This window comes from Chlorocebus sabaeus, chromosome 26 (genome assembly GCF_047675955.1).
Source record: "Chlorocebus sabaeus isolate Y175 chromosome 26, mChlSab1.0.hap1, whole genome shotgun sequence".
Classification (NCBI taxonomy): Eukaryota; Metazoa; Chordata; class Mammalia; order Primates; family Cercopithecidae; genus Chlorocebus; species Chlorocebus sabaeus.
The window spans coordinates 48,439,888-48,649,130 of record NC_132929.1 but is presented as its reverse complement, the minus strand read 5'-3'; the positions used below and the strand labels follow the sequence as shown (position 1 = coordinate 48,649,130).

At 43.3% G+C, this 209,243-nt stretch overlaps 4 protein-coding genes and 1 pseudogene across 15 annotated transcripts; 3 read left to right on the top strand and 2 right to left on the bottom strand.

Moving 5' to 3' along the window:
* Nucleotides 1-65,676: 65,676 nt before the first annotated feature.
* Nucleotides 65,677-101,737, top strand: ADPGK (ADP dependent glucokinase). 10 transcript variants are annotated; one of them, XM_073012294.1, is made up of 9 exons: nucleotides 65,867-65,971; nucleotides 66,912-67,029; nucleotides 74,922-75,147; nucleotides 78,152-78,214; nucleotides 90,870-91,001; nucleotides 93,530-93,650; nucleotides 97,384-97,580; nucleotides 98,235-98,333; nucleotides 100,174-101,737. In XM_073012294.1, exons 3-9 carry the CDS (start codon nucleotides 75,055-75,057, stop codon nucleotides 100,726-100,728), a joined length of 1,260 nt encoding a protein of 419 aa, XP_072868395.1. In that variant the 5' UTR covers nucleotides 65,867-65,971; nucleotides 66,912-67,029; nucleotides 74,922-75,054; the 3' UTR covers nucleotides 100,729-101,737. The 10 variants fall into 10 exon arrangements, with proteins under 10 accessions (XP_037866071.1, XP_072868393.1, XP_072868392.1 ...); XM_073012295.1 differs by lacking the exon at nucleotides 65,867-65,971 and adding an exon at nucleotides 65,981-66,184; XM_038010143.2 differs by lacking the exon at nucleotides 66,912-67,029 and having other exon boundaries at nucleotides 65,677-65,971; nucleotides 90,870-90,950.
* A 17,811-nt stretch (nucleotides 101,738-119,548) lies between these two features.
* Nucleotides 119,549-178,590, bottom strand: BBS4 (Bardet-Biedl syndrome 4). Of its 3 annotated transcripts, XM_008015985.3 has the most exons (16): nucleotides 178,472-178,580; nucleotides 170,191-170,242; nucleotides 154,682-154,761; nucleotides 149,434-149,497; nucleotides 146,050-146,161; nucleotides 144,599-144,671; nucleotides 134,427-134,480; nucleotides 132,638-132,765; nucleotides 129,125-129,179; nucleotides 127,446-127,514; nucleotides 126,011-126,163; nucleotides 125,740-125,911; nucleotides 122,817-122,886; nucleotides 122,039-122,180; nucleotides 121,046-121,247; nucleotides 119,549-120,528 (listed from the first exon to the last, which is right to left on the bottom strand). In XM_008015985.3, exons 1-16 carry the CDS (start codon nucleotides 178,493-178,495, stop codon nucleotides 120,419-120,421), a joined length of 1,560 nt encoding a protein of 519 aa, XP_008014176.1. In that variant the 5' UTR covers nucleotides 178,496-178,580; the 3' UTR covers nucleotides 119,549-120,418. The 3 variants fall into 3 exon arrangements, with proteins under 3 accessions (XP_008014176.1, XP_008014180.1, XP_072868391.1); XM_008015989.3 differs by lacking the exon at nucleotides 127,446-127,514 and having other exon boundaries at nucleotides 178,472-178,581; XM_073012290.1 differs by lacking the exons at nucleotides 119,549-120,528; nucleotides 121,046-121,247 and adding an exon at nucleotides 121,254-121,744 and having other exon boundaries at nucleotides 178,472-178,590.
* Nucleotides 149,873-151,254, top strand: LOC103245366 (histone-binding protein RBBP4 pseudogene; annotated as a pseudogene).
* A 10,213-nt stretch (nucleotides 178,591-188,803) lies between the features above and the next one.
* Nucleotides 188,804-189,108, top strand: HIGD2B (HIG1 hypoxia inducible domain family member 2B). The gene is given in 2 exon segments (XM_038010295.2): nucleotides 188,804-188,873; nucleotides 188,876-189,108. Coding segments are annotated over 2 exon segments (303 nt in total).
* A 6,331-nt stretch (nucleotides 189,109-195,439) lies between these two features.
* LOC103245370 (golgin subfamily A member 6C) lies at nucleotides 195,440-208,398 on the bottom strand. The gene is made up of 18 exons (XM_008015992.3): nucleotides 207,396-208,398; nucleotides 205,595-205,714; nucleotides 203,585-203,665; nucleotides 202,387-202,425; nucleotides 202,071-202,121; nucleotides 201,889-201,970; nucleotides 201,686-201,792; nucleotides 200,561-200,647; nucleotides 200,346-200,453; nucleotides 200,066-200,153; nucleotides 199,222-199,667; nucleotides 198,879-198,947; nucleotides 197,478-197,553; nucleotides 196,956-197,047; nucleotides 196,615-196,717; nucleotides 196,432-196,532; nucleotides 196,187-196,340; nucleotides 195,440-196,100 (listed from the first exon to the last, which is right to left on the bottom strand). Exons 1-18 carry the CDS (start codon nucleotides 207,477-207,479, stop codon nucleotides 195,886-195,888), a joined length of 2,103 nt encoding a protein of 700 aa, XP_008014183.3. The 5' UTR covers nucleotides 207,480-208,398; the 3' UTR covers nucleotides 195,440-195,885.
* Between the last annotated feature and the right edge of the window lie 845 nt (nucleotides 208,399-209,243).

Here is a 209,243-nt window from a genome sequence, read left to right as displayed (position 1 = left end):
ATAAGGAATTGGGAACATCTCACTCTAACAGACAAGTTGGGTAATGCTCCTACTCTGTCAGCGTCTATACTTTCTGATGGGACCAAACCGCTCTCCTCACCAACACCCACAGCTCACTGGACCGGGACGTCCAAACCATGCTGCCTCAGTTGGCTTCTGACTCCCAGAAATTTGAAACTGAGACCCAGACGTTCAAATTAGTTGGTGGTGCTGTGACTAGGAGGGCGTGTCTCAAAGGTGCGTGTCAATGTTTGAATTATGTGCCTTCTTAGCACAGTGGTTCTCAGACTTCTGCATGTCAAAGGAGCACCTAGGGCATTTGTTAAAAATGGAGTTTCTTTGGCTCCATCCCCAGAGATTCAGGGCTCTAAATTTTTAATAAACGCTTCTAGTGATTTGAATGTAGGTATTTCAGCAAGACAGAAGAGAGAAAGAAAAAAGAGAAGCAGATGACTGATGGAAAACCTTGCTGCCCCAGAATGCTTTTAAAAAAAAGAGAGAGAGAGAGAGAGAAACTAACTACCTCGGTTGAAGGTGGCTTCCAGTTTTCAGTTAAAGTCCCTCGTAAGACCCTTCCATCATTTCTGCCCTTGTGTTCTCTGGATACCTCTGATTCCTAAGAAACTCTAAGTTGGTTTCTGTTTCCTACCACCAAAGAACTCCTAAAAGCACTGGTGTTTATGGAACCAAGGGCAAGTAACCATCTGGTCCAATTAGAGGTGGCCGGTGGGAGCAGAGGCAGGACCGCCTTCTATAAACACAGCTACTTCCTCTGCCTCTCTCACAGGTACAGTGGCAGGTCCTCGAATTTACTACAGTGGACGTTTCGGAGCGTGTAAGGGCCCCTGAGTGTTTGTGTGCCTGTGTGTGCGTGCAGGTGCACAACTCTGGCTGGGTCTGCTGCCTGGGAGGTACCTGGGTATGGTGTTTTCTCAGAAAACAAGATTATAATTGTGAGTGGGTGTGTGTTACTGAATCTGTCTGTGCACATGAGTGGGAGAGAACCAAGCCAAGCTGCATTCTAGGTTATAATTGTCTACATTAGAGACTCATTAACTGTATCGCTGCATCTACCCATAATATGCCAGGATTATATTTCGAAATTAGCTTCTTAAAGAGAGAGAGCAGAGAGCCCCGTGTTATATGGGAGAGGGGAGTTCCAGACCATTTGGAAAAGGAAAGGTGACCAGTGTTGCACTCAGAATGACCTGGGGACTAGGCAGAGACAGACACCAAAGGTCTGCAGGGTCAACCCCAGACAGCCTGAGAAGGCACCAGGTTCCGTTGCCATGGTGTGGGAAGCAAAGTTAGAGCAGAGGGAACATGGCCCCAGAGCCAGGAGACAACAAGGACACAACGTGCCTGGGCCAAAGTCCCCAGGGCATTAAGAACCCAGTCAGTGATCAGAGGAAGCGATTTCCTCCCACCTCAGCCTCCCAAGTAACTGGGACTACAGGCACACACCACCACATGCAGCTACTTTTTTGTATTTTTTTTTTTTTTTTTTTTTGTAGAGGTGGGGTTTCACCAGGTTGCCCAGGCTGGCCTCTAACTCCTAGGTTCAAGCGATCTGCCTGCCTTGGCCTCCCAGAGTGCTAGGATTATAGGTGTGAGCCACCATGCCTGACCTTGTACAGCATCTTAAGGGCACTTCTACATCTATGACAGTCACTACAGCAAAATTCTCATCACAAACCAGAGCGGAGAAGCAAGCTCTCTTTCCCATACAGCACCCCCACCTGTGGCACTTTATCTGTCTCTCTCTGAGATCGTGTATTGCCTCCTGCCTCCCGCTTTATCGTGTGCTGTATGGGAAGGAGAGGTTGCTTCTCCGCTCTGGTTTGTGATGAGAATTTTGCTGTAGTGACTGTCATAGATGTAGAAGTGCCCTTAAGATGCCCTCCTTGCCTTGTGTGTCTGTGCTCGGCCCATTCTCCTTCATCTTTCTTCTGCTCTGCAGGGCTGCATTTCTCAGGTTTCTCTATCATCTGGTTTTTTATTATGTTTGGCCACTGGGGAGCATTGGCAGGAAATTGGGTGCCGGGCTCTTTCTCACTCTGCCTCTGCATTAAGAGGATCTCGGACAGTTGCTGTATGTTTTCCATTCCTACAGATGCTGCCAGACAAGCCCACTGTGGTTCCAGCTCTTGCTGGGTGACCCTGCAGCCTGGGGGAGCCAGTGCTTCCTGCTGCTATTACTTTGAATTGTCTCACTGTCCTCTGTTTAACTTCTCAGCTGGGCTCATTGTTCACATCTATTACCTGGCTATTACCTGTTTAACAAATTCCCTGCATTAAAGTCCCTCTGTTTTAAATATTCAAGAGGTTTCTATTTCCTGGTGAGACCCTAACTGATCCACCTCAGAATAAGAAAGGACTTTGTGGTGGGATGAAGAAGACCGGGGGTCAGGGGAGAGTTCTGGAGGAGAGACACAGGTTAGAGAATCACTGACGTAGAGGTGGAGGATAAAACCAGACAGCAGTGAAGGATAAAGCCGTGGGAGTGGCAAGACTGATCACACAGAGGGTAGGAAGCTCACTAACTCACAAAGCAACCCATCCCGAATTAGTAAAACTACTGTTTAAAATGAATTGGAATCCGCCTCACTGTAAGGTGCACCAACTGTTGCTGCAGATCAAATCTGATTTTTTTCCACATGCCAGTCCTTCGGGTTTTCAGTGAAGCATATCTTGCTCTCTTCCACATCTTTGCTAAGATGACATCTCTGAATCTTCAGGCATTTCCTGGCAAGGCAGGGTTCCTGAGGTCCTTGCTCCCCTGCCCTGGTGACTCGCCTCTGGACATGATCCCATTTAGCAGTGCTCCTTACAAATAAGCTCCTACGGGGAAACACTGGTCTCTAGATGTCATCTCAACTTCCTTGTTTCAGAAGGAAGACACGAAACCTCTACAGAGGCATCCAAGGCTGAATTCCAGCCAGGCACAGTGGCTCACGCCTGTAATCCCAGCACTTTGAGAGGCCGAGGCAGGAGGGTTGCTTGAGTCCAGAAGTTCATGAGCAGCCTGGGCAACATGGCAAAACCCAGTCTCTCCAAGAAAAAAAAAAAAAAAAAAAAAAAGCAAAAATTAACCGGGCATGGTGGCATGTACCTGTGGTCCCAGCTACTCAGGAGGCTGAGGCAGGAGGATCTCCACCCCAGGATGTAGAGGCTGCAGTAAACTGTGATCACGCCCCAGCCTGGGCAACAGAGTGAGACCCCATCTCGAAAACAAACCAACAAACTGAATTCCATTTTGGAGTTGTAATCCCAACTACCGGTTTCCTGTGGATTTGCAGACAGGTCACAGAATGGGAAAAAAGATAGGTCTTCTATTTAAGGTAAACTCGCCCCCTCCTGTCTGTGGTAGTTGGTTGGATAACTCAACATGCATTCTAATCTCCTTTGCCCGCCTCCACACCAGAGACTGGGAAGATGAAATACTTTCTTTCCCAGCTTTCCCTGAAGCTGGGGGTGACAGGCCTATAACATAGTTCTGGCCAATTAAATCTGAATGCAAATCTGTTGGGGCTCCTGAGAAAGTTTTGCCTTCCTAATAAGAGACAAGTATCTCTGCAACCATCCCATCCTGGTCCTTCCTGCCTTTGACATAGTCATAATGTGACTGTGAGGGAAATGCCTGGAGAATCGCAGAAAAGCTGGCCCTGACACAGGGGACCCTGGAGCCAGTGTGGACGGTCCCCACCTCTGGACTTCTTGCATTAGGGAAAAAATCTGAACCAACACACTGAGGAAAAATAGTTTCAACTTCTATTACAAGGAGTTAATATTCCCGATATTTTAACAAAGTTCCTAAAATAGAAAAGACCTCAACTAGATAGAAAAATAGACAAGGCAGATGAACAGACCATTAACGGAAAAGAAATGCAAATCTCTCTTGACCATACGGGATGCTCTTAATAAGAGAAATGTAAATGAAAACTGAGATCTCATACTCACCTATTACTGGTAAAAATTCAAAGCTTTGACAACATAATTCTGTTACTGCAGCTCTGGAGAATAGACACTCTCATACTTTGGGGGCAGGAATGCAAAATTGTTATACAATCACCACGGAAATAATTTGGCAAAATTATCTGTTTTCACTCTTTGTCTCAGCAATCTCACTTCTAGAAATATCTCCCAAATATGACCAAAAAAAAAAAAACCAAAAAAACAAAAAAAAAAACGCAACACATGTGCAAGCTTATTCATTACAGAGTTATTTGTAAATGCAAAAGCCGCCCACACTGACCCACCCAATGATGGGGATTGTTGAATAAACTATGGTACATCAAAATCCAAAATGCTCCAAAATTCAAAACATTTTGAGCATGAACATGACACCACAAGTGGAAAATTCCACACATGACCTCATATGACAGATGCAGTCAAAAGCAGTCAAAACTTAGTTTCATGTGCAAAATTATTACAAATATTATAGAAACTTACTTTTAGTCTCTGTGTTTAAGGTGTATATGAAACAAATGAATTTCATACTCAGATTTGGGTTCCATCCCCAAGATATCTCGTTATATATATGCAAATATTCCAAACCACCGCGCAACCCCCCACCCCCTGCCAAAAAAATCCAAAATCTAAAACACTTCTGGTCCCAAGCATCTTGGAAAAGGGACACTCAGCTTATATATCTATATGATGGAATTATATGCAGCTGTAAAATGGAATGAGAACCATTTCTGTACATGACTAAAGAGGAGTTTCCAACACATGTAAGTACATAAAGTAAGATGGCAAATGTGTGTATAGTATGCTACCACTTACCCAAAAAGGGGTAGGATACAATTATATTTTTCATGGAAGGTTTTTTTATTATTAAAACATGGCTTCTAAAGAGGCAAGAAAGAGACCAGGCGCAGTGGCTCATGCCTGTAATCCCAGCACCCTGGGAGGCCATGGCAGGCAGATTACTTGAGGTCAGGAGTTAGAGACCAGTCTGGCCAACATGATGAAACCCCAACGCTACTAAAAATACAAAAAACAAAACAAAACAAAACAAAAATTAGCCCGGTGTGGTAGCGCATGCCTGAAATCCCAGCTACTTGGGAGGTTGAGGCAGGAGAATCGCTTGAAAGCAGAAGGTGGAGGTGGCAGTGAGCCGAGATCGCGCCACTGCACTCCAGCCTGGGTGACAGAGTAAGTTGTGAGCTCAAAAAAAAAAAAAAAAAAAAAAGAAAGAAAGAAAGAAAGAAAAAAGGGCAGGAAAGAAAGAAAAATAGTGGCAAGGGCAGGGACAGAGCTGGACTTCTTAGACTGCCCCTGGTTTTATAGATTTGACTTTGGAACCATGTAAACATACTCCATAATGATAAAATTTAATGTTAAAAATGATATCTAAAAATCAAAACTAAAATGAAACAAGTAAAACAAAAATGAATCTCTATTTCAGTAAGAAAAATTCTAATATTAAGTCAATCTTGCATTCCTAGGATAAATCTGATTTGATCATGATGTATTATCTTTTTTACCAGTGTGGAATCCTATTTACTGCTGTTTCATCTGGGATTTCCACTTTGTTACCCACTCGAAATTACCCTATAATTTTCCTTTCTCATACTGTCCTGTTTTTTTTTTTTAATCAAGCCTGCACAAGTCTCCTAAAAGTTGTTTAAGGGTATGCTATCGTGTTCTATATGCTGGCAGAATTTACATGGCATTGAAATTATTGTTCTTTCACTGTTTGGTAGAATTTAGCCACATGAGGCCGGGCGTTGTGGCTTACGCCTGTAATCCGAGCACTTGGGAGGCCAAGACAGGTGGATCACTTGAGGTCAAGAGTTGGAGATCAGCCTGGCCAACATGGTGAAACCCTGTCTTTACTAAAAATACAAAAATTAGCTGGGTGTGGTGGCAGGCGCCTGTAGTCCCAGCTACTAAGGAGGCTGAGGCAAGAGAATCGCTTGATCCCGGGAGGTGGAGGTTACAGTGAGTTGAGATGGTGCCACTGCACTGCCAGCCTGGGTGACAGAGAGAGACTCTGTCTCAAAAAACAAAAAAGAATTCAGCAACATGAAACAACCATATGAAACAATGGTTTTCAAGGCACTGGATATCAAGCAATGAAAGACAGGTCTCTCTCAGAGACAGGAAATAAATAAGGTCAGCCATCCTCTTACCCCAGCTTCCTGCTGCAAGGGAATTTCCAGACTCAAAACAGGGATAGGTCTCAGGCAGAGGCTAATAGACACCCCAGCTGGAGGAGATGGAGATGATAGTCCAAGAACATCAAAAGTCTTTTGAACTGAATGAGAATGAAAACATATCAACATACCAAAATTTGTGGCTACAGCTAAAGCAGTACTTAGAGAGAAATTTAAGCAGTAAACACTTATATTAGAAAAGAAAGGTTGACATAGAACTGTAGTTTTGAGAAAAAAAAAAAAGAAATGATTACAGCTTCCACCTTAAGACACTAGAAAAAGAAGAACATATAAAACGCAAAGTAAGCCAAAAGACATGAAAAAATGCTCATCAACACTGGCCATCAGAGAAATGCAAATCAAAACTACAATGCGATACCATCTCATGTCAGTTAGAATGGCAATCATTAAAAAGTCAGGAAACAACAGATGCTGGAGAGGATGTGAAGAAATAGGAATGCTTTTACACTGTTGGTAGGAGTGTAAATTAGTTCAACCATTGTGGAAGACAGTGTGGCGATTCCTCAAGGATCTAGAACTAGAAATACAATTTGACCCAGTGATCCCATTACTGGGTATATACCCAAAGGATTATAAATTATGTTATTTAAGGACACATGCACATATATGTTTATTGCGGCACTATTCACAATAGCAAAGACTTTGAACCCACCCAAATGTCCATCAATGATAGACTGGATTAAAAAATGTGGCACATATACACCATGGAATACTATGGAGTCATAAAAAAGGATGAGTTCATGTCCTTTGTAGGGACATGGATGCAGCTGGAAACCATCATTCTCAGCAAACTGTCACAAGGACAGAAAACCAAACACCGCATGTTCTCACTCATAGGTGAGAATTGAACAATGAGAATACTTGGACACATGGCGGGGAACATCACACACCAGGGCCTGGCGGGGGCCGGAGGCTAGGGGAAGGATAGCATTAGGAGAAATACCTAATGTAAATGACCAGTTGATGGGTGCAGCAAACTAACATGGCACGTGTATACCTGTGTAACAAACCTGCACATTGTGCACCTGTACCCTAGAACTTAAAGTGTAATAATTTTTTTTAAATGCAAAGTAAGCAGAAGAAAGAAAAAAATAAAAATCAGAAGACCAATGGATGAAACGGAAAACAATAGAAAAAAAAATCAATGAAAGCAAAAGCGATTTTTTTAAGATAATAAAACTGATAAACCTCTAGCTGGGCTTCTAAGGAAAAAAAGAAAAAAGATAAAAATTACCAATATCAGGAATGAGAGATATGATATCACTACAGATTCTATAGATAAAGCAAGGATAATAAGAGAGTATTATAACAAACTAATATTATGACACCTTAGATAAAAATGAAAAAATTATTTAAAAGACACTAATTACCAAAACTCCCTCAAGAAGAATAATCTGAATAGCCATACGTCTATTAAAGACATTTAATTTGTTAATTAAAAATTCACACACAGAGGCTGACAACAGCAGCTCATGTCTGTAATCCCAGCACTTTGGGAGGTCGAGGTAAGAAGATTGCTTAAGACCAGGAGTTTGAGACCTGCCTGGGCAACATAGCAAGACCCCTTCTCTACAAAAAATTTAAAAATTAGCCAGTTGTGGTGGCATGTACCTGTAGTCCTAGCTACTCAAGAGGCTGAGGCAGGAGGATCACTTGAGCCCAGGAGTTAGGATTCAACGTCACCGTGAGCTATGATTGCACCACTGCACTCCACCCTAGGTGACAGAGCAATACCTTGTCTCTGAAAAAATCAAATTTAACTAAAAAATTTAAAAGTCACACAAAGAAAACTCCAGCCCAGGTGGTTTCACCAAATATTATAGGAGGAAAATTTCCTTCAAACATTATGCCACAGATTAAGGAGAAAAATTATCAATTCTGCAGAAATTCTTTCAAAACATTGAAGAGCAGGGCGTATTTCCCAACTTATTCCATGAGACTAGCATTACCCTGATACCAAAACCAGACAAAGACATCAGAGGAAAAAAAAAATAGTAGACCAATATTCTTCATGAATATAAACATGTAAGTTCTAAACAAAATTTTAGCAAATCGAATTCAACAATATGTAAGAAAGGATAATACATCATGACCAAGTGGAGTTTATCCAAGGAAAAGAAAAAAAGGCACCAGTCTTTATTGGCAGGTGACATGACCCCCTATGTAGAAAATGTGATGGAATTTACAAAAATAGCTACTACAATTCATAAGTAAGTTAGCGTAGTTGCAGGACACAAGATCAATATATAAAAATCAATTCTACTTCTAAATACCAGCAATGAACAATCAGAAGTTGAAATTTCTAAAGCACCATTTACAATAGCATAAATAAATATGAAATACTTGGGAGAAAGATATGAAAGATCTGAACACTGAAAAATATAAAATATTGCTGAGAAAAACTAATGACAACCTAAATAAATGGAGATATATCATGTTCATGGGTTGAAAGACTCAAGATGTTTGTCCTCCCCAAATTTATGTATAGATTCCAATGAAAATTCCAGCAGGCTTTTTTGGTAGAAATTGACAAGCTAATTCTAAAATTTGTGTTGAAACACAAAAGACCTAGAAAAGCAAAACAACTCTTTGTAAAAGAGCAAAGTTGGAGGACTAACACAGTCCGATCTTAATAATTATTTTAAACCTACAATTATCAATATAATTATTGCTGTAAAGACAAAAAAATAGATCAGTGAAACAAAAAATAGAATTTAGAAATAGATACACAACTGATTTTCAGCAATGGTGCAAAGGAAATTCAATGGAGAAGAGATAATATTTTCAGCAAATGATGTAGGAACAACTGGACCATCCACAGCCAGGAAAATGAACTTCAATCCGACAACTTGCACCTTTTACAAAAATTAACTAAAAATGATCCTAGATTTAAATGTAAACACTAAAATTATAAAAAACTTTAGAAAAAAGTATAGAAGAAAATCTCTGTGACCTTGACTGAGGCAAGGATTTCTTAGGTATGACACCAAAAGTACAATCTGTAAAAGAAAAATTGATAAATTGAACTTCATCAAAATTGAAACATACGTTCTTTGAAAGACACCATTAGAGAATAAAAAACAAGCTACAGACCAAAAGAAAATGGTTATAAACTGTATGCCTGCCAAAGGACATGTATCCAGAATATACAAAGAATTTTCAAAACCGAAATAACCTGTTAAAAATGGTCTAAAGATAGACACTTTACCAAAGAAGATATGTGAATAGCAAATAAGCATGGAAAGATTTTTAACATCATTAATCATTGAGGAAATGCAGATTAAAACTACAACAAAATAGAGCTACACAGCCACAAGAATGGCTAAAATAAAAAAGCCTGACTATATCAAGTGTTAACAAGGAAATAGAGAAACTGAATCTCTCATGCACTGCCTGTGGGAATGTAAAATGGTTCAGTCACTTTGGAAAACGGTTTGTCAGTTTATTAAAAAGGTAAATATATACCTACCGTATGCTCTAGCCTTTCCACTTCTAAACATTTGGCTGGGCGCAGTGGCTCAAGCCTGTAATCCCAGCACTTTGGGAGGCCGAGACGGGCGGATCACGAGGTCAGGAGATCGAGACCATCCTGGCTAACACGGTGAAACCCCATCTCTACTAAAAAATACAAAAAAAAAAAGCTAGCCGGGCGAGGTGGCGGGCGCCTGTAGTCCCAGCTACTCGGGAGGCTGAGGCAGGAGAATGGCGTGAACCCGGGAGGCGGAGCTTGCAGTGAGCTGAGATCCAGCCACTGCACTCTAGCCTGGGCGACAGAGCGAGACTCCCTCTCAAAAAAAAAACAAAAACAAAAACAAAAAACTAAATATTTACACAAGAAAAATGAAAGCATATGTCCATACAAAGACTTGTAGATGGATGTCCACAGTAGATTTATTTGTAATAGCCCAAAACTATTAATAAATGGCTCAAATGTCCATCAACAGGTGAATGAATAAACAAATCCTGGTGTAGCCATACAAATACTATTCAGCAATAGAAAGAATGAACTCTTGATAAATGCAACAGCATAAATGAATCTCAAAATAATTATGCTGAGCCTAAGAAGATAGACAAAAAAGACTACATACTGTATGATTCCACTTATGTAAAACTCAAAAAATGCAAACTAATCTATAGTAACAGAAAGCAGATCAATAGTTGCCTATTGTGGTGGGCAACCTCTAAAACGTCTCCCTGCGATACCCACCCCCTGGCACTCACACCCTCGTGTAACTCCTTCCCCTTGAGAGCGGGCAGGACCTTGCGACCCACTTCTAATGAACAGAATATGGCAAAAATGATGAGATGTTGCTTTTGAGATTAGGTTTCAAAGAGGTGGTGACTTCTGTCTTGCCTATAAAATGAAATCACAGCCCTGGCGGATCCTAGGGTTACAACCTTGGGAGAGACCCTGAGGCAGAGTCACCCAGGTAAGTTGTGCCCCACACTCCTGGCCCACAGAAGATGAGAGATGATGAACATTTGCAGTTTTCAGCTGATACATTTTGGGGTTATTTGTTATACAGCAATAGATAAGTAATACATCTGTAGACTGGGTATTACTATTAATTACTATTACTATTAATAGTAATTAATAATATATAATACTTATATAATAAGTAGATTATATTATATGGATTGCATATAATAAAAATATAAATTATATATCATAAATAGATCCAATTTTATAAATAGATAAGTAATACATCTGTAGATTAATATTATTAATTACTACTACTATTAGGTATTGCTATTAATACTCAGGTGAGATAATTGGGGGGAACACAGGTGTGAGAGGCAGAAGAGAGGGGTTGCAAATGGGCATGAAGGAAGTTTTGGAGATAAAGGATAGAGTCATTACGTTGATGACCATGATGGTTTCATGAGTGTATGCATATGTCAAAACTTACTAATTTCTACACTTTAAATATGTGTAGTTTGTTACATGTAAATGATGTCTCAAAAAAGTTGGTTTTAGAAAGGTGCTGTGAGGTCCAAGAGAGAACTAAGAATTTATCAATGGGCCACGCACGGTGGTTCATACCTGTAATGCCAGCACTTTAGGAGGCTGAAGTGGAAAGATCACTTGAACCCAGGAGTTTGAGACCAGCCTGGGTAACATAGGGAAACTCCAGCTCTACAAAAAATAAAAAATTACCCGTGTGCAGTGTCATGTGCCTATAATCCCCACTACTCAGTAGGCTGAGGTGGAAGAATCACTTGAGTCCGGGAGGCAGAGGTTGCAATGAGCCGAGATCATGCCACCGCACTGCAGCCTAGGTGACAGGGTGAGACCCTGTCTCATATATATATATTTATCAATGGATGCAGCAATGTGGAGGTCATTGATCTAGGGTGACCTCCAGTCTGGATTTGCCCAGGACTGTGGTGGTTCCTGGAACACAAGAGTGTCCATTTTAAAGCCTGGAAATGTCCCAGGCAATCAGGGATGAGCTGGTTATTCTGCTGCTGATGCTGACGGGATGAGAGGGGCATCTGTCGTGGAAGTCAGTGGCAAACTTGACAAAGTTTGGTGGGACTCTGTTTCGGTGGGACTCTGAGGACAAAAACCTTTTGGAATAGTTCAAGACAGAATGGGAGAAGAATTGGGGATGCTGAATATAGACAACTCTTTCGAGAATTTTTGTTGCAGCAGCAAGGAGAGAATTGTGGTAGTAACTGGGCAGGCGGGGTGGATACGGTGTCCAGCAAGTTAAGTTTTAAGACGGGCGTGATTACAGCTTGTGTGTGTGCAAATGGAAATAATCCAGTGGGGAGAAAGTTTTTGATAATGCTGCACCATACAGACAGAGATCACTGCAGGAGAAAAGCCTCCAGCAGCCGACCTAGTTGTCAAAGCAGAGTTCCCACATGTGGTCTGTAGCTCCCTGCCAAGCCACAGGAGCTCCCACAGTGGGTCACAGTGACCCCTCAAGTCGCTTCTTCACTTCTTACAGGCAAGTGACTTCTGCTTCTATAGACACTCATAGTTTTGGCTTAGAAGGGTTACTTACTAGTAACCTAATAAGTGAGTCATGAAAAGTTACTGAAATGTGCTATCCATACACTGAAATTACCTAGGACTCTGGCTGTGTCCTTTGCTAAAAAACCTGGCTGCCACACAACACTTGGCAACATTGCCAAGCTCCTGCTCCAGCACACTTGCAGATGGTTAGAATTTCACAACTTTCCGGAAGGGCTCATGGCTACGGCTTCATCAGTGTTGCCCACTGGCTGTGGTTTTGTTTCGTTACCGATGGCCTTGCTATTTTTGTTATAAAAGCTTCTTTTAGTTTAGCTTTAATGTTACCATTCACCTTTTTGTGGGTTGCTAGGTTTATTTCACAGTCTACAAAAATCCACATTGGCATCGATAATACTTAACCTGCAGTTTTCCTATATTTCATCAAGGCCATCTAAGTTTGGTGTCCAACCCTTAATCACTCATATCCCTATGATGGGCTATTTGCAAATATCAGCTACTTTCATAAGTAAAACGAAACTATTGAGAGTTATTTTTAAGTTTTTAGGAAATTGTTTTATAGTACAAAAATGCTTTAGTATGTTCATATTCTTTTTTTCTTTCTTTCTTTTTTTTTTTTTTTAGATTGCCCAGGCTGGAGTGCAGTGGCACGAGCTTGGCTCAATGCAACCTCCACCTCCCAGGTTCAAGCAATTCTCCTGCCTCAGCCTCCTGAGTAGCTGGGATTGCAGGTGCCTGCCATCACGCCCAGCTAATTTTTTGTAATTTTAGTAGAGACAGGGTTTCACCATGTTGGCCAGGTTGGTCTCGAACTCCTGACCTCAAATGATCCACCCACCTTGGTCTTCCAAAGTGCTGGGATTACAAGTGTGAGCCACCGTGCCCAGCCTAATATGTTCATATTCTAAAGAAACTACTAAGTGAATCATTTATATATTGCTAGCAGCATGACAAATCCAATCTGTTTTATTTTTTTCCATTCGTTATAATCCTTGAGTTTTTTCCTGAGTGGAAATTCGAGGAGAGGGGAGAGCACGAAGTCTTATACCCTGCCTATGAGTGCCACAATCAAAAGGTTCAGGGGCCCCAATTCTACAATTCTAAAAGGAGTTTTAGGGCTTTTCAGGACAGACCTTCGTGCCAGCGCAGGCAGAGTCTATAGCTCTCCAAATCCTGTGAGCAGCAGTTTTCCTAACTCCAGCCTGGCTCCCACAAGTGCCCACAGCCATTCCTTCCTTCTTCTTAAGAGCCAGCCCAGAGTAGGCTGTGGCTGTGCATGACAGGGAATAACATCCCATTTTTCTGGGCTGCATCTTTCATTTTTTTCTTGTCTCTTTTGGCTTCTCTCTTCTCTTTGCTGCAAGATTTAGACTTACTGCTCTAAATATAGCTTCCAACAGGTGTGCAGCCAGGGCGGGGAGGCTGTGGTCCAGCTGTCCCCAGACACGTGGATTCTCTCCAACCGCCTTGCTGGGTCACGGCATTGGGAGGGACAAAAGGAGGCACAGCTTCTCATTCCCAGAGCAAAGCTAAGCCCAAGGGAGTGTGCAAGCTACCTCCCGACTAGGGAGAACTACTCCGGGTCAGCACGGAATCAGGAATTAGGTCCTATGTTCCCATTCGTGGCAGACACTGCCTGATGTCTACTCAATATCCGCGTCCTCCTTTCTTGTTAGTATAAACCCCATTTGGCAGGAAGATGGGAGTAGAGAAAGGGATCAACAGAACTAAGAGTCCCAGCTAAAGACAAAACGAAATTAAACAGGCCAAGCACAGTGGCTCATGCCTGTAATCCCAGCACTTTGGTAGGCTGAAGCGGGCAGATCACTTGAGGTCAAGAGTTCAAGACCAGCGTGGCCCACATGGTGAAACCCTGTCCGGATGTGGTGGCGTGTGCCTGTAATCCCAGCTACTTGGGAGGCTGAGGCAGGAGGATTGCTTGAACCCAGGAGGTGGAGGTTGCAGTGAGCAGAAATTGCACCATTGTACTCCAGCCTGGGCAACAGAACAAGACTCCATCTCAAAAAAAAAAAAAAAAAAAGGCTAAATTTAACATTATATTTTCTAGCCTAGCTCTGGCCAATAAGACATACATACATTAAAGGTTTCTGAGAAAGACTTGCTTTCCTCTCTTCCTGCCCATGTCCTGATAACTGGAGCTGCAGCAGCCATCTTGTGACCATGAGGAAAAGGCCAAGAGAAACAGAGACTGCAGACCCAAATCTTTGAACCGCTAAAACACCACCACTACTTATCTATCTTTCTTGTTGTGTGGGGTAAAAAAATAATAATAATAAATCATTAAAGTTTAAATTCCAACTCTCGACCGAATGCAAGTCCTAATGGATAAACCATCTGATATGGTATGATCTGGCTCTGTGGCCCCACCCAAATCTCATCTTGAATTGTAATCCCCAGGGAGGGACCTGGTGGGAAGTGATTGAATCATGGACACGGTGAGGGAGTTCTTATGAGATCCCATCGTTTACAAGCATGGCATGTCCTCCATGTGCTCTCTCTCCTGCCACCTTGTGAAGAAAGTGCCTGCTTCCCCTTCGCTTTCCACCATGATCGTAAGTTTCCTGAGGCCTCCCCAGCCATGTGGAACTGTGAGTCAATTAAACCTCTTTTCTTTATAAAGTACCAGTCTCAGGTAGTATCTTTATAGCAGTGTGAACATGGACTAATGCACTATCTTTCACCCAGGGCATGGGGCTGGGCAGGTAACTGAGGACACACCTGTTTGATATCATCCTTCCTTCCTCCCCTGCTCCTTTTCCCCCTCCTCCCATATCTCCTCCCTTTCCCCCTTCCCCACTGAGTCTGTACTCTGCACCAAGCTCTGGGCCATGCCCTGAGAGAAAGTAGTGAAGCTTCAGGTAGCCCTGGGGAGAGCCTGCCACCTGCTCTACAGGGCTGATCTTATCCCGAGATAAGCTTGGGTCTCCTAGGTGATTTCTATGGCTTCTCCCTCTGCATATGGTTTCTTTCTCTTCTTAGGGGGGCAGGTGGTAGAGAGGGAAGAGCATAAATCTCTGTGTCACAGCCCTGTGTTTGAATCCCAGCTCTGCCCCCTGTTGGCTCTGAGATCCAGGTAGTTTAAGGGTGAGCTCCTCTGAAAAATGAACTGCCCTCAGGATTAAATGACACAGCAAGAGTTTACCCTTAGTGGGTGCCTACTCTGGGCCAGATGACTTTTAGACATGATTTTTGATCTTCAGAGCCAGTGCTTTTTAAATTTGAATGTGCAAAGAATCACAAGGATCATAGGGAATCTGCAAGGATCTTGTTTAAAGGCAAATTTGATTCAGGAGGCCTAGGGTGAGGCCTGAGATTCTGTACTTCTAACAAGCTCTTAGAATGCAGCTGGTCTACAGACCACTCTCTGAGTATCCAGGCTTATGTATAAATACATGAGGCAGGTCAGAGGTCACAAACTCAAATATCTCCAGGGGGCCAGCAGCAAAACTCACTCTGAGCAAGAGGTGCTGGTGGGACCATGGCAAACTGAAGCAGGGATGGCTTGTCTGAAGGAGGTAGCCCTCTGCAACCTCCAAGAAGGTGGGCTCAGCACTGCCAAATATCTCCCTTATTTTCCCCCAAAGAAACCAACATTCCAGCGTTCCTGATTGTAAACAACATCAACAAATTCAACTTTTAACAGCTTCATTGAGGTATAACTGACATACAACACACTCCAGATATTTGAAGTTTACAAGTTGGTAAGTTTTGATATTTGTAAACACCCACGAATAAACTCAATTTTTTCAAAAAACCACTCCAGTCAGCTGACTAAATATAGTTGCAGATTAGATACAGGCTATAAACCTCCAATTGCATCCTCTGAAATAGGACTAGTACTTCCACTTTAAGATGTGATCATTGAGGACCAGAAAGGTGAGGTGACCATCGTAAGGTCACACAGCCTGCATGGAAGGTGTCAAGGTTCAATCCTGGATCTGACTCCACAGTTCATGCCCTCCTCCTTCATCCTCTGCCACCAAGGAAAGTCTCTCATGTCACCTGTCTCTGGGACTATAACAAATGAAGGATGACTCCCTGCCCCCTTCTCCACTTCTCATGCTCACGAAATGATCTCTAAAGTACAAAGGCTCAGCTCACACATGTAACCCCAGGAGAAATAATAAAATAGGTTCTGCTGAAATCATGAACCCTCCTAGAAAATGGATCCAACTCCAGAAGTCTCTGCTCTGACTCCCAAAGCACAGCTCTGGGGGCTCTCTGCAGCCTAACGACTCCTGTGGGAGAGCCCAGGTCCCCAGAACACACACAGAGGGCAGGAACTGACCAAAGCACTCAGGGAGCAGATTCCAAATCAAGGAGAATATTACTTCAGCTACAAGTAATAGAACGCCTCAACTCAAAGTATCTTAGCATGTAAGGGGGTTATTACCTGATAGATCAAGAAACCCAGAGTTGGGAAGACAGGATTCCAGACAGGCTACTTCAGCAATCAGACTCTCTTCTCAGTGGTTTTCTGAGAGTTGCCCCACTCTGGGTATTGACTGGAAGCAAGGTGGCCACAGAAGTTCGCAGGCATCACAGCTGGATAAAGAAGAAAAACCATCTTTTCTTGAGCTATTTATTAGAAGCGAGGAAACCTTTCTTAAAAGTCCCCTGCAGACTTCCCCTCATGTCTCCTGTAGTCTTTCCATGGTCTGAGCTTCCTCACACCATGGAGATTAGGTTCCAAGGGCAAGCACTGAGAGGGAGAGAGAATAAATATGCAAGTGGGACAGACGTCGCATCTCCTTTCATGACCTAGCCTCAAAGTCATGCAGCGTCTCTTGCGCCACATTCAGTTCATCAAGGCAGTCACAAAGGGCCACCCAGCTTCAAGGAGAGGAGACACAGAATGCACATCTTGATGGAGCAGTGGCAAGTTCTCAAAAAACAGGAAACAGATTGTGGCCACTTTGGGAAAATATAATCTTCCACATAAAGCGATCTCATCCCTGTTTGCACAGCCGCCCTCACACAGCTCACTCCCATATCCAAGTCTTACTGGGCAGGATGGAGACCATCTGCAGAACCCTCCTGCAGGGGTTCCCTTGTCAACACCCACATTTCCCTGGAATGAATGGCTGGTTTCCCTCAGGACTAAAGTTCCAACCACAGCTGATGTTGAGAAATTCTTACGTGTAAATCTCCTGAAACAAGGGGCTAATATTGACCATGGCACTGGAATTTAACACTTCTGTCTTGAACTAGACTCTGTTGTCTACTCTTCTCAGTCTCTGTATTGTACCTGGGAATGAACTTTCTCATCTCAGAGGCCAGAGTCTCCAATTTGCTTCGTTTAGTGCCAAGTTTGTCCAGATACTGTTGATACCAGTCTGTTTCAGAATTTTACACTTATTTTAGCATTTACTTACTTTTACTAATCTCTACTGCTAAACTCTGAGCAGTTAATACTCTACGTAATATCAAGGTACCAAGGTGAGCTTTGTCTTGTAATGATTACAGAGGATTTATGAAAGAAGGCTTTTCCTCTCTAGCTGGCTAACAAGATATATATGTGCGAAGGGGAAGTATAAAACACACTGCTTCTTTTTCAAAGTCCTTATCACAGTTGTAAATAATTATTTGGGATAATTATGTGTTTAAGACAGTCGTGCATAGATTCTAAAATCCCTATCTGTCTCGTTCAAGTCTAGTTTGGCTGGAACATGGAAGGTGTTCAATAGATGTTTGCTGAATATCACAGGATAGAATGAAGCAGTAGAAATTAGGAAGGTAGCAGACCCTGTTGGTCACTTCCCTGTCAGTTATTCCTTCTTTCTTAGCTGTGGCAGGCACTGTAAGCCTGTGTGGGATAACCACACAGGGCTCCATCAGTAGCTAAAGCAAGTGCTGCGTTGATGACATTGTAATATACATTAACTCATATGTTATTTCCTCAATTAATAGAACGAAGGTAGGGGAATAAACAGCACAGCCTCACACCCATTCTCTTCCTCTCTGATGTTTCCTTCTTAAGAAACAAACACATGGCTTCATTACCAACAAGCTCAGGATAAATTAATAGGAGCTGAAATCCGTGAAATTAGATTCACTTTTCTAATTAGCTGGAGAGTTCACAGATACCAGGGCGGTCTTTATCACGGGCTGTCTTCTTGGGATGGGGATAGCCATTTGTGATCTCAGAAAATTAAACCCTCCCCTCTTACATTCTACAAAAAAATATCTGATTGAAGTGTAAATGTGAATTTCCTTTGGCCACCTGGAAGATCATTTTGAAGTTGTGACTCTTGAGCAAATTGCTCATTAATTCCACCCTGTGGTTGGGAGATTGTGTGATACAGCAATTTCCATTTTCAAAGGAATTGTCTTTTACTAATAATGTCCTCAGATTAGTTGGCACCCTTCATGGAGTTCAAAGTGATTTTGAGACTTTTTGTCTTTAATTCCCACATGCCAAAGAGAGAAAACAGGGGGCCAGGAGAGAAAGTAACTGCTTTCCAGATAGCCAAGTGAAGGAGGCTGAGGTCAGAGAGCCAGGGGCCAGGAAAGACAGAACAAAGTTGTCAAGATGACCCAGTGGGTCAGCGGCAGCCCCAGAGAATCCCAACTCTTATTGTATTTCCTCCTCCAGCCAACCAACCACCCCAATTATTTCCTAAGATTCTGAAACTGTCCAACAGACCCATAAGGCTCAAAGCAAGGACTCTGGAGGCCTTGCTCTGCCTCTTTTAAGGATTCACTAAATGACTTAAAATGGCAAAATTTGCCCAGTGAAAGAAGGGGCTCCCTATCCACAACAGCTAGATGCCCAGTTTCCAGGAGTTCTTTCATTCACACTTGCATTCAGTTATATGACGACTTTTTATTGAGCACCTACTATGTGCCAGACACTGTTCTGAGTGCTGAGAATATAGAAGTGAATACATGAACAAAAATCCTTACCCTCCCAGAGGTTATCCCAGTGGGGAAGGCAAACAATGAACAAAAGAAATAAGTAAAATATAAGTTTTGTTAATAGTGATAAATGCTAGAAAGAAAATAAAGCAAGGACAAGGGACTTAGTGTCAATCCCAATAAGGGTACCAGAGAGGTTGAAATTTTAGTTGGGGTAACCAGGGAGCACTACACTGAAAAAGTCCAGGAAGAGAAGAAAGGTCACAATGAATATTATGGAGGGTATCACAGCCTTGGGCCAAACGTGGAACCAGGTGTTTCCTACAGTCTCTTTTGAAATAAATGCATTCCTCTGTCATGCATCTGTGCAAGTATTCTTCAGAGGGTTGTAGGAGTTAAGAAATTAATTAATGTTTGTACAGGGTTGAATAGTGTTCCCCCTCCAAAAAAAATGCATATCAACCCCAGGACCTCAGAAGGTGGTTTGGGAATAAGGTCTTTGCAAATGTAATTTGCTAAAATGACATTATATAGGATTAGGGTGGACCTTCTGGTATCCTTCTAAGAAGGCCATAAAGTGACACAGAGGACAAACATGAGGAAGACAGTCATGTAAAGATGGAGACAGACATTGGAGTGATGCAACTACAAGACATGAAATGCCAAAGGTTGCCAGTAACCACCAGAAGCCAGGGAGATGCATGGACTGTATTCTCCGTCACAACATCCAGAAGGATCCAACCCTGCTGACAGCTTATTCTTGGATTTTCTGGCCTCCTGAACTGTGAGACAATAAACTTCTATTGGTCTAAGCCACCTAGTTGATGGTGATTTGTTACCACAGCTCTAGAAAGCGGATACAGATTTTGGTACCAAGAAGTGCTGCTGCCTAAAACGTACAAGGGCTTTGGAATTGGGTAATGGGTAGAGGCTGGAGGAATGTTAAGCCTAGATTGTTGAAAGAGATTATCAGTACAAATATAGTCATTAAAGTATATTCTGGTGAGGGCTCAGAAGGAAGTGAAGAGCACAGCAGAGAAAGCCCCTATCATCTTAGAGAAAATGTATATTGTCATGAACAGAATATTGGTTGACATATGAACATTAAAGATGTCTTTGGTGATATCTGAGATGGAAATAAGGAGCTTATCATTGGAAACTGGAGGAAAGAGTGGCAAAGAACTTGGCTGAGTTGTGTGCTAGTGTTGGGTGGAAAATAGAAGTTGTAAGTGATGAACTTGGATTTCTAGCTGAGGAGATTTCCAAGCAAAATATGGAAGGTGCAGTCTGGTTTCTCCCTGCTGTTTTTAGTAAAATGCAAGGGGAAAGAGATAAATTGAGAAGGAGCTACTAAGCAAAAAGGAACCAGAACTTGATTTTTGGAATATTCTCAATTCATCCATATTGTAAAAGATGCTAAGGCATACTCTGCAGAGAACACCAAGGGTGTGGCTGAGCAATCTTCTGCTGGAGCCATTATATGTACAAATCATGGATCCAACCAACCATCTCAGCAGGAGCTGGGAATAGAGATGGGGCTACCGAGGAAGGATCTGTAAAGAACTCTGTGTCTAACGAAGTGGATCCTCTTAATATACACAGGAGACCCACAAGGATTTTGAGAATGTCATGCCACCAACAACACTACCAGCTTGCACTAAATGGAACAGAGACAGGAAAAAATGAAAGAAAGCTGCCATTATTCTGGGATTCTATAGGCAGGAAACCAGCCAATAGAGTGATTCAGCTGTGAACATGTATTATCCTTCAAAAAAGGAGAAGATGACTGGCGGAACCCATCAGGGCTGCCTGTGCTTCCCCTATAGAAAGTGTCACCCAAGATATTAGGGCTCCTGTACAGCAATTCTTGTTCCCTACATATAGCCCAGAAGCAGGGGAACATCAGCAAACCACAGAAGCAGAGACTGATGGGGGTCCTTAGGTGTAGTTCCGTGGGTAGAGCTTATGTTAATCCAAAGACTTAGGAATTAAAAAGACAAGTTATTTGACCTTGACACACTTACCATAACGAGATGGGGATAGGATATCCCCAAGAGAAACCCCCATCTAAAAGCAGGGGTAGGCTAGGCACAGTGACTCATGCCTGCAATCCCAGTATTTTGAGAGACTGAGGTGGGAGGATCACTTGAGGCCAGGAGTTCAAGATCAGCCTGGGCAACACAGCAAGATACTGTCTCTACAAAAAATAAAATAAAATAATAAAAAATAAATTATCCAGTCATGGTGGCGTGTGACTATAGTCCCAGTTAGGAGGATCACTTGAGCCCAAGAGTTCAAGGCTTCAGTGAGCTATGATCCAGCCACTGCACTCCAGCCTGGGTGACAGAGCCAGGCCCTGTCTCTAAAGTAATTAATTAATTAATTTAACAAAGGAGAGGGGCAAGTGGGAGGTACATATATTCACTATTCCATAGTGATTTTCAAATCTAGCTGGGCAGATGTCATCAGTTGCCTCAACTCTGAAGGCAAGGCGTTTTCTTTGACTAGGACCTATTTTCTGCTTCCTGGGTGTGATTTCCTGATCTATTGTTCTCTTTGGTTCTTGGCTTCATACTCTAGGTTCCACCATCTGAGACATCTTTCCTTTTCAAAAATGAATAGATCCGATTTACAGCTGGATCTCCGTTTTCTGTCTGTAAAAAGTTGGAAGCCTGGAGATCTTTTTTCATTTTGTTGTTTCTGTCTTTCTATGTTTATTTTTTGAGACAGAGTCTTTCTTTGTCACCCAGGCTGGAGTGTTGGAGTGTAGCGGCGTGATCATAGCTCACTGCAGCCTCGAACTCCTGGACTCAAGCAATCCTTCCACCTCATCCTCCCAAGTAACTGGGACTACAGGTGCATGCAACCACAGCTGGCTAATTTTTTTTAAAAAAAATTTTTTTTAGTAGAGACAGGTTCTTGCTATGTTGCCCAGGCTGCTGGTCTCAAACTCCTGAGCTCAGGCCATCCTCCCACCCCAGCCTACCAAAGTGCTGGGACTACAAGCATGAACCACCACACTCAGCCTCTGTTCTTTTTAATCCAAGTTAGTATTTTTTTTTCCAAGACAATTCTCTTTCTTATTGTGGATTTCCCATGAATCTGGCTGGGAGCAACTCCATTCTTCAAAAGCCACATTTATAATACTTTCCAAGCTACATCTCTTTCTACTTTGGGTTAGTGTCCGGATTGTTTTAGAAGCTATTTTGTCTAGCTAAGAGGATCTACGAGGTACTGGCTTAAATCTTTCTGAGGTCTAAACAGAGTCCTATAGCCACAATATTGATTTGTTCTTTACCCTGGGACCATTTCTTATTTTGAGTATCTTTTGCTGGAGAGACTGTCCTGGACTGTCTATATTGCCTCTAGATTTTGCTTGAAAATGGAACGGCTCCTTCTTGAATTCTTCTCTCCCTTATACTACCTTGTCTTATGCTGCTAAAAGAAGCCAATAGGTCCTTTCAATATTCTCACTGGAAATCTCCTTGGCGAGATCCACAGGTTTATTAGCTACATTTTCTATCCTCCAAATAACACTAATTGTATTATATAACACAGGTTGCCTTTTCTCCAGCCTCCAATAACAGCTTCCTCACTGTTCCCCCATTGTCCACTAACAGTTTCTCTGTCATCCTTCCATCCTCCAGCTGCCACGAAGTCCCAAAGTCTATCCGTGTATTTTATTCTTATTTTATTTATTTACTTACTTATTTTTAGAGACAGAGTCTTGTTCTGTTACCCAGGCTGGACTGCAGTGGCAGGATCACAGCCCACTGCACCCTCAAACTTCTGGGCTCAAGTAATCCTCTTGCTTCAGTCTTCCAAGTATCTGGGACAATAGGGATGAGCCACCAAACTCAGCTAATTTTTTTTTATTTTTTTAGAGTTGAGGTCTTGCTATGTTTCCCAAGCTGGTCTCGAACTCTTAGCCTTAAGTGTTCCTCCTGCCTCAGCCTCCCAAAAGGCTGGGATAGCAGGCTTGAGCCAGTGTGCCCAGCTGCCATGTTTTAAATTTTTGCTACAGTAGCACCTCTACTCCTATTTCGAAGTTCTATTTCAGTTAGCCTCTGCTACATGAAAAAAAAAAAAAAAAAAAAACTATTCCAAAACTTAGTGGCCTAAAATTAGCAATCTAGGCTGTGCTCAACTGAGCAACTTGTCTCTGCAACAGACGGTTTCAGCTGACTCACTCATGCACTTGCAGCCAGCTGGTACCTCAACTGGAGGTGGAGGAACCAAGACGGCCTCACTCACCTGCCTAGGCCCAGCTGGGATGACTGATGGCTGAGAGTGGGCTGGGCCTCACTCTCTTTCCATAGGGCTTCCTATCTTCAAGGATGTTAGCATGGGCTCCTTTACAGGGAGTCCTAGGGCAACATGAGACTGAAAGCAGAGGCTATAAGGCTCCATCATGCCTCAGAACTTGCACGATGTCCATTTTGCTGCATTCTGTTGCCCAGGCAAGCCACAAGACTGGCCTGGAATCAATAAGGAGAGAACTACAGAAGGGCAGCAATTCAGGACCTTCATTTCTCAATATTCCAGAAGCCTCAAAGATTGAACATAGTCTGGGTTCCTCTGGGCCAAAGGAGAGTCTCTAGCCCAGAGTAAGGGCTCAGTCAACATTAGACGAACAAGCCAAATAAACATGTGCAATGTGCTCTCCTCACTGGCTGAAGAGTCACTTGTACCAGGAGGGAGGCGTCCTCTAGCCCCGCCCTTGTGGCATCCTCATCCCCTCAACGTGAGCCCTAGCATGTGGCTCCCTCCTCTACCCGCTCACCCCCGGATGTAGGACCAAGCCCAGATGGATCATCTAGGTAACCACAGGTTCCTGCCCACTCGCTTCTGGGGTGTCATGAGGCTGGACTATCCCGATAGGAAGGGACTCTTCTGCAAGGCCCACCAGCACAGCAGCCTCACTCTTGTGGGGCAAATCACAGAAAGGGGGAGGAGGGGAAGAGTATGCACAGGGGTGTCCCCACTCCTCCTGCTCCCAGAAAGTCCTTACTGGCCCTAGGATCATAAATGAGCAGACCAGGAAGGGCCCTATCCACTGCACAGGAGGAAATAGAGGCACAGAGAGAAGAGCTTCTGGTCAGAGGTCAGTGGCAGAGTCACACCCCAGGATCGGGGACTAATCTCAAAGTTCATCAGTTTTCTCAGGCAGTCACACAGCAGACACCCACCCAGATGGGAAGACCTGCACGGATTGCCCGAGACACTGAGGAGACAGTGCAGGGGAAAGGTAAGGAAATAGAGAGGATTTGTCGCTTCCCCAGGGTAACCCCCAAACAGACCCTTTCCCCACCCAGGGCCTTCTGACAGCAGGGCCTGGCAAGTAGGATCAGGGCTGGGAGTGTCTCTAGGTACTGAGCGTGCCACATTCCTCCTCCTGGCCCATCAATAAGGAATGGGGCCCCAGCCCACCCTCAAGGCTCACCCATCATCCCCAGACTCTTGCCCCAGCTGCCAACTGAGGCAGCTCCAGCACAACCTCCACCAGGCCAGTTCCCTCAACCCTCACCTCTCCTGATCCTCCCACCTCTTCCAGGCTGCAGCCCACCCCCACCAGGCTGCCTGCCTGTGTCAGCCCCCAGGGTGCACAGCCTGCCAGGCCCTGAGCTCATCTGTCACTTACTCTACTTGGTGCTGGGCCCAGGAGACAGCGATGACTCAGGTCCAGCCTGCCCTCGGGTCCTTCCAGACAAGGGCAAATGGCCATTTTCCCTTTGACAAGCAGATTGATGCTTTTCTCTCAGGAGAAGCTCTTAAAGCCTGGGAAATGTTGTCACCTCTGGCTCCAGAGAAGCTCTGAGGCCAACGCAACAATAGCTGAGAGTCTCCCTCCCCAGCCACCACCTCCACCCTGGAATTTTCCAGAAATCCTTGGGTAAAAAGGATTAAGAAGAGAGAGAGGACTAGAGAGAGGTGCACACTCTCAGGCATCCTCATGCACACATAGGCACAAGCCCCACACACGTCCCACTGGGACATGGGCACACACACACCACGAGTGTGCACACACACAGAGACACAGGCACACAAACACCATGAGCATGCGTCACCCATAGACATACACATGCACACAGGCACACATGTACCATGAACATGCATACACAAATGCACATGCCATAAGCATGCACACACACAGTGAACGTGCACACACAGGCATACAAGCACACAAACGAGCATGCATGCACACAGGCACACCCATGATGAGCATGCACACAGACACATGCCATAGCATGCACACACACAGATACACACGCACACAAACACCGTGAGCATGCATGCACACAGCAATGCAAACACCAGACACACAACCACAGATACAAACACACCAGCATACACACAGACACACATGCATACTTAGACACACGAACACCTCCATGAAGTCACACCCAAGTGAACATGCATGCATAAACACACATAGAAGCCCACGAGCACCCACCTCATCACACAGGATCATGTGCAAACACAAACATGACATGGAGGCCCACACATGCTGCAGCCACGACACACAGACACACGCAGGCATTCACATGCAGGCAAGTTCGCATGAGGTCCCCAAAGTCTCATGATCATGATATGAGGTGAGTGCATCACATTGGCTCCAGTCCACTTTGCTCCACCTGGGGCTGGGTGGTGCCCCTGCCTACAGTCTGGGGTTTTGCTGCCGTCCCTACCTGGATGGGCTGCAGCCTACTGACAGGAGGATTAATGGAGATCTGGGGGCATCTTTGAGAGGAGGAGAATGCCCTCTGAGGGAGTCCTCAGCCAAGCTGGGGCAAATTCAGTGGCCCTGGGTGGGCTTCAAGGGTGGGCTTCAAGAGTGTCAGATGTCATTACAAGCCAAGCTAGCCACACTTCCCCAGTTGCAGATCAGGAAACTCCAACACAGGACCCAAACCACGAGGCTGCTCCCTGGAGAGGTGGGGAGGCTTCAGCATCCCTCCACTTGCCTCTGCTGAGAGGGAGGGAACAAAAGCCACCCCAGCCCCTGCCCTGCCCATGCCCTTCCAGCTAGGAATCCCAGACAGACTTGCTGCTCCAGCAGATTTCCAGAGATAGAAGTAGGGGAATCGATGATGCTCAGAGCATTTATAGCCAGTGGGAAAATCGCCCTGGGCCTCCCTGACACCAGAAATAAATGATTCCGCGAACAGAAAACCACTCAGACGCGGACGAATGACCCACTGGAGAGTGCTTTCACCTTGAGAAATTGCAGGCACTGGCGGCAGCCAGGGCTATGAGCTGGGTGGTCTGTGCAGCACAGGGTCAGATCACATTGCATCCAGGCCCCAAGACCCCAACAGCCCAAGCCACAGCCACCAACAGTTCTGCCAGGCAGCCTCTCATCTCTGGGGTACATGTGAGGCAGGAACCTACAGGCCCAGCCCTTCTACAGAGCAGCTGCTTAGAAGGATCCGTCTGTGGACAAAAATGGGGTTCTGTTTTCTTCAACAGAAAACCTGGTTTCTTTTTCTTCTCATGTCATTCCAAGGCTGCTGACAAGCAAATCCCCCCCATCCAAAGTGTTTCTGGGAGTACCGGCAGGTGTCCCACATGTGTTCATGGACATGGCTGGTCAGTTGCTATATGACAGCTGATGTATTTCTCTTCTGCTGGGAACTGTGTCCACCTGACACTGGCGCTTCTGCTGGGTACCGCTGGGTCCCCCTGGCACCACTGTGGGGCCAGGGCCCATTCCTCCAGATGCAAAGCTGCGCCCCCAGCACTTGAAAGCAGAGCAGAACCTCCCTCCTCCCACGCCACTCTATCAAAGGGATCTGGAGCAGGGCTGTTTGTGCCTCACTGCCTCACAGAATTTTAGGAAAATGACTTTTGCAATTCCAACCATGCCACCCATCTGCTCTCCCATACCTTAGCATCCAGACATGAGTCCATGGAAGTCATTGATAGAGACAGAGGCAAGGCTAGACCCAGAACTTTTCTGTCCCCTAATGACCTCTGCTGAGCAAACCTATTGGCCTGGCCGCCTATTCCCCTAGGTGAGGACTCTTCCCAAAGGACCATAATCCACACAAAAGAGGATCCTGTCCCACTGGTTGCCAGAGATATCTAGCCTTACCTGAATTCAAGAGATGGACACTGGTTTGGCTCAACAGAACCCTGTTACACCCAAACATATGTTCAACCTGCAAAAGCAATGACGACACCCTAACAATGATGGGGCAAGAGCCGGGCTTGGGACTGTTTACCACCAATTCCACCTGCAATGGCTCAAAAGGCAAGAATATTGTCCACAGTGGGCAGATGCTTGTGCTCTGCTGAGGGCTAAAATGGGACCATGACCTCCCAAGGTCTTGGTGTTTCCCACTCCCACGATCCTCACCCCACTTGCTGCTTTTCCATAGAAAGTGAAGACTACTGGTGTGGAAGAAGGGAGGGAATACTAACAGCTATGGTCTCAATGTTTGTTTTCCCCCCAAAATTCATATGTTGATATCCTAATCTCCAAGGTGATGGTATTAGGAGGCGGGGCCTTTGGGAAGTGATTAGGTCATGGGAGTAGAGCCCTCGTGAATGAGATTAGTGCCCATATAAAAGATGCCCCGGGCTCGGTGCAGAGGCTCATATCTGTAATCCCAGTACTTTGGGAGGCCAAGGCAGGTGGATTGCTTGAGCCCAGGAGTTCAAGACCAGCTTGAGCAACATGGCAAAACCCTATCTCTACAAACAATAAAAAAAATTAACTGGGCGTGATGTGTGCCTGTAGTCCCAGCTACTCAGGAGGCTGAGGTGAGAGGATCACTTGTGCCCAGGAGGTCACATCTTCTGTGAGCTGTGATCCTACCGCTACACTCCAGCCTGGGTGACAGACCAAGACCCCATCTCAAAAAAAAAAAGGCAAAAAAGCAAAATATAAAAGATGTCCTGGAGAGACCCTTCCTTCTTCCACCAAGTCAGGACACAACAGGAAGTACATCTAGGAGGAAGCAGTCCCTCATCAGACATCGAATCTGCCAGCACCTTGGTCTTGGACTTCCCACCTTCTGGAACTGTGAGAAAAACGTTTCTGTTGTTTATAAACCATCCTGTTTATGATATTCTGTTACAGCCTGAAAAGACTAAGACACTGATCCATGCTAGAAAACAACATTCTTCCTCCCCAAGCTTCCAGCTCCAGCCTTCAGGACACTTGCTGAGTCTTCCCAGCCCCTGCACTGCTTCTCAGAGACAGGCCATGAGGACTAAGGACCCTGCGGTTTTGGGAACTGACCTCCCCAGGGGACTCTGCTTACACTCCAACCTCATTTCCCCTTCAGACTGGTCTGGAGTGATTCTGTTCTGAAAGGCTTAACCCTGTTACCTTTGGTTTCTGCATTTACTGGGAAGTTCCAATACAGAGCCACAGGACATCACCCAAATATCTACACTCTTCTTGAATATGATGCTAACAACATCCTCAGTGGTGTCCTTCTCAGGCTCGAGCAGCCTGACGAGGCTTCCTAGGAGAGAAGAGGCCTCTGGAAGAGTAGAATTGTGTGGCAGCCAGCACAAAGAGAGAGGAAGGCCTCACAGTCAGCGGATCTCCACCTCTGAGGACATGGAGACAGCCCAGGGCTATGATCCCCCAGCCTTGAACCAACTGAGGACCATGATCCCCAAACCCTGAGCACCATGGGGACCAGTCCAGGGATATGATACCCCAACCCTGAGAACCATGGGGCCAGCTCAGGGCTATGACCCTCCAACTGCCCTGAGGAGCAGACTGTGGAGACCAGCTTGAGCTTAACTTGGTTAATCTCTGAGACTAGCACTACAAGGGACATGGAAAGTGCCCTAAATATGAGGAAACAACACCCAGGGTAGGGCCCTCCACTGTAGCCTGTGCTGAGGCAGTAGCCTGCCTTTGGGTCAGCCCAGAAGGGGAACTAGGAAAGGCTTCCAAAAGGCAAAGCCCAAAAGGGGAAACACGAACCAGGAGGGTCATGGAGAACAGGGACAGCAGGTCCCATGTAAACTGCGCAGAAAGACAGGCACTTGGCTGTGGCCTCGAGGAGATTCATGCATGAAGGTGAAGGCAGGAGTCCGGAGCAGCAGCAGACCAAGAGCTCTTCCAGACCTGAAGGGGAGACATCTCTCATCCTGAGGTGGAAGCACCAGACATTCCGTCTACCTGACTCCACATTCAGTCTCTACCTACAGACACAGAGAAACTGCTGGCCACACACGCCTTCCTGGAGTCATGCATTCTAGTAAATCAACCCAGCAGCTTCTGGTTACAACCTGTTCCACCTGTACCTCAACCACAGGGAAGAGATGCCTGATGTTTCTCTCTCTCAATCTCTCTCTCTCTCTTTCTCTCTCTCATTCTGATTGTGTGTGTGTGTGTGTGTGTGTGTGTGTATTTTTAAATCTCACTGCAGTTGGAGATGGTTGTCCTAAGAGGATGATAGAAATCCTCTGAGGAAGAAAACTGCTCCTTTGTTTGGGAAAACACCTTAATGGATCTTTTAATTATGCAAAGAGAGGCCCCAGGGCTCGTTTGGACTGGAGAGGATGAGACAAAGAGGAAGCTAAATCGCACTGCATAATAAACTCGCAGAAATTTTGGAACTATCCCAGGAGGTAGCCTGAAGAAAGGGGCCCCCAACAAGAGGAAAACTCAGGGGCCTAAGGAAAAAGGTGGCCAGTGAGGAGCACAGGCTTCCCCCACCACCCTGTTCCCTGCCGATGGCACCGCTGCGGGCAGCACTGGTTTTCCCACAGCAGGCTGGCATCCTTTACCTAGATGTTGGTGGAAAGGGCACCCTAGGAAGCTGGAAGGCTGAGATGTTTGGATTACAGATTTCAACTATTCACTCTTGGGTCTGCCCATTTTTATGAACAGCAATAAACTGATGTTCCGGCACCCACCTCAACCTTTCTGGGAGGCAGCATGGGGAATGATGAGCTGGAGATGAGGTAACTGGAGATGAGGTCACCACGGAGAAGTTCACAGTCACGGTGCGGGGGGTTCACTTTAGTTCTGTTTTATGGTTTACAAGGCCACTGTCTACCCCATGGCTTCACCAAATCATCAGTGAAATCTACATTACTTGCTAATGATTTGCGGAATCCTGTTTGACTTTTGGGGGATGTGATCAAATGTCAAATCCTGCTCCAGCGTGGATGTGGGAAATAACAGACTCAGTCAGTTACACCTGGGTCCCACTTAAAGCTAAATGTGGTCCATTCAAGGGCTGTCCTTTATCTTAGATTATGCCTTTCCTATTTTTATGAAATGATGGAATGATGTATTTTTCATGTCCTTAGTTGGCAAAATAAAAATTTTCAACCTAGTATTACCTCCCTTTTTAAAAACATTTTTTACTTGTTTTTGAAATCCCAAAGTCTGACATTGTTAGCAGTGGTAGATCCAAACAGGTCTGCAGCAGCCTCAATTCTTGCCTTCTCAGAAGAACAAATTCAACCAAGGGGCCTAAAGGAAGAGAAACCGAGGCAAGTTTAAGAGCAAGAGTAAAAGCTTTAGGTCCAGCATGGAAAGAAGTAAAGTATACTTGGAAGAGGCCAAGCGGGCAACTTGAGAGAGTCAAGTGCTCTGTTTGAGCTTTGACTTGGGGTTTTATACATTGGCATACTTCTGGGGTCCTATGTCTCCCTTCTCTCCTGATTCTCTTCTTGGGGTGGGCTGTCCACGTGCACAGTGGCCTGCCGGCACTTGGGAGGGGCCGCATGTGCAGTGTTTTCACTGGAGTTGTATGCATGCTCACCTGAGGTGTTCTTCTGTTCCTAGAAGGTCATACACCAGTTAAACTCCGCCATGTTGCCTCTTGGTGCACATGCTTGAACCCACTGGCCCAATTCCTGAGATCTTATTGGGAAGCTGCTGATCACCAGTTTCTGTCTATTAGGAGACTGCTTTTCCCTGGAGCTTGCTATGACCAACTATTATTTTAGAGAGACAGTTAACCACCACCTGACCATCACCTGATGGTCGCCTGACATTCTTGGTTTGTGGGGAGCCCTCTCCTGCCCTGCTCGTGTCTGACTAACTCCCTACCGTAACAACTTGAAGCCACACTCCTGAAGGCTCTGCCTTGCCCAAATCTTACCCAGGTGGGAAATGCAGAGACCCCTTCCAATGAGAGAGGCTCTCCCTTTCCTAAAGATTTCTGCAGTGTCTGTGTCAGCACACAGCTGTATTACTCACTATGGCATCAGGAAGGCAAGCACAATCTTTTGATTAAAGAAACCCGACCTTACAGGCAACAAACAAGGTTTTATAGACACTTTATGTCCTTGGGCAAACTTCTTGAGTTTTTCCTCAATAAGCATCAGACTTAGAGGCACATGGATTTTAGTTTGGTGCTCAGTTCCATGATCGTAGAGTTTTTCATGTCTTTGATCATGCTTAAATGCTTCCTAGTCTTTATTATACTTCATGGTGGGGAAAGCCTTTTCATGGCCTCTTTTATTTATTTATTTTTTTCGTCTTTGTCATGAAGTGCAGTGGCCTTTGCTTGCCTCTCATGTTACATATCTCTACCTCCCCAGGCACCCGTAACTCAGCTAGCTCCCTGCATCTCCATCCGGACCTCTTGCATTCAAACTGTCTGGGCAGCCTATTGAGTGCCTGGCTGCCTCCTGCAGGACTCAGAACCAGCTAGCTGAGAACCAGCTAGAGCCAGAGATAGAAGGGACCTAACAGATCCATCTGGTCCGACAGAGCCTTAGTGGGTGACCACTTGCAGCAGGACTCCTGGTGGCACATTTATCCCCATCACATCTTTTGAGAAATCTTCTCACAGCCAAGTTATCTAGTGCCCTTTTCTCTCCTCCACAATCAGCAAGAGCCTGTCTGCAGTGTTGCACGGGATCTTTGCAGCTTTTAGGTGCAGGACAGTTCTCCAAGTGTCCAGGTGGCCTTGGATTGAGCCAGTTCTCCCCCCTTTTTTGCTTAAAATTTTCATATTAACTGTAGAGGCCAGATGCAGTGGTTCAAGCCTGTAATCTCAGCACTTTTGGAGGCTGAGGCAGGCAGATCACTTGAGGCCAGGAGTTCAAGACCAGCCTGGCCAACATGGTGAAACCCTGTCTCTACTAAAAATACAAAAATTAGCTGGACATGGTGGCAGGCACCTGTAATCCCAGCTACTCAGGAGGCTGAGGCAGGAGACTCGCTTGAACTAGGGAGGCAGAGGTTGCAGTGAGCCAAGATTGTGTCACTGCACTCCAGCCTGGATGACAGAGCAAGACTCCGTCTAAAAAAAAAAAAAAAGAATTAAAAAAAGATTAACTGTAGAATGTCCTGGGAATGCAACATTCTGAGATAGGGAGGAAGTGGCTGTAACAGTTCTGGCTCTGTTTTTCTCCCTCGTAGAACAGGATATCCTTTAACACTTTATCCCAGCAAGTCATGTTACCATTGGGTAGAAAACCCAGAGCAGGCTGCTTTCAGGGGTCCCTTAGCTGCGGTGCGAGTAGAGCACACTTAGACAAGACTCCATCCAATTTTGCTTCTTTCCTGAGCCATGGGGATTGGCTCACCATGAATCCTAGGCTTCTGTTGTCCCTTGCTGCCTATCTGTAAGTAATAACCTACTCCATGTAACTTGTTATGTGAGAGTGTCCTGTCTCACTGGACTCAAGTAAGTGATGGAAATTGGCCAAGGTGCAGTAGACAATGTGATTGATACTGGTGCATAGTGTTATCTGCCTTGCCTTAGGTATTTAAGTCCACGGTCCAGCAGGCAGTTTCTCAGCTGCTTGACTCTGCCCAGAGTCTCTTGAGAGGTACAAGATCAAAAAGACCAGTCCAGCCCCAGAGTTAGCCCCCACCCACAAGACAGCTTCCATTGGCCAGATTTGTAGTCCCCTCACCTCCAGCCCAACCCTGAGACACGCTGCTTCCTGGACCATCTCATTCACATGCACTTAGGAGAATAGCCCCAAGCCAGGGTAAGGGTAGTGCAAGACCTGGAAACTCTGTGACCAAGATGCTACAACATCAGGAAGCAATAGTCTGAAAGGGGTCTTCCTGGGAGGAGACAGGCCAATTCTAGAGTTTTATTTAGCTCTGTCAGAAAAGACAAGAGAAGTCCAGGAGACACTGGGCTGGGAGTGGAGGGAGTTTGGAACCAAGGGTTCCGGTTTCTTGTCCCTGCTCAGGCCTCTGGCCTCTGGAATGAGATAAATTTTCAAATATTTACCTCCCTGCAGAACACAGGCTCTGGGTTCTCTCAGAAGTGAAGGCAGGATTGGACCACCATGAATGAAGCCTCCACACCAAGAAGGATGGAGGACTGTGTGGCCTTTCACATTTAACCCAGAACCACTCCCTCCACTTTGGGAACACACGCAACATGCATGGGGCATATGAACATGTTGGGGCTCAGGAAATGATGCCCCAAAGTGAAGACCTCAGAAGCAGCCTCAGAAGCAAAGTTTCTCTGTGACATTCCCCTGCCCTCCTGTCTCTTGCCCCTCATTCTCTCCTGAGGCCAGCCATAGAAACTAGAAGTCCTCTTCCCCCAAGTGGATCATTGAAGAAACCAGAACCCCCTTACCCCAAAGCCAGCCATAAAACCTAAAACTATGACTCTTACCTTCCCCCCACCTTTCGATGTAACAGCTGGCCATAAAGAAATTCTCTGACCTACTTCGTTTGGGAGTCATAAGATCCCTATTCCAGAAAGGGTCCTATCCTATAACTGGGAGAGGGGATGCTGCACAGAGAGACCCAACAAGAATCTGGACAGACAGGCCCTGCTGGGTTTCCCCATTCAGTCTATTAGCATGAGATCATACCCTTTTTGTGCAATCCTATTTCTACATGGCTGTCCCAGCTTCATCAAACCTAAGCATAAAAATAGATCATTTTCCCTGTATTTTGAAGTTTTCATTTCTGAAGTCTCCCATGTCACATAAAACTTTGATTAAACGAATCTGTTGTGCTTTTCTCTTGTTAACCTGTCTTTTGTTACAGAAGTGTCAGCTGTGAGCCTTATGATGGTAAAGGAAAGATTTCACATCTTTTCTGTTCATACATGTGTATAGCCATGTGTGTTGTGGGGGCATATGCTGCTTTATTGCGATGTTGGTGTGTATCTACGAACTTACATAGCATGTATGTGTGTCTCATAATGTGAAAGTGATTGTAGGAACATGGCCGTGCACAAGCATGTGTAGGTGTGTGCAACTCACATGCCACCATGTGATAAATGAAGAATATGGAGAGCTCATAAGGAAAGAAGGAAAAGGAGTTAAAGTTGTGTTTTCCCCTTCTCCTCTTCCATGATTCCTTCTCTGACTTTTAACACATGGTGACTCAGAAAAGCTCTGAAAATCTCAAGGTTGGAATGAACCATCTAATGCTGGAAACATTTCTGCAACCTCCCCAACAAGTCACTGTCTGTCTTCTCTTTAAGCACCCCTGTTGCTGTTTCTGGTGCTCACTGCTGCTCCAGAGAGTAGACCCTATCATCAGTGGCTCTAATCACTGGAAATACCTTCCTTATATTGCTTGAAATCAGCACCCCTGTAAATTTCGCTTACTGATACAGCTCCTCCTTGATGCATTTCATAAACCCAGGGTCTCTTCTCTGTCCCAGACTCATTGATCATGGCCTCTTAAGATATGAACCTCAGGCCGGGCACAGTGGCTCACGCCTGTAATCCCAGCACTTTGGGAGGCCGAGGCGGGTGGATCACAAGGTCAGGAGATCGAGACCACGGTGAAACCCCGTCTCTACTAAAAATACAAAAAATTAGCCGGGCACAGTGGCGGGCGCCTGTAGTTCCAGCTACTCAGGAGGCTGAGGCAGGAGAATGGCGTGAACCCGGGAGGCGGAGCTTGCAGTGAGCCGAGATCGTGCCACTGCACTCCAGCCTGGGAGACAGAGCGAGACTCTGTCTCAAAAAAAAAAAAAAAAAAGATATGAACCTCAGAACTCAATACAGTTCTCAGACTAGACAAATCAGAGTAAGCAGGACCATTGAAAAGTATTTGCCTTGTCCAAAACCAGGTAGAGATAGGGACTGACATCTAGGAAATTCTAAGAACTCCTGAAAATTAACACAAAAAGACAAGCATCTCAATAGAACAATGAGCAAAGGGTAATTACCAGACAATTTATGGAGTAGAGAACCATAAAGTAAAGGCTCAGTAGCATTTGAAAATATGCTCAGGCGAGGAGCAATGACTCACTCCTGTAATCCCTACACTTTGGGAGGCTGGGGTGGGGGAATCACTTAAGCTCAGGAGTTTGAGACCAGCCTGGACAACATAGGGAAAACCCGTTTTTAATAAAAATTTAAAAATGTGCAAACCACATCGGTAATCCAAGAAATGCAAATGAAAACAACAGTGAAATATGACTACACCTGTTACACTGGCAAAAACAGAAGCTGAGTACCAAGTATTGGCAGCAGGGTGTGGGAACAATGGAACTCTACCACTTGTGAGAGTGTTGAATAGTGCACCCAGCTGGGACAACCACCTAGCACTGTCCAGGTACAATAAGGATGGACTAGCCTCTGTTCCAGCAGATCCTCACCTGAGCATATATCTCAATTCCATTCTCATTCAGATTCATAAGGCACATGTATAAGGATGTTCATCACAATTGTTTGTGGTTGCAGGAAATTGAAAGCAATCTGGATGTCCATCACCAGGGGCATGGATAGGTAAAACATGGGGGGATTCAGCATTTAGAAGCAATGAAGTTGGTATACTCATGGCAACATAAGTGGAAATTTAACGACAAAATGCTGGATGAGAAAAATAAGAAATAGAATGTGCTCCTTGACACCACACCATTCACACAAATTCAAAACAACAGCAATACAAACTTTGTAAGCATAGCAAGGCATACAGACAAAAAGAATGTATTCCATATGGGAATGGAATGGAGATAAAAGGAACACACAAACAAACAAAACAGGAAAGGGATAGTGTATGGACTAATGATGGTGGTGTGCCAAGCATCAGAGTTTAAACAGTAAAGAGATAGGGAGAAACAGTATATTTCCATTAATGTGGCCCAAGGTTATCTTAGCATTTTTAGGTAGCCACATAAAGACAACTAAGCATCTTTTCCGGATACTCCTACCACCCCTACCCTATACCCAAACAAATGCTTTTTAGACTTCAATATCAGGCTCCACAGTTAGTTCTATTTCAGTTCATCTTGACAGATTTGGTCCATTTTTCCAGGCTACTGAGCTCTTTATAGATTCTCATTCGGTTATCCATGATCCTGGCTATTCTTCCTACCTTGATGACACGCAGGATTTGGGCCCATGTGACATCCACATTCTCCTTATAACTTCCCTCATTCAACACTTAATAGGGACCCACTCTAGGCCAGACCCTGTACCAGATACAGGCAATACTGAAATGTAAAGAGAGAGTCCCTGTCTTCAAGGAGCTCACAGTCTAGAAGGGAAAGTCATGAAAGCCCCAAGTTACAATGTAGCAGCATCACTGATGCAAAGCAAAGGACCCTGGGAACAGCAGGAGGAGGGGCCTCCAGGTCTCTGGGGAGCTAGGGAAGGAGGCCCCAAGGAGGCAGCACAGAGGCTACAACTTGACAGAGGAGTCAGTCAGTGGGGAGAGCTGGAAAGAGAGCTGGCAGGAGGGGCAGTCCTGCAAGAAAGGAGGGTTCGGTGCTCACCTGTGTTGGCTAGCCCATTCTCCATTCCAACCGCTCCTAGAGTCACTTCTCCATTGTTTCTGGGGAAAGCTGCCCTGCCCCACTCTTATTCTACGTGCTTTGGGAAAAGCTGATTCCAACCCCTGCTCTGGGGACGAGCATATGATTCAGACCTGGAAAACCAGAGCATCGCCTTCCTCTGAACACTGTGATTGTTTAAGGGATGGGCACCTGACCCAAGGCAAGCCGATCAGGTCCAGGCAAAGGTAATCCTGGTACTTGGTTTGAGCAGCAATGGGAGAGGGATACTCTTTCTGCTGGATTTGTTCCTGTGAGGAGGTAGCAGTCTAGAGCTGCTGGCAGCTATCTCACCACAACATGAAAAGAAGCCTGCCAGAGAATGGAGCTAACAAAGCAAAAAGCAGAGCTGAGAGATGGAAACAGCTTTCTGATGACATTGCTTGAGCCCTTGGATCCAGTCATGCCTGAAACTGAGCCAGATCTATCCCTGGATGTTCAGTTGTGTGAACCAATATACTTCCTTTTTGCTTAAGTCAATTTGAGTTGGATTTTCTCTTCCTTGCAATGTTGAGTCTTAACTGGTTCAAAGTGACAGAAAATGAAGTTAGACAAGTCAGCAGGCACCAGATGGGCATTTAGATGATATCCAATTGAAGAGATATTGTGGAAAGTGGAGAATCCAGAGCAAGGAGTATAATTTTGTGATCTGTATGGTTCACATCAGATATCACTACGCTGACCAGGATGAGGGGTAAGACTAGAGGCGGTAAGACCAGTTAAGACACCAATACAGTAATTCAAGCAAGTGAGGATGGCATCCCAGGCCAGGGAGAGGAAGAAAAGGGAAGAAAGGATCTGAGAGAGATTAAAGAAGTGGGATCTATTGGATTCAGGAACAGAGTAGAATGGAAGGAGATGTGAGGGTAAAGGAGAGGGAGGATTCTAAAGTAACCCTTGGGTTTCTGGTTCTGGTGACTAGTCTGCTGTATTTAGAAGGATAACCCCATAGTGCCCTGCCTGGAAACACAGAGCATGGAAGAAGAAGCAGGTTCAGAGGAGAAGAGAGGGAAGGGATGAAGGTAGAAGGGAGAGGGCAATGATGCATTTGGTTTGGGACATGCTGAATTTGAGGTTCCTGTGAAACATCCAATGAAATGTCTGATATTAATGAGTGCACAGGTCTGGAGCCCCAGAGACGAATCCATGACTGTGGATATCGACACGGGGTCAGAGAAGACTTCCAAAAGGGAGCTGCAGTTGAGCTAAGAACCCAAGCATGACTTAAACAGAGCCTGGTGGCCGGGCGCGGTGGCTTATGCCTGTAATCCCAGCACTTTGAGAGGCTGAGGCAGGCGGATTACCTAAGGTCAGGAGTTCGAGACCAGCCTGGTCAACATGGCAAAGCCCCGTCTCTACTAAAAACACACAAAAAATTAGTTGGGTGTGGTGGTGCATGCCTGTAATCCCTGCTACTCAGGAGGCTGAGGTAAGAGAATCACTTGAACCTGGGAGGCAGAGGTTGCAGTGAGCCGAGATCGCACCATTGCCCTCCAGCCTGGGCGACACAGCGAGACTCCATCTCAAAAATAATAATAAAATAAAATAAAGTAAAAAGAGTCTGGTAAGAGGAAGGAGAGAGGGTATTTTAGGTAAAGTCACTAGGTATGCAGAGGCACTGGGTACACAGAGGCCCAAAGGCCCAGGAAGGCTTGGCCTCTACTCTGATAGTCTGGCCATCCTTTTGAAGATAATGAAGAGAATGGAAACTCCTGGAAAATGCAGTACATTCACCTTTGCACATATCTGCTGCTAGTCCCTAGGAGGGTTGGTAGAGAGAGCACAGCTGGTATATAAGAAACCAGCCATGGGAGCTAACAAGCAGAGGTATTTTCTTTCCAACCTTGAGCAGCAAGGTGACAGACATAAGCAAAAAATAGTTGAAGCTGTTGCAAGAATGACATTCCTTTGAAACATCACAAATGAAAAACAAAATCCTCTTAACCTATTAACAGTTCCCAGTGGAATAAAACCTTTTCTCTGAAATTACCTCCAAATTAGGAAAACCATGATTAGGATTACTAAATGAATAGATCAGAATTCCATAGAGAAAATATTTACTCCGGCTAAACCTCCCCAGTTCAATAGCTCTTTCAGTGAATTTTTTCTAAAGTTTTGTATTTCCATTGACTAATCTGCTGTATTTAGAAGGACTTGTAAGCCACTTGCCAAGTAGTTAAAAGGTCTAAAATGTCTTTGCCAGGAAGCTCTTTGGGAACCTTAGCAAGAACATACAGAGAGGCAGTGGATTGTCCGAAATGCATCCCTGCAGCCAACAGGACACCACTTTCCCCAGTGCCAATCCATCTGCCACTGCGGTATGCCTTATGAACCATCCAGAGCAGCCTAGGATTGCCCAGTGCCATGGCCAGTTCCTAAGATGGTGGTTGCCCCTGCAGGTGGGAGCCTTCTTACCCATAGAACTGAGGGTTCCATTTGGAAGAAGCTAATGGATTATAAGAGACAATATGCATTGCACAATGAAGGTGAATTGTGTTGCTTTGAATGTGTTACTGAATCAAGCCTGGGCCACATGGTGCATTGAGGTGTATTTGGACTACCCTAAGATTTTGAGTGGTAGGTCAGCTGAGAGGACCTCTGATGTGGAAGATAAGCAAGGCCCTACCTGGAGTCCTAACCTACGGTTATGAGCGGAATGTTTGTGTCCCCGCAAAATTCATATGTTGAAACCCTACCCCCCAGTGTCATAGTATTTGGAGGTGGGGGCCTTTGAGAGGTAATTAGGATTAGGTGACTTCAAGAGGGTGGAGCTCTCAAGAACGGGACTAGTGCCCTTATAAGAATCCCGAGAGAGCTTGCTTCTCTCTGCTCTCCACCGTATGAGACTACAACTAGAAGTCAGCAGTCTGCAACCAGAAGTGGGCCCACCACAGGAATTCAGCCACCAACCACGCTGGCACCCTGACCTTGGATTCACAGACTCCAGAACCATAAGAAACAAATTTCTGTTGTTTATAAGCCACTCAGTGTATGGTGCTTTGTTACAGCAGCCTGGATGTACTAATTCATCTATTAACACCATCTTCTGCCTCTGTTCCTCACCCCATTTCTCAACAGACTCACACACATTCCCCACCTGCTCTGGTCTCTCCCTCCCTCTCCAAACTCACCTTTTTCTCTGGTCGTGCCCTCTACCTGAAATGTTCTTTTCCTTAAAGAAGGGAATGGCTAGACTGGAGAGCATAGCATGGAGGTACCTTGTGCTTCATGTAACCCTGAACCCAGTCCTGGCAGCTTCCACTGGGAGCCTCTGATCCACCCCTCACCAATGTCGAAGCAAGATTCAGCGTTTCTCTTTGTTCCTTCAAAGAAAACCCACTCCACAATGCATTAGAGTAAGAAACTGATAGTGTTCTGAAGTGTCAACAGGAGAGATGTAGTAAAGGATCACATCGCATAGCACACAGCAAACTCCAACTTTTTTTGTAACTCTCCCTGCAAAGTTTCTCCCCAGCCATGTGCATTCCCCTCCCAACTGGTCCTCCTCCACAAAGCTTCAGCCTCTACTTCCCACCCCTCCCCATACATATCCCTCTCCTTCTGCAGAGCAATTTAACCCTTCCCCACATCGCTTCCAATTTTGTATTCTCCCTTCCATGACCTTCAACAAATAGTCTTGGGGCTTCATTTTCGTTAGAAGGCAATGAGGGGTTATAAATAACAAATATTCTATTTCTACATCACACCTTTTCCATGGTGAACAAGCTCTGGGAGGAGCACAGTACATGGCCTGGGCTGAGGATGAGTGAACAGCTTGAGTGGTCACTCTGGCCACCAGGCCTTCCAGAAGCCACCTAGGCATTTCTGTCCTGGCAGCCCAAGACAGACATGAGGCTGCCCAAAGTTCCTTCTGAAGACCTCAGCAGAGACAGCTCTACCAAAAGTGTTCTCAGGCCCCACATGTACAGAAGTCTCACTAGACCACAAGAGCAGAGTCCCAGACAAAAGCAAGAAAGTAGAATAATCCATTTTTACAGGAAAACACGTTCGTGTTTCAGTCATCTGAGGGCAGTTCTGTAAACGAAAATAAGTCATAAGACATGCTGGCTGGTTAGCAGTTGGCTTCCCACAGACTGTGGAAAAAGGCACTAACCACACCCTTCCCCTCCTCTTCAAGCCTACCCATCCATTTCTGTGTGAGTAAGCTGGGGTTGCCATGCGGATCCGAGTCAGGTAACACACTCCCTCCAATATGTCTGTTTCCACAGGGGTGGGCCTGAGAGCTGCTGGCAGTAGAATTAAGCTGAGCCTTTAGTATCTAGCCTTTAGTGTAGTTTGCACCACACACTGCTATGGGACAAGCACAATTATCATTCTTGCCCCTTTGAGGACAGAAAAATATGTCTTATGGACTGGGGCAGCCCCAGACAGAGCCTCATTTCGGGAAGAGACAACAGTACTCCTAGGAGGGGCTCACTTTAATGCCACCTGAACTGAGGGCTGTGAGTTAGAGCTCCCGGGGCCTGGGGAGAGAGTAGGCAGCAGTAGCTTGGAGTCCAGGCTAGTGGGGAGTAGCTGAGTCTCTGCCCCACCAGCAGAATGCAGATAGCTGTCAAGTGTCATTTTCTCCAGAGCCATCAGGATCATTCTGAGACCTGATGGCTGAAATTTGCCTGAAATTTCACCCTTACTTGACTTCCTCCCCTTCCCTGTCCTGCTCCCCTGCTTCCTTCCCGTTTCTCTGGGGAGCACTTCCATAACAAATTGCTTGCATAAGAATCCTCATCTCAGGGTCTGCAACAGGGAACATTTCAACTACACATCCTAGTCTCACAGGGAGCAGACTTCAGTGAATGTATTAGAACAGATGGGATTGAGTAGGAGAAAACAGGGTGGAAAGGGAGACCCTGGGGACAGACAGCTCTTTTGAGGGGTTTTGCTATAGAGGGGCTAAAAACTGACAGTCATTGGAGAGAAATGAAAGTTGTATTATATTGCTATGTAACACGGAACCTCCAAAATTTAGCAGCTTAAATTTATTTGTTATCTCATAGTTTCTGAGGGTTATGAATGCCTCAGAGCAGTCCTGACTCAGTTTCTCATGAGGTTGCCATCAAGACGCCAGCAAGGGCTGCTCTCTCATCTGAAGGCCTAGCGGGGGCTGGAGGACGTGCTTCCAAATACTCACATGGTGGCCGGCCAGAGTCTTCAATTCCTCTCCACTTGGGCCTCTCCACAGGGCTGCTCATGATCCTGCTCCCCCAGTTTCAGTGATAAGAGAGATAGGTGTTTTGAAATGTGTAGGCAAGAACTGGGAAGGACACACTGTTAATAGTTGCTAAAAGTCCTTAACTCATGGAAGTGGGATTGAGGAGCACAGGGCTTAAGTGAATTGGCAGTAGTTGGTAATGAGTACAGCTACATCTACTGGAAAAATATCAATGAGAAGGAGAGATAAGGGCAGGAAATTGGAATTGGGTCATTAAAAATGTGGGTGACAAAAAAGATACATGGATGATTTTAGAAATATGTACGATTTCCTGGGAGCACGTGGTAAGCTCTGGAACTGCTGCTGACCCCTGGCGGAGTGTGAGTGGGAGTTCCTATCTCTGCTAAGAAATCCCAAGGCCTTCTGGGCAGCTGCCTCATCCTTTCTGTTTCCCCACTGCAGGAAGGCATCAGCTCTATGTGGACTCTCTGGTGCTGACAGCTAAGCCCAGGAGAGGTCCTGGCTGGGTGCAAGGCCACATCACATTCTCAGAGTTGAACCCCGGCTCAGAAGCTTCCTCTCTCGGCACGGCATTCAAGGCCCTTCATCATACACTGATATGGGGCCACTCAGGAAGGAGCAGGAGCTGCAAGGCTGGTGGAAATGGAGGGGCCATAGGGAGCTCCACTTGCATCGGGACAGTAAGAGTACGTGGTATGAAATGAGAGCCACATGGCACAGGCGAAAGTGCTCACACAGAGACTGAAAAATATTGTGGGGCGGGATTCAGCCTCGTAGTTACTGGTACCACTCTTAGACAGAGGCAAGAGGGGTCCCTACCCTGAATCTGGCGACTCCAGTGACTCAAAGCAGTCCTCCACAAAGAAGTGTGGTCGGTGGACCTGTGCCAGTGCACACGTGGCCTGTTACTTGTTCTTGATGAGTTATACACAGAAACTGACAGTAAAGTTATTATCTGTTGAATCTTTAAACTTTGGGGCTTGTAACTTGTATAGATTTTTTTTTTTTTTTTTGAGACAGAGTCTCACTCTATCGCCCAGGCTGGAGGGCAGTGGCATGATCTTGGCTCACTGCAGCAGCCTCCTGGGTTCAAGTGTTTCTCCTGCCTCAGCCTCCCGAATAGCTGGGATTACAGGCACCCACTACCACGCCTGGCTAATTTGTATTTTTAGCAGAGATGGGGTTTCACCATGGTGGCCAGGCTGGTCTCAAACTCCCGACCTCAAATCATCCACCCACCTCAGCCTCCCAAAGTACTGGGATTACAGGCATGAGCCACCCCATGGGTCCTCATATAGATTTTTTTCAATTTCATTTTTCTAGTGAATTATTTCTATTGAATCAAAGGATTGATCTGTATTGGGTTGGGAAATTAAAAAAAAATAATTAGAAACTGAGAAGCCCTACTTGAAAAGGTTGCATATATCACAAACACCCATAAAATGTATTGGTTATGGAGCCCATGGGATCGAGTGCTCAGCGCTGGCATGGCACTGCCGGCAACAGAAACGTCGGTTCCAATGACACCACCGGTCAGGTCCCAGGGAAATGCGGCTCCTCACCTTTTGTCCTGTGTCCTCAAAACAGAAAGCAACTATGTCTGAATGTCACGAAGGTTTCTGGGTTGTGCTTCTGCCAATATTGGAGACAGACACTGCTTCAGAGAACAGGGAGGATTTGAGTGGCGGAAGCACTTAGGTAAGGGAAAAGACAAATTCATTAGCTTGTCAAATCCTTTATCTCTGATAACAAGAATGCAATCATTTCTTGCACAGTGAAATACCATTTCCCAGTAGGGCCACACGTCCATTTTCATGTTTCTCTTTGTGCTCCAGTTCGTGTTCAGGAGGTCTCATGAATTAGTGTGGTATTGACGGTTGCATGGTGGCTGAGGAACATGTTTGCAAAATGAAACTTTATTTTACCTTCAAATCAGTAGAGGTGTGAGTGTAGATGTAATATGTATTAAGCTAATTCTTCATGTTACTGCATAAACTATTACCTTAAAAGATAGCAAAATTGCAGTATGAAAGGAATTTCTATTATGAAATCAAAATATTTTACAGTATTTTCTACAATAATTACAGTTTACCTAACACAATTCCACTAAAGCATTTGAACAGGATATGTAAAATTCATGGTTCATTTCCAAATGTAAACATCACTTTAAGATTTTAAGGAAAATTCCATTTATTACTGAAACTTTCTCCAAATTGAAATTAATTTTTTTAATTATCTAAGAATTATAATTCAAAAAAGGTAGTCTAATTTGGTGTCATCATCAATAAAACACAAATTGTGCAAAAATCTTGATTATAAAAACATAATTAGGTAATTTTGCAATAAGGAAGGTGAGGAAAACAAATTTAATGAAAAGATATATAATAATTTGAATGATTTATAATATGAATTAGGTATATGTTGATTTTATAGCTTACCAAAACATCACCAGCTCATCAACAGAATATCCAAATAGGTGCACAAATAATTAAATTCTGTCATCTTTACTATTTTACCAACTTTTGTTCATATAAAAATCATAGGGCTATACTTCTAAAAAATTTTGATCTTAAGACGGCATATTTTTCAAGACAGAAAGATGGAACTTTTTATCTAATAGTTTATTGGCCTAGTTTATGGTTTTAAATATTTATACATGTGCTATGGGGGCCTTCACTTAGTGTTAAAGGCCTGCTTAGGGTTACCTTCCTAAGCTAGGCCAGGGCTGTCCAACAACTGACCAGATGTTAGGGAACTGACTCTATATTTTAATTCACCTAAGGGAGAGAGAATTTTAGGTAGATGGAGATGTGACAAACACAAACTTCAGAAGAGAGGCATGATTTTTAGAAATAATTATTTGCAATTGATTCCATGTCTCCTTTATTCTTCAGTTAGTAGAGATGTTTGCCCGCCTTTGGCTTAAGAAAGCCATTTTAAATGAGACCTGTAGTGGATGTCGATAAGAGCCACCTCTGTGATCCTTTGTTGATGTCACTTCTTTGATCCTGGAGGGATAGGAACTGAGTCCCGCCAAGAGGGGACATGGGAATATCCGAGCTCTAAATAGTCACTTCTCCAAAGCCTGCTCTGGAATCCATGCTACTGGTTCAGGCTAGGAGGAAGAGGGCTTCTTATCATCCATGACTCTGCCCACCCCACTCCCAGACCACCCGTTCCAGAGGTGAAGACCTCCTGTGAACCGGCAAGAGTTTACCCCAGCCCTCTGGACTGTGAGCCTCAAGGGAAAGTACTGCCATTTATACCATTTCCCTGCTGAGAGGCACAGGCTTTGTTTTCTGTGTGTGTGCGTGTGTGTGCATGCATGCATGCACACCATGAATGCACCTCTGCAATCAATGCTGCAATAACCACCCCTGTATATGGACCCTTAGGTGAATTCTTCTATTTCTGTGGAATAGATTCCCAGGAGTGGGATCACTAGGTCAAAGGATATATGTATTTTTAATTCTAATGGATTTTTCCAGACTGATTTGCAAAAAGGCTGTAATAATTTACATCTCTACCAGCAATGCTGGTATGATGAGCATGCTCCTCACAACCTCACACGCAATAGGTGTAGAAACTCTTTTTAATTTTGCCAGCCGGAAGAGTGTAAATGAGTATCTTGTAACACTTTAATTTGCATTCAACTGAATTCTAATGAATTTGAGAATCTTTCCATCAGTTGGATATTTTTCTTCCTTGAATTACCTACTCATATCATTTTGCCTATTTCTTTATTGGGTTGTCTTTTTGCATCCATTTATAATAGTTTTTTGCATACTGTAGCTATTAGCCTTTGTCTATCATCTGCATTACATTTTTTCCAAGTCTTCTACTTGTCTTTTGACATTGCTTACAGTATCTTTTCCCACAAAAATGCTACATATATGTGTATATATGTATATACATGCAAAAATACCTATCTTTTTCATCTGCTAGGTTTCCAACCTTGGTTGAGAAAGTATTCTAATCCTTAGATTATATGATGCCTCCTTGCCAAAATTTTTATTGAGATATATGTATGAAATAATGCACATCTTTTTATGGATCAGTAAATTCTCACGAGGTGAACACACTCATGTAGCCAGGACCAAAATCAGGAAACAGAATCTTACCAGTACCCTAGACATTCCTTCACTTCATGCCCCCTTGCCAATCACAACCCTCCTCAAAGATTAACCTGTACCCTGACTTCTAACATCATAGGTTAGTGTTTCAATGTTATTTATTTATTTATTTATTTATTTATTTTATTATACTTTAAGTTCTAGGGCACATGTGCACAACATGCAAGTTTGTTACATATGTATACATGTGCCATGTTGGTGTGCTGCACCCATTAACTTGTCATTTACATTAGGTATATCTCCTAATGCTATCCCTCCCCCCACCCCCTCCCCATAATAGGACCCAGTGTGTGATGCTCCCCTTCCTGTGTCCAAGTGATCTCATTGTTCAATTCCCACCTATGAGTGAGAACATGTGGTATTTGGTTTTCTGTTCTTGCGATAGTTTGCTGAGAATGATAGTTTCCAGCTGCATCCATGTCCCTACAAAGGACACAATCTCATCCTTTTTTATGGCTGCATAGTATTCCATGGTGTATATGTGCCACATTTTCTTAATCCAGTCTGTCACTGATGCACATTTGGGTTGATTCCAAGTCTTTGCTATTGTGAATAGTGCTGCAATAAACATACATGTGCATGTGTCTTTATAGCAGCATGATTTATAATCCTTTGGGTATATCCCCAGTAATGGGATGGCTGGGTCAAATGGTATTTCTAACTCTAGATCCTTGAGGAATCACCACACTATTTTCCACAATGGTTGAACTAGTTTACAGTCCCACCAACAGTGTAAAAGTGTTCCTATTTCTCTACATCCTCTCCAGCACCTGTTGTTTCCTGATTTTTTAATGATCGCCATTCTAACTGATGTGAGATGGTATCTCATTGTGGTTTTGATTTGCATTTCTCTGATGGCGAGTGATGATGAGCATTTTTTCACGTGTCTGTTGGCTGTATGAATGTCTTCTTTTGAGAAGTGTCTGTTCATATCCTTTGCCCACTTTTTGATGGGGTTGTTTTTTTCTTGTAAATTTGTTTGAGTTCTTTATAGGTTCTGGATATTAGCCCTTTGTCAGATGAGTAGATTGCAAAAATTTTCTCCCATTCTGTAGGTTGCCTGTTCACTCTGATGGTAGTTTCTTTTGCTGTGCAGAAGCTCTTTAGTTTAATTAGATTCCATTTGTCAATTTTGGCTTTTGTTGCCATTGCTTTTGGTGTTTTAGACATGAAGTCCTTGCCCATGCCTATGTCCTGAATGGTATTGCCTAGGTTGTCTACTAGGGTTTTTATGGTTTTAGTTCGAACATTTAAGTCTCTAATCCATCTTGAATTAATTTTCGTATAAGGAGTAAGGAAAGGATCCAGTTTCAGCTTTCTACTTATGGCTAGCCAATTTTCCCAGCACCATTTATTAAATAGGGAATCCTTTCCCCATTTCTTGGTTTTGTCATTGAATGTTATTTAAATGAAATATCCATGTGTACTCTTTTGTATCTAGCTTCTTTGACTCAACATTATGTTTGTGAGATTAATTCATGTAGTTCATTCATTCTTATTGCTGTGCAGCAGTCCTGTATGTAACACACCACATTGTATCTGTTTTACTGTGATAGACATTTGGGTTGCTTCCAATTTGGGGCTATAACAAATAGTGCTGCTATGAACATTCTTGCACATGTTCTTCAGTGAATTTATGTCTGCATTTCTGTTGAGTATTTACCCAACGGTGTAATTTTTGGGTCATGAAGAATGTGTATGTTCAGCTTTTGTGGATATTGCCGGTCATCCAAAGTGGCTGTACAAATTACATGCTCACCAGTAATGTCAGAGACTTCTAGTTGCTCTACATCCACCCCAATAGTTTATATCATCTGACGTTTGCATTTTAGCTATTCTGGCAGGTATGCGCTACTGTTGCATTGTGGCTTCTCTTGACAGATAGTTAACATTTTGTTTTTTACATTTTTAAGCCATTAATCCCTCTGGAATTTTATCTTTGTATATGGTTAGAGATAGGGGTCCACTTTGATTCTCTTCCAGGCAAACAGCCAGATGTGTTAGACTAAATACTGTGTGTTTTGTCCTGATAAGTTTTGAGGTATAAGTGAGCATTTGCCAGGTGCAGTGGAGTGGGAGAGAACATTCCAGGCTGCAAAAGCTGCATGAGCAAAGGTACGGAGGCATGAAATTCACGATATGTGTGGAGATTGCATGAGTGTGGGGAAAATTAAAAGCATGTGACCATGAGTAGCACAGGACGGCAGGCAGGATTGGACTTTGCCGTTCTCACAGTAGTACACAGGCACAAGGCTGCTGTTGAATGGACACACTAAAGGAAAAAAGGCTCCCTCCTCCTCTAATGTTTGGGGATGTTCTTTGAGATCCTCATTTTGAAAAGGTGTGATTATCAAAACGTCACTCTTAGGAGAGGGAACTTACGTGTTGACTGAGACGTTTATTAAGATCCATGATACACATTGTTTAGTTTACTTCTCACAATGACTTCATGATGTGGGCATTGTTTCCCTTGATTTACAGATAAGGGAATGAGGTACAGAAAAATCAAGTGGCCCTTGGACACATAGCCAGTAAGTGACAGAACTGAGGACGGAACGGCCTGTTCCTCTTCCTGTGTTCCCGCTCTTTCCCCTAGATGCACTGCCAGTAGATGCATGAATTGAACTTCCAGCCACTTCCCAAATAATGCACACGCGATGAAGCAGAGATTTACAATCCTTGCATCAGCCCCTGCCAGCAGACCTCTTAATGTCTGTTTCCTTTTCCACAGTCGCACAGAGAGGTTGATCCCTTGGGAAAGTGAGTGACTGTTGCAGGCAGCAATTGTTCCTTCAGCTGAAAGGCATGCAGAGTCAGACCAGGGTGACTGGTTTCAGCCCATGGGCACGTTTATGGGTCCACAGAGAGAAAGCAACCTCTGTCCTCTATCCCTTTCCCATATGCAGTTCTTGGTTACAGAAAATTCCAGTTGCTCTTCTTTTCCCAACTGGGAGAGATCTCTGTCTCCTAAAATAAACTTCTCGGTAACCTGCGCTCTCCTGAGTAGGTCTCTGATCCTCAAGGAAGGGAGAGGTAAACACTCACTAACATGAACATGCTGGCAGTCAGACACACATCACACACACAGAGGTGGCACACAAGCTACACACTGACACAGAGCGGAGACAAACACACACTTGCAGAGAACCTGCCTCTTGGAACATGAGAGCCCAGGGAATCTGTTGAGATCAAGGGTTTTCGAACTATGCCACTTGAGTTCTTCTGCAAAGGGAAGTCACAGAAAATAATGAAGCAATTTCCTACCAAAGGGAATATTGTAACAGCTAGAGATAATTGTAGAAAAGTACACTGAAATTATGAGGTATAATTTTCCCTCTATCAGACTGGCTAAGATTTAAAAGTTTGATAATACACAATGTAGGCGGGGGTGTAAAGATACAGCATGTAGCAGAAAAAGTAAATGATTGCAATTCTGGGGAAGAGAGCTCAGCAAGGTATATCAAAATGTTAAACACAGCTACCGTTAAACCTAATGATTCCACTCCTAAAAAGTTTACACAAACACACACACACACGATACTGATTAAGGAAGTTCATTATAGCATTTCTTTATATTACTGTAAAATCAGAAACAACTAAAAAAATCTATTAATAGAAGTATAGTCAAATAAGTTAAGGGACAGCCATACCATGGAATACTCTTAATCATTTAAAATGCTGAGGTGAACCTCTATATTCTGACATCAGAAGATATCCAGAATGTATTTTATCCTGTTTGTGTTTTTAAAAATAGATGTTTGCGGCTGGGCGTGGTGGCTCATGCCTGTAATCCCAGCACTTTGGGAGACCAAGGTGGGTGGATCACTTGAGGTCAGGAGTTTGAGATCAGCCTGGTCAATATGGTGAAACCCCATCTCTACTAAAAATACAGAAAATTAGCCGGGCGTGGTGGTGGGCACCTGTAATCTCAGCTACTCGGGAGGCTGAGGCAGGAGAATTGCTTGAACCTGGGAAGCAGGGATGGCAGTGAGCCGAGATCATGCCATTGCACTCTAGCCTGGGCGACAGAGTGAGACTCCATCTCAAATATATATATGTTTGCTAGGTGCAGCGGCTCACACCTGTAATCTCATCACTTTGGGAGGATCACTTGAGCCCAGGAGTTCCAGACCAGCCTGGGCAACATGGTGAAACCCCATCTCTACAAAAATTAGCCCGGTGTGGTGGTGTGCAACTGTAATCCCAACTACTTGGGAGGCTGAGGTGGAAGGATAGCTTGAGCCTGGGAGGTAGAGGTTGCAGTGAGTGGAGATTGGGCCACTACCCTCCAGCCTGGGTGACAGAGCCAGACCCTGTCTCAAAAATTATACGTATATATGTTTGTATATATCTGTAGAGTGTCTATCAGATACATAAGAAACTGTTATAGTAGGTGGTTCTGGAGAATGAGAAGGGGACACGGAGAAAGGGGAAGAGAAGGGAAACGAATGTTTTACTTAACTTTCTGTACTATTTGACATCTTTATGGTAAGCATATATTAACTGTATAACACATTATTTTAACCCTCCGAGATGGTAAAAAAAATATATATATATATATTCGGGTCAAGTGCAGTGGCTTATGCCTGTAATTCCAGCACTTTGGGAGGCCAAGGTGGGCATTATTGTATCTGTCACCCAGGTTGAAGTGCAGTGGCATGATCTCAGCTCACTGCAGCCTTGACCTCCCCAAACTCAGATGATCCTCCCACCTTAGCCTCCCAGGTAGCTGGGAGTACAGGTGCATGGCACCACACCCAGAAATAATTTTTGTATTTTTTGTGGAGATGGCGTTTCGCCATGTGGCCTAGACTGGCCTAGAACTCCTGAGTTCAAGCTATCTGCCCACCTTGGCCTCCCAAAGTGCTGGAATTACAGGCGTCAGCCACTGCGCTTGACCCGAATATATATATATATATTTTTTTTACCATCTCCGAGGGTTTCTATTAGATAGATAGATAGATAGATAGATAGATAGATAGATAAATAAATAGATAGATAGATAGATAGATAGAAGGGTTTGCTGTTACATTTCACTTAGAAAAAGAGTTCCACCACTAAAATGTTTGAAAAATCTTTATGCAACTCAAGCCTGTTATATAAGCGGCCAGAAAAAATTGTGAAAGACTTTTGAAATAGGGAGAAAATGTATCCTATAGAATGCAGGGCTGGTGTGCCCTTCTAGGTTATCTCATTCTATGGTAGTCTCCATTTTTCATTGTCTTTGAATCTGTAAACTGTAGAAAACTGAAAGTAATACAAATTATTATTGTCCACGGCAACGCGAACAAGTTTAGTCAGGTGGAGATGCAAGTGATCTCCACCACCGCCAAACACACACACACACACACACACACACACACACACACAGTGGATGAAGCCAGTTTTGTATCAATTAACAAACTTATTTCATTACATCTGATGCCAATGTGTGTATCTGGCCTTTGTGTTGTCCTTTGAATCAGTTTTTAACTTAATTAATGACTTAAATAAAATCTTTGACACTCTTTATTTTATATATGTATGACAGGCATGATCTCTCCCTTTAAAAATAATCATTTAGTGGTATGTGCCCGTGATCCAAGCTACTGGAGAGGCTGAGGTGGGAGGATCGCTTGAGCCCGGTAGGTGAGGCTGCAGTGAGTGGTGATTGCGCCACTGCACTCCACCCTGGGTGATAAAGTGAGACCCTGTCTGGCGCGGGGGGGGGGAGGCGAGGGGCGGGGGGGAGGAAGGATCATTTAACAAACCAGGAAAACAAACAAACAAGAGACAACAAAGACTGTGAGGAAGAGATTTCCCCAAGGTTAGACGCCTGTTGTAACAAACACAGCACCAATCCCTAACCCTCAAATGTCAGCTTCTGCACTGAATTCCTTGGCTATTGTATATACGCCATCAAGTAACAAGTATTGAAATCACTTTCTATTTGACTTGACTATTTACCCCACACAGATATATTCTTAATTTAGAAGATGCTTTCCCACAAATATATACACATACAGACTTACACATGCACAAACACAAACACCTGCGGGCATCCACAGGCCCCCGCTGACACGCTGCACAAACTCCCACGCAGATCCAGAGCTCCCCTCCCTGCCACTGGGACAGCCGCCCTCCCCGCGCCAAGCCTGCTCTTGGTTCCTCCATCTCAGCGGAGCTTAAGATTGGGGATGAAGCAAGGTCCCTTCCTGCGGACCCTCGCCTGTGCCACGCAGGGTGAAGAGGTGGCTCCCTCACTTATAATAATTGGCCAGGGGTCAGAGTGGCTCTGGGGTGCGACGTTGAAGGATTCAAGGGGATGGAGGCCAAGCCCCATCCTCAAAGACTGCCCATCGTGGAAGAGGCCCGCACAAGGGCGGAACCAAGCCAGCCGGGGAGCCACGCCCCCGAGTCCTGGGGTAGTCCGGGAAGGCTGCCCGGAGGTGGTCACCTCAGCGCTGAGGTTTGAAAGCGTGAGGGAAAGACTGGGAGCCTGGGAGCAGCACAGCCGCGGCTGGGCCGAGGTGTTTGGGTGGAAGAACTGAGCCAGGGCCTCCTAGCACGGATCTGTTAAGTGGATGACGTTTTTGATTTTGCGGAAAAAGAAATCCCGCGGAATTCAAGGACCTCCCAGGCGCCAGACTTGACTCTCGGGTCGGGAGTAGCGCGGCTCGCACCCCGCTCCGCGGTAGCCCATGCGGCCCCGCCCCGCGCCGCGGCCGCTCTCGCGGTGGGCTCGCGGCGCCCCCTGCAGGCTCCGACCCACTCTCCCCGCACTGCCACCACGGGGAGGCGCCGGCGGGAAGAGGCGGGCCGGCTGCGGCTGCGCCCAGCCTGCGGGCCAGGAGGTCCAGTCTTCCGTCCCCACCAGCCCCGGAGGTCGCTCCTGCAGGACGGCCTTGGTTCTGTGCACCCCCGAGGGCGCCGCGTCCACACATCCCCATTACCGTGAGATCCCATCCTCATTGCGCAGATGGGGAAACCGAGGTTCAGAGTCGGAGCCTGATGCATCCACGGCATGAAGAGGAGGAGTCTCTGGGATCCCGAGGCCCATCCTCAACCGTGCTTGTCTCTCTCCGCCTAGGTGTGGCCACAGACTCAATGGCTTGCGGTGCACCCCACGCACCCTCTCCTCTGGTTCTCTCTGGGCCACAGCATCGCCTGGTTTGGCCTTTCAAGAGCTGTATGGACAGGAGTGCGTGTGGGTTGGGGTTACTCATCCACTTTACAGAAGGGAAATCTGACAACCGCAGGGGAGCGCCTTGGGACCTGATAGTTTCACTTGCGTGGTCTGTACTAAGGAGACAATTCAGAAACTCAGCAGATTTTGCTGTGTGAGTGCTTCTCCCTAGTTGTTCATAATAGCGAAACTTGTGAATAGTCAACTCTCTACTGCTTGGTTAAATAAATGGTATTCTACGCAGCTATGAAAAATCATTCTGGGTAAAAAGTTTGGATATATTAAAGATGCCATTCTATTGTTAAGCAAATAAGTAGGTTACAATGCAGCATACATAATAACAAAGTTCCATTTCTGTGAAGATGCATGCGTGGGCACACATTTTTTTAAAACTCTGCAAAGGTATACACCAACAACTTGAATATGAAAATTAAAGGTGATTATAAAATAAGTATTTGTACCTTTCTGTATTTTCTAAATAATATTATACAGTGAATATGTATGTTTTGTATTTGTTTTGTTTTGTTTTGACAAGGCCTCACTCTTGTCACCCAGGCTGATGAAGTGCAGTGGTGTGATCAAGCTCACTGCAGCCTTGACCTCCCTCACTCAAATGATCCTCCCACCTCAGCCTCCTAAGTAGCTGGGACAGCTAATTTTTGTATTTTTGTAGAAATGAGGTTTTGCCATGTTGCCCAGTTTGGTCTCGAACTCCTGAGTTTAAGCAATCCTCCCACTTTGGGATTAGAAAGGTGGAAGGGATTAAAAGTGCTGGGATTACAGGCGTGAGCCACAATGCCCAGCCAGGTTTTTGTTTTTGTTTTCATTTTTTCCTTACACAGAAAAGCTCCAATATTCACTTACATACTGCAGAAGGAAAAGAGGCTGAAAGGATTGGATCAAGGAGGTAGGAAAGGAAATTTCTGGGGCATTTCCTTTCCCCTAATCCCAGAATAGCCAGAGAAATCATGGTCACCAAGAGCTGCTGCTTCTGAATAACATGACAGTGACGGTAAATTTTCCAAAAGGTTGATTGTAACAGAGTTTGCAACATGACCAAACTGGTGGATCACAAAGTGGACAGACATCAGGAGCTCTGGAAGAAAAATTGCTACTCGGTATCTACTCAAGTTGTAATGGAGAGAGAAATGGACTGATATGCCGGGATTTTTGTTGCAGAGAGCTGGCAAATTTGCAGTAAGTAACTAGCTCCATTCAAACTGACTGAAGCACATAGATGGAGCCCTGAAATCCATAGCTCCATTGAAGAGGCAGCAGAATTTATCTACTCCGACTCAAGTTTGCGGAATTTATCTACTCCTATCCAGGTGCTAGGCCGCTTGTGGTAGGGAGTGAAGACATCATGCTGATGGATTTGGTGGTGACAAAGCAGGCTGTCAAGAAGGAGTAGGTCCCCCAGATTCTCCCAGGCAAGGGGACAACACTGGAAACTACATGTTAGGCTTTTCCTTCTGAAACTTGGCAAAGTAGAATTTGCTGAAAAGTAAGTAGTACCGCTTGTTTTTAATTTCGTTTCTCAAGAAAACCCGGCTCTCATCATGACTGTTTACTCTTGTTTCTTTTGGGAAATTAAGTTCTTAATATAACTTTGACTAAAGATATGTAGATTTGTGGTATGAAAAGAAAATCTATTTGTTGGATGATGTTCCCAGTGAAGTACTATCCGTTTGTTATTTTAAAAGTTATTCTCTATTGTTCTAAACAGTAAATAGTGCCAAAACTAAGAAAAACATGTATTATAGTTTCAACATCAGGCTGACTTGCTTACAGATCTGTTCACAATAAACTGTAATGCCTCTTTAAAGAAAGATTTAGAAATACATTATTAAAAGTATTAATTCATTTAAAAAAATGTTAAGCATGAATGGGGACAAGGTGGGGAGAATGATTTGTCTGCTCTTTCTGGGAGGCCGGGGAGAAACATCCACGAGAAACCTGCAGGCCTTGCCACTGCTGCTGAGAGCCAGTGACCCCAAGGGCTGACCACTTGGGATGTTAGCTGCCCCTAGCCCAGGCACTGTGGTCTGGGTCTGTGGTATAAAGAAGGGCTATTGCCATAAAAGGAAATAGACACAACCAGCTTCAGTCTATCCTGCTTCCTGTCTCAGAATTATTATTATTATTATTATTATTATTATTATTATTATTTTGAGATGGAGTTTTGCTCATTGCCTAGGATGGAGTGCAATGGCGCGATTTCGGCTCACTGCAACCTCCACCTCCCAGGTTCAAGCAATTCTCCTGCCTCAACCTCCCAAGTAGCTGGGATTACAGGCACCTGCCACCACGCCCGGCTAATTTTTCTATTTTTAGTAGAGACAGGGTTTCACCATGTTGGCCAGGCTGGTCTCAAACTCCTGACCTCGTGATCCACCCACCTTGGCCTCCCAACAAAATTTTTTTAAAAAGAAATTATGGTATGTCTTTGGAAATCTGAGATTCAAATCTTAGCACCCTATATCCCCACCACCACTACCAGTTTGGAGCAAGTCACTTAATCTTTTCCAGCCCAGTTCCCATTTGTAGAATGGAAAGAATGACATCCATATAATGTGGTTGCTGAAAGATTCATTATTTTATTATTCAACAATTATTTATTGAGTGCCAGGCATTAATCTAGTCACTAAGACAGACAAGGTCCATGTTCTCATGGAATTCATATTCTAACAGGGTAAGGTCACAACAAATAAATAATAAATGAAAAATATCAGATATTGATAAGTTTTAGACAGAAAATAAAATAGGGAGCTGGGAATGGTGGCTCACACCTGTAATCCCAGCTACCCAGGAGGCTGAGGTAGGAGATTGCTTGAGGCCAGGGGTTCAAGACTAGTGTGGACAACATAGTGAAACCCCCTTCTATAAAAACAAATTAAAAAAAAAAAAAACATTAGCCAGTGAAGGTGGCATGCACCTGTAGTCTCAGCTACTCAGGAGTCTGAGGAGGGAGGATTGCTTGAGCCCAAGTGTTTGGAGTTTGAGGCTGCAGTGAGCTATGATCATGCCACTGCACTCCAGCCTGGCTAACAGAGTGAGACCTCATCTCTAAAAATAAACAAATAAATAGGAAGAAGCAATAGAGACCTATAGGCTTATTATATTGATTGGTCAGTATAGCCCTTTTTGAGGAAATTGTATTTGAGCAGAGATATGAATGACATAAAGCAGCCAGGCATGCACAGATCAAGTCACAGAGTATTCCAGATGAAAGTAAGAGCCAGAGCAAAGACTCTTAGGAAGGGTAGGCCGGGCACGATGGCTTACGCCTGTAATCCCAACACTTTGGGAGGCTGAGGCAGGCAGATCACAAGGTCAGGAGTTCAAGACCAGTCTAGTCAACATAGTGAAACCCCGTCTCTACTGAAAATACAAAAAATTAGCCAGTGTGGTGGTACGCATCTGTAATCTCAGCTACTCAGGAGGCTGAGGCAGGAGAATCGCGTGAACCCAGGAGGCGGAGGGTGCAGTGAGACAAGATCGCGCCATTGCACTCCAGCCTGGGCAACAGTGCGAGACTCCATCTCAAAAAAAAAAAAAAGGATATCAGGTAGCTTTTGTTCAATAATAAACCACTTCAAAATTCAGTTACATAAAAATAATAACCATTTATTTATTATTATTTTGTGGGTCAGTAATTTGGGCTGAGCTCAGCTGGGCTGTCTTCTGGTCTCAGATGATCTTACTTTTGTGTCAGTGGTCAGCTACTAATCGGCTAGGTGACTTTGCTTCTTAGAGTTGGCTGGCTATCAGCTGGAGTGATGGGAGCAAGCGGGCCATATATCATTCATCTAGTAGGCTATCCAAGGCTTGTTGATAAGTCTTGTTGATATGTGGCAGTGCAGGGTTGCAAGAGAGAGTGGGAACATGCAAGGCCTCCTCAGGCTTTGACTCAGAACCAGAACAATGTCACTTCTGCCATATTCTATTGGCAAGGCCAGCCCAGATTCAAATGGAGAAAGAGACCACTCCTTGATGGGAGACTGAGAGACATGGTCACAGAGAAAAGAATTATGATATTTGTAACACACCCTAAGCAAGAATGAAAAATTCCAACATGTCCAGAGCAATTGTTGGGGAGTGTTATGGGCTGAAGTCCTAATCCCTAGTACCTTGAATGTTACTGTATAGTATTTGAAGATAGGGTCTTTAAAAAGGTAACTAAGGTTAAATGAGGTCAGTAGGGTGGCCTCTAATCCAATATGACAGGTAAGGGAATGGAAAGACAGACAAGAAAATATTTCCAAATCACATGTCTAATAAAGGACTTGCATCTAGAGTACTTTTTTAATTCGGTAATAAGAAAAAAATCAATCTAATAAAAATAGGCAAAAGATATGAACAGATACTTGACCAATGAAGATATGAAAAGATGCTCAACATCATTAATCATTAGGAAAATAAAAATTAAGACAATAGATATATCTACATATTTATTATAATGACTAAATTTAAAAGACTTACCATACGAAGTCTTGGCAAGCACACAGAAGAACTAGAACTCTAATAGAATGCTGGTAGGTATATAAAATGGTACAACCACTTTGGAAAACAATTTGGTAGTTTGTTAAAAAGTGAAACATACATCTATTACATGATTTGGGTATTCCATTCCTAGATATTTCCCAAGAGAAATTAAAGCCTACAAAAAGACCTGTACACAAATGCTCATAGCAACTTTATTTGTAATAGTCAAAAACTAGACAGAACCCAATGTCTATCAACAAATGATTAGATAAATAACGCTATATCCATACAGTGGAATACTATTCAGCAACAAAAAGCAATAAACTAGCACAATCTATAGAAGAAAAAATAACACATTTAAAAACTTTTATTCTGTGAAAGACTCCATTAAGAGGATGAAAAGACTGGAAGAAAATATTTCCATACCATGTATCTGGCAAAGGACTTTTATCTAGACTATATGATATATATTCTCAAAATTCAATAACAAAAAACAAACCATTCAATTAGAAAATGAGCAAAAGGCTCAAAGAGACGGCCGGTGGTAGTAGCTCATGCCTATAATCCCAGCACTTTGGGAGGCTGAGGCAGGCGGATCACTTGAGGTCAGAAGTTTGAGACCAGACTGGCCAACATGATGAAACCCCATTTCTACTTAAAAATATAAAAATTAGCTGGGTGTGGTGGTGCGCACAGGTAGTCCAAGCTACTTGGAAGGCTGAGGCTGGGGAATCACTTGAACCCAGGAGACAGAGGTTGCAGTGAGCCAAGATCGTGCCACCACACTCCAGCCTGGGCAACAGGGCAAGACTTTGTCTCAAAAAAGAAAAAAAAAAAAAACCTGAAAAGACATTTCACTGAGGAAGATGTATGGATAACAAATAAATACATGAAAAGATGCTCAACACTACTGGTCATTAGGGCGATGCAAACTAAGACCACAAACAGATGTCACTATCCACCCATTAGAAAAAACCTAAATTAGTGACAATATCAAGTGCTGGTGAGGATGTGAAGAAACTGGATCTCTTATATGCTGCCTATGGGGATGCAAAAAAAATACATACGACCCAGCAATTGTATTCCTGGGTGTTTATCTCAGAGATATGAAATATGTGCACTCAATACTCTGTACATGATTGTTATTGCAGCTTTATTTGCAACTGCCCAAAACTGGAAACAATCAAAATGTCCTTCAATGAGTGAATGACTAAGCTAACTGTGACACTTCCATACTACAGAATATTACTCAGTCAAAAAATAAAAATAAATAACAAAAATGAACTATTGACACAGGCAACAGCGTGGATGCATCTCAAGGGTATTATGCTGTCAAAAGATCACATACTGTATGCTTCCATTTATAACATTCTCAGAATGACAAAATCAGAGTGATGCAAAGCAGATTGGTGGATGCCAGGGTCTAGAAATGGTAGAGGATGGGGGTTGGGTGTGACTCTAAAGAGATAGCATGAGGGAGATCTTAGTGGTGATGGAACAGTTCTTGCACCTTGATTGAGTGGTGATTACCCAAATCTCCACATATAATAAAACGGCACAAAACTATACACATACCTTGCAGCAATGCCTGTTTACTGGTTTTGATGCTGCACTATAATTATGTAAGATATATCCATTGAGAGAAACTGGGTGAAGGGTACACAGACCTTACCATTTTGGCAACTTCCTGTGAGTATATAACTGTTTTGAAATTAAAAGTTTTTTAAAGAGCAATTAACAATTGATATTCGCTACAACCTAGATAAATCTCAAAATAATTATGCTGTATGAAAAAAGCCACATCAAAAAGATTATGTACTGTATGATCCCAGTTATATAAAATTCTGCAAAGTATAAACTGAACTATAGTGACAGAAAGCAGATTGCCTAGGTACAGGGAGTGGGGGGATGTACGGGCAGGAAGGAGTAAGAGGGAAGGGTTACAAAGGGCCATGAGGAAACATTTGGGGTGATGGATATGTTTACTATATTACTATATTACCTTGATTGTAGTGATGGTTTTGTCAGAGGCATTCGAACCAGAGAGACTCCATTTTGAGTGAGGGCTAGGAAAATGAGGCTGAGAGTTGCTGGACTGAATTCCCAGAAAGTTAGGCATTCCTAGCCTCTAGATGTTTACTGCTAAGGGCACAAATTATTAATGTTTACTAAAAGGGACCCAGACTTGGGAGTGTCCAGATATCTCAATATCTGGGGAACAAAGGCATTCCTAATTTTGCTTTAAAGATAATGATATTGATTCTTGCCAAATATCATAATTAAGAAAATTAATAGTTTATCACAAACCCTTGTAGCAGAGCGCATCTCTCCATATATACAAGCATTGTATCTAGGGTGGATGCGTTCCTCCTCTTAGTTTCGGGAACGTCCTGCTCTGTCTATGGAGTAGCCATCCTTTCACCACTTTGCTTTCTTAATAAACTAGCTTTCGCTTTGCACTACAGACTCGCTCTGAATCCTTTTTTGCACGAGATCCAAGAACCCTCTCTTGGGGTCTGGATCGGGATCCCTTTCCTGTAACAGTTTCAGGGTGTATACATATGTTAAACTTATTAATTTGCATACTTTAAATATTATGCACTTAATGCATATCAATTTCACTTCAATAAGCATACCAAAGATATTAAGTGCCTAGTAATAAAACTTACTAAAGACGTATAAATTCTCCACAAAAAGTCTAATATGCCATTGGGAGACATTTAGGTAGATCTAAATAAATGAAGGGATCTACCATAGTCCTAGAATGATAAAAATCCTAATTGGGCTTTTTTGGGAGGGAGGGCAACAAGTTGATTCAAAAATGTATATGGAAATTTTATTTTATTTTATTTTATTTTATTTTATTTTATTTTATTTTATTTTTGTATATGGGAATTTTAAAAGGCCAAAGATAGCCAAGACAGAAGAGTAAGGCAAAAGAATTTACATTAACAGATATCAAGACAGTGAGATGCTGATAAACAAATACACCAATGGAACAGATTGAAGAGCCCCAAAACAGATCCACACATACATAGACACGTGGTATTGGACAGAGGTGGGAATGCAGAGTCATTGAGAAATGACCAGTAAAAGGCACTGGGTAAATTGGGTATCTATAAGCATTCTTCTCACAACACACAAAAATCAATTCCAAGGTAGATTAAATACCTAAACATGAAATGTGAAAGCTTATAGCTCTTAGAAGGTTGTACAGGAAAATACCAGCATGATCCTGAGTACAGGAAGATTTTTTAAATAAGTAACAAAAAGCACCAATGATAAGGGGAAAGTAGTAATAAAAAAAAGAACAAAATGTTAACTATATAAAAAACTAAGAACTTTAAGGCTGCGCATGGTAGCTCACAATCATAATCCCAGCACTTTGGGAGGCCAAGGCAGGAGGATCTCTCGAGGCCAGGAGTTCAAAACCACCCTGGGCAACATAGAGAGATCCTATCTCTACAAAAATACATAAATAAGAATAATTTTTCATAGAACTCTACTCACTAAAGACATTATAAAGAGAATGAATAATGACTGGGAGGGAGGCAATATACTTGCAACTAACCAACAAATAGAAACGTCAAAACCACAGTAAGATACCACTACACACCCTACAAAACGACAAAGCTTTAAGAATCTGTTGGAGTGTATGTAGCTGGAGCAACAGAAATTCTCATCTGCTGCCAGTGAGAAGATAAACTGGCATACTACTTTGGAAAGATGTCAAACATTATATAGTAAAGTTCAAGACAGGCATATTATTGACCCAGAAATGTTATTTAGTTTCTACCCTGAAGAAATGGCTATACACATGTAACACAGCATGTACACAGCCACACTGTAATAGTAAAAAACTGGGAAAACTCCAAATGGTCTATTCATAGTACAATAGATAAATTTTAGTATTTTCATTCAGTGGGATATTATATAGATGCTGAGCAGCCAAAAAATAGAAAAGGCTACTGCATAGTGACCTATGCAGAAATGGCTGTCTTCCTTATAGTAAGAGAGTGACAGACCAGCAAGAAAGACTAAGAAGAAAATTAAATATAGCTCTCAGAACCAACCATAGCAACAGCAGGGAGTGTTTTGAATTCCAACATGTAGCAGACACTGTGCTAGACTGTCTTAAGATAACTCTACCTCCCACAACCATTCTGCAAAGTAGGAATTATTTTGCAGATAAGGAAACTGAAGAACAGAAAAGTTAAGTGACTTACCTGAGGACACACAGATAGCAGGTGACAGAGTGAAGATTTGCAACAAGGAATCAAATCCCACCTTCTTTCCGTTGAAGTATGAACTGTTGATTGCTTGCAACAACCATTCACCACCTCTCCCTTCTTCCAGAACCCGATTTTGTTAAGATGTACTGCCTCTTCTGTGCTGTCCTAGGGATGGCAGAGCAAAAGACAGGACAAGCCTGGGTCCCTGAGGACTCTCTCTGGCAATGCTGCCAGGCCATACCAGTTAGGTGTTTTTGCTACCTTTTATTTATTTTTCCTTTATTTTAGCTTTAGGCCCAGTGGTTGTAGAACTGCTAGGGTTCTTGAATCAAAAAGAAAATGTAGTTAGAAGGCAAACTTCCCATTTCCTTCCAAACCATTGCAAGTAATACCAAAACCCAAACCAGATCACTGTAGCAGATGCTACAAGGTCTACAACAGGACTGGTTTATGGAGCCTGCAGAAGAGAATGCAAGCAGGAAGGCCTGTGAGTGTTAAGGGCTCCAGCAAGCAGCCTGGTAGCAGTGTTCCAGGAAGCCTGAGATGGCTAAGAGAGCACTGTAAGGGTGGAGGCCTATGCTTTATCCTGCCCCCTGATTCATTTCCCTATGAAGCTCATAGGTCCTGGCCAGACAGAAGCCCACACAGTCCCGTGCCTCCTGCCTTTCTAGGCTCAGCGCTTCTTCCTGGTCCAAAGCAGTTAATTCCAAAGTGAAAATTCCAGGCCACTATGTTGTCACATCCCCTCAAGCTACAACCTGGTTCCCAGTCTGTGTAGGAAGTTCTAGTACTATCAAGAAACTCTCATGTTCTTCTTACTGCTTTGCTGTTGACGTTCCTCTCATCTGGCTCCTGTGCCTCAACACCCCTGTCTCTCCCCTGCACTGGCCAGAGGCAGTCCATCCTCTGAGCACTTCTAGTCCCCTCCTGACCTCACATGAGTGAGGAGGATGTCTGATTGCCAAGGGCTATGGTTATAGACACAAAGCTTTCTCTTTTCGGGTGCTGGGATCCTTTATTCCATCTCTTTAATTTCTTTGGAGTTTTCTGTAACCTTCAAAATTGTGCTCTGACTCTGGCCTTTGGGTATGGCCTGTGGTGGGCTATGTCCCTGGCATCAACAAAGGCTTTGACACAGTGTGGCCTTCAAAGAGCAGCTTGGATGAAACCGCAGAGGCCTGGAGCTGCAAGGAAAGTGGGTTAGCCCAGCTTTCACAGGGACTGTTTGGGCCCACTTTAGTTTTTGCTACATGTGGGAACAAATGTGCCCCTTCAGGCCTTTCAGATCGTGGGGGTGGGTGTTTTTGTTAAAGCCAAAAACTTCAGCTAATTTGGAAGCTGACAGGATTCTGCTAAGTCTTTGTGTTAATACAGTATCTGCTCCCTGGCCTTCCAGGTCAGGATCTTGGGTGGGACACCTGGAGCCTCCATTTGCCTCTGAATTTTCTAGAACAAAATTGCTTTTTGTCTCTCATTTCAAGGTCCTAGGAGAAAGAACCAATAGCAAAGGCCATGTCTGGAAGCCATTTGGGTGGGGGCAGGGGGTGTCTTGAGGTCTGCCCAGCCCAGCCCTTTCCTCTTTGTTCAACCTAGGCAATGAAGCCACAGCTGCCCACTCAGAGCTGTTTTAATTGTCCCCAGAAACCTAACTTCCAGAAAAACAATTGGCTTGCAAAGGATTCCAGACTCTCTGAACAGACAGATGATCAGAATCTTTTCTGATTTTCATTAAGGAAATATTTCAAGAGGGACTGTGGCACCAAGACAGTGAATGCCTGCCCCTGAGCCCCTGATGAGAAGGAATTAAGGGCCCTGTGACTATGTATGTGACCAGAAGCCACATCAGGCTCCACCAGGCCTGGCAACTGTCCCTGATGGTCTGTTCTTCGCCTCCTGTGGCTCCTGACTCTTCAGTTCTCAGTTGGAATTGAGGTCAGCCCTCTCGTTTCCTTGTCTGGCCCCTTCACCACCCACAATGCAAACCCATACTGAGGGACCAACCAGCAAGAGGCCCAGAGCAGCCCCCATAGCAACCAGAGGAGGCCAAGCTTGCTGCCACAGCCCACAACATGCCAACACCCCATTTAGACTTTTACATGAGAAATAAACATCCACTTGGTTCAACTGCTATTGTTTCGTCTCTGTGACTAAATCAAAAGTCCTCCTAGAGGACTAGGACTAGATCTACTGTCTGTTCTATGGCCTTCCCACAGTTCAGCTTCCTGTGCTCCCCAAAACTTCACCTTGGAAACATATTTAACTGGTTCTGACCTTCAGCCTTGTGTGACTGTGGGTCCACAGCCAATATCAAATAACTGCAGACACCAGACACTTGGTTAAAATTCTCAATAGAGGAAAATGGTCGCTGGACAGTCAGCAGACTCGCTGTTTTCAGGTCAGCTGCTGGCTCAGTCCCCTCTGGGTGCCAGGGAAACCTGACAGCTGAGGGTTGTGATAAGGAGCAGTTTCTCTAGGAACTGACTGACATGTCTCCCTGAGGAGAGAGAAGTGACAGGCAACTCTAGGGAAGATGGCTTTCATGGCTTCACAAATATCTCACTGGCTCTTTGGCTTCTTCTCCAAGGTAGCCCAGATCTCTTCCTGTGTGAATATCTTTGTCGAAAGGGATGGCATGGTCAGGTAGGCCAGGTAGGATCAACTGAGGGAAGGTAGATGACCAGGATGGAGAAAAGCTGATGAGGTGGGGCTGAGGAGAATGAAGACTAATGCCCAAGATCAAAGTTAGGGAAATAAAGTGTCGCTGCCAACTCCAAACGTCAGGGTCACACTGGAAAACTGGACACAAAGCCAACATCAGGAGCCAACAGAGCTGGAAAAGTGGAAACAGGCCAGGGAACAAGACTAGGCCGGGCATGATGGCTGCTGAGAATGAGCTGGTACCAAGCCTAGCTTCATTGTCTCTCAACCTAGCCTCATCCACAGAAAAGTCATATCAACGAAGAGAGAGCTGGGTTTAAGTGATGTCACCAAGGGGGAACAAAAGAAAACAACGTTCCTTAACCCAGGTCCGTAACTCTCGTGTTGTGCACAAGATTGTGTACATTTTCCAGTTTGTTAAAGGGAACAGCGCCCCCAAAAGGGTTATTTTAAGGTTTGATTGTGGACTCTGGTTATCCAGAAGAGGACGATCTCTGCCGATCTCTGCGGGCTCTCCTGTCTCGACGAAGTCCTTTAGTGCCTGAGGGTCTCGGCCACCTTCCAAAGGGGCGGAATCCCCCTGCCTCGCGTACCCCAGGGGTCTCGGTAGCGCTGTTGTTCTGTGAGCCTACTCCTCTCAGAAGCGCCGAGCACCAGGCCTGGAAGAGGACGAGTCTAGTAAATGAGGGGACACGGGGCGGACGGAGGGATTAAAAGATGAGGGTGTGATCTGTGCCAATGGGTACACTGGTTCGAATATTAACGCGAGGTTTGTCCGCTTCTTCACAATCTGTCCGTTTCGTTTTACTGGGAAAGCAAATGTGTTCCCATCCCTCTATCTGGGGATACGGTTAGAGTTCCGGGAAGGGGGTGCAGCGCCCGGACTGGCACAACTGCCGTTGTCGCACCTCCTCCGGGGTCGCAACACCGCAGTGCCGGGACTCGGACTGAGCCGAGGGCTCCCCACCCGCTACGTCGTGGCACCGCCCGTCGCCCCTCCCGTTGGGGAGCCCGTGGCGCGCCCTTTTGACGTAGTACTTGTGTCAACATCAGCGCGCGCCGAGCCCGGAAGAGGCGCGGACTAGGAAAGGCGTCGGTTCGCGCAGCTGCGGCGCCTTGGTCCCCATGGCACTGTGGCGCGGCTCCGCGTACGCGGGCTTCCTGGCGCTGGCCGTGGGCTGCGTCTTCCTGCTGGAGCCAGAGCTGCCAGGCTCGGCGCTGCGCTCTCTGTGGAGCTCGCTGTGTCTGGGGCCCGCGCCGGCGCCCCCAGGACCCGTCTCCCCTGAGGGCCGGTTGGCGGCAGCCTGGGACGCCCTTATCGTGCGGCCAGTCCGGCGCTGGCGCCGCGTGGCAGTGGGGTGAGTGCCAGCGGGGCCTGGGTCTCTGAACCTCCGAGGTCCGCCTTGGAGGTCGGGCGGAGCCGCCCAGAAACAGGGCTTCCCAGAGGTCCCCGGGAGGCGCTGCTGTCCGCGCTGGCCCCTTGGCGAGAAGCGTCGGACGTCTGAGTGGAACCCGGTTCGTCACCGCTGCTCTTTCCACTCGGCTGGCCTCTGCACCTTTCTCTGATCCCGGTAGGACCAGCCCTAACAGCTTCTTGCTAATCCCTCTTTGTCTGACACCTTTCTCCGAGCCTTGTTCCTCGTTCCAACTTTTAGCCCCTTCTCTTCTGGCGACTGTTGTTTTGCAGTCAAAGATACTTGACCTTACCCACTTTGACAACACTCGTCTTCCTCTTTCTTCTGAACTTCTTGAAGACGAGTGATTTCTACCTTTACCCACTTGCTTTCGTAACGCCGTGTAGTCTAGAAACCACACGACTGTACTGCAGCTCCTCTCTGATTTGCCTTTTTGAGTCTTCATTATCTGCTCTCTGCAGCCTTCCATGCATTGAACACGTCCTTCTTCGTGAAACTCTTTTCTTCCCCTGACTTCAGTGACATTGCATATTTAAGGTTCTTCCAAATCACAGTGCCTCCTTTCTTTGTACTTTTCCTTGGGAATGTAATTATTCCCTTTATAGTGTTGATATTGTAAACACTAACTTTAGTCTCTGTCTCAGTTCAATTTGACTTTCTTGCCATGACCTCAGAGTTATGTATAACCACCACATAAAAGCAGGCCCTCTACCATGTAGACTACTACTTTCTGTGGAGTGTTGGGACTGGGAGGGGTAAAGTAGAGCAAACTTGTCCTAAAGATTAAATAACATAATTCATGTAATCTCTCTAGCATGGTGCTTGCTTTAAAAAGCATTCGATATTAGCTATAATTTTTTTTGTTTTATTTTTTTGGACACAGGGTCTCTCTCTGTCGCCTAGGCTGGAGTGCAGTGGCGCAATCACTGCTCACTGCAGCCTCGACCTCCCAAGCTCAAGAGATCCTTCTGCCTCAGCCTCTGGAGTAGCTGGGACAACAGGCAAGCACCACCACGCCCAACCAATTTTTTATTTATTTTATTTTTTTTAGTAGAGTCGAGGTCTTGCTATATTGCCTAGGCTGGTCTCGAACTCCTGAGCTCAAGCGAACCTCCCACCTTGGCCTCCCAAAGTGCTGGGATTAAATTGTCCTTCCTTGCTTTATGTGCGTTCATTCAGCAGATATTCAGCAGCTACATGGTTAGTGTCAGGTCTGTTCTAGGTTCTTAAGATACAGAGATGGGTGAAGCAAGGTCCCCGCCTCACTTATTGGAAAAACACGTATTATTGTTATCAGTGTACTTGGACTGCTAGAACAGAATACCACAAATTAGGTGGATTAAACAACAGAAATCTGTTTTATCACGGATCTGGAGGCTGATAGTCCGAGATCAAGGTACTGGCAGGATTGGTTTTTGATGTTGCCTCCCTTCCTAGCTTGCAGCCAGCTGACTTTTCACTGTTAGGCTGCGCATGCACGCTCATGGTGCCTCTCACTCCTCTTATATGGACACTAGGTCCTTTTGGAACAAGGCTCACCCTTGTGACCTTATTTAACCTTAATTACTTCCTTAAAGGCCCCATGTCCAAATATAGTCACATTGGGAATTAGGGTTTCAGCATATGAATTGGTGGGGGGTGGACAGTTCAGTCTATAACAATTATGGTTAGAAGAGGAACATCCCACGAGGACCAGGCAGACGCCTTAATGCCTTTTACGACCTAATCTTAGAAGCACATAGGAACTCTTCTACCAGAGTCACAGGTGCACCTGGTTTTAAGGGAGGGGACATAGAACAAACCTTGATGGGAGGAGCATCCGTGTCACGTTGTGAAAAGAACATGTGGAATGGGACATCTTATTGCGACCATCTTGGAAAATATATTTTACTACGGTGACTTTCATAGGACAGACACTAAAGAAGAAATGAGATTTCTCCAAGCCAAAGTGGGAACAGGTCCACCTAGGCAAGAGAACCAAATGTGAAAAAGTACATGGTTGGTTTGGGAACAGGTCAGCCTTGTTTTTGAGCAAGAATCTTATGGTAGAGGGTTGTAAAGAGATGATGCTGAGAACGAAGGGTTGGACCAGATTGTGAAGGGCTTTTTATGGGGAAGCCATGAAGGCTTATAAGCAGTTAACTGATGACAAGTTCTTTGTTGAGAATTGGTGGGAATGTGAAGGGTGGATTTTGAGCAGTGGTTCTAACCTGTTTCACTGCTTCTCATCATTTATTTCCCAAAGAGGATTTTTTTTTTTTTTTGAGATGGAGTCTGGCTGTGTCGCCCAGGCTGGAGTGCAGTGGCACAATCTCGGCTCACTACAAGCTCTGCCTCCCGGGTTCATGCCATTCTCCTGCCTCAGCCTCCCGAGTAGCTGGGACTACAGGTGCCCGCCACCATGCCCAGCTGATTTTTTGTATTTTTAGTAGAGACGGGGTTTCACCGTGTTAGCCAGGATGGTCTCGATCTCCTGACCTCGTGGTCTGCCCGCCTGGGCCTCCCAAAGTGCTGGGATTACAGGTGTGAGCCACTGCGCCCGGCCCCAAAGAGGATTTTTAGCCCAAAGATAGGGGGATTTAGGAGGGATGAGGGGAAGCAGGTGCAGTACTTGTATCAGAATCTCATTTTGAGGTTGTAGTTTGACTTCTCTAGAGACACACACGTATTCACACACTCACACAGACACACTCAAAATGCAATTTAATGTGATTCATAAGGAGGAATATCTTGAGACTCTGACACTGGTATAAGAGGCCGTTGTAGGGTTTGTGTAAAGGGAGAAAGGAGCCTGAACCAGACTTGGCAATGATGTAGAAGAGGTGAGATTTGAGAGATAACCTGAATAATAGGTTGGATGTGGTGGAGTAAAGAAAGGCAGTCAAAAACGACAGGTTTTTAGTATTGGATATCTTGTTTAGTTTTTGTTTTCTGTTTGAGACAGCATCTTGCTCTGTCACCCAGACTGGAGTGTGCAGTTTCATGATCAAGCTCACTATGGCCTTCACCTGTCATGCTCAGTGTCCCAAGTAGCTGGAACTACAGGCATGTACCACCATGCGCAGCTAATTTTTGTATTTTTGGTAGGGACAGGATTTGCCAAGTTGCTCAGGCTGGTCTTGAACTACTGAGCTCAGGCCTTGCCTCCCATCTTGGCCTCTGAAAGTGCTGGAATTACAGCTGTAAACCACCTCACCCAGCCCAGTATTAAATGTAACAACTAATATGATTAGGCTTTGTGTCCCCACCCAAATCTCATCTTGAATTGTAATCCCCATAAGCTAATCAAAGGAGAGACCAGGTGGAGGTAATTGAATCACGGGGGCGGTTCCCCCGTTCTGTTCTGATAGTGAGTGAGTTCTCATGAGATCCTTTGGTTTTATAAGGGGCTCTTCCCTGCTATTCGCTCGGCACGTCTCCTTCCTGACACCTGAAGAATAGGGTGCCTTGTTTCCCCTTCCCCTTCTACCATGAGTAAGCTTCCTGAGGCCTCCCCAGCCATGCTGAACTGTGAGTCAATTAAACCCCTGGCCTTTATACATTACTCAGCCCCAGGCAATCATTATACCATTATGAAAATTGACCAGTGCAACAACTTTATGAGGCAGGCAGATAACAGACATTATCACCAAGTCTTCACACATTGATTTATTTGCCCAAGATCTTGCAGCTATCAAGTGCCAGAGGAGCAATTGAAGCCTGGTCTTTCCCATTTCTGGTTCCTGGTTGATGCCATGTTATTGCCATTAAGAGAGATTTAAGAACAACAAGTTTAAAAAGATAAATTGGATTTCAGAGGAGAAATATACATACATTGTTATGGGATTTCAGATGAAGCTTCTCTGTCAGCTACTGAAAATGAGAAGCTGGTTTTTAGGAATATATTGAGAAACAGGATTGCAAATTTTGGAGACACTGGTACTTAGGTTGAAGCCAGAGACTGTATAGGATCACCCAGGAAGAGAAGAAGAGAAGGTAAAAATGGTAAAGGTGGAATTCTGGAAGGCACTTAAGGGGCTGGTGGAAAGGGGTCAAAGAAGTAAAGGATAGGAGTTTTAAGGTGTTTAAGGTGTTTCTAGGAAACTTCCCCTGCTTCTAAATCAGACTCTGGTACCTGTTGTTCATTGGTTTAAAAATGATGAAACCCAGCAGGCATGGTGGCTCACGCCTGTAATCCCAGCACTTTGGGAGGCTGAGGTGGGCAGATCACCTGAGGTCAGGAGTTCGAGACCAGCCTGACCAACATGGAGAAACCCCCATCTCTACTAAAAATACAAAATTAGCCGGGCGTGATGGTGCATGCCTGTGATCCCAGCTACTCGGGAGGCTGAGGCAGGACAATCGCTTGAACCCGGGAGATGGAGGCTGTGGTGAGCCGAGATCGTGTCACTGCACTCCAGCCTGGGCAATAAGAGTGAAACTCCGTCTCAAAAAACAAAACACCCTTATGCTAATTATTGCCTCTGGAACTGGCTTCACCCCTACCCTTGAAACATATCTTGGTCTTCTCCCCTGTATGAATTCTCCATTGTAGCTAGATCATTCTTTATTGTATCCAAACACAAGGTTAATCCCTTTGTGAACAATTTTGCTTGTGTGTACTTCCTACGTGGGCTTCAGTATCAGATAAATCTGGGTTTGAATTTCAGATCCGCCTGTCTGTGGCTTTTGAAATGTTAGTTAATCCACAACTTCACTTTTCTTAGCTAAAAGCAGTGATGACTACTTAGCAATCTTACAGCATTTTGCAAATAGGTTTAATCTATCTGAAAATGCCTGCCTAGCATGGAGTGCTTCTTAAAGATCAGCCGCCTTTCTCTGTCTAGATGCAGGAGCTAGGGTTCAGCCCAGGGACCACTGCCTTTTTTTTTTCCCGTCTCTTTACAGTTCTGTGTCTTAACGATTATGATTAGCTCTTATAACAGCTGATGCACATAATGTAAAACTAGCGAAAACCTTAGAAAAATGTCCGGACGCGGTGGCTCACGCCTGTAATCCCAGCACTTTGGGAGGCCAAGGCAGGTGGATCACGAGGTCAGGAGATCGAGATCATCCTGGCTAACATGGTGAAACCCCGTCTCTACTAAAAATACAAAAAATTAGACGGGCGTGGTGGTGGGCGTCTGTAGTTCCAGCTACTCGGGAAACTGAGGCAGGAGAAAGGTGTGAACTCAGGAGGCAGAGCTTGCAGTGAGCCGAGATCGCGCCACTGCACTTCAGCCTGGGCGATAGAGCGAGACTCCGTCTCAAAAAAAAGAAAACCTTAGAAAACATTTTACAGGTGATGAAACAGAAGGGAGGAGATAGGAAACATCATCTTTACCTTAGAGGCACTTAAGGTCTAGACGGGAGAACTATGCCCTCTTTCCCAGCCCCCCCAGCCCATTTTGACATTCAGCATCTATTGTCTTGACCTATTTTCCAGTTGTTTCGTCTGTGTTTTCTCCAAAATCACACTGTCATCTAATACACATTTTTTACTGATGTGTGAGATTCTGCTTGCATGTCAGATGAGCATAATTTTGTTTTCTGATTCTTTAACTGTGTCTCCCTTTATTTCCCCTTGATAATACAACATCTTAGGTAATAATGCTTTTTACATTTTGGGATGCTATTGAGTTGAGAAAGTGCAGAGAAAGATTCTTATTCTGGTTAAAGTATTATAAAACAGAACAAGAAAGTACATGTAAAGTACTCGTTTGGCATCTAGCATGTAGTAGATGTTCAGTGTTTTTTTGAGAAAGGGTCCTGCTCTCTCGCCCAGGCTGAAGAACAGTGGTACCATCTTGGTTCACTGCAACCTCTGCCTCCCAGGCTCAGGTGATCCTCCTGCCTCAGCTTCCTGAGTAGCTGGGGCTGCAGGTGTGCACCACCACACCTGGGTAATTTTTGTATTTTTTGTAGAGATGGGGTCTTGCTATATTGCTCAGGCTGGTCTGGAACTCCTAGGCTCAGGTGATCTACCTGCCTTGGCCTCCCAAAGTGCTGGGGTTACAAGTGTGAGCCACTGTGCTCAGCCTGGTTTTTTTAATTATAAAAAGTTATCAAGTAAACCATGAACCAGTCTGAGAAACTGGTTATTTTCCCTCAGTATTCCTGATGTGATTAGGTGAGGGATGGAAAATGTTCCATGATAGTGATATTTTGTAACTCAAAATTAGTTCTGTTGGGTTTTGCCTTGTGTCACAAAATATACTGAACAGCTTTCCCCATTCTCATCTTTGAGGAGTCAGACTGTTTAAAATCTCAGCAGTACTAGATATGGAGAGTGGAGTGTTTATAGTTTTTGTTTGTTTGTTTGTTTTTTGAGACAGTCTCACTCTGTCACCCAGGCTGGAGTACCGTGGCACAGTCTCAGCCCACTGCAACCTCCACCTCCCGGGTTCAAGCGATTCTCCTGCGTCAGCCTCCCAAGTAGCTGGGATTACAGGTGCCCACCACCATGCCCAGCTAATTTTTGTATTTTCAGTAGAGACGGGGTTTCACCATCTTGGCCGGGCTGGTCTCGAACTCCTGACCTCATGATCCACCCGCCTCAGCCTCCCAAAGTGCTGGGATTACAGGCTTGAGGGTGTTTATAGTTTTTGAAGTAGTTATTTTCAAAGGCAGATTTCCCTCCATTTCTGAACCTTCACTCTTCAGACTCGGGACCCAAATCCATTTGGATACAATTTTTAGACTGGGCTGTCTGGAGGAAATGGTATCCCTCCTTACTCAAGCCCTCATTGTCTGAAACTTAGGAACCTACTGGCATCTGAAAGCCAGAGATACTTGTATTCCTATTGATTCTACCTACCAATCTAATGCTGCATTCATTAGAAATAAAGGGCACCATGTCTGAGGTAAAACTGAGACAGTTTGCAAGGTGTGTTTGGTTTCTTTACATTGAAGGCTGTGAAAGGAAAGATTTTAAACATATTTTTAAGCAACTGCCACGTGCGTGTCCAGAATAGCCCCTTCTGTGTGTGTCATGGAGAAGTTCTGGCTTATATTTTCAGTGTTTCTTTGCTATAAATCATCCCTCTTTTAAAGAGAAGATCCAAATAATTAGAGTAGCTAGATGTTTTATGCACTGAAAGGCATAGTAACTCTTAGGTTATGCTTCTCCAGTTGACCAGAGTCATTATGTATGTCGAACAAGAAACTGTGAGTATTTAAATGCTATTTGATAGGCAAAACTCCTTTCAAAACATGAATCCCTAGGGGAAGAATTAATAAAAAGGACCCTTATAATGAAGATGCAGTCTGGTTGTGTCTTGGGGGAGGATTTCTCTTCCTTGCCCTTGTAAATCTTCCTTAAGTGATGTAAATAATATCTAGTCTGCATACAAACCTTTTTAAAGTTATGTCATTTTAAAAATTATAAAAGGAACACATGCATGTTAAAAGTAGGAATATACCTGGTAAAATTCCTCTTCATCCCAGTCTCATTCCTCTTCATTTTTGAAAGAGACTAAAAGGGAAATATAACTATGCATTTTACACCAAAATTTCATCCATTGGGACATTTTTATTAGTGAGTTTACCTTGTGGTTTCAGAGCTGGTCAGAATTAACTCTGAAGCCCAGTCACCCGTATCATTAGGGGCCGTCTCAGTTGGCCGGTTGGAAGCTGTCTGTATGGTAATCCAACCTCACTGACCAGAATGACATCCCAATAGGCAGAGGCAGGAATAAAGATTACCATGATAGGGGTAGGGGCAGGAAGACCTCATCTAACTACCTTAATTATATAAACGTTCTCTTTAAAAGAGGGATGACTTAGCAAAGAAACCCTGAAAATATAAGACAGACCTTCTCCATACACACATAGGAGAGGCCATGCCAGACAACCTTAGTACAAGTTGAGCATCCAAAATGCTCTGAAATCCAAAACTTTGGGGCACTGACATGATGCTGCTGATGTATATTAAATATTTATATGTGAAAATTCCACCCACACATAAGGAATACAAACTTTATTTCATGGACAAAAGTATTTAAAACACTGTATAAAGTTACTTTCAGGCTATATGTATGAAGTATATGTGAAATGGATTTGTGTTTGGACGTGAGTCGCATTCCCAGGATATCTCATGTATATGTAAATATTCCAAAATCAGAAACACTTCTGATCTCAAGCTCTTCAGATAAGGGATTCAACCTGTACTTTATAATTTCCACCGAGACAACCAAGAGTGGCAGGTCTTTAACGTTCATGGGTCAGTCCTGTGAACACTGGCCAAAGGGTGAGTTCTTACAGTGCCGCAGGTGTGCCTAAGTCTGTAAACCACCACTAAAGTCTAAGAGGCAGGGTTTCAGCTGGGAGTACTCGGCATTTAGTAATTTATTGTATCTTGCCACCATCCTCATTTGTCTTTGGAGGGAAGATGCCTGATACTTAGCCTTTGACTGAAACACGTATTTTGCTTACTCTGCCAATTGCTGTTCCTAAGTATACATTCACATATTTAATCTTAACCATAGCTCTATGAGTTAAATGCTCATATTATTGCCATTTTGTGGATGAGGAAACCAAGGCACAGAGAAATTAGTGACTTGCCCAAGTCACACAGCCAGCATGAATCCAGTTTGGCTCTGCCAGCGTTTTCTCAGAAATGTTACATTTTTGTTACAGTAGCTTTGTTCTGAAATGCTAAGCACCTGTCTTCTCACTGTGTAACTAGTGTAAATGTTTGCCAAACTATTGAGGAGTCCTGTGTTCTGATCCTAATACATACATCCAGTTAATGTAATTTTTCTCCTGCCATGTGCTACTTCCTCTCCCAGGTTTCAGATCTACTTCCCCTGTTTTTCTGTTGAATAAGGTTCTGAGAAACATTTTCCTTTTGTTAAATGCAAAACGGTTACTTGGTGCTTCTGCTGCTTTCACACAGTTTTTTTCCTCCTTCCAGAGTCAATGCATGTGTTGATGTGGTGCTCTCAGGGGTGAAGCTCTTGCAGGCACTTGGCCTTAGTCCTGGGAATGGGAAAGATCACAGCGTTCTGCATTCAAGGAATGATCTGGAAGAAGCCTTCATTCACTTCATGGGGAAGGGAGCAGCTGCTGAGCGCTTCTTCAGTGATAAGGAAACTTTTCACGACATTGCCCAGGTTGCATCAGAGTTCCCAGGAGCCCAGGTCTGTTTGGTTCAGCAGTAGTAAATTAAGGGTGGGAAAAGATGCCTTCTTCATATGGTTCCTAGAAGCAAGCAAGCAACTTTTCATTCCAGTTTGAAGAGGAGGGGAGCAAAATCACCCCTGGTTGAAAACTGGGTCTAGGTTGATGGTTCTCAGACTTGAGCATGTGTCAGAATCATTTGGAGAGGCTGTTGAAACACAGATTTCTGGGCCTACTACCAGAGTTCTGATTCAATAGATGTGGGATGAGACCCAATAATTTACCTTTCCAATGAGTTTCTTGGTTGATCGTGTAGGTCTGAGAATCTCGTTTTGAGAACCACTGGTCTGCAGGGTAGAACCTGTCAGAGTTAGAACCTTAGTGGTTTCCAAGCTCACCTGGTGAATATATACAAAGCCTGCATGGTCCAGGCACTTCCTGGAGGTTCACGTGGAATAAGAGGCAGTGCTGAGGCTGGAGACCGAACCATGGCTCTTCCTACCTCACCCCAGTATGCCTGCTCCTGCATGTACCCTCATGCCTCCTGAGGCTAAGTTTTGGTTGTTTGGTTATCTCCCGTGTCTTGCCCTCACCCCATTCTTCCTCCTCATTTAAACCTTCTTTTGGCTGGGCACCCAGTCTAGGTTGGTAGTTCTAGCCAGGGACGCTCTTAATGCCATTTTTAATTGGCACCTTTCACAGGCAAACCTTTGTTTGCTTTTTTTGATGACTTAAGATTTTAGGCCGGGCATAGTGGCTCATGCCTGTAATCCCAGCACTTGGGAGGCTGAGGCAGGTGGATTGCTTGAGCCCAGGAGTTTGAGACCAGCCTGGGCAACATGGTGAAACCCTTCTCTACAAAAAATAGAAAAACTTAGCTGGGCATGGTGGCATGTGCCTGTGGGAGGATCATCTGAGCCCAGGAGGTCAAGGCTGCAGTGAACCGTGATCGTGCCACTGGACTCCAGTCTGGGCAACAGGGTGCAACCCTATCTCAAAAAGTTTTAGAAAATAATAAGTTTTTTGTCTTTGAAGCTGCCTATTTGAACATTAGAAATGGACATAGGCATTACCCAGCTGAGTTTCTAAAGGAGACAGCAAGTTAAGATTTCAGTTATTATCATTTTGACAGCTGAGATCAGTAGTGAGATTCTTATCTCTTATGAGAGAATCTTGATAGTTCTAACATGAGGAGTCCACTGCTCAAAAGTCTTTATGATTATGGAATTTAAACCACCAGTTTGATTTCTCTTCTCTCTTGATTCTGCCTTTATTTCGTGATGAAAAATTTTTTTACAGCAACTTTATCTAGCTTTGTGATGGTCCAAGTTATTTCGTAACATTATAAAACCCCCTTTCACTAGGGGAGTGCCTTTTTAAGGCAGGTTGATAAACATTATATGAAAATTCTGAAATCTACTTTGTAGATATCTTACTATTTTCCCAATATTTTTTTTTAGCAAATTCTAGCCATCGTGGTTAAATAAAACATTAAGGCTGACATGTTAAAGGGCCAAATTTCAGCCTACATATCACAGAAAGTTTCAAATTTATCTCTAAAAAGCTATTACTGTCCCACCTGAATTCAGAGGTTAGTCAGCACAAAATTGGCGTAAGAGTGATGTCTACCATCTGAATTGTTTACTCCAAACTTGTCCAGTCTGCAGCCCAGGACGGCTTTGAATGTGGCCTAACACAAATCATAAACTTTCTTAAAATATTATGAGATTTAACCCCCTGCCCCCTCTTCTTTTTAACAGCTCATCAGCTGCTGTTATTGTTAGTGTATTTTATGTGTGACCTAAGACAGTTCTTCCAGTGTGACCCAGGGCAGCCAAAAGATTGGACACCCCTGGTTTAGTCTATGCCTCTGTGTGGGCTGAGGACTAGAAAGCTGGGATTGTAGCATTCCACCCAGGTAACACTATTAGGCTTTTCACCTTTTGTAATAGAACAGCAACCTTAGCTGTTATGTGTCAGATTTCCAAGGCGCATGGATCCATCCTTAGCAACATGGAACACCAACCTTGAATTATTTTTGTTCTCTGGGTCCTCAGCTGAGAGATGTGGTGTTTAAGAGAAAGTACTGTCCTATATTAGGGGCCTATTATCTTTAGAATTTACTCCCAGGAAAACCTTTATATTTCCCAACACATCAGTGTGTTTCTTCATTTCTCAAAATTTAGCAACAAACATTTACTGAACACTTATAAGAAGAAGACAGTCCCTGCCCCAAAGGACCTAGTTGTGTACCCAGATGATAGCAGCCCAAGTGGACAAGAGCCGCATTAGAGGTTTGTTCAGGTTATAGGGGTAGGAAGAGATCTGTAATCCTATCTGGTGAGGGTGGTTGTGAAGGCTGAAATGTCATTGAGGTAAGGGGAACAGAGAAGGCATTACAGAAAAGGTGACACTGCAGCTGATTCTTGGAAAGTGATCAGGGTTTTGCCTAGTATATGAGAAGGGGAGGGTGTCCTAATGGAAGGAAACAGCATGTGCCAAAGGCACAGAGACAGGAAGGCTGACTTGGAGAGCTGTAAGCAGGGTGTGGAAGGGAAGGGCAGGAGATGAAGGTGGTAAGGAAAGCATGGGTTAGATAAAGGCCATATGTGCCTCACTCAAGAGTTAGATTTTAGTTCATTATAGTATCTACTCAATGATTTTCCACAGGATAGTGAAGTTTTTCATTTTAGAAGGACTACAATGTAGAAGATAAGCCCTGTCCACACTTTTTCTCTTTCCTGTGTCTCTTCTGGCTGGCTGTAAGCTCAGAGCTGAATTTGATCAACAGTTAAAAGCAATCAGACTCATTTTCATGGTTGTCCTATTTATTTTCTTCACCTTATTACTCACTTTCTGTTTCTCTGTTGCATTAACTTCATCTGTGTGTCCTTTGATGTAAAATCACCTCAAAATGTCTTTGGGAAAATGGACTATAAATTAATTTTTAAAATAAAAAATGATTAAACTTGGGTGATACAGTTGTATTAAAATACAGTCTAAAAGCCTTGAACTCTCTTACAGCACTATGTAGGAGGAAATGCAGCTTTAATTGGACAGAAATTTGCAGCCAACTCAGATTTAAAGGTAGGTCAAAATTTTAGATTAAAACCTGTGCCTGTCACTAGTGTTTCAATAATTTTAGGAGCAAGAATGAGTATCTATTCCTTGATTCAACTTATGGATCACCTAGTATGTAGCAGACCCTGGGTCTTTTGTTATGAAGCAGTAATAGTAGGAGATCAGTAGTAACTAATACTTTCTGAGTGTTTATTCTGTGCCTAACATTGTCTTTAGTGCTTTGCATAGATTATCTAATCCTTGCAACGACCCTGTAAGGCTAGTCAGTACTGCCATTGTTCTTCCTTTCTACATGAGGAAACTTGAGGCAGACAGAGGTTCACAACTGATAGGTAATGGAATGACGAATTTAACCCAGGCAGTCTGACCCAATAACCCATGTTCTTAGGCACCATATCATGTAATAGGAGCATGTGGGCCTTGAGACTGAGGATTATACAAGTAATGAGAGAAAACACAGGTGGCCATGTTGGTGAGCCTGGATCCAGAGTGCCAAAAAATAAAAGCCACTAGACGAGAGTCAGTAGGGGAGTGTCTTCAAGACTTAAATTGTTTGGTTTAAGTAGAATTAAAAATTGTTGCCATGTTCACAATAACACCTGAGTAAGAAGTTTCTGTTGCTATGAGTAGAACAGGCGTGAAGGGGGAGGCCAGCAAGAAAGTTATCACTGTTGTCCTGTAAACTGATTAAGGTTTGGATTAGAGCAGCCAGAGAGGAGAAACATATATCTAAAACCTACTACAATACATGGGGAACGAAGAAGAGATTTAACAAAGATGATTCTGGAGTAAATAACCTTGATCAGTGCAGAATGGTTGTGGCTGCTAACACTAGAGAACAGATAGTGAACAGTCTTCTAGTTTTGGGGGACCAGCCTAAAAATAGAAATATGGGTCAGAGTGGTGAAACCAGAAGCCAGAGATGAACTCAGAAATATGGATAGGTCATCAGCAGTTTCAGGGAAAAATTCATATGGAGCCACATTGTACACCGGGAGGTAGGGGTAGATGTGCTTTCAATTTAGAGAGGATATTAAAATGTGAACATTCATATTTTAATAGGAATCAAAGTTCTCATGAAATATTAGGATAGAAAATACTTTTCAGAAAGAAAATAAAAAGAAAATACAGACTTTTGCAGTCATGTTTATAAATTGTAATTAACTCCCAAATAGAGAAGATTAGAAATTCCAGGACTGACCTTTGGAAATATTACCAGCTAATGGGTAGAAGAAAAGGAGATTGATCATAAGCCCTTTAGAGAGATCCCAGGCCATTCCCATCAGAATCCCAGGAGTTTTCATGGATTCCTAAGAGGCCACCCTCCTGATACTGACAAATAATTCTGGCCTCTGGGAAGACAATACCCTGGACAGTCATGGGCTGAGTACAAGATTGACCTTTCAGTATTGACCTCCCCTGGGACCAGCATTTGCTCCTGGTCTCTGGAGTAGCTGGTCCTGGGACCAGTCTGATTGGAAGGCATTCTAGTAAAACAAGTCTGGTTTTGGTAGGAGATTGAGGAAAGAAAAGCAATCTGTTACTCAATCCTCACAACAATCTTAGGATTTCAAAGATAGAGGTCTAGAGAGGCTAAGTAAGGTGCCCAGGGCCACTTGGCTAGTAAATGATGCAGCCAGGATTCAAGTGTCAGGCTCTGCCTTTACTTCACCCTGTATGCACTCTCAAAGAGATTCAGTTTAACTTGCTGAAATGCTTCTCAACGTGGACTGAGAGATCATCTGAGAACTACAGAGGTTAAGAACTACGTATTTTCCAGAGGTGGTAATCATAGCTAGCATTTCCTTCTATAGTTTTTTACCATACACCAGGCACTGTTTTAAGTTAGGTGCTTTAAATGTGTATGAACCTATTTAAATCTTCATAGGGCCACCACACCTAGCTTCTCTTCCATTTTTATTTTTTTTTTTAAGATAGGGTCTCACTCTGCCCAGACTGGAGTGCAGTGGTGCGATCTCAGCTCACTGCAATGTCCGTCTCTCAGGTTCAAGTGATTCTCGTGCCTCAGCCTCCCAAGTAGCTGAGAATACAGGTGTGCGCCACCATGCCCAGCTAATTTTTGTATTTTTTAGTAGAGAGGGAGTTTCACTCTGCTGGCCAGGCTGGTCTCCAACTTCTGATCTCAAGTAATCCACCTGCCTCAGCCTTCCATAGTGCTGGGATTCATCCACCACACCTGGCCCTTTCTTCAATTTTTAAAACAGAGTTTGTGTCGAATTGGTATCGTACCTTCCTTAAATGTTTATAGAATTTAAGCCTTCTGGTGAAGCCTTCTAGGCCCAGGGTTTTCTATGTAGGAAGGTTTTAAATAACTGATTTCTTTAATAGATATGGGGAAATCCAGAGTTTCCTTTTTTTTTTTTTTTTTTAAATGAACTTTAGTAGTTTGTATCTTTCAAGGAATTTGTCTGTTTCATCTAAGTTGTTGGATTTATTGGCATAAAGTTAATTATGGTATTCTATTATTCCTTTAAGATCTCTACAATTTGTAATGATGTTTTCCTTCTCATTCCTGATATTGGTCATTTGTATCTTCTTTTTTTTTTTTAAATTATACTTTAAGTTCTAGGGTACATGTGCACAACATGCAGGTTTGTTACATATGTATACATGTGCCATGTTGGTGTGCTGCACCCATTAACTCATCATTTACATTAGGTATCTCTCCTAATGCTATCCTTCCCCCTCCCCCCTCCCCACAATAGGCCCCGGTGTGTGATGTTCCACTTCCTGTGTCCAAGTGATCTCATTGTTCAATTCCCACCTATGAGTGAGAACATGCGGTGTTTGGTTTTCTGTTCTTGGGATAGTTTGCTGAGAATGATGGTTTCCAGCTGCATCCATGTCCCTACAAAGGACACGAACTCATCGTTTTTTATGGCTGCATAGTATTCCGTGGTGTATATGTGCCACATTTTCTTAATCCAGTCTGTCACTGATGGACATCTGGGTTGATTCCAAATCTTTGCTATTGTGGATAGTGCTGCAATAAACATACGTGTGCATGTGTCTTTATAGCAGCATGATTTATAATCCTTTGGGTATATCCCCAGCAATGGGATGGCTGGGTCAAATGGTATTTCTAGTTCTGGATCCTTGAGGAATCACCACACTGTCTTCCACAATGGTTGAACTAGTTTATAGTCCCACCAACAGTGTAAAAGTGTTCCTATTTCTCCACATCCTCTCCAGCACCTGTTGTTTCCTGATTTTTTAATGATTGCCATTCTAACTGGTGTGAGATGGTATCTCATTGTGGTTTTGATTTGCATTTCTCAGATGGCGAGTGATGATGAGCATTTTTTCATGTATCTATTGGCTGTATGAATGTCTTCTTTCGAGAAGTGTCTGTTCATATCCTTTGCCCACTTTTTGATGGGGTTGTTTTTTTCTTGTAAATTTGAGTTCTTTGTAGTTTCTGGATATTAGCCCTTTGTCAGATGAGCAGATTGCAAAAATTTTCTCCCATTCTGTAGGTTGCCTGTTCACTCTGATGGTAGTTTCTTTTGCTGTGCAGAAGCTCTTTAGTTTAATTAGATCCCATTTGTCAATTTTGGCTTTTGTTGCCATTGCTTTTGGTGTTTTAGACATGAAGTCCTTGCCCATGCCTATGTCCTGAATGGTATTGCCTAGGTTGTCTAGTAGGGTTTTTATGGTTTTAGGTCTAACATTTAAGTCTCTAATCCATCTTGAATTAATTTTCGTATAAGGAGTAAGGAAAGGATCCAGTTTCAGCTTTCTACTTATGGCTAGCCAATTTTCCCAGCACCATTTATTAAATAGGGAATCCTTTCCCCATTTCTTGTTTTTGTCAGGTTTGTCAAAGTTCAGATGGCTGTAGATGTGTGGTATTATTTCTGAGGGCTCTGTTCTGTTACTTTGGTCTGTATCTCTGTTTTGGTACCAGTACCATGCTGTTTTGGTTACTGTAGCCTTGTAGTATAGTTTGAAGTCAGGTAGCGTGATGCCTCCAGCTTTGTTCTTTTGGCTTAGGATTGTCTTGGCAATGCAGGGTCTTTTTGGTTCCATGTGAACTTTAAAGCGTTTTTTTCCAATTCTGTGAAGAAACTCATTGGTAGCTTAATGGGGATGGCATTGAATCTATAAATTACCTTGGGCAGTATGGCCATTTTCACAATATTGATTCTTTCTATCCATGAGCATGGCATGTTCTTCCATTTGTTTGTGTCCTCTTTTATTTCACTGAGCAGTGATTTGTAGTTCTCCTTGAAGAGGTCCTTTACATCCCTTGTAAGTTGGATTCCTAGGTATTTTATTCTCTTTGAAGCTATTTTGAATGGGAATTCATTCATGATTTGGCTCTCTGTCTGTTACTGGTGTATAAGAATGCTTGTGATTTCTGCACATTGATTTTGTATCCTGAGACTTTGCTGAAGTTGCTTATCAGCTTAAGGAGATTTTGGGCAGAGACGATGGGGTTTTCTAAATAGACAATCATGTCATCTGCAAACAGGGACAATTTGACTTCTTCTTTTCCTAACTGAATACTCTTTATTTCTTTCTCTTGCCTGATTGCCCTAGCCAGAACTTCGAACACTGTGTTGAATAGGAGTGGTGAGAGAGGGCATTCCTGTCTTGTGCCAGATTTCAAAGGGAATACTTCCAGGTTTTGCCCATTCAGTATGATATTGGCTGTGGGTTTGTCATAAATAGCTCTTATTATTTTGAGATACGTTCCATCAATACCGAATTTATTGAGAGTTTTTAGCATGAAGGGCTGTTGAATTTTGTCAAAGGCCTTTTCTGCATCTATTGAGATAATCATGTGGTTTTTGTCTTTGGTTCTGTTTATATGCTGGATTACGTTGATTGATTTGCCTGTGTTGAACCAACCTTGCATCCCAGGGATGAAGCCCACTTGATCAGGATGGATAAGCTTTTTGATGTGCTGCTGGATTCGGTTTGCCAGTATTTTATTGGGGATTTTTGCATTGATGTTCATCAGGGATATTGGTCTAAAATTCTCTTTTTTTGTTGTGTCTCTGTCAGGCTTTGGTATCAGGATGATGTTGGCCTCATAAAATGACTTAGGAAGGATTCCCTCTTTTTCTATTGATTGGAATAGTTTCAGAAGGAATGGTACCAGCTCCTCCTTGTACCTCTGGTAGAATTTGGCTGTGAATCCGTCTGGTCCTGGACTTTTTTTGGTTGGTAGACTATTAATTATTGCCTCAATTTCAGAGCCTGCTATTGGTCCATTCAGGGATTCAACTTCTTCTTTGTTTAGTCTTGGGAGAGTGTAAGTGTCCAGGAAAGTATCCATTTCTTCTAGGTTTTCTAGTTTATTTGCGTAGAGGTGTTTATAGTATTCTCTGATGGTAGTTTGTATTTCTGTGGGGTCGGTGGTGTGATATCCCCTTTATCGTTTTTTATTACGTCTATTTGATTCTTCTCTCTTTTCTTCTTTAGTAGTCTTGCTAGCGGTCTATCAATTTTGTTGATCTTTTCAAAAAACGAGCTCCTGGATTCATTGATTTTTTTGGAGGGTTTTTTGTGTCTCTATCTCCTTCAGTTCTGCTCTGATCTTAGTTATTTCTTGCCTTCTGCTAGCTTTTGAATGTGTTTGCTCTTGCTTCTCTAGTTCTTTTCATTGTGATGTTAGGGTGTCAATTTTAGATCTTTCCTGCTTTCTCTTGTGGGCATTTAGTGCTATAAGTTTCCCTCTACACACTGCTTTAAATGTGTCCCAGAGATTCTGGTATGTTGTATCTTTGTTCTCATTGGTTTCAAAGAACATCTTTATTTCTGCCTTCATTTCGTTATGTACCCAGCAGTCATTCAGGAGCAGGTTGTTCAGTTTCCATGTAGTTGAGCAAGTTTGACTGAGTTTCTTAGCACTGAGTTCTAGTTTGATTGCACTGTGGTCTGAGAGACAGTTTGTTATAATTTCTGTTCTTTTACATTTGCTGAGGAGTGCTTTACTTCCAACTATGTGGTCAGTTTTGGAATAAGTGCGATGTGGTGCTGAGAAGAATGTATATTCTGTTGATTTGAGGTGGAGAGTTCTGTAGATGTCTATTAGGTCCGCTTGGTGCAGAGTTGAGTTCAGTTCCTGGATATCCTTGTTAACTTTTTGTCTCGTTGATCTGTCTAATGTTGACAGTGGGGTGTTAAAGTCTCCCATTATTATTATATGGGAGTCTAAGTCTCTTTGTAAGTCTCTAAGGACTTGCTTTATGAATCTGGGTGCTCCTGTATTGGGTGCATATATATTTAGGATAGTTAGCTCTTCCTGATGAATTGATCCCTTTACCATTATGTAATGGCCTCCTTTGTCTCTTTTGATCTTTGATGGTTTGAAGTCTGTTTTATCAGAGACTAGGATTGCAACTCCTGCTTTTTTTTGTTTTCCATTTGCTTGGTAGATCTTCCTCCATCCCTTTATTTTGAGCCTGTGTGTCTCTCTGCATGTGAGATGGGTCTCCTGAATATAGCAAACGGATGGGTCATGACTCTGTATCCAATTTGTCAGTCTGTGTCTTTTAATTGGACCATTTAGTCCATTTACATTTAAGGTTAATATTGTTAATGTGTGAACTTGATCTTGTCATTATGATATTAGCTGGTTGTTTTGCTCGTTAGTTGATGCATTTTCTTCCTAGCATCGATGGACTTTACATTTTGGCATGTTTTTGCAATGGCTGGTACCAGTTGTTCCTTTCCATGTTTAGTGCTTCCTTCAGGATCTCTTGAAGGGCAGGCCCGGTGGTGACAAAATCTCTGAGCATTTGCTTGTCTGTAAAGGATTTTATTTCTCCTTCACTTATGAAACTTAATTTGACTGGATGTGAAATTCTGGGTTGAAAATTCTTTTCTTTAAGAATGTTGAATGTTGTCTCCTACTCTCTTCTGGCTTTTAGAGTTTCTGCCGAGAGATCTGCTGTTGGTCTGATGGGCTTCCCTTTGTGGGTAACCCGACCTTTCTCTCTGGCTGCCTTTAACATTTCTTCCTTCATTTCAACTTTGGTGAATCTGACAATTATGTATCTTGGAGTTGCTCCTCTCGAGGATTATCTTTGTGGCGTTCTCTGTATATCCTGAATTTGAATGTTGGCCTGCCTTACTGGGTTGGGGAAGTTCTCCTGGATGATCCCCTGTAGAGTGTTTTCCAAGTTGGTTCCATTTTCCCTGTCACTTTCAGGCACACCAATCAGACATAGATTTGGTCTTTTCACATAATCCCGTATTTCTTGGAGGCTTTGTTCATTTCTTTTTACTCTTTTTTCTCTACACTTCTCTTCTCGCTTCATTTCATTCATTTGATCTTCAATCGCTGATACTCTTTCTTCTAGTTGATCGAGTCGGTTACTGAAGCTTGTGCATTTGTCACGTAGTTCTCGTGTTATGATTTTCATCTCTATCAGTTCTTTTATGGTCTTCTCTGCATTGATTATTCTAGTTATCCATTCATCCATTCTTTTTTCAAGGTTTTTAGTTTCTTTGCACTGGGTACGTAGTTCCTCCTTTAGCTCTGAGAAGTTCAATCGACTGAAGCCTTCTTCTCTCAACTCGTCAAAGTTATTCTCCATCTAGCTTTGTTCCGTTGCTGGCGATGAGCTGCGTTCCTTTGGAGTGGGAGATGTTCTCTGATTTTTTGAATTTCCAGCTTTTCTGCACTACTTTTTCCCCATCTTTGTGGATTTATCTGCCTTTGGTCTTTGATGATGGTGACGTACTGATGTGGTTTTGGTGTGGGTGTCCTTTCTGTTAGTTAGTTTTCCTTCTAACAGTCAGGACCCTCAGCTGCAGGTCTGTTGGAGTTTGCTTGAGGTCCACTCCAGGCCCTGTTTGCCTGGGTATCAGCAGCGGAGGCTGCAGAAGATAGAATATTGCTGAACAGCGAGTGTTGCTGTCTGATTCTTGCTCTGGAAGCTTCGTGTGAGAGGTGTGGCCAGCTGTGTGAGGTGTGAGTTTCTGCACCTAGTGGGGGATGTCTCCCAGTTAGGCTACTCAGGGGTCAGGGACCCACTTGAGCAGGCAGTCTGTCCATTCTCAGATCTCAACCTCCGTGCTGGGAGAACCACTGCTCTCTTCAAAGCTGTCAGACCTGTATCTTCTTTTTTTTCTGATCAGTTTGGCTAGAGGTTTATAAATTTTATTGCTCTTATTAATAAGTAATTAGCTTTTGGTTAATTGATTTTTCTCTATTTTTCTATTTTCCTTGGATTTTGCTTGCTTCAGATTTAACTTGCTCTTCTTTTTCTAGTTTCCTAATGTGAGAAGCTACAGTCATTGATTTGAGACCTTTCCTGTTTTCTCATATAGGGGTTTAGTGATATCAGTACTCCCCTAAGTACTGCTTTAGCTACATCCCAAAGATTTGGATATGTTATTTTTATTTTCATTCAATTCAAAATACTAATATCCCTTTGATTTATTGAGATGTGCCATTTAATAGCCCATTCATGGACTACTTAGAGGTATGTTATTTAGTTTCTAAATATTTGGGAATTTTCCAGATGTCTTTCTGTTATTGATTTCTATTTCAATTTCAGTATGGTCGGAAAATATGCTTTCTATGACCTGAATCCTACTAAGTTTTAGATACGTTTTTATGGCACAGAATATGGTCTATCTTGGTGAGGTTCTGTGTGTACTTGAAAGTTTCAAGAATGTACATAAGCCTTTCTGTTGTTGGGTCGAGTGTTCTGTAAATGTCAATTAGGTGAGGTTGATTGATAGTGTTCAAGTCTTTTATATTCTTACTTTTTTTTTTTTTTTTTTGGTCTATTTGATCTATCAGTTATTAAGAGGGATGTTGACATCTCCAACTGTAATTTTGGATACTTGTCTATTTCCTTTATAGTTCTGTAACATTTTACTTTATGTATTTTGAAACTCTTATTAGGTACATAAATGTTTAGGATTGTTATATCCCTTTCATGAATTAGTTCCTTTATTATTACTAGGGATAAATAAAATCATTTCATAATTTTCTTTGCTCTGAAATCTATTTTGATTGAAATAGCCATTCCAGCTTTCATTTGATTAGTATTGGCATGGTATATCTTTTTCCATCCTTGTGCTTTTAATCTGTTTGCATCTTTTTACTTTAAAGTGTATTTTTTAATAGACAGCATATAGTTGGGACTTGCTTTTTAACCCACTTTGACAGTCTCTGCCTTTTAATCGGAGTGTTTAGACTGTTTACATCTAGTGTGATTATTGATATATCAGGTTAGGTTTAAATCTGACATCTTGCTCTTTGTTTGCTATTTGTCCCATCTCTATCTTTTTCCCTCTTTTTCTGTACTCTTTTGGATTATTTTCTATGATTTCATTTTATCTTCTTTAACTTACTAGGTATAATTCTTTTTTTCTTAGTGGTTGCATTAGAGTTTATACTGTACATCTTTAGCCTATCACAGTCTACTTTCAAGTGATAACAGGCATACCTCAGGATACTGCATGTTTGGTTCTAGACCACTGCAGTAAAACAAATACTGCAATAGAATGAATCGCATGAATTTTGTTTCACGGTGCATTAAAAGTTATGTTTACACTGTACTGTAGTCAAGTAAGTGTGCAGTACCATTATGTCTAAAAAAAAAGTGTACACAATTTTAGAGTACTTCGTTACCCATAAATGTTAACAATTATCTGAGCTTTCAGACAGTCATAATCTTTTTGCTGGCAGTACTTTGCCTTGATATTGATGGCTGCTTGCTGATCAGGGTGGTGGCTGCAGGTTGGGGTGGCTGTGGCAATTTCTTAAAATAAAACAATGACATTTGCCACATCAGTTAACTCTTCCTTTCGCAAAAGATTTCTCTGTAGCATGTGATGCTGTTTGATAGCACTTTACCCACAGTGGAACTTCATTCAAAATTGGAATCAGGCGAGGTACAGTGGCTCACACCTGTAATCCCAGCACTTTGGGAGAATAAGGCAGGAGGATCACTTGAGCCTGGGCAACATAGTGAGACCCCATCTCTAAAAAAAAAGTTTTTTAATTAGCTGGGCATGGTGGCACGTGCTTATCATCTCAGCTACTTGGGAAGCTGAGGCAGGAAGATCTCGTAAGCCTAGGAGTTTGAGGCTACTGTGAGCTATGATTGTGCCACTGCACTCTAGGTTGGGTGATAGAGCAAATTCCTGTCTCTAAAAATGAAAAATTAAAAAACTTTAAAAAATTGGAGGCAGTCCTCTCAAACCTTCCTGCTATTTGCCATTATCAACTAAGTGTATGTAATACTCTAAATCTTTTGTTGTCATTTCAACAATATTCACAGCATCTTTACTAGGAGTAGATTCCATCTCAGAAAACCACTGTCTTTGCTCATCCATAAGAAGCAACTCTATCTGTTCAAGTTTTATCATGAAGAATACAGTAATTCAGTCACATCTTCAGGCCCCACTGCTCATTCTAGTTCTCTTGCTATTTTCACCTCATCTGCAGTTACTTCCTTTACTGAAGTCTTGAATCTCAAAGGTGTCCAAGAGGGTTAGAATCAACTTCTTTGAAACTCCTGTTAATGTTGATATGCTGCCTTCCTCCTATAAATCATAAATGTTCTTAATGGCATTTAGAATGGTAAATTCTTTCCAGAGGTTTTCAGTTTATTTGCCCAGATCCATCAGAGGAGTTATTATCCATGGCAGCTATAGCCTTATGAAATGTATTTCTTAAATAATAGACTTGAAAGTCAAAATTCTAGCCAGGTGCAGTGGCTCATGCCTGTAATCCTAGCACTTTGAGAGGCTAAGGTGGGCAGATCACTTGAGGCCGGGAGTTTGAGACCAGTCTGGCCAACATGGTGAAACCCCATCTCTACTAAAAATACAAAAACTAGCCAGGTGTGGTAGTGCACGCCTGCAGTCCCAGCTACTCAGGAGGCTCAGGCACAAGAATCACTTGAAGGAGATTGCAGTGGACTGAGATCAGGCTACTATACTCCAGCCTGGGTGACAGATCCAGACTCTGTCTCAAGAAAAAAAGTCAAAATGACTTCTTAGTTTATGGGTTGCAGAATGGATGTTGCGTTAGCGGGCATGAAAACATCATCCTTCTCCCTATACATTTCCAGCAGAGCTCTTGGGCGACTAGGTATACTGTCAATGAGCAGTGATACTTTAAACAAATTTTTTTTTTTTTTTTTTTTTTTTTGGTGAGCAGTAGTTCTGAACAGTGGGCTTAAAATGCCTATTAAACTGTAAACAGGTATGCTGTCATTCAGGCTTTATTGTTCCATTTATAGAACACAGGCAGAGTAGATTTAGCATCATACTTAGGGATCCTAGAATTTTTCAGAATGGTCAGTGAGCATTGGCTTCAGTTTAGTCACCAGCTATGTTAGCCCCAACAAGAGAGTCAGTTTGTTCTTTGAAGCTTTGAAGGTAGGCATTGACTTCTGCTCTCCAGCTCTGAAAGTCCTAGATGGCACCTTCTTAAAATTATCTTACGTACTTATCCAGCATTACCCTACAACAGAAGGCTGTTTTGTGTACATCAAACCTGTTGTTTAGTACAGCCATGTTCATCAGTGATCTTAGCTAGATCTTTTGGATAAGTTGCTGCAGCTTCTACATCAGCACTTGCTGCTTCACCTTGCATTTTTATGTTGCGGAGACAGCTTCTTTCCTTAAACCTCATGAACCAACCTCTGCTAGCTTCCAACTTTTCTTTTGCAGCTTCCTCACCTCTCTCAGCCTTCATGGAATTGGAGAGAGTAGGGCATTGCTCTGGATTAGGCTTTGGCTTAAGGGAATGTTGTAGCTTGTTTGATCTGCTATCCAGACCATTCAAACTTTCTCATATCAGCAATAGGGCTGTTTTGCTTTCTTTTTGTTGTTGTTTTTTGGTTTTGTTTTGTTTTGTTTTGCTTTCTTATATTCGTATGTTCACTAAAGTAGCACTTTTAATTTCCTTCAAGGACTTTTTGCATTCCCAACTTGGCTAACAGCATAAAAGGCTTTTCTCAGCTTTCTACATGCCTTCTTTGCTAAGTTTAATCATTTCTAGCTTTTGATTTAAAGTTAGAGATGTGCAATTCTTCCATTCACTTGAACACACAGAGGCCATTGTAGGGTTATTAACTGGCCTAATTTCAATATTGTTATGTCTCAGGAAATTTTAGTGAGGCCCAAGGAGAGGGCGAGACACGGGAACAGCCGGTCCATGGAGCGGTCAGAACACATAAATTATTTATCGATTAAGTTCACTGTCTTATGTGGGAATGATCTGTGGTGTCCCAAAACAGTTATAATAGTAGCATCCTTCAAAGATCACTGATCACCATAACAGACATAATAATGAAAACCTTCAAAATGTGAGAACTACCAGAATGTGACAGAGACACGAAGTGATTACATGCTGTTGGAAAAGTGGTGCCCAGAGGGGACCACAGGGTTGCCACAAACTGTCAATTTGTAAAAACTGCAGTATCTGCAGAGCACAGTAAAGTGAAGCACAATAAAATGAGGTATGCCTGTACTTCTCTCCCTCCAATCTTTATATGATCATTGTGAAATACTTGACTTCTGCATGTTACAAACCTCACACTACATTTGTTAGTACTTTTCTTCAGTTATCTCTTAAAGAGATTTAAATAATAAGAAAAATAATCTTATGTACTTATCTAGCATTACCATTTCTGTTGTTCTTCATTTCTTTGTTTAGATCCGTATTTCTGGCTGGGCACGGTGGCTCATGCCTGTAATTGCAGCACTTTGGAAGGCCAAGATGGGCAGATCACTTGAGGTCAGGAGTTCAAGACCAGCCTGGCACGGTCAGGTTTTTTCACCCAACATGGTGAAACCCCATCTCTACTAAAAATACAAAAAAAAAAAAAAAAAAAATTAGCCAAGCGTGGTGGTGCGTGTCCATAATCCCAGTTACTTGGGAGGCTGAGGCGGGAGAATCACTTAAACGCAAGAGGTGGAGGTTACAGTGAACCGAGATCACACCACTGTACTCCAGCCTGAACGACTCTGTCTCAAAAAAATACAAAAACATATTTCCATCTCGTGTCATTCTCCCTTCTGCCAGAAGGACTTCTTTTAACATTGCTTGTGGTGGGAGTCTGCTAGTGATAAATTCTTTCAGGTTCCGTATACCTGGAAATTCTTTTACAGTAATATACTGAGATGTTTGTAGGGCTTACTAAATTTATTCCTGTTTCTTTTTTTTTTTTTTTTTTTTTTGGAGACAAGAGTGTTGCTTTGTCGCCCATGCTAAAGTGCAGTGGCATGATCTTGGCTCTCTACCTCCCAGGTTCAAGTGATTCTTCTGCCTCAGCCTCCTGAGTAGCTGGGATTACAGGTGTACGCCACCACGCCTAGCTAAATTTTTTGTATTTTTGGTAGAGATAGGGTTTCACCATGTTGGCCAGGCTGGTCTTGAACTCCTGACCTCAAGTGATCTGCCTGTCTCAGCCTCCCAAAGTGCTGGGCTTACAGGCATGAGCCACCGTGCCTGGCCAGTTTATTCCTGTTTTTTAGGGATCGTCCTTTATTGTCTGATGTTCACACAATGTTTTGAAAACCATTGTTTCATACATTTTGTCTTTTTTGTTGTTTCAGGCAGGAGGGTAAATATGGCCTGTGGCCCTCGTTGTCTCATCTTGGAAGTGGAGCACTAGCCAAGAATTAGAGAGAGGAAGTAAAGTGGTTGGGGCAAAACTTTCAGAATTGGCAAGTAAAGGGCATGTGTCAAGGCAGAAAAGGGAGAGGAGTATATTTTTATCCAGAAGCTGGGATTTCTTAGATAACACAAAAGTACCTCTGTACAAAGCAGTCTATATAAGCAGTTAATTATCAAGTTAATGCCTTTTGAAGCTTCTGGGTGGGACATATTAAATCTGAAATGGGCCGAGTGTGTTGGCTCATGCCTGTAATCCTAGCAATTTGGGAGGCTGAGATCTCTTGAGCTCAGGAGTTCGAGACTAGCCTGGGCAACATAGTGAGGCCTTGTCTCTATTAAAAATAAAAATAAAAAGTTAGCCAGGCCCGGTGACTCATGCCTGTAGTCCCAGCTACTCTGGAGGCTGAGGCAGGAGGATCGCTTGAGCCTGGGAGGTCAAGGCTGTGGTGAGCTATGGTTGCACCACTGCACTCCAGCCCGGGCAACAGAGCAAAACTCTGTCTCAAAAAAAAAAAGAAAAGAAAATGTGAAGCAGCGTTGACAGTCTCTGGGGACTTTCCTTTAAATCTCAGTGCAGTCTTCATTGTTCAGTGGTTTTGAGTCTGCTAGCCTGGCCTTGAATGGTGTGGCAAAAACAACGGCTTATTGGAGTTGAGGAACAAGAACAGATAAGAAATGGCTTCTAGAAAGAATAGCCAGAGGGAGGCCCTGGTTGGAGTTGAAGAAAAAGGTTTTGGAAAAGCTGCAGAGCCCCTTCCCCTGAAGTCTCTCAGTTGGGATGCTCTTTAATTCTCATATGGAAAAGGCTGTCCTATTCACGTAACAGTTCAGTAATGGGAGAGAATTTTATTCCACAAATGAGGTCACCCGGTTGAGGATATGGTGATCCAGAAACTGTTTTTATACCGTATAAAAACTCAAACAGTTTTCATCTGGCAGCTTTGTTGCAGACAACATCCCATGTCTCTTTGCCTGCACAAGGTGTGAGTGAGTAAAGAAAGTGGGGGTAGGGTCTTCTTTGGCTGTCATAGTAGCAAAATACCATAAACTTAGGGTCTCAAGCAACAGAAGTTTATTTTCTCACAGTGGAGACTGGAAAGCCCCAGATCAAGGTTCCAGCAAGGTGTGGCTTCTGGTGAGAAGTCTCTTCTTGGCTTGCAGGTGGCCACTTTCTCAGTGTGTTCCCACATGTCCTGTCCTTGGTGCACGCGGTTGCGGGAGAGAGATTGATCTCTCTCTCTTTTCTTATCAGGCCACCAGTTCTATCTGATTAGGACCTCAACTCACCATTATGACCTCATTTCATATTAATTACCTTCCAAAAGCCCTATCTCCAAATAAGCCACATGGGGGTTTGGGCTTCACCATCTAAATTTGGGGAGGTGACACAAACATGCAGTCCTCAGCAGAGGGAATGAGATGCAGCCGCTGCATAGGTGCCTGATGGCTGTGACACAGTTCTTTTGTCAGCCTCTCAGTTCTGGGTACATTATGGTCATACCCTCCAGAGGCCTTAGCCCTGGTGACATGCCTTCTGCTGCACACCTCCAAACCAACAGCTTTCAAAATTGGATTTGGATTCCAATATTTTGTTGAAATGATTAGAATCAGCCTGAATGTACTGTCCTGGGGTACTGTTGAGGTTCTGTGGGGCAAGGAACGGGGCTCCTGATAGACTTCGTGTTGCTTGTCTCCAGGTTCTTCTTTGCGGTCCAGTTGGTCCAAAGCTACATGAGCTTCTTGATGACAATGTTTTTGTTCCACCAGAGTCATTGCAGGAAGTGGATGAGTTCCACCTCATTTTAGAGTATCAAGCAGGTAAGGAAATGAGTAAGTAATGGTGGCAAGACCAGTCAGGGGACTGTGTATTGTCAGATTGGGGTGTGACTGTGCCAGAAATTTATCTTGGTAAATCAGCAGGATCCTGTTTTTGCCATACTGAACGTTTCCTGACCTATTGGTTCTACTGAGCTGATACTGGCCATTGTCTCAAGGGAGACTGATAGAGTATTACAACATGGAAGAAAATTTCCAGGTCTACAAACAGAATTGCTCTGAAGCCAAGATAAATCAGACTGTAGGAAAGCAGGCATCTCAAATAAAAATGAAAATGTGTTAAACACACATATATAAAGTTTTCCTTTATGACTAAGAGAAGAGAAAGGCAGGTAGCATCCATTCAGCTCTGTGCTGGATTCTGCCCTAGGCCTTTCTGACTGACTCTTCCTAGCTGCTTGGGGTTGATTCCAAGCTACTGGCAAGTTTCTCTGGAGCATTTTATTTTTCCTTGGGTGTGTGAGTGGAAGTGTTGTATTTAACATCACTATATTGTTTCCCATCAAATGTTCTAATGTTAATAAATCCACATCCACTGCATCCCATCCCCTCTTCCCTGCAGATTTTATATGTTACATAGATTAGGCATCTGGTTTCTGAGAAAATCTTAAATACTTGGACGTACTTTGATCCTGTGTATTTCCTGCTGTATTTTCCCCTCTGCTCAGAACTCAAGACTCTTGAGTTTCTGATTCAACACATTGTTAATTCATATTTAAGACTCAAGCATCTAAACAGACTAATTGGTACCTTGAAGCAGCACTTAATACTCTTTAGTGAACTACTTCCAAGTCAATTAAGAGAATCTTCTCTACTAGAGTAATTAACTTTAACACAAGATATGAACTATGTTGTTTCTTGAAAATTATGCCTTTCTCCAGGTAGAAAAAGAGTTGTAACATGTTCTGGTTCTCTTTCGGGTCTTTACTAGAATCAGCTGGGAAGTAGGGAAGGATAGGGTCTGAAAATTAGGGAAACACTGTTGACGTAGGCAATTCATACTTAATGCTACACGAGTTTTTGAGTTTCTCAGCTTTAGTTTTCCCAAGTGGGAAGTAAGAGTGATAGTTTTTGCCGCCTGATCATTGTGGTAAGGATTAAGAGATTGGTTGGTGTGTGGAAACACTGTGAGCAGCCTGGATGAAAAGATGACCTGGCTGCGCGCAGTGGCTCACACCTGTAATGCCAGTACTTTGTGAGGCTGAAGCGGGTGGATCACAAGGTCAGGAGTTCAAGATCAGCTTGGCCAAGATGGTAAAACCCCTTCTCTACTAAAAATACAAAAATTAGCCAGGTGTGGTAGCGGGCACCTGTAATCCCAGCTACTCGGTAGGCTGAGGCAGAGAATTGCTTGAGCCTGGGAGGTGGAGGTTGCAGTGAACCGAGATTGCACCACTGCACTCCAGCCTGGGTGACAGAACGAGACTCCATCTAAAAAAAAATAAAAATAAAATAAAAGAATGCCCTGACTGTGGACTGGAAGGGTCTGGAATTGCTAAAGATGAGCCTCTGAGGTATTGCTGCCATGAGTTCCAGATTCATGTCACTTTTTTTTTGGCACCCACAGCATGAACTGGGGAGCTTTGTGATTCCTGGTTTGTCATTTTCCCTGGTGACTACAGAGTGGAGAGTCTTATGTCTTCAGCAAGACTTTGATGATGTATTGGACAGCTGTGCCTTGTATGTAGTTAAGGAGACAGCACAACTCACCTCACAAAGAATGTCTCCATCCTTGGGTTTATAAGTGTCACACTTCAGTTTTTCTTTCCTATGCCTTTTCTGCGTACAAAGCAGTGGACTTCCATTAAACTTTGTGAGGTGACATTTTCCTAGGTCCAAGGAGGGAGCCTAGACTGGTGGCAGCAGTCCTGGGCTCAGCTCTCTCAACAGAAATCCATCCCCAGTTTCTCTCTGACATCAGTAGGGACATTCCAAGGGATGTGTCCACTTTTTTTTTCACATTCTTTCTTACCAAACCTCCCCAGAGAAGCCCATCGTCAGGCTTGGGCTGGGAATCCAGTGAGTCACTATGTAGAGGTTTTGCTTACTTACTAGCTGAGGGCAGGATGATACATTGAGAAGAGATTGCTTGCAGAAATGAATACAACACTTTGTGAGGAAAGAGGGGCGCTAACTACCATTACAGGCAGAATTCGATCCATTTGCTTCTCGGGCCACCCCTCTGCCCTGCGTCCCGTGGAAACAGCAAGCAGCTCTGCATGGTTCTTCTCGTCCTTGCCTTGCAGAAGCCTGTTTGTTTTTGCCTCTGTCACTTCCTGAAGCAGTGTATTTTGAACACGGTGTGGCTCCTTTTTCCTAGATTCAATCAGGTCGTGTTTCCTGGCAGTGTCACTATTTAAGGGTTGAGTTCATGTCTTGCTCTCTGGAGAATATCAATGTAATGTATTTTTCTCATTGTACAGAGTCTTTGTTGATTTGCAAAATGTTGGATTTGGAGTTCATAACCATATTTTTTGTTGTCATGGGCATTTAGGTCATCAGTCTGTTCTCTTATTTGCTTGTTCTTTTAATTCATTCCCATGGCTATATGCCAGACGCAGCGTGACGCAGAAGGAATATGATAGAGGATGACACAGGCCCTGCCCTCAGCTCACAGTTTACTGCCAGAGATAGACACTTGGAAAAAGTAATTACAGGCTGGGCGTGGTGGCTCAGACGCCTGTAATCCCAGCACTTTGGAAGGCCGAGGCAGGCAGATCACCTGAGGTCAGGAGTTTTAAGACCAGTCTGGCCAACATGGTGAAATTCCATCTCTACTAAAAATACAAAAATTAGCCATGTGTGGTGGTGGGTACCTGTAATCCCAGCTACTTGGGAGGCTGAGGCAGGAGAATCACTTGAACCTGGGAGGCAGTGGTTGCAGTGAGCTGAGATCGCACCATTGCACTTCAACCTCGGCAACAGAGCAAAACTCCATCTCAAAAAAAAAGAAAGAAAAAAAGAAAAAGTAATTGCAAAATCATGTGCCTCAGTCCTGTATTAGGGTACAGTGGTGGCTCCAGAAGGGAGGTAATCAAGTCTGCTTAGGGGTGGTAGCGTTAGGAAAGGCTTCATATTAAGGGAGGAACTAGCACTTAAACTTTGTCTTAAACAGTCATTCCTCCAAAGCAACTCACATAGAAGCAACTGGAGCAGCCAGATAGTCTGACCCTTTGGATCAGGTGCCCAGAAAACACTGATGGGCAGCAGAGAAGAGGAGATGCAGTGAGCTTGGCTGTTGGGAAGGAATTCAGCCTGCTTAAGTTCCAACTGAATGAAAGATGCTCAGGGCAGTGCTGTGAGGAAGAATGTGCTTTAAACAATGACAGCCGGTACTGTCTGCAGGGCGTGCGTTCTGTGCACTGTATGCTGGTATTTGGAAGTCATGCTGCTGTTCTGTACTGTCTCTCCTGTGTTTGAGAGCTCAGTGGATGGTAGGGCTCTCCTGGGACTCGGGGAGCTAATTACCCTGAAAAAGGCATATAGCAGCCATACTATGTTTCTGTTTCTTGGTTGGGTTTGGGTTTAGGTTTTTGGTTTGTTTCTTGCAGTGCCATGCTGACCTTAGACCATTGTTGCCAGGGTCTCCTCAGCCAGAAACCAGCCTGCTTGGAGCCAAGGCTCCAAGCCTGTGAGGTGGCTGAAAGTGCCCCCACAGCTAGGAGACCTAAAGCCTCTTCCTTTTCTTCCCATTATGTTGACTGGGTTTTTCCAGGGGAGGAGTGGGGCCAGTTAAAAGCTCCCCATGCCAACCGATTCATCTTCTCTCACGACCTCTCCAACGGGGCCATGAATATGCTGGAGGTGTTTGTGTCTAGCCTGGAGGAGTTTCAGCCAGACCTGGTGGTCCTCTCTGGATTGCACATGATGGAGGGACAAAGCAAGGAGCTCCAGAGGAAGAGACTCTTGGAGGTAATGGCACTGTTACAGAATTTCACAGATCTCAGCTGGTGGTTTTCTTCAGGTTCCAGCCTCTCTTGGCATCTGCTGCCTTGCCTTAGGTCCTGGCCTCGCAGGGACATAATCTTGGCAGCTGGCTGTGGAGCTTGCCTCCTGCTGCAGTGAGGCACCTCACTGTATCCCTACAAACGTGAGCAGCAACTTGAGTAGGACAGGTCAGAACATCTTCTTGCCTGAGCCTCTGCATCCTGTGCTAAACTGACCGTGGTTGCAAGCTGCAGGGTTTGTAGTTTGTGTCCTTTGTGTTATTTGTATCGTCTCACTTCACATCAGCTATGCTGCAACTCCTACAGATTCGTACAGCAGTCGAAGTGAACTGCTCCGTTTAGGTCCCAGGAATAGGCTGGCCACATGCATATACAGGGACACTTCTTTGTCATCTCTGATTCTGTATCCCTGATGGCTCTGCACAGCCTAGTCTTCCCTGGTGGGAAAAGTGTCCCTTGTCCACAGAGGCGGTGGGGGACCCACATTGCTTGTAGCTCTTGTGAGCATGCAAAGAAGGCCATTACCAGGAGGAACCGCCTCTCAGGATCTGATCTATTTTCCCCCTTTCTTTACTTCCTTCTATTTCTAATGGCAGTGCTTATCTTCTTCTCTTTGCAGGTTGTAACCTCCATTTCTGACATCCCCACGGGTATTCCAGTTCACCTAGAGCTGGCCAGTATGACCAACAGGGAGCTCATGAGCAGCATTGTGCATCAGGTAACCACATGGGACCATTGTTTGGCCCTGATCCTCGTAGAGCCTTGCAGAGAAGCTTTTTTGTGCAGTGGGACCATCTGTTTGGGCTCAGGGACTGGCTCACTGACATGTAGGTTTGTGTCACTCAGAATCAAGTCCATGGAGATCCAAATAAGGATCCAGGACTGTTCTGAAACAGTAGTGTCTCCTACTAGGTTAAAGTTACGTAACTGACAGATTTGTCGATATTTCTCCTCTGGAATGGGAAAGTTGAAAGTGAGTGGAGAAAACTGAAAGCCCAGCTCAGCTGTTTTCAGTTGAATTTCAAAAAGCTCAAAGCAAAGAAACTTTGGGGGAACCTCCCTCCTTCCTCAGGCATCTGGGTGTCCGGCGCCTGCCTCTGGGCAGCAGCAGTGATTAGTATAAATCTGAGCAGGTGAGGCTTCAGAACACAAGCTTTGGAGACCTGGGTTAGCATGCCAGCCTTGCACTCCCCAGCTTCATGAACTCAGGCAAGTTATCTCACCTGGCAATCTATTGTTACCTAATCTTCTTAATTGGTTATGTATTCATTTGGTTAAAAAATACTCCAAAACTATGAAAAGATATGCAATGAAGTCTCCCTCCTACTTCCTCCCCTTCCCTACTTGTAACCTTCATCAGTTTATTTCCAGAGTTCTTTTGTACAAGAATAAGAAAATACGGAAATATATCCTGATTTTCCTTTTCCATCCCCTTTTCCCCAAAAAGATAGCATAGCCTACTGAATACACTGTTCTTCACTTTGCTCTTTTTTTCACTAAATATATCTTGGAGATCTTCCTGCATCATTAACATGGAGAGTATCCTCTGTCTTTTCACAGCCACATGGTTAAAATGAATGTGTAGATGTACCTCTGTTTACTTAACCTGAACCTTCTTGATGGACATATTGGTTATTTACTGCCCTTTGCTGTTACACACAGTGCTGCAGTGAACGACTTTATACATGATTTTATTTTGCGTGTGAGCAAGTCCATATGTATGAGAAATTTTCAGAAGAACAGCTGGATTGGAGCATAAGAAAGCATTTGTAATTTTGAGATTGCCAGCTTGCCCTCCATGAGAATTATACCAGTTTACTTCCCACTGGCATTATTTACAAATGCTTGTTCCCTCATATCCTTGCTACCAGAATGTTAAAATTTGCATTTATATCAGTCTGACAGATGAAAAACTGGTATTTCAGTATACAGTCATCCCTCGTCGTCAGCAGTGTGTGGGCCAGGGGGTGGGGAGAGTATTCCAGAACCCTTCCCAGATACCAGAATCTGCAGATGTTTACATCCTGCAGTTGGCCCCATGGAATCTGTGGATTAGACAAGTTGGCCCTCCCTATCTGCAGGTTCCACATCCTCGAATACTCTGTTTTCCATTTGAAGTTGGTTGAACCCACGGATATGGAGGGCTGACTGTTGTTGTTTTTTTGTTTTTTTTTTTTTTTTAATAGACTTCATTTTTTTTTTTACAGTAATAATTAGGTGCACAGCAAAATACAGCAGAATCCAAGAGAGTTCCCATATATTCCCAGTCCCCTCACACACACAGCCTCCCCCACTACCAGCAGCCTGCACCAGAGTGGCACATTTATTATAACTAGTGAGCCTACACAGGCACATCATCAGCACCCAAAGTCCATAGTTTACAGTTGGGCTCACTCTTGGTGTTTCTCAGTATAGCTTTTGTTTGGGTTTTTCTTCTCACCTTTAAAAAAAAATGAGCCATTTCTATTTCATTTTCATTTAGTAACTGGCTATGTCATGGGACATCTTAGGAGCCAGGTTATCTCCATCAGAAAGAGACCTGTCATTGTTTTTGTTAGCAGGTCTTTCCTGCGGTGACTTCTCTTGGGCTGAATGAGCAGGAGCTGTTATTTCTCACCCAGTCGGCATCTGGACCTCACTCTTCTCTCTCTTCGTGGAACGGTGTTCCTGATGTGGGCATGGTCAGTGACATCCTCTTCTGGATCTTGAAAGAACACGGGAGGAGTAAAAGCAGAGCCTCGGATCTCACCAGGATCCATTTCCACACACTGGTCTACCACATCCTGGCAACTGTGGATGGACACTGGGCCAACCAGCTGGCAGCCGTGGCTGCAGGAGCTCGTGTGGCTGGGACACAGGCCTGCGCCACAGAAACCATAGACACTAGCCGAGTGTCTCTGAGGGCACCCCAAGAGTTCATGACTTCCCATTCGGAGGCAGGCTCCAGGATTGTATTAAACCCAAACAAGCCAGTAGTAGAATGGCACAGAGAGGGAATATCCTTCCACTTCACACCAGTGTTGGTGTGTAAAGACCCCATTCGAACTGTAGGCCTTGGAGATGCCATTTCAGCCGAAGGACTCTTCTATTCAGAAGTACACCCTCACTATTAGGAAGATTGTTAGGGGTAATTTTTCTGAGGAAGGAGAACTAGCCAACTTAAGAATTACAGGAAGAAAGTGGTTTGGAAAATAGGATTGAGAGGGTCAGAACTGTTCGTAGATCTAGTTGGAAGACAGCCAAAGAAATAAAAGCAGATTAAACTGTATCAGATACATTCCAGCCTGTTGGCAACTCCATAAAAACATTTCAGGTTTTAATCAGAATTTAGCTAATGAGACTGGATTTTTGTTTATGTTGTGTGTCACAGAGCTAAAAACTCAGTTCCTAAATCCCCAGTTTATGCGGCGCCATCTAGTATTTTAAGCCAAACTTCTTCACCCCTGAGAGCATGTCAGCTGGAGAAAAGCACTCCTTCCTTGCCCACTTGAGAAGTGCACGCCCACTCACCCAACATCCTGGTCTCTAGGAAAGCCTCATGTGAGGTTCCTCTCTCTCTCAGCTCAGTGCCCATGGGCAAGGATCATGATTTCCATTCAGTGTTACAATGACAATATTTAATGAGTATAACCTTCTCAGTCTCCTGCTCTCAAATTTAGGACAGAGCCGCTAAGGACAAAACAGTCCCTCCTGTGCTTTATGATGGCAACAGGGGCTGGGGAGCCTCTGAGGGACTCGTTCATTCTGCAGTTGTCTAGAAGCCTGGGTGGCGTCGTGAGCTGAAGGATCGTGCTTTCCTGTCCTGGCTCCGTAGGTTATAGGCTGGCTGGTGAAAGGTTCACATGGCCCGAGCTGAACTTCATTGCCTAGCTTTGGATGTGCTTTCTGCCATGAAGACTGATTTTTGTTCGTTCTGAGCCTTCGAGGAATTTGCTTTTTACAACTGGAATATGCTCCTGTGTGTATAACAGATCATGTATGTTTTATGTTTTCATTGATCATTAAAGAGTTTGACCTCAGAGCTCCAGGATCATCAATAAATTTGTCATGTTATATATTTATTTTTTTATAAATCAAGACTTCTGTGTGCTCTTAAATATATTAAAAACAATTTACATTTCAGGATTTCTGTCTGTAGTTGATTTTTGTCTCCATCACCACTCTGAAACCAGATAAGATAAAAATCATTCTGGTGTTCATTTATGATGTACATGTTACTTTGCTCTTGAGGTACCTGCAGTCCCTCATGCTGAGCCTGGGCTATAGGCCTGTCCTGTGGGGTTGAAACCGACACAAAGTACTAGTATGAAGTAGCCCAGTTAAAGCTGAATTGGAGCATAGCAGTTTGAGAGCATGGTGAACCTTTTCAGCTTGTTCGGAGGGCAGTATGAACATGGCAGTTGGTGGTGGGCCTGCCTAGTTCATCGGGTTTTCATTTCCCCCGGGCCCACAACAGCTTCTGGAATCTCAAAGCTACCTCAAGCTCTTCATTTGTGACCTCCCTTTCCCTGCTTTGGGTAAGAAAGCTTGATTACTCCTTCAAAGAAAATTTAAGCCTAGAATGCAGCTTGTAACTCACAGCTGCATAGGCTTAAATTAAGGAAATATCTGGCTGCTGTCTCATCCTTCTGTTTACCAGGTAAGTTAAAAATAACCACCAACCTTCTAGCCTATTTTTATTAGAAAGGCTTACATGAGATTTTTATTTTCTCAAGAATTGAAATATTTATATTCTAAACCTAAGAAGACTTTATTAGGAGTTGTGAAGTGTTCTCCACATGATCTTTTCTAAGTTGACTAAGCCCCCGGTCCTGAGTATATATTCTTAACAGGTTCTCCATTTTTTGATTGGTGCTGCCAATAAAGACTAGTTCAGGGAGTATAGACCGCACATACCCTATAGCAGTGTTTTTCAAATAATGGATCTTGAACTAATAGCCACTAAATCCATTTGGTTATCACAAAAAGTATAAAAACACATCATACATTATAAGGGTAAGTATAAGTAAGCATTGTTTTGTAAAGTGTCAGTGACTGTCTGAGTGTATATAGATTTGAACATACATCCCCCTGCAGAATGTCCCATCTTTTTTGTGAAGTAGCTAAGCAATAGAAGTGATGGGTATTTATCACACCGGACAGATTATGCAGAGGTGAGTTGGAAGGGTAGGATAAGCTGAACAAGTAGGGGCTTCAAGTTTCTCAACCCTTTGCTTTGGTGTTTTACAAAGGTATTTTACATATGATTTTATATGAAAAAATGTCTGAAAATCCATTGGCCTAAAAAGGATGCCCAATGAAGAGTGAGTCTTCCTGAAAACTGTTGATACACTCTGGCTTTCATTTGAAACTGATTTAAAATGCAAGGAAAAGAAAAGCTGCAGCATACAAAGCACCACCAAGAAGTAAGAGTACAGCCAAGAATCTGTCATCCTTATCATGCAGGTACAGTTTGCATTGTATTGTCTCCTAACAAGTTTGAGAAAAAATCCAAATTCTACACAAGGTTTTGCGATGGTGAGTACTGAATGATGTTAGACAAGTTACCCTTACTGAGCCTTACTTTGCTCATCTGTAAAATGGGGTTAATGATGGTACCTACCTTCATAGGGCTGTTGATTAAAGGAGACTGCCATGTGGAATATTTAGCACAGTATGGGGTGCATATTTAAGAGTTAAATAATTGTCAGTTATAACTAAGCTGAACAGACAATTTCCTGGGTCTCTTTAGAACTATTTTAAATCACTGAAAAGCTACTTGTAATAATTTAACATTTTGTTTTCTGGTCTTTTAAGGTAAAAATGTTTATATAGTGAAACTGCACAAATTTTAAGTGTGCCATTTGGTAAGTTTGTCTTTTTGTTTTTGTTTTTGAGACAGTCTTACTCTATCACCCAGGCTGGAGTGCAGTGGTGCAATCCCAGCTCATTGCAACCTCCGCCTCCTGGGTTCAAGTGATTCTGCTGCCTCAGCTTCCCAATTAGCGGGGATTACAGGCACCCACCACCACGCCCAGCTAAGTTTTTTGTATTTTTAATAGAGACGGGTTACCCAGGCTGGTCTCGAACTCCTGACCTCAGGTGATCCACCCACCTCGGCCTCCCGAAGTGCTGGGATTACAGGCATGAGCCACCATGCCTGGCCTTTGTTTTTGTTTTTGAGACAGTGTCGCTCTGTTGCCCAGGCTGGAGTGCAGTGGCTCAGTCTCAGCTCACTCTAACTTCCACCTCCCGGGTTCAAGCGATTCTTCTGCCTCAGCCGCCCAAGTAGCTGGGATTACAGGTGCCTGCCACTACACTAGGCTACTTTTTGTATTTTTAGTAGAGATAGGGCTTCACCATGTTGGCCAGGCTGGTCTTGAACTCCTGACCTCAGGTGATCTGACCACCTTGACCTCCCCAAGTGTTGGGATTACAGGTGTGAGCCACCACACCCAGCCAGGTAAGTTTTGACAAATGCATATACTCACCTAACCCAAGTGGCTATCAAGATTCAGAATGGGCCAGGTGCGGTCTCTACTAAAAATACAAAAATTAGCAGGGTGTGGTGGTGGGCGCCTGTAATCCCAGCTACTGGGGAGGCTGAGACAACAGAACTGCTTGAGCCCTTGGGGCGGAGGTTGGAGTGAGCCAAGATCATGCTGCTGCGCTTCTGCCTGGGCAACACAGCAAACTCTGTCTCAAAAAAAGATTCAGATGGACAGCCCCAAGCACATTGCCTGAGTTAGTCTTGATCTACAAGGAGCAGCAAAAATAAAAAGTCCCCATCACCCTAGATAGTTCCTTCACACCACTTCCAAGTCATCCCCACCCCATATCTCAAGCCCCAGAACAACCAGTTACTTTTTTTCCCCATAAATTAGTTTTGCCTGTTTTCAGAATGCAACTTAAAAATGGAGTCATTCAGTATTTAGTCCTTTGTATAAAGCTGCTTGCATTTAGCATAGTATTTTTTAGAGTAATCCATGTTGCATGTAGTTGGTTGCTTTTTATAGCTAGATAGTATTCCACTGTGAGTACACAGCATTGTGTATAATGGCCTTCTGTTTCACACAAGTGCTTTTGCCGTTTTCAGAGTAGAGGTCTTAACGTGTAGTCAGTTAAATTCCTAAGTATTTCATATCAATAGCATTTGACACTTTTGTGATTTTTAAAAAATTTTATTTTCAAAATTGTTCCTTGCTTGTATATAAAAATACAATTGATTTTTGTACATTGACATTGTATCTTGTGACCTTGCCAAATCCACTTAGGTGTAGTCACTGTATTTTCATAATTTATTTTTAGGATTCCTTAGGATCTTCTACATAATCATGTCATCTCTAAAGAGTTTTATTTCTTCCTTTCTAATCTTTATGCCTTTTTATTTCTTGCCTTATTGCACTGGCCAGAACTCTAGTCCAGTATAATGCTGAATAGAAGTGGTAAGAGTAAACATCTTTGCCTTGGTCCTAATCTTAGGGACAAAGTAGTCAATATTTCACTAAATATGATGATATCCATTGCATTTTTTTTCTCATGGATGCCCTTCATCAGGTTGAAGATGTTCCCATCTATTCTCGATTTGCTGAGAATTTTTATGATTTTGTTTTGTTTTGTTTTTTACTTTCTCAGGGGCTGAAAAGGGTATTGAAGTTTTAGGTTCATAGCAAACTTGAGAGGAAATATAGACACTTGCCATATGTCAGCTGCCCCAACACATGCATAGCCTCCTCCCTCCCTATCAACATCTCCCATGAGAGTGGTACATTGGTTACAACTGATGAATGTATACGGACACATCTTTATCACCCAAAGTCCATAATTTACTTTAGGCTTCAGTCTTGTACATTCTGTGGCTTTGGATAGAGTCTCACTCACTTTGTCACCCAGACTGGAGTGCGGTGTTGCGATCTTGACTCACTGCAACCTCCACCTCCTGGGATCAAGCCATTCTCCTGCCTCAGCCCCTTGAGTAACTGGGATTACAGGCATGCGCCACTATGCCGGGCTAATTTTTGTACTTTTAGTAGAAATGGGGTTTTGCCATATTGGCCAGGCTGGTCTCAAACCCCTGACCTCAGGTGATCTGCCCACCTCAGCCTCCCAAAGTGTTGGGATTACAGGAGTGAGACACCACACCTGGCCTGGACAAATATATTAATATAACAATATGCATCCACCACTATGGTATACAGGGTATTTTCACTGCCCTAACAGCCCTCTGTGCTCTGTTAATCCTTCCCTCCCCACTAACCCCTGGCAACCACTGATCTGTTTGCTGTCTCTCTAGTTTTGCCTTTTCCAGAAGGCTGTATTATTGGAATCATTTGGGATGCAGCCATTTCAAATTGATTCCTTTCTATAGTAATATACGCTTCAGTTTCTTACATGTCTTTTCATGGCTCATTTCTTTTTTCTTTTTTTTTTTTTTAATTTAAGTTCTAGGGTACATGTGCACAACATGCAGGTTTGTTACATATGTATACATGTGGCATGTTGGTGTGCTGCACCCATTAACTCATCATTTACATTAGGTATCTCTCCTAATGCTATCCTTCCCCCCTCCCCCCTCCCCCCCTCCCCCCTCCCCACAATAGGCCCCCAGTGTGTGATATTCCCCTTCCTGTGTCCAAGTGATCTCATTGTTAAATTCACACCTATGAGTGAGAACATGTGGTGTTTGGTTTTCTATTCTCGTGATAGTTTGCTGAGAATGATGGTTTCCAGCTGCATCCATGTCCCCACAAAGGACATGAATTCTTCCTTTTTTATGGCTGCATAGTATTCCATGGTATATATGTGCCACATTTTCATAATCTAGTCTGTCACTGATGGACATTTGGGTTGATTCCAAGTCTTTGCTATTGTGGATAGTGCTGCAATAAACATACGTGTGCATGTGTCTTTATAGCAGCATGATTTATAATCCTTTGGGTATATCCCCAGTAATGGGATGGCTGGGTCAAATGGTATTTCTAGTTATAGATCCTTGAGGAATCGCCACACTGTTTTCCACAATGGTTGAACTAGTTTACAGTCCCACCAACAGTGTAAAAGTGTTCCTATTTCTCTACATCCTCTCCAGCACCTGTTGTTTCCTGATTTTTTTTAATGATTGCCATTCTAACTGGTGTGAGATGGTATCTCATTGTGGTTTTGATTTGCATTTCTCTGATGACCAGTGATGATGAGCATTTTTTCATGTGTCTGTTGGCTGTATGTCTTCTTTCGAAGAGTGTCTGTTCATACCCTTTGCCCACTTTTTGATGGGGTTCTTTTATTCTTGTAAATTTGTTTGAATTCTTTGTAGGTTCTGGATATTAGCCCTTCGTCAGATAAGTAGATTGCAAAAATGTTCTCCCATTCTGTAGGTTGCCTGTTCACTCTGATGGTAGTTTCTTTTGCTGTGCAGAAGCTCTTTAGTTTAATTAGATCCCATTTGTCAATTTTGGCTTTTGTTGCCATTACTTTTGGTGTTTTAGACATGAAGTCCTTGCCCATGCCTATGTCCTGAATGGTATTGCCTAGGTTTTCTTCTAGAGTTTTTATGGTTTTAGGTCTAACATTTAAGTCTCTAATCCCTCTTGAATTAATTTTCATATAAGGGAGTAAGGAAAGGATCTAGTTTCAGCTTTCTACTTATGGCTAGCCAATTTTCCCAGCACCATTTATTAAATAGGGAATCCTTTCCCCATTTCTTGTTTTTGTCAGGTTTATCAAAGATCAGATGGCTGTAGATGTGTGGTATTATTTCTGAGGGCTCTGTTCTGTTACTTTGGTCTGTATCTCTGTTTTGGTACCAGTACCATGCTGTTTTGGTTACTGTAGCCTTGTAGTATAGTTTGAAGTCAGGTAGCGTGATGCCTCCAGCTTTGTTCTTTTGGCTTAGGATTGTCTTGGCAATGTGGGGTCTTTTTTGGTTCCATATGAACTTTAAAGCAGTTTTTTCCAATTCTGTGAAGAAACTCATTGGTAGCTTAATGGGGATGGCATTGAATCTATAAATTACCTTGGGCAGTATAGCCATTTTCACAATATTGATTCTTCCTATCCATGAGCATGGTATGTTCTTCTATTTGTTTGTGTCCTCTTTTATTTCACTGAGCAGTGGTTTGTAGTTCTCCTTGAAGAAGTCCTTTACATCCCTTGTAAGTTGGATTCCTAGGTATTTTATTCTCTTTGAAGCTATTTTGAATGGGAGTTCATTCATGATTTGGCTCTCTGTCTGTTACTGGTGTATAAGAATGCTTGTGATTTTTGCACATTGATTTTGTATCCTGAGACTTTGCTGAAGTTGCTTATCAGCTTAAGGAGATTTTGGGCAGAGAGACCATGGGGTTTTCTAAATAGACAATCATGTCATCTGCAAACAGGGACAATTTGACTTCTTCTTTCCCTAACTGAATACCCTTTATTTCTTTCTCTTGCCTGATTGCCCTAGCCAGAACTTCGAACACTGTGTTGAATAGGAGTGGTGAGAGAGGGCATTCCTGTCTTGTGCCAGATTTCAAAGGGAATACTTCCAGGTTTTGCCCATTCCGTATGATATTGGCTGTGGGTTTGTCATAAATAGCTCTTATTATTTTGAGATACGTTCCATCAATACCGAATTTATTGAGAGTTTTTAGCATGAAGGGCTGTTGAATTTTGTCAAAGGCCTTTTCTGCATCTATTGAGATAATCATGTGGTTTTTGTCTTTGGTTCTGTTTATATGCTGGATTACGTTGATTGATTTGCCTGTGTTGAACCAGCCTTGCATCCCAGGGATGAAGCCCACTTGATCATGGTGGATAAGCTTTTTGATGTGCTGCTGGATTCGGTTTGCCAGTATTTTATTGAGGATTTTTGCATCGATGTTCATCAGCGATATTGATCTAAAATTCTCTTTTTTTGTTGTATCTCTGTCAGGCTTTGGTATCAAGATGATTTTGGCCTTGTAAAATGAGTTAGGGAGGATTCCCTCTTTTTCTATTGATTGGAATAGTTTCAGAAGGAATGGTACCAACTCCTCCTTGTACCTCTGGTAGAATTCGGCTGTGAATCCGTCTGGTCCTGGACTTTTTTTGGTTGGTAGACTATTAATTATTGCCTCAATTTCAGAGCCTGCTATTAGTCTATTCAGGGATTCAACTTCTTCCTGGTTTAGTCTTGGGAGAGTGTAAGTGTCCAGGAAAGTATCCATTTCTTCTAGGTTTTCTTTGCGTAGAGGTGTTTATAGTATTCTCTGATGGTAGTTTGTATTTCTGTGGGGTCGGTGGTGATATCCCCTTTATCATTTTTTATTCCGTCTATTTGATTCTTCTTTCTTTTCTTCTTTATTAGTCTTGCTAGTAGTCTATCAATTTTGTTGATCTTTTCCAAAAACCAGCTCCTGGATTCATTGATTTTTTGGAGGGTTTTTTGTGTCTCTGTCTCCTTCAGTTCTGCTCTGATCTTAGTTATTTCTTGCCTTCTGCTAGCTTTTGAATGTGTTTGCTCTTGCTTCTCTAGTTCTTTTCATTGTGATGTTAAAGCATCAATTTTAGATCTTTCCTGCTTTCTCTTGTGGGTATTTATTGCTATAAATTTCCCTCTACACATTGCTTTAAATGTGTCCCAGAGATTCTGGTATGTTGTATCTTTGTTCTCATTGGTTTCAAAGAACATCTTTATTTCTGCCTTCATTTCGTTATGTACCCAGTAGTCATTCAGGAGCAGGTTGTTCAGTTTCCATGTAGTTGAACGATTTTGACTGAGTTTCTTAGTCCTGAGTTCTAGTTTGATTGCACTGTGGTCTGAGAGACAGTTTGTTATAATTTCTGTTCTTTTACATTTGCTGAGGAGTGCTTTACTTCCAACTATGTGGTCAGTTTTGGAATAAGTGGGATGTGGTGCTGAGAAGAATGTATATTCTGTTGATTTGGGGTGGAGAGTTCTGTAGATGTCTCTTAGGTCCACTTGGTGCAGAGTTGAGTTCAATTCCTGGATATCCTTGTTAACTTTTTGTCTTGTTGATCTGTCTAATGTTGACAGTGGGGTGTTAAAATCTCCCATTATTATCGTATGGGAGTCTAAGTCTCTTTGTGAGTCTCTGAGGACTTGCTTTATGAATCTGGGTGCTCCTGTATTGGGTGCATATATATTTAGGATAGTTAGCTCTTCCTGATGAATTGATCCCTTTACCATTATGTAATGGCCTCCTTTGTTTCTGTTGATCTTTGATGGTTTAAAGTCTGTTTTATCAGAGACTAGGATTGCAACTCCTGCTTTTTTTTGTTTTCCATTGCTTGGTAGATCTTCCTCCATCCCTTTATTTTGAGCCTGTGTGTGTGTCTGCATGTGAGATGGGTCTCCTGAATACAGCAAACGGATGGGTCTTAACTCTGTATCCAATTTGCCAGTCTGTGTCTTTTAATTGGACCATTTAGTCCATTTACATTTAAGGTTAATATTGTTAATGTGTGAACTTGATCTTGTCATTATGATATTAGCTGGTTATTTTGCTCATTAGTTGATACAGTTTCTTCCTAGCATCGATGGACTTTACATTTTGGCATGTTTTTGCAATGGCTGGTACCAGTTGTTCCTTTCCACGTTTAGTGCTTCCTTCAGGATCTCTTGTAGGGCAGGCCCGGTGGTGACAAAATCTCTGAGCATTTGCTTGTCTGTAAAGGATTTTATTTCTCCTTCACTTATGAAACTTAGTTTGGCTGGATATGAAATTCTGGGTTGAAAATTCTTTTCTTTAAGAATGTTGAATATTGGCCCCCACTCTCTTCTGGCTTGTAGAGTTTCTGCCAAGAGATCTGCTGTTAGTCTGATGGGCTTCCCTTTGTGGGTAACCCGACTTTTCTCTCTGGCTGCCCTTAACATTTCTTCCTTCATTTCAACTTTGGTGAACCTGACAATTATGTGTCTTGGAGTTGCTCCTCTCGAGGAGTATCTTTGTGGCATTCTCTGTATTTCCTGAATTTGAATGTTGGCCTGCCTTACTAGGTTAGGGAAGTTCTCCTGGATGATATCCTGCAAAGTGTTTTCCAAGTTGGTTCCATTTTCCCTGTCACTTTCAAGCACACCAATCAAACATAGATTTGGTCTTTTCACATAATCCCATATTTCTTGAAGGCTTTGTTCATTTCTTTTTACTCTTTTTTTCTCTACACTTCTCTTCTTGCTTCATTTCATTCATTTGATCTTCAATCGCTGATACTCTTTCTTCTAGTTGATCGAGTTGGTTACTGAAGCTTGTGCATTTGTCACGTAGTTCTCATGTTATGGTTTTCATCTCTATCAGTTATTTTAAGGACTTCTCTACATTGGTTATTCTAGTTAGCCATTCGTCAAATCTTTTTTCAAGGTTTTTAGTTTCTTTGCGCTGGGTACGTAGTTCCTCCTTTAGCTCTGAGAAGTTTGATCGACTGAAGCCTTCTTCTCTCAGCTCGTCAAAGTCATTCTCCGTCCAGCTTTGTTCTGTTGCTGACGATGAGCTGTGTTCCTTTGGAGGGGCAGATGTTCTCTGATTTTTTGAATTTCCTGCTATTCTGCACTGCTTTTTCCCCATCTTTGTGGATTTATCTGCCTTTGGTCTTTGATGATGGTGACGTACTGATGTGGTTTTGGTGTGGGTGTCCTTTCTGTTTGTTAGTTTTCCTTCTAACAGTCAGGACCCTCAGCTGCAGGTCTGTTGGAGTTTGCTTGAGGTCCACTCCAGGCCCTGTTTGCCCGGGTATCAGCAGCGGAGGCTGCAGAAGATAGAATATTGCTGAACAGCAAGTGTTGCTGTCTGATTCTTGCTCTGGAAGCTTCGTGTCAGAGGTGTGCCCAGCCGTGTGAGGTGTGAGGTGTCGGTCTGCACCTAGTGGGGGATGTCTCCCAGTTAGGCTACTCAGGGGTCAGGGACCCACTTGAGCAGGCAGTCTGTCCGTTCTCAGATCTCAACCTCCATACTGGGCGAACCACTGCTCTCTTCAAAGCTGTCAGACAGCAACATTTACATCTGCAGAGGTTTCTGCTGCTTTTTGTTTAGCTATGCCCTGTCCCCAGAGGTGCAGTCTACAGAGGCAGGCAGGCCTCCTTGAGCTGCAGTGGGCTCCACCCAGTTCGAGCTTCCTGGTGGATTTGTTTACCTACTTAAGCCTCAGCAATGGCAGGCGCCCCTCCCCCAGCTTTGCTGCCTCCTTGCAGTTAGATCTCAGACTGCTGTGCTAGCAATGAGGGAGGCTCTGTGGGCGTGGGACCCTTCAGGCCAGGTGTGGGATATAATCTCCTGGTGTGCTGTTTGCTAAGACCCTTCGTAGAGCACAGTATTAGGGTGGGAGTTACCTGATTTTCCAGGTGTTGTGTGTCTCAGTTTCCCTTGCCTAGGAAAAGGAATTCCCTTCCCCCTTGTGCTTCCCAGGTGAGGCGATGCCTCACCCTGCTTCAGCTCTTGCTGGTCGGGCTGCACCCACTGACCAGCACCGACTGTCCGACATGCCCCAGTAAGATGAACCCGGTACCTCAGTTGAAAATGCAGAAATCACCCATCTTCTGTGTCACTCACGCTGGGAGCTGGATGCTGGAGCTGTTCCTATTCGGCCATCTTGGGTGCCCCCCCGTCTTGTTTCTTTTTAGAATTGAGTAGTAGTCTTTTGTCTGGATGTACCACAGTTTATTCATTTATTCACCTATTGAAGGACATTTTGGTTGCCTCCAGGTTTTGGCAACTGTGAATAAAGCTGCTGTCAACATCCATGTGCAGGTTTTTGTGTGTACATACATTTCTAATTCCTTCGGGTAAATAGGAGTGTGACTGCTGAGTTCTAACATTAAAAGTATGTTTAGTTTTGTAAGAAGCTGCCAAACTGTCTTCCAAAGTGGTTTTACTAGTTTGCATTCACAACATCAATGAATGACAGTCCATTGTTCAATATCCTCACCAGCATCTGGTGGTGTCAGTGTTCTGGATTTGGGCATTCTAATAGGTATGTAGTGGTATGTCTTTTTAATTTGCATTTCTCTGATGACATATGGAGCATTTTAAAATCTGTTTATTTGCCATCTGTGTGTATTTTTGCTGAGGTGAGGGGTTTTGGCCCATTTTCTAATCAGGTGGTTGTTTTGCTTTTGAGTCAGTTTTGCTGTTGCCCAGACTAGAGTGTAGTGGTGCAATCTCTGCTCACTGCAACCTCTGCCTCCCAGGTTCCAGCGATTCTTCTGCCTCAGCCTCCCAAGTAGCTGGGATTACAGGCACACACCACCATGCCTGGCTAATTTTTGTATTTTTAGTAGAGATGTGGTTTCACCATGTTGGCCAGGCTGGTCTCCAACTCCTGACCTCAAGTGATCCGCCCGCCTCAGCCTCCCAAAGTGCTGGACTGCAGATGTGAGCCATTGTGTCCAGCCTCAGGTTGTATTCTTAATGTAGAGTTTTTGAAGTTATTTGTATATTTTATGTAACAGTCCTTTATCAGTTAAGTCACATGATGGGTTTTGTGTGTGTGTGTTTTAAGACAGGCTCTTGCTCCATCATCCAGGCTAGAGTGCAGTGACATGATCACAGATCATGACTCAGTGCAGCCTCAAATTCTTAGGCTCATGTGATCATCCTGCCTTAGCCTCTCAAGTAACTAGGACCACAGGATGCACCACCACACCCAGCTAATTTTTCTTTTAAAGTTTTTTTGTAGGGATGGGGTCTCACCATGTTGCCTGGGCTGGTTTTGAACTCCTGGCTTCAAGTGATTCTTCTGCCTCCACCCCTCAAAGTGCTGGGAATACAGGTGTGAGCCACCAGGCCTAGCTATGCTGGCTTTTTAAAAATTTATTTTTTCCTAGCTTGAGCAACAAAGTGAGACCCTCATCTCTTAAACAAAATTAGCTGGGTATGGTGGCACATGCCTGTGGTCCCAGCTACTTGGGAGTCTGAGGCAGGAGGAACACTTGAGCCCAGGAGTTCAAGGGTGCAGTGAGCTGTTTGAACCACTGCACTCCAGCCTGGGCAACAGTGAGACCTTATCTAAAAAAAGAAAAATAAAAAAAAATGCTTATCAGCTGTGGTGGCTCATGCCTGTAATCCCAGCACTTTGGGAGGCCAAGGTGGGTGAATCACTTGAAGCCAGGAATTCGAGACCAGCCTAGCAAACATGCCAAACATGGCAAACCCCCCCCCCCACCCCCGCCTCCCCAGAAAAAATACAGAAATTAACTAGGCCTGGTGGCTCACACCTGTAGTCCCAGCTACTCAGGACGCTGAGGTGGGAGAATCACTTGAACCCAGGAGGCAAAACAAAGGTTGCAGTGAGCTGAGGTTGTGCCACTGCACGCTGGCCTGGGCAACAGAGCAAGATTCTATCTCAAAAAAAAATTTTGCTTTTTTTCTGTATCTACTAAAATCATATGACTTTTTCTCTTTTGTTAATGCATGTGAGTACTTTGGTTTTCAATACTGAACCAAGCTTAGGGTCCTGGGATAACTCCAACTTGGTCATGATTTACATATTTGCCTTTTTATGTATTGCTGGATTGCTTTCCTAATATTTTGTTGAGGATTTTTGTACCTATGTTCATACAGGGTAATAGTCTATAGTTTTGTTGTTCTGTAATGTCTTTGGTCCAGTTTTGACATCATACAAACAAGTTCTTGCTCCTATTTTCTGAAAATTTTTGTAAGATTGAATTTATTTTGCCCCATAAATGTTTGACAGAATTTACCAGTATAATCATCTGAGCCAGGAGTTTGCTTTCAAGGATAACTTTTGAGTTACAAAATCGGTTTCTTTAGTAGGACCTTAAGATTTTACATTGCATCTTGTTTCATGTCTGCAGAATCTGTAATGTTATACCCGCTTTCATTCCTGATACTGGTAATTTGTCTTTTTCTTGATCAATTTAGCTGGGGATTTTTTTCTTTTTTCTTTTTTTTTTTTCTTTCCCAAGAGAGAGGGTCTCGCTCCATCGCCCAGGCTGGAGTGCAATAGCACAATCGTGGCTCATTGCAGCCTCAATCTCCATGGCTCAAGCAATCCTCCCACCTCAGTCTCCCAACTAGCTGGGACCACAGGTATGTGACACTGTGCCCTGCTAATTTATTCTTTATTTTTTAAATTATTTTGTAGAGATGTAGGTCTCACTATGTTACCCGGGCTGGTCTCAAACTCTTGGGCTCAAGCAGTACTCCCCCTCTCAAAGTGCTGGGATTACAGGCATGAGCTACCCACTGCACTCTGCTCTTGGTGGGGATTTATCATACATTTTTTTCCCATAGAATTTGGGGCTTCTCAAATTTTTAATACTTGTTTGTTTGTTCCTTCTACTTACTTTGGGTTTTTCTCTGCTTTTTCTAGCTTAAGGTGGAAACTGATTTTCTCCTGTCTTCTGATAGAAGCATTTACAATTCTAAGTTTTCCTCTAAGCATTGCTTTTAGCTGAATCCTACACATTTTGTTTTCATTATCATTTAGTTCAAAGTATTTTTTCTTTTTTTCCCTTGATTTATGAGCTGCTGTGTGTACGTGTGTTATGTGTGTAAGAGACAAGGCCTCCCTCTGTTGTTCAGGTTGGAGTGCAGTGGTACCATCATAGCTCACTGCAGCCTCAAACTCCTGGGCTCAAGCAATCCTGTTGCCTCAGCCTCCTGACTTGCTGGGGCTACAGGCATGTGTCTGGCTAATTTTTGTATTTTTAGTAGAGATAGGGTTTCACCATGTTTGCCAGGGTGGTCTCAAACTCCTGGCCTCAAGTGATCTGCCTGTCTTGGCCTCCCAAAGTGCTGGGACTGCAGGAATGAGCCACAATTTCTTTACCCACTCGTCAATTGATGGGCACTTGGGATGGTTCCGTATTTTTGCAATTGCAAATTGTGCTGCTATAAACAAGCATGTGCAAGTATCTTTTTCGTATAATGACTTCTTTTCCTCTGGGTAAAATATCCAGGAGTGGTATTGCTGAATCTAGTGATAGAACTACTTTTAGTTCTTTAAGGAATCTCCACACTGTTTTCCATAGTGGTTATACTAGTTTACTTTCCCACCAACAGTATAAAAGTGTTTTCTTTTCACCACATCCATGCCAACATCTATATTTTGATTTTTTGACTATGGCCATTCTTGTGGCAGTAAGGTAGTATCACACTGTGGTTATGATTTGCATTTCCCTGATCTTTAAGCAATGTTGAACATTTTTTCACATTTGCTGGCCATTTGTATATCTTGTTTTGAGAATTGTCTGTTCATGTCCTTAGCCCGCTTTCTGATGGGATTTTTTTTTTCTTGCTGATTTGAGTTCCTTGTAGATTCTGGATATTAGTCCTTCATCAGATGTATGGATTGCAGAAATTTTCTCCTACTCTGTGGGTCGTCTGTTTACTCTGCTGATTATTTCTTTTGTTGTACAGAAGCTTTTTAGTTTAAGTCCCACCTATTTGTTTTTGTTTCATTTCCTTTTGGGTTGTTTAGTCACGAAGTCTTTTCCTAAGCCAATGTCGAGAAGTATTTTTTTCAATGTTCTAGAATTTTATGGCTTCAGGTCTTAGATTTAAGTCTTTGATCCATCTTGAGTTGATTTTTGTATAAGATGAGAGATGAGGATCCAGTTTCATTCTTCTACTTGTGGCTTGCCAATTATCCCAGCACCACTTGTTGAATAGGGTGTCTTTTCCCCACTTTTTTGTTTGCTTGCCGAAGATCAGTTGACTGTAAGTATTGGTTTTATTTATGGGTTCTCTCTTCTGTTCCATTGGTCTGTATGCCTGATTTTATACCAGCACCACACTGTTTTGGTGACTATGGCCTTGTAGTATAGTTCAAAGTCAGATAATGTGATGCCTCCAGATTTGCTCTTTTTACTTAGTCTTGCTTTGGCTTATGTGAGTCCTTTTTTGGTTTCATATGAATTTTAAGATTGTTTTTTCTAATTCTGTGAAGAATGATTTTGGTATTTTGATGGGAACTGCACTGAATCTGTAGATTGCTTTTGGCAGTATGGCCATTTTCACAATATTGATTCTACCCATACGTGAGCATGGGATGTATTTTCCATTTGTGTCATCTACGATTTCTTTAGGCAATGTTTTGTAGTTTTCCTTGTAGAGCTCTTTTACCTCCTTGGTTCAGTATATTCCTAAGTTTTTGTTTTTGTTTTGTTTTTTTGCAGCTATTGTAAAAGGGGTTAGGTTCTTGATTTCTCAGCTTGGTTGCTGTTGGTATATAGCAGGGCTACTGATTTATGTACTTTAATTTTGTATCCTGAAACTTTGCTGAATTGATTTACCATTCTAGGAGCTTTTTGGATGAGTCTTTAAGGTTTTCTAGGTATATGATCATGTCATCAGCAAACAGTGACAGTTTGACTTCCTTTTTACCGATCTGGATGCCCTTTATTTCTCTCTGTTGTCTGACTGCTCTGGCAAGGACCATGTTCAACTTTTCACAAACTATTTAGGATTCGTTTTGTGTCCCACTACATAAAATATTAAAACCTTGCAACCATATATGCTTTATAGTTGTCATGTTATTTATGTATGTGCAGCCTCGGAATACACTGTAATATTTTTTCTTTGAACAGTCATATGTATTTTTTAAAAGTTAAACCAAGAGAATATATTTACCCACTTGTTTACATTTGTTGTTTGTGGAAGGACTGGTCCAACATGAGGTACTCAGCCATTATAATAATGATTTTTCCTTGAAAACAAAATAATCATTGTAGTGACACACTCCAAAGTTGTTTGCTGTCTTTGGAATGCACAGTTTTGCCCAATATTATTCAGCAAGAAGGGTACTTTTTTCTCATTGCTAGTTCATACTTCTGCTTTCTTGCCTCTCTTTTTCAGTTATCATCTAAAACCACATCCGTAGCTGTGATTATGTTCTTGGTTTCATTTTCCTAATTCTGATGACATGAACACCCAACCCCCATACTAGAAGTTAGAATAGTTCCTATCTCACCAGTGAATGAAAAATTGCACATTCACATGCCCAAAAGACTGACCCTGCACACCCTAGTAGAGTTTATTTTTAAAAGAAAATCTAAGCCAAATTAATGTGGAAAGCATTGCTTCTTAACTGCTATCCCTGGAAGCAAAGCGCCATCTTGCCTCCAAAGAATATGGAAAAACTCAAAAGCCCTGCTCTTGCATTCTGTTTCCACCATGCTATACTTTACTTTAAAAAGACCACCTTTTTACCCTTCTCTCCCCAGATATTAAAAGTTTCTCAGATCAGAGTAATGAATACAGTTCTGTCCTCTGAAAACCTCTTCCCTCTACATCAAAGCTTTCTGAAATAAAAGTAGTCCAATATCTACTCAGTCTTCAAGTCCTTAAGTTTCTATTGCCACTACTGCTTCATCAAAGATACATCACTGCTTGATTACTGATGATTAAAAGCAAGAGCTCTGCATCGAGTCCTGGATTTAAATCCTGGTCCTGCCACTTAGCTTGGAAAATTTGGTTTGTCTCTCCCAACCTCAGCTTTCTCTTCTGTAAAATGGGGATAACAGTACCTCTCTGTTGGAAGGGTTCAATGAGGCTGACCATTCCCTTCCCAAACCTTTCTTTGTTGGCTTCCCATAATACCACTACTCTCCTGGGTTTTCTCTTGTATCATATGCTGCTTTTTTGTGGGCTCTTCTGCTTCGCCCTTTAAATACTTATTTTCCTTCTTTGGTTGCCTGTCATCATATTCCTAGCTTTCCGTGGATGACTCCTTTCAAATCTATGGTTTTGATGAGCCCCCAAATCTAAATTACTCCTGAATCTTAAAGAAATATTTTTCTTTTTTTGAGATGGGGGTCTTGCTTTGTTTCTCAGGCTGGAGGGCAGTGGCATGATCATAGCTTACTGCCACCTCAAATTCCTAGGCTCAAGTGATCCTCTTGCCTCAGTCTCCCAAATAGCTGAAACTACAGGTGCGCACCACCACGCCTGGCTAACTTTTTAATTTTTTGTAGATATGAGATCTGAGCCATCTTGCCCAGGCTGGTCTCCAACTCCTGGGTTCAAGTGATCCTCTGGCTTTGGACTCCCAAAGTGCTAGGATTACATGTATGTGCCACCATACCTGGCCTACTCCTGAATCTTTATCTTCAAACCAGGTTTCATTCCTGAAATCCAGCTATTCAGGTGTCTGATGGATATCATCATTTGGATATCTTAAAAACATCTAAAACTAGGCCGGGCACAGTGGCTCACGCCTGTAATCCCAGCACTTTGGGAGGCTGAGGTGGATGGATCACGAGGTCAGGAGATCGAGACCATCCTGGCTAACACAGTGAAACCCTGTCTCCACTGAAAATACAAAAAAGCCGAGATCGCGCCACTGCACTCCAACCTGGGCGACAGAGCGAGACTCAGTCTCAAAACAAACAAACAAAAAATCTAAAACTAGATTCCACAACCAACCCTTGACCCTAGTCCAATATTCCTTTAGTTTCCCTGGTTATCTAAGCCCCGAAATGGGTACCCAATTCTTAACCTGCCACATCCAATCAATCCCTAATTTCTGTTGATATTAGCTCCTAAATCTCTTATATTTCTCTCCTCCTCTCCATCTCATTTTTCACTAAGACCTTTCCAGTTTCAGAAAGTAACTAGACCATTTCATTCTAATATACTAGACTCCATGCTGATGTAGAAGTGTTCTCAATTGTTCAGGGTACAAATTCAGCTTTGCCACGTACTACCAGCTGAATGACAAGGGCATCACTTCTGATACTTTTTGAGATACAAGAAATGAAGGGGCTCTGGCTCAGTTAGCTGTTGCTTCAATGTCAAAACAGACCCTGTAATAAAATAACTCCAGACAGTTTGGTTTGGTAGTAAGTTTTCTATCTTTAAATTATGGTGATTAAAGGGCACTTTCAGTGCAAAATGGGGACTGGCCCTCAGTAAGCAAATTGCTGGCTTACCATGCCCGTACCAAGCAGGAACTTGGCCTTGAGGTTCCTCCTCCAATTTCAAAATAGGTTTAGACACAGATAAGGGAAGACTGTGATCACAGGTTCAAGTTTTTATTGTGATCTCGTTTTTATACCTGAATAACAATTTTCTCCAAAGGAATGATGATACATAATCTTTATTCTAAAAAGGACACATAGTGTATTGACAGCATCTGGTCAGTGGTTATCACTGACTGTCTTCAGTAACAATTACTCATCTAAGAAACTCTTCCTTTTTAAAAAAAAAAAATCCTTGGTGCTGAGCCAGACAACCCTGGGCTGCTGCTCCTCATACTGATAGGATCTGGCTTCTAGACTGACCCCTCTCAAGAACAAAATACAGGGAGGGACTTGTTCTGGATTCCCTTTGGGCAAATGCAGCTGCAGTACTCACCAGGCTAGGCCTCAACTTACAGGACTTTTATTTTTTTTCTTTTAAATGTATACTATTAAAGTTGGATTATTCATCTAATATTTATGTTTGCCTTGAGGACTAATAAACCTCACAACCTGAGGATCACCCCAGTTAAACCAAGGCTTTGTCATCACAGGGCTACTCAACAGATGTCTTAGTTTCTTGTAAGGAAGAGGTCAGTCAGCTAGGAGAGAAAAGTCCTTTTGAAAGACAGCATCATGTACCTTGCTGACTCTGCTGCATACATACAGCCTCCAGCCTTGTTGCCGGTTCTTAAAGGAACTGTGCTGTCTTTTCACTTTTCCTGGTTTGTGGGGCAATAGAGGGTTTCCTACCTCAAATGCCAATACCAGGTAGGTAGAAGGATCTTAGGCTCAACTGCTGGCTCCTCGTAATCATAACACACACTCTGTTCTGTGGTGGGTGCCACTCTGCCTGTGCCATGTCACCTTTCCTAATCCAGCACATCCTCACCCAAGAAAACCCTACTTTGGGGTCATTCATTCTATTCTTATTTCTCTCTTATTTGTTCTGATGTTTCAGTTGGACTTGATTCCATGGCAGGTTCTGGCTCCAGAGGAAGAGATGGGGGCTTTGTGAACTGGGATGTTCCTCCAGCACCTAGTAACAAAATAAAAACTTGAATCCTCATGTTCCACAATTTCAGAAGAAATCATTCTTTTTTGCTGTTAGAGTTCAAGAGGAAACCTCATATTTTCTGGAACCAATGGGACTGACCCATTAGCTATGAGGGAAGACTATAACTGAGAAATAAAGCAACAGTCAAGTTTGCCTTCAATGAGTCACTGAAAAATATTTAATTACATGTCAACTTCTGATAAAGCAGTAAAACTTAAACACTGCATAACAGGATATACTTAATAACGTATTGCTAAAATTGGAAAGACCAGTGTATTGACCATCCAACTAACTCTGAGTAGCTGTTACCTACTACATGGCTTGCCTTAAGGAAACAAGTGCCAATTTAGCCACCCTGTGGTTTTTCTGTCCCCTTGTGGCCAGTACTACATTGGACATGTTATGAGTCTGAAGAGAACCTCACTGAAAGCTATGATCTCTTTGCTGACACATGTGGCTTGTACCTGCTAGGTCTTCGTGGAGCTCTGTATGGTCCTACCTGAGGGAAGTGTCCTGTATGCAGCTGCTGAAGACATTGCCTGTCCTAGAGCTTGATTAGAGCCCAGAGGCTGCTGGAAACTGGCAGGTTTGCTGGTTGAAGTGGTCCGGTGCTTTGATTTGGGATCTTTAACTGGTTTAGTCCAGACCAGTGCCTCCCCAACCTGGAGAGCAGCTCCCAACTTCTGAGCCATCTCCACCATCTTGTGTCCACAAAGGAAGTAAAAGAACGAAAAGCATGACTGTCAGAGACAACCCAACCCACTTCTTTGGTCTTCCAGCTGGGGTTTTAGCTGAAATAGTGTCTAGTTGTACTAGCAGTTGAGGCAGGAAGTACTTACAAAACAGCAAAGAATACAGATTGCCTTTAATGGATGGCACAGTGGTTCACACAGGATCTCAAAACCCAAAAATTCAAGCCTAGTGCATTACTGGGCTAAACTGCATTTCCTACAAGAAGCGAAATAGGGCTGGGCACATGGATCACAAGGTCAAGAGATTGAGACCATCCTGGCCAACATGGTAAAACCCCGTCTCTACTAAAAATAGAAAAATTAGCTGGGCCTGGTGGCACACACCTGTAATCCTAGCTACATGGGAGGCTGAGGCAGGAGAATTGCTTGAACCCGGGTGACGGAGGTTGTAGTGAACAGAGATTGCGCCACTGCACTCCAGCCTGGGCAACAGAGCAAGATTCCATCTCAAAAAAAAAAAAAAAAAAGGTGAAATAGAAGGAAGCTACAGACAGACACATACCTCAACTTTGATGAGCTGAATTAGCAATAACAACTCAGTAAGCCTGAATTTCCTTTTATTATTATTCTAGGAAAGTTCTTCACAGGCTGTTATTAATTGATGAACTCATGCTGCTGGGAACATCAAAGCCAGAAGAGCCATGAATGTATAATACCTTGGATTTGGATTATTTGGGCTTGATTTTTGAAAGTCTCCTGAGAGCTTACTTATGACTCTTGGGAGCTAATAAAAGACATACCTCAGAGTCAAATTCCACAGAGCTATTGTCCTTGAGTAGGTTGACTTTCTTCTCCATCTCCTGATATTGGGCCAGGGCGTTCTTCTTCTCACCCTGGTTGTACAGCAGCACAGCATAGTTCAGGTTTACTAAAGGGTTACACCTATGGCAGACAGACAGGGATTCGATGGAGCTGGGGGCTCTGTAACCAATGGTCATTTAGAGATCCTTCTCATTACACAAAAACAAAACAAAACTGGTTAAGTAGAGATTTCTCCATTATGCAGCAAGGTAGGAACATATATGCTAAGCAGACCTGTTGAGAAGAATCCAGAAATCAATCAATGGCCTAACGAGCAAAGCTGGTATTGGGACCAAGTCTGGCATGTCAGCCCTCAACAGCGACTACCTAGGCCAGGGTTGAAAAAGGGGTCTCTACCCTGCTGTCTGGAAGATGCCAGTGGAGTAAATCCTGGAAGAGTCAAGTTTATCTTCAATTAAACAGCCCAGAGTCCCATCTGATATTCCAGCTAGCCCATAGCTATCAGCAACCCAAGCCCACTGCTGGTTCGGACTTTCTCTAGTCTCCTGATTACTCAGTTTGGGACTGGAAACAATTTCTCAATTCCTGCTGAGCCAATACATACTTAGGAGACACATCCCTCCACACTAAGGTCTGCTGTGTACTAATGCCATAGAGGAACAGCTGGGCTGACTCAGGCAGCACCGATGCTATGGTACCACCTCATGGCTTTGGAGAGTCCGACACCCCCAGTACCATTCTCAACAAAGCGCATACTTATCCAGGTGGACTGCTTCTGCGTAGGCTCTCTTGGCATTCTCTATATCTTCCAGATTGGTCAGAGCCACTGCAACAAAGAAAGCATTGCAGCTGGAAAGCTCAGCTTAGAAGACAAAAGGAGTATTAAAGACTGCCCCCAAAGTAAACTTCACCCACTCAGCTCACGGCACCAGAGTTTACTAAGTCAGCTTAGATACCTGGTGCTATCTTCAACAATCCCTTCTACAGTCAAATCGGTTGCCAGGTTCTGTGCATCCTTTTTTGCAGTTTCTTTTCTGACACTGCCCTTATTCAGGCCCAAGTAGTTTCAGGCTTTCCATTTATCCCCCAGTGTCAATGTCCCCACCTGCCTCCATTCCACTTTCCACAGTTCTGCCAGGTATCTCACTGACTTATAAATCTGACCACATTACCATCCTACTTAGGAATCCTCACTGTCTCCCTACATCTACAACTATGATCTTTACCCTTTCATTTAGCAATAAAACACTCCCCCGACTTTTTAAAATCAGTATTTCCTTGACACCTCATATGTAAAACAAAAACAGCTGCTCTGGAAGCCCTGCCCATTCCACCTCCCCACCAGCTATGCATTCACTCCTACCAAGCACCTAAAAGGAGATCTAGGAATACAGCTGGACAAACATGGCCTCTAAGATAAAGTCCTTGCACTGTATGCATGACTTCCATAATCTGACCCCAGAATATCTTTCCTGACTCATCTCCTATCATATTCTCTAACACTACCACCCACTAACAGCAAGGGACACTGCAATTTCATGGCTGCATGCCTTTGTTCACGTGGCTCCTCAGCCATTCTGTGCTATTCCATTCTAGCTTGTTGTTCAGGATCCAGTTTGAATGCCATCTCTACTTTGTAAAGTTAGCATTGCTGCTGTGCCTTACATCATGGCTGTTTACATTTCTATGTCCCATTAGAACCCAGCTATCCAAAAGAAACTGTCAACACAGTAAACAGACAACCTACAAAGTGGGAGAAAATATTTGCAAACCATGCAGGTCTAATATCCAGGATCTATACGGAACTTAAGCAAATTTACAAGAAAAACACAATCCCATTAAAGTGGGCAAAGGACATAAACAGACACTGTTCAAAAGAAGACATACATGCAGCCAACAAGCATACGAAAAAAAGCTCAGTATCACTGATTAGAGAAATGCAAATCAAAACCACAATGAGATAACCATTTCACACCAGTCAGAATGGCTATTATTAAAAACTCAAAAGGTAACATCCTGGTGAGGCTGCAGAGAAAAGGGAATGCTTATACACTGTTGATGGGAGTGTAAATTAGTTCAACCATTGTGGAAAGCAGTGTGGCAATTCCCCCAAGAGCTAAAAACAGAACTACCATTCAACCCAGCAATCCCATTACTGGGTATATGCCCAAAGAAATATAAATCATTCTGCCGTAAAGACACATGCATTTGTGTGTTCAATGCAGCACTATTCACAATAGCAAAGAGGTAAAATCAACCTAAATGCCCATTCTGGATAAACAAAATGTAAATGTACACCATGGAATACTACACAGTCATACAAAAGAACAAGATCATGTCCTTTGCAGCAACATAGATGGAGCTGGAGGCCATCATCCTTAGTTTAACTAATGCAGGACAGAAAACCAAATCCTGTTCTCACTGTAAGAGCTAAATGATGAGAACACATGGAAACAGAGAGGGAAACAGACACTGGAGCTTATTAGAGGAGCAGGGAGGGCCAGAAAAAAAATAACTATCGGGTATGGGGATTTCTACCCATGAAAACTATAATAAAGAATCGTGCCCACATTTACCCCTTGCTCCCTCCACCTTCTGACTGACATGGTGCTTCCCCATGTGGCCCTGCATGGTGTGGCATGCCCTCCTTCTCAGGAATTGTAACAGACTATCTTTCCAGTGGCAGATGTCTTCTGATCTGTTGCCCATACCATATCTGAATAATAATAATAATAAAACCTATGTTGCTGTTTTTTTAAAGCAGTTACCTTTGTATTCCGGCAACCCTCAAATAACCATGACTCAATTGCTTTTGCAAGCTTTCTCTTTTGAATAAGAACCCCACAATAATAAACAAAAAGCCACTGGAAGACCACTGCCAAATGAGGACATAGAAATCTGCTTTGGGTCTTACATTTAGTAAGTAAATGTATATGGAGAAAAAATTTTCCAGGAAGACTATTTAGTCAGAACTTTAAAATTAAAATGATTGTGCATAATTTTTAGTTTGATTAATTTTAACTTATTTTTATGATAATTCTAGTATTTGCATGGCATAAAATGGAGTTTCAGGAAGAGAACAGCATTCTATATAACATGTTCAGAAGAGATAAGGGTTTAAACATAAGGTAGCTTGACTTAGAAGTACCACCTAGGGGCCAATTATAGTAACAACAATATTGATAATAATAGACCAATTATATAACCACAGTAAAACCAACAGTTTTCAAAAATCAGTATTTCAACAAAACCAGTATTATTAATTGAGTGCTTAATCATGCAATCCTCACATCAGCCCTAGGTACATATAATAAGTAGTAGAGGCAGGACCCCACCTAGACCCCAAGCTCTTAAGATTTCCTATCTAGAACTTAGTTGGACTCAATATATATATATAAATGAATTGTCAAGGCAAGAGGAAAAAATTGGTAAAAGGTGAACTAGGGATGATCTTTATTTAACCTGTTGGTCTCTGAGTGAAACTCCCCCAAGTGAGAAACAACCAAGTTCCTTTGTCATCTTTTATCTATTTCTTCAAGCTCCAGGACAGTAATCCAGATTCCTATAGGATCTCTAAGGGAATGGCTCCTATGAGACAGCCACTGATCTTCCATGATTCTAATCCATTTTTCCCTCATTACAGATGGCAGAGAGAGTTTTCCACATAAATGTTTCTTACCTGCCAAGAGCATGTAGAGCTCCCCCATCTTTGGCTGGAAGTTGATGGCTGCACTGAGAAAATGAAAAGCTGATGCATACTGCTGCATGGTCAGATGGACAAGGCCCAAATTATACAGAATCTTCCAATCGAAGGGTGCCAAGTAGTTGGCTCGTTTCAGGCAGCTGATGGCCTATGAGAGAGAAGGGGCACTCAATGAGTGGGGCAAGCTAAACAGACCAATAACCACATATATGAATGCAAACAAAGAACATGATGAGGGGACACTCACCGCCACATATTTCTTCTTGCCAAAGAAACACATTCCAATGTTATTCCAGAGTGGAGGACTTTCTGGAACAGCACAAGCCACAACTCTGTATTTGGTGAGGGCAACATCAAAGTCCCCGTGGGTCTGCATCATGCTGCCTGCTGCCAAGATGGCCTGAAAACATGGCACATAGAAAGTAATTCAGTCATTCCCAAAAGGCTGCAGCAGTGAGGCAGCCTTCCTGAGTCTATACTCAGCAGGCCCATCAGCACAGATGGGACTGAAAAATTTCTTCCAGGGACATAAATAATATATCCAAGCTATTGGGACAAATGTTCCTGAGGAATGCCCTTGCACCCTACACCGTGGCTCGCTCTGGCACAGCACAAAAAAAAAAAAGATAAAATTTTACTTGCTTTACCCATCTGTTTCCTACTTCTAGCCAGGAAAGTCAGTATTTCAGAATGAATACCAGAACCCTTTGATTAATTTTAACTTCCTTTAATCTGTTCTCTGCAGCCCGGTACACCAAGTGTTCTAGACACCTGAAATACACCTGTACGTGGCTACTTAAGGTACATTTCTTTCTACCATAGAACAGAGGGTGAGTCAGCTTTAGGCTTCGTCGGCCCAGCCCTTTCATTTCTCTAAGGAAAGGTATCAAGGTGGGAGCTGAGAGGCTAATATTACTTCCTAAATCAGAACTCAGTTTATATCCTTCTATAAACAGCTTGTCTTGCTGCATCTCCTCAATGATACTCATCCATTTGATGCTATTCCTTCTCATTCCCCAAGTCACATCTAGACAAAAGTTGTAATATCAAATCATTAAGATTCTAGAAGTCATTTCAACATGATTATTGTTGCCTTTTAGAGACAGGGTCTCACTCTGTCACGAAGGCTGGAGTACAGTGGTGCCATCATAGCCTACTGTAGCCTCAAACTCCTGGGCTCAAGTGATCTTCCCTCTTCCAACTTCCAAGTATCTAGGACTACAGGTGTGTGCCACCATGCCTGAATAATAATTTTTTTTTGTAGAGATGGGGGTCTCACTACGTTGCCCAGCCTGGTCTTGAACTCCTGGCCTCAAGCGATCCTCCTGCCTCAGCATTCCAAAGTGCTGGGATTACAGGCATAAGCCACCATGCCCAGCAGATTTATTTTTGACAATAGTTGTGGAGGCATTGCTAATTTCCTAACACAAGCTTTACTAGCACTATGATTCTGCTTTCTGCAGGGGTTACACGTCTATTGTAACAAATGAGCACTTTTAGACGATAAGTAGAGCATACTTGACAATACTTTCAAATAAGAAGAACCACCTTATATTTATATTTTTTCTATTTCTCAGGTATCCAAATTTAAGAAGCTATTCCTTTGCTTTCCAGGGTCAGATCACCTCTAGGAGCAGTGGGACCATCTATCTGAAGGCCAGAGCCTTCACAGTCTGTAATACCTTGTAGTTGGTAGGGTCATAAGTCAGTGCATTGCCAAGATGTTCAAATGCCTTCTGGTAAATGCCAAGCTTGGAAAAAAAAGGAAACAAGACAATTTACATCAGCAAGGAGATGGCAGTTAAGAGTCTGGCCAGAACAGGCGTGGTGGCTCAAGCCTATAATCCCAGCACTTTGGGAGGCTGAGGTGGGTGGATCACTTGAGGTCAGGAGTTCGAGACCAGCCTGACCAACATGGAGAAACCCTATCTCTATTAAAAATACAAAATTACCTGGGCATGGTGACACATGCCTGTAATCCCAGCTACTCAGGAAGCTGAGGCAGGAGAATCGCTTGAACCCAGGAGGCAGAGGTTGCAGTGAGCTGAAATCATGCCATTGCACTCCAGCCTAGGCAAAGAGTGAAACTCCGTCTCAAAAAAAAAAAAAAAAAAAAAAAAAAAAAAAAAACCACGGTGGCCAACCTCACCCAGAACAGAAATGCTCTGGCTTCTTTTTTGAGTTCTCCTGACGAAAAAGAAAAAAAAAAAAAGCAGCTACAGTTACCAGATAATAAAGAAAGAAAACTAAAATCCCCACAGTCTTGGTTTTCCTTCTATTTGTGTTCATCTGTCCCCTGATAAGGTCAAAGTATCTATTTGATAAGAACCATTTCTGCCACACTAGTACTGTTCCACATTAATGCCTCTTGGTAGGAAATGAGCTGGGTATCCTCATCTCCTGTGGAGCCTACCTCCCAAGCCAAAGCCCAGGAAGACCCAGGGTTAAGCTCCTGATTCCTTTTAGAGAAAAATGAAATAGACATAAAGGCCACCATAGAGGCAGGGCTGGAGGCAGAATCAGCTGAACAAAGAACTTGGCAAACGTGTGTATTGGGGAAGGGGGAAAAGCCCTTTGGATACCTGGGCCCTGGGTCCTCAGTCAGAGAATCAATGGAGCTAAAAGAATCCCATTCACATTCAGGAATGTGGAGGGGACAGAAAACTTCTTATTCTAGATAAAGTATACTTTGCCTTCTCTCTTTCCAGTAAGACCCTGGCTGGGAAGAAAGATCAAAAGAAATGGCTTTGCCCCAAAGCCCTAAGAAGTGCTCACTTGTATCCGTTTCTCTCCTCACAACAAAATAACAGCCTCCAAGACCAGAGTTATTTCTCATATATGCTCTTTCCTGGATGGCATAAGAATTTGAGACAGGATCTGGCTCTGTCACCCAGGCTGGAGTGCAGTGGCTCAATCTCAGCTCACTGCAACCTCTGCCTTCTGAGTTCAAGCAATCTTTCCATCGCAGCCTCCCAAGTAGCTGGGACTAGAGACGCATGCCACCATGCCTGGCTAATTTTTGTATTTTTTTGTAGAGACAGGGTCTCACTGGCTGGTCTCCAACTCCTGGGCTCAATTGATCCACCAGCCTCAGCCTCCCAAAGTGCTGGTATTACAGGCATGAGACCACACCCAGCCTATATAAGAACTGTAATTGAACTAGGCTAAAATAGAATTGCTTCCAATTTAAATGCAGAAAATTAATTCCTTTAGCAAAAAGTATCAAATAGAGAGAGTGTAGTTCATGAACTTTATATGACCTTTAGTAAAATAAATATCAGAATGCAGGAAAACCACCATACACACAAACCCAAAAGCATTTCTAATATCAATGCATGAATGAGTAAAGAGTTTTCATTACCTGTAAGTAGAGTAATCCTAAAGTTGTAAGAAGCTCTGTATTTTCTGGTGAGAACCTGCAACATAGAGATGCTCAGAGGGAAACAAGATGTAGATGAGAAACATGGAGACACATGCATGGTAATATGCCCTCGTGCAATACTTAACAGACCCCACTGAGCCTCTTCCTCCCCAAGGAAATACCTGAAGGCAGTTTGGGAACTGCCATCAAAAGTAGGTCATCTCAACCCTGGTGATAGGGAAAACTGCTCAGCAAGAAAAATGGGGCTTAGAATTCAGATTCCTTTCTTAGGGTAAAAGTCCTAAGAAAGAACCTGTGGAATGTTCTGCATGACTGTCTCGGTCACACTGATAAAATTAAAGAACAATGCTTTATAAACCAAGTCAGTCTAGAACACACATAGTTTCACCAGTCCTTTCTTGTGGGATTTTTTTTTTCTATTCTCATTGTGCTCACAATGCCAGGCAGCATAATTTTCTATGTAATTTGGGATCCCAAGGCCCCTAATGCTGTTCTCTCCACTTAAACAAAGATATACCAAGTAGCCAAACTAAACCAAAGAAGGACGATACATACCAATCCTAGGAAAGGTGCTACTGACCTTTGGGAGTAAACACTGATGTACGTAAAGTATTATCTGCTCAATCCCTCACTAATATTTGTCTTTGTCACAAAACCAAGGCAACACTGAGTTGAGATGATCTGACTAAAGGATCATCAGACAGTTTCAAGAGTAAAACACCAAAGGGCTATGAACAATGTCTTCTGCTTCTAAGGAATGACAAAGGGCACTGGTTACCTATAGGAAGACCTGAACCAGAAGATGCAAAGCTCCAGCCAGGGGAGGCCTGAGCTGACCAAACAGAGCTTTCTCAATTCAACTGGGAATCTGCCTTTCACTTTCTGCCATAATACACATTCATTTTGATCACTTCCCTCCCCAAAGCCAGGTAGCTTCTGTAATTTTAGCAATATCGGCTTTCCCACTACAACATGACTACTCTCTCTTCAAAGCTGTAGGTCATGAACTATGGTCTCTATCTTCTCAGTAAGGCTTCAAATTTTAGCTGTCCAATTTCTCCCTTGGGAAATTTAGTGACTGAAGTCCTTGATCGGTTACTGGAAGAATGTTTCCCTTGGGATTTATGTATGCTAATCTCAAAGAGCCAACCCCTAGAAGGCAGGAGTCAGGGATCAGTGCTACTACCTAGCACCACAGAGGCACTTAACATGTTACATGGCTCCTTACTACTTGCCCATATATATAACCTCTTGATGACAAAAGTCTCTTCTGTAGCTTAACAAACCAAGTGATTTTACTGTTTTAGACACAAAATATGGTCAAAGAAAATTCAGAAAGCAGTGTTGTGACTCACATAATCAGGAAATTTACTACCATGGTAGAAGATAAAGATGATTAATAAATTAACAGAAATCTAAGTTTAGTTCAGAATCTAATTATTGGGAATAATAAGCCTTGAACCACAGACCAGACATTCTATTAAGTGACCAAACAAATGAGACAAAGCATTTTGCTACAGCTATTCCATTTAAAGAAACAACACAAGGCCGGGCACAGTGGCTCATGCCTGCAATCCCAGCACTATGGGAGGCCAAGGTAGGCAGATCACTTGAGGCCAGGAGTTCAAGACCAGCCCAACCAACATGGTGAAACCCTGTCTCTGCTAAAAATGCAAAAATTAGCTGGGCGTGGTGGTGCGCTCCTGTAGTCCCAGCTACTCAGGAGGCTGAGGCATGAGAATCGCTTGAACCCAGGAGGCAGAGGTTGCAGTGAGCCAAGATCGCACCATTGCACTCAAGCCTGGGTGACAGAGTGAAACTATGTTGAAATAGAGAGGAGGGGAGGAGAGAGGAGGGGAGGGGAGGGGAGGAGAGAGGAAGGGAGGACAGAGGAGAGAGGAGGGGAGGAGAGAGGAGGGGAGGGGAGGAGAGAGGAGGGGAGGGGAGGGGAGGAGAGAGGAGGGGAGGGGAGAGGAGAGGAAGGGAGGGGAGAGGAGAGGAGAGGAGGGGAGGGGAGAGGAGAGGAGAGGAGGGGAGGGGAGGGGAGGGGAGAGGAGGGGAGAGGAGGGGAGGGGAGGGGAGAGGAGGGGAGGGGAGGGGAGGGGAGGGGAGAGGAGGGGAGGGGAGGGGAGGGAAGGGAGGGGAGGGGAGGGAGGGGAGGGAGGGGAGGGGGAAAGAAAAGAAAGAAGAGGAAAGGGAAGGAGGGAAAAGAAGAAAAGAAAAAAGAAAGGAAAAGAGAAAAGTAGGGAGGGAGGGAGAAAAAGGGGGAAGGGAAAAGGGGGAAGGGAAAAAGGGGAGAAGGGAAAAAGGGGGAAGGGAAAAAAGGGAGAAAGGGAAGGGAAAAGGGGGAAGGGGAAGAGAAAAGGGGGAAGGGGAAGGGAAAAGGGCGAAGGGGAAGGGAAAAGGGCAAAGGGGAAGGGAAAAGGGCAAAGGGGAAGGGAAAATGGGGAAGGGGAAGGGAAAAGGGGAAAGGGAAAAGGGGGAAGGGAAAAGGGAGAAGGGAACAGGGGGAAGGGGGGAAAAGATACCGGTCTCATGCTAATAAGGCTAAATGTTTCTTTTCTTTTTTTTTTAATCAATCAGGAGATTTCTGTCCCTAATAATATATCTGAAAACAGAAGACCTGTTGTTAACATATGATACCAAAATGGCAGACTGTCAGCCAACTCCTAAATCTGTTATTTCCTTCTTCTTGAGTATATGTCTGCCCACTTCCCTTGCAACTATCTCCTAGTTTTGAACCATGGAATGTAAGCAGGAACGATGTGTGCAATTTCTGGGTCATTTAAAACTTATTACCAAGGACAGGTGCAGTGGCTCACACCTGTAATCCCAGCACTTTGGAAGGCTGAGAGGCAAGAGGAGCGCTCGATCCCAGAAGTTTAAGACCAGCCTGGGCAACTTAGCGAGACCTTGTCAACACAAAAAAAGTTTTTTAAAAATTAGCTGGGCATGGTGGCACATGCCTGTAGTCCCAACTACTTGGGAGGCTGAGATAGGAAGATCACTTGAGCCCAAGAGGTTGAGGCTGCAGTGAGCTGTATTCTCCACTGCACTCCAGCCTGAGTGACGGAGTAAGATCCTGTCTCAAAATATATATATATTGCCAGATGCTTATTCCATACTTAGCTTCCCATACCATCTCCTTCCACCACGGCCTGGATGTGGATGTTACATTCAGCAACAACCATGCAGGTAAAGACAACAATCTAAGGAATGGTGAGTTAATAAGGAAGAAACCTGGATCCCTGGCTGACCTTATAGAACAGAGCTGCCCAGCTAACCTAAAGTAGCAGCCATCCTTAAAGGTAAGAAAGAAACAGTCTACCTTATTGAAGCCATTGGGAGCTCTTAAACTTCAGCTTAACCTTTAACTCATACAATAAGTAATTAATCAAACACATTCACTCTTTTAGGCTTGGGAGTTCACATATCCACTCAATTTTTTTTTTTTTTTAGCTTCTCATTTCTAAAGGAAACAGATACACTTACTTCACTGCTTTCTTGTAGATTTCAATGGCCTTGTCCAAGTCTCCCTCCAGCAAGTGGATCTTCCCCAGCATTATATAAGTCAGATCATGCCTATTAAGATTCAGGGCATTGTGCAACCGGTCTTGTGCCTGACAAGTTTGACAAAGTAAAGAAACCAAATCACTACCACTGAATGAACTCTATCTTTATATGGTTAATGTAAAGATAGTTTCTGCTGCATTGACATAGGAACATCACATTTCAGCAAACAGCCCCCACTACCCAAAGACCAAAACATACCAAAACTGTCCTTATTGAAAAGACAGCTGGCGACATGGGATATCTGCTTCTGGAGCCACTTGGAAGAATTTATACAAGATGATTAACCTTTCTGAATGTTTTCTGCCTGATATTCACACCTATGACTCATACTTCATAAGTCAAAAGGGCCATCACAGTACAGTGTAGAGTACTACACTAAACTAAATCCCAGCTGTAACACTGACCAAGTACACAACCTTCCCTATGGTGGGCCCCGATTTCCCCACTAATGTGATGATAAGTGAATAAATAGATTGTTCTCATTTATTCACCCAACTGCTTGCTGTTCTAGATACTAGATATATTTGAGTTAATAAAACCAACTCCTTGCTCTGGAGGAGCTTACCTTCTCCTAGTAAACAAAAGGGCTTTGTTTAGTCATTCACTGATTCAACAAGTATTTATATAAGTGCCAGGTACTGTATTTGCCTAGCCTGTTAGCTGTACAGTAAAATCTAAATATACTTCTTCTCAGCACAGATCCAACCAAAGACTAATCCTTCTTCTCCCCTGACTCAGAATAATCCTGTGAATAGAAATGTGCCTGTTTGAAATCATCTCTGAAGAGAAAAATCTCCTAACCAAGTATATAAAACTATAGATCCATCTACAAAACCTAAGGGGCCCACTAAATGTATTTTATGTACATATATTATCATCTCAGGAGAAAAGTTACAAATGCTAATGTGCATATTTTTTTTCACACCAGTGTGGGATACAGGTTACACCAGTCTGCAAATTGACACAAACTAAACATTGTCAAATGGGTACTAACCAATTCAGATTCTCAGTCCTGGTGGCATTGAAGAAAGGAGAATAAAACTTCACAATCACTGTGAGCTCTATGAAGGAAACTACCCAAAGCTCTCATCACTAAGTTTTAGAGCTCTCAATAGTTTTGTCTACTCCTAATGATATATACTTTTTCTTACCTGAGTATCAAATTTGAGGTAAGCTCAAATTGTCTTCTCTGATATAGGAGCCTATAGCTTAATCACAGTGAAATATAAATTCTCATCATGGAAAATAACTAAAAAAAACCTGAAAACTCAGAAATCAGATCCACTTAAAATTTAAAATTTATTTTCAATGACCCTAAAAACTAAGTTGCTGTCAGGGCATGGAGATAGCTCACATGGTCATGATTACACCTTTAAGACTTAAGGGTCCATTTTTTGATATTTATGTTTTATTAAGCATCTGTTTCTAAACTGGGAAATTTAACTGGAGGTAGAGAAAAACAAGAAAGGAGAAAAACTGTCTTTCCCTCACATTTCTAGAACTTTCCATGTTCTTATTAAAAGCAGAAAACAACAGATGAATAATGACAAGTGAGAATTAAAACAGAAAAAAATGTATAAAGGTACTTTCAATTTTCAGTTCCAAAAACCTCTGCAAGCACTAGGGATAATACAAAATGAGCAAGGTAACAACTTCTGCAGCAACAAGTGCACCCTCAGTGAAATCCATCACCACTTCTGTAAATTACCTTGTTGAACTGCTTCAGGTAAATGTAGCAAACTCCTAGGTTATGGCTGATCTCCTAGGCACATAAAAAAAAGGAAAACAACTCAGGTGCAATTCCACAGTAAGTATTAGAGTGAAACAACAGACATCTAGAGATTGTTATTGCTCGACAAGGTTTAAACTTTAAACCATGCATTACAGTCAGCTTTTTATTAGAGTTCATACTCAAATATATTTGATTGTCAAAAATGAGTTCCTCAATATAAAAAAATACAGATTATAAGAAATAAAAGCAGAATAAACAGGTGATCTTCCTGGATCTATGGGGCACCCTGGGGCACATACCGAGGCCATCCCCATACCTTTTATCTCTAAGAGTTGCCCATCACCCATACCCTTGGCTCCTCCTTCTCCAAAGAGACTACCCACAGCCCCTGCTGAGAGGGCTGCTAGCCACACATTTCCACCCTTAAGTCAGCACAGGTGGATAGTGACACCTGACTCAACTGAAGTCCTTTCCCCTAGGAATCTGGAATTGGAAGAGAGATAGTTACAAGTACTAAATTTACCAGGTGATGTGGACTTGAGGACTGAGCGCCACCTGGAGTCTGCTATAATGGAATACATGTAATTGGAGCCATCTGCAGAATTCTAGAGCTGACATGGGAAAACTATGGTCCATGGGCCAAATGCATTCCCTGCCCTTTCTTATAAAGTACAGATTCATTGGAACACAGTCACAACTATTGTTTTTGTATGGCTCTTTTGCATTAGAACTGCGGAGTTAAGTCATTGCAACAGAGTCTGTATGAAGCTATACAAATTAAAATATTTATTAGCTGGCCCTTTACAAAAAGTTTGCCAACCTTTGATCTACAGAAAGAGAAGATGAAGCAGAAAAGGCAGAGTAGCCACCTTGGTTGCTGAAGCATTCCAGTTCTGCTTCACTAAAAGACCAACCTACATCTCTTGATACTGTTTTATGGACTCTCAAATTCCTTTATAATAAATCTCCCTTTATTTAAGGTAGCTTTGGAGAAGGAGAAAGCAGGGGTAAGGAAAATGCTCTTGGGAAACATAGTAAGAACTACCCTATTAGTAGTGGAGATGTGTCCCTGTCTGAGGAAACATGGACCCCAGGCTCAGAGATAACAACTGATTTAAGGTTTTCCAAGTCTCCTAAAACAGTAACAGCAACAAAACAGCAACCATTGGTTGAGCACCTACTAAAGTCAGGCTTTATGCCAGATATTTTCACATATGTTACTTTAATTTTCAGCAAGCCTGCAACATAGTTATAATTTTTCCAATTTTACAGATAAGGAAATTGAAGCTCAGAGATGTTGAGTAGATTACCTAATAACACAGAGAGTACCAACAGTGGGATTTTTTTCTTGTTTAGTTCTATATACTAGGGAGAATTTCAATCATATATAAGTGCAGACAGAATCACATACTCATCATCCTGTCCCAACAACCACCCAATCCACACTCCATCTACTCCCACAACTTTTGTAAGCAAATAACAGATAGCCCAACGTTTTATCCACAAATGTTTCTGTATGCATTTCTAAAAGATAAGGCCTTTTTATAAACCTACCCACATCGTCATACTCAAAAAAAATTACTGACTGCTTGATATTAGATATTCAATTAGGTTAAAATTTCAAATTATCTCACAAATGCCTCACATTTAAAAAATTTTTTTATTCAATCACAAATCATGTCCATATTATAGAACACTAGGATTTGAACTCAGGCCTGCCTCCAAAACTTGTATACTTCCATCTTTGTCATGCTATAAGAATGCATACCTGGAGAGAGACAAGGCAGAAATAAAGCCTTTCTTGTCCTTTAAATGTCCTGCTCTGCAGTAGGAATTGTCAAGGCAAGTAAGTAAACAAATAGATGTCCTGAAGGCTAACCTCTGACCTTTTAAAATCTTTGACATAGATAGTTGAGAAGGCAGCAATATACCTTTAACAAACTGCAAAAGAAATTTGGAAAGGGTAACAGAACAAATCAGAGTCAAATCCTATCTTTCAGGAGGTAAGGGAATCCAGCAGACATCCTGCAAAGGCAGTTGGTACACTGGAAAGATCATAGTCTTAAGACGAAGAATCTTACATCATCCTAGATACAGGTCTGAATTCCAGTTCTGGCTTAGCAACTACCTCACTGTAGCAACTTCCTACCCTTCAGCAAGACATTCCATCTTCCAAAGCCTTAGCTTCCTCACTTGTCAATGGGGGAAATTCTCCCTACTTAACAGAGCTGTTCCAAAAGTCAAATAAGATAATGGCAGAAAGAATTACTGTTTCCCTGTTGCAGCAAGACTGTGGAACACCCTGATGAGTCCAAGAAAGTAGGGCTACAAGGTTTTTTTTGTTTTGTTTTGTTTTTTGAGACAGGGTCTCGCTCTGCTTCCCATGCTGAAGTGCAGTGATACAATCACAGTTCACTGCATCACTGCAGCCTCAATCTCCTGGGCTAACGTGATCCTACTACCTCAGCCTCTAGAATAGCCAGGACTACAGGTGCACACGACCACTCATTTTTATTTTATTTTATTATTATTTTTTTCTAGAGACTGGGTCTTTATGTTGCCCAGACTGGTCTCAGACTCCTGGACTCAAGTGATCCTCCCTGCTCAGCATCCCAAAGTGCTGTTATTACAGGTATGAGCCACCATGTTCCAGCTACTATAAGGTTTTCTACAGGTATTTATGAAATATGTAGGGTAGAGAAGGGCTGTTAATAAAAATAAAATTAAAAATCATTAAAATATTCTAAAAAGAAAAGAAAAAGGCCATGATGGGGAAAATTTTAAACAAAAATTTAAAAGTGTCAAAAAAAAAAAAAAAAAGAGACAGTGGCTCACACCTGTAATCCCAGCATTTAGGGAGGCTGAGGTGGGCAGATCATGATGTCAGGAGTTCAAGACCAGCCTGACCAACATGGTGAAACCCCATCTCTATAAAAATCCAAAATTAGCTGGGCATGGTGGCGGGTGCCTATAAATCCCAGCCACTCAGGAGGCTGAGGGAAGAGAATCACTTGAACCCAGGAGGCAGTGGTTGCAATGAGCCAAGATTGAGCCACTGCACTCTAGTCTGGGTGACAGAATGAGACTCCATCTCAAAAAAAAAAAAAAAAAAAAAGATAGCTAAACAGAAAGCAGCAGAAACCTCGGCAGAGGTAAATGCCCCCATCCGACAGCTTTGAATAGAGCAGTGGATCTCCAGGCACAGAGGTTGAGATCTGAGAATGGACAGACTGCCTGCTCAAGTGGGTCCCTGACCCCTGAGTAGCCTAACTGGGAGACATCCCCCACTAGGTGCAGACTGACACCTCACACCTCACAAGGTAGGGTACACCCCTGTGACGAAACTTCCAGAGCAACAATCAGACAGCAACACTCGCTGTTCAGCAATATTCTATCTTCTGCAGCCTCCACTGCTGATACCCAGGCAAACAGGGTCTGGAGTGGACCTCAAGCAAACTCCAACAGACCTGCAGCTGAGGATCCTGACTGTTAGAAGGAAAACTAACAAACAGAAAGGACACCCACACCAAAACCCCATCAGTATGTCACCATCATCAAAGACCAAAGGCAGATAAAACAACAAAGATGGGGAAAAAGCAGTGCAGAAAAGTTGGAAATTCAAAAAATCAGAGCGCATCTCCCCCTCCAAAGGAATGCAGCTCATCGCCAGCAATGGAACAAAGCTGGACTGAGAATGACTTTGACGTGTTGAGAGAAGAAGGCTTCAGTCGATCAAACTTCTCAGAGATAAAGGAGGAACTACGAACCCAGCGCAAAGAAACTAAAAACCTTGAAAAAAGATTTGACGAATGGCTAACTAGAATAACCAATGTAGAGAAGACCTTAAAAGAACTGATAGAGATGAAAACCGTAACACGAGAACTACGTGACAAATGCATAAGATTCAGTAACCGACTCGATCAACTGGAAGAAAGAGTATCAGCGATTGAAGATCAAATGAATGAAACAAAGCGAGAAGAGAAGTGTAGAGAGAAAAGACTAAAAAGAAATGAACAAAGCCTCCAAGAAATATGGGATTATGTGAAAAGACCAAATCTATGTATGATTGGTGTGCCTGAAAGTGACAGGGAAAATGGAACAAACTTGGAAAACACTTTGCAGGATATCATCTGGGAGAACTTCTCAACCTAGTAAGGCAGGCCAACATTCAAATTCAGGAAATACAGAGAACTCCACAAAGATACTCCTCAAGAAGAGCAACTCCAAGACACATAATTGTCAGATTCACCAAAGTTGAAATGAAGGAAAAAATGTTAAGGGCAGCCAGAGAGAAAGGTCAGGTTACACACAAAGGGAAGCCCATCAGACTAACAGAAGATCTCTTGGCAGAAACTGTACAGGCCAGAAGAGAGTGGGGGCCAATATTCAACATTCTTAAAGAAAAGAATTTTCAACCCAGAATTTCATATCCAGCCAAACTAAGTTTCATAAGTGAAGGAGAAATAAAATCCTTTACAGACAAGCAAATGCTCAGAGATTTTCTCACCACTGGGCCTGCCCTTCAAGAGATCCTGAAGGAAGCACTAAACGTGGAAAGGAACAACCGGTACCAGCCGTTGCAAAAACATGCCAAAATGTAAAGTCCATCGATGCTAGGAAGAAAATGCATCAACTAACGAGCAAAATAACCAGCTAATATCATAATGACAGGATCAAGTTCACACATAACAATATTAACCTTAAATGTAAATGGACTAAATGGTCCAATTAAAAGACACAGACTGGCAAATTGGATAAAGAGTTCAAGACCCATCCGTTTGCTATATTCAGGAGACCCACCTCACATGCAGAGACACACATAGGCTCAAAATAAAGGGATGGAGGAAGATCTACCAAGCAAATGGAAAACAAAAAAAAAGCAGGGGTTGCAATCCTAATCTCTAATAAAAGACTTTAAACCATCAAAGATCAAAAGAGACAAAGAAGGCCATTACATAATGGTAAAGGTATCAATTCATCAGGAAGAGCTAACTATCCTAAATATATATGCACCCAATACAGGAGCACCCAGATTCATAAAGCAAGTCCTTAGAGACTTACAAAGAGACTTAGACTCCCATACAATAATAATGGGAGACTTTAACACCCCACTGTCAACATTAGACAGATCAACGAGACAGAAAGTTAACAAGGATATCCAGGAATTGAACTCAACTCTGCACCAAGCAGACCTAATAGACATCTACAGAACTCTCCACCCCAAATCAACAGAATATACATTCTTCTCAGCACCACATCCCACTTATTCCAAAACTGACCACATAGTTGGAAGTAAAGCACTCCTCAGCAAATGTAAAAGAACAGAAATTATAACAAACTGTCTCTCAGACCACAGTGCAATCAAACTAGAACTCAGGACTAAGAAACTCAGTCAAAATCGTTCAACTACATGGAAACTGAACAACCTGCTCCTGAATGACTACTGGGTACATAACGAAATGAAGGCAGAAATAAAGATGTTCTTTGAAACCAATAAGAACAAAGATACAACATACCAGAATCTCTGGGACACATTTAAAGAGTGTGTAGAGGGAAATTTATAGCACTAAATGCCTACAAGAGAAAGCAGGAAGGATCTAAAATTGAAGCCCTAACATTACAATTAAAAGAACTAGAGAAGCAAGAGCAAACACATTCTTATACACCAGTAACAGACAAACAGAGAGCCAAATCATGAATGAACTCCCATTCAAAATAGCTTCAAAGAGAATAAAATACCTAGGAATCCAACTTACAAGGGATGTAAAGGACCTCTTCAAGGAGAACTACAAACCACTGCTCAGTGAAATAAGAGGACACAAACAAATGGAAGAACATACCATGCTCATGGATAGGAAGAATCAATATTGTGAAAATGGCCATACTGCCCAAGGTAATTTATAGATTCAATGTCGTCCCCATTAAGCTACCAATGAGTTTCTTCACAGAATTGGAAAAAACTGCTTTAAAGTTCATATGGAACCAAAAAAGATCCCACATTGCCAAGACAATCCTAAGCCAAAAGAACAAAGCTGGAGGCATCACGCTACCTGACTTCAAACTATACTACAAGGCTACAGTAACCAAAACAGCATGGTACTGGTACCAAAACAGAGATACAGACCAATGGAACACAACAGAGCCCTCAGAAATAATACCACACATCTACAGCCATCTGATCTTTGACAAACCTGACAAAAACAAGAAATGGGGAAAGGATTCCCTATTTAATAAATGGGGCTGGGAAAATTGGCTAGCCATGAGTAGAAAGCTGAAACTGGATCCTTTCCTTACTCCTTATACGAAAATTAATTCAAGATGGATTAGAGACTTAAATGTTAGACCTAAAACCATAAAAACCCTAGAAGAAAACCTAGGTAATACCATTCAGGACACAGGCATGGGCAAGGACTTCATGTCTAAAACACCAAAAGCAACAGCAACAAAAGCCAAAATTGACAAATGGGATCTAATTAAACTAAAGAGCTTCTGCACAGCAAAAGAAACTACCATCAGAGTGAACAGGTAACCTTCAGAATGGGAGAAAATTTTTGCAAACTACTCATCTGACAAAGGGCTAATATCCAGAACCTATAAAGAACTCAATCAAATTTACAAGAAAAAAACAACCCCATCAAAAAGTGGGCAAAGGATATGAACAGACACTTCTCAAAAGAAGACATTCATACAGCCAACAGACACATGAAAACAACGCTCATCATCACTCGCCATCAGAGAAATGCAAATCAAAACCACAAGGAGATACCATCTCACACCAGTTAGAATGGCAATCATTAAAAATTCAGGAAACAACAGGTGCTGGAGAGGATGTGGAGAAATAGGAACACTTTTACACTGTTGGTGGGACTGTAAACTAGTTCAACCATTGAGGAAAACAGTGTGGCAATTCCTCAAGGATCTAGAACTAGAAATACCATTCGACCCAGCCATCCCATTACTGGGGATATACCCAAAGGATTATAAATCATGCTGCTATAAAGACACATGCACACGTATGTTTATTGCGGCACTATTCACAATAGCAAAGACTTGGAATCAACCTAAATGTCCAACAGTGACAGACTGGATTAAGAAAATGTGGCACATATACACCATGGAATACTATGCAGCCATAAAAAACGATGAGTTCATGTCCTTTGTAGGGACATGGATGCAGCTGGAAACCATCATTCTCAGCAAACTATCACAAGAATAGAAAACCAAACACCACATGTTCTCACTAGGTGGGAATTGAACAATGAGATCACTTGGACACAGGAAAGGGAACATCACACACCGGGGCCTATTGTGGGGAGGGGGGAGAGAGGAAGGATAGCATTAGGAGATATACCTAATGTAAATGACGAGTTAATGGGTGCAGCACACCAACATGGCACATGTATACATATGTAAGAAAACTGCACGTTGTGCACATGTACCCTAGAACTCAAAGTATAATTTAAAAAATTCAAAAAAGAATGGCTGTTTTGTGAACGACCACATCTACTAGTAACAATGGTATAGTTATCCCAAGTGAGTCAGTAATACCAAATGAGCTCTTTCAACCAACTGGATAGATTAAGAAACACATTCCATTCCCCCTGTGACCCTGAGCTCTCCTGTTTTACCTCTTCCCTGTCTCCCTCTATGGGTTCTCTTCTTCTGCTCAGTCCTTCAAAATTGCTTTTTCATGGCTCACACCTGTAATCCCAGCACTCTGGGAAGCTGAAGCAGGAGGGTCACTTGAGGCCAGGAGCTTGAGACCACCCTGGGCAACATAATGAGACTTAATTTCCACAAAATAAATTTAGCCAGGCATGGTGGCATGCACCTGTAGTCCCAGCTACTCAGGAGGCAGAGGCAGGAGGATCACTTGAGTCCAGGAGTTGGAGGTTACAGTAAGATATGATCACCCCACTGTACTCCAGCCTAGGTAACCTTGTCTCTTTAAAAAAAAAAAAGTAAAAAACTCTTTTTTCCAGGATTCCATCCTCAGCTCATTGCAGGGTAATGTCAACCAATCTAATGGCTTCAATTACCACCTTTATGTTGTTGACGCCAGAATGTACATCTCTACTCCAAAACACTTGAGTTTCAGATTTCTATATCCAACCACACTGGACACATCTCAATTTAGATATCCCCTCAGAACGTAAAACTTATTATATCCAAAATCCTCTGAAAGACAGGATTTAACTCTGATTTCTCACCATCACCTTCTTCCAAAACTTGCTCCTCTTCCTTCCTGTATTTCCTATTCTAGTTGATTATCTTATAATCCACCAGTCCATCGTTGCATCTCCAGGACATAGACCAGTGCTTGGCATATAGCAGATATATTCATTTTTTGAAAAACCAACTGAATGAAAAAGTACATGAATTTTTCTTTATCTGCAGCTTCACTCTGGCTGTTAGCTATTACAAACTCCACGGCATAAAGACTCAACTCAATTCTCTGACGTACAGAAGAAAAGCGACTGACAAATTGAACACACTTCAAAAATAATAGTGCCCCATAAGAACTGCAAAGGAAATCCATCCTAATTCTCTGTACTAATAAATCTAGTCCTTCACTCAAAGATATGAACGTCTCCCCGAGAATCATCAAATACTTGAAAAATACCAACAGCATAAAATAGAAGAACCAAAATGCAGAGTTAGAAAAAGATAATTCTGAGAAGCAGAACAGAACTTTAAGAATCAGAGACACTGAAGACAAGATTTATGGAAATTAAAGATACAGTAAAAGGAAATGAAATAAAAAATATTAGATGGATATGGTATATAACAGAATACAAATAGCTAAAAACAAAAATTATGATACAGAAGATAAGACTGAATACGTGTCCTGAACATACAATAAAAGGACAAGGAGGGTCAGGCGTTGTGGCTCGCACCTATAATCCCAGCACTTTGGGAGGCCAAGGCAGGTGAATCACCTGAGGTCAGGAGTTGCAGACCAGACTGGCCAACACGGTAAAACCCCATCTCTACTAAAAATACAAAAATTAGCCGGGCATAGTGGCAGGCGCTTGTAATCCCAGCTACTCAGGAGGCTGAGGCAGGAGAATCACTAGAACCTGGGAGAGAGAGGTTGCAGTGAGCCAAGATCACGCCACTGCACTCCAGCCTGGGCGACACAGTAAGCCTCTGTCCCAAAAAAAAAAAAAAAGGACACGGAGGTAGAAAATGAGAGGCAAGTTAAGAGTTGTTGTAGAGAATAGTTAGAGAACATGTCTCATAGAGAATGGAAAACAGTGTGGCAGATGCTGCTAGTTATCTGTCTGCCTACCTGCTACCTACTCTTCTCTTTTTCCTTACTAATAGAACCCTATTTTTGTTTAGAGTGGCAATGTGACCAGATTAAAAACTACATTTAGCCAGCCTTCCTTCTAGAAGGAGAGCTGACATGACATAAGTGGAAGTCTGTGGGGGCTTTTGGGAAAGTTGTGCTTTCCCAATATAGGCTCTGTCCTTTTCTCCTTGTTGCTTTCTCTTTCTCCCTCCCTAGAATGCAGATGTGATGTCAGATGCAGCAGTCTTCTTGTAACCATGAGGAAAAACTCTCGGCCTTGACATCCGAGGACTGCCAAATCAATGCCAGCAACTATTTATGTGGACATCTTGTTTCAAGAGAATTAAAAAAATAACCCCCTAATTTGTAAAGCCAATATTTAGTTGCATTTACACACAATCCCCAATTGACACAAAGAGAAGGGGAGGGGAAAAATAAAGAACTACTCCAAGGCCCTGACCCAAAGAAAGGCAAGGGTCTTCAGAATGAGTCAACTGAGTGTCACACCGATGGGGATGGGAAAAAGAGATGAAACACAACTAGATGCCTATTGCTGATATTGTGGAATTCCAATGATGAAAAAAATACCCAAAGCTTCTAGGGGTCATCAACAAGAATCAGACTGGTAAGAGATTGCTCATCAGCAAACTGTTAGAAAATCATGCAGCAACACCTGCAAAGTTATGAGGAAACATGGGTTTTTGATCCTATACTTAGACAAATCATGAATTCAGTATAAGGATAAAATCAAGATATTTTTGGAACGTAAGAATTCATAAATAAGACAGCCATATGATAAATGGAACCATTAGCATGTTTACTAATAAGAAGGAACTGAAAGTTCTCTACTTACCCAATCTTTCTGGTTGAGTTTAGCTGCTTCATTATATACTTCAATGGCAGCTTTATGTTTTCCCAAAAGAAATCTGTAAAAGATACATTTTCCATAATTATTACCTGAAAATTCTTAGAAGACTAACTCTACTAGTCCCACATTTTACTCATATTTCATCCAGCAGAGAATTCTAGAAGCCTTTTCTCCATGAGCTGGTTGTGCTGGTTTGGTCAGTGAAGCTGCTATACACTAACAGCAGAAGCTCTCTTAGTAGGGATTGCATTGGCAGCTGTTCCAAGGTCTTGGTCTCATTCTATACCAATTTTAGTGAGAGTCTTGTGGAATTTTTCTCCTACAATGTACTATAAATGTAGACCAAAAAAGAAATAAGCCAAATGATATGCCATGTTAAGCAGTAACTATCATTATTTATCATCACCCATTAGGGACATGTCCTTTCCTTCCAAGACTAAGTCTCTTTCCTTGATATTGGATCCTGACTTTAGAGAGAAACAGGGAAAACTAAGCTTTATGCAAAAACAACGCAGGTATGAATGGCAACGTGGCTAAGAAAGGGGAGATGGGAACTCCATGGAACAAAGGACTGAAAAGGGAATACCTAGTAGTTTATAAAGACCTTTGAGATTCTTTCCACCTAGGAATCTTTAGGACATTCACTCAACAAATACAGATGCTCCCCAACTTATGATGGGGTTACATCCCAATAAACCCACTGTAAATTGAAAATACTGTAATTCAAAAATGCACGTAATACATCTACTCTACCAAACATCATAGACAGCCTAGCCTATCTTAAGCATGCTCAGAACACTTACTCTGTTCCATGGAGTTCCTATCTCCACTTTCTTAACTACGTTTGCTGACAGTTGGGCAAAATCATCTAACAAAATGCCACTTTTATAATAAAATGCGGAATATCTCATGTAATTTACTGAATACTATACTGAAAATGAAAAACAGAATGGCTGTATGGATACTTGAAGTACAGTTTCTACTGAATACATAACAATTTTACATCATTGTAAAGTTGAAAAATTATATAAGTTGAACCATCAGAAGTCAGGAACTCTCTGTCCTTACTCAAAACTTACTGTGTGATAGATATTCAGTGTTAGAAGAGTAGACGAGAAAAATTCCAAGGATTGCCAATAAGTTTAGAAGACTTTAGGGTATAAGGTGTCTCTATTTACATGAAAAACAATATCAGTTCCCCCATCAAACTAGAATGCACAGTGTTTAAAACACTTAGTTCCTTAACACTAGTTATCTCATTTTCTCAAATTTCAAATTTAATCCATGCTCTTTAGAGTAAATCCCATTATACCTATTAAACCATTCCCCACTTGTGTATCAGGCTGATGTGGCTGCCAGCAGCAAGCTGTACCTAAGAATGCATTTTACACTGTTCTCTGTGAGTGCCCTAGGGCCTCCAGGTTGCCAATACTCACAAAGATCTCGCCACCTGCTTGAGGTTATCAGCACTCTGAGGGCTTAGAACTGCACATGTCTGGAAGAGTTCTAGGGATTCTTGGATATTTCCTTCCAGGCGAAATATCAATGCTGCCAAGAAACAGAAAATACAAAAAAAAGTAAAACCATGTTCTGGGAAGAATGGAGCCTGGGGTCAGAAAAATTGGAGAAAAGAAAACTGGGAAACCACATCAAGTAAATCCTTTGGACAACTGTATCCTTAATACAATCAGATATTACTTCAGACAGGCTGAAACAATGACCAAAACTGTTGACAAGCTAAACTCTCTTTTAGTAAGGTAACTCAACCCTACCTACTTCTCTCTCTACTCCCACGATCCATCACACAGATAATCAGTTCCTCTGCAAATTATCACACAAACTCTTCACATTAAGAGCATTTTGGGGCTTCCCCATCAGATGCTTCATTTATCATAATTGACTTCCAACTGATAGTTTTCAGACTGAACCCCCAAATGGGGCAAATGGAATCAATACCTCAAATTCAGCACAGAGATTCTGACAAAGAATACAGTAACACTTCAGACTTCGGTTGTCAGTATAACAACCAGTTAGAACCAGAGGTTTTTCCTAGGCCTATGTTTTCAGAAGAATTTATCAGACATTGAAAGTCTGATACTTGTGACACTGGGAATAAGAGCATTTTTTGCCATGATGTCCTAAATTTGTCAATATCTTACCAATTATGTCAGAAAATTATAGGTTAATCTGAAGACTACAAATGCAATGAATGGTAAACAAAACCATTCATTCACACCCAAGAGCCAAAAAGAAAGTTCCTGGAAAAACTAAGAATGCTACTTATGCCACTAAAGAGGAAAATTTAAGTCAGTGGGATGGGTGCAGTGGTTCATGCCTGTAATCCCAGCACTTCGGGAGGCCAAGGCAGGCAGATCACCTGAGGTCAGGCATTTGAGACCAACCTGGCCAACATGACAAACTCTTGTCTCTACTAAAAATGCAAAAACTAGCCAGACGTGGTGGCATGTGCCTGTAATCCTAGCTATTAGTAGGGCTGAGGCAGGAGGATTGCATGAACCTGGGAGGCAGAGGTTGCAGTGAGCTGAGATCATGCCACTGCACTCCAGCCTGGGCAACAGAGCGAGACTCCGTCTTTTTAAAAAAAAAAAAAAAAAAAAAAAGTTAAGTGAGTGGTCCTTAGGTTTCTGATGAGCTGAATTTACACTCTGCTTTATCTTGTTTATTTCTAGGCTTCTTCCCCTCATCCTGATTAACCTTACAAAAATCCTCAAGCTCTTCTTCATCTCTTTTAGCATGATTACAAGGAATCCTTCCAAAAGCATCTTCTGGCCCTGAAATCACTGTATCAGGCAGAAATCCTAAGCATCCATTCCAAAAAACACTAGCCAGAAACTAAAATATGGGTAACGATAGCAATTTTTTAACATTACTAGTCATTTCCGAAGTCAAATCCAACACAGTAATTATATTCAGATTCCATAAAAAGATTAATACGGAATAAAACCTTTCTGGAACATTTACGCTCATGCACCTGTAATGACATTTTGGTCGACAGCTGTATAAATGATGATGATCCCTTAAGATTATCTTGAAGAGGAAAAATTCCTATTGCCCAGTGATGTCATAGCAATCAAAACAGTGCAATGCATTACTCACCTACCTGTAGTGATGCTGGTATAAACAAACCTACTGTGCTGCCAGTCACATAAAAGTACAGCACATACAATTATGTATATATAGAACTTAATACTTCATAATGATAATAAATGACTACAGGCCGGGCGCGGTGGCTCAAGCCTGTAATCCCAGCACTTTGGGAGGCCGAGACGGGCGGATCACGAGGTCAGGAGATTGAAACCATCCTTGCTAACCCGGTGAAACCCCGTCTCTACTAAAAAATACAAAAAAAAAAACTAGCCGGGCGAGGTGGCGGGCGCCTGTAGTCCCAGCTGCTCAGGAGGCTGAGGCAGGAGAATGGCGTGAACCCGGGAGGCGGAGCTTGCAGTGAGCTGAGATCGCACCACTGCACTCCAGCCTGGGCGACAGAGCGAGACGCCGTCTCAAAAAAAGATAATAAATGACTACATTACTGGTTTATGTATTTACTATGCCATACATTTTAATCTTTATATTAGAGTGTACTCCTTCCACTTACTAAAAAAAAAGTATAACTGCCTCAGGCAGGTCCTTCAGGAGGTATTCCAGAAGGTATTCCTATTGCTAAAGGAGATGATAGCTCCATGCATGTTACTGCCACTGAAGACCTTCCATAAGGAGATGGAAGACAGTGATGTTTATAATCTTGACTCTGTGTAGGCCTAGATCAGCGTGTGCGCGCACTGGCACGCGTGTGTGGGTGTGTCACAAAGACCTTAGATGTGTCACAAAGCACTGAATGCCAAAAAAGACAACAAGGATACATTCTGCATGTTAGTACTACCATTATAGTAGTGTGTGTGTCTTAGTTTTTAACAAAAAAGTTTAAAAGTAAAAAAAAATAAAAATACAAAGTTTTAAGAATAGCATAAAGAGCCGGGTGTCGTGGCTCATGCCTACAATCCCAGCACTTTGAGAGGCTTAGGCAGGAGGACTGCTTGAGCCCAAGAGTTCAAGACCAGCTTGGGCAACATAGTGAGACTCTGTCTCTACCAAAAAAAAAAAAAAAAAAGAAAAAAGAAAAATTAAAAACCTTATAGAATAAGGACATAAAGAAACTATTTTTGTACAGATCTACAATGTTGTTGTGTGTTTTAAGTATCACCCCAAAAGAGCCAAAAAGTTTTAAAGTTTATAAAGTAAAAAGTTACAGCAAGTGAGTTTATCATTGTAGAAAAAATATTTTTAAATAAATTTAGTGTAAGCTAAGTGTACAGTGTTTATGAAGTCTATAGTAGTATACAATAATGTCCTAGGCATTCACATTCACTCACCACTAACTCACCCAGAGCAACTTCCAGTCCATCCACAGTAAGTACTCTATACAGGTGTACTAGCACTATTTTTTATCTTTTATACCGTATTTTTACAGTACCTTTTCTATGTTTAGATATACTTACTACTGTTTTACAACTGCCTACAGTATTCAGTACACCTGCTCATACAGGTTTGTAGCCTGGGAGCAACCGACTACATCATATAGCCTATGTGTGTAGTACACTATATCATCCATCTATGTTTGTGTAAGTACACTCTATGTAATGGTCACACAATGACAAAACTGCCTAACAACACATTTCTTAGAACATATCTCCATTGTTAAGCGGTGCATGACTGTACTTGAACTTGTTTCTTAAACTGCCTGCTCTTTTTCAAGAACCTAGGAAAAGTGTATTTCTCTAGCAAGAAGACAAGTGTCTTACCTTGGACATAGATAGCATATTCACACAATCCCTGAGTCTCCTGAAGCTGTTCTTTGATAATAGCCTGAAAGAGAAAGAAAAATGCTTCTGAGCAGTGGTTAAGTTTCTTCAGGTGTCTTTAAGAAAAAGACATGGACAGGCCAGGTGCAGTGGCTCATGCCTGCAATCCCAGAACTTTGGGAGACCAAGGAGGGCAGATTACAAGGTCAGGAGTTCAAGATCAGCCTAACCAATATGGTGAAACCCCGTCTCTACTAAAAATACAAAAGGTCAGGCACAGTGGCTCACGCCTGTAATCCCAGCACTTTGGGAGGCCGAGATGGGCGGATCATGAGGTCAGGAGATCGAGACCATCCTGGCTAACACGGTGAAACCCCGTCTCTACTAAAAATACAAAAATTGCTCCCGCAACGCTTGACCCCAGGATTCCCCTGGCTCGTCTGCCCACCATGGCTGACAAGGAAGCAGCGTTCGACGACGCAGTAGAAGAACGAGTGATCGACGAGGAATACAAAATATGGAAAAAGAACACCCGTTTTCTTTATGATTTGGTGATGACCCATGCTCTGGAGTGGCCCAGCCTAACTGCCCAGTGGCTTCCAGATGTAACCAGACCAGAAGGGAAAGATTTCAGCATTCATCGATTTGTCCTGGGGATACACACATCGGATGAACAAAACCATCTTGTTATAGCCAGTGTGCAACTCCCTAATGATGATGCTCAGTTTGATGCGTCACACGACGACAGTGAGAAAGGAGAATGTGGAGGTTTTGGTTCAGTTAGTGGAAAAATTGAAATAGAAATCAAGATCAACCACGAAGGAGAAGTAAACAGGGCCCGTTATATGCCCCAGAACCCTTGTATCATCACAACAAAGACTCCTTCCAGTGATGTTCCTGTCTTCGACTATACAAAACATCCTTCTAAACCAGATCCTTCTGGAGAGTGCAACCCAGACTTGCATCTCCGTGGACATCAAAAGGAGGCTATGGACTTTCTTGGAACCCAAATCTCAGTGGGCACTTACTTAGTGCTTCAGATGACCACATCATCTGCCTGTGGGACATCAGTGCCGTTCCAAAGGAGGGAAAAGTGGTGGATGCGAAGACCGTCTTTACAGGGCATACCGCAGTAGTAGATGTTTCCTGGCATCTGCTCCATGAGTCTCTGTTTGAGTCAGTTGCTGATGATCAGAAACTTATGATTTGGGATACTCATTCAAACAATACTTCCAAACCAAGCCACTCAGTTGACGCTCACACTGCTGAAGTGAACTGCCTTTCTTTCAATCCTTACAGTGAGTTCATTCTTGCCACAGGATCAGCTGACAAGACTGTTACCTTGTGGGATCTGAGAAATCTGAAACTTAAGTTGCATTCCTTTGAGTCACATAAGGATGAAATATTCCAGGTTCAGTGGTCACCTCACAATGAGACTATTTTGGCTTCCAGTGGTACTGATCGCAGACTGAATGTCTGGGATTTAAGTAAAATTGGAGAGGAACAATCCCCAGAAGATGCAGAAGATGGGCCACCAGAGTTGCTGTTTATTCATGGTGGTCACACTGCCAAGATATCTGATTTCTCCTGGAATCCCAATGAACCTTGGGTGATTTGTTCTGTATCAGAAGACAATATCATCCAAGTGTGGCAAATGGCAGAGAACATTTATAATGATGAAGACCCTGAAGGAAGCGTGGATCCAGAAGGACAAGGGTCCTAGATATGTCTTTACTTCTTGTGATTTTAGACTCCTCTTTTTTCTTCTCAACCCTGAGTGTGATTTAACACTGGTTTTGAGACAGACTTTGTTCAGCTATCCCTCTATATAATAGGTACCACCAATAATGCTATTAGCCCAAACAGTGGGTGTTTCCTAAATATTAATAGGGGGGCTTGATTCAGCAAAGCCACAGACTTACGTTGAAATTTCTTCAGGAATTTTCTAGTAACCCAGGTCTAAAGTAGCTACAGAAGGGGGAATATTATGTGTGATTATTTTTCTTCTTATGCTATATATCCCCAAGTTTTTCAGACTCATTTAAGTAAAGGCTAGAGTGAGTAAGGAAGAGAGCCAAATGAGGTAGGTGTCTGAGCCATGAAGTATAAATACTAAAAGATGTCACTTTTATTCAGGAAATAGGGGAGATTCAAATCATATAGATTCCTACTCCAAAATCTTGACACCTGACTTTCCAGGATGCACATTTTCATATGCAGACCAGTTTCCTCTTAGTTTCCTCAGTTAAGTCAAAAGTACATGTTCCTGTTTCCCCATATATTCATATATTTTTGCTCGTTAAGTGTATTTCTTGAGCTGTTTTCATGTTGTTTCCTTCCTGTCTGTGAAATAGTGTGTTTTTTGTTGTTGTTGTTGTTTTTAACTTGGGACCACCAAGTTGTAAAGATGTATGTTTTTACCTGACAGTTACATCACAGGCAGACTGTCAAGTTGAGAAGAGTGAATCAATAACTTGTATTTGTTTTAAAAATTAAATTTAAATTTTTAATCCTTGATAAGAGTTGCTTTTTTTTTTTTTAGGAGTTAGTCCTTGACCACTAGTTTGATGCCATCTCCATTTTGGGTGACCTGTTTCACCAGCAGGCCTGTTACTCTCCATGACTAACTGTGTAAGAGCTTAAAATGGAATAAATTGCTTTTCTACATTAAAAAAAAAAAAAGATACAAAAATTAGCCAGGTGCGGTGGCGGGCACCTGTAGTCCCAGCTACATGGGAGACTGAGGCAGGAGAATGGCGTGAACCTGGGAGGCGGAGCTTGCAGTGAGTGGAGATCGCACCACTGCGCTCCAGCCTGGGCAACAGAGCAAGACTCCGTCTCAAAAAAATAAAAAATTAGCAGAGCAGTAGTGGTGCATGCCTGTAATCCTAGCTACTCAGGAGGCTGAGGCAGGAGAATCACTTGAACCCAGGAGGCTTCAATAAGTATGATTACCTATTCTAGAACAGGGGTTTGCAAACTATGGGGCTTACAGGCCCTGTATATTTTTGTACAGCTCTCAAGCTAAGAGTGGTTTTTATATATCTAAAGGGTTATTAAAAATAAGATAACAAACATGATGTAGAGACTGTATGTGACCTACAAACCCTAAAATATTGTTGGCCCATTACAGAAAGTTTACCAACCCCTGCCTAAAATCTAACTAGGCAAGCTAAGAAAAGTATGAAAAAATTTCCAAGTATTATCACAGATGAAAAAGAAAGAGAACATTTCAAGATTCATACTGGTGGCCAGGTGCAGTGTCTCACGCATGTAATCCCAGCACTTTGGGTGGCCAAGGCGGGCAGATCACCTGAGGTCGGGAGTTCAAGACCAGCCTGACCAACATGGAAAAACCCCATCTCTACTAAAAACACAAAAAATTAGCCAGGTGTGGTGGCACATGCCTGTAATCCCAGCTACTCAGGAGGCTGAGGCAGGAGAATCGCTTGAACCCGGGAGGCGGAGGTTGTGGTGAGCCGAGGTCACGGCATTGCACTCTAGCCTGGGTGACAAGAGCAAAACTTCGCCTCAAAAAAAAAAAAAAAGATTCATACTGGTATCTGCCTTCGGGTCAGTGGTGTCAAAAAATACTGGTATGGGCCAGGTGTGGTGGCTCACACCTGTAATCCCAGCACTTTGGGAGGCCAAGGCGGGTGGATCATGAGGTCAGCAGTTCCAGACCAGCCTGACCAATATGGTGAAACCCCATCTCTACTGAAAATACAGAAAAAAAATTAGCTGGGCGTGGTGGTGGGCGCCTGTCATCCCAGCGACTTGAGAGGCTGAGGCAGGAGAATTGCTTGAAACCAGAAGGCAGAAGTTGCAGTGAGCCAAGATTGCACCACTGCGCTCTAGCCTGGGCAATAAGAGCACAACTCCATCTTAAAAAAAAAAAAAACTAAAAAAACTGGTGTGAATCTTTGTCATACCAGTATGATTTAGTTCTGTGCATTGCCATAGGTATAAACGCCATAGGTATAAACTGAAAACCTTAGATGGATTACAAACCTCTGGATGCCAAAAAAGATGACACCAAGGATGCACTCTGCATGTCAGTACTGCCACTGTCTGCCTGTAAGTTTGTAACACATATGGTATGTCACCAAAGATATAGAGAAAGAGAAATACAAATGGTTTTTAAATATACACATGCCGGGCGCGGTGGCTCAAGCCTGTAATCCCAGCACTTTGGGAGGCCGAGACGGGCGGATCACGAGGTCAGGAGATCGAGACCATCCTGGCTAACACGGTGAAACCCCGTCTCTACTAAAAACAATACAAAAAACTAGCCAGGCGAGGTGGCGGGCGCCTGTAGCCCCAGCTACTCGGGAGGCTGAGGCAGGAGAATGGCATAAACCCAGGAGGCGGAGCTTGCAGTGAGCAGAGATCCGGCCACCGCACTCCAGCCTGGGTGACAGAGCGAGACTCCGTCTCAAAAAAAAAAAATAAAATAAATAAATAAATAAATAAATATACACATGATGATCAACCTTGCAATAAGAGGAAAATTAAAAAATAAAACTCAGGGCCGGATGCGGTGGCTCACGCCTGTAATCCCAGCACTGCGGGAGGCCAAGGCGGGCAGATCACGAGGTCAAGAGTTCAAGTCCAGTCTGGCAATATGGTGAAACCCCATCTCTACTAAAAATACAAAAAATTAGTCAGGCGTGGTGACGCTCATCTGTAGTCCCACCTACTCGGGAGGCTGAGGCAGAAGAATCGCTTGAACCTGGGAGGCAGAGGCTGCAATGAGCCAAGATCATGCCACTGCACTCCAGCCTAGGTGACAGAGTGAGACTCCACCTCAAAAAAAAAAAAAAAAAGAACTCGACAAAATACCATTTTTCATCTATCCAAAGATTAAAAAGTTAATATGTTGAGTTGAACACCTGCCTCCACCAGAAGACCAACATGTCCCCAGAGACTTGCTCTTGACATGAGAAGACACATGGAACACACCTGAACCTGACCCACAGCCTGCAGTCAAACCCAGCCACCCATAGCTGATCTGAAAGCCCATGAGCACTTAATAAATATCTGTTTGTTGGGGGCCACTGAAATTTTGAGGTTGTATGTTAAACATCACTATCATAGCAAAAGATAACCAGTGTATGAAGTGTGGGGAAAAAGGAATTCGTATTTTATCACTGAGATATAAACTGCCACACTTTGTTCAGTAAGCACTGTTAGTTGCCTACCCAACATCCCCCTGCCTCTCATTTTTATTATCATGGCAATCTCTTACCTTGCAGGCTTCATAATCTTTCCGGATATAATGAAGATGAATCAACCAGTTCTGCTTCTCCAAAATAGGAAACTCTGGAGCTAGGTAGCATATTTTGACAAAACAAACAACACAGTCATTAGATTTTCTCCTTTATCACTGTACTCATGTCTAACCATAAACGTACTGCAATAACTAATTAAAATTTTCATGCTACTGTCTACAAGAATATATTATAATGCATCAAAAATGTATAGACTATTAAACTGAGAGATACTTGTCCTATTACTATATGTTGAATACATATCTTGAGTTTTTGAAGCTTGTATATCAGTTTCTCATCAAATAATGACTTAGACTGAAAAACATAAAATCATCCTTTGTCTCTTCTCCTCAATCTCTCCTTCCCTGGTTATAGAAAGTGAATAGAAAGACTTTCTAAAGGAGATTGCAGGAATATCACTAAGGAAATATATCAGGGGAACTCACCCCCAATATTTCAACATAGGTTCTATTTTCCATAAGTGTCAGCCGGTTGAGAAATAAAGAGAGAGTACAAAGAGAGGAATTTTACAGCTGGGCCTCCGGGGGTGACATCACATATCGGTAGGACTGTGATGCCCACCTGAGCTGCAAAACCAGCAAGTTTGTATTAAGTATTTCAAAAGGGGAGGGGGTGTAAGAACAGGGAGTAGGTCATAAAGATCACATGCTTCAAAGGGCAAAAAGGAGAACAAAGATCACATGCTTCTGAGGAAAGAGGACAAGGGCAGAAAGAGGACAAAATCAGAACTTTTGATAAGGGTCCAACAAAGATCACAAGGCAAAGGGCAAAAACAAAATTACTGATAAGGGTCTATGTTCAGTGGTGCAGGTACTGTCTTGATAAACATCTTAAACAACAGAAAACAGGGTTCGAGAGCAGAGAACTGGTCTGACCTCAAATGTATCAGGGTGGGGTTTTTTCCCCACCCAAATAAGCCTGAGGGTACAGCACGAGACCAGGGCATATTTCAGTCCTTATCTCAGCCGCCTAAGACAGACACTCCAAGAGCAGCCGTTTATAGACCTCCCTCCAGGAATGCATTCCTGCCCCAGGGTATTAATTATTAATATTCCTTGCTAGGAAAAGAATTTAGCAATATCTTCCCTACTTGCACATCTGTTTATAGGCTCTCTGCAAGAGAAAAATATGGCTCTATTTTGCCTGACCCCACAGGCAGTCAGACCTTATGGCTGTCTTCCCTTGCTCCCTAAAATCGCTGTTACTCTGTTCTTTTTCAAGGTGCACTGATTTCATATTGTTCAAACACACATGTTTTACAATCAATTTGTACAGTTAACACAATTATCATAGTGGCCTTGAGATGATGTACATCCTCAGCTTACAAAGATAACCAGATTAAGAGATTAATGTAAGAGAAGCGTAAGAAATTATAAGAGTATTATTTGGGAACTGATAAATGTCCAAGAAAGCTTCACAATTTATGTTCCTCTGCCGCGGCTCCAGCCATCCCTCTGTTTAGGGTCCCTGACTTCCTGCAACAGAAATATATATATAAGATACTGAATATCATATCTGGCCAGGTACAGTGGTTCACACCTGTAATCCCAGCACTTTGGGAGGCCAAGGTGGGTGGATCACAAAGTCAGGAGATAGAGACCATCCTGGCTAACATGGTGAAACCCCGTCTCTACTAAAAATACAAAAAATTAGCTGGGCATGGTGGCACGCATCTGTAGTCCCAGCTACTCAGGTGGCTGAGGCAGGAGAATTGATTGAAACTGGGAGAAGGAGGTTACAGTGAGCCGAGGTCATACTGCACTCCAGCCTGGCGACAGAGCGAGACTCCATTTCAAACAAAAAAAAAAATCACATCTGATGATGAGACTACCAAAAATATTTTAAATAGTTAAACACAATCTTCAGAAATGGCTCAAATGAGAACATTATGCTGTTGCCCAGAAATGAGGAGTCAACAATGAAAACAATCTAGTTGAGTCATTGAAAATGGCTCACGATACAGAAACTATAAAATGAGTTACCTGCCCACTGAAATCAGAAGTTTAAAATATGGTCAAATTCATTAAGAAATTACTCTTCTGTGGTAACAAGGAGTAGAAAGATCCAAATTAACCTCAGAATAGTGAAGATCTCAAGGAAGGAAGAGGGAAGAACAGAATTATGAAAAGATAGAAAGGAGACTTCAATCTTTAATGCTTATTTCTCAAAAAAAAAAAAAAAGCTTTAAAGTAAACATGACTAAATGTTTTTTATTAAGTCTAGCCAGTGAGTACATGTGTGTTTATATTATTTTTTGTTAACTTTAATATGTTGGAGACAGTCCTTGATTTTTAAAAATGGAAAAGAGGCCTGACATGGTGGCTCATGCCTATAATCCCAGCACTTTGGGAGACCGATGAGGGGTAGATCATTTGAGTCCAGGAGTTTGAGGTCAGCCTGGGCAACATGGTAAAATCCCATCTCTACAAAAAAAATACAAAAATTATCAGGGTGTGGTGGCGCATGCCTGTCATCCCAGCTACTAGGGAGGCTGAGGCACCAGAGTCACGTGAACCTGGGGGGTGGAGGTTGCAGTGAGCTGAGATCATGACACTGTACTCCAGCCTGGGCCACGGAGCAACGTTCTGTCTCCAAAAAAAAAAAAAAGAAAGAAAAGAAAAGGCCAGGCGCGGTGGCTCACGCCTGTAATCCCAGCACTTTAGGAGGCCGAGACGGGCGGATCACGAGGTCAGGAGATCCAGACCATCCTGGCTAACACGGTGAAACCCCGTCTCTACTAAAAATACGAAAATTAACTGGGCGCGGTGGCGGGTGCCTGTAGTCCCAGCTACATGGGAGGCTGAGGCAGGAGAATGGCGTGAACCCGGGAGGCGGAGCTTGCAGTGAGTGGAGATCGCGCCACTGCACTCCAGCCTGGGCGACAGAGAGAGACTCCGTCTAAAAAAAAAAAAAAAAAGGAGGCTGAGGCGGGTGGATCACGAGGTCAGGAGATCGAGACCATACTGGCTAACATGGTGAAACCCCGTCTCTACTAAAAATACAAAAAAAATTAGCCGGGCGTGGTGGCAGGCGCCTGTAGTCCCAGCTACTCGGGAGGCTGAGGCAGGAGAATGGTGTGAACCCGGGAGGGGGAGCTTGCAGTGAGCTGAGATGCGCCACTGCACTCCAGTCTGGGCAACAGAGTGAGACTCTGTCTCAAAATAAATAAATAAATAAAATAAAATAAAGGAAAAGAAAGGGAAGAGCATGGAGAAGAGAGGAAAATGACTGTAACCCATTTCTTGATGTTCTGGAACCTAAGGAGAAACAACCTAAAGAAAATCAAAAAACTTCTACGTCCATAATATGACAGGCAGGGAAAAAAATCTTACTGTGACTCAGAGTTAATGTTGACTGAACACAAAAATTAAAAGGTATAACTAGGCACGTTGGCTCACAACTGTAATCCCAGCACTTTGGGAGGCTGAGGCAGGAGGATCCGTTGAGCCCAGAAATTTGATACCAGCCTGGGCTATATAATATAGCAGGACCCCCATTTCAATAAAAAATTTAAATTTTTTAAAAAAATAAAAAAGAAGTAATGCTGCTCATTGCTATCCAAGAATAGGGATTATCAATGGAATTTGTAAGAAGAAATTATAACACAAAGTATGGATATGACCTTACATGCCAGGAACAAGAAAAAAAGTAAAATTTTAAGCAACTGACTCTTCACTTTCTGACTACACACATTCTCTTAGTAGAACCGTCCTTGTAGTCATCAGGGCCTATTTGAAATTCTGAGACTTTTGTTTCCTTTCTTCTCTTCCCCTAGGCCTCACCAATAACCAGACCTCGGCCATTCACATTCTACTTAACCACTTCCAGAATCAAATTTACTTTGAAAAAGCCACACGAGTCACCAAGCTTAAAGACGTGTGAGTGTGTTAAGTGCATAAAGTGTACTGTCATAAACAGTTCTAGGGTCCAGGCGCAGTGACTCACGCCTGTAATCCTAGCGTTTTGGGAGGTCCAGGAAGGTGGATCATGAGGTCAGGAAATCGAGACCATCCTGGCTAACACAATGAAACCAAGTCTCTACTAAAAATACAAAAAATTAGCCAGGCGTGGTGGCATGCACCTATAATCCCAGTTACTCGACAGGCTAAGGCAGGAGAATCGCTTGAACCCAGGAGGCGGGGGTTGCAGTGAGCCGAGATCATGCCACTGCACTCCAACCTGGGCGACAGAGCAAGACTCCTTCTCAAAAATAAGTAAATAAATAAATATTCTGGGACAAGTGGCTTACTGAGTAATCTTGGACCAAGTCGCAACTGCATGACCTAGTCCTCTGTCACCTACCTACTAAAGGGAAAGAGTAAAAGAGAATGAGGCACTGAACCCTTCTGAGTTTATACTAAGTATTGCAAACCTTAGATACTTAGTATAATATCACTTAGTAGTCTAAAAGAAAATTTATAAAATGTTAATTTTCAAGTCTTAGCTGTTATTAAAATTTCACAATAAAAGACAAGTCAGGGCTAGCCACAGTGGCTCATGCCTGTAACTCCAGCACTTTGGGAGGCCCGGGTAGACGGATCACTTCAGTCCAGGAGTTCGAGGCCAGCCTGGACAAACCCCATTTCTACAAAAAATACAAAAAAATTAGCCAGGAGTAGTGGCACAACCTTGTATTCCCAGCTACTCGGGAGGCTGAGTTGGGAGGATTGCTTGAGCCTAGAAGGCAGAGGTTGCAATGAACCATGATTGTGCACTTGCACTCCAACCTGGGTGACAGAGTGAGACCCAGTCTCAAAAAAACAAACAAACAAAAAGGACAAGCTACATTTTGTGTTTCCTGAGTGAAAGCTGGAGAAAAAAGTGTTCAATTTGGAAGGCAGCTCAAGAGCCCAAAGGCTCATTAAATGGAACTCTAGGGATTAGAAAAAGGAAAATCCACCAAATCCAGTGCTGAAGGTCATTTCACGCTCCTGGAGATGTAGCTGCCCAAAAGCTAAAATAATTTTAGTTCCGTCAAAGATTTTAGAGAACATTTCAGTGTACATAACTGTCCTATTACCAAATGTATGACCTGGGAAATTTATAGTTTCCTCATCTGTAAAACCAAGACGCATTCATTCAACCAATATTCACTAGGCACCTACCACATTCCAGGCACTGTTCTAGGCACTGGGAATACAGTAGTGAACAAAACTGACTCCCTGATTTCATGGAGCTTATAATTGAGAGAAGGGGCTGCTACCACACAGGATAGATAATAAAGTATGTTATACTTATGAGTGATATTTTTCTATAAAGAAAAATAAAGCAGGAAAGAGAAACAGTGCCAGGTGGGGGCGTTTTACTTTTAAATAGAAGGGTCAGGAAATAAAATACTGATCTTACAGAGTTGTGAGGATCAAATTATCTAATATATAAAGAAGTTCAAATACTGCCTGGTACATAGTAAGCCTTAAAGAAATGTTACCTATTATTGTTGCTGGGTTTTTTGCGTGTTTTTCTGTTTTGTGTGTGTGTGTGTTTTTTAGATGGAGTTCTGTCATAAAGGTCTGAGTGCAGGGGCGCGATCTTAGCTCACTGCAATCCCCACCTCCCAGATTCAAATGATTCTTATGATTCAGCCTACTGAGTAGCTGGGATTACAGGCACACGCCACAGTACTCAGCTAATTTTTGTATTTTTTATAGAAATGGGGTTTTCCCATGTTGGCCAGCCTGGTCTTGAACTCCTGACCTCAAGTGATCCACCTGCCTCAGTCTCCCAAAGTGCTGGGATTACAGGTGTGGGCCACTGTGCTGGGCCTGTTGCTGTTATTTTTATTACCATTATTATCTACTTATTGTCAAAGATGAAGGAATTCTGGATACCTCAGAAATTCCTAGAGTCTATGAATCCTGAATTTACAATTAGAATTTTACCTGCAAATGTATAAGTTGAATTTCTGGTATTCCAAATCATTGCTCGCTCCAACTCCCCCTAAAAATGGGAATACTGGTTCTTATATGCTTTCGCAGGTATTGTAAGAACTACTAGTTGAAAGATCCTCCAAAAAATATAAGTATGCAAATGCAGAGCAGAATCTCCCCTATTTTGCAATAAAGCAGAGTGATCATCTCCAATGCTACATTTCAGGAGCCTATGTTACCACAGAGGTCAGGTAACAGCTGACAGGTGCCAGCTGATGAGATGAAGACAAGGGAATGGCTTTTAGTGAGTTATAAAAAAGACCTCATTCATATCCCAGCTCCCACACTACCCCTCCACCATCACCAAGACAGTGGGGGCAGAAGGCTGCCAACCTAGCAACAATACTTTCTTGCCACTTCTCTTGCCCCATTCTACTCTTTTGTAACATCTCTTCCCCTTCTTTCTCCCTTTAAGGATGCACCTGACATATTTTAAACAATTCCAGAAGTGAATAAACATGACACCTCAAGAATTCTCCCCTATAATTTGCCCTAGGTGCTAAATTCTCTTTGAAGAATTTCAAATTCTGCTTAGGCTCAAAAATCAAACCTTTACATGACACTTTGATTAACGCTAGGGTTAGTATGCTAGCTATATAAGTGCTAAGCAGAAAACTATTATGGTTCAGACTTTTAGTTGAAAAATTTACTAAATAACTAAGGCTTTTGTAAATACATTGTAAGTAAAGCCTTCTTTAAAGAATAATACTCATCAAAGAAAGGATTTCTTCCAGGACTAGCAGACATGTAGCACATAAAAGTTTTCACATGTAGAATTTCAATCTCGATTCAATACCAGCCTTCTATGGGACCTAGGGCAAGTTATTTCACTTCTCTGGGCCTCCATTTATCCCCGCTATAATTTTCACCCAAAAATCCAAAGAATCTGAAAATGGTCATTCAATAAATGTTAATTTCCTCATGCCAAACAGGAATCATAACACTTTTCTACCTCAATAGGATATCTGGGGCATCAAAAGAGACAACAAATCTTGAAAAGAATATAAATGTAAGACATTTTCATTACTATCATTTTGAACCCTGTATCAGTCAGAGCCTAAGAAAAAAACACTTGAGGACTTGAAACACAAGGACTTTAATGCAGAGAACAGGCAATGGAAGAAACGAGAGGCCCAACAGGGAATGCTGAGACAAATCAGAAGTCTGCATGAGCAAAAAGCCACTACTACTCTGAGGCCTGAAGGCCAGGGAGGGAAGTCCTGGCTTCTCCTTCCTCTTGCCTTCTAATCTCCTGCCAGTTCCTCCACTTGCTAATCCTGCCAGAAACTGCTGACACAGAAGCCTAGGAAGAAAAGGAGCCTGCAAGAGTCAGTTCCTCACTATACCAAAAAGAGAAGAGAAGGCAAGGAATGCATCTGAGGGCAAACAGGACCAGGATCAAGAGGAACATCTACTCTGTTCAGGGACATAAATGATTAAGGAAGAGGAAGAGACTGGGCTGAATCAGTATTGACTCAACGGTATATGCTAGAAGCTGGCCTTTAAGTTTTAAATTATATTGCTGCTATCCAGTTTGTTTGCTTCTCATTAGCTTAACAGGAAATGAGGAAGAAAAAAAGTCATATAAAAGATTAGCTAATTCTGGTTTTATGTTATAGCTTAGATTATTTAAAATTATTTTACTTCCTCAAAACTTAACAATTATTTCCTTAAGGGTGTGTGTGTGCGTATATGTATCTCAAAGTGTTTTCTCTTCTATTATTCCAATGAATATTCATATAAGGCCAGTGAGTTATGCAATTCAGAGAATATTCCCACATTACAAAAGAGGAAATTAAGGCCCTAAAGGTTAAGTAAATTGTCCACATTCAACAAGTAGTTAAGGGAAGAGGCAGGACTATAACCTAGGTCTCCAAGGTTACCCATTAAACTACAACAAGTTTCTTCCCAATCATAAAGGATTTTCTAATATTAAAATGTAAATGTTTGGGCTGTCAATTAGACATAACTGAGCAACACAACATTAATGATTTTAAAGCGGCCAGACGCGGTGGCTCATGCCTGTCATCCCAGCACTTTGGGAGGCCTAGGCGGGCAGATCACGAGGTCAGGAGGTCAAGACCATCCTAGCCAACATGATGAAACCCCATCTCTACTAAAAATACAAAAAAAAAAAAAAAAAAAAAAAAAAATTAGCTGGGCCTGGCGGCACACACCTGTAGTCCCAGCTACCTGGGAGGCTGAGACAGGTGAATTGCTTGAATCCAGGAGGCAGACGTTGAGATGAGCGGAGATTGTGCCACTGGCCTCCAGCCTGGTGACAGAGCAAGACTCCATCTCAGAAAAATAACAACGATTTAAAAATGATTTTAAAGCTTTTCTATTTTTTTTTTTAAAGCAGTGCTTCAATTTTTTTTTTTTTTTTTTTTTTTTTTGAGAGGGAGACTCGCTCTGTCTCCCAGGCTGGAGTGCTGTGGCGCGATCTCGGCTCACTGCAAGCTCCGCCTCCCGGGTTCACGCCATTTCGTGACTCAGCCTCCTGAGTAGCTAGACTACAGGCGCCCGCCACCACGCCCAGCTAATCTTTTGTATTTTTAGTGGAGACGGGGTTTCACTGTTAGCCAGGATGGTCCCGATCTCCTGACCTCATGATCCACCCGCCTCGGCCTCCCAAAGTACTGGGATTACAGGCGTGAGCCACCGTGCACGGCCAGTAGTACTTTCAATATACCAAAGTAGGAAGACTTTCAAATGATTTTTAAAAATCACTAGTTGGTCCGCGGGGCGCGGTGGCTCACGCTTGTAATCCCGGCACTTTGGGAGGCCAAGGTGGGTGGATCACGAGGTCAGGAGATCGAGACCATCCTGGCTAACATGGAGAAACCCCATCCCTACTAAAAATACAAAAAAAAAAATTAGCTGGTCGTGGTGGCAGGGGCCTGTAGTCCCAGCTATACTCGGGAGGCTGAGGCAGGAGAATGGCCTGAACCGGGGAGGCGGAGCTTGCAGTGAGCCAAGATCGCGCCACAGCACTCCAGCCTGGGTGACAGAGCCAGACTCCGCCTCAAAAAAATAAAAATTTAAAAAAAAATAAAATAAAATAAAATAAACTAGTTGGTTTTCTTAAAAATACATACTTACAGGAAAACAAAATTCAAAGGGCACATAGGATACTAAACAAAAGACCCACTCCATTCCTATCCCTCACCAGAGGGGAAGAATTTCTTGAGTATTTTCAAGGAATTTCTATGTACATATAAGCATACGAGCAAGTGTGTGTGTGTGTTCGTACACCTTTATTTTACACATGGGGATTATATTAACCACATTCCGAAAACTGCTTGCTAATATTTACTGAGCCTAAATATATCCTTGGTGACCCTGAAAATCCTACTCCTAAGTATGTATGTGTACACGATCTTCATGGTGGCATTATTCATAATACATCAAAATATCTCAAATGTTCATCAAGTATAAAATGAATAGACTTAGGTAGAGCCCCATAATGGAATATACGCAACAAGGAAGAAAACAACCAACCACTACTACATGCAACAACATACATGAATCTCACAAATGTAATTCTGAACAAAGAAGCCAGATATTAAAAAATACATACTGCATGATTCCATTTACATTAAATTCAAAAGCAGGCAAAACTGATCTAGAAGACAGAAGTTAAATACAAGTTACTACCTTTGGGAGGGGTGGTTAATGACTGGTAGGGAATAAGAAGGCAGCCTGGAGGGCACTGATAATATTCTATACCTTAATCTAGATGGCGATTACACGCGTACGTTTACTTTGTAAAAATTCACTGCACAGTACAATTATGATTTATATATGTACTTTTCTCAATATGTATTTCAATAGAAAGGTATCCAAAATTACTGATTGAGCCAAATTAGACATTTTCTAAAACCAAAAAATTAGTTTCTGCGATATTAATGCAGAAGAGGGAGGAGACACACAACTCAGCCTGGGGTAAGGATCAAGATTTCCCAGACAAGACACAGAAGGCATTCATCACAAAAGAAAAATAATAGTAAATCGGCCTTCATCAAAATTAAAACTTCTGATCATCGAAAGACACATTAACAAAATGAAGGTAGGCTGAGGGGAAATATTGACCACACATATAACAGACAAAGGACTTACATTCAGAATATATAAAGAAGTCTCACAAATCAATAAGGAAAAAAGAAATTTAAAAATAGGCAAAAAACTTGAGCAGGCACTACACAAAAGATATGACCAATAACTACATGAAAAGGTGTTCAACACCACTAGTCATTAGGGTAATGCAAATTAAAATCACAATAAAACACAATACAAACCACCTGCAAGTCTAATATGAAAAAGCCACTGATAGTAACAAACGTTGGCAAGAAAGTAGGCAAATAGAATCCTCACACGTTGCTGGTGGTAGGATAAAATTGTACAACCACTTTGAAAAATACTTTGGCAATTTATTAACTTAAAACGAACAGTTCACATATGACCCAGCAATTCCACTCCCTAGGTACTTAATCAAGTGAAAACACATGCCACATGCACATACAAAAAAAGACCAGTAAATAAATGTTCAGGCCAGGCGCGGTGGCTCATGCCTGTAATCCCAGCACTTTGGGAGGCTGAGGCGGGCGGATCATGAGGTCAGGAATTCGAGACCAGCCTGGCCAATATGGTGAAACCCTGTCTCTACGAAAAATACAAAAATTAGCCGGGCATGCTGGCACACGCCTGTAGTCGCAGCTACTCAGGAGGTTGAAGCTGAAGAATTGATTGAACCCGGGAGACGGAGGTTGCAGTGAGCTAAGATTGCACCACTGCACTCCAGCCTGGGCAACAAAGCAAGACTCCATCAATAAATAAATAAATAAATACTCATAGGAACTTTCACAGTACTCAAAAACTAGAAACGCTGCAAATGTTCATTAACAGGAGAATGGACAAACAGTGGTATATGCATGCAACTGAATATTAGACAGCATTTTTAAATAAAAGAACTACTGATACATATAACAGCATGGATGAATCTCCAAAACAACATGTTGTATAAAAGTTGCCAAAAGCTAAATAGTAGATACTGTATGGCTCTCTTTGTGTGAAGTTCAAGCACAACTTATAGGACACTTCAAAATCAATTTATAGGGGCAAAAATCAGAATGATGGTTGCATCTGGGGAAGTGAAGCAGAAGACTTACTGGAAAAAGGCATGAGGAAACTTTCTAGGTGATAAAAATGTTTAATTTGATCTCATGATTACAGGAATATAAATATGTACATGAGTATACATATCTGTCAAAATCCAAGTGTGTACTTCAGATTTAAAGATTTACTAGCATTGAAATTAAAAATAATAGGGAAAAATTAGATATATACTACCTTCCATTTAAATTAGAAGTTAACACTGTTCCTCAAAAATTAAACAGAATTGGGCTAGGCGCGGTGGCTCACACCTGTAATCCCAGCACTTTGGGAGGCCGAGGCGAGTGGATCATGAGGTCAGCAGTTCGAGACCAGTCTGACCAACACAGTGAGACCCCGTCTCTACTAAAAATACAAAAAATTAGCCAGGTGTGGTGGTGAGCGCCTGTAATACCAGCTACTCGGGAAGCTGAGGCAAGAGAATCACTTGAACCTGGGAGGCAGAAGTTGCAGTGAGGAAAAAAAAAAAAACAACAATGCTTACCTCATCAATTTACTCAGCGGAGTGGTAGAGCAAAAGCCAGATTACAATAGACAAATAGACTCAGAGGTGAGGATACCAAGACAAGTAAGATAAACTATTCTTTCAAAAAGCTAATCAATGAAAGTCATTCACTATCACAGTAGAAATAGTGAGATTCGGTAACTACTTATCAAAGACTCTGTGAGAGTGGTTTCATGTAGACTTCAGGGTGAATTAGATAACAACTAAATTACCTTGTAACTCTACAATTCTGTATACACAAGGACCAAAATTAGCAAAAGGAAAAGATTAATGAGGTCAAGAGCATGTATAGCATCTACAAAATCACTTATGAGAACCAAATATATACATAGTAATTAGTCTGTAGAATACATCATTATATATAGCACAGAAAATGACATATTTCTAGAACATCTACAAAGTTCCTACTTTCTACAACCTTTAAATTCGTTAGGAATTACTGACATATAAAGACTCTAAGGAAAACAATCCCAATGCCCATCAACAGACAGATAAACAAAATGGGATATATACATAAACTAGAATATTTTTCAGCCTTAAAAAGGAATGAAATTCTGATACATGCTACAACATGAATGAACCTTGAAAATGCTGAGTCAAATAAGCCAGACAGAAAAGGACAAATATGGTATGATTCACCTTATATGAAAAACCTAGAATAGTCAAATTCATAGATACAGAAAATAGAATGGAGATTACCAGGATCTGGGGAGGCAAGAGGATGTGGAGATTTATTGCTTAATGGGTACAGTGCTTCTCTTTGGAATGATGAAACACTTGTAGAAATGGACAGTGGTGACGGTTACACAACTTTGTAAATGTACTTAATGCCACTGACTTACACACTTAAAAATGGTAAATTTCATGTATATTTTACCATAATAAATTATTCTATTAAAAATTACTCTAAAACCAGATATCAAACTGAGATCAAGCTTCTCACATAGTGAGTATATCGGCTCAGGTTGTTGACAAAACTCATCCTCAGCTATGGCCGCCCCAAAATAGGTCAAGTTTTCAATGAAGACTCCTTTAAGGAAGGAAATAGACTTAAGCAGTAAATCAGTTCACTCACCTCAGTGATGGCTAAGATCTTCAACTGAAAGCCAGAAGTCACCTAAGGTCACATCATGGAGCAAAAGGAAGAGGACTTCAGTAGCCTCATGTAGGATATTATTTTCTCAGAACCATCAAGTAGTTCTGATCAACAATTTCATTGCCTGTTCTTGAAAAAGTCCTGATATATTTGGACAAAAATACCAAACAGAAATCTCTTTACCCCTTCCACAGTTGGCAGTCATCACCCTCAAAACTAAAGAGTCAAACTAGGATATGGACCTCTCAAGCTGAGGAGGAAAGGGGGAGGGGGAGGGACAACATCCATTCTCAGTCAAAATGCCTCCAGTTGCTACTTGTTCAAATCAAGTCTCTCAGCTTGCTAACCCAACTGCTGTATGAATTCTTTACACACTTACCAACTTCCTGCCTTCTATTTCCAAGTATTATACTACTCAACCAGAGCAGTGGTTCTCAAGTGGAAACAATTTTGCCCCAGAAGGAATAACTGGCAAATCTGGAGACACTTTTGGTTGTTACAATTAACTGCTACTGTCATCTACTAGGTAGAAGCCAGGGATGTTGTTAACCATCCTACAATATACAGGACAACTCTCCCAACAAAGATTGATCTTGCTCAAAATATCATTCATGCCAAAGCTGAAAAAACCTGAACTAGAGGTTTAAAAAAAGTCTAAGGATTTCACAGTAAAATGTGACAGCTTTTTATTCAAAGTACTACTTTGATTTTTAATTTGTTAATTAAAGTCCATTAATCCTTAAGGATGACATTTCTCCTGTTTTTGTAATACTTCCCTATATTGTGCTGGATGCAGTGGCTTATGCCTGTAATCCCAGTACTTTGGGGGGCCAAAGCAGGTGGATCACTTGAGGTCAGGAGTTCAAGACCAGCCTGGCCAACATGGTGAAACCCTATCTATACTAAAAATTAAAAAATGAGCCAGACATGGTGGTGCATGCTTGTAATCCCAGCTACTTGGGAGGCTGAGACAGTAGAATCGCTTAAACCCAGGAGGTAGAGGTTGCAGTGAGCCGAGATCGCACCACTGCACTCCAGCCTGGGCAACACAGCAAGTCTCCGTCTCAAAAACAAACAAACAAACATTGTATGAGGTTTAAAAAGCCACTGAAAAGTTTACATACCCCAGGTGCAATAGCTCATGCCTGTAATTCCAGTACCTCAGGAGGCGGAAGATGCACTATCACTTGAAGCCAGGAGTTCAAAACCAGCCTGGGCAACAGAGCCAGAACCCCGTGTTTCTAGGAAAAATTTTTAAAATTAGCCAGGCATGGTGGCATGCACCTATAGACCCAGGTACTAGGGAAGACCGCTTGAACCCAGGAGTTTGAGGCTGCAGTGAGCTATAATCACACCACTGTACTCTAGCTTGGGTGACAGAGCAAGACCCTCTCTCTCAAAATAATAATGTATGAGTCCATTTATTTGGCATTCTGAGAAAGGCAAAACTAGGAAGAAAGAAACAGATTAATGGCTCCCAGCAATTGGGAATGGAAGAAGTGGTTTACTACAAAGTAAAGGTGAATTTTGGGGGAGTAATTAAACTTTTAAAACTTGATTATGGTGCCAGTAGTGATCACACGGCTAGTTTCATTTGTCGAAACTCAGAATTTGTACTAAAAAAAGGGAATTTTACTCTACGAAAATTATACGTTGATACCATTCAAAGACTGGCCACAACAAAACTAAAATAGCTAAATAAATAACTAAAACTCAAATATTATCAAAGTAGACTTCAAACAAGGAATATTATCAGAAATTGAAGAGGAATATTACATAATGACAAACGCGTCAATTTACCAAGAAATCAGACAATCCTAAATGTATATGCATCCAACAACAGATCTTCAAAATACACAAATCAAAAATTGATAGAACTGAAAGTAGAAACAAATCCACAAGTACATTTGCACACTTCAACACTCTTCTATCACCCTTCCAATCAGTAACTACATCAGTAAGAATATGAATATCTGTAAGCGTATACAGAACACTATCAACCAACTTGACCTAACTGACATTTACAGAATGCTACCTCCAACAAGAGCAGAATACATATTCTTTCCAAGTGCACGTGGAACATTCACCAACAAAGGCCACGCTGTGGGCCATAAAACAAACCATATAAAGAATGTTCTCTATCCACAATAAAATTAAACTAGAAACCAATAAAGCAAAAAGATATCTCAAACTTCAGAGTGGTTTTTCCAGAAGCAGAAAATTAGTACACACTTACTTAATAATCAAACCCCATTTAAATAATTTCCAAGTCAAACCAACCTCCTAATATCTAATAACTCTATTAAATAAAAGCTAGATGTGACAGAACATTTAGACTATTACTTCTTTTCCCAACACTCATTTTGAAATCATATAGAATAGAAAAGAGAATCGACAAGAGAGAGAAACCTGGCTGGGTGCGGTGGCTCATGCCTGTAATCCCAACGCTTTGGGAGCTGAGGTGGGTGGATCATCTGAGGTCAGGAGTTCAAGACCAGCCTGGCAAACACGGTGAAACCTCATCTCTACTAAAACACAAAAGTTAGCCAGGTGTGGTGGCAAGTGCCTGTAATCCCAGCTACTCGAGAGGCTGAGGCAGGAGAACTGCTTCAGCCCCAGAGGCAAAGGTTGTAGTGAGTTGAGACTGTGCCACTGTACTCCAGCCTGGGCGACAGTGAGACTCTGTCTCCAAAAAAAAAAAAAAAAGAGAGAGAGAGAGAGAGAAACCTGTGCAAATATACACATACAATGAAATTGCATACAGACCTTTTTTCTGCTGGGGTTTTTGAGACTCAGAAGATGCAGGAAATTGAGTTCTCTGAAATGAAATAAGTAGTCTATATTGAAGGACCACAATATAAAGTTGCTAACTTAAAGAAGCATCCAAATAACAAGAATAATCAGTAGCTCACCAATTATGCAATTTAATCCATTAAATCCATATTCTAATACAAAGAGTTATTTTGAATATGGTTTAAAAAACAAATGTCAAGTCATACTTTTGGTATCCAAACAATTAACAATGTATTACGCATATTTATATTTACAATGTGATTTTTAATGTATAATTATAGTATATAGTAAAATGTGCATAAGAAATATACTAAGTTCTTAAACACCTCATATTAGTATTATACTTGATGCCATACATCTCAGCAGCCAAACCAAAAAAGTGATCACTGTTTGATAAAAGGAAGCTTATGAGGTCATCTACACAGAAACTGTCTAGCACTCAATTCTAAAACGGAGATAGTTATTTTACACTATAACCTCGTAGAAAACCATCAAATTAATTTTTCTTTTATCATCTTCCTATGACATACCACAATATAAGCAAAAATAATGGCTGAAATTTTTCCAGATGTAATGAGAAACACCAATCCTTAGTTTCTGGATACTCAACAAATCCTGACCAGGTTAAATGAAAATAAATACATACTTAGATACATCATAATGAACAGCACCAGAGACAAGACGCAGCTCTTAAAAGCAGCCAAACAATAAAATATATCACCAGATTACCAACAAAGAAAGGACAGTTATTTGGGAGGCCGAGGGGAGAGGATCACTTGAGGTCAGGAGTTCAAGACCAGCCTGACCAACATGGTGAAACCCCATCTCTACTAAAAATACAAAAATTAGCCAGGCATGGTGGCACGTGCCTATAGTCCCAGCTACTTGGAAAGCTGAGGCAGGAGAATGGCTTGAACTTGGGAGGCAGAGGTTACAGTGAGCCAAGATCATGCCATTGCCCCCAAGTCTGGGGGACAGAGGGAGACTCCGTCTTAAAAAAAATAATAAAGAAAGGCCAGACGCCGTGCCTCGCACCTGTAACCGCAGCACTTTGGGAGGCCAAGGCAGGTGGATCACCTGAGGTCAGGAGTTCAACACCAGCCTGGCCAATATGGTAAAACCCCATCTCTACTAAAAATACAAAAATTATCTGGGTATGGTGGCGGGCACCTGTAATCCCAGCTACTTGGGAGGCCAAGGCAGGAAAATCACTTGAACCCAGGAGACAGAGGCTGCAGTGGGCCAAGAGCACGCCACTGCACTCCAGCCTGGGTGATAAGAGCAAATCTCCATTTCAAAAAAAAAAAAAAAAAAAGAGGAAAAGAAAAACAAATAAGACAGACTGACAGTTGGCTCTTCAACAATTAAAAATGGAAGACAATATCGCAAGAAGACATCATCAGAAGAATTACTCCAGTGTCAGGTACTAAGTAAAATGAATGTTAATTTAGACCAGAGGTCAGCTAGGTACGGCCCACAGGTCAAATCCATCCTGTTTTTTATTTGGTCCACAGCTAAGAATGATTTTTACATTTTTCAATGGTTGAAAAAATTCAAAAAATATTTTAACACATGAAAATTCTGAGTCAAATTTCAGTGTCTATAAACAAAATTTTGTTGGAACATACCCACACTCATGTTTATAGAATGTCTATGGTTGCTTTTGTCCTACAACACCATTGTTGAGTAGTTATCACAGAGACTACATGGCCTACAAAGCCCACGATATTTACTATCTGGCTCTTTGCAAAAAAAAAGTTTGCCAACACTTGATCTAGATTCTCACATCCATCAAAACTAATTTTCAACAACAAAGGCAAATTTTTAAAACGTTCAAAATTTGAGAGTTTTTAGATTCTCACCAAGTAAACTTTTAATGAAAATATATTAAGAAAAAGAAAAATAATCCTAGGACGAAGGAGTTGAATGAGCAAAGGAATTGGTAAGATAAGTCAGTATTCTAAGCATCTAATGACTGAATAAAACCAAAAAAAAAAAGCATAATTTGTGTTTAATTAAAATACATTAGGAATTACAAAACTAAACAACAATGGCATACATTTGCAGATGGCAACAGATGGTAGTAAAGCATTTGATGGTCCCTGTATTAGCAACATTTAAGCTTGGACTTACAGTAAACACATATTTTTTAATTTCTTTGGTACTCATTAAAGGAAGGCAAAGTATAACTTCCAAGGAATGAAGAGGAGCAGAAAGGGAGGGGGAACAGATGGAAATTCAGTTTTTTAAAAAAAAAAGCAAGAAAGGAGGTAGAAAAAAATGAAATTCTCTAGTTTAAGACAGACAGATCAGCCAGGTGTGGTGGCTCACACCTATAATTCCAGCATTTTGGGAGGCTGAGGCAGGAGGATCACATGAGCCTAGAAATTTGAGACCAGCCTGGGCAAAATAGCGAGACCCTGCCTCTATTAAAAAAACTTTAGGAATTAGTCAGGCATAGTGGCACGTGCCCGTAGTCCTAGCTACTCAGGAGGCTGAGGTGGGAGGATCTCTTAAGCCCAGGAGGCCAAGTTGCAGCAAGCCATGATCGAACCACTGCACTCCAGCCTGAGGAACAGGCTCAAAACAAACAGCCAGGTGTGGTGGCTCATGCCTGTAATCCCAGCACTTCGGTATGCCAAGGCAGGTTGTTGAGTTCAGGACTTTAAGACCAGCCTGGGCAACATGGCAAAACTCTATCTCTACAAAATATACAAAAATTAGCCAAGCGTGGCCTGCACCTGTAGTCCCAGCTACTTGGGAGGCTGAGATGGAAGGATAACTTGAGCCCAGGAGGCGGAGGTTGCAGTGAGCCAAGATCACACCACTGCACTCCAGCCTGGGTGATAGAGCAAGACTCTGTCTCAAGAAAAACAAAAACAAAAAAACAAAAAAACAAAAAACAGGGCAATGTAAATTATCACATTAAGACATAATTTCATATCCACCATAATGACTGATGGTAGAAGCATAAATTGTTACAATCACCATATAGTTTCCTGTAAGTAATACTCTATTACCTAGCAATCTATTTCTAGGTATACCTTAGAGAAACTCTTAGACATTACATCAGAACACCTACATAATAATGCTCAGGGCTAGGACGAAAGTGAGGCATGTGAGGTACCCAGGGTACAAACCTTGAGGGGGTACTTACTCCATAAAATGTGAACCCTAAGCACCTCACTTACCTTTCCTTAGTCCTGGCCCTATTTTTAACAGCTTTTTTTTTTCCCCCCCGAGACGAAGTCTCACTCTGCCAAGCTGAAGTGCAGCGGCACCATCTCGGCTCACTGCAACCTTCGCCTCCTGGGTTCAAGCGATTCTCCTGCCTCAGCCTCCCGAGTAGCAGGGACTACAGACGTGCACCACCATATCCAGCTAATTTTTGTATCTTTAGTAGAGACGGGGTTTCACCAAGTTGGCCAGGATTGTCTCCATCTCTTGACCTCGTGATCCACTGCCTCGGCCTCCCAAAGTGCTGGGATTACAGGTGTGAGCCACCGCACCCAGCAGCAGCATTGTTTTTAATAACTAAAAACCAGAAATAATCCCAATCTCCATCTAGAGGAATGGATAAGTTAACTGACATACTTTACTACAATAGGATACTACACAGTGTTGAAAAAATGAATAAACTGAAGGTTAATAAATTTTAAAAACTAATATATTGTTTAAGGATATATATAAAAATATATATGGTAAAACTATAAAAATACAAAATATTAATATAAAATTGAAGAAACACTACATCTGATGTGGAGGAAGGAAAACACAGGAGAGAGGCGTTTAGGAGGTTTCAAAGTTATTAATGACCCATTTCCTAACCCGCACAGTAGGAACAAAAGTTTCCATTATATTATCCTTTAAAGCATACATACAACATTTTAACCACTCTTTTAGAGGTATATTAGGTATATATTTCACAACAACAAAAATTAATCCTCAAAATAAAAAAGAATACTTATTTGTTTTGGTTAAAGATCTTGATTTTAAAATGCACAAAAATTTATAGAGATATTTCACCAAAGAGATATGCGTGGAAAATAAACATATACAAATTCTTCAATATCATTATTCATGAAGGAAATACAAATTAAAACCACCATATGCCATCACTACCCATCCACTAGAATGGCTAAATAAAAACAAACTGACAAACCAAGTGTTGACAGAGATGGGGAAAAATCACAACCCTCATGCATTGTTCATGGAAATGTTAACTGGTATATAGTCTGCAGAAGTTAGGCAGATTTGTTTCTCTTTTTTTAAACAAATACTTAAACAATACAACCCAGCATTCCACTGACACAAGGAACCCTTTTGGAATGACGGACATGTTCTAAAAGTAGCCTCTGATGACAGCTGTGCAACTATATAAATTTACTAAAACTGATCAAACGATGTACTTAAATAGGGTAAATTTTATGGTATGTGTATTATACCTCAATAAAACTGTTTTTTAAATGTTAAAGAACTATTTTTTAAAATCTAACTAGAAATTTTTAACTTTGGGGAATATATTAGTAAAGAATGTTAAAGACTCAAAAAGCACCTTCAAAAGTTAGCAATCCTTCTTTCGGCACAAAGTAGAATTATTTTTTGATAAGTCTTTTACTCAAGACTTTCCAGAACATTCTGAGATGGAAAGGATTCTACTAATCCACTCAATCTCATTCATGGGATGTATACAGAATTATTTTTTCTGTTATTTCTTCATTTTTATATAGTTTTATGATCATTTATTCATCCAACAAATATTCATGGAGCACCTGATACACAGGCACTATATCTGAGCTAGATCAACTAGTGTGCTAATTTCTGTTTTCTGCTCTTATTAGTTTAATCCTTTAATTTACAGGATGACAGGTATTTATCCAAATACATCAAATAATGGGAATCAGGGCATTATAAAAAATTTTATAAGCACAAATCATGAAAGCCAGAGCTAGTTGCTCATTCATTTTGAGTTTTTGTACTTTTCAGACAAGGTCTCACTCTGTCCCTGCTGGAGTACAGAGGCATGATCATGGCTCACTGGAGCCTCAACTTCCCCCAGGCTCAGATGATCCTCCCGAGCAGCTGGGACTACAGGTACATGCCGCCACGTCTGGATAATTTTTGTGTTTTTTGTAGAAATGGGGCTCCAACATGTTGCCCAGGCTGGTCTCAAATCTCTGGACTCAAGCTATCCTCCCACCTCGGTTTCCCCAAGTGCTAGCATTACAGGCATAAGCCACCAAGTACAGCCCATCTGTTCATTTTTTAAGAATTCTAAACTATTATATACACTGAAAATACAAATATCAGTCCTCAGTTTTCCCTTCTAGGAACTGGTAGCAATCCATAAGTAATTTTGGTAGCATATTAGAATTTCTGTGTCCCACACTGGGCTAGTTTTACTCAGTTTTGATGGGATGTCTTCTGGCCTCAAGTCCTTGACTGTAGCCTTCTTAGATTTTTACCTATACATTTCTTCAAAAATTCTCTGTGAGTTTTTAGTCTTTTCCTTTTCTCTACTCCATATCCATATATCCTTATCTACAGATCTATATATGTCTTCCTTTGTGTTATGAAATTAAGATCACATAATACATCCCACTTCAAAACTACCTTTTATTTAAATGTACACAATGGAAGTCCCCCCAAGTCAAGAGTCGTAACACTTTTTTTTTTTTTTTCCTGAGTTTAGGAGCTGAGGTTTAATAGGCAGAAGAAAAGAAAGGAGAACAGCTTTCTCTAGTAAGAGAGAGGGGCTTCTGAGAGGAAAAGCAATTAGTTATAACATTCTTTTTAATGACTGCATAATATTCCACAGTATGGAAATATCTGAAGTCATCAATTACCCTATTAATGGGCATTTAATTTGCTTCCAGCGGTTTGACACTACAGACAGTACAACAATGAATGCCCTAGTACTACACGCTCATGTTTAACTTTTTTTTCTATGGGACACAGGTCTAGGAGTAGGATTACTGGGTCCTTTTAATTGTATTAAAAGATAAGGCCGGGGGCAATGGCTCACGCTTGTAATCCCAACACTTTGGGAGGCCGAGGCGGGCAGATCACGAGGTCAGGAGTTCCAGACCAGCCTGGCCAACATGGTGAAACCCGTCTCTGCACAAATACAAAAATTAGCTGGGCGTGGTGGTGAGGGCCTGTAATCCCAGCTACTCCGGAGGCTGAGGCAGAAAAATCGCTTGAACCCGGGAGGCGGAGGTTCCACTGAGCAGAGATCGCATGACCGCACTGCAGCCAGGGCAACAGATTGAGACTCCGTCTCCAAAAAAAATAAATAAATAAAAATAAAGATAAATAAATAAAAGACCACTTTTCCAAAAAGGGCAGAAATTCAAATTTCCATGCATTGCTAACTTGAAAAGATGAAAATTACTATAAACGTAACACTAGCAATAAATCTGACAACAATGAAAATAGTTAACTTCAGGCTTAATTGCTAAAGTCACATCAAAACAAAAACTATTCTCTTTAAAACAGTATTAGACATTCAAATGTACAGGACAATTCTGCCGTCACAGACTCAAGTTCATATTCTGTTACACAAACACCTGTGATGAGCACTAAAGGATAAGCTATATTTGTAGCAATGTTATGTTACCCGTTATCTTTTACACTTTAAGATTGTGGAGAAGTATTTTCTTTCCTATGTTTTTAATATTTAAAACCCAGTAACATTAACCATGCTTTTTTTTTTTTTTTTTTTTTTTTTGAGACGGAGTCTCGCTCTTGTTGCCCAGGCTGCAGTGAAATGATACGATCTCGGCTCACTGCAACCTCTGCCTCCTGGGTTCAAGCGATTCTCCTGCCTCAGCCTCCCTAGCAGCTGGGATTACGGGAGCCCGCCACTATTTCCAGCTAATTTTTTGTATTTTTTTTAGTAGAGACGGGGTTTCACTACGTTGCCCAGGCGGGTCTCCAACTCCTGACCTCAGGCGATCCACCCACCTCAGCCTCCCAAAGTGCTGGAATTGCAGGCGTGAGCCACCACGCCTGGTCTATTTAATTATTTAAAAATATTTGTTTCTTTGGCGGGGGCGGGGACGGAGTCTGTCTCTGTCGCCCAGGCTAGAGTGCAGTGGCATGGTCTCGGCTCACTGCAACCTGCGCCTCCGGGGTTCAAGTGATCCTCCTGCCTCAGCCTTCCGGGTACCTGGGATTAGAGGCGTGATGCACCGCGTCCGGCCCAGTTATTTTAAATTTCTTAGCTTAATAAAAATGTTTCGGCCGGGCGTGGTGGCAGGCGCCTGTATTCTCAGCTAATCGGGAGACGGAGGTTGCAGTGAGCCCAGATAGCGCCATTGCACTCCAGCCAGGGACCACAACAGCGATACTCCGTCTCAAAAAAAAAAAAAAAAAAGTTTGTCTTCAGAGTTTTCTAATTACACTAGAATAATATGACAACTCTGCAAATGAGAGGAGAAAACAAACAAAAGGCCCTCTAGCAATAACACTAACCTTGCTGCTTAGCCAAAACTAAGTTGTAAAACAGTCAAAGGCTGCTATCGTACTGTTTTCCAAGGCGTTTTTCGAAAGACAATAAATTCCGAATGCCTAAAATCATTCTAACAAACGGACAGAACAGGCTTTCAAACCCAACACTAAAGCAAGGTAAACAAGTCTTCATACCTGGCACTTCACCGAAATTACATCCAATTATGGATATATGCCTCAAAACAATAGCGACTAGGTCACCCTGAATTCATCGGGTTCCTCTATATTAGCAGTTCTGTGGAGTTAACGCTCAACTCAACCTTCAGCTGAATTCCAAAACCGTACTTTCCTAAACTTAATCACCACAGAAAAAACATAGCCCTGCTCCACTGGCAGGAGGCAGTGACGCTGCAAGCTTCCAGGCTGTCGTTCATGTTAAATTCCCAATTCACGGGATTAACAGAAACTGTCTACACAAGTGCTAGTTATTACCTTCCAAACCCCCGAGAGAAAAAAGCTAGGACTAGGGTAAGAGCCATTACAGGTGAGAAGTCTCCCTTCTCCGTCCAGGGCACCCCAAGAGGGACCACAGTCCTAGAACAGGACCTGTGCTGCTAAGTATCCAGACTTGCCCCAGGCGACCAGTTCCCGGGACAGTAGGAAGGGAACCGTGTCGCCCCGCCCACCCTGAGCCGCTCGGCACCCAGCTCCGCCTCTCTCCAGGAACCGCTGCATGGGACAGAGGCCACCCGCCAGCCTGCCTTGCCCTGGCCCGGCAACTAAAGAGAATCTCGGCGCTTACCGTCGCAACTCTCTCCTCAGCCATCTTGGCTCAGCCCACCACTGCGCGACCGGAAGTCGGCGGATTCCCAGACAACGAGGCAAGCGGAAGTTGTAGGACTGTGGAGGACGCTGAGGAGCCCGGGAAGGAAGCAAATAGCCGAGTGACCTAAGGAATCGGGGGAGAGTTAGGGTCTGCTCCACAGAAGGCTTACCTCTGAAAGAGTAGGGGAGGGAATGCGCAGCCACTCGCTGCCTTTATCCCGAGAAGCCCCTAACCCCTCTCGTCGTGGTCTGTACATGGTCTGTACCTCCGGCCGCGCTGGCTGGATAGGCCAGCCACCTGGGATGTCAGCCTGTTTCTCCCGCCACCTGGCCGTACCCTGACTCTAATCTGCATTTAATTCAGTCCTCCTTCCGGGACCCTCGGGCGGAGAATCTCATTCTTGCCTTTGGTACAAAACTCCCCGTTTCTTGGCTATCCCTATGGAATTGAGGTACTCACCTTATCAGCTTCCCACTCTTGTTTACTCCAGAATTTGCAAACACGCTCCCGGTGGGCTCCGTTTGAGCAGCAGTCTTTTGATCGGAAATATTTAAAAGTTAGGAGATTTCGCAAGAAATCGGCCATGGGATAAAGAGACGACAGTCGCCCTGCGTTTCTGCAAGGCAGTGAAATCGATCTGAATGGCGGCTGCGACTGTAAATAAACATTTCTTGGCCTTTTTACCACAGTCTTCCCTTCCTAACATACTTCAGGCGTTTTCCAGTGCCTGTCTGGCCCCAGGTGCGGTGAATTAAATGTTTAGTGTTTCTAAACCAGGAAAACGTGTGGGCTTTGGAATCAAACATGAGTTCTGGATTTGATTACTGCGTGACCTAAGCCCGTCGTTTCTTTGAGCCTCATTTATTAAAGTGCCGGGAGCTGTGTGATGAACAAAACAGGATCCCTGCACCTGAGCACTGACTTTAGTCCCAATTCATACTTTTAAGTCTCGCTCTTGTAATGTAGACATAAAATCTGCGTCTCCCAATTCGTGAATTGGGAAAGCATTTAAGACAAGTTTCTCCAGGCCTTTAAGAGAAGGAGAACCCCACTGACTAATAATTACAGTTACGTAGAAGAAACAAGTACGGTAATCTATCTAAATACAAGGGGAAAAGACAGCAATAAAATGACAGCTCTAAGTATTTCAGTAACACTCTCTTAATCTTTATAACAATCCCATGAGACTGTTAGTCTCCCACTTTTTTCAGATAAATACTCTGCTTTTCATTTATTTAAAAAAATTTTTTTTGCAGTTTGGCCAGCATGATGAAACCCCGTCTCTACTAAAAATACAAAAAATTAGTCGGGCGTGGTAGTGGGCACCTGTAATCGCAGCTACTCGGGAGGAGGCTGAGTCAGGAGAATCACTTGAACCCAGGAGGCGGAAGTTGCAGTGAGCCGAGATCGCACTACGGCTCTCCAGCCTGGGCGATAGAAGGAGACTACGTCTAAAAAAAAAAAAAAAAAAAAAAAAAAAAAAAAAAAAAAAAAAAAATTGCTGGGCTCAGTGGCTCATTACGCCTGTAATCCCAGGACTTTGTGAGGCTGAGGTGAGCACATCAGCTGAGGTCAGGAGTTCGAGACCAGCCTGGCAAACATGGTGTAACCCCGTCTGTACTAAAAATACAAAAAATTAGCGGGGCGTGGTGGCTGGCTCCTGTAATCCCAGCTACTCGGGAGGCTGAGGCAGGAGAAGTGCTTGAATCCAAGAGGCAGAGGTTGCAGTGAGCCGAGATCGTGCCATTGTACTCCAGCCTGAGCAACAAGAGAAAAACTGTCTCAAAACATTTTTTTCAGAGACAGAGGTCTCACTGTGATGTCCAGACTGGACTTGAACTCCTAGGCTCAAGCAATCCTCCTGAGGCAGGAAAATAGGGTCTGGAGGCAGGGAACATAAGGCTGATTCACACTGCAGCTGTAACAGGAAATGTTCTGTGCATAGGGCATAGGTCGTAAATGTCTTTGTAACTTTACTTCATCTTCTCCATTTACATAAGGCATACCCGAAGTAACCATGGAATCCTCTGGTGGTATTTAAACTCCCCAAAATTCTGTAACAGAGCCCTTGAACTTCTAAGCTCAGGCCCACTGCCACACTGTGGAGTGTACTTTCATGTTTAATAAATTCCTTTGTCCCTTCCTTGCTTTGTTTGTGCATTTTGTCCAATTATTTTTTCAAGACACCAATAATCTGGACACTCTCCACCTTTAACACTTCCACCTCATCCTCTCAAGTAGCTAGGATTACAGGCACCAGTCACCATGCCTGGTGCTAAATTCTCCACTTTTCAGAGATTAAAAACTTTGCCTAAGTGAGCCGAGATCTTGCCACTGCACTCCAGCCTGGGAGACAGAGCAAGACTCTGTCTCTAAATAAATAAATAAATAAATAAATAAATAAATATTCATTTCTAATCCCCAGTGCTTAGTTTTCTTGTTTTTGGGACAGGATCTTGCTCTGTTGCCCAAGTTCAGTGGGACAATCACAGCTCACTGCAGTCTCCACCTCCCAAGCTCAAGTGATCCTCCCACCTCAGCCTCCCAAGTAGCTGGGACTACAACTTCATGCCACCACACCCAGCTAATTTTTGTATCTTTTGTACAGATAGGGTTTCGTCATGTTACCTAGGCTAGTCTCAAGCTCCTAAGCTCAAGCAATCCAGCCACCTTGACCTCCCAAAGTGCTGGAATTACAGGCGTGAGCCACCCGGCCCAACACACAGCGCTTAGTTTCATGCAGTTTTTCAGTATTGCAGTCCTCTTCATGGGCGGGGCTACTATGCAACACTGGCAGTCCAGGAAGAAATCATTCCCAAGGAATCAAAAACATGAAATAAAAAGAGGAATTGAATCTAATGTCTTCTACCCTATTCTTTTTATCTTCTACCCTATTCTATCTTCTACCCTATTCTTTTTACACATAGTCTTTTTGCCACTTTCAAAAGACTGATTCTCAATTTGACATGTCACTCCCTGTTCTCTTCAGTTACCCGTTAGTGCTACCGATTTGGGGAATTCCCAGCACTCCTCTACAGAGAATACACAACATCTAGAACAAAATTTTCCAAAGGCCTCTTCACTAAAGTGTAAGAAACTACTTTCACCTTTTCCTTCAAAGATGCAACCATTTATTTCAGGGCCTAAATATCCAAGGTCCCTTTAACCAGCAGATCCAAAACCATTCTAGAGAAACTCCTCTATTATTTCCACAAAACAAGAAATAGAAAGAAGAAGCCATTATGTCTCTTTTTTCAGAGCAAAGAACTACAGACTCAGGCCTAGTCCATTTGCATGACTGTCTGGGGGTACCTGCTGCAGTCAGGAGGACCCGGGGGCAGTTTAGTCATCAGTGAATAGCGAATAGACTGCAGCATTCTCCTTATAAAGGATTTACCTCTCAATTCCAAACCTTTCCTCAAGGGATTCACTGAAAAGCCAGTAAAGGGTGAAACTTAAGTGGGGAATGGATTACAAAGGCTAACTGGTATCTGTAGATGGCTATATCAACATGTAACTTGCAAATACAGAAGAATACATAATACATGTTGTCTAGACATCTGGATGAAGTTTTCATTTTGTTTCATTTTATCTCATTTTGAGACAGAGTCTGGCTCTATCACCCAGGCTGGAGTGCAGTGGTGCGATCTCGGCTCACTGCAACCTCCGGGTTTAAGTGATTCTTGTACCTCGGCCTCCAGAGTAGCTGGGATTACAAGCCCCAGCCACCATTCCTGGCTAATTGTTGTATCTTTAGTAGAGACAGGATTTCACCATGTTGGCCAGGCTGGTCTCAAACTCCTGACCTCAAGTGATCTGCCTGCCTTGGCCTCCCAAAATGCCAGGATTATAGACATGAGCCACCATGCCCAGTGTGGATGAAGTTTTAATAAGATATAACAATGTCCTTTATATCAGAGGTGTGGTAGAAGGGGAAGAGGATGGGGAAATGAGAGAAGAGCATCTTTTCTGGGGGATTTTTAAAATATATATTTCTACACAATAAAGATTTGTTTTTCAAATAAATAAATTACTTTATAGCACCCTTATATACTGTCAGTTCAATAAGTTGTTAACATCTTTTGGAAGGCATCTGGCATTATAAATCCTTAAAAATGTGCATACCCTTTGATCAGTTCTATTTCTGAAATTATATGCTAAGGAAGCAATCAAGAAAACAAAGATTTATAAAAAGAGTATTTACTACACATTTATTTTGGATAATTAAAAATAATACTTTAAAACTGGAAAAAAAAGCCGGGCCCAGTGACTCGCATCTATAATCCCAAGGCCCAGTGACTTACGTCTATAATCAAGGTGGCGCCACTACACTCCTGCCTGGGCAACAGAGGGAAACTCTGTCTCAATAATAATAATAATAATAATAATTTTAAAGGAGGCCAAGCGCGGTGGCTCATGCCTGTAATCCCAGCACTTTAGGAGGCCGAGGCAGATGGATGGATCTCTTGAGGTCCAGAGTTTGAGACCAGCCTGGCCAACATGGCAAAACCTCATCTCTACTAAAAATACAAAAATTGGCCAGGCGTGGTGGCAGGTGCCTGTAATCCCAGCTACTCAGGGGACTGAGGCAGGAGAGTCACTTGAACCCGGGAGGTGGAGGTTGCAGCGAGACGAGATTGTGCCACTGCACTCCAGCCTGGGTGACAGAGCAAGACTCTGTCTCAAAAAGAAAAAAAAAAAAAAAACCATTTTGGTTCAATGTAACACAGGAAAACAAGATTTTCTATTCACTGGGGAGAATGTTTTACTTGGAGAAAAAAGTTCACGTTTATTTAGCTTATATGCTCCCTCTGGATAATAAGGAGTCACTGAGGGTTTTTAGGAAAGGAACAAATATCATAAAACCTAAGTTTTAATTATGTTTAGCTGTGCGGTCATCTTGTGGGATCTAATACTCACTGAAGAAAGCAAGATGTGGCCACCTCCATGGATCCTACCATGCCTACAAGAGAGTTCTGACTCTAAGCCTCCAAAGGAGGAAGACCAATACTGGATTTTCTGGAAAAGGAGCCTCTGATTTATTCTCCTGAGCTATAGAATTTATAAGCGGCCGGGCGCGGTGGCTCAAGCCTGTAATCCCAGCACTTTGGGAGGCCGAGACGGGCGGAGCATGAGGTCAGGAGATCGAGACCATCCTGGCTAACACGGTGAAACCCCGTCTCTACTAAAAAAATACAAAAAATTAGCCGGGTGTGGTGGCGGGCGCCTGTAGTCCCAGCTACTCGGGAGGCTGAGGCAGGAGAATGGCTCGAACCCGGGAGGCGGAGCTTGCAGTGAGCAGAGTCCGCGCCACTGCACTCCAGTCTGGGTGACAGAGCGAGACTCCGTCTCAAAAAAAAAAAAAAATAAAAAATAAAAAAAAAAAATAGAATTTATAAGCAACCATATACTGGAAATTATACCTGAAGGCCAGTCACAGGGAAGAAGAGCTAAGAAGTCTACACTTCTGCTTGGAGAGTACAGGGCCACTGAGACTACTGGTCCCCACTCCCTGGCAACTTCTCCTTTTCAGAATAATGCTGTCTGTGTGGTTTAGATGTGTCTCCCCCTGAGCATCAACAGCAGAAGCTAAGTACCATCAAAGTCACATAAACAAGGCAGTAACAAGTGAACCAGACAGGCACCCGCACCTCAGACAGTCCCTTAGCTATTCCCATCCTGTCAGTCCACAGTGTGACTCAAGTTGTACATCGCTGTCTCTCACTATCTCAGGTCTCAGTCCTCAATATAGCACTTTTTTTTTTTTTTTTTTTTTTTTTTTTTGAGACAGAGTTTCACTCTGTCATCCAGGCTGGAGTGCACGATCTCACTGCAGCCTCCACCACCTGAGTTCAAGTGATTCTCGTGCCTCAGGCTCACCCTCCTGAGTAGCTGGAATTACAGGCACCCGCAACCACACCCAGCTAAGTTTTCATATTTTTAGTAGAGACGGGTTTTCACCATGTTTGCCTGGCTGGTCTTGAACTCCTGAGCTCAGGTATCTGCCTGCCTAGGCCTACCCTTCCTTCTGGAATTACAGGTGTGAGCCACTATGCCAAGCCCTGCATCTTTATATCTTGTGTGCATCTGGGTATCTCCTTTTTTTTGACCTCATTTGTCATAGTGCACATCAGATTATATTTATTGGTTGGTAAATACATAGATGAATTAGTACATGAAAAAATAAATGATTATACATACACAGATATTAGATTGAATGAAAAGTTATGAAAGATAAATTTTTTTAATGTTCAGTTTATTCATGATCTCATTTTTCCTTCGAGTTTTATTAGCAGAACTTTTCTAAGAGGCATATATGTATGCTGATGTGTGATATGTGTAGGATATCTGTTGAGATGAGAAGTCAGATTAATTTTCAATCCATAAAGCTTACTGTAGACAAGAACTTAAGTGTGTTATTTTTAAAGGTAAATCAGCTTCTAACTTCTTTGTTTAACCATTTCTAACTTCTTTATTTTGTTTAACCACGTTTCCTCTAGCTACTGAGGTCAAACCTGAATTAGGCTGTAGACTCCTCCGGCTGGGTAAGAATGGGAGAAGAGCAGAAAACCTAAACTTTGATTGATGGACTATTTTGCCCAGGCCAAAGCAGGGAATCTATGAGGCATATGAAGACATTCGCCGGGAGAACTCTGTTGGCACTTTCCACTGTTCCATGTAAGTAGGAAAGATGTCGGCCAGCAGCTGGTTACCCGGATGCTTCTGGCGGGCTCTGGCAACAGCTCCTTCCACCCTTCACTTGCTTAACAGAGACCCTTCCTTGTGTTAGCCAACATCACTCCCACATAAATGATGGTTTCTCGCATGCAGAAAGAGGTACTTTCTCCTTTGGTGCTTCTTACCAACATCCTATGCTCTGAAATTTCTGAAGGTCTTTGGTACCAACAGGATAACCCTGTTGGACATGTTTTTTGATATTTTCCCAAAATGCCAGTGTTTTTTTAAAAGGTAGGCTCAAAATAGTCTACTTCCTATTCCTGTTCTCAGTGTGAGCGCTGGTCTGTTCATTTGGGCAGTTTCTCCCCATAGCATTTATGGTATAACATTACATCTTGAGGAGGGGTATCTGGTGCATTTAAAATAATCCATAGTTAGTAAGAGAGAAGAGTTGCCTCTTAGGAATTTAACCTCTTGAGATTTTCATTCTACCCAAATTCCATCACAAAACCATCTGGCTAGTTTATAACTCTGGCTCATAATTACGTAATAACTATATCTTTCCCTCCCTTCCTTCTTTCCTCTTCCTCCCTCCCTCTTTCTTTCTTCTTTCTCCCTCTCTCTCTCTCTTTTTTTTTTTTTTTTGAGATGGAGTTTTGCTCTTGTTGCCCAGGCTGGAATGCAATGGTGTAATCTCAGCTCACTGCAACCTCTGCCTCCTTGGTTCAAATGATTCTCCTGCCTCAGCCTCCCTAGTAGCTGGGACTACAGGCGTGTGCCACCACGCCCGGTTAATTTTCTGTATTTTTAGTAAAGACGAGGTTTCACTGTGTTAGCGAGGCTGCTCTCAAACTCCTGATCTTAGGTGATCTGCCCGCCTCGGCCTCCCAAAGTGCTGGGATTACAGGCATGAGCCACTGAGCCCGGCTGCCCTCTTTCTTTCCTTCTCTTTTCTTTTTCTTTTTTCCTCTTCCTTTCTTTCTTTTCTTTTTCTTTTTCTTTCTTTTCTTTCTGTTTTTGAGACAGAGTCTCTTGCTCTGTCACCCAGGCTGAAATGCAGTGGCACAATCAGGGCTCATTGCAGCCTCAAATTCCTAGGCTCAAGAGAGCCTCCTACCTCAGCTTCCTGAGTAGCTGGGACTACAGGCATGCACCACCATGCTCAGCTAATTTTTTATTTTTTGTAGAGATGGAGTTTTGCCATATTGCCCAGGCTGGTCTCAAACTCTGAGGCTCAAGTGATCCTCCTGCCTTGACCTCCCCAAATGTTAGCATTACAGGCACAAACCACTACAACTGGTTAGATTATTTCTCTTACCATGTTGCTCTAATTTCTCTATGTTTTAATTGATTGCCCCCAAAACCTCTTTCTCTCTAACTAGTGAGCTCTGTCTGTTGAAAATTACAGAAACTAGGGCTAGGCGCAGTGGCTCACGCCTCTAATCCCAGCACTTTGGGAGCACAAGGTAGGAGGACCACTTGAGCCCAGGAGTTTGAGACCAGATGGGGAACATATCCAGACCCCATCTCTACAAAATTAAAATACAAAAAATATTAGCCAGGCATGGTGGCACACTCCTGCAGTCCTAGCTACGTGGGATGCTAAGGCAGGAGGATCACTTGAGCCTGGGACGTCAAGACCACAGTGAGTTTTGATCATGCCACCAAACTCCAGCCTGAGTGATGAGTGAGAACCTGTCTAAAAAAAAAGAAAATTAGGGAAGCTGTCCTAGCGGGTCCCAGGTTCATATAACAACTTTCCAAAAATTCCCTCTGTGAGTGACACAAGTTATTTCCCTTCTCAGCACTTCGGTTTTCCTCTGTGTAATATGTGACTATTGGACTCTGATATTCACCTACGTTTCTAGCTTAAGTGTTTCAAAAATCCAGGATTCTGTGAGTACCTCTTCCCCCTTGTAACTCCTGCCCAGTGTAGTCAGTGTGCTCTGAATAAGATGCAGGGATAGAGTGTTTTAGCAAAGCAAAGAGGGAAAATCATGAGACAGGGAAAGTCAGAGAGAAGAGGCACTTGGGAAGGAAGTCAATCAGAGCAAGAATGCAAAAGAAAATAAGAGGAGAAAAAGGGGATACAGACCACATATCAACAAGGGAAAGTATTCTTTTCTCCCATACAGCTCTGTTTCTTCCCTACCAGCTCCAGACCCCTATTTTTAATTTTCATTTACTTTTATATATTCTATTTATTCTTTTCTTTTATTTTTTTAATTTTTAGCGACACAGTCTTGCCCTATTGCCCAGGCTGGAGTGCAGTGGCATGATTATGGCTCGCCGTAGCCTCAACTTCTGGATGCTCAATTGATCCTCTTGCCTCAGCCTCTTAAGTAGTTGGACCACAGACATGCATTACCGTGCCCAGCTAATTTTTTTCATTTTTTATAGATACAGAATCTCGCTATATTGCTCAGGCTGGTCTCGAACTCCTAGGTTCAAGTGATCCTCTTGCCTCAGTTTTCCAAGGTGTTGGGATTATAGGTGTGAGCTACCACGCCCAGCTACCAGACCCCCTATTTACATCCAATCTCTTTCCCAAACAGAACATTATTCCCTTGCAGTCTTGTTGTTGTTGAGACAGAGTCTCAACTCCATCACCCAGGCTGGAGTGCAGTGGTGTGATCTTGGCTCGCTGCAACCTCCGCCTCCTGGGTTCAAGCGATTCTCTTGCCTCAGCCTCCTGAGTAGTTCCTGAGTAGTGTGCCACCAAACCTGGCTAATTTTTGTATTTTTAGTAGAGATGGACTTTCACCATGTTGGCCAGGCTGGTCTCAAACTCCTGGCCTCAAGTGATCTGCTTGCCTCGGCCTCCTAAAGTGCTGGGATTACAGGTGTGAGCCACCACGCCCTTTATCTTATGAGATAATTGTAGATTCACCTGCAGTCGTAAGACATAATAGACAGATCACATGTACCCTTTCTATAGTTATCCCATGGTAACATCTTCCAAAACTACTGTGTAATGTCACAGCCAGAATGTTAACATTGATACAATCAACCAATCTGATTTAGACTTCCCCACTTGTACTTCATTTGTGTGTATTTAGTTCTGTGCAGTTTTGTCACACGTGTAGGTTTTGTGTATCTGTCACCATAGTCAAGATATGAAGAGTTCCAACACCACAAGCCTCCCTCTCATTACCCTTTAATAAACATATACCTCCTTCCCACCACTTCCCCATTCCTAACCCCTGCAGCCACTAATCTATTCTCCATTTTTATAATTTTGTCCTTTCCAAGTTGTTACATCAAATAACATTATATAAAACATGTAGGCTGGGCGCGGTGGCTCACGCCTCTAATCCCAGTACTTTAGCAGGCCGAGGTGGGCGGATCATGAGGTCAGGAGTTCGAGACCAGCCTGGCCAACATGGTGAAACCCCTCTCTAGTAAAACTACAAATACAAAAATTAGCCTGGCATGGTGGCACGTTCCTATAATCCCAGCTACTCAGGAGGCTGAAGCAGGAGAATTGCTTGAACTGGGACCAGGGAGGCAGAGGTTTCAGTAAGCTAAGGTTGCACCACTGCACTCCAGCCTGGGCTACAGAGCGAGACTCCGTCTCAAAAAAAAAAAAAAAAAAAAAAAAGGATTTTCTCCTGCAGCTGTGGCCGGGGCATGGCGACTTCAGGCTCTGTGACTCTGGAGGCCCCCTTTGAATCATCGAAGCCTCCCGTCATTGAGGGGTTTAGCCCACTGTTTACAGCAATCCAGAGGGTTTCAAGGAAAAGTTCCTTTGCAAGACGTGCCAGAATACAGTGGTACCCATAGGTTGCCTGGGCACGGCGGCCGCCCTCACCAAAGGCCTCTACTGCTTCCACCAGGGCAACAGCCACTGCTGACAGCTCAAGATGCGTGTCCGGATCGCCGCCCAGGGCTTCACCGTCGCAGCCATCTTGCTGGGTCTAGCTGCCCCACTATGAAGTCTCGACCCTGAGCCCAGGGTCTTGAAACCTCTGCAGAAATCATTCCCAAATCCAGGAGCAACCAGTGGCCCTACCATGGGACTTACTCCCTCCTCTCCTTTGAGAGGTCCCTGTGTCGTTGGGGGAGGAAGTGACCCTTTGTGTAACCGTAACTGAAAGATTTTTTCAAAAATCCCAGATTTTATTGTTTGAATGTTACATACTTCTATTTGTGCCACATCTCCCGCCGCTCCCCTGCTTAATAAACTCTAAAAAAAAAAAAAAGTAAAAAATTGCATACATACTGTATGTAATCTTTTAGGATTGCTTTTATTAACTAGGCATATTTGTATGGGATGGGGGATTTTTTTTTTCTTTTTTGAGGTGGAGTCTCCCCCTGTCGTCCAGGCTGAAGTGCAATGGCAAAATGTAGGCTCACTGCAACCTCTGCCTCCCGGATTCAAGCAATTCTCCTGCCTCAGTCTCCCAAGAAGCTGGGATTACAGACACGCAGCATCACCCCCGGCTAATTTTTTGTATCTTTAGTAGAGATTAGATTTCACCACGTTGGCCAGGCTGATCTCGAACTCCTGACCTCATGATCCACCCACCTCAGCCTGCCAAAGTGCTAGGATTACAGGCATGAACCACCGCGCCTGGCCAGGAAGGTTTTTAAGATACAGAAAAGTACAAAGCATGATATTACAAACAAATATGTTCCTACCACAGAATCAACACTGACTATTGTTAATATTTTGTTATATTTGCTTCACTTTTTTTTTTAAAGAGAGACCACCCAGGCTGGAGTGCAGGTGCAGTGGCACTGTCATAGCTCACTGCAGCCTCGACCTCCTGGGCTCACATGATTTTCTTGTCTTAGCCTCCCTAGTAACTGGGACTAGAGGCACAGGCTACCATACCTGGCTAATTGTTTTAAAGTTTTTGTAGAGATGGAGTCTTGCTCTGTGGCCCAGGCTGGTCTCGAATTCCTGGGCTCAAATGATCCTCCCACCTCAGCCTCCCAAAGCACTAGGTTTACAGACATGAGATACTGTGCCTGGTTGTCTTTATTATTATTATATAAAAGAAAGAATGTATTATAAAGTTGGAATCCCTTCTAATCCTCGTCCTTACTTCTATTAGTCATAAGCAGCTACTAGTATGAATATGATCTCCCTTCCTTCCTTCCTTCCTTCCTTCCGCCTTTCTTTCTCTTCCTTCCTTCCCTCTTTCTCTTCCTTCCTTCCCTCCCTCTTTCTTTCTCTTCCTTCCTTCCCTCCTTCCCTTTCTTTCTCTTCCTTCCTTCCTTCCCTCTTTCTCTTCCTTCCTTCCCTCTTTCTCTTCCTTCCTTCCTTCCCTCTTTCTTTCTCTTCCTTCCTTCCTTCCCTCCCTCTTTCTTTCTCTTCCTTCCTTCCCTCCCTCCCTTTCTTTCTCTTCCTTCCTTTCCTCCCTCCCTTTCTTTCTCTTCCTCCCTTCCTTCCTTCCCTCCCTCCCTCTTTCTTTTCCTTCCTTCCTTCCTTCCTTCCTTCCTTCCTTCCTTCCTTCCTTCTTTCCTTCCTTCCTCTTTTCTTTTTTCGACAGAGTTTTGTTCTTGTTGCCCAGGCTGGAGTGCAATGGCATGATCTCAGCTCACTGCAATCTCCACCTCCCAGGTTCAAGCTATTCTCCTGCCTCAGCCTCCCAAGTAGCTGGGATTACAGTCACCCACCACCATGCCCAGCTGATTTTTGTATTTTTAGTAGAGACAGGGTTGCACCATGTTGACCAGGCTGATCTCGAACTCCTGACCTCAGGTAATCCACCTGCCTTGGCCTCCCAAAGTGCTGGGATTACAGGCATGAGCCACTGCGTCCCACCTGTCTGTGGTATATTATAATCTATACACTTTTATTTATATTATTATTATTGGTTGTTTTTTTTTTTTTTTTTGAGATGGAGTTTACTTTTTTTGCCCAGGCTGGAGTGCAGTGGTGTGATCTCGGCTCATCGCAACCTACGCCTCCTGGGTTCAAGCAATTCTCCTGCTTCAGCCTCCTGAGTAGATGGGATTACAGGCATGAGCCACCACGGCTGGCTAATTTTGCATTTTTGGTAGAAATAGGGTTTTTCCATGTGGATCAGGCTCGAACTGCCAACCTCAGGTGATCTGCCCACCTCAGCCTACGAAAGTGCTGGGATTACAGGTGTGAGCCACTGCACCTGGCCTGATTTCTATTATTTTGCATAATTTTCACAATAAATCTGTAAAACAAGGTTTCCATTTACAGATCAGGCAACTAATAGCCTTGAAATGATTTTCTCAGCGGTAGGTGGTAGTGGTAGGTTAGAACTGGGAAAGCAAGCTTACAGTTTGATGTTTACCCACTAGGACTACCTCCTTCAAAGCTGATCACAAATCATGATAGTGAAAGAAGCTTTGAAACTATGGATCTATAACCCCCTTTTATAGGACTGGAAGGGACCTTAATTAAGACCCTTCTATTTACAGAGGAGGAAACTGAAACCCAGAGATACCAAGATTTGGAGCAGGTCACACCTTGGTGATTGTGGAAGGACTAAGAGAACAAACCTGGGTCTGACTCCCCGCCCTTTCTCCATCCCACCTCCTGCTGCCCCAGCCAGGAGGCTAGATCTCAGAATGCAGTCAGAAAAATCCCTTACTGAGAAATATTAAGACTAGAATGCTAAGAAGAAATATTAACAGTTCCACAGAAAATGACAAAAGTATGCATATATAATTTATGAAAAAAGAGAACAAAGTGTTTTTGGAAAGTTTGACTTAACCATTGCCAGGTAAGAACTGCAAATTAAAGGAAAAACCGTTTGAACTCAGTTCACAATCACTTTTTTTTAGCTAATACTCATTGTTTTGAGGTGTGGGCTTTGCTGAATGACTGAAAGACACTCTTGAGGCTTGTGGAAGTAAAACTACTACACTCTTTCCAGAAAGCAATTGAGTATTGTGTATTTAAAACCTTAAAAATATTTAAGGCTTTGATCTAACAATCTGAATTCTAGGGAAGTTTTCAAAGATAATCAGGTATGTGGCCAAAGAATATTACATGCAACATTATTTATAATATTGAAAAATTGATCATCTTGTTATATCTCAAGTAGAATATGGTTTAATAAATCAGTGTAAATTTATGTGATGTGATGTTATTCAACTGTTAAAATCATAGCTTGGAATATTATTTGATAACCTGGGAAAAGGCTTGTGATATGTTAGGTGAAAAGGAGATTTCAAAACTAAAGAATCTGATTTTAAAATTATTAGTAGTAGTGCACTGAGAAACAGGTTGGAAAGGAATCAGTTAGAGGCTATCACTTCTGGATACTCAGTCTTGGAACATATCCTGCTCTTAATAAGGTGTACACTTTTATTTGTTGCTTGAATAAGCAAATGAATAAATTGTGGGATTATGGATAATTTAAATTTTCTTTTCCATAGGTTTTGGAATTTCCCAAATTTTATGAGAATATTTTTAGTATCACAGAAATTAACCGGGCAAGGTGCAGTGGCTCACGCCTGTAATCCTAGCACTTTGGGAGGCTGAGGTGGGTGGATTGCCTGAACTCAGGAGTTCAAGACCAGCCTGGGCAACAGAGTCAAACCCCGTCTCCACTAAAATACAAAAAAAAATTAGCAAGGCGTGGTAGCATGTGCCTGTAGTCCCAGCTACTCGGGAGGCTGAGGCAGGAGAATTTCTTGAACCTGGGAGGCAGAGGTTGCAGTGAGCCGAGATCGCATCACTGCACACCAGCCTGGGCGACAGATCAAGACTCTGTCTAAAAAAAAAAAAAAAAAAAAAAAAAAAAGGCCAGGTGCGGTGGCTAATGCCTGAAATCCCAGAACTTTGGGGGGCAGGTGGATCACCTGGGGTTGGGCGTTCAAGACCAGCCTGACCAACATGGACATGGAGAAACCCTGTCTCTATTTAAAAAATACAAAGATAGACAGGCATGATGGTGCATGCCTGTAATCCCAGCTACTCAGGAGGTTGAGGCAGGAGAATCGCTTGAACCCAGGAGGTGGAGGTTGCAGTGAGCTGAGATCACACCCTTGCACTCCAGCCTGGGCAACAAGAGTGAAACTCCGTCTCAAACAAACAAACAAACAAACAAAATTATGAAAACTTATAGCATGTTGACACTAACTGAACAAGATAGAAAAAAAACTAGTATTTTTGTTCAATATCCTTCATTTATACCACTCTCCAAAAGTTTGGAATACTGAAACTCAACTTTGGCTCATTTCCTTTTCGTGGAAGGGCTGGATGGATTCTTTAAAGCTGCCAAGTCTTTTGTCATCTCTGGACTTCAGTTCCCTCCTTTGTAAATAGAAGGAATTTAATTAAGGTTTCTTCTGGCCTTAAAAAAGGTAGTTATAAATTCATTCCTACTCAGTGATCCTGGTTCATAGAATTCTTCCTTTATCAAAAGCCTCTGCTAAAGAGCACCCTCAAAGTTAAAATCATTGTAAAAAAAACTCTCCCCAGTTTTGCAGAAACATTGTTGTTTTGCTGCATGACTTTCAGACAAGCACTAGACTTAAGTCATTTCCATATGAACAGATGTACGGAGGGCAGGATGTACTTAGGGTTGTGTCTGTGCTACTGTGTCTCTGCATAACCCAACAGGCTTACATGAGAATAGGACTTTTCATCTCATTTCTATTGGTTTCATACATTAAGCAAGTCAATTCACATGTGCTACAGGTCACAGTGGGAACTCTCCGTGTAAGGCTATAGATGGCTCAGCTCAACCCATTTCTTATTTCTGAAAACAATTTGAAGCATGCAGCCTACGACTGGAGGGCAATTGAGTTATATTCATAGAAAGGCAGCTTGATCTCTTTCCATGATATCCTGTCTTCAGATAGTAAAAAATAAGTTGCTATGTGTTATCATCGGGTATAGGCAACTAGATGCAGAAATTTTGAAGAGATCTCTTTACTGAGACCCATATCTGTCCCCTGACATCGCCCGTCCAAAGTGCACCACCTCCAGTGAATCTCCCTGTCATGCCTGGCCAGTGGCATTCCTCCAGCCCTCCCATGGCCAAGCATAGAGGTGTTGTGCTGGCAGCCTGTGGCCTGACATCTCTACCAGTCCTCCTGTCCCTCGGATGACAGGGAATGTGTCCTCTGCTGGCTGTGTTCTCTATGGAGCTCAGGGGAGGGAAAAGGCCAAGCCATTTCTAAGGTGCTGTTGGGAGCAGTGTAAAGGCCATACCCTTTTCAAGGGACACTTTTCCTGGAAAGCCCCTGGAGCTTAGCTGGCTGTTATCCTGTGAAGCTGGCTCTGGCCACTAGGGGGCAGGGCCATGAACTCGGCCTGGAGGAGCCTGAGGGGCAGCAGGCACTCTGCAGAAACAGACAGAACAGGCCACCAGGTGCCCTGGAGGGACAGACAGAACAGGCCACCAGGTGCAGACAGGCGAGGGAGGCAGGGGGACAGAACGGAAGAAGCCTGGGGTGGATGGAAGTCAGTACCCTTGGGTGCTGGTATCTGTCTTGCCAGCCACCGCCAGATGAGGCTTCCGAGCCTGTTGGCTGTCCGGGCTGGACTGTGCCCCATAGGCGCCATGGCAGTCCCCGTGAAATCCACCAGGTGTCACCAGGCAGCATACAGGTAACAGGCCTGGAAGGTCCCCAACAGCCCAGCTGGACATGCCCAGACACTCTGGGCTCCTCGTTCAGTGGCACAAACTCCAGGACCCAGTGAGGGAAATGGGAACACACCAGGCCGAGCAGTATGGCTAAATCCATGTATTCCAAAATGAAAAGCAAAATAAACAGGAGTTGCATCACCAGGGAGCCACAACCTCATCCCTGCCTCCTTCCTCTGTCCTATGCTATCAATAAGTCTCCCAACCACAAACAATGATTAGAACCTCCTCCCCATATGCCAGCTCCAACCTCCACTAGGTACGATACAGGGGGTAGCCCTACCCCCGGAATATACAAAATGTTACACAGATACTATATGTACACTGGGGAAGGGGGGCCACCCCAGCAGCCTGTGCCCTCGCCTGCTCTACACTTAGCCCCACTGTCCCGCCTCAGCTGCCTCTCTCAACAAGATGGGAGCCCCCTGAGGGAAAAGTCGCTTTGGTGAGAGTAGGGAGGCCATCAGGCCTCCTCCAAACAAACCAACTCCACCAGCCTCTGGATCTTCAATAACAATCATCATCATCCGGAGATTTAAGGACTCAGCCCTGGTCAAGGGTCTGTTTGTTTCCCCCCATTAGACAGGGGTTTTGTCTTGCTACCCTAATGGTAAAGGGGTGACAGGGACAGGGTGGTAGGGACATGGTGGGGGCAGAGACTCCAGCCCCACTTCTCCAGGCTTATGCTGACAGGGGCCTGCTTTTATTTATTTTTATCAAACATAATAACGGAACACAAGTGATTTTTATCTGAATTTTGTAATGAATATATATGCTGCAATAACATTTTAAAAAGCATGGCAGCCTATTCCAAACCATTAAGAATAGTTTTGTGCAAATAGTGGGTCTTTGTGTGTTTGAACTCCCACCACCTGAGGGCAAACTCGATATGCACGCTAAAGACCTACAATTATCAAAGTAAAAACAAAAATGCTAAAGGAGGCCACAGTGAGCATTAAAGAAAGATCCTTCTCCCTTAACTTTTTACAAATAAATTTAAACTGTAAATTAGAAACACAAATAAACATGAGGGGCTGTAACATTCAAATGAAGTAAATGAATTGTGCAGGGGATTAACCCCATCACTTTTTGTTGTTGTTTTTTTTTCAATTTCTTGACCAGCTCTCAGATGATGATGATGTTGATCTCCCTGTTCTCCGCTGCCCGGTAAAAGAATGGGACGCAGGGTTTGCTGGCCAAGCCTGGGTGCTCCTGGGTGTCCTGCATTACGGGAAGCAGCTGCACGATCTTCTCTGCGGTGGGGTTGCCACGGGGAGAACCCTCCCTGGCCTCTCCCACTGCAGGCTCCACGCTGTCGGCCAGGCTCACCTCACAAAGATCTTCGGAGAGAGGGAGGCGGGGGTCTGAGCACAGTGCGAGCCTCCCCTGCCCCTGCCTGCCCACCCTGCCTGAGGGCTCTACTCACCACCCTGTTCCTCCGCAGCCCCAAGCTCCTGGGGGGCTGGGGCCCCCGGAGCGGGCTCATCGCCACGGTTCTGGGCAGTGGGGGGGAGTTTGTCATGCCCCTCGTGGTCGCCCACAAGTGGCAACACCAGCTCCTGCAGCTCCAGCAGCTTCACCTGCAGGGAGGGGTGCTCAGCTGCCACGCCTGAGCTGGCTTCACCTCCCACGCCCACCCCCACCCCCGCAGAGACGTTGCACGCCCTCTACCTTCATCTCCTCATTCTGAGCCAGACTGATGACGCCCTCCTTCTCCTGGTGCCGACTGTTTGACACTGCCCCCTGGCTCTCATATTCGGTGATGTACTCTCCTGCGAGAGGACAGGGCTCAGACACTGGGGCCCCTCCGACGGCCCTGCAGCTCCCCCTGCCATGCCCTGGCCTCCTGCTCACTCATGCCCTCTGTCGCTCCAGAGAGCTGGATGAATCCAAGCTCTAGTCTTTCCACCTGCTCCTTCCTGTCCGCCTTCTCCTTCGGGAGGTCCGTAAAGCTGCTCTGGAGCCAAAATAATGGGGTCACATCTCGGGAGTGACCTGTCCTGCCCCGCCCCCACTTTTCTTGGCTCATGCCGGGACTCACTCATCTTCAGCTTCTCCATGGCCCCCTGCAGGGCCCGGTAGCTCTCCCCATACACAGACTCATCCCCAGTCCCTGGGGCGGGGCCCATGCCTCTGGCTCCTTCCAGGGACCACAGAGGAAGGTGGCAAAGTGGGGCAGGGAAAGTCAGACTCACCATGGCCTCCTGGCACTCCAGGTCCTCTGGGATGTTTGGCATGGGCCGAGGTGCCTCCTTCTCCTCACTGTCTACGTGTCCTCCTTCATCTCCTGTGGGGAGGTGGCCAGAGGGGTCCTCAGACAACCCAACAAGGGAGGTACTGTGGGCCTACCTCTCCCCACCCTCACTGTGGAACCCTGAGACAGCCCCTCCCCAGAGGGGAAGGAGCTGCTATTCTTTATTTTTCCTTTTAAGAACCAAGATCTTGCTATATTGCCCAGGCACAGTCCTGCTACCAGTCGGTGCGGGAGTTCTGAACTGCTCCCTTTCTGATCTGGGCCAGTTCACTCATCCTTAGGCAACCTGGTGGCCCCCTGCTCCCAGGAGGTCACCATATTCATGCCGAGCTTAGTGCAGACACCCGGTTGGCATAATGACCAGCTCTTCTAAAGGTCTCTTCCAACCCCTCAATCCTGTGCTGCTGACAGTCCCCCCTTCCTCCTGGGGCTCTCTCCTCTTCCCCTGAGTGGTCTCCTGTACCTTCTCCAGGGAGAGCCATGAGGCTCAAGTGGGCCTCTAGCTGTTGGTTCCACTGGCTGGCAGCTTCTAGGTGCTCCTAAGGGGACGGGAAACAGAGTGAGAAGGCACGGAGGTTGCCAGGTTGTCCCCCTCGGGGCCCTGTCCTCAGCAACTCCCTCCCCTGGGTCTCCTGCAGGTTTGGTGGGCCATCTCAGCCACCGCTTTGCCCCGAGCTTCCTGCTGCCGCAGCTGGTCCATGAGCTGGGTCTGCAGCAGTAACTCCCTGTGCAGCGCCTCCTTCTCGGAGGTCAGCTGCTGATAGGTGGCCACGTACTGCTGCGGGTGACCCAGGTAGTAGTCTCGCTGCTGCTGCAGACTCTGAGACTCTTGGCTCTTTAGCTCCAGCTGCAGCAAGGCCCTGGGCATGAGGGCACGTGGTGGCTGGTTTCCAGATTCTGGAACCATTAATAGGGTAGTGAGAGCACTGTGGGGCTCTGTCACCTGCCTGGGCCCCTGGCCCCCTTGCTCCAGGCCTAAGAAACTTCCTCCCTTGCCTAGAACCCCATGCCTCCTTCCCCAGCCTCAAATCTCATGTCCTCCTTCCCACCATTTAAACTGTGGGCCACAGACTGGTGGAAAAGCAGAGGGAGCCAACCACCATCTGCTAAGTGTGCTACAAGCCTAATGCTTTCCATGTATTCTCTCATTTAATCCTCAGCACCTCTGCAAGAAAAATGCTAACTTCCTTTTGAAGTTAAAGAAACAGAGACTCAGAGATGAAAAATAGCTGAATGGTGACCAGTGGAACTGAGGCCAGAATCCAGGTTGAATCTAAGGAGGCTTTTTTGTTTTGTTTTGGGACAGAGTGTCACTCTGTGGCCAAGGCTGGAGTGCAGTGGTGCAATTTCAGCTCACTGCAACCTCCACCTCCCGCGCTCAAGTGATTCTCATGCCTCAGCCTCCTCAGTAGCTGGGATTACAAGCATGCGCCACCATGTGTAGCTAACTTTTTTGGTTGTAATTTTAGTAGAGATGAGGTTTCGCCATGTTGGCCAGGCTGTTCTCAAACTCCTGACCTCAAGCGTTTCTCCTGCCCCAGCCTCCCAAAGTGCTGGGATTACAGGCGTGAGCTACTGCCCCGGGCATAAGGAACCTCTTATGTCAGTCTCTTCCCCTATGATTGGGGGGTTCCATGCCTCTAGCTGGGATTAGAATGTCCAGACCTGGGAGGAGCCCAGGGCTACCCACCTCTAAAAGTCAGAGGGCAGGAAGCAAGAAACAGTTATAGGGCTGCTCTGGAGGGGGCTGGGGTCACCTTCCCTCCAGCTAGAGCTGCCTTTGGCCTGGCACTTCCCCTCCCCAGAGGCTGGTGCCCGCCTCCCAGCCCTTCTTGGATGGGGCAGAGGTTACCATCTCCTTCACCTCACTCAGCTTCTCCTGCAGCTCCTTTACTCGCTGCTCCAACTGCAGAGCGCTCTTGTTCTCGTTGTTCTGGACAGAGAGAAGCAATCAGTGGCCATCCACTGCAGCTGGAGAACCCTGACCTTGGTGTCTGTCTCCCAGGTCACCGGGAAGGGTGGAGGCAGGTTAGAAAAATCATCCCCTCCCCCACAGCCATCAGAGCAGGGCCTGATGAGCTCTGGCTCACAGGTGCCTTTAGAAGTACCATCTCATGTGAGGGCTACACTGCCCCATTTTACAGGTGGGGAAACAAAGGCCTGGAGGGCTAGGGATGAGGGCAGCCTCCCCAGGTGGGGCAACCCACCAGATCCTCGAAGCCGCACTGTGGCTCTGCCAGCTGCTTGTCGAGCTTGTGGTTCTGGGAAAGCGTGAGCCTCTCCTCCTGCTTTCGCAGTCTCTCTTCCTGCTTTTCCAGCCTCTCCTCCTGCTTTCGTAGCCTCTCCTCCTGCTTTCTCAGTCTCTCTTCCTGCTTTTGCAGCCTCTCACCCTGATCCCTAAGCCTCTCCTTTTCCTCACGCAGACTCTCCTGCTCCTGCAGCCTCCTCTCCTCCTGCTCCCGGAGCCTCTCCTCCTGCTCCTGGAGCCTCTCCTTTTGCTCCTTGCTCAGGATACTCAAGGCCTGGTTGTTTTCCACCTGGAATTGCAGTTTTTCCACCAAACTCTCCACCTCCTTCCTCAGGTGTTTGGCCTCATCTTGTAGCTGCTCCACCTCAGAGGGCCCTGCTGGGGGTGCCGAGGATGAGGGCTCAGCTGAGAAAGGAAGCAGACAATAAGGGCCTCTGGATTCCTCTTCCCACCCCCTCCCCCCTGAAAAAAAAAAAAGAAACAACCCTCCTCTTGATTCACAGCTCCTCTCAGGCTTCCCAAGCTTGACCTCACTGCTAATGATTCCTCGCACCCGATGGTGCCCATTTCCAAGCCACTTTCAGATAGAGAGCACTGTGGGTGGCTGACAACGGGCACTCCTCCCTCTTTGCTGATGGGGACCCTGAGCTCATGGAGATGACAAGACTTGCTGACTCCTGGCACAGACCACTTTCCCACTGCCTCAAAGCCCTTCCATCCACCCACCTCCCTGGGGCATCCTAAGCCACCCCACAGCCCTCTGATGCCAGTCCTGCTCCCAGGTCACACCAGCCCCACCTTACCTATCTGGTGTTTGAGTTCGGACACGGTCCTCTCCAGCTCCTGTATCCGATATATGTCACGCATCTTCTCCTCCTTCAATGTGCGAGCCTGCCCAAAGCACAGGGGGAAGGGGCCCTGGAGAGGGGGCTGGTGGCTGGACAGGCTACCATCTTCCTCTCTGCCCCCACCTCCACAAAGCCCAGACCCATGACCACCTCTGGCTGTACTAGTCCCATTTTACAGATGCCCAGAAAGACCCAGTGACACATCTAAGGTGGGGGCTGAAGGGTCAGGTCTCACCTCCACCGACATTTTCCGCATCCTCTCCTGCCACCGGGCCCTCTCTCCTTTTATATGTTGAGCACACTCGTCTCTTTGCAGCTGGACTTGTTTCAATGACTCTGTTACCTGCAAGAATGGGCACAGAAATGAGGAAGGGCTGTCACCGGTCCTCACCTGCTCCTGGTCACCTGGGGTCATCTTCCTTCTACATCCCTCCCTCTGCAAAGCCTCACTTGTGTCACGTGTGCGTTCAGCAGCGCCCGCTCCTTTCTGGTCTGCCGTAACTGCCGCTGGAGGACTGCTTCACTGCGGCTCGAGGACTGGATGAAGAGTGAGAAGTTTTGATGTGGGGAGCCCGGGCAGTGCCCCTCAAAAGGGTTATCGCTGGGCTCAATATACAACTCAGTCAGTAAAGATCAAGGCATTTCCAAGCCCGTGGTCTGGTTTTTAGAAGAACTCAGTAAAGTTGGAAGGGACAGGGAAAGAGATCGAATTTACTGCTGGCTAACGGAGGCCCAGAGAGATCAGATCATATTACAATTGTTATTACTGTTATTACTACCACTGTTTGAACCTTAATGGAGTGCTTCATCAGGTACCATGCTAACAATCCCATTTAATCCTCACAACCACCATATGAGACATTTACTAGGGTAACCTCTATTGCGTCCTTGAAAAACATGGAGTATTCGAGGTTAAGTGCTTGCCTAAGATCACTTAGACAGAGCTGGGATTTGAACACCCAGGTCTATCCGATTCTCTAAGCCCATTTTTTTCTTGCTAGGTGTGGGAGCACAGATAGAAAGGGGAAAATTAATCTTTTGTTCACTTTTTGAAAGGATGATACATTCGCATCGTCCAAAACTCAGAAGGTACAGAAGGGAAGTGTCTCCCAGACACCCTGTTACTCTCTCCTGAGTTTTTTATGAACACTTGCAGACATGTTTTATGTATAATAGTACGTACACACACACACACACACACATACACACACACACACACACATCTTTCCTCTCTCTACAGAAATGGTGACATAGTAAAGGTCCTCTTCTGTACCTTCAAAGTACAGGTACCCGATACCCCACCTAGGACTTGGCCAAGTCCACAGCCAGGTAAGGGCAGGGCAGGCACTTGGCCTCTGAGCTCTGTGTCCAGTGTTTGCTCCCCACAGTGCCCCCAACTCACCCACAGCAGCTGACTCAGCCCCAGGCTGCCTCTAACAACCATACACAAAGCAGCGAGAAATGAGCATGCTGCCTTCTGGGCAGGACACTGCATCCTGCAGAAGGGACCTTTAGGCTCACTCCTCCATCTGGGAAGCCAGGCTGCTGGGGGACAGGGCAGCTGGTTGGACTCACCCTGTCCTCTTCGCGCTGCTGTGCACACACAGCAGAGAGAGCCCGCTCCAATTCTTGAATACGCTGTAAGGAGGATTGCAGGCGGCCGGCCAGATCCTTGGACTCTTCTGTAACGAAAGAGGTTGAGATGGGGCCCAAAGGACTCCCCCTAAGGACCTGTCAAAGTGCCAGGTTGAAGGATGATGGGGTGCCCACGTTCCCACCTTCGAAGTGTCTGGCGGCACGTTTAGTATGGTAAAGGGTGGTCTTCAAGTCTGCCTTTTCCAATGTGAGGATGTTGATTGTCTGGAATTGAACGTTTGGGAGAAAAGCCAAGCAAGTGCTGAAAGAGACGGAAAGAAACATTCTCTGGAGGACAGGAGAAAACTCCCCACCCTCCACTCACCTCTAACTGTTCCGTTTGTGCTTTGTGTATTTCATTGTTTGCTTTCTTTTCCTGTAGGAAGAGGAAGACAGAGCTCTTACCCGGGGGAGGCAGAAATGGCACAACAAGAGACATGCCCCCGACATGCCACCAATGCCCCAGGACAGGCACACCCATGGGACCAGGTTTTCAGGGACCCTGTGGGTATGGGGTGGAATCTGAGGGGTGAGCCTTCTTCCCCAGGCTGGGAGTGGGTGAGACGAGACTGGCGCCTCTACATCTGAGTGCCCCCCAAACCCAGCAGTCATGTTGTGTGCAAACAAAGAAATCGCGTTACTTCTTCCAGCTGATGTTCCACTTGTTTCTTCTGTTGTTTCTGTGGGGAGAGTCAAATTCAGGTGACTGAGGGGGGGCCCCCTCAACTCTATTCCCCAGACCAGGAAGCAGTACACAAGGGCCAGGAATGGATTTTAAAGGCAAAGTTCTCAGACCCAGTGGCAACATGAACTGGTCAACTCTCCTCAAGCTCCCAAAGACAGAGGATTTGGGTCTTTGTTGGTTTTTGCCCACAGCCACAGAACTCAAAGTCCAATCTGGATTCTCTCAAAAGGACAGTAACATAAACCTCTAGAGTCGGAGTCTGAGAAAGGCCCACCGTTCTGCCAGCTTGTGATTTAGAAAGATGCGTTCATTCAACCAACATTTACTGAGCACATACGGACCAGGTACGGGTCTTCACAGCACAGATACAGGACAGAAAAGGACAGACGAGAGCCCTTGGCCCTGAGGTTTCCATTCTAGGGGCTTTTTTTTTTTTTTTTTGAGACGGAGTCTCGCTCTGTCGCCCAGGCTGGAGTGCAGTGGCGCTATCTCTGCTCACTGCAAGGTCTGCCTCCTGGGTTTACGCCATTCTCCTGCTTCAGCCTCCCCAGTAGCTGGGACTACAGACGCCCGCCACCTCGCCCGGCTAGTTTTTTGTATTTTTCAGTAGAGACGGGGTTTCACCGTGTTAGCCAGGATGGTCTCGATCTCCTGACCTCGTGATCCACCCGTCTCGGCCTCCCAAAGTGCTGGGATTACAGGCTTGAGCCACCGCACCTGGCCCATTCTAGGGGCCTTTAACTCTCGAACTCTCAGAGCTAACAGAGACCTTTGATACTCTACCTCCTCTGGAAACACAAGCCCAAGGAGGAGAGCTGGCTAGTCCAGACTCAAAAAGCAAATTAGGGACTGAGTCAGGGCAGAAATACGGAGCCCCTAACAACCCTCACTTCCCTGAGAGGCGAGAACTCCAGGGTGTGTGTGGTAAGGACTGGAGCAGGGGTGTCTGAAGAAGAGAGTCAGCAAACAGGACAGTGACGGAAGAGCCATGCTGCATGCTCCTTGCTCTGGGGCCCCCCAGGTGAAGCCCAGGCACTCCAGCTCCCCATTAACCCTTGGCACCAGGGGCCCTAGCCCCTTTCTTCAGGGCCCCAAGGGGAAACTGGAGTCCAGGATTGGCAACATGGAATCAGGAGACCCCACTGGACTCTTACCAATGATTCTATGTTTTCATTGAGTTGATTGATTGTTGCGGAGCTTGAGTCCAGGGCTACTTCCAGTTCTTGGTACCGGCTCTGAGGCGCACGCAGAGAGGAGGAGTTGGAGGAGGGTTGCGGGGAGAGGTAGAGAGAACAATCATTAGGGCTGGGGTGTGTGTGGGCTGTCTCAGCTGGTAGAGGGGCACCCAGCTCCCGCTGTGAGAAGAGGTTGGAGGGCTGGCATGAAATGTCACTGCACTTCGGCCCAGGGCCTCTTACCTCTAGATCCTTCAGGGTAGCAGATGATGCAGGGTTAATAAAAATGAGAAACGAAAAAAAAAAATGCTTTTATGGGAAACAGTTATGGATATAAAGTATAAAAACACTAAGGGACTGGGCACAGTGGCTCACGCATGTAATCCCAGAAATTTGGGAGGCTGAGGCGGGTGGATCACTTGAGGTCAGGAGTTTGAGACCAGCCTGGCCAACATGGTGAAACCCTGTCTCTACTAAAAATACAAAGATTAGCCGGGCACCCTGGCAGGTGCCTGTAATCCCAGCTACTCAGGAGGCTAAGGCAAGAGAATCGCTTGAACCCAGGAGGCAGAGGTTGTAGTGAGCCGAGATCGCACCACTGCACTCCAGTCTGGGTGACAGAGAGACTCTGTCTCAAAAAAAAAAAAAAAAAAAAAAAAAAAAAAAAGCCCCAAATCCCACATGCCTGCTCTGTACATTATTCCCAAATTACTTTTAAACTTTAAGATATGTCTCACCATTTCCAAGATGATAAAAGATGTGGGGAAGGGAAAAATTCAATCAATCAAGCAGGTGAAGAAGCAGACATAAACAGGCTGAAGGTGAATGGCAGCAGCATAAAAATAAACCTGAAGCAAAGTATCCCCCAAACCAGAGAAGCCTCAGGGGCATGCACAGCTGCAGACAGCAAGCCAGAGAGGGGTCCTGGCACTGCCTCGCCTTCCACTTTTTCAATGGGGTAGCACTACCCCATTGGAATGGTTAAGGTTGGACACCAGCACCTTCAGAATGTCCTGAATCTACAGGAGGTGACAAGGGAAAAACAAGGGCAGGGGGAGAAAGACAGAAGTGGTTTAGAAAGAAGCAAGAAAGTCAGGGTAGGAGGAACACGTGGGTTCAGGAAAAAGAAATGCTGAGGAAGAGCAGAGGAGATTAAAACCATGGCCTGTGCCATTCTTCCAAATGGCCACCTGCGGCCTTGCCAGGGGCAGGAACAAATAGATGGAAATGTTCCCTGAGCGATGCAGTCACAGGGTAGAGTCACCTGACCAATGCAGCTCTTAATATGCTCACTGGACCCCTCTCCTCAGGCCCAGGATGTGGGTGATGAATCTGGTAATGCTCCAGACCTCCACCTCCATTAATAAAACCAGACTTCTGAGTAAGGGTTCAGTTGAACTAAGGGGGCTCCAGCTAAAAAACAAGTTTCAAAGACACTGATCTTGTCCAGTATCATCTTACAGAGGAGGAAACTGAGGCCCAGGAGAAGAAGTGATTTTTCTGTGGTCACCCAGCAAGCTGGTGGCAAGTTAGATCTTCTCTTACTCCTAGTGCCTGGGGCTTTCCTCACCACACGCTGGAGCCCCCTTCGGTGACTCCTAAAGGGACAGCCTGATGGCAAGTGACTGTACTCATTGGCCCAGGTTCCCCTTGAGACTGGGGATGAGGAAAATCAAACAGCAATGACCATTTCCTGGGTGTCCTGGGTGTTTACAGCAGGCCATGTACTAGGGATTCACATAAAAACAACAACAATATGAAATCTCATTTAAACTTCACAAATGGAAGTCAAACCACACTACCCCTATTTTACAGATGTGAAAAGACAGGCCCAAGGAGCTCAAGCAGCTGACACAAATCAGATCCCTAGCAGATGGAGAGGCAGGATTCAAACCGAGAATTCTTAACAAGTACCCAGCAATCTCAACAATTACCCTCTACTGCCCCTCGGGCCCCCTGTCCCCAGGAGACTGGCCAGCCAAGACTCACATCCCCAGGTGAGTGGCAACCACCAGAAGTGGTTGTCTCAGGGCTACTGCCAGTAGTTTTCTTTTTTGTCTTCACTCCTGCCGGAACACCAGGGCTGTTCCTCTGCTGATATTCTTTTAGCTGTGGGAAAGAAGAGCAGTCATACTCATGAGAACTACCAGCCGCTACAGCCACATCCTCCTTTACAGTTTTTGCAAAGTACTCTTATACACCATCTGATTTAATGCCACCAAGAACTGTACATGGTGTTGCCACAATCACTTAGTGACTGAGAGGGATTGATATTATGGCTAAAAATGAAAGGCAGGGGGCCAATAATGGAACTTAAACTCAGTCTTCTGACTCCAAGCTCTGGGATTTTACCATGAATCAGCAGCTGCCAGGGACCAAAACCAGAGGCAGTGGCAGAAAAGTCAGCATTAAGTAGGCAGGAACTGTACGCTGTGTGGTTTGGAGTCATACATCCTCACACGTCTGTAAGTGTGAAGAAGTGCACCAGGACCTCTCAAACTTTTATATCAATGTGTCCTAATGGCAGAAGGCAGCTTTTTTGTTAAATCTGGGAATTTATCAGAAAGAGGACAACCAAGCCTCATTTCAGAGAGAAGTCTGGTATACTCTTAGAAACCTATGTGACTGTCATCCCTGAGTACATTAATGTTTTTCCTCTCTCAAGAGAATCAAGGGAAACTGATGCTTTAGAAAGATCTCCCACATTTATCCTGTGGCACTCAAAGTGCCCAGGTTGAGATGATATGAGGAAGATTCAAGGTGTCAAGTTCAGTTTCCAAAGATCTATTCCACAGAAGATGAGCAAATCTCACTTCAGAGACCAGTGATTGAAGCTCTATCTGGTCCCAGAACCGTGGAGAATTAGAATGTGAGTTGGAGAACTCAGAAAAAAATGTTAAATTCTCTTTGGAGAGTAGAAGGCTGGGAGAAAACCAAACCAAACTGGTTCTCCCATTGCCACCCAGGGATACTGTCAACATTTTGAGCTCACGGGGGAAGTATAGGCTTTTCACACTGCCAATGTCTATGTGAAGGGAGTAAGGCAGCCTGAAACCTCTTGCCCCTAGGTCCCATAGTCCCCATTTCCCTTCCAGCTGGAAATTTGTGCTGTGACCCAAGGAACCAGAAATGGGGTGAGAATGCTTAGGGGGACTGGGTCGTAAGACCAATGGCTGGTCTTGCAGCAGTAATGACAGTTCACAGGGGGACTGTGACATCACTACATTCCACTCCTCCTGGGGGTGGGGGAAACCACATCAGTGCGATGGCTGAGTCACCGATCCATGATGGTGGAGGAGGACATAGAGCTGGGATCCAGGTCCTTGGAGACACCAGTCCAAAGAGCCCAGGGAGGTCGGGCTTGGGTCAGCAGGACGGGAGAGTGGAATCTGCAGCAGGGAACCCCAGGAATCACCAGTTCAAAGTCACCCAGGGATGAATGGCAATGGGGGGCCTGGGGCTGGGAGACCCAGATCCTTGGAGAGGTGAGCCCAAAGAACCCAGGGAGGTTGGGCTTGGGGTGGCAGGATGTGAGGGCTGAGTATGGAGTGGGGAGCCCCAGGAGTCACCCACCCAAAGTCACCCTGGAGTGATTGGTGAGGGCAGGGGCTGGGCTGCTTGCTGAAGGAGTGGGACTGACTGTCAGGACTTTGGTGGGGTGAGCCCAGAGGTGCCAGGGTTGGGGGCCCCAGCCCCGTGTGCCTCAGGAGTGGTATGGACTCTGGCAGTGGTCCTGCCATTGGAGGGGATCTCTGGCTGGATTGGGGGGCCACGACCTGGTGCTTTTTACCTTTTTCTTGGCTGCTGCCAATTTGCTCTCTCGAGTTTCTTCTAACATCGCGGGGTGGGGAGGGAGGCAGGGTTGGGGCCACATCAGGGAACACGTCCAGTCACCTACCAGTCAGCTGTGTGACTGAGCCAGAGGAGGCGTAACCAGGGCACCAATAGAACACAGAAAAGGGGTGTGGCCTTAATGCTCCAAGCCCATTGGTCAGTGAGAAAGATGAAAGGGAAAGGAGGCGTGGCCAGGCAGCAGTGTGTCCAGAGGAACCTGTGGCATCACAAAGGAAGCTGCCCATGTAACTGCTGTCCCCGCCCACTTGGGGTGAGGGGCAGGGCCTGCTTACTCGGGGAGAGGGGAGGGGCCGGCTTTTGCTTTAAAACTTTAAAAATAAACTTTAAAATATATATGTGTTTATACTTTATATATATGTGTGTCAGTGTGTGTGTGTCTACATGTTCCTCCAGAGCTATCTTCATAATCCAGCTTCTATGCATGGTCTATGATTTTGGCCTACATTTTTCATCTTCAGATGGAGTATAAGAATTACCAGTATTACCTCAATTGAAACACAAATCCTATAAAAATGGAAAACCTATAGCATGTTTGATGATTAATGAAGCAGACTATATTATCCAACATTCCAATAAGGTAAAATAATCACAAGGATTTCTCTTGGAAAAACATTTCTCTTATTCTCCTACATTATTAAGACTTTTTAAAAACAAGAAACATGTCTAATATCTTTAAAAACACAAAGCTTTTGGGCTGGGTGCGGTGGCTCCCCTTAGGTCAGGAGTTCCAGATCAGCCTGGCCAACATGATGAAACCCCGTCTCTGCTAAAAATACAAAAACTATCCAGGTGTGGTGGTGGGTACCTGTAATCCCAGTTATTCAGGAGGCTGAGGCAGGAGAATAACTTGAACCCAGGAGGCAGAAGTTGCAGTGAGCCAAGATCACATCACTGCACTCCAGCTTGGGCGACAGAGTGAGATTCCATCTCAAAAAATAAAATAAAATAAAATAAAATAAAATAAAATAAAATAAAAAATAAATAAATAAATAAATAAATAAATAAAATAAAATAAATAAAATAAAATAAAATAAAATAATAAAATAAAATAAAATAAAATAAAATAAAGAAAAACACAGAACTTTCCATTTAATAAGCACTCAAACCTCTTTACTGGTTTAAAGCAATTACAAGGCCTATTTTTCTAGAATCATCTGGCCTCTCTAAGCCTTGCAAATGAAACTGAATTTCTCACTTGATACTTGGCTATCACTTGCAATCATGAACATCAAGAATTGTGTTATGTCACTGAGTATTGCTTGTTACCTGAATTAGACACTAGACTGGGATCAAGACTCGAATCTTTCATGATTTACTCCATAACCTGTGAGATTCTTATCCCACACCAAACTAAGCTTTTTTCTAGAGTTCTACAATTTACGATTAGTAGACAAGAGGGTTCTCAGCAATGTAGTCTCTGGACTAGCAGCACCAGCAGAACCTGAGAACTTTTTATAAATGCAGATTCTCAGGCCCCACCCTGGACTTGGTGAATCAGAAACTCTGGAGTAAGGTTCAGCAATCTGTGCTGCAGTAACCCCTCCAGGTGTTCAAGAACCTCTGGCATACAACAGGTAGAAAAATGTGTTTCCTTCTGTAGGCCCAAAGCCAAGGACACCATATGTTCTTGATATAAAACAATGACATGCAATTAAAAGACATAAATCTCCTTCCTCCTCTCACCCTTCATCCAATGTGTTCTATTTCTATGAGTTAAATAAGAAAACAAGATCAGAGATTCAGTCTAAAAAGTATATTTACAAGTGTCAGTTCTCATCCAGCC

What these genes read in the sequence shown, in the direction of transcription:
- ADPGK (XM_073012291.1), top strand. Translation starts at nt 65,739, where the DNA reads ATGGCACTGTGGCGCGGCTCCGCGTACGCGGGCTTCCTGGCGCTGGCC. An exon ending in TGGCGCCGCGTGGCAGTGGG is followed by an intron (nt 65,972 to 74,921) that starts GTGAGTGCCAGC and finishes TCCTCCTTCCAG; the next exon opens with AGTCAATGCATGTGTTGATG. An exon ending in AGAGGAAGAGACTCTTGGAG is followed by an intron (nt 97,581 to 98,234) that starts GTAATGGCACTG and finishes TTCTCTTTGCAG; the next exon opens with GTTGTAACCTCCATTTCTGA.
- BBS4 (XM_008015985.3), bottom strand. Translation starts at nt 178,495, where the DNA reads ATGGCTGAGGAGAGAGTTGCGACG. An exon ending in CTGAGGAGAGAGTTGCGACG is followed by an intron (nt 170,243 to 178,471) that starts GTAAGCGCCGAG and finishes ATTTCATTTCAG; the next exon opens with AGAACTCAATTTCCTGCATC. An exon ending in AAGATTATGAAGCCTGCAAG is followed by an intron (nt 149,498 to 154,681) that starts GTAAGAGATTGC and finishes TTTCTCTTTCAG; the next exon opens with GCTATTATCAAAGAACAGCT.
- LOC103245370 (XM_008015992.3), bottom strand. Translation starts at nt 207,479, where the DNA reads ATGTGGCCCCAACCCTGCCTCCCTCCCCACCCCGCGATGTTAGAAGAA. An exon ending in TGGAACATCAGCTGGAAGAA is followed by an intron (nt 202,122 to 202,386) that starts GTAACGCGATTT and finishes CTCTTCCTACAG; the next exon opens with GAAAAGAAAGCAAACAATGA. An exon ending in CTCAGAATGAGGAGATGAAG is followed by an intron (nt 196,341 to 196,431) that starts GTAGAGGGCGTG and finishes CCCTCCCTGCAG; the next exon opens with GTGAAGCTGCTGGAGCTGCA.